Source organism: Emydura macquarii, unplaced genomic scaffold, assembly GCF_026122565.2.
Source record: "Emydura macquarii macquarii isolate MOO-44397 ecotype Brisbane River unplaced genomic scaffold, CSIRO-AGI_Emac_v2 contig_2207, whole genome shotgun sequence".
NCBI classification, from domain to species: domain Eukaryota; kingdom Metazoa; phylum Chordata; order Testudines; family Chelidae; genus Emydura; species Emydura macquarii.
The window spans coordinates 2,986,482-3,220,311 of NW_027132344.1; the positions used below are offsets into that span (position 1 = coordinate 2,986,482).

The 233,830-nt window shown below is 40.4% G+C and overlaps 1 protein-coding gene and 1 long non-coding RNA gene across 3 annotated transcripts; both read left to right on the top strand.

Annotated features, from left to right (window-relative positions):
- Window positions 1-19,842: 19,842 nt before the first annotated feature.
- LOC137160986 (uncharacterized) lies at window positions 19,843-22,381 on the top strand. The gene is made up of 2 exons (XR_010922021.1): window positions 19,843-19,950; window positions 22,018-22,381. It is a non-coding gene; the product is annotated as an uncharacterized lncRNA (long non-coding RNA).
- Window positions 22,382-41,496: 19,115 nt separating this feature from the next.
- On the top strand, window positions 41,497-200,460 carry TMEM131 (transmembrane protein 131). Of its 2 annotated transcripts, XM_067559991.1 has the most exons (40): window positions 41,499-41,799; window positions 66,400-66,440; window positions 94,356-94,424; window positions 118,108-118,231; window positions 122,668-122,784; window positions 124,611-124,733; window positions 128,659-128,739; window positions 130,121-130,271; window positions 130,366-130,422; window positions 131,937-131,998; window positions 137,357-137,465; window positions 139,784-139,892; window positions 140,548-140,701; window positions 140,802-140,972; window positions 141,353-141,463; window positions 141,555-141,689; window positions 142,970-143,074; window positions 144,899-144,985; window positions 147,641-147,793; window positions 147,944-148,019; window positions 148,123-148,240; window positions 150,920-151,058; window positions 151,196-151,305; window positions 151,783-151,849; window positions 153,146-153,297; window positions 153,962-154,104; window positions 155,580-155,766; window positions 157,060-157,245; window positions 160,932-161,090; window positions 161,637-162,229; window positions 167,253-167,428; window positions 175,307-175,434; window positions 177,480-177,604; window positions 177,785-177,943; window positions 184,560-184,725; window positions 193,394-193,515; window positions 194,325-194,421; window positions 196,149-196,246; window positions 197,789-197,952; window positions 199,474-200,460. In XM_067559991.1, the coding sequence occupies exons 3-40, from the start codon at window positions 94,405-94,407 to the stop codon at window positions 199,771-199,773; spliced, it is 5,334 nt and encodes a 1,777-aa protein (XP_067416092.1). In that variant the 5' UTR covers window positions 41,499-41,799; window positions 66,400-66,440; window positions 94,356-94,404; the 3' UTR covers window positions 199,774-200,460. The 2 variants fall into 2 exon arrangements, with proteins under 2 accessions (XP_067416094.1, XP_067416092.1); XM_067559993.1 differs by lacking the exon at window positions 177,785-177,943 and having other exon boundaries at window positions 41,497-41,799.
- The last annotated feature ends 33,370 nt before the right edge of the window (window positions 200,461-233,830 follow it).

Genomic DNA, 233,830 nt, shown 5'->3' on the forward strand with positions numbered 1-233,830 from the left:
TCCAAAAGTTCTGATTTTTTCCATTTTATTTTGTAACCAGATATTGCTGCAAATGTTTGTATTAGCAATAGGAGGGCTGTAATAGTGATTTCTGGTTTGGATATATACAAAAGTGCATTGTCTGCCTATAACACCGATTTAGACTCCATGGAACCTGTGTGCCTCAGATATTGGGATGAGCCTAGACAGCTATTACCAGGGGCTCAGGAGCCCAATCAAAAAGTAATGGAGAATGTGAGCACTCCTGCCTAGTTCCCTGAAAGAGGCTGAAGGTATCCAAGGTCACGTTGTAATACAAAAGGTTGGGTAAGAATATAACAGTTGGATCTAAGAAATAAATGTAAGTCCAAATCCAAATTTTGTAGGGTACAAAATATACACCTCCAGCCCACTCTATGAAAAGCCTTTCTGCATCCAAGGCTAATATGGCTTGTGGCTTGGGGTCATCATATTTCACTCTTATAATATCAATAAGAAGTCCAAAAGGTCAAAAAAAAGAGCTAAAAAAGAAGCCATGGTGGCCTCTGACAAACCCAACTTGACTTGGGTGCATGATAGAATCCAAATCCTCCTCCAATCTCATCACCAGAACTTTTGCTAATATTTTGATATCACTATTAATAAGTTAAATTGGTCAATAACTGGAATATAATATAGTGTGGATTCCATTTTGACTTTTTGAGTAATCACTTAACTTCTTTATATTTCTAAATGTCTTTATGGGAACAGTGTTTACCCACTTAGCAGGGTGTTGTCAGGTTTAACCCATTCAAATTTGTAAAGCACTTTGAGATCCTCAGATGGAATGCGCTAGAGAATTGCGAATTATTATTGATTAATTCCCACATTAATGACACATTGAGAGAAGTGAATATTACAAACTTTTTGAAACATCCAAACACATGATAAATTGTGTATCAAAAGGACATTATCTACAATTATATATATTTTTCACATTCTCCTTTGTTTATAATAACCTTGTAGAATCTTGAAAACATTTGTTTTCTACTTGGGAAAACACTATTATTTTTCCTGTTTCATGTCTCTGTTGTTTTCTCCTCATGTCTATGCTCCCACATTTTTAGTAAAGACAGCATTAATCTGCATAGGTTTCAGATTAAATTGAGAGCTAACCTCAGTAGAGCCAATGCAGCCAGTGAAAGAGAGCTCAAAACACTACCTAGTGTTTGTGTGTGTATGTACGTCTGTGTGTTTTGTTTTGTTTATTTCATTTTTGAGCAGAATAATGGATTTTTTAAAATAGTAGATACTAGGCTCAGTCCTGTATTCCTTACATCTACTTAGGTAAAACTTTCAGTGCCTTTAAGGTGCACATTAGTGGGTCTATTTAGTAAAATCCAGAGGAATTTCCCAACAGAATATAATTATTTTAAGCTAGGTCAAATTGGAGGCTTAAACTACTTGTCAGCATCCCTTTTGCTTTTTTTCCTTTGCCATGCTCATTCCACCTATCCGAAAGCAGTAAACCAGAGAATGATGTCATTTTTTTTTCCAGAAGTAACAAAAGGGAACGAAGATGCTAAATGAGTATTGCCAATGCAAACTAGTGCTAGTGCATTCTCTGAAATACTTATCAATGGCATGTTCATTTCTGGAAAAGCTGTAAATAGATGCCAGGGTTAGGTTGTGTGTATTCCTATAATGTGATGTAACAGGTATCAGAAGTGTAAAAGACTCCTTTGACTTAGGGCTTGTCTATACTTAAAACTGCAGTGGTGTAGCTGCACAACTGTAGCACTTCAGCGAAGATGCTACCTATGCCCACAGGAGGGCTTTTCCCATTGGCATAAGTAATCCCCCCCTCCTCCAAGAGGTGGTAGCTGGGTTGAAAGGAAAATTCTCCTGTCAACTTAGCACAACTTACCCCAGCAGTTAAGTCAGGCTAACTGCGTCATTCAGGGGTGTGGATTCTTCACTCCCCTGAGCAACATAGGTATACCAACCTAATTTCCTAATGTAGACCAAGCCTCCCATGTTTCATGTTTTGCATATGCTTGTGTGCTTACCTTCTTAGATGTAGGGATTGGTTGCTCAACACACTTAATTAGCTTGTTTTGAGCAATTCCACTCCTTTTTGTTCAATACCGAACATTTTCTAGTATGTGTAGTCTCAATTCTGTGAATGGAAAGGCCCCTGAAATATATTTCATGTTTGAAAGGAATACCATTGCTGAGGGCAGGAAGCAGTGAGGGCAGAAACAAATGGCTATAGAAAATAGTTAAACGGTAGGAACTTGATTGAATTACATGTAACAAGTTAACACCTTATGTAAGGGCACTAGGTTCTGGCAGTCACTGAAAGTGGGGGACAAGAGTTCTGTTCTATCATAAGCCAATCTCTAGTGGGAATACTGACTGTCCTAGCTGTTCAAGGTTTAAATATGTCTGCAGTCCTGTACAAGTTACTGTACTCTGCCAGGAAATCCCCTCATTTTGCATTGAATTAGGGCATTCCCGTGGTTCCAACTCACATCAACACTAAAAAGGCATCTTTCCCATTTCCCAGTCACTGTTGAGCTGGGAGAACAAATTGCCAATAGCTCACTGATTTTTAACCCTGGCTGGGATGTTCATGTAAACCCAAGATAAACTGTCCAAAGATGAAACACTGTGAAACAAGAAATGAAATTAACCACACATCTAACATTTGCTTGTTTTTAAATTCATACATATTCAAAGTGATCCATGCTGCTACTCAAAAGTGAATGTTTGTCAGAACAACCAACCAAAAACAAAGAAAAATGCATAACTGCATATTTGAACAAACTGGGGAAAGCAAATTAAATGATGGCTAAATTACAGTATAACTTCACTAAGATATATTTACATAGTAATGTGGGAGAGTGATTGGAAAAAGCAGGTTGGAACAAAAAGGGGCTACTTCGTGGAGGATAGGTCCATCAATGGCTATTAGCCAAAATTATCATGGATGCAAGCCAGGCGCTGGGTGTCCCTAAGTCTCTGACTTCCAGAAGCTGGGAGTGGACAACAGGGGATGCATCACTTGAAGACTGATTGTTCTATTCATCCCCTCTGAAGCACCTAGCTTGGCCACTGTCCAAAGACAGGAAATTGGGCTACATGGACCATTGGTCTGACCCAGTAAGGCTGTTCTGCTATTCTATTTGCCTTTTAGGAGTGGCATCCGTCTCCAAGCCAGTTGATCCCTGACTCTGAGAGAGGATCCAAATTTGACCAATGGCATCCTTCCCAACAAGGAAGATGTTACATTGGTTGGCAGGTGCTGAGAAACTGCCACGCCAGAGGCCAGTCCTCAGGGCCCACCCCAGCAATCTGGCATCAGCTGTGAGGATAATTGTTCCCCTTTCATGAAACTTGCATGATACATTTGCTTAGCTTGCAAGGTCATATGTAAAGGCAGTTTCACAGACAGGAGAATAGGACTCTCTTAATACGTAGCAGGAAACCTTTTCCAAGCCTTGTACAAATGTTCACTAACCCTCAAAATACTATAAGGTAGGTGCTAGCTTGTTTAACAGGAGTCAAGAGACTTGTATGAGACCACACATCAAGTCATTAGCAGGTCAGAATTAGAACTCAGACATTCCTGATTGGAAGCCTCATGATCATTCCCCTAGATTATACTGCCTCCATATCTATAGACTTCAGTCCTTCTCCCATGGAATCAATGGCAAAACTTCTATTGACTAAGGTGGACTCAAGATGATGCCTTTAGTGGGGATACTTTAATCCAGTGCTGTTTCAAGATGCAGCATTGAAGGATTAGTTTATGTCATCAGCAAAGGCATATTCTTTATTGAAACTACAAACAGGCTTTACACTGCAGATCATAAAACTGAGATCCAGCTATCAAAGATTTCCTTAAAAGAATGGTACATATTTAAAGTTAGAAGCTGCATACTCCATCTTTATAAATCAGCAAGTTTATACTCCAGCTATTTTTGCCAAATACTGAGAAGAAGCCAGCTACCAATGCAGTCGTAACACAATATATGGTATGACCAACCTCACCGTGCAAGGCTGGGTGTACATATTATTATTTGAATATATATTCTGGTTGCACCAAGAGGCTGAGTGCTAGGTGATATCCAAAAACGAGGTGAACATTGTCCTTGCCCCACAGAGAATAGAATCTAAGAAAACCAGCAATGCACAAAGCGTGGAGGAGAAGGAAACAAGAACTACATTGTTATATATTTGCTGTTTTATTTTTATAAGCATTGATGATGTTTATGGTCCTCTTGTAGTCATGAATGTAGGAAATATAGTCATATCTGCAAGGGCACCCATCCATTAATGAGAACAGGATATATGCGAATTGAAGTCTTCAGGACAATGTTTAAAATAACTTCCCACACAAAATAATATTTAGGGACTATGATTTATGCAATATGGGTTTAATCCAAAGCCTACTGAGATAAATGGGAGTTCCCCATTGACTTCAGTGAGCTTTGGATCACACCTTACGACATTATTATTAAGCGCTTAAGATCTGCTCCTGTACAGTTCAATGGCAAAATTCTCATCGACTTCAAAGGTGCTGGATTGAGCCTTTAATCCCTTTAAAATTAAGAAGATTTTGGAAAGGCTGTTGCATATCTGCACCAGGAAATAACATGAAACAAAATACTTTATGAGAATGTCCAGTGTTATTTCTCTCTGATATCTCCTCCTTCAGTTAAAGCTCAACATAGCTAAAACAGAGCTCCTAATCCTTCCCCCAACCCTTCCCTCTACTTCCATGATTGATCACTATGGACTGCACCATCCACGTCTCTCTCAGGCCTGTGATCTGGGCATCATCTTCAACTCAGACCTCTCTCTAGATCCTCACATTCAGGCAATATCTAAATCTTGTCAAATCTTTCTGCATAACATCTGTAAAAACAGTGTTTCCTATCCATCCACACAGCTAAAACTCTCATCCAAGTTCTCATCAACTTGTGTCTCAGTTATTGTGACATTCTTCTCTCTGGCCTTGACAAATGCAATCTTGCCCTGCTGATATCCATTCAGAATGCTGCTGCAAAGATCATATTCCTAGCCCATTGCTTTGAGCCTGTCACCCGCCTCTTTGCATCCCTTCACTGGCTCCTCCTTTTCTGTTGCATTAGACATAAGCTACCTGCATTTACTTTCAAAGTCTTTCACAGTCAATCCCCATCCTACCTATCATCTCTCAACTGCTATCAAGATGCCAACTCTCTACTTTAATTTGCCCATGATGCCTACCTTCATCATCTACTTTTTAAATTTTCAAACAAGCACCTCCATACTTTCTTCCATGCTGCCTCTCATGATTGGGAGGCATTTGCTAAATATTGCTAAACATTTGCAAAGCTAGTTCATTATCCACTTTCAAATCCTTCCTTATAATTCTCCTTAGCCGTGATGTGATGCCTACATAAAAACTGACAATGGTTAGCCTACTAGTGTGCTGAGACCACTGCCTATCATGCTGACTAATATTGTCTCATTGTTTTCTTGCACTTCCCTGTCAGTTTATATCTGTTGTCTCTTGTTTTATACTTAGATTGTAAACTCAGATGGGGTCAAGGATCATCTTTTTGATATGTGTATGTACAGAGCCTAGCACAATGGAGTCAGTGCCTAGATCTCCTAGGTACTATGGCAATACAAAGAATAGCATTAATAATTACCAGAAAGTGCCAAGTACAGTGAGCGTGCAATCATCATTATCCATTTACTTCAAAAGGTGGATCATTACATAAAATGTGAATAAACCTTTTAAATTTATCTCAATAATACCCTAAATCTCTTTAGCTCTCTGAAAACTTTTATTTACTATAATTGAAGAAAAATGTTAATGATCTTAGTAAAACTAATTGCGGTATCCTGTAAATTCTGTAGAATGTTTAATTTTTTAAGTCGTAAATAAAATAAAGAAACAGATTTTAAATCTTAATCCCGTTTAAAATGTGCTGTATTCTTAACCATTAAGGGATTTGGATTCAGATTATCCATTTAATAAATAATCAGATCTGAAAGATGTAATTTGTCATAGCCAGAGAAAGTGCTTACTTAAAAAAAGCATGACAAGTTAATTAAATAAAACTGAATATACTGAAGGCTGAATTTGTATGTTTGTATGTTTGTCTTTGTTTTAATAACTTTTGATGCCTGGAAAAAAAATTAAAGGCACAAAAGCAATTATATAGACTAAACAGATAAAAACCTAGCAATAGTTAAGGCACCTTTGTATATTTTATATATACAGGACATGATCTTGCATTCCTTGTACACCCTAAACTCCCAGTGAAATCATTAGACAATTACAATTCAAAAATTAAATCAATTTTTTTTAAATGTCGCTGTTTTCATTTATTGTCTGACTCTGCAACCCTTGCTGAGGAGTAATGCAAGATCAAACAAAAGGTTACTCATATGAGTAAGGATTATAAAATTAGTCACTTAGGCCCGCTTTTGCAAAGATTTACGCACATGCTTAGCTTTACTACCATGAAATCAATGGGACTACTCATGATAATATAGTTAAACATCTATCTAAATCTTTGCAGGATCAGGGCTTTAGAATCTTTTTGTTCAAAGGGACTGATTTCGCATACACTTATGCATATAAGTAACTTTGTTCCTGTGACTAATCCCATTGATACCAATGTGTGTGTAAGTGTTGGCAACAGCTGGCAGATTTGCCAGTTTATAGAGGGCCCAATTCTCTTGGTGCTGAGCCTCACCCAAAAGTTGCTGTGTACTCTTAACTCCGATTAATGCCTCTTTGGAGGAGCTAGTATTGCCAGCTCTAGACATACAAAATTCACAATTCAGGCCTGCAAAAATCATGAGATTGCCTTAAAATAACAAGTTTTTAAAACAATACATTTTGTGTTATGTTATTTGCTTTCAAATTTTTGGCTTTTAGGGGTCACATCTTAAGGCTTTTTCCACAGACATGAGGGCTAGAAACAGCCTCTTTTTTTAAATGAAAGCTGAGATTCTCATGTAATCACATGACCCCAGGAGTTATAGCTTTAAGAAAAACAGCCTCTATTGGGAGAATCACAATGAAATCATGAGAGTTGGCAATAGTGCAACATTCTAACTGTTTATCGGTTTGAATTTTTATATTTTTATTCATATATTTATTGCTACAAGATTATCTCCTAATAACAATTCTGAGGCTATTGTGAGGTTAGGGCACTCTCTTACATTAATAATTATTAATCTTTCATAAGAGAATAATTTAAAATAAAATATTCTTGCTAGTTCTTTCCCCTCAAAATACTTTGGGGCAACTCCAAATTAAAAGCTTGATCCAGCAGATACTTAGTACCCGGAGTAGTCCCTTTGGAGACTTTGATGAATACAACAAAAAGCATGTGTTATAGGAGTTGTACTCCACCTGTGCCAGGTCCCCCATTCCCACCCTGGCTCCCTGACAGCATGGCTCTTTAGAGCTGTGTTGCAATGACTGTCTCATGCTGCTGCTGCCCCTGAGACACACCTGTCAAGGAAGTCATCCCAGCATGGAGACAGTCACAGAAAATGTAATGCAGGCTTGCAATGTATTAATCTTATATAGCCTTTCTCCTGATCTCCAAAAAGACTATGATTTCCAATCCCATTTCACCCCTCTCATGTCATAGTTCCATGCACCTGTGAAGGGCTCTCTACAGCAACTGGTGGAGGATGGAAGGGGGAAAAATGATGATGCAGGAGTGACTGACTCTCCTGCATATACACACAGAACATTAGAGATCCATGCAGAAGGTCATCTCCACACTGGAAGTAATATGACAATGGGATTAGGCCCTTGGGGGGTAGGTATAATACATAGCATTGGAGCTGTAGGGAAGAACAAACTGAAAAAGTTGTCTTTGCTCCAGCATTTAAATCAGTGGGAACTGCACCCATTTTTTTATCCCACAGCTAAATTTGGTTCATTGTTCAAATTAAAGAGGCAGATGTTGACTGCCTGGGTATGCTTAATTATGTGCCATAAAACCCATAGGCACAGAAGGAAAATGGAAGTTTTCCATTCCAATTCTGACTTCCCACAAACCCATGGAAAAGCCATAGAACAAGCACGGGGGTTCTAAATTTGTGCATGCACATTCCTTGACATAGCAATAGCTATATGCATACACCCTCATACACACAGATTATTCATGCTCATAACAGGAATAATTTGTACAGGGGGAGAAGATAAATCAATGACGAGGGCACAATGATGAGGCATTTGCAGTGTATTTGTCATCCATTTTGGTGGAATTTAAACAAGGAGACAACTTGGCCTGAAATCCTCTTTCCATTGTTATTTCAGTTCAGTTTTGTACTCTTACAGATATTAAGACAACAACAGCTGAGGCATTAAAATGTACATCAAAGTTGTCTTCTACTGCCCACTGTTCAGAGGTTTAAACCACAGACTGGAGAAGGGAATTGTGCCCCAAATGTCAACATTTTGTTACAGTTGTAAACACGCTCAATTAGAAATAAAATATTAATCTGTTTGGTAACTAAAACAAGTCTCCCTTCCACCAGTATATTTCACAGAGTATGATTAAATGTGGACTGAAGTCAAGTGAGTCATGATGATAATAAAATAATGTTGATACCTGTAAATGTCAGCTATTATTCTATGCTAAGATCTCTCAACATTATAGTCTTTAGAAAGTTAAGTGGGAGAGTTCCACTGCACTAGACAAAGAAAATAAAAAAAATTATCTCCAAAGAAACTACTTTGGGCCTTTCTTTTCCTCTGACAGCATTAAAGAGAAAAAACAAATTCCATCATGAAATGCAAATGTAATGTTAACCTTCATAACAGTGTCTATTGTCCTTAAGGAAAAGGTTAAAATACATTTTTTGTTGCATGAGGATCAGAAATGTGAAACCCTTCTAGCTGAGTGCTTCACACCGGCCTCCTGATCCTTCACGATACCACAGCAACAACAACGCAAACTAGCAGAGGTATGAGTCAATATTTTTTTATTATGACAATAAGGACAAGATGGATAGGCAAACTGCTCTTGCTGCTGTTGCTATAACAGGAAAGCATATTAATGGTCAGCCCAGATACCTAGCGGCAGTGCTCTGCAGAACCCACAGGCTCAACTTTCAGGTCATGGACCAGGTTGTCACTCATTTACAGCTGTGTAAATCTGTTCCAGAGGGGTAGCCGTGTTAGTCTGTTTTTAGCAAAACAGTGAGAGTCCTGTGGCACCTTAAAGACTAACAAAGTTATTTGGCCATAAGCTTTCCTGGGCAGACACCCATTTTGTCAGATTGTGTAAATCTGGTATAATTCCCCTGACTTTAATTAAGGCCTCGTCTACAGACAAAAATATACCACTTTAACTATACTCCCCTAGTGTCAGCCATATGGGAAGAGGATTAAACTATCATGGTATAAGGCATCTTTATTCTGGTATAACTGTGTATACACTAGGGGTTGTAATGATATAATTATATTGGGAAAAAATCACAACCCTAACTAACATAGTTATACCACTACAGAGACTGTAGTCTTAATTACTTCAGGTTTATGTGAGAACAGCCAAAAGCAGACTCTGGCCTCAGGTATCTAGCTCCCTGGTTTTACATGGGTTGAGAGCATTATAGCCCTGCTACTCTCCAGGAGGGAGCCTTCAGTTATAACAAGTTATAACAAGCCTTGAGTTATTCATCAGCGGCTGAGTCCTGATTCAGATCACTGGAATCCTGACCGGTCACTCCTATGAAGCCAACAAAATGGTGGCCCCAGGCTGAGGGGCTCAAGAATGGGGATTCAAAGTTGAGGGAAATATGGGTATCTTCAGAACTCCATTTAAAAAATAAAGAAACCCTGGAGGTAAGGGACAAGCAAAGGCAACTCTTCAGGCCCTTCATGATAGAAGTCACAAAGTCAGGGCATGACTTATGTGTCAGAGACATGGTCCCAAGGATTGAACAACAAAAGCAAGGTTGAGAGGGGGTTAATAACAGATCTGGGGGACAGCAATGAGGGTGAGTGACAGAGCTGTGGGAGGTAGAATGGTGAGGGTATGATAAGGCTCCATGCTTGTTTTTCCTGCCGACCAGCGGTCAGTGGTAGTAGAGGATATATAAGAGTTCAGACTAATGCTTGCAATGGCTCAGAATTGCTGCCCACAGTTAAGCAGAGCAAACTGGTACACTGCGGAATGCCACATCACCAGTCTTCTTAGGGTGCGCAAAGAGCTAGCACCAGCCCTATCTATTGTCTACATAAGAGGTTTTGCTCTGTGCTTCATATTGTGAGTCAACGGGCTCTGCCCTCCTAGAAGACAGATCTGATTCTTGCACCTGCTTTTATATCTGTCCCTGGTATTTTTCCCTCCAGGGCAAAAGCATAGTCAGCAACAATAACATTATAGTAGCATTGTAACCCAAGTTTTCAAAAACCGCCTTTAAAATTGTGCCTGCAGTTTTGCACACATACTTATTTTTACCCACATTTTGTGTTTGCAAGTGTAGTTTTCACAAACAAATCCTAGTTTCTGAACAATGAAAACTTAAACATGAAAACTTGGGAATGCTAAATTGCAGGCACAATTCTAAAGTCTCTCAGTAATAATCTGTAGTTTTGATAACGTGAGAGAAATTTCTGCATAATACCTATTTTTGAGGTGTCTTACTATGGAAAATGACAGTTTTCAAATACATGAAGCATAACAAGAAAACAGAATGCTATAAATTAATTTTTATTGCAGCTGCAGAGAGTAATACAGCCTTGCATATATCTAGTTTTGAGGATAGCAACAGATAGCCAAGTGTAGTAACAAGCTAGACAATTTCACAAGGTAAAGGATGTAAATCTGGCATGATTTCTTGCATTATAGTTAGTAGTCTTTTTCAGAAGCAATTCCTCCTCATCTATTATCTTATAAATATGCTAAAATATTTTTAAGGGATTTTTTTGTACAAAGGACATGGTCAGTGGGACAATGGGAGTCAGAACTCTTGCATTATAATTCCAACCCTGTCACTGACCTGTTGTGGACAGAACCTTTTTGTAAATTAGTGTTCTCTCTGTAAAGTGGTTATCACACTCACCAATGAGACAGACGTCTTGTGCGGTTTGATCAGATGTTTTTGAAGTGTTTTGCAATCCTCAGATTGCAGAAGGTACGTAGGGAAAAGTATTATTAATTTGCAACTATAGGCTGAGAGCATGGTGTGTAGATCAGGATCCAACTGAAGTATCTTCAGATTTTGGATCTGACACAGAGCCAAACCTGTAGAGGCAAGTTCAGATTCTAGCAGTCAATCCTGAGTCACCTCCCATTAAAAAATTCAGAAGGGCTTACATTGAAGATACTGATTTTAGCTAATTTCTATTCTAAATCTGTTAAAACTGATGCTATGCAAATGTAATGGAGTGTTTTAATGTGGGTTTTCTTGCTTTATTATAAAAATGTGGGCTGTGGTGACAGTTATATCATTAAGCAACTAATATTTTTTCTGTTTTTTCCCTCATGAGAATTTATTATTTGATTTTATTGTTGATAATCCTTGCATCACTGCTGGCTGATGCTTCAGGCATGAACATGTCTATCTTGCTGTTGCCAGAATAACTCCCTTTTTCATACATGTGCTAGCTTTGATTGAGCTAGCACACTAAAAATAGAGTGTTGTCACAGTGGCACAGGCAACAGCATCAGCTAGCTGCCCGAATACAATTCTGTCCATGAATTTAAGTACTTGGGTGACTAGCCCATGCCGCTGCCCATGCTGCCATGGCTACAGTATTTTCAGTGTGCTAGCTCAATCATAGTTCATCTACCCACGCTGGAAATTACCCAACTCCAGCTGCAGTGTAGATGTATCTTCAGACTTAATTTTTTGATGAGGACAGGTTATTGGGCTATCACTCAAACCTCCAGCCTGGAGGACCAGTGGACTGTTTTTCAGCTGGTCACTACCCTTTGACCTCCCCAGCTTGGGTGGCTCTACCCTTTCATAGCTCTCAGTGTTGTTGTAACACACAAGCCTTCCCACTGCATCAACATGGTGTCCCCAGGGAAGCATTGCTGTTATAGAAATCCCTTTATAATATATAGGATAGAGACACTTGCAGAACGTCTATTACCCTTCTTTCTACCGAAACAATTGAGATCAGATTTATTGCCTTTACCCTCCCTCCCAAAATGTAATCTGGATCACGGTTGGCCTACTCTGACATGTGGCCTACTTACTGGAAATACTTTGCTTGTGAAATTCCCCTTCTGAGGGTGTTTTCAGAATTTTTGAGCATGTCCGATTTGTTTCAGCACTCTGTGACCACTTCTTTCCCTGTTTCCACCTACCCTTCCTTTGCCCAAGTGGGTTTGGATTTTGACACTGGCTGTTTGTACTTGAGCCACAGAGTATAGTCTGGGATTAATGGAGTTGTTTTTGAAAAGTGCCTTTAAAGTGATCAACATTTGAAATGTGTTTTGTTTTCATTCCTTCTTTGGTTTTATCTCAGCAACCCCTACTGAGTGATTTGTATTTGTGCTTTGCATTTTATAATCTCATTTTTAGGTCTTCACAGGGGATGAACTCACTCTTGTGCAGAGGACCAGCACAAGGTATAGAAATCACTTAAGCTTCACTTAAACCAGGGGTAGTCAATTATTTTTTGTCAAAGTCCAAATTTCTTGGTCAAGGCATAGTCAAGGTCCAGATTCCAGAGAAAGTAAAAAAAAAAACCAACAACAGTAATGATAATAATAAATAAATAAAAAGATTTTGGGGCCTGTTCAAAGGCATCTGGTAGTCTGGATTTGACCTGCGGTCTGCTTATTGACTACCCCTGACTTAAACTTTAATTTGAGGTTGTGACTGGGTATACTTGGCCCACACTGGAGTCAAAGGGGTTAAGCCAATACTCTTGGCAGCAAAAGCCACACCTTCTTACCCCTGCTGGGCATGCGCCAATTGCTGCCTCAGTATAAAAGAGAGCAGCCCGCTCAATCTAGGCTGACGGCTGAGGAGAAGGGATGTGCCTTGCAGACTCCAGCCCAGGTGCAGCTGGAACCCCAGGCTGTGGAAGCCCGAGGTGTTGAGATCCAGACAGATGTCTAGGTACTTGCAGATGCCTGAGAGGGATCGGAGCTGCTAGGAACCACACATGCCAACAGACCTGAAGACCATGATGACTTCTCACCTACAACACTGAGAGACATGATAGGAAATGGCCTGGAGGGAACCAGTATTAGTCTGGGGTGCAGTCGGTGTGTTTTGGTGGGATCCCTGCTGACTCAGTGGTGGGACACACCGCTGCTGCTAGGGCCCTGGGCCAGAATGCAGTGGAGCAGGGTGGGCATGGGTCCCCCTACCCTGACCATCACCCTTCCTTCCCCCACCCTAGGTGACAGCCCATGTCGGCTTGGGCCAGTAAGCCATGCTGCCCTGAAGGCGGAGGGCAGTCTGACAGACATAACCGTGGGGCTCCCAAAGGGAGATGGGATGTACTTGCCCCATGACAGAGGTATTAAACTGGAATTAAGTGTTGGCTGGACATTATTCTGAATCTCTACACAAAGCTGAATCTCATCCTTTGAGAGCAGTATCCTCATTAGAGAGGTTTGCTTCCACTATTACAGAAAAGGCAAAAAATAGTCCTCTTAGTACTCAATAGTACTATTACTGTGGAAGGCATAGGGAAAACTGATTTGACTCACTAAGAAGGATTATTTACTGAAGCCCTTAGGCCTTCATAGCATGAAGCCACATAAAGACCATATGCTGCTGAGGACCTCCACCCTCAGTTCCAACTCACTCATGAATGCAACCACAACATCCCTGGCCCTATATCCCAAAGCAACTCCTGATTCCAGTCACCATCTTCCCTTTTAATTTTTGTACACCTTAGTGTACAAGGAAGTGTGTGGGGGGTATCAGATCCAAGAGTACATCAGATCATGCAAAACTGGGATTTGATGGGCACCACAATCCATCAAGATATGCAAAAAATCCTAGAGGAGAGTTGCTATTCTGGATCAAATACAAAAGCAAATGAACCTCAAATTCATTTTTAAAGGGGAAAGAGGTTGCAACTGGCCTTCAAGTAAGATCTGAAGTGTTTGCTGAGCACAAGAGGGACCTGACAGAGTGGTCCTTCAAAAGCGTAGGCCCTGTGGCTCAGACCTAGTACATTAGGCATAGACTAGGGACGAACCCTCAATTGTAAGTATTTGCATATATTCTGATGAAAGTTCTTATTTAGTGATCTGAAAGATGAGATAGTATGTGCTTTGCATCTTGCAAGACATATCAATCAATCCATAATAACAAAATGTCAGTACGAAACTGCAGTGCTGTCATATGTGAGGTGGAAGTATCTGTCTGCCTCCTTGATCTCATGAGTCAAGATTTTTAAATGCAGAACTGAAAGAAGAGTGCACCCACAGGGCAAAGAGGAGGTCAATCATGGATGGAGAACCATAATTAATAAGCTGCTGCGTGGAACAAAAATAAAAATAGGGGAAGACCAAAAAGCAGAAGCATGACCCAAAGCAATGCCAGCTATGAGGGTGAGTAAAACTACCTGAGAAGGATGGAAAATCCGGACATCCACCCTCTCAGTCTTAATATCACACAACACATAGCTGAGTTCAGAAGTGAAGAAAATGTCCTGGTCCTCTGAAAGATATAGAATGGAAGCATCAGGAACTGTCAATGGAAGCATCAGGAACTCTGAGCTCTCCCATAGGAGATTTTAAACAATTTAATTAAAAGCAAACATTTCAAAAATAAATAAGGCAGGAACAAATAGAATTAGTTCCTTCCTGGTGCTAATGCATTAATCAAATGATAAAATCAGAATGTAAGGTCCTGCTCCTGCAAGCTGATCCACATGGGAAGATTCCAATGCCTGCCCAAAGCCCCATTGCCTTTAGTTCACAGATCTGCTTTCAGGCTCAGGGACTAAATAAATAACAAAAGTAACACTAACAACACATTTATGACACAATCACTGATGCATTTCCGCTTTATTTGCCTAACCTATGGCCCTATACAGCTCAGGAACTGGCAGAGATATTAAGAGAAGATCCCTCCACCCCTCATTAATATTTGGGCTCCGTGTGGATTTGAATTTAATCAGGCATCAAATAAACTTTGGCCACTATTTTCAAACATGAGTGCCTAAAGTTAGTTAGTTAGCCTAAAATTAAATCAGTATTTAGGCACTTGAAGAAGTGGCCTGATTTTTCAAGTGTGCTGATCACCCAGAAGCTCCCATTAAAATCTATTGTTCTCTCTTGGGTAGAGTATGAACCAGCTGCTCTTCATCCAGGTGCTGATTTCCTGTTTAGCATTAGGATGTCCTTGCAATGCTATTGGTTATGTCAATCAGAAATGAGATATATGTCATGGCGTATATCGCCACTTAGGTGGAATTTTATTTAAAATTGCAAATTTATGATACTTTACTTAAATTACGTGAAAAGTCCTAGATACCACAACAGAAATCTTGCTCTTTCGCAATGTGGATCATCAAAGGACTGGAGAATCATGGAATCAATGTTCCTAAAGGAAGGTTTGTGCCACCGGCACCTGCAACAACTTCTCTACTGGTCACACTGGGGACTGAGCTCACACTGTAGTTAAAGTTCTGCCTCCATCATTGGGGTTTGAGCCTGCAAAGTATTAATTACTCTGACCCTGATCCAGCAACGCATTTAAGACCATGCTTAATTGTACTTTATTGTACACTTCTCCCCATGTTTCTAATCTATTTAGATCTCCTATGTTATTCTTCTGTCCTCACTTACATTTCAATTCCCCACAATTTATTATCTGCAAATATTAACATGCTGCTTGCTGCTCTCTTTCAGACCATTGCCAGAGTCTGATACCCTTACACTCGGTAGCACTTTCCTGTACTATATAAGTAGTCCTCTTCACTGGCACTACTTGATTCTTCCTGATCGTTGCAGCCAGAGTGCTCAGTACTTTGCAGGACTATGCCCTGGGTCAGCAGTATATAACGGGAGCTGAAGTTACTGAGATAATGTGTGGGACAAGAGGTGAGGAGCAACATACTGGAGGGACAGTCAGAACAGCAGGATTGTCAGGCAGGAGGCATTATATTGTAGGAGTGGGATAAAGAAAGGATAGCCATTATAAAAAATACTACAGTCCTGTATCTACAGTGAAACCCAAATAGCACTGCTTATATTACTGCTACTACAGGCACCATTATTGTAGACAGAATACTGTTTAGTTTCTTTTTTAAGAGGAAACTGGTGGCATTTCATTAAGGGCTCAAGCTACAACCCCACTCCCACACCTCTGTGGCTGCAATGTTATGTGTTTATTCTAGAAATTGCCAGGCCCTGTGCTGAAATGGTAAATTTAGGGAAACAGTGGGTGGTTCGTGTATTGCCAAGACAATCAGAAGTTGGTCATCTTTCTCTGCATATAAAGTAATTCATTGCACTATTACAATTACTATTTAAAATATTAAATTCCTGAAAAGTAAAGCATTTAATTTTTTTCTCAATAGTTTAATGAAGAAAAGTAATATGAACTATCTTGTAATTTAATTTAGATATAGGCTAGAATAATAGTAATAATTCAAATTTTAAGAGAATCCCCACCACTGAATATCAAGAGGATAATGGAATTTTAAGCAATATAGGTTGGCTTGGAATAAAAGTTGCCAGACAAACTTGATTTTTTTTCCCAATGGAATTACAGAATTAATAGATGAAGAGAACATGGTAGATGTACTATATTGGGATTTTTAGTAAAGCATTTGAAACAATGCCTTAAAATTAATTGAAGTTGATAAGGATAGTGCAACAGGTTGCAAGCCTATGCTGGGTTCTCCCAGGTCCTTTAAATTACTTCCACCCAGCTCACCCCAGGGAATCCTGTTGTGGGGTAATGATAAGTGGCAAAGTATCAGCTTCAGTGTCTAGTGGGATTCGGGCCACTTTTTTAGGGCAAGATTCTGATCCTCTGACTTACACTGAATAGCACGTTACTCTGCAATGCCATTAAGTAAATGGAATTATTCATGGAGTAAAGTGCTACTGAGTGTAAGGGTATCAGACTGGCAATGATCTGGAAGAGAGGAGCAAGCAGCATGTTAATAATATGTGCAGATAATAAATTGTGAGGAGTTGAAATGTAAGTGAGGACAGAAGAATAACATAGGAGATAACAAAATGAGACCCCAATGGGGGAAATGCAGTCTAGTACATCTCAGAGGGAAATAATATGAAACATAAATATTCAATGGGAGGGAAAAACCTGGGAAGCAGTAATGCGGAAAGAGACATGGGGTGATAGTCCTGCAAATCTGACATGATTCTGGAATGCATTATTACAGCAAAAAGGCCAATGAAAATTTCGGCTGCACATACAGAAGCATCAGTTCACGGAACAGGTGAATAATGGTCCCTCTCTTTCTGGCTTTGGAGCCTTCTAGGCTACAACTCAGCCAGCTAAACTAAGCTACAAGGTATTTCCCTACATCTACACTAGGAAAAAGGTCAAGTTTAAGTCAGGATCACCTAATAGTTGTTAGCTAAACCTGAAGTAAACGTGACCACTTTCCCTTGTCAAGACAAAACCCTCTAGGGCTCTGGTATGGCTACAGCTGGAATACTGAATTAATTTCTGAGCACAACCTATAAGGGAGATATTGACAGATTGGAGGCAGTTTAAAGAAGAACAACAAGTATTATCTGGAGGAATGACTTTATGGAAAGAATAAAACAGATAGATATACACACACATATTAAAGGATGACTAAAGAGAGACATGTAACAACCCATAAATATTTAAACAATGTAAACATTAAGGAAGGGGTGGAAGTACACCTGGTTGTGAGTAACTAAATGAAATTTAAGACAGGGAAATTTTAGAATGAATATCAGGAAACACTTCCTGACAGTGAAGTGCATTCGGCTGTGAAACAGTCTTCCAAAGGAAGTGGTTCAAACCCCTTTAGTCAGCACATTTAAAACCGGAGTGGAAAAAACGCTAGAAAATGTGCTGTAGGGAGCAAATCAATTGACAGGAAAATGGACTGCATGACCTCAGAAGTTTTTTCCTATCTCTTTTACTTCCATGAATATTAATCAAGAAAAGAAAATGAAGGCCTGAAGAATGAATTAACTATTTATATGAGCAAAAAGCAGGTATCTCAGATCTACCACTATTTCCTGAAGGCTAACAACCGGTATAACACCTGTGTCCTTTTTTGTTCATCAATGTACTGTTGCTCTGCCACTTACACAAACAAAGCTGACAACCACAGCTATGCTTAGGGTGTGGCTGACTATTGCAAAACCTGTATGGCTGATATTTTTCTGTGGAATTGGCTCTCCCTATTTTGTCATCTGATTAAGGCATCTCTTGAACTTAATTGGCTAATTATTGGTGTAAAGTCTGTTTAGCAGCAGGGTTTTGTTCAGACAAAACACATACACTCTTCTAAGAGTTATATTCTCTGTCCCATTATGATTTATAATAGGAAATTCATTTTCCATAAAAGAAACATTACTGTACATTTTGTTATAGTTTACAGGGACACAAGGATATATTTACTGAGGGCAAATTATTTCCCAAAATATATTAATACATGCTGATCCTACTTAAGTGTAACTAAGAACAAAGATTGAACTGTTAATATATATATATATATACCACCTAGCAACCTACTGTTAAGCATCAAACCATGCTGATATACTATAATCCAGATTAATTCAGGAATAAATCTTAATACTTTCTCTATTATTTACAGACATTGAGCCCTATATTACTATTTTTCCCTGTATAGAACTCTGTCTGAAAACAGTGGGAGTTCTGGACGAAGATGAAATGGAGAATAAGTCCTAAGAGTTATTTGTTTTCTACCCATTTAATAATATTCTACCAGAAAGTCTTTGTCTAGAGCATTTAAAAACTGCCTATATTTTTATGCTGTAACATTTAAGATCTATAAAACCCTGCATTGTTTATACTTGTAATGTTTCTTGCATGTTTCATTGGCATTCATTTTTTTCATACAATATCCAGTTGATGCTTCCACCTTTTCACTCTGAGCTAGATTTTGCCACCTACCTTCATTACAGATCCCACTGATTTCAATAAGACTTCTTGCAGAGTAAGATACTATACTGTGAGAAAGGGTGACAAAAATCTGTCCCTCTGAGTATTGTAACAGTGAATTTAAAATATAAGCAGAAAAATAGTTTATTTTTCAGAAAACAGCACATGTGCAACAGAAGACTGATTAAGGGGGCAAGGTAAGATTGTGTAATATAATATACATTCAAACAATTGCTCTGAGGACTTGTCCTTTCAAAGTTCTTTTCTTAAGGAAAGCTAAAAAGTCTTGGGCCTGATCATGCTCCTTGATGCACGGGCACATCTCCTACTGTAATCAGTGGGTGTTGCTTAGATTCCCCTAAGGTTGCTCAGGCTCTTTTGTGTTGGGTGTGGACTAGGTGGCTCTCAATAATGTTAATAAAGACATGCACTACTAAGTCACCAATTCAAATTGAACCCTTTTCAATACAATAACCAAGAGACTATGAAATTTGAGCCTGGGATTTACAGAATGTCAGGAATGGGGGCCTGCAGCTGAGCCTGAGATCAGCTAGCTAACTGCAGCTGAAACCCTTACTCAGCCAGATTGCCTGATTGGCATTGCCAAGACAGCTCTGAAACCCAACAGTAGCATTGGCGTATGGCTATTCAATGCTTATGCCTACAGCTGTGCTCACTTTTGTGCCTGCTGTTTCTAGTTGTGCTTGTCATTTTCCTGCCCTGGTCCCAGCCTTGATCAGCCCTGTTCTGTTTCTGACTTCTGGTTCCTAACTCTGACTACTGGATCTTGAGTATGGTGCCAACCACTAAGCTGGACCACCACTCCTCCGGCTAGTGGGACTGACCACCCATGACCCACTGACTGACAGTTTGAGCAGCCTAACAAAAAAGGAGGTAAAGAAGGGGAGTAGAAATGGATCGGTTATTAGGATGGATCCTGCTAAGGCCAGCATTGCCTTGCTGGACAGAGTGGGTGTCCTACAGATGTAGGCACAGAATGCTAAATTGTAGGCACAGGCTGTGTCATCCACAACTCCATCCTCTCAGAAGCCTAGAATTTCCCTGCTGGACAACTTTGGCACTGACTGCAGCCAGCTCCATGGTTTTATGAACCAGATTCTAGAATCTGATTGACTTGCTCTGTTTTCCCATTGGTCTGTAGGCGGTAGGCAAAGTAGGTGAGGGACTCTATGCTGAGAAGCCATTGAAAAGCCTGCCAAAAATGGGAGATAACTGGAGACCATAGTTCAACATGATGCCAGTTGTTAGTTCATGGTAGTGTAATATATTCTCCAGAAAGAGGCATGCTGTTTGCAGGATGCTAGGTGTGGCTCAGAATGGAAAAAAAAGATACCATTTTAGTTAGGAGATTGACAATGATGAAGATAACCATGTGCCCATGAGAGTGAGACAGTTCTACAATAAAGTCTATAGACACAGTAGACCAAGATTGAGTGGGGATGGGGAATGGGTGGAGAAGGCCTGTCCAGGGCTCTGATCTTCTTTGTGAATAAGAAAGATGGCTTCCTACATCCTTGTGCGGACTACCAGGCATTACATAAGATTATGATCTGGAACCAGTAACCCAACCCCTATTAGTGGCTGAAAATTTAAAAATTGAAGAGTAACAGGCCATGAACAGCAGTGATGATTTAACCTGGTGATATTCTAAACAAAAGAAGCTCCCAACCATCCTTGTAGCTGTTTCCATAACTTCATGCTGACTCAACAGACCTAATATATGCCTCAAAATGACAATCCTGGATTTCATTAGATTTTAATTACTATTTGTATTGTGGTAGTCTAGAGGTGCTAACCTGGGATTAGGGCCCCTTGGGGCTCCTGAATCTTTTCCAGTTTATAAAAATCATATGATTTCAAGAGCTTCAACATTAACAAGAGTGGTTAAAAATGCTCTTGTGGAAAGGAACTGGGTGATTAAGGTACTGGTATGGTCAGATGCAATTTTTCAGTCTAATCTTGCCCAATTCAGCAGTGAATGAAAGTCATTGTTAGTGAATGCTGTTCTGTGAGCCACTTTGTGACATGACTAATGGTCTCAGTCCAGTTCCTAGAAGACAAGGCCAACACAAAAATCATGACCACATTCAGCATCCTTTTTCAGTTTTTGCATTTAAAGCCATTAAATTGTCTGAATGTGCATGGAGACTGAATTTCTCTTCACTTTGCTGAAATTTGTCATTGTTTATGCAGGGGTGTACATACCCCAGGGATCAATAATCTCATATTTATATTGTACTCTGCATCTCACTGTATCCCACATTTGTATCATACATTTTCAAAGGTGAACTTTCTTAGTGGTATGACAAGTTTTCACACTTAACTGCAAAAGGAATCATGACCTCAGGTGTCTGCTGCACTCCATCATGCACTTGCTTCCCCCAGGGACTTCACACTCTCACCAGAGGTGGGGGGGGGAAGAGTCCCTTTCTGTTCCTCTTTTATTGCTCAGGCACACACATAGTACAATGCCCTGCTGTCAGTCACACAGCTGTTGGAACTAGGGGTGGGAAGGTTACTGGAGTGGTTTCTATTATATACAGAGTTTACAGTTTGGTTCAATAGCTCTCAACACCCCCATGATAAAAATTGTTCCTGCACCTGCGGTCAGCAGGGAGGGACATTTTGCTCATAAGCAATGCTCTGTGGGCCTGTTAATGTCCAGGCACAAAGGCAGGTCCCAGATCTTTAGAACCTCCTCAGGCAGACGTTGTCACCCGTGGGGGTCTCAGGACAGCATCCTCCAGCAGCATTAAAGCAGGAGGGGGACAATAGGCAGAGATGGGAAAGAGATATCAAACCAAGGGGAAAATCTCCTGCCTCCTACGAAGCGAGCTCCCCAGGACGGTGTGTGTGGGTGGGTGGGTGGGTGTGGGGAGTATCTCTGCAGCTGAGCCTTCCCTTCCCCTACTCACGGCTCCATCCACCCCTTCCCCCCAGCATGCAGCTGCAGTGAGTGCTGGAGGCACGAAGAGCAGCGTGTACCACTGCTCCACAGACACTAGACAACAGCAGGGCCGCAGAGCATCAACACTTCACGCTGGAGACAGGAACGCGCCTCCCGCAGACATCTTGAAGCCGGGCATGGAAGCCGGGTGGGGGGAGGGGTGACCCTCGGCGAGCTTCACAGTGCGCACGCGCAGCTCTCACGTCACCAGGGGCTGGAGTTTCGCCGCCAATCATGTCATGCCAGCGGCGGCAGTGGGCGGTTTCCAGATGCGCGAGCCGCTCCGCATCGTGTCGCTCCTCCGCCCCCCTCCCCACTCACCGCCCTCACCTAAAATGGCGGCTCCTCCTCCTCCGCCCCTCCCCCGCGAGGTGGGGGCGGGCCCGTCTCCGCCCCGCCCCTTGCGCGGGTGGGTGTGTGTGTGTGTGTGTGTGTGTGTGCTGGGTGTGCGCGCGCGCGCCAGGCGCCCGCCCGCTGCGGCCGTGACTGACACTCGCACGCGCCGCGAGCCGACTCCAGACGCAGCTCAGCCCGGAGCCCCGTTCGCAGCAGGGCCCCGCCGGCACACACAGCACAGACCCCGCGATGACGGCCAGGCGGGAGGCGGCGGCTCGCGGCCCCGGCTCTGCCCCTGCCCTCCCGGCTCCCGCCACCGCCTGGCTCGGAGCGGCGCTGCGGCTGCTGGTCGCGCTGCTCGCGCACACGGCCCGGGCCGAGCAGGAAGGTGAGAGGCTTCCTCGCCCCCCTCGCGCCGGCTCCCGGGCTGCGCGGGTGCCGTTGGGGCCTGGCAGCGGAGCGGGGCCTCGCCCCCGGGGGCCTGTGGCCGGGCAGGAGGGTCCCTTCCCTCCTCTGGGCGGCCGCTCAGTGCACCCGCAGTGCTCGGGCCGCGGGCGGTAGCTGAGCCAGGGAAGTGGCTTCCTTGGCCCGCTCCGGGTTGAGCGAGCCCCAGTCCCCGGGCCGCTGCCGCCCTCGGCCGGGCCCTTTGCGGGCGGGCGAGTGTGTGTGTGTGAGTGTGGTGGGGGGGGTCCCCTCGCTTCTCTTCCCGGTCGCGCTGCGGGGAGCCCGAGGTTGCCAGCTCACAGGCTGGGTCTGTTCTTCCTACCGCCCTCCCCGGGCTGTCACTGCCGGCCTGACGCGCCCCGCCTCGCCCCGGGGTCAGGACCCGGCCCGAGAGCAGGGTAGAGGGGTGCTGGGCGGGCGAGCGGGGTCTGGGCTGGCCCCTGAGGCTTGTCCGCAGCTTTGGGAAGTCCGTTGACATTGAGGTGAACTTGTGAATGGGCTTCACCTCGGGACTTGCCCTGAGGCAGCGGCAGGGGGAGGCTGGTGTTGCCTCGAAAAACACCTTCCCTTACAGGCACTTCCCCCCTGGTGAAGTTGGGAGGCAGCTAGCTACCCATCTGCTCTGGAGCTTTTGACAGGCTGCAACTAGTCTAGCTCTAGTAGGGTAGAGAGTATTTTTTGCCAAGTTTGGTGAAATTCAGCAAATTACTTCTAATTTGCTGTTTTGAAAATTCCTATGACAGTTTTTTCTTTCCACTCATTTTATTTCTAATATGGTTTGACCAAAAATACAACGTTTGTTTTGTTGAAGTTGCTCAGATGTGCCTTCTAGTATTGTGGAAGGGCTAATGGAATAAGTAAAAAGATAGTTGTCTCTAAGTGTCTAAAAACAACATCTAAATATCAATGTTGTTATTGATAATATAAACTGACATTGTGCTGACTTCAGGCTTAGATGCTGAAGCAGTTCCTGGCTTAAGGGAGAAATGGAGGGACACATACAAGGGATGGGACAGAAATGTGTCAGCAGAAGGAGGAAAACTGGTAGAGAACTGGGAAGTACAAGGGGGTTAGTGGGACCACAGGCATGTGGCCAGAAGCCTAGTCTTCAGTTCTGAAGTGAGGAGAGAGCAGAGTAGGTGTTTCTGCAGGAGAAAGGGGGACTCCAGTGGCATATACACAAAAATCAGATTACATTTGGCTAGACTTTCTTTTCTAATCAGGGAATAAATTCTAATAATTACCTATTAATTTGTTTTTGTAGATTTTAAGGTGGCAGTGGTAAAGGTAGTATGATAGTGACAGAATCACAGCAGAGAGCTGGCTGGATCCCTTTACTGCTCAGTTCCAGACATTCTAGTGTTTGGTTTTTTGTTTTAAAGTGTAAGGAATGTAACATTTGAGTGTGGGGAATTCATATAGCCAGCAGTCAGAACTGTGGTGTCTTCTGGATCACTAGGTAGTTCAAACTCAGACACTTTCAAAATGTGGTTATTTCCATGTGTGGTATTTGATTATAATCCTTCTGGTATATGTTAACATATATGTATCTAGCCAGCAGTTACCTGAAATAATTTCCCAATTGGACACCACTAATCTAGGCCCTGGAGTTAGTGCCACCTTAAGACCACTATTTTATGTTGACTCTTTAGGAGGGCTGATCACTTTCATTCTTTGGGCAATTCCATGTTGACATTCCCTGAGAAATAAATGCAATCTCAGACTCAAGACCAAAGTTTGAGCAGGTGCAATTTAACTCTTTCAAGAAAGTGATATAAACTGTGTCAATAGTTATAAATGTGCCTGTATCAGTATAATTTATGCCTATAAATTTAACCCAACTAGACCTCGGCCATCTCCATGGAGTGAATTTGAAACCCATGCTCTAGAAGACTCCTTTTGTGATTGCCTTTTTGCATGTTGCTTGGATATGAAGCATCGGATAAAGTGAACAGTGAAACATTAAGGTTTACCAACCAAGAAAAGCTCCTGGATATAGGACTTCTCTCATATTTATGGGAATATGCTATATTGCTACAAATACCTTTATACTGATATAAACAGTCTGCATAGAGGGTTGTACTGCTTTTAACTAGATCAATTTTTAAACAAAACTAGTTATAGTGGTACAAAAACTGTATAGCCCAGCCCTTAAAGTGGATAGAAATCCATATCTAGACTAAAATTGACCTGATATTTGTCATATAATTCTGAAGAGCATCAGGAAGACTGTTCAGAGTGCTGTTAATCTCCTTTTTCTGTTGCTGTTTGGAGAAGCTATCGGCTGGTCTATGCTTAAAGCTTACAGCGGCACAGCTATATTGGTACAGCTGTGCCGCTGTATGAGCACTTATTAGCTGCATTACGCCAATGGGAGAGAGCTCTCCCACTGACATAATAAAACCACCTAAATGAGCAGCGATAGCTATGTTGGCAGGAAAATGTCTTCTGCTGACATAGCAGTGTCCACATGAGCGCTTATGCCGACAAAATTTGTTGCTCAGGAGGGTGTTTTTTCATACCCTGAGCGACAAAAGTTTTGCCAGAATAAATGCTAGTGTAGACAAGGCCTATAACCAGTTGCTGAGGGACTTGAATTTGTCTGCTGACTGAATAAGAAAATACTGAATTCACTCACAATTTGAAGGTTCTGTCATCAGCCATAAGGACAAAAAACTTAACTTTTAAAGAAGGGTAGTTAAATTTTGTAGCCATCTGTGGTTCAGGCTTTCCTTTCTTACTGTTCTGAAGTCTTCCTATTCTACTGCCAAATGGATTTTTCAAGATCAGTTGATATCTTCTAGTTTTTGGACTAGTCAAGGTCTGAAACCTGACAAGGCATAGAAGTGGTACTAGTCTTGCTGTCAAAATTAGTTTCTGGAATTAATGCCTGACAGAAGTTTATCTAAGTCTGAGCCAAGTCATGTTCAGGAAGAGTTTTAATGTTGCCTTCTAGTAGTTGATCTGGAACCCCTGTGAACATTCAGCTTATTGACAGCTTTTTCCTCACCTTCAACTTGTACAATTGTTTTGTATTTGTTCTCTATACTTGTATTCAATAAATAACTTTATACAAAACTCTGACCCTTGAAAACAGCTGTCCAGAATAATGCAGGACAAAATCCCTTCTTTGCAACTGGGCAACTGACCAATGGGCAGCGTGCTCAGTTAACCTCCAATAACCCTCTTACCTGCCAGTTCACAAGACCGGAGTAGAGAGACCAGGACAGTTAGGGTAACATTAGTCCCTGACTGTGTAACTCTTAAGATGCTCTTTAGTGCTCATATTAGAACAGATTTTATTTAAACAAACCTAACAGCTGAAAAGTCAGCATGAGCAAATAATACCTTTTCATGTTTGACTTACTCTTCTAAAGTCCTAGATATTTATCTTTGAAAGATGACAACTGGACATAAATGGTAGTTAAGATTACCTCTAAAGATAGAAAGGATGATCAGTATTGGGACCCAGAAAATCCTGTTTTGTTTATGCTGAAAACTTTTTATGTGATGTTGGGCAGGTCACTTTCTCTCTCTCTCATCTATAAAATGGGGAGAGTAATACTTCCCTACGTCACAGGAGTATCATAAATATAAATTCATTAATGCTAGTGAAGTGCTTAGATATTACACTGATAAGTACCATAGTGAAAAAACCTATACGATATTTAAAAAAAAATACTAAAAATCTTTTCACTCTTTATTCTGTTGTTTCTCATACACTGCTTTCAAAATTAAAATAAAACACAGTAAAATAAACTTATTTTAACAGTAAAGTTGTGACCCCAACAGTCCAAAATATAATCTTATATAGCTGCCTCAACATTGAACTCAAAGGACACTTGTTCTGTCATACTGAATTAGCACACCAAACTAATAAACAACATAGGCAAACAACTGTTAGTGAAGCAGAATAGTAAATTTTTACCCTGTCAATGAGAAATTGTAGGTAATTGGAAAGCTAAGTGGTTTGGGCTACATCTTGCTGTTTCAGTGTGTGAAAAAAGTTAAGATCTTTCCAAGGAAGTTTTGCCATTCTTATTTGTTGTATCAATAAGGAAGGAGTAGTAAGTGGTAAGTAGTAGTTGTTGCTAGTCCTGTTAACCCATATTCTTGGACTGTTAACCAAATCAGATATGGTAGGCAGGTATAATCTAATGGATAGGGAGTCAGGAGCCCTGGGTTCTTCTTCCAGCTGACCTAATGTGTAATGTTTGTAAAGTCACTTCACCTGTATATCTGTTTCTTCTCCCATCCTTTGTCTTCTCTGTATAGCCCCCAAGCCTACAATTCCTTGCATGCAGGTGGACTGCTGTGCTCACAGAGCACCATTAAAATCAACAAATGGCAGGTTCTGGATCTTAGGCTGTAACTTCTTCAGGGAACTCTCTCATTGTGTTTGATTAGTACCTAGCACAGTAAGGCCCTCAAACTCTCTGAAGCTTGTAGGTATTGTTGTGATATAATTAATACATATTGATGTTTTTAGTTTTAATCAACATGATTTCCAAGTCAATGGTATTGTTGCATTTTTGAAATAGCTATTTTGAGCCATTGTGATATCTTTGTGTAAATAAGGTTGTGGCTGAATGCAGTAAAGTTCATATAAAAATTAATGTTGGGCATCTATTGTAGAACATATTTTGCTAACTTTTAAAGTGTAGTTCTGCTTCAAAACATTATTTGACTTTTAATGTTGTGGTTCTGTATTTGTGTTCGCTCAATGATTCCTGGATCAGATCCACTCAGTTTACAAGTATAAAGATTGTTTCTAACTGTAAGCCCTGCAGCTCAGTCTGGAATCTGAAAATGACAGATGGGCTTTTGTGAACCATGCATTGCAAACAGTAAAGGATCTGTGATTGTTGAAGTGTAAGCCAGAACAGAATCTAGCTCAGTCACTTGCCCATTGGCTCTGCAGGGCTAATGGGAGTAAATGGTAATCAAAATGTTCTTTGTTTCTTTATCTTCTTTCTTTACTACTTGCCTGTATTCTCTCCCAGTTGTCCTCCCTGCCCCCACTGCACGTGCATGTACGCCCCCACCCTACTCATCTTGCTTCCCAGATTACAGGGCTTGAGGCAGAGACACCATATAGAGCAAAAGTGTCAGAATAAGATAAAAAAGAAAGTGAGAGAAGTAAGGAAAGAGCCAGCCCAGAGAGAAACTAATGCTGCTTAAAAACTATTATTTCTTTCATGTACAAATTTGCCTATTCACTTCCCTTCAGGCCACACCATGTCTGTTGGAGACATTTTCTCCAAATGTTTTTTTCTTTGGTTGTAAAATTGGATGACTTTCACTATAGTTTGTTATATCAATGAATCATGCAATTATATTTGTGATTAGTGAGTCATGGACTGAAGAGGTTAGAAATTGCTGATCTAAGATGAAGAAATTAGTTGGATACTTATGGCCTGCGTGTTCATTGATTGCCTCAGTTTTTGGGTTCCCAGTTTGATATCAGTGTAGCACATATTAAATGGATTAAAACTGGCTAACTGATGGATCTCAAAGTAACTCTAAATGGAGAATTATCCCATGGAGTTGCTTCTAGTGAAGCCCTGCAGGGATCTGTTCTGGGTCCAGTGATGATAAATCTTTATCAATGATTTGCAAGAAAATATAAATAGCACAAATTGGTGAGATGGAAAATAATGATAAAAGCAGGTCAGTTCTACACAACAATATACATTGATAAGGTGGGCTTACTCGAGCATGTTTTAATACAACCAAAATGCAAGGTCATACATACTGTACATTCATAGACTAAGGCCAGCAGAGATCACTGTGTTCTTCAAGTGCAGCAATAAACCTAAATGAATCTTAGCTAATTAAGGGATTTGAGAGACAACCCAGTTCCTGGGCTGTGCCAGTGGTGCAGCTTGGACAGTGGAATGAAATGTTTCACAGCAATGCCCATTGAAGTGCATTTGTGCCGCCTCCTATCCCTTCCTACGCTTTTCCTGACCATCTTGAATGCAAGGCCATAAAGGACAAAAGGAGGCCAAGTACATTCTAGCCCATCTGTTTGCAGCAAAGCACAGTGCCAAATGCCCAAAATTCTGCTTGAGAGCAGGAGAGAATTTCATTTAAGATGCATTTCTACTCCATTGGCTTCCTCTCATCCCAAGAATAATAAGGAAAATAAAGCAAGACACAGCCAATAATAATATGGTTATGACATTGGTTTCCAGACTGCCTTCATCTCTCCAGAGGAGTATATAATTATTTTTTATTGTATTACTGTAGCACCTAGGACCAGGAATTCATTGTGCTAGTTGCTGTACAAACACAGAACAGAAAGACTGTCTTCTCTCCCTATGACCATAGACCCATTATCTCAGTAGAACAGCCAGATTTATCACTCCAACCTTCCATTCAGTACATCTGATAGGATGGGCCATAGGACCGCTCTGTGTGTCCAAATCTTGATTGTTTCAGGAAATCTATCAACTCGCAACATCTATGACTTCAAGTGCAAAGGCTTACAGTTTTACCTACTGTATTTACTCATGCTACAGTAAAGAGATTTATGAAAGCTCTAGTGAGCATCTGTCCTCCAGTCAAAGGTTCAACTCCATCATAGGATCTTAATTTAGTTCTTACTCAATTTATGAAGCCGCCCTTTGACCTTCTGAATATTTGCTGTTTGCCTATCAACCAAAACAGCATTTATTATAGCCATAGCATCTGCCAGAACAGTAACTGCATGCTGATGACTGATGTGCCCTTCAATTTTCCACAAAGCCAAAATTGTTCTCCATCCCCACCCTAAATTCTTGCCTAAGGTGATAACTGATTTCCATCTCAACCGATCATTTATCTACCAATATTCCTTCCCAGACTTCATGCAAACATCCACATACCAGATAGTAAAAGCTTTCTATCTAAATAGAACCAAAGAGTTTTAAAAAGTCACCCAATCTTATGCACAAAATAAAGGGCAGACTATTACTTCAAAAATTATCTAAGTGGGTTATGCTTTGCATTGAACAGAGCTACAAATTGGCCTCTGTTTCTCTCTCTTTTTAGATAGGGCAAAAATGACATGCTTTAGGCTTATTCCCATTGTGGAAATCTGCGGAGCTACAACATGGAGCTCTAGTCATGTGTTTATGCAATACTATGCACTAGACCTAGCATCCTGGTCAGATGCTCTGTTAGGTAGAAGAGTACTTCTGTCATTGTTTATTTAGGACTCTTTGTCCCCATCTTCCTTGGATGATGGTACTGCTGATCAAACTGTCCCATGAGTGGGAATGTACAGCGGCCACTCGAAGAAGAAATGAAGATTATTCATCTGTAACTGGAGTTCTTTGAGAGAGACTCTGCATGTTCACACTTGTTGCCTACTTTCTCCTCTTCCTCAGTCCTAATAACAGTCTTGGATCTGAGGAACGGGTGATAAGAGCTTAGGTGGCTGGAGTGCCTCTCCCTTGGTGTTCAGGAACAGGGAAGGAAGGTTCAGGAAAGGGCATGAATGTTACTCCATTGGGCACTGCTACATTCCATTGTCCATGCTCCATTGCAGGTGTATCCAATGAATGTGCAGAGGCCACTTAAAGAACTCCAGTTACAGTTAAGTAACCTTCTTTTAATCTAGCCTTACCACCTGTCTAACATAGTAAGCTGTGAAATTCCACCAAGTGAGATGGCATTAGTGAAATTATTACTGGATTACTGTGTCCAGTTATAGTGTCAACACTTAAAACATTTTTTTTCAAATTGGAAAGACTTCAGAAAAGAAATACACAAATAATTTTGAGTTCTGGAAAACTAACCTTATAGGGAGACTTAAAATAAATAGATTGTTTCTTATCTAAGAGAAGATTGAGAAGTGATTTGATTGTGATCTAGAAGTACCTATCTAGGGTAGAGATTTCTGATAGAGGTCTCTTTAATCCAACAAAGGCATAGCAAGATCCAATGACTGGAAACTGAAACTAGGCACATTCGGACTGGAAAAATGGTGCATGTTTTGAACCATGAGGGTAATTTAACTTGAGGTTAATTAATTTAGTAATGGATGCAGGGAATTCTGTCACTTGAAGTCTTTAAATCAAGATTAAATTAATTTCTAAAGGAGGAGCTTTAGCTTAGAGGTTATGGTCTTGATGCAGGAATTATATGGCCTTTCTTATGTAGGAGGTCAGACTAGATGATGATGTTCTCTTCTTGCTTTAAAGTTTTATTCTATAAGGGGCCTGATTTTTCAGAGGTGCTGTACATTGCCTCTGAGAATCACTGTACTTTAAAGTGTCTAAGGCAGGTGCACTGAATTTAAACTCTTTTCAGTTAAATATATTGCAGTATTAGACTTCCAAATATTTATTGTGCTCTCTTAACTAATATTCATGGTTTGTTCTTTTCCAAAAGCCTATAACGATATCTCTTTTTGTGTGCTTCCTCTTGTTTTGCCTTTATCGCTTTCACTTTTGCCATTTTTGTACTCCCCCACGCTCTCTCTTCTCTGGTCTTATCACATGTTTAGCCTGCCTCTTCCTGCTTGTCTGAGCTCCCACGGTACAAGGTATTTAGTCACCTTGCTAAACAATATGTAGGTAGTAATAATGCCCGATTCCTGACACTTTCAAATGGAAGGCTTTATTTCTACTCTTTCTCTGACCTTTAACCACATACATGAACTTTGCATATGATCAGCTGTGGTCTTGCTAAACATTTTTCATGTCCTCCAGGCTATTAACACTTTCCAATGACATTTCCAGTACAGTAGGTGGAATATCAGAACTTCAGTGGGATGGATAGGTTTTACTCTTCCTTCTGACTAGTCTCATCTCTTGTTTGAATCTATCCTTTTTTTTTTTTTTAAAACTTGTTTAAAAACTCGTTTAAAAACTTTGTTAAAAACTCATGCTTTTGATGCTTATCAAAGTGCAATCATAGCCCTTCTGAAAACGAATACAATTCTACTCTGAAAAATGGCTGTGCAAAAATAGTACCTTCTTATTCAGTCATCCTGCTGCTTATGTGTATTCAGTCAGATCTGTTTAGTTTAGTGACAGACAGCACCAGGTGATTATGAGGCAGGAGCCAGAAAGGTGAGCAGTATCTGAAGAATGCTGCTGTAGCTTGTAGCCAATTGCAGCCCTTTGTTAGAATAATCATAACACTTCTAAAAGGCGTTGGTATTGAGTGTCAGGACACTGTTCATATACCCTAGTATTTTCCTCTTCTTGCTCTCAGGATTTTTCACAGTGCAGGCAGACCAGTCTTCCCTCCCCTCTTCTTTAGAGTGAAGAAAATCCTTGTCAGTGTTCTTATGAGGTTGTGTTGTATGGTGGGATATTATAAGGTGTCGTAATTAGTCTGAATCGGTACACTTCTGAAGCAATTTGCATGGGTTTTATTTGCATTGTATTGGCACAGTCCATTTCCTCAATAGTTTTATTAATCTATGGTTAGAGTCACAGGATTGCAACTGTAGGTGGTTAGTACAGGCACTAGTGGTTAGAATCCTCAAATAAAGATAGAATTATTGTGGCTTGGTGCCTGCAGAGGTTGAGAGTTAATGGTAAAGGGCTTGGATTCCCAAGGAGGCCCAATCTCTCACTGAGTAGATTGTATGGAGGTGGAGGCTTTGGTTGGGCCTTGGATAGCTGCAGGCCTTGGTTAGGTTGTCCAGAATTTGAGAATTGAGATGGGGGGAGGATGGGGCGAAGGCCAGTGACAGCTTTGCGTGAATGTTGCTTTCCCTTTTTCACTGCTAAAGGGCAAGTTGTGAGTAAACCTGTTTCAAAATTAGTTCCAATCAGTTATAACTTCAAATGAAGACAATAGATTGGCAAATGTATAACTGAAGGCCTGATTTAGGTTACTGAGTCTTACTACTGGTGGTAATGCATAAGAAGGAAAAAGCTAGGGTAAATGGGCTGGCAGCTATAGAAAGGAAAGATCAGGTTGAAACACTTTGCATCTTCTGAAAACTTTGGAGTTTTCTTTCTCTCTTTTTAATGTCTTAGAGGAAGTTTCCATTAGCATCAAAAGGATCAGTGTTTTCATTTCGGAAAAAATCTAATCCAGAATGAGTCTGTCTCAGGGTTCTGAGAATTATTCCTTGATTCCTTTATTTTTGTTTTAAAGAAAAAAAAATCTAAAGTATTCATGTCACTCTAGCTATAAGATACCAAAAAATACTCATCTCAAGCTGCTTTTTACGTGTTCTTTTCTGTTTAAAAAGGTTCAAGTTCCAGATGATTGAAACTTGAGGCGTGGGGGTTATGTACAATTGAACCTTTAGTTCCTGGATTTTTCAAAGTGAATGAAAATGTTTTAGACATATTTTGAAACACTCCAGCTCTCTCAAGCATTATTTGATGATAACAGTTAAAATTTTCTGGAACATTGTCTTCTGAAATTTACCATTTTGTTCAATGATGAAGGAATGTTTTTGGAAAATGTCTATTTGCCTCATTCAGATTTTGCTGCTGTAGTGAATCAGAGAAAAACAAAAGTATAGTTGTGCTAACTTTAAAAGCGGATAAAAATTCAACTTGTGGGAAGGGAGGAGGAGGAGATGTGTGCACAATAAGTACATATGGAAACTGAAGGGTATTGACATAGCACAGAGTGATTTTTCTCACTATGTTTAAGGAAACAAACTTCCTTTTTAAAAAGTCAGTTTCTAAAAATTGACTAAATTGTTGCCACTTGTACAATGACTAATGGGCATTAGGGGTAGTCCGTGCCTTGGTACAAAAGATCTTGTAAGCATGGGTAACCTTCATTGTGAGCATCTAAACTCTTTCTACTAGTAGGCATACACAGTTTCTTGCAAAAAAATTTTTTTGTCCAGCACATCATGTTAGTGGAATTTCATGCTCCCTTTGAAGAGGAAGCTTGGTATGCTTTTTCTAGTTTTTAAAAAGTGACAGGTACCTAGGCTAGGGTCTGCTTGAACGGGCCCTGAGACTGATTCACTTCCCTTCCCCAGGCTAGGTCAAAGTGCTCTTGTCCATCTCCTGCATGTATCAGGAGTGTGTTGACACCTTCTGTTTATGGCCGGCTTTCAAAACCAGGACAATACTAATAAAACTATTAAAGCAAACTGCTGCAAAGCTAAACTAAAAGTGAATGAGACAAGTGAATAAGATCCATGTCCAGCTACAGGAGGGGGGAAAAATGTATGCAACAGTTCCCGAAAAGCATTCCCTGAAGTAGAGATACTGTATGAAAACGCCTAGCCAAGGGTGTCTGTCCTGCTGTTTATTTCAATGTTTTTCTGTCTTTAATTTTAAAATTAATATGTACAAACTGAGATAAGGCTATGACAAAATAAACACATTGTTCTTAGTTATTCAACAAGAGTTACTTTGTTTCCAATTTAGCTTAATCTGTTTGCATATTTAAAAAAAAACAACCTGTAGTTGGTGCACTTTTGATCTTGTATGAAAACTTTACTTTAGCTATAAACTATGGTTTAATTATCACTGAGTATTTCCATGTGAGTGTTAGCTGTTTGTTGGGAATCAGGGGAAAGGGGGGAGAAGTATGTTTAAGGTGATGGGGATTTTTAATAGTGAGGAAGTGAAAAGAGCAAATGAAAGTTTCTATGAGTTGGTGTTCTCAGTCCAGTTCCCAGTGGTTGTTTTGAAAGTGGTCTTGTGCTGCACTCTTAAATGTATATTTATAACCTTGGCCATGATGGTTCCATCTAGATTCCCTTTTGAGAAGATCTTGTTTTCCCTGTGCATGGACCATTGCAAAGGAAGAAAGCAGGTCATTTGGTTATATAGTCAGTAAGAGCCCCAAATTTGAAAGAGACAGCTGGCTGATCTTTTCTGTCTCTAGGACACTGTCTGAGGTGATGGGGCCTGTAGGGATGGAGTGACATTCTGAATTCCCAACCCAAAAAATCACATCTTAGGAGATGGATAGAAGTTCAAGCTGGTTTTTGTGTTACTTGAACCAGTTTGTTCATCTGTAATGAGACTAGGCCTTTTTTGAACAACTTGAAGCAATCAGCTACCTAATTTGCCTGTGTATCTTGTGGCAGAATAAGTTTCTATTTCCAAGTGAAACTGACAAAAAGCGGTTATTATTGAAAGCATGCAACTTTTAACACTATTTTCTTTTATTCATGGGATGTCTAAGTCTTTGATTAAAAGTTGCACGAAGTGAACATGGCAGTCATATATCCTATGTATAAGTTTCATGGCACACTGTCTGTTTCTTCCAAGTGCACACTCCTGCGTATCACTGCATATATTTATCCACCTATAAGACATGTTATTCCCCCCCTCAAGCATTCCACATGCTGCTCAATTTCCTTCTCATAGGTTATGTATCATCCTTTTAGTGATGTGAGTTCTACTGGGTGGACTGTAACTTTGTCAGTAAATCTAAGTGTTTCATTTGAGCAAGATAAAGTACACTTTGTGGCTCATCTGAACCAATCAATCTGCTTTTAAAAATCTATGGTGTCTTTTCGAATTGAGTTTTCTCAATTTTTATACTTGTGGGGGAGGGTGGCGAGAATTGGGGGTGACTAAAGTAGTCTATTTCTTTGTGTCTTTTATAGCCTTGACTATATCGCTTACTTATCCAGTTCTGTTTATACTAATACACTAGCATGTACTAATACATGTTGTGAATCTTGATGTAATGAATAACATAGATATACAGTACATGACATTATTCAGCATATTGTAATTGGCTCGTGGTTATAATTAGCTCACAATGAGCTTAGTCACAAAGACAGGATTCAAAATTTAACTTCTAAATTAAATAAAAATTTGTACTCTACATTAAGCTATTTATTTATTTTTAAATCATTGGCTTTTACCCATTTTGGTAAGTTAGGCATCAGACTTCCAGGGTGACAGACAAATTTGGAGATAATCCAGAGAACAGATGTTAACAAGTTTCATAAATAAGGGAAAGCTTAAGAATTGGGAATATAGTAACTCTAATCTAAAGAAAAGACTTGGGAGAGATTGATTTTACAAATACATAAAAAATATTTTTAAAAGAACATGGATCAATTCTTCTCCCTAACATAAAAATAAAAAATGGAACTAGCATGCCTGTCAATCATTACTTTAATTACTCTGCTTATGTTTACTACTTCTGTTTCAGTTATCTGTTGCCTTATTTATTTAGATCACTGAGATCAAAAAGTAAAGAGAGTTGCTATCTTTATGCACCAGGAGGCATGGTACATTTTAGGGGTGTTGGGCTGAATATGAATTTATTCAGCATAGTATATCTGGTTGCACAATACATCTTTATAACGTTATGGAGTTGGGTAGGAAGGTTCTCGTGCTAAGTGTCACCTTGTTTCAGGGAGACATTTTTTTTTCAGATTAACCTTTCTTCAGGTTATCTGATGCATTATAGATCTGTATTGTTTGTGTCCCAAGCCCAGGCATGTTATGTTCTAAATTAAACAATGTAGTTCTCTTTTGTACAGGGCTGAAGACTGCTATCTATACTTGATAAATGGTATTTCCTTAATAGGAAATGAGAGAGAGAGAGATATTCACGTGCATATTTGTATTAACTCCTACACACTTAATTTAGGGCATGAAACCTTAGGTTAGTGATGGTGTCGGATAGTGCGCCTGTAGCCGTATCAACCTGAAGGATGGTGGCATATGCAAGAAATTACTTGTTTTTACAATACTTCAAAATAAGTTAAGCCCTTTACAATTAAGAAAAACCATGGTTCCTGACCCAAAGAGTTTATGGTCTAAACATGTGACATGACAAGGGAAGATCAAATTAGAGGGAAGTAGAAGGAATGACTTTCTGACTATGTAGGTACTTATATGGGCCTCATCACTGTAATATTTAAGTGTCTGGAGTCTGTCACCAAAGTGGTTCAGCACGTTTTGTTTAACATTTATTTTTAAAGTTTTACCCTTCAGAAATGACCGTTCTAAGCTGTGGAAAAGAGCATGGAATTAAAATAATCATATATGTTGCAGCATATTTGCTAAGGTTGATGAGCTTTCTTACTTCAACATTATTCTTTATTCACTGAACAGAAATCCATGTGTCATTACTAATGTGTTCATAAAGCAGCTTTTAGTATAAAAACATTGGATCAAAATTATGCTGTCCAACTAGATGTTAATGCACACTTGTGAAAAGATAATGTCTTTGCTCTGATAGATATTGTGTATTTAACACTTGTTAGCCTACTAGATTTGTTTTCAGATGCTTAAAGATTTACTGAGATGTTTATGTATAAGCATAACATTTTCCCTTTGTGTTTTCTCTTGCCTTTTCTAGTAACATCACAATCAGTTGCTATGATTGATTGTGGATTATTTCAGTTTGTTTTTAAAAGGATTGCTGGGACAGTAGATATTTGAGTGACTTGAGATGGATGAATGGAAAGGGAGACAAAAAGCTTTCCTACTAAAAAACTCTGTCTTAAATGAAGAATTTAAGTTTTTGAGATTGCAGTTTGAAGTACATCACAGAACAGCCAGCATATTTGGTCTACAATACTTTTAGTTACCTGCTAGGGCTTATGACATCACTTCTGTCACTGATGTGCGGTTATCTACTTTAAAGGAAATTTCTCCTGCCTAGGCTAAATGGGCAACCTTCCTGTAAAGGACATTTTAAAATGCAACTTCCCCATACTCCTCATCTGAATGTAGTGACTTCTATCTAAGTGGGCATAAGAAGTTACATGCAACAAAAATTTAATGTTATTAAGATGCAGTTACTCTCAAGTTTTGCTTTGCTTTTATGAAAATGGAAACAAAAACTTCAGAATCTGTGAATGTCACCTAAAATAAAAGGTTTAACTACAGAAGCTTAACCACAATCTGATTTAGGAGCCACAACTGCTATGAAGCGCCCTGCAGAGCTTGGCTGCTGGCTGTGTGACTTTACCTAGCTCTAACTGTCACTTGTTTTCTGAAAACATGTCTTGTGAAAAATATGATGAAGGGCACTTTTATTTAAAACAATCACCCACTTAAACACATTGTAGCAGATGTTGCAGAACGTTTAAGGTACAGTAGAACCTCCAAGTTACAAACACCTCAGGAATGGAGGTTGTTCGTAACTCTGAAATGTTCTATGTAACTCAAATACAACTCTGAACAAAATGTTATGGTTATTCTTTCAAAAGTTTACAACTGAACATTGACTTAATACAGCTTTAAAATTGTACTGTGTAAAAGAAAAGTGCTGTTTTAACCATCTTAAATTAAATGAAACAGTTTCCTTACCTTGTCAAATCTTTTTTTGAACTTTCTCTTAATTTTTTTTTGGTAGTTTACATTTAATACTGTACTGTACTGTATTTGCTTTTTTTTGTTTCTCTGCTGCTGCCTGATTGTGTAATTCTGGTTCCAAACAAGATGTGTGGTTGATTGGTCAATTCAACTCTTGTGTTCGTAACTCTGGGGTTCTACTATATATGAAATACAAAAATACATTGGGGAGTGGCTGAGGAAGCTTGTGGGTTTTATAGAAGGGCTGTCTGCACTCAAAATTCTTGGTTGTAGAACTCTGACATAGTTATTGCGTATGAGTTGCTCTGTGTTAAGTTACAATAGTGAATTTTCCAAAAGTACGTTCTTTGTGTACAAATCTGAACTTCTGAGACTACAATCATTTCAGCATGCAGTTCAGGACCTTTGATTTTTAAGTGTGCCATGCACTGGGGAAAAATGGTTCGTTGCCTCTTTTGCTGAGATCTGATGTATGTAGAAGGTGATGTATGTAGAAAGTGGTATTTTAATGGGATGTGGGGGTTCCTGCATGTGTTACGTTATACTTAAGTCCTAGCCCCCCTGCTTTTCCCCCCAAAGACTTTACAACTGGAGAATTTACAGAATTATTATGTCACAGATGACAAGCAACTGAAACTTGATTGAGGGGAAGGAACGTTCTTATTCACAAATTCTTATAACAGTTTTGTTAACGCAAGTGTAACTCAGGTACCTGAAACTTGTGGTGGGCAGTGGATCTCTTTGCTAAAGATTCAGCACCATCTCTCACTTTGTCCCTCAGTTAAAGGCAGAGAGCTCCAAATCCACATCACATTCTCCAGGATAAATTTCTGGGTGGAATATGGAAGACCAGATATAAAATTCTTGATACTGTGGTTAAAAATGGACTATTTAAAAAAACTTGTCTGTCAAAGCTACCTTTTTCTACTCACTACTTCCAGTACACCTCAACTTTAAAGTTCTGGGTGTCCTGGGCTTAAGACATATATAAGACAAAATAAAGGGTTTCCTGAGGATTTGTCTATTATACTTGTATTGGCAATTAGTTTAACTGGAAAATGCATGTTCTCAGTTACTAGGGCTGATGGCTGTAATTTCTCAGTTGAGATTCCATTGCCATTGCAATTTGGGATTTAGACCTTAAGTCTTAATGATCTTGATGTTATGATATAAGAGCTAAATTAAATGGATCTTATTTTATTTTTTTCTATGTAGTTTGTTTGTGATTTTGTAACTAAGTGTTTGATTGCTTCAGTGATAGTCACTCTAATACAAAATACAGTTAAGACTACTACTGCTTTTTCTGTTTGCATATTTTTAACATAACTTAATTGATCTACACATGAGTGTTTGAAAAACATTAAGGTTGTAATTCAAATACATAAAAGCAAGCTAATTCAAAGCTAAGGCTGATGCTGGAATTACCTGTTCCAACTTATGCCACTGTTAAGGTACCACAGAACATACTTATGCCAAGATTAACTATTTGGAACCCCACATAATACTGAAGCATACCAGGATGAATTGGGCTGTATTTGCAGCCTTGTATTTGCTTTAGAGTTCTAAAGTTTGGTGACTGACAAAACAATGCTGTAAAATGACATCATGGGACTCTGTATCCTCTTCTCACTTCACAAGTTTAAAAAAAATGCTTTTTCTAACTGCAAAGTTTATAAACTCTGCTTTTGAGTTCTCAGGCTAACTGTGTTTTATGTTTCTTATCAATAATAAAGATTCTGTAATAGTTTGAATGCAAAATATTGTCAGTGTGTAAAACAGGGTAGAGTAGATTCTCTTCCATAGCTGGACTGTGAGGCAGTATTTTGTTAGCAAAATTAGCTGAAAAGGCTCTACAGCAGTTACTTTAAAGTACTACTTTTTACATAGCACTATATTTATAGATCATTCCTCTGAGACTTTTTGTAAACTAAACTCCATAATTAGATTGAATAAATAAGTTGGATAATGGTATTTTTTGCTTTAGCTGCTGAAACAGGAGGGAAGAGGCCAAGATAAATGAGGAAAGCTGCCTCAGTGGTCTAATGGCATTACTATAGATCAGGACTGACTTCTCTCTGTTGGCCATAGTGTCTGAATATTATGCAGTGAATCAAAATTTGAAGGAAACTGGCCAGTGTTTGGGCTAAATGCCAGATTCAGCACCTCCTTAAGAGAATTCCCCCCTTCCCCCCACTATCAGGCATCTAATACAGTATCTTCTCTTGAGCTCTAAGGAAAAGAAATCAGTCGTCTAATTAGAGCTGATTAGGAAGCCAAACTTCAGGCCTGTGGGAAAATTTGAGGTTTTGGAAATCTTTTTTGTCCCAAATAAGATGAAAAACCACAATTTAAAATTTTCACAGAACTGAAATTTGGCAATTTTGTTAACTTTGGAAACACTGAAATGCGGTATTTCGAAATGAAATATGCTCCTTGAGAACTCCAGCTGTCCACTTGGTTGGCTGCAGTGGAGATGGGGACCTTGGAAACCCTGGCAGCTGCTGACTGAAATTGTTGGATTCTGGTCAGTTCCACCGCTGACTAGCTTCTGTGAGCAGCAGTGAAACTGATAATTTATCAATTTGTCAGCAGTTGCCAGGGTTTTCAGAGTTCCTGGCTCCATAGTAGCCCTCTGATGAGCTATCTTGGACCCTGGAAGTCCTGGACGTAGGTCCTTGGTGGTAGATCTAGTGGGCTGACCAGCAGCCAGAAACCTGGGAGCACTGCCTCCCAAGCTCTGGGGCTCCCAGCTCAGCCAGTGGGCTGAAGGGGAGCCAAGAGGCTGGGAGTGCTGGCGGTGCTCCAGGCTACCAAGGGCTTTGGAAGCTGGGGCTCCCTGACTCCCAGTGAGTTGGTTGATCCAAGTAGCCCAGGGGTCCCCAGCTGCAAAGCACTCAGCATGGCACGGCTGCACTAGAGGTGGCTGAGTTTATCTAAGTCAGTTTCCACAAAATTTTTTAGATTTTGATGAATCAGTACATTCTTATGGAAAAAATGTTTAAACTTAACTTTGCCAACCAGATCTACTTCTTACATGAAATGAACCTCAAGTATTTGAGGTTTTTTGTCTTGAACTTTGCAGATATATGATAGAGTATATTACAGCTATTAACTACTCTAAAATCTTTTAAAATATAATGGAAGTCAAAATTAAGACAAACAACTGAAGTAGTTGAGTTCCAGTCAGTTTTAAACTAGAAATTAAAGAATGATGCTCAGTTACTGTTTTGGGTTACATTTCAGTGTTTGACCATGATATTCATTACTGATGCTTATTGATTAAAAATAGGTAATCAGCTACAATGCTTGTGCTTCCTTAAAGAATAAGCAACTTGGATGAGTTGCTGACTTTTAATTCAACCAGTCTTTCAGTTGCACTAGAAAAACTGGATTCAGAACATAGAAAAATGTGGTGCTTGCGTTAGTGTACAGAACTTGAAATTGAGCTGTGTATCCCTGGAGGGATAATCAGAAGGTTTGTCACTAAGACATGATATTGAAACTTTTATTGTTGCCCCTTATCTTTCATAAGAAATGCCTGGGATTTTCATATAGTGGCATGGTGGGATGGGGCTGGGTACTCATATAATTTAAGGAAAAGTAGCTTTCAAATAAACCTTGTGCAAGGCAAATATAACACTTCCAGTTGCATTTGTTAATGTTATGGGATGAAGATATATTTCTGTAAGTAACTAACTTTCCCTTTACTTCACAGCTTTCATCCAGTCGGATAGCATAATAGAAGTGCTACGTTTCAATGAAGGAGGCTTATTGCAGGTAAACAGTCATAAAGTAATACCATCTCAGTTTAAAGTTTTAGATCACTTTTATCTGTGAAATAACTTCCTAATTTTTTGGACTTGCTAGATGCAGTTCAATGACTCTTGGTTTAATGGATCTTGGTTTAAGTAAATTAGGAAGTACTGCTAAAACTGTAAATTCTCTTATAACTGTGACTATGAAATCTTCAGCATACTACTTTTTTCTGTTGTCTTGCTGAAAGCTGCTGAATAATTAAACTGTGTTGAATGAGCGGTATTATTCCTTTGAATGGAACATTACACATGGGCATCACAGAGTTTGTTTCTAAACTAGACATAGCTTTTGCTAAAATTTGCTACCATTACTACCATTTTTTCAGGCCATTGTTGGTGGCAGAGTAAGTGGGAGAGGGATGAAGAAGACCATTAGTGTAGAGAGGTTTCTAGGTGGCTGCCATTGTTTTTAGGCACTTTTATCAATCCCTATATCATGCATACCTGCTTTGAACAGGGCTTAAACACCATTGACTGCCAGTACCTTGTTTGTGCTACCTCTTTACCTTTACTGCCACCAGTGAAGCTTAAGCGATGGTAGCTTAGGTTTCTTTACATTTGGCAGGGCTGTTTGAGTTCCTTGTTTCTTGCTCCTGCAACCTTTGATGGCAACTGGCCCACTCCATACTGCCTTAGTACCTGCCAGTATGTCCAAAAATAACAGTAGTGCCTTGGCTTGATTCTGCTTAATTGATCAGCAGTGAAATTTCTAATGTTGAGATTTAAATTGTCATCTGACTTCAGTGTTAACACTCTTGATGAACAGGGTAGTTCATGTTTCTCTAAGCTTTTGTTTCGGGTTGTCTGCAGCTCATCCATTTGATGGTTGTAAAGACAACCTTCAATGGGTAGAGAACTAATCTAAGGCTTCATTTAAAAAAAATTATGGAGCACAATCTTGTGGCAGGCTATACTTGTGCATAATCACATTTATATATGGGGACCAGCCTAGTGTGCAAGCTCTTGTGTGCATGAGAAAGTTGCACTCATTTAACTTAAGGTGTGATTTAACTAAAATCAGTTTAAAAAGGCATAACCCTCCGTGTAGATACTCTTATTTTGATTTTAGTGACTTAATTCTGTCTAACTTAAAATGATTCTGTAATTGAGTTAAGCTAAACAGAAATAAACCTGGTTTAAACTAAAATAAGTGTTCTTGCAGGGGTTTGCACTAGTTTAAATAAACCAAATTGAACTCTTACTTTAAACTAGTCTTATGCATCTATGTAGACAAGTCTCTCGTTTGTTGCAAGCATAGTTGGGAAGATGATGAAATTCATGACAGCTGAGAACCCTTTGGTACCTGGTCTTATGACAGTTATGTTGGATGGAGATTGATAGCCATATAATTCTGGGTTTATGACTCAATTATTTGTTTCAGGGTTTACAATAAACTACTTGCAACACTCCTGAGCTGTAACAGCCATTAACCCTGGAGTATACAATAGGCACTAGTAGAGTGATGGTAGTGATATAACTGTCAAGAGTAACATATTTCTGGGTTAATGATTATAAAATACATCCCAGGATGTGCAGATTTCAGCCATTGAGAACTGAATACTTCAGGGCTTACACCAATTAAGCTCTGGCAGGAAGTTGATGGAGAATGTAACTATCACTAAAATGTGACTAATGATATTACAAACCCTGTTGGCTGGTTAGTCAGATTGTTAGTCAGATACTCAGTGACTTAAAAATTCTCCCAAAGTTCTCTGAGGTTTGGAGGCCCCAAGAGTCAGGGCTTGCTCACAGTGTCAACATTTCGGGTATTCGGAGTATTCCCTAACAGGAAGTTTCAGAAGTGATTCTTAGTGATCCCTCACTCCTGCATGCTGCCTGTTAGTTGAGTGGGAAGTAGAAATTCCTTCCTTTTCCTGCTCACCAGTTGAGGCATCTTAATCAGCAGATAGCCTTAGGGAATGGAGCAGGGTGCTCTTTTGTCCATCCAGGCCGGCCTTGGTAGGAGCTCAATGCATCCCTGAAGTGCCAGCCAGAATCTGCCTCCAACTCCTGGGGCATATGGCAGTAAGCACAGTGGTGATTCCACATGCCAGACTCCACATGCGGTGCCTACACCTGTGGTTCAGTTCAGTTTACAGACTGAACAGAGACAGTCTGGACAAACCCCTGTCAAGAACTCCCTGGACAGCTGGAAGAACCCAACCAATGCATGCAAATGGATCCCTTTTTCACAGGTGTCCCCTCATTGCTCCTTACCACAGATGCATCCCTCATAGGATTAGGCATGCATCTGAATGGTCTCACAATGCAAGGCAAATGGTCACCAGTGGAGATTTCCCTGCACATCAATCTCTTTGAATTGAGAGCAGTCAGGAATGCCTGCACCGATTTCCTCCTGCTGCTAGCAGGATCACATACAATGATCCTAGCAGACAACATAGCCTGCATGTACTACATCAGTCGCCAGGAAGGGGCCAGGTCACCCTTCCTATGCACGGAAGTGATGAAACTCTGGAACTGGTACATCTCTCACAATGTCACTTTATCCATGATTTAACTTCTGGACATGGAAAACTCGATAATGGACAAGCTCAGTCACAAATTCCCACACAACCACGAGTGGGAGATGCACCCATCAATACTTCATAACTTGTTCTCATGGGACAAGGACCTTCTTTATAAGCCTTCCCTCCATTTCCTCTTCTGCCGAAGGTCTTGCTAAAGATAAAGAGGGACCGAGCCCACATAATCTTGATTGCTTCCATGTGGCCGAGACAGACCTGGTACCCTTACCAATGCAGTTCGCGATATGCCCACTGATCTCTCTTCCAACCACTCCACACCACCTTTCTCAGGACAAAGGGCGTACCATACATCCCAATTTGGGGATCATCCGCCTCAAAGCATGACTCCTACCATGGTTCCAGCACCTAGAGAGCTCATGCTTAAAGAAAGTGCAAAAGTTTCTGTTACACAGCAGAAAGTCTTCCACACAATGCACTTACCTGAAGAAATGGTCCAGCTTTCAGATTTCGTGTACATCCTGACAAATCTCTCCAGTGTCAGCAACTCCTCCACATATTCTGAAATATGCTCTGACCCTTAAAAAAAATTGGGGTTATCCCTGAGTTCCCTCAGGGTCCACCTTGCAGCAATAAAAGCATTTCATCAACTTGTAGAAGGGTACTCATTGCTATTGCATCCGACCACTAAAAGGTTCCTTAAGGGAATAACAAATCTCTTCCCCTCCATCTTGGCTTCCTACTCCCTGAGGGACCTAAATCTTTTGTTGAAAGGGCTGACCAGGCCCCCTTTAAAGCAACCATTGGTTGTTGCTGGCCACATGTTTGCTAGCATACCTGTTGATGAACGGTTTTTCTGATAACAATTACCTTGGCTAAAAGAATAGGGAAAATAGCAGATCTTATGACGTATCCCCAATACAGTGTTCTTCCCAGATAAAGTCACTCTGGCTGCATCTAAGGTTCATCCCTAAAGTAACCTCCTCTTTTTACATGAATTAGTCTATCCGTTTTCCTGCCTTCTACTTCAAGCCTCACTGATACAATAGGGAGGCCATACTACATACCCTAGATTAGTCGTCCCCAAACTTCTTCTGTCTGCCCCCCTCCACCTGGTTCACGTACCCCTCCCCCCGAGCCATGGCTGGGAGCTGTGATCGGGCTGAAGCCGGGGCCATGATGAGGGCTGGGAGTGAGACTGTGGCTGCGGCCAGAGCTGGGGACAGAGCAGGGCTGAGTGGCACTCCCTCCCCACCACCCCAAATGTTCCTCCAGTGCACGCCCCACAGTTTGGGGACTACTGCCCTAGATGTTAGGAGAGCCCTTGCATTCTTCCTCAGTAAGACAAAAGTCTTCAGGAAGTCCCCATGAGTGTTACTCTCTGTGGCGGAAAAGTCTAAGGGCTCAGCGATATCGGCCCAAAGACTCCCTAAGTGGGTCTTGAATTGCATCAGACAGCGCTACCAAATCCGTAACATGACCCTCCAGGCTCAGTCTGTATGCATTCCACGAGATTGATTTCTTCATGTGTTGTCTTCTTTAAAGATGTCCCCATCTCAGAAATCTTCAGAGCGGCAACATAGATGTTGGTCCACGCCTCCACAGAACAGTATGCAATCACTGTGGAATTCTGCCTCTGATGCCGTCATTGGCTCCATAGTACTATCTGTGACTAAACCTGACTCTGAAGTCCCAACCCTCCAAGAGAATTATTACTTGGGAGTCACCTACAGTGGAGCACCCATAGACGCTACTCAAAGAGAAGAAGTTATTCACCTTGTATAGTATAATGGTTATTTGAGATGTGCCCCCCAATATGGATGTTCCACTACCTGCCCTCCTACTCTTTACTTTGGAGTTCTCGCTTATGACTCTGCGGTAGAGAAGGCACTGAGGACGGCTAGCCTCATGGTGCAACACAAGGAGAGAAAGCACATGTGCAGGCCCAACAGACACTGGTACAAACTTCTATTAGCAGTGCAGGAACACAGACAAACCTATAGTAGAGCACCCAAAGGGGGACACACATCGCAGAACCTTAATTTCTGCAGAAGGTGAGTAACTTCTTCCAGTACATGAGGCTTCCTCAATATATAAAACTTACACCATCCATTATAGTATTTATAGTAATTTTAATTGCCTACATATGTTTCAGCATTTTTTGTACAATATCGAGCACAATGGGTTCTCTATGTTGGTCCCTATGCACTACTATAATACAAATATGTATGGCTAAGACACTATATACATGTTGCATGCAAAAAAAAAAATCTCAATTTACAGTTCAGGTTGTTAGAGGAAATAATCTTTATACAAAATATATATTAAGATGGTTATAATTAATGCTTAGGGGTTTGGCCGTTTAAGAATGCAAATGACTAGGAAAGTTAATGAACTTAAATGTATATTCAGTTAACTATCAAATAGGAATGTGTATATTCACCCTACAAATTCTAATACCACTAACTTTGAGCCACCAGACCTGCTTATACACTTTATCAACATACCAATCTCTAATTATATACGTCATAGTCAAAGATATACATACATTAGCGATTTGTGAGATGTATAGGCAAGTCAGGTGCTCAGAGATAATGTTGTTGGAATGTGTAATGACAGATTTTCATATGCTGCTATAGTCATGTGATGGTCTTGTCATGTATTTTAATTGGAGCACTAGCAATAGTTGTTAAGATTGTCCAGGAACTGTATTTTGTGTATATGGACCTTTTGAGGGAAGGGCGTTTGGTAATGTCTAGCCAAAGTACACGCAGTCTCTGATTTCTTTTTTAAAATACTAGAAAGTTTCTTGAAACTCCTGAGAGCTTTTAGGATACCTGATAAAGATAGCACTAGGAGAATGCCAGTCAAATTTGTTCATGCAACCTTAACTGTGAGCCCTTGTATATGTATAATAATAGTTTTATTACCTGATCATATATGATTTCTGGAATAGTTTTGTACAAATATTTTTCTGTAACTCTTCTAAGGTGCGTCATTTAAGTGAATGAGGCAAAAGTGTACAGTGAATGAGGCAAGAACTCTGAGTGCTTGCTGCATTCTCACTGCCGCTTGCATCTAAATAAAGAGATATATTTAAGCAATAGTACATGATCATCGAATTTGTCATGCATGTGCAGATTACATGTGCAGTGCTAACATTCTCAATATAGCTTTTTGTATAAAGTTTATATTCTAGCAACCTGTAAGTTAGTAAACTTACTTACAATAGCTTCCATTGGTTGTTGCTGGTCAAATTTTATTCATGTGCTCTGAATGTTGACTGTGTAACACAGCAAAGCAGAAACAAACTTTAATGGTTTATTCTTCTATTAAAAATATACTTAGCAAGATTAGTGTAGTAGAAATGTAGACTAAAAGGCCAAAATATTTGTACAGTTCAAAGGCCAGTTCTCTTGAGCTACCATTGTACAGTATATTCTCTCAAGCTATTTAATTTTGATATCTTCTTGCTGTAACAGTAAACTATTATTTTTCTCCTCTTTCAGTAGTTTTTAATATAGTGGTTTGTCATGATTACTTATTTCAGCTGATCCAGTGCAACTCTACAGAGAAAATATATTTATCATAAATTCAACTTGCATATCTTGTCAGAGAACAGATATTTTTATGAAAGCTGTAAACATTTTAGTTTCTACGTCTATAGTATCACGCTACACTACTGTCAGGGTGTTTAACGCATAACTATTCAAGACTGAGCATTCACCTTTCTATGAATCATGTACGTTTTCCTAAATATCAAAGGTTTTTCTAGGTCACCTGATACTATAGAATGAGAATCATAGTAATAACTTAAGTTTTGAATTTTAAAAAAAGCTTGTCTAAAGGTCAGATACCAACATTCACACAATATTTAAAATTACCGAGGTTCTGTATACAAAATCATTTATGACATTAAGAAACATTTGTATCAAACATTCTTGGGTGTTTTCTCCTTAGGGAAGTGATACATATCTCATGGCAAGAAGCAAACTTTTATACCCTGGAGAGAATTTACTTATCTAGTAGAGTAAATTACAAAAATGAAGATTGTTGCACAATTTACTCTTTATCTACTGGTACTGAAAGGAAAACTAGTCTTGTCACTGATTTTAAGTCCAAAGTATGTATATGCCTGGAAAATACACTCCCAGTAGAACACTGCTAATTCATATTAGTTGGGAGCCCATTACAAATTACTGTACTCTGAGATCTTGGGAAATGCATCACAAAATGTACCTTTATTGTTCATAATACTTAGTATAATTGTTTAGTTTGTTTTTAATTGTTAGTCACCCTGAGAGCATAGAAATCTAATTTACTAGTAAATAGTCTGTAATGTATTTGATAAAAGTAAAGAAGCCTTGGTGAGTGTGAGACCTTGCAGCAGGATATTAGTAAAGGGCTTCTGAGGAGTAAGGGGAGAGTCATTTTGTGTATGGATTATGGCATGTGTGGATTGAAGTATGCACTTTCTTGTTGTTCTGCTTGTATTAAGGGAACATCATAGAAGATAAGTGCAACAATTTAGATTGGAGTATATACTTTAATTAATGTATAATAGTTGTGTCTATGTTATCTATGGCTTTAGCTGTATTAATTTTGCAAATTTGGTCACCTGTAACTACATTTTGTATCCAATGAAAACTCCAATGAAAACTTCACAACACACCAACCATAATTTTTTTTTCACAGTAAGGACTCATCTTAAGTTGCAAGTAAACCTTCTCCAGGAGGATTTAGCAAGTCAGAGTCTCCCAGTCATCAAATTGTGCAAGAGAGATGTTGGCAGTTCTTCAGCTATTTAAAAGCTGGCTGAGAAATTTGCCAATATGCCTCTCCTTCTACTGAAGGCAGATATATACCTAGGAGCAAGGAAATGGAGATAGATAGAAATAAACTATAATTGCTGCCTGTCAACAAGATGTGACCTTAAGTTAGGCTGAATGACACTTTATAGTTTTTTAAAAGGTGTGATGTTTTTAAAGACAAATACAAAAAAAACTTACCTTTAACTTTCAAAATAAACTCTTAAAATTTGCTCTTTTGTCAGTAGCCATAAAGTGTGTGCTAAGGGCTGCCCTTGTTCCCTAAGAAAGTGATTAACCATAAACTGAGGCAATCCAGAAGATAGGTGTGAGTTTTTTTCCCATTCGTCTAAAGTTTTCTCACCCACTTCATGTAGGGCAGCTATCTTGTAGGCTAGTGAGCTGCTTCTCACCTTAAATTACTGTTAGGTACTCCTACTAATGCAGGACATTTTACTCCTAAAGAATAAATGCAACCTGTCTTCTACTATTAAGGCAGTGGTAAGAGAACCTCAAGCTCCCTCCAAAACTCTTCAGTCAATATGGATGTTTTTTTCTGCTATAGTTGTAGGTATGCAGAATTCTTTTCAGAAGCCGGCTGACGTAAAAAGGAGTAAGTCTTCGCTGGTATATATCAGTTGAAAGCACTGAAGGACCAAATGGGATAGAAAGTAACAATAAAAGTAACTATGCACAATTATATATAATCAGTATCTTTGGTACTGGACTCATGTAAATTCTGCTTAGCACCAAAGGTATAGTAATCATGGGTGCCTCAGTCCTCAACATTTCATGGACAAAACTAAAAGAGGAAGTATAGTGGCATTGCAGTGTGGACAGCTGTGCTAAAAGAACCAAGCTGCAGAGTTAGGAGCCTGTGGCTAGAGACCACCTTTGTAAAGGTTATAGTGTCTTAACCATGAGGCTGCCACCCTTTTAATTGTGGGTGATTTGATAGCTTTCATAAGTATTTTACGCACATTGCAACGCCTTTTGATAAACCCAGGATAGCGTCTCAATTTCATAGCATAAATCACTGAAATCCATGACATGGAAATGTCTGATGTGCTAGCATTGTACACTATAAATGTCTGCACATTTTTCACCTTTGCTCCTGAGATGTTTTGACATAAATGTTTTTTGAATAATTTCAGAAATGGGATTGTCTTGTTGCATGGCAGAAATTACTATCTCCAATCTTCAAGTTTTTTAAAAAAAATCAACAGTGCCCAAAAGTGAATGAGTATTGCAATCCTATGTTAGAACAGATTGCATCAGCAGGAATCATCTGGTGTTTTCGCTACCTCACATGAGTTAGGTGGTGGTAGAGCAGGACAAAAATGACTGATTCTCAATCCACCAGTTCAGCTGGCTCACAGATTTAGGATATTTCATTATTACCTTAAGCAAGATATTCATTACTGCTTTATTTAATTCTTCTGTTTATTAACTTGGAGCTCATTAATGTAATAGCAGAGACTAAGTTAACCTCTCCTGACCAGCCCGACAGTTGCCTTGTAAGAGCTGAACTGCAGCATAGCATGCAGCTTTTGTACTACTGGAAACATGCCTTAATAGCAAACAGCAATGGATATGAAGGATCCCTAGTATATCATGACTGGGAGTGACTTTTGAATTTTAGTTTTAAAATAGTGTATGAAAATTATTGTGAAGGAATTAAAACCAGTTTAGGTGGTTGAAGAAAATTACGAGTAAGTTTAAAAAGAAATTTTAAAAAACTGTGAAGTGGTGGTAGTTTAGGAGCTTTCTCCATTCTTTTCTACTAGCTTACCAACCAGTGAAGGTGGGATATTCCAACAAATTTGTGATTTCAGCCCCTTATGAGGCTTAATTCTGACCAAGTTTTTACAGCATTGGCTGAGTCCCTCTTGTGTTAATTGGACCCAACCTTTGGATCCCACATCCATCTTAGACAGCTGAATCAGGACAGAGTCCAGACACTGTGTCTTGTTGTCTAGGGTACACTCCTTAGTGCAGACTCCCTGTATGAAACCATTTCTTGGGATGTGAGGCTCCACAGTCCAGCTGCCTTAGGCCCTAAAACCAGTGTTAAACCTCCCAAACCTCCTGAGTCACTTATGTATGCTCCCCCAGAATTCCCTCTTTATGGGCATTCTGGTTTATAGTTGAACTCTTCAGGGACATATGGCAGGTAAAGTAAAATAACACAGGCTTTGCTTAGGAGCTACTTAAACACACGCTCATTTTACTCTTAGACAACACAGCAGAGTTACAGATCTGTGCAAAATAATAAAACCTGAATGCAATTCCCTCTCTATGTCCTCAGCACTGAGTGCCTGAGTTTTGGTCAGTGTCCTTGGAGAAGGCAGAGCCTCTTACCCCCTACCTCCACTCTTCCAGCTATTGTCCGTTTCTGGTGATGAAACGGCTGTTTGCTTGGAGCTTTCTCTTAAGGCATACTCTCTGACACACTGCCTCACAGAGGTGGATTAAGTGTGGTGACAGAAAAACCCTTTTTGTCAATGTAGGAATATTCTAAACTATAGTGCTACGGCACCATAGCAGCAGCTGTGGTATAGACATACCTGTAGTCTGTGCCTGTTACAAAAGGGAAGCGCTAATCCAGGCAGAAAGCTGCAATCACAAATGCTATTAATAAAACAAATTGACAAATAAAATAAACAAATAAATTGACAGACACATTTCCCAAATTGTGTCAAGAGAAATCAAGTTCTGTTCTGTTTCAGCAGCAATCATTAGCTGAATATAGGTTTATGTAATCGTTATCACCTTTTTGTTTCCTTTTGATCATTTATCCTTTTTATTCATTTTGTTTCGGCTTTCACTTTGAATTGTATGTAAAGGTTTTCATTGCTCAGCAGTTTCTCAAAGTGGGTTCTTAAGTCAAAACTGACCTTCAAGGCCTAACGTAATTTTGTTGGAATTTTATGCAGCCAAGTGCTGGTAGGAAATATTACCTAAAAGGGACTGGCAGAAAGAAAATGGTGGTAAGTATAACTGATTCCTTAAAATTCATAAATATTCATGATGGATTTTCTGGTTATGGTTAAAAAACTAAGGGTAGGTTTTCCAGAAGTGCTCACATTGGAAATGGGAGTTTTACTATTGACATCAGTGGGAGTGGAGTTAATATTGGGGCAAGTTTGCATAAATAATACTGGAGGTGACTCTTGACTAGTCTATACTAAAAGTGCTACAGCAGCGCAGCTGCACTGATAAAATAAATATATCTACCATTTTATTGTCGGCAGGCGACGCTTAGGTCAGTGTAATTTATGTCACGCAGTGGTGGCTTATTCACACCCCTGATATGTTATACTGACATAAGTGGTAGTGTGTACAAACCTTAGCTGTAAGAATTTTGATTTAAAAATAATTGGGCTGACGTACTTTTTGGCATTTTGTTCATTTGCAATTGTCTCCACATTTTTTCTATCCTAGATATGTGGGGGATAGTCACTGGTGAATTAAAGTAAATTTTCAGTCTTTTAAATAAAGTTTCTCTAACTTTTCTAGATCAACTGAACTGAATGTTGAAGGAAAATATTAGCAGATTTATGTTCTGAATTCTCACCTGATTTAATTTTTTGTATTCCCTGCCAGTAATAGAAACATAGTGTGACTTGTCCCGTGCCCAGGGTAGCCAACTGAAAATGCCAAGGTCAGGGCAGGCTGTAAAAAAGAGCAGATTTTCCCAATACTGGTGAGTGACACTGAAGTCAGACTTCCCAACCAGCCACAAACTGCGCTTCTGAATCCCCACAAAAGCCAGTATATAAATACACACAGCCTCCTTTACTGCATTTCAGCTTCTGGCTCCCAAATCAGCACTAGGTCCAGTAAAGAGACCAGTTATTTAAACTCTATGCTCTTTACTAAAAAGGTTCTCTCTGACCCCAAAGGGTCAGCCACAGTACTAGTTCAATATAAGTTTGGATCTTACCTAAAATACTACGCTGCCAGCCAATCCTTTAGTAACTAAAACTAAAGGTTTATTGCAAAAACAAAGAAATAAACCATGAGAGAAATGTTAAAAGGTCAAAACAAATCAAATATATACAGATGATTGTAAGTCCATATACATCAAGTTTCTGGGAGAATTGTGAAGTTGCAAGCTTGTACAGTTCCTCCAGCATACATCTGGTATGTGGATGGGTCTCAGTCTTTTGTTACACAGCTTCAGTTGCAGATGACTTGATCCAGAGGTAGGTAGGTGACTGAAGCTCAGGATAGAAGACAAAATGGTTTCTGTGGTTTGGTCTTGTATACCCTCTGTCCCTGGCCATGCGCTTTATGGAGTTTTACAGGAATCAAAATGGAGTCCGGAGTCACATTGGCAAATCCTGGTGACTCACTGGTGATGCTGGCTTCTCCCCCTGGCACCTGAGAATGTCTTGATGGGTCATCAAGCAGGCTATTGTCCTGCAGCCATCCTGTCTGGGGTTTGTCCCAGGCAGCACAATTAGAAATACAGATATCTCAAATATATCCATAACTTCCATTTCCCATATAACATGTGAACATAAACATCATCTGACTTAGCACATATAGCCTTTCTAACAGTGCCTGACATGGCATATCTAACATGAATTAATACGATTTTGACATATTGATGTCAAACAATATAACAAATGCTCTCCCCCCCATCTTCCCAGCATGACACATAGTTTTTGTTTTTTACTCTTAATCAGACTTAATTTGGCAGTTAATATTATAGAAACATCTTTGAATGAGTTAAGACAGTGTTTTTATGTTTTAAATACTGCAGTTCACCTCCCTCTGACCCATCCCATCATCCATGTTTGGGAGGGTTGTCTTTAGATTATGATATTGCGCTAATCACCTTCATAGAGTGCTTACTGTAGCACTTTTAAATAGCAAGAAACTAATTTTAGTTTTTCTTTTCACTTAAATCTTTCAGATTAGTATGAGGTTATTGGCATTGGAATAAATTTGACAAGAGATTATTAGGTACTGTGGTCACCGTTGTCTTTTTAGTTTGCTTTTTGAGCCAGCCAGGTAGATTTAATCTCTTTCTCCTGTCTACTTTAGGCTTTTTTCCTCGTTTGTTTTTTGTTTTGTTAAAATCAATCCAAACTCAGGCTTTCGGCTGACTTCTGTGTTATATGTAGGCCATTACATATTACTATTTTCCCTCCAGCTGCTCCTCCCAGCCCCACTCACAGGGCCTTTAATTTCTAGGGAGGAAAGACTCCATAAACAAGGTGTTGTGGGATTTGTAATCTTGAAGGGAGATGCTTACAGATTCAAATGCTTTATGCTTAATTCAGCCAGGCAAATGTGAGACCTCCATATCTTAGGTAGAAAAGTTTCGAAATAAAGCCCATATCACCTTTTCTCATTCAAGGCCATGCTAGGGAATTCCTCTTTCCGATTAAAATTACAATTTCTGAATCACTCTATTTACCAGGTTAAGTAATATTTTCGCTATCAGTTTCAGACAGTTCAAGGTGCAAGTCATGCATTTTTATTTTTGAGATGTGTACTGCTAGGGCAGAAATCTGTTTGGGGGAGCTCACATATATGAGCGTGGGAAGTTCAGGTTCATTAGTACTTATACCAGTACAGCAGGATGCAATTTTCTGAGAACTGGTGCTCATCTCAAATGCATTGATATACAAGGCTCCTTTTGGGAGTTGCCAGGTGCTAAGCAGTTATGATAATTAGGCCATTTTTATTTAGGTGTCTAAATGTAGGTTCTAGTTTGAAAAGTTCAGCTGTCGTACATAGGACGATTTAATATAGTTGCCACAATCCTATCACTTTTCCAGAGACATCTTGTTGAAAAAGTCCAAGGCCTGGAATCAACCAGAGGACTGTGTGTATGCATCCTCTTGAATGTTGGGTTATTTTGCAACATGAAACTTACATCCGGGACTCAAAACTGATGCCCCTTTATGAAATCACCCTTGTGATATATTGTGAAAATATTTTCCATTAGTGTTTAAAAAAAAAAAAAAAAAAAAAAACCTGCAAAGTTTCCTGAAGTGGGGAGCATTTTTGCCGGGGAAATTGATGTTAGGGAACTCTGCTGCTTACTAGCCCTTCAGAGTTCTGGAGACATTCAAGTGGAGAAGTGTCAAAAAGTGTCTATAGTAGTTTGTGCTAGAGATAGTGTGATAAAGCATGTGAAATACTTTGAGTCTCAGCTCTTGAGCTCTGCTGGAAAGCTTAAGCATTGCAAGTGCCATGTCAGTGAAACTTATGCTGTTCCTTTGTGAATGCTGTGTCTACCATTCCAATGGGCTAGAGAGGCCAGAAATAGTGTGCTCATAGCACTCACAAGCTGTATAAATCATACCAGTAATACCTATAATTTCCTGAGGCCTCAGATATACTTCTTCTTCTTATGGATGCAAGATTGCAAATCCCTGAGGACATAATTTGAAGCTTAATAGAAAGTAATTCTGCCAGAAGATCCTGTAACTCATATGATCACCACTGAGGAAACAAAGATTTCAGTAAAGATAGATAGTCCATTTAGTAGTTTTGGAGCTATTAGCAGGAAGGAGAGAGACTTAATTTTTTTAAAAGCAAAAACCAGAGGAAACTCTCAGACATGTTTTAAGATTCTAGTGCTCTTTAACTAAACTATTATATTTTAAATATAAAGCCAGGAACTCTGGAAACTTGCAGCTATGGTTCCAACACCAACTTTAACTCTACCCCATATCCTCAACCACTCTCTTAACTTTAGGCCACATACCTCCTTACTTTGCCCACCGTTTTTCCTCCAGTCCACAGTCCCACTATGAGCCAGAGACTAACTTCTTATTGTTTGAGATCTATCTACTTATTCACCTATATATGGTGTTCTCCAGTTGCCAATATGTAAGCTAGAAACTTACATTAGTCTTTCTTTGTTTATCCTCCTGATAACTCTGGAAGAGTCACATTCCAAATGCATTTCAGAGAACCAGCTATACACTCCTACTGTACTGCCTGCATCCTAGTACCCTGTGTAACAAAGCAGAGACTTCTCATCACCTCCAAAAAGGGATAGAAGAGCAATTTTACATATAGGCCTTGCTTGGCAGCTTCCTAGTGCCTCCAGCACTTAATTGCTAACTCTTACTTGCCCAACCCCTAATTAGGTCACTTTCAGTTATGATGTAACCTGGTGCTTCACCTGTTCCTCTTCTCCTTCAGTTTGGGTCCTGCATATTGCTGATGGGCAGTTGCCAGTGTACTCAGACATGCCCCATGTATTGACAAACCTGTGGCCCTCTCCAATATTAGGCCTGGGTATGAGGATTGATTCTTAGTCTGCTTAGGAGTTCACCTGACCACTTGTACCTATATTGGACGAAAGGGTGGCTTTAGGTTAAATACAACTAAAGTCCATGTTGTTGCAATTCATGTGTGCACCAGAATACATTTAAATGTGCTATAGCAACCGGCAAAAGTCTCTAGCGTGAAGGAGGATGATGGACAGAGGCATGGGGCTGATTATTGGTTGATGTTAGAAACTTAACTGCAAATTTCTTAATTTCTAGCATTCTGAAGCAACAACATTCTATCTTAAAATATAGCATCACTTCAAACTTTATTAGACATAATTCTTACGAAAATGTTGGATCTAATGTTTAACACCTTCCAGTGTCCACTCACTAAGACAGTGACCATTACAATCAAACACCACTTGATTTATCTTTTTAAGATCCACAATTTCTCATTCATTTCACCTAACCTGAAGAATTCATTTCCCACTACATTAGTTTTATGTTTACTTTTAGCAGCTATGCCTCCCAAAGATAAACACATTTTGGAATAGTTCACAACTAAAACTGTTGTGGAGTAAGCCATTTTTGTTTTAGTTCAGATGGGTAGAAGGCAGAATTTGACGTTATCTTGGAGGAAACTAGTGTCCCATTAATTTACAAACAGTTAATGTTACTGCTTGTGGGGAAAAAAGGCCTATCATTAAGTGGAAATTACAATAAACCTCCTGCCATAAAAGACTGATTAAAATGAGCCTTTTATTTCTAAGTGAAAGAAGAGATCTGTGTCCAGAAATGACATGATCAAGTTTGTTAAACTCTGTAATTTACAGAAGCTTGCATACATCTCTTTATATTTATCCTTGACAAGGTGCAAAATTCATCCTGGATAGTGCTAACTGTGCCATTGTAATTTGGCATTTTACAGTTGATATCTTTCTTCCTTGTGAGCTTTCACAAATTTTTCCTTTAACATTTTTATGCTAATGATATGCTATCATTGATGAATCTCTTTCAGGAAATAGGGATATATTTTGTATGTACAGTAAAAATATGAGAGAGGGGGAACAATATTACTTTCAACTCAGCACTGCCTTCACTTTACAGAGAGAATTGGGAAGGAATAACTGAGACATAGTTTTAGTTCTTGGCGATCATGCTGATCAGCTGGTGGAGAAGTGGACCAAGTCACAGGAAAAAGAGCATGCCAAGCTCTAACACAGAAAATCCTCAAATTCATTTGATGCTTGAAGAAAAAGAATTGTTCAGAAGGAGAGTATATAGTTGAAAAGCCTTGTTACACTTCTTCATGTATTATGGATATTGCATTACTACACAGATTACTAATCTGTTTTATTAAATGCCAATTATAGAAGCTGCCACATCAGATTTGCCTTTGCTTTAGTTGTGCAATGATTTAGTTATGATCATGAGCTGTTCATGTTGCCTTGTTGTCACTTTACCCTGATTCACCTTGATTTCAAAGGAATCATTAAGATTTGAGTCTCATTTTTACATTTAACCCAGGCAGTCAAGTAGGCAAAAGAACACTTTTCTGTATAAATGTGAATCTTAGTGATTTTTGGTTTTGCTTCTTGTTCACAATTTTTAATACAATATTTATAATCTGTTTAATGTTCTATTCAGGGATATACAGAGTTTATGATCAGTCTGTCTATGAAGCATCATAATCTCTTAATCAAACTTAATTTCAAAGCATGAAATAAAAAACTTGTGTGTACATATAAGCTATTTAATTATAGGTGGAGTAGAGGACATAATTCATGGCAATAACTATGAAAGTACTTATTATTCAGTAGTTCAAATAAGTTAAGGAACATTTCTGTTTATTCCTCTATTTTCAGAAGTTTAATTCTAGCGTCCATTTGCTCCTAGCTGTAAATTGGTCTACAAGATCTTGGTTCAAGACTGATATCAGGTGTCTTGTTTTTAGGTTTGGAAATTGGCTCACTTAAGATTGTTATCTGACAAAGAGTAAAGACAACATAAAACTTGCTTCTATCAGTTATGTGATGGCTACAGCTGGTTGGCAAGGATGAGATGGTATTGGGCAAGTCTTTCTCAACAATTTTATTACTGGACCAAAATCTACCAGAAACCATCATCTAGTGGCATTATTCAGAGGTTTTGTCAAGTTTTTACCAAGCCATTGTATGACTGAGTTGAGAGGCAGTACCATCTAGTGATTAGAACAAAGGACTGAAAGTGAAAATTCATCTTTGAGTAGTGTCCCTATGGGTGTTCCAGTGTAGGTGTATCTGCATCCCTGCGCCTCTAATTGGAGAACTTCAGGAGCAGTGTCCATTTGGTCTGCACATGCACTCTTCTTCTCTCATGGTCTTCCTCGAGGCAGGCTCATGCTACACGGGTGAACCACCTCCTTCTCAACCGCCCTTGGACTGAGACGGAGCAAGTAGCAGTCTTTTACTTACCATTTTTATACTTGATCGTGTTTAGTTTATAGTTCTTAGAATTTCTGTTCCTTTTGTAGTATCTCTAGAGCTTCTGTTTTTCAATTGTTTAAAAAAAATCCTTTTTGACCCATTTTCCCATCTTTTATTGTTGGATCACCCCTGAAGGGGGTATGCCTGGTTCCCCCCAGCTTCAAAAGGTGTCTTTTCTGCATGGAGGCAATTCCCATGACAGATACACACTCTCGCTGCGTCTGGTGCCTCAGAGAAGCACACCTTCCACAGAAGTGTACCTTCTGTCAACAATTGAAAGCTAGATCCCAAAAGAACTGGGAACTAAAGCGAAAACTCCTCCTCATAGAGGGTGCCCTTAAACCAGCTTCTAACCTGGTCCTGAGTCCTCTGCAGGATAAAGATTGATCCTGGAGCCCTCAATCTCCAGAGAGGGAGAATTGCAGAGAAAGTCGACTGACTCCCCCCACAAAGCCTCTAGAAAAAGGGTAGCAAGTCCTCAAACTGAGCTTTTTACCAGTTAGAGGAGATCCTCGGCACATTTGGTTACCTTGGCACTGGCAGCACCAGCTGATCTGAAACATGGTACCCAAAAAACACAGGCACCGCTGTTTGCGAGCTCCACCATAATATCTAAAAACCTGAGGGGCACAGGCTATGAAGCAGTGGAACTGCCTGCCAAAAATGATAGACTGAACCATCTCTATAAAATTGGTACTGACAAAAAGATCCTTGGCACCAGGCGCTTCAAATTTTCTTGGAATGCGCCTCCCATAAAAGACCATCAGTACCGACAAGTCAGCACTGGAAATCCCTGACGGTACTGTTCGCAACAATGGTACCTCAGGAGTTCTGTTTCTCTAGAGACTTTACTATCACTGAGGAACTGGAGTCCCTGCTACTCAGTACCAGAACTCTGGTACTGAGCCTGTCTTGGTCCTCAGAATCACCAATGGTACCGGGGCATTCACCTCCAATGACCCTATCAGCCCCACCATACTCCAGTGGAGAGTCAGTGATCAGAATGACAATTTCTCTCTGGTCTCATACCATAACCCACCGTTACAACATCTGGGACCTCCTCTGCTACACCCAGAATCTGATTCCCAGTCTTCCTAGTATGGTCATCTGTGCGTACTGCTGTCCATGTCCCCTGCCCTCCCCCCTGGCCTTACTGGGTCCCGTGGGCAGCCTACAGGTCCCACATTTCTTGGTGTCCACAGGAAGTCCACCAGAAATTTTCCTATGGCCTTTATCTAGAACCCCAGGAAAAAATTTTTCCAGGAGCAGGAGGCCAGACTGGAGGTGGAAACTACTCCACTGTTGAATACCTTGTCATCCTCACCGGATGAAGTGGTGATGCTCCATCCTCCATCATTAACTGATGATTTTTAAGCCTTTCCAATATCTTACTAAGAGAGTGGCTGATGTTCTGCAAATTCCCCTTGAGGAGGTGAAAGACTCGTACCACAAATTGTTGGACATACTACACACCTTTTCCTCTTTGAGACTTGCCCTCCCTGTAAACGAGGCACTTTTAAACCTTGCAATGTCATCTTGCATACACTAGCCTCTGTTGCACCAACATGCAGAAGGGCTGACAAAAAGTATTACGTGTCCCCCAAGGAGGCATTTTCTTTTAACGCACCCACAGCCCAACTCTATTGTTGTGGGTATTGTTAATACACAAGGAAAGCAACATCACACCAAATCAACCCCCTTTGATAGAGACTGGAAGATACTCAACCTGTTTGGAAGGAAAGCATACTCGTCGGAGACTTTATAATTCAGTGTCAAACTACCAAGCCCTAGTGGCTAAATATGACTACTTGAACTATGGCAAACTCAACACCTTTATTGACCACTTGCCAGAAGCACAAAAGGAACCATTTCAAGCTATCATCCAAGTGGGTTGTTGGTAGCAAGAACAGCACTAATAATTGCACTGAGCACCCTGGGCATAGCCCACTCCATCTCAATGGTGGGGGTAACGAGGCAGGCATCCTGGTTGCACCTGTCAGGATTGCTGAAGGAAGTGCAATGACAGTTGAGGACCTCGCATTCAAAGGACCCAAGCTCTTTGCAGATGGACGTATTACTCTACATCTTATAGGACTCTAGATCTACACTATGCTCTTTAGGAATCTACATACCAGGACCGAAAAGGAAATTCAGTTTGTAACCACCTCACAGATCACAACCACCCCAGATCCCTCCTCACAGCAGTATTACAAGCCACGATGTAAGAGACACAGGAAGCTAAAGTGGAAGTTGTCAGCTTCCAAATCCTCAACTCTCTCAACCCTCGTCCTCAGAACACTAGTTTTGATGCCTTGGTCGAGGCCCCAAGCAACCACTCTTTGCAACCACAGCAGCTGCTATATACTGACTTTCCACATCCCTTCAGAAGTTGCCTGACTCTCTTCCTCTGGAGACATATGGGTCTTGGAGATTATCTCCAAGGGTTACTCCATCCACTTCATGTCCATCATCCCCCCTCTCCCCCGCCAACACACACACACCCCATCCCTTCCTGTCCCTCTTATGGGATCATTCTCCTGAGAGACTATTATGTCAGGAAATAGATCACCTGTTATGCCAAGGGATCATAGAACCAGTCCATGCTCACTTCAGAGGCAGGGGTTTTTATTCCAGATATTTCTTGATTTTTCAAGAGAAAAGGAGGTTGGAGACCTATACTAGATCTAAGAGCACTAAACAGAGACATGAAGGTGCAAAAGTTTAGGATTGTCACACTAGCAGCCATTATTCCATCTCTGGAGCAAGGAGATTGATTCTTGGCCCTTGACTTACAAGATACCTACTTCCACATTTCAGTCTGACTGTCCCACAGGAGATTCCTCCATTTCACCTTTGGGTCATTTACCCATATCTGGATGACTGCCCTCTCAAAGCTCATTGCTTTGAAGGTATCCTGCAAACCACCCAGAGGACAATATACATATTTGCGCAACTGGATCTACAGCTCAATACCCAGAAATTGACCTTGACCCAAGTACAACCCCTGGAATTTATTGTGACTGAACTCAGCGCAGTGCAAGTGAGAGCGTTTCCTCTTGCTTCATGGATTCAATACCCTGACGAGTCTTAGAGAGAGTCTATGCCAGCCCACGAATACTGGCCAGAAATTGTCTCCAGCCTGGTTGTTCATGAAATGCTTACAGATATGGCTGTCAATGCCCTCCAGTATCAAACACTCCCTGGACAGGTGGAAATAAACATCCAATGTCAGTGCAGACACCAACACTGATTTAACAGACGCCTCTAATAGGCTGGGGAGCCCACCTAAACGACCACAAAGTCTAGGGCAAGTGGTCTCCCACGGAATCAGTACTCCATATCGATCTTTTGGAACTAAGAGTCATCAGAAATGCCTGTGCACACTTTTTCCCACTCATCAGGGATAATCACACAAAAGTCATGCCAGTTAATATAGCATGTGTGTTTTACATAAATCACCAACGGGGCGCCAGATTACCTTTTTTTGTATGGAAGTACTGAAACTTTGGAATTGATGCATCTGCCACAATGTGCTCATTTCAGCTGTTTCCCAGCCAGGGGTACAAAATATGATAGCAGGCACTGTCAGAATTTCTCATATGACCACGAATGGGAGATAAACCCAGCAGTGCTTCACGGCATATTCGACCTATGGGGAAACCTGACAATAGACCTGCTTGTTACTTACCAAGAAATGTCACCGCTGCTGCTCCAGAGCTGGACTGGGAAAACGATCTCTAGGGGACACGCTAATCTTTGTATTGGGCAGGGAGCTATTGTATGCCTGTTGAAGGTCCTATTAAAGATACCCAAGAGAGAGCAAAAGTCATACTAATTACTAGAGCCCTGCATGGATACAAATATGTGGATCTGCAGTCGATCACATCCTCTGGAATCAACTGTTACTTGACCCGCAATCTGCCCTGCCTCTTTTAGATTTAACTGCATCTGCATCCACACATCAGCTGTTTTGGAGCCAGCAGCCCTTCATCAGCTGTTGAGCCCCTACCATCCCAAACAACTGATCAGCCCTGCCCCCACGCTTAACAGCTGTTGAACTGTTCACTGCACCCCTGGCTGGCAGCTGCTCCAGCTCTGCCCCAGAAGTCACAGAGGTCCCAACCTCAGTAACCATCCGATCTGCAATTTACAAGAAATGGTCTGCGGATAGCCGCATCCTCAGATATAAAGCAGTTATCCGTGGATTTGCAAGGCTCTACTAATTGCTTAGACCTTGCATAGCTGGCATTATATCCTCTGACCCATTCCTCACCTGCTCTCCCAAAACAATGGACAGATCCTTCACCTCAACCTACAGATCCTCTGGCTCCAGGCTTGGCTCCTTCATGGTTCCAACACTTACAAAGCAAATGCTGAGGAGATGAAAGAGGTGTTACTGCCCAGTAGTAAATAAACGACTTGTCATACTTACCTGCGGAAGTGGAAACTATTCCAAATTTGATTCAATTTCCAAACAAGTGGCTGCAACATCTTCCTCCCTCCCTTTGATCTTAGACTATATTCTAGACCTCAAAAGGACTGGTCTCTCTCTTAGCTCACTTAAAATACATCTAGCATCCATAACTGCCTTCTACTACCAAGTGGATGGATGCTCAGTATTTGCCCATCCAACAACATGCAGATTCCTCAAGGGCAGGGGAAACTTCTTCCTGCACATTAGACCGCCCATTCCAACGTGGGATCTCAATCTGGTTCTGAAAACCCTAACTAGACCTCTCTGAACCTGTGGCCACTTGCTCCCTCCTACACATGTGCATGAAGACAGCATTTCTAGTGGCTATTACCTCAGCATGACAAATAGCAGAAATATTGATGATGCATCAACTGCTCATGATCTTTAAAAAAAAAAAAAAAAAAAGCAGTCACTCTGAGGCCATGCCCAAAGTTCCTCCCCAAGATGACTGTGTCCTTCCATATGAACCAGCTCATTCACCTTCCCAGTTTTTTCCCAAAACCACATCATGACAACAGGGATATAATTCTTCATACGCTTGATGTTAGGAGAGCCCTTGCATTTTATTTGGACAGACTAAGGATTTTAGGAAGTCTCCTAAACTTTTTCATTTGTGGAAAGATCCAAAGGCTCCTCAGTATCTGCTCAGAGACTCTCCAAATGGGTCTCCAGTTGCATTGACCACTGTTACCATGCACATAATCTGCTACCCCCATCAAGAATCCACGCGCACTCCACAAGATCCGTTTCTACCTGTGTCGCATTTATTAAAGGTGTCCCCATCTCAGAAATCTGCCGGGCAGCGACCTGGGCCTCTGCCCGTACTTTCACAGAACACTGCTCTATTACTCGGGACTCAGCCTTTGATGCCATCTTCGGCTCCAGAATACTATCATCAATAACTGACTCCACTCTGAAGTCTCAGTCCTCCAAGGGGAATACTGCTGTAAAGTCACTCTACAGTGGAGCACTCGTAGGGATGCTACCCAAAGAACATGAGGAAGTTCCTTACTTTGTGCGGTAACAGTGGTCCTTTGAGATGTGTCCCTATGGGTGCTCTACAACCCACCCTCCTTCCCTCTACTTTGGTGTTCTTGACAAGAGGCTGTGCGGTAGAGAAGGAACTACAGGTGGTTTACCTGCACAGCACTAGATAGCTGTGAGGCAGACTGCCAGGGAGGGAGGACGCGTGTGCGAGCCGAACGGACAATGTTACCTAAATTCTCCGATTAGGGGCGCAGGTACACCCAAAGAGGGACACATCTTGAAGAACTATTGTTACTGCACAAGATAAGTAACTTCCTCCTCTGGGTTCTAACCCGAACTGGTGGTCAGAATGATTGTTGGCAAGTCAACAACATCTCTGTAGTTCAGTTAATCTGTTGATAGTCCTCATCTAACACTCCTCAGACATAGCTGATGCTTGGTTACTTTTAAAGCCTTTGAATAGAAGATATTATATGTTGATGCTGCTGTTTAATAGACTCAAGTTTGTACAATACGTGGACTGGTACTATCCTGTTACCCTGACCTCTAGGACAAGCAAAAGTGCTTTCTGAGCCAGTGTCTGTTTTGCTGCCTTCCATATAGGGTGCAATGGAGGATTTGTGGGCAGGTTGAATATTTAGCACAGCAGTTCTTTACTGCCAGTCACAGAAAAGGGTGGCTGTACCGGTGCTTTCTCAAGAATAGAGAAAGAAGAGGACCTCAGGGAGCAGCAGAACACCAGTAGGTCATTATAGAAGGGATGAGTCTACCTGATTGTCACCCAGGCAAATAATGCCTTGGAAGGATGAGGTAGGGGAGTAGGAAAAAATGTGCTGCTGGGCTTACCTGGTGCCAGGACTTTTATCTGAATATGTTGTCTGTTAGCACTTTGATTAGACATCTGACTGAGAAGGAAGATGATAGATTGGATCTAGGCTTTCAGAAACAATTTAATTTTCTGGTGAAGCCTGAGTAGCTCAGGATTTAGTTTGTTTTAGCTGTAGACCACAACTACATAGTACAAAGGTATTTATTTTTTGCCAGAAAAGTAAGTAGTAGTTCAGTTTGTCAACCAACTCAAAGTATGCTGTGTAGTAAAATAAAATACAGTATGATTCTTTGTTGGTGGATTTGATTTAATTTTAGGAGGCAGGTTGCTTCTCTAATACTTCAAAGTTTTTGTTGTTTGTTTTTTGCTTGTTAGCTGATACCAGGGTCTAGCAACTGAATTTGCAAATAAATCCTTGACTTACTTACTGTCTAGTTTGCCATTTTTTCATCAATTGCAGTACTATATAACAAAAAGATTTTAAAAAATACTTTGGAACTTTTGAAAGCTTTAGATACACAAAAGGGGAAGAGTGTGCTCTTTATTGCATTCTCCTGACATCTGGTTTAATGGTGGCATTCAACAAATACTGAAATTTGTAAAGCAAAAATTCACAGTTCCTTAATACTGAATATTTTTACTTTTCAAAGACTGTATCCTTAAAAGGACTCCATAACAGGTTTTGTTTTGTGGTTGTCTGTAGTATATGCCTTTTGATAGTTAAATATGCTTTTTAAACTTGCTTTCTGATATAGTATTGGAAACTTAAAGCTTGCATCCTATTTGCTAACTTAACTTTCTTTCCATTTATACAGCTTGTATTAGACTTTCATTTGATTTATACAATGCCTTTTGTAAGCATTTCTTTACCCCCAAGTTAGCTCTTGGTAGCAATTAGAGTAGCCATACTTTCCTCTCCTGGCCATTAGAATGTTGCCCTTTTCTGATTTTTTTTTCTTCTCCTCTCAATCTTCCTTAACTGCTACATGCCTCCTAGTTTTCCATAATCCTAAGACTTCAGGAATCATTACTGACAGCTTGGTTCCTGTTGAGAATTGCAGGGTGTTGTTTGCATTAGGTAATTGATTTGTTGATATCCTTGGAGGTGGACAATTGGCAGAGACTGACTTGCACTTCCTGTCCCAGACTCAGAAATTGCCTTTGTCTTTTAAGACTGTTCTAATTACTTGTTAGCATTGTATTTTTTTTAATATGGAAAGCGTATTTGATATCAAGCCTTGCAATCTGAACTGTTTTTTATTCCTGTTACAGACTGATACCACTGTTGGCCTCAGCTCATATCAACAGAAAAGGTAAGGTGTGTTCGAGAGCAAGATATTTTGCTTTTAACAAATTCCCCTCGGGGGAATTTCTTTGATTCTTGATGTTTTTTTTAATTGTTTTTGTGCAAGTCACTGTTAGAAGTAAGATGGCTTAAATCCAAATCTTGTAACCTTTCAGTTAGTAATTTGTTTAAATTTCATGTCTGCTATATATATCAGTTATAGAAATTTTAGTTGGCTAACATTTAAATACTAAACATTTTAATGTATATTAAACATCCTGTTTCTGGGCATCTCACTTAATGTATTCGGAAGAAGTAAGAAGGAAAAAAAATTTTTTACCTAGGTAAAACATTTAAGTTAAATCCATTTTCTATTCTGCCATTAGGAGACTCTAGTATGTGTAACTCTGAAAAGAAGAAAAGAACACCACCATGTAATAATAGTCTCATTAACATGGAAAATTTAGGCTGAAATGTCTTGACAATTAGATTTCTTAGCCTGGGGAATAAAATGGTGGAAGCCCAGTTGCTTAGGACTCTTCCAGCTAGATTGAACAAAAGACAAATGCACATCAGGGATAGGGCTCGACTGATTCTGCCTGTAGATTTGTGTGTTCTGTTAAAGGTGACCTAACAGGGAAAAGAGGTATAGTCCCCTTTTGCTATTGTATTACGTTTAAAAGCCTGAAAAACTTTTAAAACATTTTTTTTCTTTTTATCTGTCCTGGTTTTTTAAAGACTCTGGATTACTGGAGAATTTTGAACAACTGTGACATCAGAAAATCAAAACAAGTGAAATGTGATTAATTGCAATAAGAGCATTATTCAAGCTGTTACCTTTTAATACTTATTTAATTATTAAGAAACATTCAAGAGGAAAAAGATGTCATTAAAGATTCAGCACCACTGCCCCTTCCATTAAAGATTGAGAAAGTAGAGTCCAACCTATCTTTGACATTTAGCGAGTTTTTTCAGTTAAAACCAGAATAACCTTTTAAAGAATATCAAAGTTTTAAAAAAACCAAACAAAACCCTACACACCAAGTGGATAACTTTTTGCGTGAGGTTGGGGAATTATTTATAGGTTTATTTTAGGCATTGTGTCTTGTTTTTTTACAATCTTTTTATGTATGTATATTTGACTTTAGAATGGTGGACAACATAAATCCAGAAAAGGGCAGTGGACGCAGTATTAAATATACTCCATAAAGCTTCCAAAAGGGGAAGTGTCTGATATAATGTTGTTTTTAAATAGTATTGATAAATAGATTACATATATTTTGCTGTGCAAAATTTCCTCAGCAATTGCCACTTAACTGGGATATGGACTATAGGATTGCAATGTTCTGACTCACAAGTTCTCTTCTTTTATAGAACCTTATAGGCATGTGTTGTCTGTCTTCATATTTTAAAAGTTGCATCTTTGAAGCTACAAGGAAAACTTTTATTCGATTTGATTTGGGGAGCAAATGGATCTGTAATAGGACTTGCATGGTGTCATATTGCTGACATGTTGAGAATGTAGTAAAACATTGCTACATTGCATTGTATAAAGTCCAGGTGACCAGTAACTTACTGGTCCCTGTAGAGGGCTTATCTCCATTACTGGTTCTAATTAAAATGCGTTTTCTGGCTATGCCGGAAAGTGGACAGGAGACACTGGATGTAGTCTAATTAGGCCACCAGGAGCCCACCCCTTTGGGATTCCCGTTGTCCCTTGAACCCCACTCTGTTCCCTCTGAGCTGGGATTGGAACTCCCTCCTTTGTCTTCTCTAATACACTTGCTATGGCTGCCCCGCCCTTCGCCTTCCTCCCCCCCCCTTGCAGTCTCACTAGTCTGCTACAGCCCTGCACAGATGTGTTTGAAACTCTCTCCTCTTCCCCTTCTGTTACAAAACACCTGCTTGTGCTGCTGCTCCCCCTGCCTCCCTGGTCTCACTGATCTGCTCTGTGGCTCCCAGTTGAGTGAGAAACTCCCTCCCACTCTGTTATCAAAAGCCTACTGCTACTCTTCCCCCCCCCCCCCCCCCCCGCTCTCTGGTTTGCCACCACATGACACCTTAAAGAGCAGAGTTTGCTGTGCTGCTGTTCCTGCTGCTTTGCCTGGTCCACGTAAAAGACGGCTTTTCCTGCATCTGCATGGACCTAAATAGTCTCCATTCTCTTCTGGTCATCTGGGAGTGGGGATGGGTCAGTGTCACAATATTGACTTGGTCTGAAGCTGCCACAGCAAGTCACTCTCTGGCTGTCTAGCCCTTAAAGGGACAAGCCAGACAATGAATTCCAACACTTAACATGCGGTTAGGTCACTACATTGCCATACTGACTAGTACTAACTTCTTGATGCCAATTTGTTAAGATGGGTCACTTCTCTCTGTGCATATTTTATTCCACTGTTCAGTTGCCTTATCTCAATCCTTATCTTGATTCTGTGTTAACTACATATATGCGCACAATCTTTCTCTACTGACTGCGTCTTCAAATTAATTGTCTGTTTAAAAAATATTAGTTGCCTTTCCTGATCCTAGCAATGGTTAAACTTTGTTTCTCTTGTTAATGAAAATGTTTTGAAAAAAGTTACTAATCTTCCTTTCAGATCTTTGGTGAAAATATTTTTATGTATATATTCAATCAGCAAGGTAGAAAGCTGCACTATTTCTTTCTTCATGCAAACAACTAATTTTGTATTGTTTTGAGTTTGGCTTTTGGGAACCATACCTGTATGAATCTCATTATATACCTTCATAAGGCAGTAAGAACTGGCTAGAATTAAACTGCAATATCATAAAACATTAATATTAACTAACATTTTAGTGGTCTGTTTTTATCCTTGAAACAGAATAAGAAACTGAATTAAAACAAATTTTCTTCTTAATCTGCTTGTCATGTATAGATATTCTCATAGACTTTAAGGTCAGAAGGAACCATCATGATTATCTACTCTGACCCCCTGCATATTACAGGCCATAAAACCTCACCCCCCACTCCTGTCATAGGCCCGCAACCTCTGGCTGAGTTACTGAAGTCCTCAAATCATGATTCAAAGACTTCAAATTACAAAGAATCCACAGTTTACAGTAGTTTTAAACCTGCAAGTGACCCATGCCGCAGAGGAAAGCAAAAAACCTCCAGGGTCTCTGCCAATCTGACCCCAGGGGAAAATTCCTTCCCGACCCCAAATATAGCAATCAGTTAGACCAGTGGTTCCCAACCTTTTTGGCTCAAGGGCCACAGATATCACTGTTACAACCCTGAAGGGCCACCTGTCTCCACCAGCAGCCCTTCCCCTTTCCCCCCACTGCAGCCAGACAGAAGTTGTTCAGAGAGGAGGCTGCCTCCCTCCTTGCTCATCTACCATCCGCCTGGTTGCAGCAGGAAACTGCATGTGTCCTGTAGCCTCATGAGCTCCACCTGGGGCCCTAGGCAGTGGCTCCCTTCTGCAGCCAGGGGGATGGACAGAAGATCAGTGCCTCCCTCCCTCTTGCTCCAGCAGGGATACTAGCGCCTAGGGACCCAGGCGGAGCGCTTTGCCGTGCTCCCTGCTACAGCCAGGGGAAAGGGAGCACTGATCTCCCATCCCTTTGGATGCAGCAAGGAGCCTGCCGGTCTTTTAGCCATGCAGCAACATGCTCCGCCTCGGTCCTTAGGAAGCAGCTCCCTTTTGCAGCCAATGGGAGGGGAGTGGTGGGCCACTTTGAAAGCCCCGAGGGCCACAGGTTGGGAACCACTGAGTTAGACCCTAAGCGTATGGGCAAGACTCACCAGCCAGTCACCTGGGAAAGAATTCTCTGTGGTAGCTCAGAGCCCATCCCATCTAGTGTCCCATCACCAGCCATTGGAGATATTTGCTGCTAGCAGTTGCCCTTCGGTTACATGCCATTGTAGGCAGTCTCATCATATCATCCCCTCCATGTTACAGGCATCCACAGTCAATTTCAACCTTAAAATTCAACTTTTTCATTCTTTTGTGAATTTGTTTTGCTTTGAATTTATTTCAGTATTTTTTTTTAAAAGGGTCTTAAGTCACCAAATGAGCTGATTACTAAGGCAAGATTTTGAAAATATTTACCACATAAAGAATCAGCAATAGCCTATTCTGGAAGCACAGTTTTTAGCAATATCTTGATATTGCTGGCTGCCTATGTGTTAACTATCACGATATAAGATTTACTAAAAATCCTTAGGTATAGTGGCAAGAAAAGAATGGTGCATGAGTTTTGTGTGCATGCAGTTTTTAATGCCTCTTAAACAATTTGAGAATGAGCTAGAGGTATTGAAAATAAAGACCATAATGCACAGTTGTGGACAGGCAATGCCCAAGTTCCTCAAGCAGCAGTGCCAGCACGCTTCAGTCTTGACTTGAGACCCCCTCTTCTCTATTTTAGACCTCTAAGTATTCATTAACTAGTGTGCAGTTCTGAGGAAGCCATCCTGATTCCTTTTCACACAGCACTCCACCAAACTTTTTAATATGACCAGACCTTCTGAAAAATGCAAGCTGTAAATTGTTCTGAATCATGAAAATTCAAATTCCACTATTCACATTCCTAGCAGAACCTTTGGTTTGCTTCAAAGCACTGTTTTTGATAACTTCCCCATGCTGTTAACAGAATCAGTACTGAGATAGTAGAAAGCAAACAGAGCAGCTGCAGTTTAGAGTGGGCCATGCTAATGCTCTCTGGGTAACAGAGATACTTGCCTTAACAGTACATATTGTGATAGGTGAGTACTCCAGCTGTGACTTGTAGAACAAGAGTACATATTGATTTGTTGGCTTCTGACATCCCACCAAAAACGTGTACTATGCTGATCTCTTTTTTAATAGATCAAAATTTTGTCCTATTGCATTTGGTTAATCTACATCTTAATTTAGATTTAGGCACCAAAGCTCCTGTTTGATTTCAGTGGAAGATATCAGTGCTTTGACCACTTAGACACACAAATCCATGATTAGGGACCTAACTTCAAACATCCATGTTAGAAAATTTTAGTTAACTATTTTTTCATCTGTATCTTAAGGGTCCTGTTTAACTTTCTCTTTGAAAATGACTTTCAAGATGTTTTAGACATGAATAGATAGAAAGTAAATTCTGGTCACTTCCTCTGTACATTTAAATGTGCTTAGGGCAAAGAGACAGAAAAACCAGCAGCATGCAGAAACGTTCTTACTCTGAAACAGCCAAAATTCTTGCTTGATGTTTACTCTTACACATCTTAGATGCTATATTGAGAACTGCAATAATAAACATTATTTTCTTTTAAAAATGGTTAAGCCCAAAAACAGGAAGTATATTTGAATGAAGCTTCAGGCTGCTGCATGTAGTATTAGGGCACAGATTTGAATGCTGCATTTCAATTTAAAAGCAAATTATTTGCATTGGTCCTGTAAAGTTAAAGCCATTAAATAACTTCAGTTTAACCCCTTTTTAATTTGCAGTCCTGTACCAATAGACTATAATAGACCAAGGTTTCTCAACCTGTGGGTCATGACCCTAACTGCATCACCAGAATGTCAAGGGGGGACGAGGGGGGTAGCATGGATGATAGGGAGGGAATTGAGTGGGTTCTGCCCCAAGGAGGGTGGGAAACCCTGGGTGAGGGTTGCAAAGCCTGCCCCACGCTCATCCTGCAGCAATGGCTCCTGTGGCTCCGGTTCCATGGGACTGGCTGGGCTTGGCTCTTTGCTCCAGACATTGCTACCTGGCACACAGGTCACAGCATTGCACAGGTTTGGCCCAGCTGCCCCTCCATCATGATGACACAGGGGCCAGCTGGGCCCAATTTGAATGAGTGGCACTGCAACCCCGTGCTCTAGCTAGCAATGCCACATTCACAGATTTAGCCTGACCAGCCAGCCAAAACTGAGTAGCACTGTAACCCCAGAGGTCACTACATCTGGAGTGGGAGCCATGCCCCCCCAGCTCCAAGGGGCCAGTGCTGCAGGAGCTGCTGCTATGGTAGGCATGGTGTACTTAAATATTTATTACATAAGCGTGTGTTTTATATATAATGGGAAAGACACACTTAGTAAGCTAGATATTTTTTGCACTAAAGCTAGTTATTGGGTCATGACTGGCCATCAAGGTTTACAAATGGGTCCTCAACCCAAAAAGGCAGTGTGTGACTGTATTAGACAGATACATTTTGACTTTGTCTCACTGCACAACATAAATCTCTTAATTCCAGTCTAAGAATTTGAAAATGCGGAAAGCCACTTGATGGAACAGTTCTAAACCTAAGTTTCACTTGTATTTCATCTTTTTCTGTATATAATGTTCACAGAAGAAAACATAATGAGCTAAGATCCAGGATCTTGTAAGGTTATGGGTGCTTTCACTCCCATTAGAAACAATGGGAGTTAAAGGTATTCAGTATCAAGATCCAGGTCTTAAATTTGACTAGATTTACTGAAATTCAAAAATCTCTTCAAAGGTTTGCAGATAGTCATAGTTCAAACTCATTCCTCCTCTCCATTCTCTCCACCACCCTTGTAAACAATTGGGAAGAGTTAATCAAGCTAAACTCATAAAAAGTTACTGCTGCATTGAAAATAAAGTTTTGATTTTTAGCACTATGCTGTTGCTGTTATTCTAAGCGCTTGATCCTAGCTGGTGTACTTCATCATTCCTTTGTGATGCAGTGCAGCAGAAAAACCACTGTCAGCTAGTCAGAGAACTTCATATTTTGTTTACAGAAAAAGTTGACAGAGATTCCTCAACTCAGGATTTCTTATTTCAGACTCTCAGCTCTGGGGTCAGAGAGCAGCTTTCTCCCAGGCAGCCCCCCCTCCAAATGTTTTTATGGCTCTTGAATCACCTGTGTGAACTTCATTAACTGCTCACTTGCCAGGGATGAAGTAGGAACGGTGCACCCTGTCATAATTATATTCTTAGTTTCTTTGAATTGGAGCTTAAAACACATTCTTACCCCGCATGTCAATTTATGCAAAATGAATTTAAATGAATACACGTTGATTTTAAAAATAAAACTGATTTAAAAAAAAAATTGGCACTTACTGTATAATGTTACCTCTAAGTTGGTTAAAAGAGCATGTGTGGTAGTAACTTGTTACATATGCAGTGTTGAGAAATTTACATAATCAAGCCGTTAGCTTCTTTCTTTTTACTATGACAGCAATTTCAGCAGGAGATTGTGGACAAACACCTAAACTGACATGGTTTTAATATCATTCAGTTATCTTGTGAACAGTTATGTTAAGTATTGAATCCTTAATGCAAAAAATTCTATCAATTTAGTGATATGTAAACTAGCATAAAATATTAACTGCACAGTTGTCAACCAATGAACTCTTGCGATTCAAGTCACAACCTTCAGAAATAATTGAAAGTTGTGTGCATGAAAGAACCATTTTATGAAAGTGCAACTAAATGTGTAAAATTATATTTAGCACTGTCTGATTTAAAAAAATATATTTTTAAAGCAACAAAATAAAAGGATACAAATAAAGCTGCAGTATATCCTTGACTCTCTCTGTGCTGCTTATTACATGCAATTGAAGGTAATGGATCTATTTTGCTATTCCAGGAAGAATGACATAACAGATTTAAATCCAGAGTAGGCTCTTTAAATGTAGATGTATGTATTTTGTGGGTTTTAAGTCAGCCCTTAGTGTTGGAGCATAAGGGTTCCTTGTGTTTATATAGATATCAATTTAAAGGAGCAATTCTGATACACTGTTTTTTGAGAAATTTAGTTTTGATCCTATTAGATGTGATCTGAATACTATGAAGTCTAGAATGTTCATTTAGTATTCAGATTCCTTAGGAACAGATCATCACTGCCCTCCCCATTCCAGCATCTTTAATCTGTTCCAGCAGCACAAAGGAGTCCGAAAGCTGTATTAACAGAGTATTGGGTTTCCTGGGTTGTACGTCAGTGTCTCCCAGTTTCTTGTTATAGAGCATGTGGCAGGAGAGCATTGAGTTCTGGCAATTCTTGACCCCCACAGCAGCCCCATAAGGTTCAAGTTTTAAGTCATCTTTGGCTTTTCCCAATAGGACAGCCTTCTCTATTGGGTCCTGAGGATTGGGCTCCTGAGGTGTCACTACTTGCACAGATTAGACAATGTCATGTTCATGGACGTTAGATTTTAAACAGACTATCCAGTGAACCACAACAGTGCATATTGAGCATGTTGGGAGAAAGGTAATTCTTTTTTGAAGATATAATTCATTTTTAAGAGTGATACTATGTTGTAGTTAATCATTTCTGTAGATTGGGTCTTTCTTTTGTAGTGCATGGTGCCTTTTGTTTGTTTTCTGAAGAAATGTTTTTCTGTAAATTGAGCAATAATTGCCTGTGGGTAAGTTGCAGTGGGACATTAGCAGTGCTTTGAGTTCAGAGTTTGGCACTGCATGGTAAACTGTCATGTCAGAATTCGTTGGCCTTTTGTCTTGGGCTGTATGTAACCATGCTCCTCTGTGCTTATATGTTAGCTGTTCTACCCTTCAGCTACCTTAAATGAAATGCTGACTAGACACACAAAGTGAACTCTGCAATTTTAACAGTAAGTTGTGCTTCAACTTGTACTTGAGTGTTCTGTTTATCAGAATTTTGTGGGGCGAGGGAGTTGTTTCATGGAGTTCTTTCCAACCCTCCTCTTTTTCTATGGGGGATCTGCACTTTATGCTCTATTTACTTTACAGTGGTGGTGGTGATGGTAAAGAAAAAACAATCTAATCTATAGGGCCTGCAAAACGTATCTTTCTGAGCAAGTGGATGAATATAATAAGTTTGCAAAGCTAATATGTACAGTCACTAGAACTACAGCTTTCTTCTTTTTCTGAACATCAGATTGTGGCCTTGTAACTCCACATAAAAATCCTCAATATAAAATGTCTGTTGTGTAGTTTTAAAGTTTGTTGACTATTGAAGTGATCTGAATTAGGTCATTAGACCATTTTAGACTTTTTTTGGGCTATGTGGTAAGAATTTTTGTGCTATGAGATTTCTTGTGTGTACATTTTAGTGATTTGCTTAGTTAAATAAACTTTTTCCTGCTTTGGCTGTGACTTTGCTTGTTCTGTGTGCTCCGTGTGAGGATGTTCTTTGACATTAGTTTGTCTATAGGTCATATACAGATACCTTTAACAATGGGAGCAAAGAGGACAGAAGAGAAGAATGAGGGGGGATTTGATAGCAGCCTTTAACTACCTCAAAGGGGGTCCAGGGAGCATGGAACTAGGCTGTTCTCAGTGGTGGCAGATGACAGAACAAGGAGCAACGGTCTCAAGTTGCAGAGGGAGAGGTCTAGGTTGGACATTAGGAAAAAGTTTTTCACTAGGAGGGTCGTGAAGCACTGGAATGGGTTACTAGGGAGGTGGTGGAATCTCCATCTTTAGAGGTTTTAAAGCTGCGGTTTGACAAAACCCTCACTGGGATTATTTAGCTGAGGTTAGTCCTGCTTTGAACAGGGGGTTGGACTAGATGACCTCCTGAGGTTCCTTCCAACTCTGATTCTATGACCCAGGGAATTATAGACCCATCAGCCTGACTTCAATACCTGGAAAGATACTGGAACAAATCATTAAACAATCAGTTTGTAAACACCTAGAGGATAGTAGGGTTATAAAAAATAGCACAAATGGATTTGTCAAGAGCAAATCGTGCCAAATCAACCTAACTTCCTTCTTTGACAGGATTACTGGCCTAGTGGATGAGGAGAAGCAGTAGATGTGACATATCTTATTTAAGTAAGGCTTTTGACACAGCCTCACATGACATTCTCGTAAGCTAACTAAGGAAATGTGGTCTTGGTAAAATTACTGTAAAGTGGATGTACAACTGGTTGAAAGACTATTCAATAAGTAGTTATCAATGGTTTGCTGTCAAACTGGAGGACTTATCTAGTGCGACCTCTCTGGGGTCAGTCCTGGTCCAGTACTAGCCAATATTTTCATTAATGACTTGGATAATAGAGTGGAGAGCATGCTTATAAAATTTGCAGATGCCACAATGCTGGAAGGGATTGCAAACATGTTACAGGATAGTATTAGACAGTATTTGCCAAATCTTGACAAATTTGAGATTATTGGTCTGAATTCAACAAGAAGAAACTCAAAAAATACAAGTGCAAAATACTTCAGAGTCACCAGAAGTGTTGTGGCTAGCTTTTTAGGGTGCCATTTATGTTGGCACTCATGTCCCAAACATAACCAAACAGCTGTCTGCTTATCTACTGGTTAGATTTCTATCACATATGGATGGAGTCTTAGCAAATCTTGACCACAAGTGTCTGCTACTATATCACACAAGGATGAATGTGACATCCCCCAGGGTATAAGCTGGACTTTTAAACAGTGGTGTCCCCTTACTTATCCAAACCAGGATATCTCTTACACCGCTCTGCTAATGAAAAGCAGCCCCTCTGGGCTTTGCTCACACAACCATTAATATGTAAAGGCACACCCAGTAAAGTGACATGAATACTCTCCTAACCACTCACAAATAGATAAAGGGCAACACCCTCAGTTCTAGCCTTGCACCCCAGAAATGTGCATTTTACACTGTTCCAGGGCACACCACCCCAACAGTGTAATCTCATTTAAAAAGTTCATCATTCCATCAAAGGGGAATGAATAAATGAATATGTTAACCTGATTCCCCAGACACTTCAAGCAAAAGCACACTGGTTTGGATAAGTAAACAAACAAGTTTACTAACTAGAAAAAGTTAGATTTTAAGTGATTGTAAGAGAGATGAATAAAAATCAGAATTGTTTTTTTAAAAAAAGGATAAAACCACAATCTAATTTCTAAATTTACCAAGCTGAATAAGATTTGAAAGCAAAAAGGTGTGTCTCATCAAAAACCTTTCAGCAGACCATACTGACCTGGAAAGCTTTCCAGCAAGGACCATCCCTCCTCCCCCCACAGTTCAATGATGCTTTTTTGTCTTTGAAATACTCTTGCCGCCATGAATAGAGATGGGGGAGGAGAAGTAATGGGGAAGCCATTGTCTTATTTTATACCCACCTTCTCTCTTTGAGGATTAGCCCCACTGGGGTGCAAACAATCAGTCTGTGGCGTACATGAGATTCAACTTGCCTTCTAAGTGAATTGTAAATTTCTTGTTCATACCGTCTGTGTACATGAGGAATGATATGCAAATCTTTTGTTTATAGTCCCGTTCCCCCACCCCCGATGGTGAATGGTTGCTTCAGTAGCTAATAGTTTTCTAACACCTGTGGTCAGCCCTTTGTTGACAATGGGGAGCTAGTCTGTGGGCATTTGCCAGAATTACATGTTTCAGTAACAAACATATAGCAAAATATAAGCTCCATATATAGTGTTGATACACACATTTTAACAGGACAATGATGCTCAGCCCATTATGGGTTTTCAAATGATACCTCACAAGGCATCCTTTGTACAAAATATATCATAACCATATAAAAGTGGTGAACAAAAGTATATTACATTCATATTTCTGCTAAAATGAACAATGAAATATCGTCATGGCAAATCTCAAAGGGATATGGCCGCCTTGCAAATTGCATGCCCCCCCCCCCCCCCCGATTGAGGTCTGTCAAAGTGCTTAAGTTGGTCTGATTACATATATTCAGTTTGTCCATCATTAGTGATCTTGTCATGCCACCAAAACTTTTGGCATCCACTGGCATGTAGCGGCGTTCCTTGATACACACGCTTCAGAATTCATTGGTCTTCGATTCTTCTTATATGTCCATAACAAGAAAGCAGCCAGAACCGAAACAGTGCTGATGGAGGTGGTTTCTGCATTCAGCTTTGAATATACTGTTTTCTGATCTTAACCTGCTGCTTGGTATGGAGCAGTTGACGTAGATGGTGAGAATGGAAAACGTCAATCCAGTGTCCTTGCACCTTCCTCAGTGCTCAAATTTCACTTCCATAGAACAGAATTGATATAACTGTGGTTCTAAAGATCAAGCTTGCTACAAAGCTGCGGTTGTCCCAACATCTGCACAGCGGCTGCTGAAGGGCCTGAAACATGTCAGCAGCTACTCACCTGTGTCCACATCTTTTGGACATCCTCCAGCACTATGATGCTTTCCAAATATTTGACAGTTGCCCAGTGTCCCATCCGCACAAGTTCTTGATCTATAGGCTGTTCGATGGTACAGGGACTTAGTTTTATCTGGATTAATAACCAGATCAATGCATGTTGCTTCTTGCCTGCCCAGATCAGCCATCAGCTGCAGGAACTCACCAAACAGAGTTAGTGAGACATTGTCAACAGCGCATTCAAAATCCTGAAGAGAAATGGTGTTTGGCTCAACACCACCGACATTTGCCTTCTCAGTCTTATCCATCAACCAATCAATGCTGGCAAGATGCAGTCTAGTCGAACTGCTGTTCAGATAGGAAACCATAGCATGTATCTGCCACTGACTCAAATGTAGCTTTCCATTCTCTTGTAGAGCTCTTTTATCAATGGCATAACATAGCACTATCCCGTATTTGCCATGAAAAGGCCTATGTCATGCTGTCGGCAAAGATTCTTGAGAATAGCAACCTGCTGTTGTACACAGACTTCTTCAACTACTCACCAGTTTGCCTGTCTTCTAGACTTCCGTTATGGTCATTTATGCCACCACAGGACATGACAGTGGAATCTGCTTGGCACAACCAGTGCTCATCGACAACCTTTGTTAATCACTCTCTCGTCACTGACTTAACCATCTGTCCTCCAGGTTTTGATCTTCCAAGGCACCTGTGGTCCTCTCTGAACCATTTTTGAACAGGATAAGGCAACTGTGTGCCCAATCTCTTTAAATGGGGTTTTTCTTATGACCCGTGATGCAACTGTGATCAATTTCAGACTGTCACATATCCTTGTCGAGTGTCCACTGATTTATTTCGGTGGCAGGCTCTCCACCAGTCTGATTACACCATTAAATGGCTGGACACATTGCACATACGCTGATGATGATCAGTGACACTGTCTTCTGAGGAATGTCTCAAGGCCTCATCAGATTCCACAAACTTGCTTGCTGCACTGAATCAAAGGCCTGACAGAACTATACAAAAAGTGCTGTGCACAACTTATTAAATTCAGCCATATTTTCAAAAAACTGTCTCAAGGTAAAGATCTGGTCAACAGTGGAATGACCAGAAGTTGCACAGAGTATTGCAGCCATTGCCATTGAATTGCATCGTTGAATCGAGACACTAACACAGAAGCAAATTCTTTCCCTAGGTCCAATGATAGCAATAATACTTCTGTAGTAGCTATGTTCAGCTTCAGTGAAATAGGTATAGTCTAAACACAGAAGTTGCATGGATTTAATTAAAGATGCAATGTTGCACCAGTTTAGTTAAACTAGTGCCACTTGTGTGTTGGCACTTTTAACATGGGTTTAAATTCAAGTTTAGTTTGGACTAGGATTTCAGGTGTGGTGGTAAATCATTTTATCTAGTTTGATTTTACATCTTATTAAAGCAATTACTGTTTAGCTAAGCTGGTCCAGTTAGAAGCCTAGCCTAGCTTGGTATAAATGTAGTCCTTGTTTAAATGAAAAAGTTTTGCCAATTATACCAGTACTATTCCCCTGTGTAGACACTTGTATTCTGGTATAAGTGGCTCTTTTGATTGTCTAGATATCTTCCCAAGCAACAAAAGTCAATGCAAAAAAAAGTCACTTTTATACCAGAATAAGAGAGTCTGCTTGGTGGTTTATATTAGTATAGCTCTTCACATTCACACTTTGTTATGTTGAAAAAATTTGTGTGTGTAAACAAGGCATTTTTTCCTAATCCAGACAACCTAGAAGGCATCACTTAATTAATTTTGATTCTTATTTTGAAGATCCTCTCCATGACCATAACTAGAGCTTTTTAAACATTGGATTTGGGGCACAAGTATGTGGCATATTAAGAAAAGATAATTGCAAGGTGACTTCTTTTATGGTCTGTGTAATCACTTATACAAAAGGTCTTATAGGATCTTGTAGGATGGCCCTACTCTGAAATAAGACACTAAGGGCAGCTGAATGAATCTTGTTAATGGAAGTCTTGTATATTCTGCATAAATCAGGATGGAGAAGCCTGACCAGAAAAATCAAACTTTTCTGCACGCGAAGATTAAATTTAAAAAGAAAAAGACAGGAAAGTAGCTCTCCACCTCTGTAAATTAAGGTAATGTTAATATTAATAATTCATAGCACTAGAATATCCAGAATTATTTATGAAATCCAAATAAATGATGCTACATTTGACTTAAACTAAATGAACTAGGTGGCACTTAAAATAACCCATGGGGCTTACTGGCTGAGCAAAGCAACACTCAACTTGATAGCATTTCTCTGTTTGGCTTTAACACAGTAACTTTTGAATGCCTCATCTGATCAATTCCAGGGAACGCTCTAGGCATCAATGAGCAGAACCCTATTTATTTCGGTGAAAATTGAAAAACTTGAAGGGGAAAATGGGGAGACACGGAGCCACTTGGATCTGGAAGTCAGCCTAGATCACAGTAGTCTCTTTTGGCCTTGGACTCTGAGTGTGAATCTGGTGGTGGTGGTTTTGTTATTGCAGCAAACCCATCAGTTTCAACCAGGTTTGTAATTGTCCATTAGATCAAAGAGCCAATTGATAGAAACCATTAACATCTTCCTGCAAACAGCACCTATCCCACTGTCCCAGTAGATTTTAAGATGTTAGCACCTTGAATCTTATCTTCCAGACAGAAAGAAAAGAAATAATGGAGGGTATGGGGGTCACATAGATCCCCTGCTATGGAGGAAAATGGGGGAACCTGGTATGAGGTAAGGGAAGGGGGAAATGGAGGGGCTTGTTTCCTGGCATGAGGGAGAGGGTCATGGGAGGTATATAGAGCCCCTTGGATGGGCAGAGAGGGGAAGGGGGGATACGTAACTCCTGCTGTGTGGGGTGAGGGTGTAGTTTCAGTAGTTCCTAAAATTGAAGGGGATAGGAGAGTGGCACACAAGGAATCTGAAGGGGAAATGGAGGCATGTAAAGAGCCCCAGGTGTGTTGCAATGTGCTCAGTCTACAAAAGCAGCAATGTGTGAAACCCTATAGTTAATTATCGTTGTATCTTATTGAAGTGTGCAGCCCTTCGGTTTTAAAGATTTAGGCTGTTGCAGTCACCCAAATGGGGTGAGTTCTCATGCATGTCAAAGATGTTACCAGCTTGTGCTCCTTATGAGGAAAATAGTCGGCTGTTAACAGGAAGACACAAACCTTTATTGAAAGTGAACGTAAGTAGGAAAATAACTTGTTTTGCATGAAACCTCCTTGGCAGTTTGTCAAAAGTTCAGAAAAGCGTACATAATGTGGGCAGAAAGTTGCAAACATAATATGTTGCAGTTAGGATAAATGTGAAGCATCCATTTTCAAAGTCTGATTCTCATCGAAGAAGATATGACTAATGAGATGTTGGGAAGATGTTGCTCACAGTGCAGTGGCAAAGATTCTGGCATTCTGCTGTAAAAGATTTGAACGTAAATTGTGCCTAATTAAAAAAAATGGCAAGCTAGTACTTAGTTTTCTAGAATTTAAGTTCATAAGCAATCATTTTTACTTTTTATAAACACTAAACCTCTGCTTGCTATTGTTTGTAGGATATTTCCTGAAATTATAATGAGGAGTTGGGGTAGCTTAGCTGTCAAATGAATTTAAAAAAATAGTATTTGGTTAAGTTAAAGTTGAGAAGAGGTTTTGGGGATTAGAATGCAAAGGTTTTTAAAAGTGGAAGGCTTGGTGAGACTCGCACTCTGCATTTGTAATGTTACTTGGGCAGATTTAAAGTGCCAAACGTCTTAAATTTCTCAATGTAATGATTGGTTAGATTTTCTATGAACATTTACAAGATCCCATGTACAAACCTAAAATACTTGCTTATATTACACTCTGACACATAATTTGAGATGTGAATGGCATGAAAGCGGATATGCAAGAGCTTGTTATAAGGAAGAGGTGGTTCTTAAGTGTTCAGAAATACATAAAATCTTTCTAACTGTGTCATAGAATGTGATAAGCACAGTTGTATAGTTGTAATAAAGTAAGCAACTATTTCAGATTTAAAATGTAACTGATAAGAATCTACTTAGACTTCAAGGATTGTATGATTTTCAATGCTAAATACCTAAATTTAGGCATACAAGTAAGCTGATTTTTTTTTTCCAAACAAGCTGACTATATGCATTTCCCATTACACCACTTTTTTAGGTGTCTGAATATGGACTTTTGATTCTCCCTAGGTATCCAATTTTGAAAATCTCAGCAAATAAATGAAAAGTAACATCCCCTATTTTTTTCAAAACATTTATTTTGCTTTGTGCATCACTTACCATGAGTCTTCTGCTGCTTTCTGGTTTGACTCTGGTCAAAAGATTGTGATACAGGACCCCATGAGTTGTGTGAAAACATTTCAGATTTTAGTAAACAAATATTTAAAAATGCATGTTTGTGGGGGTGGGGAAGAGTTTTAGGTAGAGTGGGCTAAACAACAGAGTGATAAAGGCTGTTAAAAGCAAAAAGGCATCATTTAAAAATTGGAAATAAAAATTGGGAAATAAGATTATTGGAATAGATTGATAAATTAAAGCATGAGAAGTCACCAGGACCAGATGGTATTTCTCAAGGGTTCTGAAGGAACACAAATATGGAATTGCAGAACTCCTAACTGTGGTATGTAGGCTATCACTTGAATCAGCTTCTGTACCAGATGACTGGAAGATAGCTAATGTGATGCCAATTTTTAAAAGAAGGCTACAGAGGCAATTCTGGCATTTACAGACTGGTAAACCTAATTTCAGTACCAGCCAAATTGGTTGAAACTGTAGTAAAGAACAGAATTATCAGACACATGGATGAATGAATGGGGAAAAGTAATCATGGCTTTTGTAAAGGAAAATCATTCCTTACCGCTGGACTCTCTCCAATTTGTTCACATCCTTTCTGTAGTGTAGGGCCCAAAACTGGACACAGTACTCCAAATGTGGCCTTAGCAGTGCCGAATAGAGGGGAATAATCACTTCCCTTGATCTGCTTGCAAGGTTCCTGCTAATGCAACTCGATATGTCATTAGCCTTGTTGGCAATAACGACACATTGTTGATTCGTATCAAGCTTTTTGTTCTCTGTAACTCCCAGTTCCTTTTCTGCAGAATTGCTGCCTAGCCAGTTGGTCCCCAGTCTGTAGCAGTACATGGGATTCTTCCGTCCTAAGTGCAGGAAGGGTGTTATGATAGAGGTCTATAAAATAATGAATGGTGTTGAGAAAGTGAATAAGGAAGTGGTATTTAGCCCTTCACCTAACACAAGAACCAGTGTCACCCAATAAAATTAATAGACAGCAGGTTTAAAACAAACAAAAAGAAGTACTTCTTCACCACACACGGCCAATCAGAGGATGTTGTGAAGGCCAAAAAATGACAATTCAAAAAAGAAATAGAACATATGAATGGTCTGACCCAGTATAGCCAATGTCTAGCTAGTCCAATATCCCGTCTTCCAACAGTGGCCAATGCCAGATGTTTCAGAGGGAATGAACAGAAAAGGCAATTTTCATTGTGTGATCCATCCCTGGTCGTCCATTCCCAGTTTCTGGAAATCAGAATCCCTACTTGAATAGGGGTGTGTGCCTGTTTTTCCAAATTAAAACTTTAAATTAGGCATGCACACAAATTTACCTTGTGTACTGAAACAAGGTATGGACTCTTAAATGAGTTTTTATGGGACCCTGATCTTGATTGGGAGTCTGGGTATTATGATGATACAAATAAATGGTGGCCTGCATTACACTAGCTTATGCAGGAGTCCGCACACTGCACTGGTGAGGATGGTATTGAGAGTCTGCTGATTTGCTTTTTAGTGGTTTTGATGGTGATATATTTGTCAAAATTTTGCTTTTTAATTAAAACCTGCTGTATAAAACTTTAATTTTAGCCTATCTTCCCACATAAAATATTAGACTACCTTTCTTGGTGTTCCCTCTTTGAATATCTCTCCTGCTTTCTTATTTTCATCTGCAACAAATAAAGGCTTCTGTTCTAATCCTTTGAGGCCCTGAATGGCTCCTCCTACACACATCTCTATTTATCCCTGTTCTACCCAACCCTCTCCCCTAAACCTTCCAATATCCTCCCACAGTTTTTCTTTGCACCTTCTTGTATGCTGTCCCTTACATTTGGAATAGTTTATCTCTCATCATTATCATCTCTTATCATATCATCCAGATAACCAGCTTCTCCTTCAAATCTCTGCATTTCTTCTGCTAGATCTTATAATGCTAACCTTGCAAGACTTCTGTGCAAACTGAAGTTTGTAGAGTTACCTAATATATTGTCTGAACTACCCTGTAAACTCTTTGGGGCAGGGATTGTGTAATCTTTTTGTGTAATGCATGAGAACATTGTTGGCATAATTAGAAGCTAGTTCCTTTTCTTTAGCCGTGTCCAATAATCACAATAAGATTGGAAAATCAATGCTAGTATGTTAAAATATTGCTAATTAGTGCTCTCCAGCATGTTTTTAGTTAAAAGTGAAATTATATGTCCTCAATATGCCCTTGCAAATAGAATCCCTAACTTTACAGGCAGAGTTCCAAGAATTGAAAAACTGGTATCTAGCCAATTAGATCAGCTGGTTATTAGCTAATGCCTAAACTAGTTGCCTACTATTTGCCTGCTCTCTGAGACTAAGCAAACAATCAGTGTATAACTAAACTGTTTCCTTGTGTAGTCACCTCTAAAAGGACACACATTTTTGTAACTACTTCTACCTGTGCTTTGAAATCAGTAGAAGAAAAAAAATCTCATCGATATATTGCAGCATTTGTGAATGTTTTGTCACATTGAGGCATTTAGGCCTTGTCTACATTAGAAAGTTTTGTTGGCACAAGTTTTGCCAGCATATAGCCACAACTGTAATTAGACTGCTGTTACATGTCTTCACTGTCTCCATATGTCAGTGGAGCGCATTCACAGTACCAGCTCTTGCATTGACACAGGGAGGAGTGAACTATGGGTAGCTATCCCACTGTGCAATTGCACTGCAGGGCGCTTTGGGAAGGGTTTGCAATGCCTCATGGGGCAGGCACAGTGTCACATGAAGGTTTCTGAGTCCCATCGTTCCATGGGCATCCTAATAGTTTGACAGCTGCTTTTCAATTGCCCTGTCAAGTTGACATTGCTGCACACAAACACAAGAAGCCCACAGAAGTGTTATGAGGGGGGAAGGGATGGGAGTGTGTGGACACATTCAGTGTCCCTCCACACGCTCGCTCTCGCGCTCACACACAAGCGCACACACACAATCTCTAAGTTCAGCAGCCAATCCTGAGGCAGAAGCTGGTGTTCCTTCTCCCCCCACCTCAGCTCAATGGAGATGGTCCACATGCAAGGGAAGCAGGACACAACCCCCACCTCCTTCCCTGGCTCTGCACAGCACATCAGGAGTTACACCCCTTCTTGTAGTGTAGGACAGGCAGGACTGAGTTCGCTGCCACTGGAGTGAGTTCTCCATGGTGAGTTATTTGAAAACCTCCTGGGGCTTAGAAAGAGGAGAGGTGGTGCAGCTGAGTTCAAACTGCTGACCAGAGTGGTCATGATGGGCTTTGAGGGATACGTCCAGAGGCCATTTATAACCAAGGGCAGTGCCTACACTGATGCTTTGTCGCTTAAACTTTTCTGAAAAAAACTCTGCCTCTTGTTGAGGTGGTTTTATTTTGTCAAAAAAAAAAAGGGGGGGGAGGGGGGACAGTTTTGTCGGGCAGAGCTGTGGGGTATTGCAGAGTGTACACCAGCACTCTTGCCGAAAAAAGCTGACTTTGGTTGACAAAACTTTCTAATGTAGACTAGCCTTTACATTCTGAAAGAAATTGTATAAATTCAGGTATTACTCCCATCAGTTATTTCCCTGCATGCATCAGTGAAATACAAATACCAAAATTTTGAGTCTCTGTCCTATCAGATCAGAGTGGAAAAAAATAACTTTTAAATACATTTTTTAAATCTTTTAATCTAATTGACATTTTAAAAGTTTAAATTAGATTCCCTTTAAAATTGGGAAGAAAGTGAGGTCTGAGGTTGCTAGCATGGATGTTTAGTACTTCTTCCTTTGGTTTTCCAGTAGTTAGTAGAAAGTCTGTAAAATCTGAAATTCTACTAAGACATTTTATACTTAAAATCTTCATCCATAGTGAAGAAATACACAGATATAGGCAAAACAGAACACCCACTTACATTTTCCACCTCAGTTTCCTCAGCTCTCTTTTTTGGGCTTACATCAGTGTCTCCGGTGGAGTCCAGGATCCTGTCCCCTGCGAATGAAGTATCTCTCTCTGTCCTTTGCACCCTATTTTCTTTATTCTTCCTTGGCTGGTCCCTTAGTTAAACAAGACACCTTTGCTGTGAAAGCACACCTCTCTGATCCTCTTTCCTGCCCAGACTTCCTGTGTGTCTCTCTTAATTCCCCATACCTATTCAGTCTCTATGGTTTTAAAGGCTATCATCAACACTTTGGGTTTTTTTGTCCTCCTGTTACGTGATTTCTCTCCAAGCCCCAGCCAGGGCCGGATTAACTCTCCTGTGGGCCCAGGGCTATTAGATTTTGTGGGGCCCCTTATGGGCCAGCGGCGGTGCAGCAGTGCTCCAGGGGTTAGGAGCATTCGGGCCAGCCTGGGGACGAGGTGGGCCGGTGCTGTGGCGCGGCTTGGCCAACGGTGCTCCTGGGGCCTGGGAGCACTTGGGCCAGAGGCACTCCGGGACCTGGGGCAGACTGGCCAGCCCAGGGTGGGGTGGGCTGGCGGTGCTTTGGGAACTGGCGTGGATTGGCCAGCCTGGAGCCGTTTTGGGTCCGCACCAGGTGCTGGGGCAGTCTGGCAGTGGGAGATGGGGCCGCTGGGGTGTGGGATGGCCAGGGTAGGTTGGGGTGGGGTAGCGCTGGGGCACGGGCTCTGAGGGCGCTCCGGCACTGGGGGCACCCAGCCAGCGTGGCTTGTGCTCGGGCCGCCGAGGGCGGCCTAGGGCTTGATGGGAGAGGGGTAAAAGGGGCGTGGCATAGGGCAGAAAGGGTGGGGGTAGGGGCTAGCCTCCCCGAATGGGCGGTTCACCAGCCACCTGGATTTATTTTTGCTAGGCCTCCCTTAGCCCGAGGCCCTGGGCTGCAGCCCCTAAAGCTCCTGAATTAATCCGATCCTGACCCCAGCCCTGCAGACAAACTTGGTTGAACTAGTTTCCCAGCTCAAGCAACCCTCGTTAGCGTACCTGTTGTTCAGTAGTCACAGTATAGTTGTTAAGGGTAATCACTTTCATTGTCCCTGGCCTGAGAAATAGGTGACACAGGTCTGACAGAACATGACTGATACCCCATACACTGAGGCATGAAATGATACAGTAGTTTCATAACGTTAGTCTCAATACATATGTTGTACATAGGCAGATTCTCCAAATTGTCACAGTGACTTAAATTATACCTTGCATCTCTGTGCCCAAACTATAGTATAGTTGGAGAAGTTTCTTGTATATAGCTGAATCCCACTAATGTTAGGATCAGTTGTATATCTGTCTCCTAAATAGAACCAAACTTAATCGATCATTTCAGTGGTATGGTACAGGGTTTTTTTGTTAAATCCCTTAAGCTATGGTCACAGTAGAATTAATTGTAAATTTAGGCATTACATTTTTGCCTTTGTCTCATGTTCTATCATATTAGCTTTTCTAAAACAGCCCGATACAATTGACACTAGTTTATAAGTAATGAAATTCCATTTTATTACTGAGTCAAAAGTAGACTTGCTTGTTGGGGTTTTTGTGTTTTTGTTTTTTGATAAGATAGTGTTCTAGATGTAACTGAAGCATGATTATTAATAAGTTGCCAAAATATTGCAATTGCTGCAATTTAGAAAAGTGTTGGCATGTAATCAAATCAATGTTAAATATCTCAGATTTCTGTTCCAGAAGATCTTTGTGGCAGTATACTTGTATTACAAATAATAATCTTGCTTATTCAGTGGGGAGTCTTAGTATGTATAATCTTTCAAGATGCCCAGTTCCACGTTTTCAAGTGTCAAGTTAGAAATAGGGAAGATAGAGAGATTTATCTGGTTTAGAAAAGTTTGAGTATCTGCTTACCTGTATTTATATAGGCCTGTTGCCATCCCACCTTGGGCTGTGAGCTTTAGATGTCACGAACTAAGTAGGGTTGGGCTGGGACAATGCTTAGTAGGTGCTGCAGAAAGACATTAGTGACTCAGTAGATAGCAATTTCCTCTGAATGAGCACTGAATGAATGATTCAGCATAGTGTTGGAGGGCACAGTACATCTTGAGGTGCAGTCTTTCAAGTGAGATGTGAGAGTCCTCTGATTGCTAGTACCATTAAGATTTCAATGACTTTTGTAACCCCCCCCACCCCCCCCCCCAAAAAAAAAAAAAAAAAAAAAAGTAGGGGAGTTCCCAGCCAGGGAAGGTAAAATCATGCACCAGTCTACACAGTTCCAGTTTACTCGCTCAGGACTTCTCTTAACTTAAAAACTAAGATTCAAAACAAAGCAAAGTGACCCAGAACAATCTCCGTGCCTCTGAGTCTTGTTTCCAGGGCTTCACAATTCTGATATCCCTTCTTGCAGGGTATCAGTCCTTCTGCAGCCAGCTTCTTGCTCCCTGCAAGTGTCTATTTCACATGGTTTTCTGACTCTGGGTTGTCTGTCTGCTCCCCTGCCTAAGGAATAGGAAGCTTTATAAGCAGTTTCCTGTAGGTGTAGGGTACATGGCTAGGAGCAGGTAAATAGCTTTACTCCAGCTCCCAGTTTTATAGGGTCTGAAGACCATAACAGGTGCATTGGAATACCCTGTGGAAAAAATCCTGGTCAAATTACCTTCCACCCAATAGATACTGTTTTCATATTTATTTGCATAAGGTATTTGCTGCTTGTTCTAAATGGTTGCATTGTGCTGCTATGTGGTAATACAATAGTTGCCATGTTTCTCTCACACTCCTTTCCCTTGGTGGCTACATTTCAGTGGCAAACAAGACTATCCCTAACTGTAATTTACCCCATGTATTACTTTTGTATAGTTCTGGGGTTTGCTCAAAGGGTGCACAAATGTCAATTAACTATTCTGAACTGGTATACAGTGCACACTTTAGTGACAGCTCTTTCAGCTGTACCAGGCTGATAGCAGAGCTTCAGGAGAGGCACTTGTTTCTGGACATTCATGGAAGCACCAGGTTTTCAGTCATGGCAATCCATGTGACTCCAAGGGGGTTACATGTCTGTAGTTGGAATTGTGGGGTCTCTCTCCTGTACCTGACTGTAGGCATTTCCTCAGACCTGTGAGTACCACAGGAGATCTAGTTACTTGAAGTAATCAAGTAATTGCTATATACTTAGACCCTATGCACAACATGAACATGTGGCTTAACACCAGGATAACAAGCATTCACATATCTTGCTTGCTCTTACAAGGTTGACCACGTCCAATCACTCCACAGCTGCTGAAAGAAACCTTTAGGAAATACCAGCATAAGATGGATGTTTTAAAAAGTATAGAGGACTAAGACCTTTTCTACACAGTTAAATGGGCACAGTCTTCCTAACTTTGTTTAGAAACTTCAGTTAAAATTGGTGCAGCTTTCTCATATATAGAGATGGCCTACAATAATGAAGAGATCATGGCCAACTGGCACTAGTGCTTCTACTAAGTAGTGTCACTTGAAAACCTATTACCACTTCCATAAGTAAACTTAAAAATATTTACTAGTTCTGTTCCGAGGCCTGGAAGATGAGAAAAGGAATCATTTGAGGGCGATGTGCTTTTGGTGTGTTTGTGTTCTGGCATAATTGAGTTTTAAAGTGAAGTTATGGTCAGTCTAGTGGCTACATAACAACTAAACCTCCTGAACAAGTTGGTTTTCTGCATGTAATGAGTCATGGGTTTGCTTCAGTGACAAATAACTCCTCTTACCTTTTATTCCTGCAAACACTTCAGGGCTGAGAAGTGGAAGAAGAATTAACTAAATTACTTTTTCGTTTCTACCATCAACAGAATTAACTGTGTCGGCTGCAGCATCTATATTAATGTTGACTCCCAAGCTAAAATTATAGCTTGACTTTAATTTTTTTAGATCTCAAATTGCTTGCAGGGCTGGCAATTAAAAAAAATACTTTGCTTGCTATTGCTATTGAAGCCATTGAGAGAAGTAAACATAGAACCTCATTGCCATTTTTTAGTCTCTTTGGGGGGATTATAACCACATGAACTATAACCCCATTGCTTTTTGTGGTTGCTACCATCTTGTGCTGCAGAATTTTGTCTTTTCATTTTAGTCTCTAGCCCCTTGTGGTCGTGAAGAAAACCTTTCAAAAGAGAACAAAGTGTAATCAATGCAGTAATGTCTACCTGAGGCTATGTCTACACTGATGGCGGCAAAGTCACCGCCGTCAGATCGACTTACCTGGATCAACTGAGCTGTCAGTGAAGACCCGCTCAGTCAATCCAGAAGTTGATGCTATTAATCCAGCCCCAGCAAGTGGCGTAGCGCTGCGTTGAGAGAGACCTTGAAACAATGGATTTAGGACATGAAATTTACTTTGTTAATCTCTGTGGTGTGTTAATGCAGATGACCAATGATGACTAAAATATCAACACTTAACTATTTGACTGCCTATCAAAGCATGTAAGGAAGGAGAGGAATGATCATATTAAGATAATCTGTGCAATCTGCTTCAAAGCCTTGCCAACACTAGTATTTAAGACACTGGAGTAAAAGCAACAGTCCAAGGTATAGTCGAGGTCCAGACTCCAGAGAAAATAACAAAAAGCAAAAAGATAAGTAAATAAGATTTCAGGGTCTGTTCAAAAACATCTGGAGATCCAGATTTGGCCTGCAGTCCACCTATTAACCCCTACCCTGGTGGGTAATCTTATTCAGAGTTTGAGCACTCATATAAATCATGTCTGTTAGTGGTTTACACCAGGGCAGCTCTACTAGAGCAATTGCATAGGTGGCTGAAATCTCATTGTAGGCAAGTGACCTCTTATTTTGGTATAATGATTGGCTGGTAGTTTGGAGAGGGCCACCCCTTTCCACACCCTTTTCCTTCCTCCCCCTTATCTGACCTGTGGAGCCAGAGTGCCTAAGGGAAGGAGAGGCCCTTACAGAGGTATCATGAGTCCCCACCAAGAGGGTGTCAGTCCCACTGAGTTACATGAGGCCAGGTGGCTGTTTCCAGGGGCTGCTGATCCTTCCTCTGCTGAAGGCTGTCTGCAGAGTCAGGCAGGTCCATCTGAATTTCCTCCTTTCAGTAAATGCAAAGGATTACCAGGATAGTATGTACTATAAAGAATCAAAGCAGTATGCTATAACTTCAGAAATCAATAGTGAAGTGTGTAAAGTATTCAGTGAAAACTGTTCTGTAAAAAGGCATGATACTTCTACTGAGTTATCCCTGAGTGCGCTACTAGTTCCAAACCATAACATACCAAAAAGGTTGCTTTAGAGCTTTACCATTCAAAACTATTTAGAAATCCATGCAGGAGAGTAGTTGCAGCCAGTACAGATAACTATCTTGATAGCAGAAAGACACAAACTTGTCTCCTTTGGAGCAAATTTGTTACACAGTTCAAAATAGCATACCAGAAGCAGTAAATAGAGAAATATATGGGTCCAAAGAATGGAATGGGTTCAAAGAAATACATGGGTCCAAAGAAGGTTTGCAATGTTGACAAATTTGCATTGAGATAGTTATTTGTGTAAGGTGGACACTACCTTTTGAAACTATACTGTGTGGGTTAGAATAAAACTTAAACTGCATTATGGCATCTAACCTCTTAATGGCTGAACTCTAAAGCAGCTATGTATATGGGCAAATCACTCTGTCAGTCCTGGGCAGCCGTAAGTGGGTTAGTAATACAGTAGAGCCTCACTAATTGTCTGTCAGCTGTTAAATCTTTGCTGAGGGTTTGCTAAGACTGTTGGTTTTGCAAAACATATTACTGCATTGGTCATGGCCAACGCTTTTTAAGCTGGTTATAAAATTCAGTTACATTTCTCTGTGGTATGTATTTTAACTGTGTAATTGGTTCCCCAACTGCACTATAGTGAGAATGTATACATAAACCCTTAAACTTGATCAATATTTAGCTTTTCTTTGAAGTACAATGGGAGAGACTTAGGTTCACATTACGTGCACAATTTCTTTTCAGATCCCACTTTCTTGATTACAGGGCTAGCTGCACTACTGTCCCTTTTCTGGTCTCTCCGACTGCACTCTGTCAGGTGTCGGGGCCTTTATCTCAGGATGCAAATCCACAATTTTCCCAGTCATATATCAGGCTCTGTGCTACAGTACTCTTATCGGTACGTCTACACTGCGGTTAAACATTCATGGCTGGCCCATGTCAGCTAACACAAGCTCGCACTATGGGGTTGTCTTATTGTGGTGTAGCTGTTTGGGCTTGGGCTGGAGCCCGGGCTCTATATCTCAGAGCCCAGATTCCAGCCTGAGCCTGAAAGTCTGCATCACAGTTAGTCAGCCCCATAGTGTGAACCCAGGGAACCCAAGTTAGCTGACCACAGGCCAGCCATGAGTGTTTAATTGCAGTTTAGACGTACCCTGTGAATTAACTGTGCTTGCCCAGCAGGATCAACTGAGTTTGGCACTCTGTGGTGCTTCCCTTTGGGAGTCTGTGACCAGTGGTATTATGACAAAACAGCTTTCTTAAAACCAAAGCATTGTTTAACAGTAGGAACACAGCATTTAGATAGGCATGCATAAAGATTTGCTTTAAAATTCTATCTTGCCAAAAGGCTTATTATCCCCTGATGGTCAATGTCACCTACTCCTTGTACATGTACAGGTTGTACGGCTGCTACTAGCAGGTCAGGTTTCTGTATCAGATATGGATTGACTACAGAGCTTCCACTCAGAGAGAGACATCAGAGATGTCTTCTGTAAGATTCTTTAAGTACTGCCAGATATGGCTGAGATTAGCTGAAGTTAAAGTATGTTACACACAGTACCACCTAGTGGCTGAAGAGTATAACATAAGTTAGCATTCCGTCACCTAGGCAGTCCTAACTTCTTCAGACACCCCCAACAGCTGTCTGTCTCAGGATAATTCCCCTGAACAACTCCCCTCTTCCCTTGAGAGAATTCTTTCTTTTTAAATTTGCCACAGTTCTCTTGATATTATGGTTGCCAGGCCTTTTCCTGTTTTTCTAAGAAATGGCTCATCTTCCACCATTTTTTCCAGTTCTTGCTTGTTCTTACAGCTTCCTTTTAAACTAAACTAATATATTTGTACACTAAAGCAATGACCAGGTTAGCATACAGTATTCATAAATTGAATTGGAGCTGCTCTGTAATCACATCCATTTCATTCAAATGAGTACAATATTTTGGGGGTCAGTAAACCAAGTTCAATTTCAATTTGAAATTAATTACTTTTACTTTGTGTTTCTCTTTGTAACATGTGGACTTGGTTCCATAAAAGACCAATAATATGTGCATAAAATATTGTCATATGTCCTAATGGGTAAACTTTGTGTTTCCCTAATATTTCATCTTGGTATTTTGTTTGTATTGGAATGGATATAATTGTGGAGGGAAAAATTTAAAATGTTAGCTTAAATTGTGCCCATTTAAGATGTATACTCTTAACATAATCCTGCTTAAGTCTTTGCATTTGATAGACTGCATTCAAAATAGTTTTCAGATCTTTTCACTTAAAACCATCCAATGAGTTTATTCAGAAACATATGCACTGAAGTACAGCACAGTAATACCTTGAGTAAATACAGTAAGAACTTCACTGGTTGGACAAAATTGTCAGGTTCTTCCTTTATCTAAAATAGTCATAACAGACTAGTATCCGGAAATTACTTGCTAGGAAAGGAGGAATTGAGATGTGTGCAGAGAAAATGTATTTGTTGCCACTACTACTTCTGTTACAGAGCCTTATTTCTTTCCACAGTGTATCTGTGTATCGGGGGAATTGCAGACCTATCCGGTTTGAACCACCGATGCTGGACTTCCATGAACAGTAAGTTGGGAAGCTTTTTATTTCTGTTCTAGTTAGAAGACAAATGCAAAAATTAACCTAAACAACACACACACTTGATGGGCAGAACTTTAAATGTATATCCTTAATTGGAGCTGACCTAGCTATACTCGTCACCATGGATCTCAACCATCTTTGACTCCTAGCTAAAACTAGGCTGTTGACTTGTTTTGTACAGTTGGTCTAGAACGTGGAGGAATCGTTTGTTTTAAGCCCAAAGTCTGCTTTCATTGCCTGCTACAGAGAAGCTGGCTGGATTAGTTCCCATTTGTAGGAAAGAGTAATGGCACAGTGAGGGGGATGTAGAGGAGTACAGGGGAAATAGTGGAAGCTTTTGCCTGTTCAGGCTGGAATATTATTCTGATCCTGAGTTATTTTTTAACCTGTGAGGGAAGGGGAGTCTGTTGTAGTATATATAGTTTTTTCAAAGTGGTTGCCCACGAATAGCCTATGCACATGGAACTATCCTTCTCCCTTTTATAGTAAATAAGTCACTCAATATAAAAACTGTGTGAACGTGCTTTATTTGACAAGCATTAGTTAATGCACCTTGTCAGTGCAATGAACAACAGACTATATAGGCTAACATGCCACACACATTGTTACTAAAAGCATCGTAAGAGAAGCTAACCAACCTTCTTTTGTTTGTCTATATTTCAGTACTGTACTTTGGTTTTGGAACTTTCATTAATTTAAATGTCAGTAAGTGGTCATTGTCAGAAAACTGGTTATAGTTATTTGCTTATTTTGTTTAAGCAAAAATGTACAGTACTAAAGTGCCATTTTAGTCACATCTCAGTTATAACCACACAAATTTACGATTGAATAGCATGCATATAAATAATGCAGTATACACATTTCTAAATTCAGTAAATTAAAGACTGTTCATGCAGATAATTTTTTTCCATAACACAAGTTTGATTATATGGTCTTAGTCACTGAATCAGAATAAAGTAAATGTATGGGGGAAATTCCTGAGGATGTTCTGATTTGTATTGAATATACAGCATTTTTTATACAGTTTTTTTACAGTTTTTTTCAGCTTTTTATCATAATGTTAATAGCTTCTACTCCTTTATTCTGTAGAAAAAACTCACTTTTAAAATGATCTATATTCAGTACGCACATTTGAGGGAAATTAAACGAACTTCCTACTATGTGAACATCCAAAGTTTTTAATTTCAGAAGTACTTGAACATCTATTCTTCATACAAATATGAATTTAAATATAAACTATCAGTTTTTTAGCCTTAAAACTGGTGTCTTAAATGTGTATTATAGTAAATATGCTCTTCATTGTGCTTTAGTTGGTTTTTATATAAATCTGTCCTTCCAGAACTCTGTAACTTTGAACCAAGTCAGTTAATGTGATCTGAAACACTGCTAAAACTGTGGATGTTTATGATTTGCGACAGGCATGTGTGATTCTGTAGAATTGGTGCCAAATGATGTGGGCTGTTTAACTGAATACTGGAATTTCTCAATTAAAAGTTGTAATGGGAGCATATGTGTGTCAGACTTTGGTTCGTTAAATATTTTCTTCACTTTTTAAAAAGTCAAATAAGTCAATTATATTTTACCAGCGATAGCAAGTTGAAATGCTTTGCTGCAATTATAATTTTAGGTGGAAGACAGTGGTCTGCTATTATGATAGATTTGTTAAAATATTAATAGGACTGTACATTAGTGGAGAAAATGTTTGAGCACTTTTTTATATCAGTTAAAATAAAAACCTTGCTTGTCTTCAAAAATATAAGCCAGTCGCTTCAAAACTGGATGCCTAATGCGCACACATTTATGCACACAAATAGAAATGACCTGCCATTTGGCTTCAGTGGAAACTTGCATTGCTAAAAATAAAACCACTTCTATTTAAGTGCCTAAATAAGGATTAGGAATTTAACTTTGAGGCACCTAGGTTTGAAATCTTTGTCCAAAATCAGTTAGTAGCTCAAAAGGTAGAGAGAGAAATTCAGAGAATTTCTTTATCAATAAATATTCTGATAAAGCACAATGTCCGCATAGTTACTAGCATTCAGAAGAATAAGACGTGTGAGAGTCCAGCATAAAATTCATCTCTGAACAAATCAGAACAAGGTGGAATATAATTCAGAAGTAATGCAGTGAAGAAACCTGAAACATTTACTTTGTTCATAAGCTGACACATGCCTCCCATGATATAAAGTACTTGACATCTAAATAACAGTTGGGTGTAGGCAGGATTGCAATATTCTATCTTAATAAATGGAAAGCTAATGTTGGTATGGTAGGGTATTGTTAAAATTTGCTCGGTTAGTGTCTGGTGGCAATCCAGAAAATCAAATATCAATTTGTCTCCTAAATGCTATTCTAGACATACATTTCCTGTACTGGATCTGGATACAAGATTATTGTATCCTCATGATTTTGTCATGTCAATGTCTTGCTGAAGTATGTAGTCTTAACTGAAAATCTGTATTTGACCTGCCTTCAGAGTGATAGAAATGTGGATATATTAGAGCTGGGTGAATAACTGATAATTGGATTTGCTGGCAGGTCCAAAAAGTTTAAAAAAAAAAAAAAAAAAAAAAAGAGAGAGAGAGAGAGAGAAAAGAAAAGAAAAATTGCAGGAAAAAACCAAAACCCCCTGTTTTGGGCTGAATGAAACATGTTTAAATTGACCTGAAACATTTTTTTAGGCATTTTTAAAGGGCTAGATTCACAAAGAGCTGGCAGTTAGTCAGCCAGTGGTCAGGGCACTCACCTGGGGCATAGTAGGAGGCTCACCCTCCTGCCCCAATGTGAAGGAGGGTTTGAACTTGGGTCTCCAATTTCTCAGGAGAGTGCCCTAGCCATGGGGCAATAGGATATTCTGGGGCAGATCTCTCTCAATTTCCCATGTTTAAGGTGTTCTACTTTTTATAAATAGTCATTGGAGTAGAAACTTGAACTTGGGTCTCCCACATCGAAGTGAGTGCCTTAATCATCAGGCTAGAGAGTCAGTCTTACTTTTTCCCTAGCCCAATGACTATTAATTGTCATTCATAAGTGAATGCAGATGTCCCATGTCTCAGGTGAGTGCTCAAGCCACTAGGATAAAAGTTATAAGGGGGCATCACCATCTTTTTCCTGTCATTTTGTAAATGGCATCGAAGTGCCAAAAAAGAAATTTTGGCCAACACTATTTGGTAAATTTGTAGATCGTTTTGTGTCAGCTGAAACGACATGTTTTGTTGTTTGTGGTTTTAAAAAGAAAAAAAAAATTCACACAGCTCTATATCACAGCAAATGTATATGCTGTATGTTTATATGTTTATGTATTTGTTTATCCTTTGAAAATAGCCTATACATTCTCTGCATATGCCAGATAAGTTTAAATTTTAGATCCTGCCTTTTTTAGAGAAATGAATAAATATGGGATGTCTCATTGTTGGTCTGATTTTTCAAATCAGATTTCTGTTTTTATAATTGCACTGAATTGCATGGAAAAAGCATGAATTGCAAGCACTAAGTTGTATCATTGAAAACTGAGATCTGGCTTGAAAATTTGGCCATACAATGTTGACTAGTATCTGTTAGTTGAGTGAGTGCTATGCATTGTCACCTCAAACTTCCAGGATTCAGTACATATGTTTACTTATATTTTTATCATTTAATAACTGTATGGTAAAGCCAGGAGTGAATGGTGTGATGTATATCACAGTAATTATCCAATATAGACTTTTTATTTTTGCTTAAATGTGTATATTGTTGAGAGCTTTTGCCAGACCACTTGTTAATCAGCAGTCCCTACTTGCATGATTCTGAAGGGTCTTATCTGACACTTCTCACTGCATTCAGAATGCTTTGGAACAGAACAGCTGGGCCAGGAATCATGCCAAAATAAAACTTGATCTTACAGGAAAACCATGTGAAATGGAAACAAAGTAGAAATGTGTTTTAAAATAATGACTACATTGACTTACAATACTTTATCAAAAGTCAACTGATCTGCACAACTGAAAGAAATGTATTTAAGGAAAATGAACCTTCAATTTTTCCCACAATAATAACCATCACTTGAAGCAATACAAAGCATATGAGAATGTCAGTTAAAATAGTGGAAAGGCTACAACAAAACTTGGACTGTTTCATGACATGAGTGAAACAGTTCTGTTCTTGACTACCCTCACTTTTACCCAGAAAAACAGTTCTTATATGTTAAACACAATTCTGGATCAGTTCCTTTATTGACTTGTTTGAGATGTGTATTTGTTGCATTGCTTTTTATAAGATGCCGTATCAGTATAAATGATCATGTATAGAAAGAGCGTGGATGTGCTGAAATGCAATAACTACGTTTAGGGTCTTAAAAGAATTTGTTGTAGTTAGTTTTAAAAAAAAAAAAAAAATGTAAAAATGGCTGGAAAGGATCTGTATGCCCATTGTGTGCAACTACTTTGACTACACATACCTGGGAGATGGTCTGAATTAATGCAACTACACCATTTTCCTAGCAACAGCACTCACTTTTGCCAGGCAAAACTATACACAAGTGGAATAAATAGCTACTTTGAAGTCCTTATACAAATTTCTTATCCATCATACATACAAGGCACATTGCACGCACATGGAGGAAGGCTGGACCTGGATGGGGATAGAGTTAATGTTTGAGTGATTGTAACTGTACATTTCTATACGTTCCAACATTTTGGATTTCTTTGAGTGTAATCTTCGTTTTGGACATTAAGGCTTTCTAATGTTTGTATATCTTTTGAAAATTGCAGCATTCTCAAAGGTAAATGTCCTTCTGTCCCTCTTAAAACAATTTATAGGTATTTACAACCTTAACTTCAGGTTAAGTGTTATTGCATGAAAATTACTTACTGGAATTAATCAACCCTCATTGTCACTGGCCAGTAAATATCTGACTACTTAAGTGATAGCTTGAATCCAGTTAATTGAGACTTGACTGATGTTTTTCAGTCTAATTACTGAACTACAACTAAAACGCTAGATTCAGCATCCTTACTTATGCTGAGCAGTAACTTGTTCATTAAGTAATCTGATTTCAACTGAGTTGTTAAGTGCTACTCCTGATGAAAAGGATAGCAAAATCAGGACGTAAATAAAAGTCACCTTGCTAACAGAAGATGTTACTGTGTCTATTCAGTTACATCTGCTTTCCTTAGTGACATTAAATTTTTGCTGTATTTTTAAAAATATGCTGAGATGGGTTTGGGTTTTGACTTGTATGTGGTGTCTCAAACAGCTAACTACAGTTCATATTCTGGACCAAAGTCTCACCTGATTTATACTCATACAATCCAGGCAATAGCAGTTTGCACAGGTGTACCTGAGGACAGAATTTGTCCAGAAGAAACTTTTACTGGTGACGAATCAGAAAAGTACAGCTTAACTCTCAGAAGTTCAGTTTGCAGAACTGGCAGTTTACAAATATATTTTTTTAAACTAAACTTGAGATGAAGTCATTGGAGCCCAAAGTGTATCTCGTACTCTTTTATTTTTAAAATATTTATTTTTTATATTTTTGGAATCTTTTTTATATTTTTAATTTATTATTTTGACACATTTTTATATTTATTTTGACACAGTAATTACAATTCTAATCAATTCTCTGCATCTTGATCTTAAAAATTCTTATTTTTATGAAGGTTACAATTTTTGTATTAAAAATACATTTGAATGTTGATATCTTCTAAAACATGCGTTTATTGAGCCCAGTAATTGGCTATTTAATTTTTGTATATTACTGTTTGGTTACACAAAAATGATATTGTATGAACTTGTAAAAACTTTTTGGCTAATTTGGAATAAAGTATATTAACGAAAAAGCAAATGTTTTGCCTAATATTACTCCACTAGACAAATAACTGCTGGAGAGCTATTATTTTTGAACATACAGAATAATTTAAATATATAAAATAAATTTAGGAGCAAGGGAATATTTCCACTCAATGTATGGATTTGAAACAGACATCTCAATGCTAAAAAATGTTTTAAATGTGAAAGAAAAAGAATCAAGTGATGTCTGCTAAATTCTGCCTTTGTGTAGATAAAACCAGGACTCATAAAATCCACATTTTACAACCCAAAATCCTCGAGTGAAAATAATATTCACAAAATCTTAGTACTTGTAACATGGAAGTTTCTTATTTCGTGCTTGACCCCTTTCCTGGGGTCATGCATAGAAGATTAAACGCATAGACTAACATATGTTCAAAGAATACATTTTTAAAATACTGCACTAAAAACCATTTTTAGTATTCGTGTTTTTGAAATTGCACTGGAATCCATTCTTAGTATGCATATCTTTGAAATGTTGTTTGTAGGTAGAGTGCAAGCAATTTTACCAAGTTAGACCAGTGATGTTAATAAACTTTGTGAAAATATTCATTTGACCACAGCAGATGCTTTTTTTGCATAAATTCTTTATTCTCTCTTAATACAGTATGCGTTTAAATAATAAATTGGAATTAATCTTTTCAGAATTATTAGTGTTTAATTCTGTACCAAACCACTCAGTATATTGATCTTCTCTTCTGCCAGACAGAGACAAGAGGTAATAGATGTCATTACCTTCTGTAAGTGGTGTTGCAGTCTTATGTTCTGTGCTGTTCTTAGTGCACTATTGAGTAGCAGTGTTATCCAGGTAATAAGTTTGAGTCAGAGAATTTCTGTCAAAGTGTGAAATCTCTTGTAATCAATGGTATCTGTTGTTTTACCATAGTGCCTAAGGAGCCCTACTCAGGGACCAACACCTCATTGTACAAACTGTACAAACAACACAGAAAGACAGTCCCTGCCCCAATAAGTTTATAATCTGAGGCAAGATAGACAGAGGAGTACAAGGAAACAGTGGTCAGCATGATAAGCAGTGGCGTCTGCACATCAGTAGCTTAACCACTGTCAAGGTTTTTTGTAGCATCACAGCAAAGGAGAGTTTTGAGGGATTTGAAAGAGAATAATGAGGTGGCTTTGCAGATGTTTACAGGGAGCTTCTCCCTAGTACTTCGGGTAGCATGGGAGAAAGCATGAATATCCAGGGCATTGAAGCTTGTAATGATATGGTCAACAGTCATAGGAAAAAATGAACACTTTATATTTCTATTAAATACACAAACTATGTTTAAAACCATTAAGGTAGCAAAGTCAAGCATTCATACTAGAGCATGCCACGTTTGACTGCCCGAGTAACCTTAATTTGGCCCCCTTGTGTGTATTCATTATGATATTAATTACATTTTTCCTTAGGACTCCTGCCTCATTTAATGCACAGAATGGGTGGTGCCTTTGAGTGCTTGACTTTGCAATCTTAGTCTTTTAACATAGTTTTTGTGTGTAATTTCCTAAGTTTTCTTTAAATGAAAAAACAAATTACATAGTGGTACCATGATGATATCCACATGTCATTAGCACAGTTGGAACTTTTGATTCACCACACAGACCTCAAGTGCTTGAGCTACCAAAGTAATTGTTAGTAGTAGTAGGTTGTCATCCTCTATATGGACCATCAGTTGAGGGGGATGAGAGATACACCTTGCCAGTGGGGGTCTCACATTTGCTGACTCCCAGTTGGAGCGTGACTCCCCATGTTGGCACTGGTTGCAACACCGGCGCACCGGATCTTGTCGTCATCAAGATCGACAATGCCGAGGGGCCATTCTCCAGAGTGCTGGAGCACCCGCAGATCAGGTCATCGCTCCCCTGAACCTCGGCACCACAGTGGAGCTGCCTCGGAGGCTCCCATTGTCTGGTCATCGGACAGTGAGTTGGTGTCCTCCTGGGAGAGCGGCCACCTGGCAAGTAGGTGCCACAAGCATAGGCTGCCGGAACACCCTTCGGCGCAGGCAGCCCTGGGGTGGCCTCAAGGGCAGTGGCCACCCCAATGGCCGTATTGGGGACCTTGGGGGTTCCCTGTTGGACCAGGTCTGCAGTCCTTCAAATCGCTGGGGGTGCAGTCCTCCCCATAGGTGCTGGAGAAGGGCCACTGTTTGGCCTCTGATGATGAGTCAGACCCCCAGGAAGGGACTTCTGTGGGGGGCCATTCATCAGCGGAAATGGATGCCACCTCCCACCGCTCCATTCCAGTCCTCTTCCACTGACGAGGTGGTTACCCAAGGTCACTCAGCGCTGCTGGACAATTTCAGGGCACATCAGGAGCTGCTGAAGAGGGTAGCTTCCAACTTGGGGTTGGAGGTGGAGGAGCTGAAGGAGGCATCGGATAGCTTCTTTAATGTCTTGCCAGCGATCCTATGGCAGACCCCCTCATTAGTGGCCCCAACATCTAAAGGGGCTGAGAAAAAATATTATGTCCTGGCCAGGGTGTTCGAGTATCCCTTCACCCCCACCTCTCCCGGTATCATAGAATCATAGAATCATAGAATATTAGAGTTGGAAGGGACCTCAGGAGGTCATCTAGTCCAACCCCCTGCTCAAAGCAGGACTAACCTCTGCTATATCATCCCAACCAGGGCTTTGTCAAGCCGCAGCTTAAAAACCTCTAAGGATGGAGATTCCACCACCTCCCTAGGTAACCCATTCCAGTGCTTCACCACCCTCCTAGTAAAAAACTTTTTCCTAATGTCCAACCTAGACCTCCCTCCCTGCAACTTGAGACCGTTGCTCCTTGTTCTGTCATCTGCCACCACCGAGAACAGCCTAGCCCCATCCTCCCTAGAACCCCCTTTCAGGTAGTTAAAGGCCGCTATCAAATCCCCCCTCACTCTTCTCTTTTGCAGACTAAACAAGCCCAGTTCCCTCAGCCTCTCCTCATAAGTCCTGTGCTCCAGCCCCCTAATCATTTTTGTTGCCCTCCGCTGGACTCTCTCCAACTTGTCCACATCCTTTTTGTATTGGGGGGCCCAAAACTGGACACAATATTCTAAATGCGGCCTCACCAATGCCGAATAGAGGGGAATAATCACTTCCCGTGACCTGCTAGCAATGCCCCTCCTAATGCAGCCCAATATGCCATTGGCCTTCTTGCCAACCAGGGCACACTGCTGACTCATATCCAGCTTTTTATCCACTGTTACCCCCAGGTCCTTTTCTGCAGAGCTGCTGCCCAGCTCGTCGGTCCCCAGTCTATAGCTGTGCATGGGATTCTTTCTTCCTAAGTGGAGGACTCTGCACTTTTCTTTGTTGAACCTCATTAGATTTCTTTTGGCCCAATCCTCCAGTTTGTTTAGGTCACTCTGTATCCTATCCCTACCTTGCAGGGTATCTACCACTCCCCCAGCTTAGTGTCGTCCGCAAACTTGCTGAGGGTGCAATCTACCCCATCCTCCAGATCATTAATAAAGATGTTGAACAAAACCGGCCCCAGGACCGACCCCTGGGGAACTCCGCTTGTGACCGGTTGCCAGCTAGACATGGAGCCATTGATCACTACTCGTTGAGCCCTATGCTCTAGCCAGTTCACTATCCATTTTATAGTCCTGGTGGTTCACACGGCCAACCAGCGGGATAGGCAGGGTCAGCCGAGCTCCACCCCAAGAAACAAGGACGACAAGAAGTTGGACCTGTTGGGGAGAAAAATTTATTCAACAGCAAGCCTACCGTTTTGAATTGCTAACCAGCAGACACTCCTGGGCAGGTACAGTACAATCTCTGGGACTTGTTAAAGTGCTTTATAGATGCTCTGCCCCAGGACCAGGTGCTGGACTTTAGCACTATCCTGGAGGAGGGTGTCATGGTGGCCAGGGCAGCGCTGCAGGCGTCTTTGGACGCAGCAGACTCGGTGGGCAGGGCCATGGCCTCTTCCATTTGCATGCGCAGGTGCTCATGGCTGCAGTCCTCAGGGCTGTCCCAGGAAGTCCCCTTTGATGGGTCAGCCTTGTTCTCAGACCAGATGGATGCAAAGTTGCATGGTCTGAAGGACTCAAGGGCCACGCTCTGCTCTCTGGGTCTTTATATGCCCCAGATCTCGAGACGCCAGTTCCGTCCCCAGGGCCAGCAGCAGCAGCAGAGGTACCAACAGCAGAGGTTCACGCCCTATGGACAGAGGGACAGAAATAGGGGTCTAGGAGGCGTGGACCAACATCGGGGTCCTCTTCAGCCCCCCAGCAAGGATCATTTAAGTGATCTGACAATCAGAGGAGACAGTTTTGAAGGTGAGCCTGAGGGTGGTGTACCAGTCTGTTCACCGGATCCCTCCCGCCCTTTCCTGAACCACCTAGCTCCCTTTCTGTCCAAATGGGCCAAGGTCATGTCAGATTGCTGGGTCCTTGGTATAGTTTCGGCAGGCTATGCCCTCCAGTTCGTGTCCACCCCTCCCCACAATCCTTCCTCCCCATTCCCCTTCAGGGACCCCTCTCATGCACAACTCCTTGTGCAAGAGGTAGAGGCCCTTCTCAGCATCAGGGCCATAGAAAGGGTTCCACTGGACAGGAGGGGGAGAGGTTTTCACTCAAGGTACTTTCTCATTCCCAAAGCGAAAGGCGGCCTAAGACCAATACTAGACCTGTGTCATCTCAACAAATACCTGTTCACAGCTCTCCCTTTTGGCCTTTCCTTGGCCCCAAGGGTATTTACAAAATGCATGGCAGTGGTGGTGGCACACCTGAGGTGCAAGGGGGTCCAAATATTGCCCTACCTGGATGACTGGCTAATCAGGGGAAAGTCCAAAGCCCAGGTCCAGAGCAGTGCAGGCTGGGCCTGCTAATAAACGAGCAGAAGTCCACATTAACCCCAGTGCAGCGGATAGAGTTTATCGGGGCAGTCCTGGTTGCTTCCCAAGCCAGAGCTTTCCTAACCTGGCCATGCTTCAAGGCGATGTCGGCTATCATCGCTCTCCTGCACCTCTGCCCGATGACAACAGCCAGGCACTGTCTGCAGCTGTTAGGTCACATGGTGGCCTGCACTTACGTTGTCAGGCTGGCTCGCCTAAGACTCAGACCACTCCAGTCATGGTTGACTTCTCTTTATGCCCCGAGCAGACATTCCCTGGACTGGGTGGTCACAGTTCCCCTCACGTCCTGGCCACACTAGACTGGTAGTGGAGCCCCTGGGCAGTGTTGAGGGGTGTACCGTGAGGCACAATTTTCACATAATAGCCTCTCATCTCCCGGGAGTGAGGAATGAAGAGGCAGACCACCTCAACAAGTCATTCTTACCCCACCACGACTGATCACTGCATCCAAAGATGGTCTCTCTGATTTTCCAATGGTGGGGCTATCCCCAAGTGGATCTGTTTGCATCAACATGGAACAAGAAATGTCCACAGTTCTGCTCCCTCCACTGTCTGGAGGCCGAGTTGCTCTCTGATGCATTCCTGCTGCAGTGGTTGGGGAGCCTCATGTATGCTTTCCTACCCATTCCTGTCCCTCACAAAGTCCTGCTGAAAATCAAGAGGGACAAAGCAGATGTTATCTTAGTTGCACCGGCCTGGCTGCACCAGCACTGGTTCAGCATGCTGCTGTACTATCGATCGTCCCCTGCTGTAGCTTCCGAGATGGCACAATCTCCTGTCCCGGGATCACGGTCACTTGCTGCACCCGGACCTGGACTCCCTGCACCTCAGTGTGGAGTCTCCATGGCTGAGCGCAGACGAGTGAGCCTGTTTGGTGCAAGTCCAGCAAATTCTGCTGGGTAGCATAAAATCTTCCACCTAGGTCGTCTGTCGTGCTAAATGGAAGCAATTTACCTGTTGGGCAGAGTCCCAGGGGTTCCCATCAGGGCTCGTCGCCAATACAGGCAATCCTGGAGTATTTGTTGCAACTAAAACTATTAGCCATGGCCTCCCATAAGGTCCATCTGGCAGCTATATCGGTGTTCCATCAGCCTTTGAAAGGGAGATGAGTTTTCTCCCACCCTATGACGATTAGGTTCCTGAAAGGGGTGGAGAGGCTCCACCTGCAGGTCTGTGACCCGGTGCCTCCCTGGGATCTCAAACTGGTCCTCTTGTGGCTCATGGGACCCCCCTTTGAACTCATGGCTATATGCCTTTTACTTCTGCTTTCTTGGAAGTTGGCCTTCCTGATGGTCATTACCTCGGCAAGGAGGGTCTCCGAGATTAGGCTGCTGACCTTGGACCTTCCTTATACTGTATTTTATAAAGACAAGGTTCCTTGAGGCCACACCCTGCCTTCCTGCCTAAGGTGGTTTCCCAATTTCATTATAACCAAGATATTTTTCTCCCCATGTTTTTCCCAAGCTGCATGGTTGGGAGGAGGAGAAGAGGTGACACATGCTAGATGTCAGATGGGCATTGGGATTCTACATCGAGCACACAAGATCATTCTGGAGATCTACACAACTCTTTGTCGCGGTGGCTGACCAGATGAAAGGCTTACCTGTTTCCACCCAGTGCATCTCATTGTGGATAACTTCCTGCATCAAGTTCTGCTATGAGCAAGCGAAGGTGCTGCTTCTAGGGATAATTACAGCCCACTCAACCAGAGCTCAAGCCTCATCTACAGCTTTCCTAGCAAGAGTGCCGGTACAAGACATCTGCAGGGCTGCCACCTGGTCGTCGGTACACACCTTCACATCCCACTATGCCATTGTCCAGCAGGCATGGGACGATGAGGGCTTTAGCAGAGCAGTGCTGCGGGCAGCTCATCCATAATTCCAGCCCATCTCCAAGGTATTGCTTGTGAGTCACCTACAATGGAATGGACATGAGCAAGTACTTGAAGAAGAAAAGACGGTTACTTACCTTGTAACTGTTGTTCTTCGAGATGTGTTGCTCATGTCCATTCAATGATCCATCCCCATCTCCACTGCTGGAGTTGTGGCAAGAAGGAACTGAGGGGACATAGGGCTGGCAGCGCCTCATATACTGCGGCATGTGTGCGGGGCTCCAGGGGGTGCTGGAGCCGGCCGTATGGGTGTTGCTAAAGAGGAGAAAGTTCTGGTAACTGTGCATGGAGGCGTGCACACACCTACAATGGAACAGACATGTGCAACACATCTTGAAGAACAACAGTTACAAGGTAAGTAACCGTCTTATTTCTTCCATTTGAGCCAAAGTGCTCAGGCCAGTCCATTCCTTTGCAAGGTGTAAATCATCAGCTTTGTGTTTGTCTGCATCTATTCAAGCCATGTGAGACACATGTGGGGTTATGACATAGCAAAGTTTCATATCTGTACATATGTATGACATTGCAGGAACCATGCTACCATAACAGTAATGTTCAGTATGTCATGAGCATTCCAAAAACACCTTACATGACATACTTTGCATTAGACAATACAGTTACACTATAAGGATGAACATGAATGAACACAAATCACACTATAAGGGTGTACATGGGGTATAGCGTGTCAAATTCCCACACTGTGTCTGAGCTCTTCCTCTGCTACCCATGTTCCTAGTCTCTCCAGGCTTTTCATCCAGTTTCAGTCTCCCCAGCCCGTCACTGGCTGCTTGTTGTAATCCTCTCTTCTGGCTCCCCATCCCAATCTTATCTGTTCACCATAACTCCTGGTTTTCTCTCTTTCCCTCCCCCATCAATTTCATGTTCCCCTCTTCTCTGGTTCAGCTGTTGTCCTTTCTGCATTCAAATTGGGTAGCTTCCTCCTCTGCTGCTTGAGCATCAGCAGAAGGGACATTGAGAGCACAGTAGAAACAGACTTCCTGCTCTGAGTTCCAGTGCCTGGACCTCACGTGCCCTGTGTCAGCTCAGAGTTGCAATTGCAAGGAAGGTCCTGCTCTGTTCCTTTCAGGTCATAGACTGGAGCATGCTCAGTGTGGATGGAATCTTCAGATTCTCTGTCTAAATTATAGCAAGTTTGTACTAAGTATATCCAAACTGTAATTTTTCAAAGGTCTTGTTCCGTGGCCAAATTTGGATGGATTTTCACAGGGACCGCAAAAGACATCTTTGCGACTGGCACCTTCCTGCCAAACTTCAAATCCCATCTTGAGAGCATAGAGGCACTAGAGCTTTTCAAAGAAAAGGTAGCCAGAATTATGTAACTTAATCAAAACATATCTCTAGCCATGTTTTTGGGAAGGATTCAACTGCTTTGGCTGAAATGAAAAAATCAACTTGAGACAAACACATGGCAGGGAACATTTAAGTTCAAACTGTTAGTTTGGGAACGTTATAAGGGATTGAAAACAGGGTTTTCCAATGAAAAGTGTCAGGCAATCTTAATAATAAGTGGGGCTACTAGCCTCACCTCTAATAATGAAAATAGCTTTTGATTTGATTTAGAATTCAGTAGTTAATCACATGTTTTGGAAAAAATAAAAGCACAGATGCCTGAGGTATTTAACTTCTAAGGGTGGCAACTGCACTTAAAATACTATTCTGCATAATAACTACATTGTTAATTTGAGAGCCAATTCTGCTGTTTAATTTAAACTGAGATAATGTCGAAATGTTTTAATGGCTTGGTGTGGTGGGTGGGTGTGTGACATTGTTGGAGAAGTGGGCAACAAAGAGAATTTAACTATAACATTTTGGATAGAGCTGGGAGCAAGCAATATGAGAATCAGGGAGTTCAGAGGCAGAGGCCATAGTAGTTAGGTCTAGAGATACCTAGGGCATAGGCAAAGGTTTTAGCAGAAGAGCTAGAAAGGAAGGTACAGTTTTCAGTTTCCTCTTAAAAGAGGAAGACTGAGCAGAATTTATAGTAAACATGGTATGGGGAGAAAAAAATTATTTCAACTGTTACAGGGTTTTCAATTATCCTCATTGTTTGAGCTCAGCTACAAAAGTGAAATTGAGTCTTACAGGTAAGGAATTAGTATCCCAGGTTTTTCAGATGGGGGAATCTGAGATACAAAAGTCAAATGACTTCTCCAAGGTCACACGAGATTGGCAAAGCCAAGAATAGAAATGATATCGTGAGTGCCACTCCATTTCATTAACTGCAAGACTATCTTTAGCTAAAAAACAACACTAAGCTTGTGAGCATGGACCAAGTAGTTTATTGAAATTATCACAAAGGGGGGGGGGGGAATATGAGATTTAGAGAATCGGTTAAGGAGTTTCTGTTTTCACCATGAAAACAGAATTCACGTGAATTGGTGGCTGGACACCCAGTAAAAGATTTCAGATGGCTGTAGAAGCGGAACAGTAGGGGAAGTCAGGAGGGCAAGAAGAGTTGTCAGTGTGTAGCTTGTGGCTAAAACCCTAACAGTAGGTAAGATCACCAGTGGATTCAATCTAGAGAGAAGTATTCACCATGATGGAGCACGATGAAGTAGATGGACAGCAGTCGGGAAGTTCTCAAAACTCCCAGGGAGGATTTGTTGAGGAATTTGGTTAACAAACAAACAAGATTGCAGAGGATTCAAAGAAAAGTTAAGGAGGAAATTGTGTCAGTGAGAAAATAGCATGCTACATAATATACAGAACACAATCTCTTCCATGAGGGAAAGACATTGCAACAAAAATACAAACGGTAATCAGAGGGCCATATAATCAATGGCATCTTGCAGTGACCTGGAAGGAACCTTTGTGGCTTCTCGATCAACTGAGTACTGTCTCAACTAAGAACAACTTGAGGGCTGCTCTAATTCACGTATTCTTCCTACACCAGGAATTGCAAGGGGTAGGTTTAGTATAGGCTGGCTGTGCTACAATAAATAGAATCCTCAGCTGATCACTTCAGGTAGCCTTACGCTTGCTTTGTCCTACGGAGTAATGCGCAGAAGCCTTCATGGCCTAAGCATCTAGCTAAGATTCTTTAATTAATATCCATTTCTCTCATTCAGAATAGTTTGTTTCATTATAACTCTACTTGGCCAGTATGCTTTTCCTTAGAAGAATGATGCAGCCTTCTTATGTCCCAAGTTATGTCATGGGAGATATACAAGTGGCTTAGTGCAACTCAGCATTGAGCAGCATTTTTTTAATCAGTCTATAAAATGCCTGATGAATAATAAGGCTAATGGATGTCAGCTGGGTATCTCTTGCATGCTGATGCTTTTGTTTTAAGTGGCTGTTTTTTGTTTTACTTATGACCAAGTACTTTGTTTTGTAACAGGATCCTGATCAATATTTGTCTATATGTGTGTTTTCGTATCTCTTTCTCTAGCATAAAAGATTATGGAGTCTCAATATTCCTGCCTGGCAGAGAACCATTTACTAGTAAAAATGCAAAACAAACAAAAAACCAAAAAGACTTTTCCAGAAATAGTTGAAATCATCATCCTTATTATGAATCATTGGCATATTTCCTTGAAGTTATAGAACACTTTAAAACATAGGACATTCCTAGTACCCAGTCTATAGAAGACCACAGGGTGTACCAAAGAGAGAGATAATTTAATCTTCATTACATTTCATCACACCTCTGCTTGGAGCATTTCCAAAAAATCTGCTTATAAAAATACTTTGTTCATGTAGAATACTGTGGTTTTTATAGCACTTAGCTATTAAGATATTAAGTTGTTTATTCCATAATTTGCTGAAGTAGAGCACATTCATCAAATGTTGTTCTTATTGATCAGAAATGTCTCTTATGGTTTTAATTCAGGGCAGGTGTCCTTGATACATTTACTATATTGATTTAAAAAAAACCCAAATACTACTAACCTTGGCTGTGCTGCACTCCTTGCATATCCACTCACTTTCCCACATTGCTAAATGGAAGGGTAATGCTTGGGGGTCCTCTTCTAGAAAAAATTGAGAACCCCTGATGTGGTCTCCATGCTTTAGTCAAGCAGAACTATTGTTGCCTTTGAGTTTTACTTGAGTAAGGCCTTCAAGATAGGGCTCCTACAGGTGGGTTATTTAGAGTAAGGTTGAAGCACTTTAGGGCAGAATGACTAATATTGCATGCCCATCCCTGCTTTATGTGCAAATGGAGAACTTCAGCCTTCAGGGCTCTCTGTATGACATACTTCATGAACATTAAATCCACAACAGAAAGTTCAAAAACTAATTTAAACTTCGGCACCCAATTACTCATAAGCAATCTCTTCTCTTGGTAGGTTTAATTTTTCAGTAAAGCCTTAATATATACATTTGATAGTATTAAGGTGTCGACACAACTTAAAACTCGACATCTCACTTTAAAATAGATTATTTTAAATCTGAAATTCTACCCTGAGTTTGCCCTGTCCTAAAACAGAGTAGCGTGTAATGTTACAAATTATGAAGTATTTAGTCTTAGCAGACCAAGATAGTTTTTCCATCAGTTTTGCATTTCCTTCCTCTGTCTAATTTGTGCCATAGTTCTAACATATACCTATTTGTGGTTTTAATGTATGTCAGAGGCTTACATAAATCTTCCTCGATTAACTTTCTGATAAACTAATCAAGCTATTAATAACCATCCTACTTTGAGTACCCGTGTATATCATGCCCTTCAGAATCAGGTTCTATGAAACGCTTACATTCACTGCTAATATCTTGGCTAGTGCAGCATTAAGGATGCTTAGTGCTGGTTTGTGCCCTTTCAGAACATGGAGGGGGCCTAAACTGAAACCTCTGAAAGCAGAGTTAAGATTGTGTGGGAGCCACTACCTTAACTCTGGTTTCCGAGTGATGCCCTGCTGGTTTCTATCAGATCAGAGGATGGTATCAGTCCTGAGCACGTGAAGGACAGTGGGGAAAAGGCACTGTAGTAGTAGTGTGCAGGAAATTTTTATGCATTGTCTTAACTAGGAACATCACATTTGATTACCCTGACTGAGATTTGAGTTCTGCCAGCAGACTGCTTAAACTCTCCAGAGCAATAAGATAGCTAAAGCATGGAGGGGATGCATCTGAATACCAATGCATGTGTATATTCTCAGTGGCCACCAGAACTATGCACATACTAGAATGGCATGAAGCACTTTTACATTCCCCTCTCTTGGCATACCTAGTAGAATATCAGCATCTGAAGATGACAGTGATATCCATTTTAGCAGCTCTGAAACTCTATAGACTTAAAAAAAAAAAAAAAAAAAAAAAAAAAAAAAGGGGGGGGGGGGGGCGACACTTTGTTAGATTTTAGAACTAAGTGTTGAGACCATCTAATCAGAATTCCTGCATTAATGTAGTGCAGGAAATAAGCATTCCTGATTTTATCTAGGTGCAGCTTCACCTTTCCTCAGACAGTGTCGTGAGCTCTGGCAACTTGCTACACCCAGTCCCTGCATACATTATAGTTACATTTAATACGCGTGTCAGAGTGGATGAAGGGGAATGATCATATAGAATTGTGTTGGACACAATATGGAAAATAGTATATTTTGTTAGAGGTAGGCAGGTCGTGTTTGATTGTGTCCCAGTACTTATTGCCAACTCGGGGGTGGGGGGCAGAATTAGGGTTGTATTGGAGGTGCAATGTGGGAGATGTTACCTTAACTCCATTTTCTTTTTTGTGTGTGGAAGTTTGTGTAGCTTTTCTCCATGTTCTGAAAGGGCAGCATTAGGCAAGCTTAATTCTGTTAATGCCAAAATAATCCGTGAATTTCTCTTTTTTTATGAGGAAGTTGTAGTAGTGAAGTGGACATGATTGAGGGACACCTATGGGTGAAGGGCCCTAAGATGGCTTCCTAGGCACCCTTGATGCCACTCAGCTACAAGTCCTGGCCCCTTCATGCTCTTGGTAGGGCTGGAAATGTCTTGGGGAGGAGAAAAAGTGATACAGTAGTCATTGGGTTATAAGTAACACATGTACGAGCTGGAGGATAAAGGGGGAAGGCTCAGAGTCTCCACACCACAATGGGGCTAGTGTAGTGAGAAGGGGCTCTGACCACACCTCTGCAACATAGGAGGCTTGCAGAAGTGTGAACTGGCCCATTCATCTCATTCAGATGAGAACATGCTTTTGAGAATACCCTATGGAGATGATTTACACCTTGAAACAGTAGGTCTGAGAAGTTGAACTGCCCCATTCATCTCAATGGGTGTTCTCCCTGCAGTCTCAGCATTTTACCTGTGACATGTACCAAAAATACCTGTTCCCAGCTCCCAATCCTAGTCCCAGCACTCTGTGTCATGCACTGATATGCCTCTTCCTAGCTTCCAGCAAAGGCCCAGTCTGTTATGCCTACTGATGCCTTGCAGGAGTTCAGCGAGGCTGTCTTGGCAGAGAACCAATTCTTCATGGCTGGCACTAGATTTTTGGCCTCCCTGGTGTTGTTTTTCCATATGGTGGCCAGTCCCTCCCATATCAGCCTAGTTCACGTCACCATAACTGGCTTCATAATATAATACCGCCTACCAGACTGTCCCAAGGTGGGACTCAGACAAGCAAGTAGATGGCTCTGAGCTGTTGTACTGAATGAAAACCCTGATCTTTTAAGTGTGGAATTTCGTGAATTTACCAGTTGAGATACATTTGGTGAGTTTGGTTTTAAAAATAATATCCAGTATGCTTGTTTCATCAATTTAGAATTTCCCCCTGATAACTAGTTTTTAAGCACTGCATTGCTACGTCACTGGGGGTCCATCAGGAATATGTTGGCTAGCCAAGGGTTAAACAGAAAAGAGTTACAGTAGAAACTCAATTACAAACACCAGAGTTATGAATTGACTGGTTAACCACACACCTAATTTGGAACCAGAACTCCGTAATCAGGCAGTAGCAGAGACGAAAAAAAAAAAAAAAAAAAAAGCCGACAAATGCCAAATGCAGTACAGTACTGTGTTGAATGTAAACTACTAAAAAAAATAAAGGGGAAGTTTAAAAAAAAAAAAAAAAAAAAATTGACAAGGTAAGGAAACTATTCCTGTGCTTGTTTCATTTAAATTAAGATGGTTAAAAGCAGCATTTTTCTTCTGCATAGTAATGTTTCAGAAGTATATTGTCAATTTTCAATTGTAAACTTTTGAAAGAACCATAACGTTTTTGTTCAGAGTTACAAACATTTCAGGGTTACAAACAACCTTCATTCCCAAGGTGTACATAACTCTGAGGTTCTACTGTACTAAATTAACCTTTCCCTTATAGAGGGTGATATTTCTAGAAGGGGAAATGGCTTTGGCTGCTGCCATAGCTCTAACAACTATTTGAATAAAGGACTTATTTTCATTCTCTTTCTCCCCCTCTCCCCTGACCCCCCCCCCCCTCCAAATCTGGTGTTCTCACAAGCATAAAATTTACAATTCATCTTGTAAAAACCAGTTTGCCAGCATATTCATTGGGATTGTTGGGTCATGATTAATAAACTCTGAAAGTCTTCAAGTGGTACTGAAATCTGCTTTCTGTGGCAAAATGTATCTGTGGAATGGTCTTGCCTCACTTGTCTTGAAAAGTGTCTGCCACGTCTCAATCCATGGCTAATGTTTTCTTCCCAAGGTGATATTCTACAAGCCTAACTTCAGTATTTGTTTTGTTTTCTGATTATCACAGCAAATAGTTCGATCTTGCTTGTATACTCTATGCTTTTAATATTTGGCAGGCTGCTTTTGCTCTGAAGAGAGTACAGAACAGCTTTGTCTGCACTTAAAAGGAATTGCTTGTTAATGTTTAAACTGAATATCTGAGTCCTTTCTGCAGGCATGTGATTTTAACAGTAATTTAAGGGAATAAGAAATTAGCGGATCAGATCCTTTTTATTTCAAGTACTCTATTAATCTCTAGCAGGATATGGGGAAAAAATTTCAGCAAGTAGGAGGATCAGCCAAATGATTAGAGTTCTTTTCTTTTAAATTCTTTCTTTTTTTATTTTAAGCAGTCATTTGCACAGATTTCAAGATGGTTTTATAAAGTAGCTGTAATACAGAACCAAACATGCATTTGTCAGGTTTTTATGCATTATCACTTACATTTTAAACATGATCAGGGTAATAATGAATTTTCTTCTCTCTTTGTAGTAGACTTTAATTCACATCTGTTTTGGAGTTGATTAAAAAACTTAATCTAGAAATCAGTTTTACTTATAGATCAAAACTGAATATGTTAAGTTTATCCAATCTGTTTTGTATGTGCAAGTTATTTTATCTTAAAATGAGGGATGCTGGCAGAGCAAATAGTGCAATTTGAAGCCTTGTAAATTTGGTCCAGTTCATTCTGGGTGACGTGATTGGATAATGCCCTACTCAGTTTGTGGAGCTTTGAAAATCATTTGAAAAGGGGCTGATTTATTTTTTCTTTTTTTGTATCTCTGCTTAAAAGAAGCCATTTGGATTTTTTTTTTTGGTTATTAGTTGGACACTATAAAGATTGGTCCAAAATATACCTTCTAAAAATACTTGTACTTGTTATGTTAATTAAAACTTGAAGATTAAGAATCTTAGCTTCTGACAGTGCAGTGATATCTTGTTCTTAATTTCTGATGTACTTCCCATGCTAGAGTGGCACAGCTGATCTCAATTTATCACCCTCTGTTTCCTTGGTCAGAAAAGTAACTCAGTCATATTATTCAGACTAACCATTGTTTATGTTTGAGTGCAGAAGAGAGAGCACACTTCCTTACTACTTTGATCTTGTTCACTATTTTGCTTTCCGTGAAACTGAGGCAAGAGTGCAGAGCTGTACTGTTAATGATAAATTAAGTGACCAAAATTATGAAAGGATAACCTTTCCATTTGGGACAAATTAGGTATTACACATGTCACTGAAGCCAGAGTAGTCTTCTTTGCTTAAAGTGCCTCTTTCATAGGAAGATTTCGTTTAGACTGGCTGTCTCAGCAGCTGCCAAAGGTGATTTTGGGGAAAGAGTTTGTAGACAGCCTCAGAATTCATAAAGGCTCTGTCTAAAACCAGAACATACCTGTTAGAGGGGCTAGACTTCTCTTTTCTTGAACCTAAATGAAGAAGAATCTGAATATCGCAAAAAAAATCTTTCCCGTCTCCCTCATCCTCCAGTTTTCCCACAAAGAAGGGGGGGATGAAAGGGAGTTCCTGCTGAGACACATTATAAACCTTAATATTCAAATGAAATCTTACATACTTCAGAAAAGTCTGCATTTGTTTGAAGTCCCGAACTATATATAGATTGAAAAGAAACCAGAGATGTTCTCAAAAAGGGTCTTTTCCCAACAGCCTGTCCTTTCCCCACAATGAACAGATGTCCATCTCTGAGAATTACTTTTGAGCCAGCAACCAGGATCCTGAAAGCTTTAGCCTCAGCCACCCACTTTGCCAGGTTCAATGTGGCTTAGTACAAGGAACTTACCCTTTTCTTCGGAGGTAAAGATTTGGATAAATTCCACATTCACTAAAACAATTCTAGCAGCTATACGTTTCAGATGTATCGTATGGATGCCATCAGATTATCTTCCAGATTCATAGCTTCAGTTATCAGGTGCTACATGTAGCTGTATTTCTAGAAAGCCAAACAGAAATACAAAGATAGTGTTTCAGTGGAATAAAAATAACTTGTTAGTAACTGTATAACACCTTGACCTTTAACTTCTGTGTGCTTAGTACAGATTATTACTTCATAAGCAGAAAGCATCTTCCAGTTATGTAAGTGATCAGTTAATTGCAGGTTGATTACTTGTTTGACAGTCAGCAAAATTATTCTGCTTCACATTTGGAACCAAAATTGAAAAGTTATAGAAACAATTGCATAATTATACAATAGCATCCGTTAAGTCAACGGGTAATTAGACAAAATTGTTAGGTTGCCAGGATCTTCAACCGTTATAGTTTGTATAAAACTATTGGCTAGAATTGCTGCTGTATGGTACCTACTGTAATGAAAGTGTACACTATTTGAATAGACACAGGCAGTGATTTTAGGGAGCAGTACACATCTGTGGACTGAAGGTAACTTTCAGAGATTGACTGGCAGTAAACTTGTTGGCTTTCACATAAACAATGCTGGTGACTTTTGTGTATGTATTATGAGGTATAAAACAAATTTCTTCAGAATCATTGAAGTCTGAATACAATCATGAAAGCATGTTTTGTTTTGTCAGCACATATGTGCTTTAATAAAAAGAGTGAGTCACAAACTACATAGAAAAAATTGAGTTTGATTTCACTGGTACTGAAAAGCTTGCAGTTGATTACAGAATCCATTCACTGTACAAAAAGGATTAGTCTCTCACTCTCTAGAGCTTCTGCACTGATAGCCTAATTTAGTTACCTGAAGGGCGTTTTAAGAACCTTTGCTACATTGTCCTAAAGATGAAAAATTCAAATAAGAATATTAGAAAATATTATAATACTGAATCAGAAATACTGTGCATATTTGTATGGTTTAAAAACTCATAGACTCTAAGGTCAGCAGGGACCAATATGATCATCTAGTCTGACCTCCTACACAATGCAGGCCACAGAACCTCACCCACCCACTCCTGTGATAAACCTCTAACACTGTACATTCTCTTTATAGTAAACTGGTAGGAAATACAGGACCCAGATAGGGCTGAAAATGATCATTTAATGGAAATAATTTCAACATTTGAGGGTTGCTGATTTGTTTTGTGTTCCTTTTTTCTTTAAGTTGCTTTGATGTTACAAACTTAAAAAAAGAAAGAAAGATGGCTTTGTCTCTGGTTCCCATCTGTCAAACAGTGATATTACTTTACTTCACAGGGGTATGCAGGTTAAATTCTTAATGTTGAGGATGTGTTCAGATACTACAGTGAAATAAAATAAATAATAAAACTACAGAAAAAGAGCAAGCTTGTAAGGAGGTGCTGCTTCTCTTATTACCAAGTGAGACTTTCAAGTATTATTTCATAACGATTTCAATAGGACTTATGTACATGAATTCACTTCTCTGCTATATGTAAATTTGTATTTCTTCTCCCGTCTTCTGTGATATGAAACCCAATAATAATTCTCTCTCATAAAACACAGTAAATGGATTTTTATCCTTTCTCTTTGACAGGCCAGTTGGGATGCCAAAAATGGAAAAAGTCTATCTGCATAACCCTAGTTCAGAAGAAACTATAATATTAGTATCAATATCTGCTACAACATCACACTTTCATGCATCATTCTTTCAAACTAGGGTGAGTTATGCTGCTTTTTAAAATTAATCTCTTTTTTTATGACTGTGAAAACTTATTTCTCTTTGTAATGAGTAGCTCTTGTTTTAAACAAAATTTCTGATGGATATCTAAAACTTTCTGGATTCTTCAGTTCTTTTGATCTCATCCCAGTTACCAAGACCATAAACAATTTTGCATATCTAAAGGTATGTTCAGCAATTAGATATCAAGGTCTGACTGCAGTTGTGACTTGCACACTTTCCTTTATGAATTCTGATTTTTCTCCCCAAAGGTTGCCAAAGTATGTCAGATTGTATGATGCTCACAACAATCTTCACTTCAATTTGAGGACACTGGGAAGCTGCTTTTCCTGTGTTCATCAGTGAATTTTACTAAGTTGGCCAGAGGAGTTGCTAGCTTATGCTGAGATGTAAGGGTACATGTAGTAATACATTTTAAAATTTCTAGGCTTTCTTAATGCTAGTGATATCAGTGATTTAAGCTTAGAGCCTCGGTGCGGATATTTTTACTATTGTCAGTCTAATCCTGTTTAGAACAGACTAACTTTCTAGTGTCGGTTCTTAAAGTAAAGAACAGTTTGGGGTGATATTTCGGTTTTTATTAAGTACAGTATACTAGCTAATATTTGTGTTCTACTTTCCTTTACATTCAAAACATCTCTTTCCAGTGAAGTCATTGCTAATTTTGCCATGAAAGGAACCTGTGTTGAAATCCTTAGGACATTTTAATCTTAGTTTAACAAAGTTAAGCTTGATCTATATAAGGATTGCTTTTCTAGGTTATGGCTTCATGAAAATCCCTACAAAAACTGTCTGCATCTTACATTAAAGCATACCTATCAGCACCCTTCATGTCATTGTTTTCCCTCTTGGCCTTTGCCAGTTTCCTTGAAATATTTTTGGGATGAGCAGTTGAATCTCCTCTCCCTTTAACTTGATCTTTAAGCCCCTAGGTCACTCCGGCTTCCTTGTCCTTTTATGTCAGTCAGTTTACTCTTTTGGCAACTATCAGCAATTTTCTTTGTGGTAATAGTTTTTACAGCCAATTCCAGGGTTTTTTTTTAAAGTTATTTTAATGCATAAGGGAGAAAATTGGAAACAATAAATTAGCAGACACAACTAGATTGATTGTTATGAAAGTTGTAGTCAGCTGTGTTTTACGGTTAGTTGCAGAGAATACTAAGTCTTACCTTTAAGGAAGTCCTCTGTCAGGTAGTTGGTATCTGAGGCTCCCCCCCCTTCTCCCCAGGGTCTGTCTAAATTAGTACAGTAACCTATTACTGACAATGGTGGTCAACTGATCCCCGATGGTTCTCCATCAATTGATGGCTGTACAGTTTGGTTGCTAATGTAGATGGAATCAAAATGGTTTTGAACTTTGACAGACTCTGTCATACCATGCTTCTAAGACACTTCTGTGGAGATGCTGAAAACAATTTGTCCCTGTCTACATTAGCAGCTAAACTGTTTTAAATATCACTTGAGGAGCAGCTGGGGGAGATCCACTGTTAATTTCTCAGTAATGTGAGTCATTTTCATAGTATAAATCAGACCTGCCTGAATCACAAATTGTGTTTAGCTCTGTTCGGTCTCTTGTAATCCAGTATAGCTTTGAGTCCATGTGATGTTTTTATAAGTCAGATATTACCGTGCCCTTTAATCAGATATTAGTCCACAAGTCCAGTTATATTTTAAAGTTCAAACCTATTTTGGTTAGAAATTCAGTATTCAAAAACACATCTTTCAATTTACTTAATTTTGAAAGGGTACAGATCTATACTTTCATCTATTTCAAAAGAAGTCTTTGAAGATGGATACAGAAATACTGTGCATTAAAAAAATTCCTCCAAAAAACAAGTAGGCCAAAAATCTCTCATATACCTTGAAGATTTTTCAAAGCATCTTCAGTTCCCTTTGTGCTATTCGAGCTTGCATCTTTCTTGAAGCAGCTTCTATTAGCATGTTTAACAGTTCCCATTGGGAGTTGGTTTCCTCGCTGAACACAGTTTAGAAAAGTAAAAGTAATATAAAATACACATAGAGCCAACATATTGCAATAACAGGTACAAGTCAAATTAACCAGGAGCTCTGAACTGTCTGTCTGAGATCAGAGATATCTTAATATGTTTACTTCGTTCTTTATAAAGTTAAATCCAAAGATCTGATTCATTTTATTTAAACCATTCTACCTCTTGTAAACCTGATGTACAGTACTTTTGATAGTGTGGATGTGTCAAAGCTCTGCTGATTGTACGTTTTGCCTCGAGTATATGACAAACTTACAAGGGGTTGCACTTGTTGCTAACCCATCAGAGCAGTCTTTTCCAAAGCCTGTGAAGCAGATGAGACAGGCATTGTTCTCAGAGCCAAGAAATTTTAAGAGGGCTAGCACCTGTGTGCTGTTTTGTGTGTGTCTAGTTGTGATCAGAAAACTTTGTGAAAGCTTTTGGGACCTTACCCATGAGATGTCCTTTTTCAGTGTTTATAATTATGATATTTTAACAGTCAGTAAATCAAGTTATGGAAAAATTTGTTTAATAATTATTTACTTATACCAAGTAGCATTGGTTATGGGTGAAATTATTTGAGGATGTAGTAGGAAAAGGATGCATTATCTTGAACTTACTAATAGGTAATTCAAGTCTTTGGCCAAATAAGTTTATCAGTTTGTCTTGTGTTTCATTTCTCAATGAAATGGCAATTCACTTTTATTATTTAAAGGACACTGTTAAGATTATCTTACCATTCCTCCCCTTACATTTTTTAGCAAGTCTTTGTAACTGTTAAAAAAATGTATAATATCACAATGCAGCAGAATTAATATAGTTTGGACAGAAAGAACTACAAAAGATATAAAAAAAGTCAGCACGTGTAATGTTTAATGTGAGGTTTTTCAAAATAAATGTTTTATTGCTGTTTCTTAAAAGTGATGGATGGAATGAAGAGGAAAGGAAAAAAAAGATATTCCCACTTTTCTATCTCCAGTTAACAATAATGAACAAAGACACTTTTAAATTTTAATAGGTCAGTGAGGTGACGGATAGTGAGAATTGGTGCACTAATGTTACACTACCAAAATGGCAAAGATGGAGAATCAGAAAGTGCCTTTTGATGATCAGTGTCCAAAACCTGTACTGTAATCTTTAATGTACAATTATGGAATGCTTTGCTTCTCATTGTTGAATACTCATATCAGGGTTTATGGTCCTAAGGTTGAAGTTTGCATTATTATACAACTGTATGGACATTGAGATTCAATTTTCTTTGCCTGTGTAAAGGTAGAATGAATAGGTATGAATAGTATTTTCTCCTTATAAAATTGACTTTAAGTGTGTTCAACCTAAAAATCTTTGAGAAATTCTAGTAACATTCTAGATTATGGTGTTAGAGACCCAGAAGAATATATTAATTATTTTTAAGTAAGTATGCGTTAATTTAAATCTTGCTTTGTCCCTCGTTAATATTTTTGCTAACATTTAAATGTGCAGTTTCAGCTAACAGTTTCCATTGTGGCTATTTAGTTCAAAGAACGATCTTAAACTGAATTGAAAATCAAATTACAATGAAGAGAAAATAAGACTGATACTGAGTGTGTAACATTAGAAATAAATTAACTGATTTAGTAAAGCCCCACTTACTGTGCCATTCAGTGGCTACTCACTTTCCTTCAGATTCTTCCATTTGTCCCAGAACTGTGTAAGATCTGAGCTTTATTTTAAACTAAAATTGAGTTTCTAGCCTATATAATTACAAAAAAAATTTAAAAAACATTATTGGAGTGTAAAACAATGAAGTGATGTCTGCCTGAGTTGTCAGATCATCTGAAACAGAGTAACCCTAACATGGGTAAATTGCCACATTCATGTCCATGGGTGTTAATGCTGAAACTTAATGTCATTAAATGTCAGCACTTTTTAACTGCTAATAACTTTTAACAAAAACATTCATCTGTTTTTTTTTGTGTTTTTTGTTTTGGGTAGCACCTGCAAAGTGTTATACCAACACAAATGTTGTTATGGTCCCTGCCCCAAAAAACACAACCTCACACAGTGTTCTATTCATCCAAAAGTTCTCCCATAATCACAAGTTTCTTCCCACCAACTTTCATTGTGCAGCTATAAATTATCAGTACTAAGTTTCTGCAGGGTATTGAACATAAGATGTAATGTAACTTTTAATTGTAATTTCAAACTGACCATGTAATGTATTGATTGTATTATTGATACTCACATTCAGCTCAGGTTAAACCTCTTTTGTTTTAAGTGAAATGCCACAGAATTTCTGGTATGCTGCAAAATCCTTTCCATAGAATTTAGGTCAAGTTTGCCATCAAGTACACTGTATGGGTTTCTTTACTATAACAAGCAACACTGTTCATTTGAAAAGGGTGAAGTCCTCACTAATGTTCTTATTTTTCTCTCTGCTTTTATTTTTCAGAAAATTCTTCCAGGAGGGAACACATCTTTTGATGTAGTTTTCCTTGCGAGAGTAGTAGGGAATGTAGAAAACACTTTATTTATTAACACTTCTAATCATGGGGTATTTACTTACCAGGTAAGAGGAAGAAATTGAAGAATAATCTTTTTAACATTCTCAAAAAATAGATAACTATATAGGTATATGAATGTCTTTAATGAATACATTTAGTGGCAGGTATAAAAAGTGTTTAACCATTTCTTAGAGAGGTGCCAAGAAATGGAGAAGAGTGCCATAGAATTTGTTGCCTGATTGTGAGCATTAGTACCCATTAACACCATGATGCTGACAAATTGCTATATGTAAATACCACTATCAAAATCTTATACTGAGCATCCTGTTTGTAAAGTTTCCTAAAGACAAAGGTATGCACTAGCTTACCCATTGTTACCACAAGTTTGTATCTGTTCCATATTGGGGCAGCATTTCTGATAGAATGCTGTCCTTAAGCATTGTGCTGAAAACTTACAAATTAAGGCCAAGAGTCTGACGACACCCCCCCCACCCCCTCCCCCGCCACCCCCAAACTCCATGTTGAATAGTAATGTCCTCCAATAGTCCTCCTAAAGTCAGTGGATTTCTTGTGGATGCTATTCAGTGTGAGCAAGAGTATCAAAATCAGATATTAAATGACTTCACTTATAAGGTTAGCTTTTCTTTGTATATCTTGTATGTACTGTGGAATACAGAAGATTCCTCCAAATATGATGTGGATGTCTTACTGTTAAGTTAGGAGGATAGGATTGCTCAAAAGGCTGGTAATGTGATAGAAATGGCAACTTCTAGGTCATTAGTAAATTGAAGTACTTGCCAGTAGTAAATCTACCATTGCTATTTAGCATATGAAAAATGAGAGGGAAGGAGACATGGTGGTGAGAAAGAAGATTCTGTGTTGGGTTTGCTAAACCAGTTTTTTTGAAGTCTGTATTAAATTCCATAATATATTTTTAAAAAAGTAACTGTGGAAATTATATGCTGGTAATTTTGCTCTTAGTTACTAGAATTAGGATTAGTCATGCAATCCTTAGAGACACAATGGGACAACTTAATATAATAATTCCTATGTGAGATTTTAAAGTTGGGTTCTAGTCTGAAATGATACAGTAAAAAATGAAAGAGAGGAGAAGAATACAGCAGACAAGATGGAAGTAGGTTAAAGTGCTCTGTGTATTTTCTTATAGTACCAGAGCAAGGGAGGTTTCAGTGAAATCAAAGGACAGAAATTTTAAAACTGATGAAAGGAAATATTTTATTTACCACGCAGTTAACCTGTGGAATTCATAGCCTCTTAATTTCATTATATTTATGGCAATCATAATAAAAAAAAGATTAGCTATGCAGAAAATGAGAACATCTGCAGCTAAAATAGATAGGGTAGAAAAATATAGAGGAACACTCATGTTTCTGTGTGTAAGCCTGCCGCTCATATATTATCACTATGAGTGTGATATTAGAACCTATATAGAACAGACAGGAAGTATTGTTGTTTAGGAAGAAATTATAGCTATTCTGTAACTGACCTTTATGGGATGTCTTGCACCCTTGTGAAATATCTGGTAGTGGCCACTGTCAGAAAAGATATTGGACTAGAGAGATCAACGATCTGACCTGGCTTTTGTCACTCTCAATGTTCCATGTTTGTGTGTCAGTAGTTAGCAGAGGTAGCAGATATAGAAAGCATACTTTTGGTTGTACACTGAGCCAATCTGATATGAAATACTGAAAGAAATGTGGACTTCCATGATGGCTTTTTAAAATTAATTTTCAGCGTTAGAGCAAACTTTAAATTGATGGCATTTATTTAAAAAATTGCTGAGTCTGTTTTCTAAAATTATTTATTTATTATTTATTAAATGCCATATTAGTTGCAGAAACTAAATCTTTTTTCCTCTGGTTTAAAACAGGTGTTTGGTGTTGGAGTCCCAAACCCTTATCGGTTGCGCCCTTTTATTGGGGCAAGAGTTCCTGTAAATAGCAGTTTTTCTCCTATAATAAATATACACAATCCCCACAGTGAACCTTTGCAGGTGAGCATCAGGTGACAATTTCATGTGTACATTATTTTTTTACAGTATTCACTGAAATTGGGTTCAATATTTGCTTTGAAATTGCATAAAATTATAAAGTGTTTTTTGTTTAAGACCCTTAAGATCCTTGGTTTTCCCCTTCAAAACTCCTTTTCTGGTATTTTGAGCATTGTGAGTGCACTGTTTAAAGTGCACTAAAGTAGAAAATGCTCATAACTGATTTGATTACTTGATTGTTGAATTTAATATTTTGAGAAGATGTATTCAAAGAATTGTGCAGAATTACAAGTAAACAGGTATGTAAATTTAGGGCCTAACCTTGCGAGTTATAAACACTTGTGTAGCTTTACATAAATCCCACTAGAATCATTGGGATCACTCACAGGTAGAAAATTGAATAGACGTTTTCATGATTTGGGTTTCTTATGTGAAATTACTCTCTGAAGAGGACATTAAAAAGTAGAAAAAGCATGAAATTAGCCAATTTAAAAGCATTTTTTATAATATTCGTGTAAAAAATTAAACTTGACAACCCACTTCAGAAGTTAGTATGTATGCTTAATCTTTGCCTTCACTGGTAATTAAGGAAAAATATTGAAGCAAGCAAAGTGCAATATATTTTCAAAGCAGAGAGTGAAGGAAAGTGACTCGTTGTTTGAATACAGACAAGTCACTTAACTTTTCTATGCAACTGTAAAATGGAGTATAATCATTCTTTACCACCTTTGTAAAGTGTTGAGATTTATAGATGAAAAACATAATGTAAATTCTAAAACATTAAAAAAAGGAAAGGGGAAAAGTGTCCTTAAAAATGACCTATTTGGTAAAGACTGCCAAAAATATTGAAAGTCTGTTGTACACAGTAACTAAAACTAAATTTATTTTCCTCTACTGATTTTTTTTTTAAATTGATGTAAATTGTGTCCTAAATTGCCTCGTGTGTGTAGCTTTTTAAAAAAATGTACAAAAATATCTTCTGAGTTTCTAACATTTAGACATAGTTAATATTGGGAGCACTCATATGATTTCTGTAAATGTACCATCTTATGCTCTATAAATTATGACATACATAGTTGTAGAAACAACGAGAGTCCTGTAGCACTTTAAAGACTAACAAATTTAATTTTTGCAGGCATAAGCTTTCGTGGGCTGCAACCCACTTCGTCAGATGCAAGAAATAGAAATCTGATAGGGGGTGTATATATACATCCAAGGGTAAGGAACAACAATGGGGAGGCTAGGTGTTAGCAAAGTCGGTTCAGTTAGAGTAGATGAGGCCTATTCACAACCATTGATTAGGAGGTGAGAATGTGTGAACAGTGACAATTACTTCTTGTAATGAGATAACCATTCCAAGTCCCTAGTCAGACCCAGTCTGGTTGTGTCAAGTTTGCATATGAGTTCCAGCTCTGCAGTTCCTTGCTGAAGTTTGTTTTTGAAGTTTTTTTTTGTAGAAGTATGGCAACTTTCAAGTCAGCTACAGAGTGTCCTGGGAGATTGAAGTGCTCTCCTACTAATTTATGGATGTTACCATTTTTTATGTCTGATTTGTGTCCATTTATTCTTTTGTGTAGTGACAATCCGGTTTGGCCAATGTACGTGGCAGAGGGGCATTGCTGGCATATGATGGCATATATTACATTAGTAGATGTGCAGGTGAATGAGCTTCTTATGCTGTGGTTGATGTGGTTAGGACCTGTGAGGGTGTTACTAGAGTCGATGTGTGGGCAGAGCTGGCAACGGGGTTTATTGCAGGGATAGGTTCCTGGGTTAGTGTTCTTGTTGTATGATGTACGGTTGCTGGTGAGTATTTGCTTCACGTTGGGAGTCTGTCTGTAAGCAAGGATAGGTCTGCCTCCCATGGCTTGAGCAAGTGAGGGATCATCTGCTAGGATAGGTTGTAGATCCTTAATGATGTGTTGGAAAGATTTTAGTTGGGGGCTATAGGTGATGGCCAGTGGTGTTCTATTGTTTTCTTTGTTGGGTCTGTCCTGTAGTAGGTGACTTCTGGGTACCCATCTGGCTCTGTCAATTTGTTTCTTCACCTCTCCAGGTGGGTATCGTAGTTTTAAGAATGTTTTATGGAGATCCTGTAGGTGTTTGTCTGAGGGATTGGAGCAAATCCGGTTGTATCTTAGGACTTGGATGTAGACTATGGATTGTGTAATTTGTCCAGGGTGGAAGTTGGAGGCATGAAGGTATGTATTGCAGTCAGTTGGTTTTCGGTACAGGTTGATATTAATGTGACCGTCCTTTATTTGTATTGTAGAGTCCAGGAAGTGGATTTCTTGTGTAGACTTGGTCCAGGCTGAGGTTGATGGTGGGGTGGAAATTATTGAAATCCCGGTGGAATTCTTTGAGGGACTCTTTCCTGTGGGTCCAGATAATGAAAATGTCATCAATGTAGCATAGGTAAAGGAGAGGTGCTTGGGGACAAGTTTTGAGGAAGCAGTGTTCTAGGTCAGCCATAAAAATGTTGGCATACTGTGAGGCCATGTGAGTGCCCATAGCTGTGCCACTGACTTGAAGGTATAGATTGCCTCCAGAGCTGAAGTATAGTTGTGGGTCAGGACAAAGTCACAAAGTTCAGCTACCAAGTGTTCCATATCATCATCAGGGAAAATGTTCCTGATGGCTTGTAGTCCATCTTTGTGTGGAATGTTGGTGTAGAGAGCTTCTACATCCATAGTGGCTAGGATGGTGTTTTCTGGGAGATCACCCATGGATTGAAGTTTTCTCAGGAAGTCAGTGGTATCATGAAGATAGCTAGGAGTGCTGGTGGCAGAGGGCCTAAGAGGAGAGTCCACATAGCCTGACAGTCCTGCTGTGAGAGTGCCAATGCCTGAGATGATGCGGCATCCAGGATTCCCAGGTTTGTGGATCTTGGGTAGCAGATAGAATAACCCGGGTCGGGGCTCAGGGGGTGTGTCTGTAGATTTGTTCCTGTGTTTCTTTAGGGAGTTTCTTAAGTAGATGTTGTAGTTTCTTTTGGTATTCCTCAGTGGAATTGTATAGTAGTGGCTTGTAGAATGTGGTGTTGGAGAGTTGTCTGGTAGCCTCCTGTTCGTAATCCAACTTATTTGATGACTATGGCACCTCCTTTGTCAGCCTCTTTGATTATAATGTCAGAGTTGTTGTTGAGGCTGTGGATGGCATTGCATTCTGCATGGCTGAGGTTATGAGGCAAGCGATGTTGCTTGTCTACAATCTCAGCTTGTGCACGTCGGTGGAAACACTCTATGTAAAAGTCTAGTCTGTTGTTTTGACTGTCAGGAGGAGTCCATGCAGAATTCTTCTTCTTGTAGCATTGATAGGAAGGTATCTGTGGGTTAGTGTGTTAAGAGGTGTGGTGGAAATATTCTTTGAGTCAGAGATGGCGAAAGTAGGATTCCAGAATTCACCGCACAATTGTATCGTGTGTGGGGACGGTGGGGCAGAAAGAGAGTCCCCAAGATAAGACGGACTCTTCTGTGTGTTGAGTGTATAGCTGGATAGATTTACAATATTGTTGGATGAGTCAAGGGTATCATAGTTTGGGCTCTTGTGGCATGTAGGCATTTAGATAGTTTAGAGTCCTTTTTCCTCTATAGAGAAGCAAAGTGAATGCTGTAAATGGCCCATCTTATTTTTGTAAAGATCAACCATGTGGAAGTTTCTGTGGAAGTTTAGCCTTTCATGAGATTATCCTGCATTGAGAGAGTTATCTTGATCTTCTCCTGTTTTCTGTACAGAATGCTGATCAGGTGCCTGTTTCCTAAAGTGTCCCCTGTAATTCTCTGAAATCAGCCAAATCTAATTTATTAAAATTGGAATAGGTCCAGCAAAATGTGCTCTTGTGCCCAATTGCTGGTCCATCACACTATAGATCAGATTATAATTTCATATAACTAATGAAACCTCTTTTTAATGTTTTTTTTTGTCACAGGTGGTAGAAGTGTATTCAAGTGGAGGGGATCTCCACCTAGAGCTTCCAACAGGTCAACAAGGGGGTACAAAAAAACTGTGGGTGAGTGGCAATATATTTTCTAACAGATTCTATATTCATTTTGATCTGTTGATTTTCGTTCTTGTCCAGCAGCCATTTAAAAAGTAGATAATGATATGAAAGCATACAAGTGATTACTACTAAACTGAAGTCAGTAGAAGTTGAATCAGGCACTTATTTAATTACTGGTGTCCACTCATATTGACTTGTATATTTTTCTGAAACAGGGAAAAATAGAAAAATATGCAGAGATTTACTTTGGGGTGATGATCCTACTTGAACGTAGTCATGTATAGGATGTCAAATTAAGTATATATGAATATCGCAGGATGAAGGATTCCCAAACAAGAACTTCCAAATGTATATCCTTAATTTATGCATCCATGCATGAAGGCATATACTGTCACCATTCAGATTCTGGGCTTGATTAATTGAAAAATGCCTTTTATAGATGTGTACTGTATCTTTGTTTCTTCCCTATCTCCATTTTGAGATGAGTGGAGCCCTTTTGAGGGAAAGACTGACAAAGGCTTTACTCGTGCTTTTATCCTTCAGTAGGAGGCCCTTTTTAAAAAAAAAAAAAAAAAAAAAAAAAGGCAAAAACCAAAATACATTTCAGCAGCTTAAAGATACAAAATGCAACTGTGATTGCAGTGTGCAAAGTTTATGGTTATTAAACAGTGTATAAATCACCTTAGAATTCTCTTGCTGTGACTGAAAACCTTTATTATGAAAGGAGAAACATTTCTTCCTTGTTTGAGAGGAAAAAATCTGTGTTGAATAAAAGCCTACACCTATAGCTGGATATTTTTATTTTTGATGGAAATGTAAGTTTGCTGTATGTTGCTTTTGTATTAGACTGTGTATTCAAGCTATTTACATAGTATTTGTGCTATTAAAATACTTCTCTTTTAAATATAAACTCCATTCAGTGTGAGTACAACAGGATTCCACTGTTGTTATGCCTGTATCTTTTTCTCATGAGGATTGAAAAATTCTCCTGGCCATTACCCAGAGTCCCTAGAAAATCTCTGTTGCAAGGCAGCCTAAGCCTTCACTCCAACAGAAGAGGACTAAGTGACCTCTTCCTAAGGCACCACTTTCAGTCCCCCAGTAACATTGCTAGAGGTCAGCATGTGACATGCTTTTCCTAGGGCCAGACATGCTGACACATAAATCTGAATGTATCTTTATCCTATGTTGTTGATTGCTGGCTTTTCTTTTTTTATAAATATACAATTGTAATCCACCCCAATATACTGCTAATTCTTTGCAGAGCACTGTCTACTAATAAAAATCATACCAAATATGCCAATTTTGTTTTACACAATATAATTTGCTTGATGTTACAGCCTTATTGGAGCTACTGCATTCTTATTTGTGTCTGTGATTATTTCAAAAGGAAATTCCTCCCTATGAAACAAAGGGGGTGATGAGAGCCAGCTTTTCTTCAAGAGAAGCAGATAATCATACAGCCTTCATTAGAATAAAAACAAATGCCTCAGACAATGCAGAATTTATCATTCTTCCTGTTGAAGTAGAGGTTACAACAGGTTTGTAGAAAAATGCAATATTCAAATTCTTCAGTTTATATTGCTATACTAGAATAAGAAAACATTCATGTTTTTCCTTTTCTTTTTTGTCAAGCTCCAGGAATCTATTCATCAACAGAAATGCTAGATTTTGGTACGCTACGAACACAAGGTAAATTGTACTTAAGGTTTCAAATTCTAGGTTTTAAAAATAAAATTCCTCCAGAAAATAGGATGGTAGATAATATACATAGAAAATATCCCTCATTTACCAATTCTGCACTGATGAAAATTGTTTGTGGAAAGGAATGATGAACCCTAAAGATCCTTCTCTGCCTGCTGAGCTTAACTTGTGCTTGCCTCTTCAGTGATGGGATTATTTTTAAATGTCATTAAAGGAAAACAACTTCTAAAATGCCATTTTAAAGTATATTTTTTCTTCATAATAGTAAATGATCCAAAATTAGTCAAAAATAAACACCTAAAATCAGATAAAATATAAAATTAAAACAAAAAATAACTCTGGTCTGATTTTCAAAGATGGGTGGACACGATTGCAGATGCCAAGCTCATGTGCAAAAATGTTACCTGTGCATGTACATGACCAGTAAAATATGTAGCCACATGCATACGTAAATAATTTGCATGCACAATTTTAATACTGATGGTATCCATGGACAAATTGGGTCTACACAATTGCACACACCTAACTTGAGAACCAGGTGCATACAGTTTTCTTTCTTAACTTTTTAGTGAGCTGTTAGTCTTTTAGGTGACCTAAGGGTTTTGCAGTACTGTACATAAATGTTGAATATATTCTAACTCTGTGATTCCCAACCTTTTTTTCATTTGCGGACCCCTAAAAAATTTCAAATGGAGGTGCAGACCCCTTTGGAAATCTTACATAGTCTGCAGACTTCCAGGGCCTGCAGACCACAAGTTGAAAACCACTATTTTATGGTAACGACAACTTTCATGGATCCCTTAGACATAGTCTGCCGACCCCCGGGGATATGCAGACCACGGGTTAAAAACCACTCTTCTACTTTCATTGAATTTGCTGTTATGACTTAATCTTCATTCATTAAAATATTGGTCAATTGCATGATTATGAAATCTTGGCATGTGTTTATATAATTAGAGATTAAGTGTGAACAGAGGATCTGTTAGTCTTCAGTATGTGCGTCAGAGAAAGCAATATATATAGGTATCAGTCTTATGAGATGGTAATAACTTGCAACGTTGTTAAAAGAAAAAAAATCCATTTTAGGTGGATATACAAAGACACGACTTGTGTTTTTTTAAAAGTAGATGCCATTGTCTCTGAAATGTTACATTACTGACTGATTCTTTTATTTTATATGGAATGATGTACAGGTAATCCTTTATCTGGTGAATATTGGTGCAGCAATGTTGCAGTTACTCATTGTAATGTTTTTAACCTGCTGAGATCTTTTTGATTTAGAAATCAATAACTGAAGTACATGAAATCTACTTAATCCATAGAAGTATAGTTTTTTAAATGTTATGAATAACAAGTTTCTGACTGGTTGAACTATTTTTAAAATAATTTGCATATTGAATAATGGTCAACTGTGTAGAAATTTGGTTGGAAGAGATTCTTTTTTATGTGATGGATTATACAGTAATGTGACATGGTAGTTAATGTGTCTTTGTTTTTAACAGATATGCCAAAAATTTTAAATCTACATTTATTAAATTCAGGAACAAAGGATGTACCAATTACAGTAAGTTTTATTTCCTTTTAATTTCACAAGTGGTGTTTAGTATTATGAGAGAGGAAGAGGACACTGTCTAAGCTTTCGTTCATTGACTTTAACATGATATTGTCCACTAAGGGGTGTTCAAAGTAAAATTCTAGGAAAAGTACTTCGCTTCTTTTCCCTGAACTGGTGTCCCAAGCTTCTAAACAGACCATTGGCTGATTACCAAGATACAGTTTGACATCTTTTGGACGTTGACTCTAGAAAGTTCCACTTAATTTCTCATGTGTTTACCTTCATTCTCAGTTCAGACTGCATGAATACCTTCTTAGTTTTATTTAAGCAGTACATCCTGTGGTTGCCTATATAATGTCTTGGCCACTTGAAGCTTCTCCAGTCACCAGCTAACAAGCAGCAGTAGGTCCAGCAGGACAGATGATGTAGGGGTTAACTCCAGAGCCTGCCATACTCCTGTCCCTCACCAGGCCCAGTGGAAGCCTCCGAGTCATGGGCCCCTCTACATTCACACGCCATGTGAGCATCTCCAGAAACCTGCAGAAAGGTTCCAGCCCCCTGAAGTGCCTACACTTTTTAGCTTGCCAACAGCAGCTTCAGCAGGAGGGGCAAGTCCCCAAGACTTTCCATATCCCTGCCCTCACAGTGTAGCGCTATCCTGAGTTTTGGACTTCATCTGCATTTGCTGTTATGCCATTGATTGTTGGCCCTATCCTCATCCTCCCCATGTCCTACCACCACTACCCTTCTGCTGCCTAGCTTCTCTCTGTCTCTCCCCCTCTGCTTTTTCTTCCACCTCTCTCCAATCTTTTAGCCCTACAATTACACCTCTTCCCACCACTTTATGTAATCAGTTGAGCCCCACTGAGGGCCCTCTTAATAACTAATACAAGGTCTAATACAAAAGTAAAAAAATATAAATCCATTACAATCTCTGTAATAATCTTTGCAACCATATCTTGTTCTCATTCCTTTTATCATCCCCTTCACTCCCTCTTTTTTTTCTCATTTCTCTTTTCTTTAGTTTTTATGCCTGTTTAGAATGGAAGATATTTTGTGGGGCAGGAACTGTTACTTTTGTATTTTGTAAAGTATCTAGCACACTTCATGAATGCAATATAAATTATTTTGCTAGTGATTCTGGTTGCTTGAATCTAAATATGGTGGTGAGTCAGAACCTTCTTCATGCTTCTCCAGAAAAGGCTCATCTATTTGATATGTATGGTATCTGCATAATTGTAGCTTTATATCTGTTCTTGAGAATTAGGAAAGTATTTGATTTCATTTTGCAAGTTATTATAAACCTATTCCAGATGAAATTGTATGTCACTTCCTTACACATTGAATGGTACTTTTTTCTGGCTCTATGCTTACATTATTATAATTTCCACTTTTACAAGCCGTTACCATTGCAAGCATAAATGTTTTAGTACCTTTATAAGTATGAGCTATATTTTTCAAGGTTTTGGACAGGGAGTTATATGTTTTGATTTGCACCTAATTCTTTGGACATAATCTGATAAATGTTTTTTTGTTTTTTTTTTTGTAAATCATCTACTGTATCGGTGTGATATTTATGAGTCTTCTAGCATTTCAAATAGGCTTGAATTTCTATAATTTTGCCAACCAAACTGATTTCAAAGCAGTTAGTGTGGGTATGGATTCTTTCCTTAAACTCTTGTGTTCCAAAGCAGTTCAGAAGCGAGGAACAAGTCTTTTACAAATTTCATGAGAAAAGACAGAGTCTGTGTTTAGCATACATCTAAGCTGGCTGTTAGTGAAGTGGAGTATCTGCAGGATATCCATGTACATGCTAATAGTATTGTTGCCAAAGTTACTATATTCTTTCTTTTGCGAATACATAGCCAGGCCAGTTTAAATATTACCTACTGGTAAAAGCCTATGGAAAACTAGAGACCGAATCACTTTGACTCTTTCTGAATTCTGTAGTTGTTCAAAGAACTTACTTTTTTGTATTTGTTGAGGGAGGGAGGGGTTCTTTGTTTTTATGGTGGAGAGAATCATATTTACTTTCCTGTTTTCTGGATGATATTTAGCAGCCTTTTAATGGTCAACTGTGTGACAGTGTCACAATTTTTCTAAAATTTTTCCTAAATTTAGCTCGTTGGTTATTTTTTGTTGTTGTTTTAAAATGAACACTTAACAGTTCTGTACCTTGATAAGTTTCTTTATTAAACCATTTGATAGCGAGGAGAACAGAACCTTTGCTCCTATTTGCACAGCAGATATTCGAACAGAGATGCTGCTCTCCTTGCATAAAGTACTTGGAAAGTTGTGTTCTTTAGTAGGGGGAGTTTCATGCATGTGGGGAGAGCAGCATGTGGAAGCTAGATCCATCATAGGTAAGAATAGGATTGCTATGGAAGTCATAGATTCTATGACTTTCAGAGACCTCCATGACATTTTTCGCTTTTGCCCCCAGATGCTGGGTCAAAGCTGGCAGATGGCTCCAAGGCGCTGCAGGGTGACCCTGAGTTCTGAGCTGTTGACCTTATTGCTCTGAGCCACTGCTGGTAGCAGAGGGGCTCCAAGCACAACTATGGCAGCAGATGCTGGACCCCTATCTCCCCCTTCCGCTGCAGGGCTGGGGCTCTTATCATTCCCCGCTCCCCCACCATCCCACACACACACTCGGGGTTGAGCTTCAGTGTGTCGTCATTGTCTGTCTGTGCCCATGCCCACACACACACACACCCCCAATCAGCCCCATTTTGTTATGGGTATTTTTAGTAAAAGTCAGGGACAGGCCATGGGTTTCCATGAATTTTTGTTTATTGCCTGTGACCTGTCCCTGACTTTTACTAAAAATACCCATGACAAAATCTTAACCTTAATCGTAGGGATATGAGAGCACAATATACCTATCATGGTATATAACCTTTATCACTTGCCCAGTGCTTCAAAACAGAAATAACTATTTTTCTCCTTTCCAGTCTATATGAGAAATAGCTTGATTCATTTATAGGCCTTTTTAGTTTTTTGCTTATGCTTATCTATATTAGTTGGGGTGTGAGAAACAAAATTGAGGTGAAGCTAAATTAAAGAAATGCTTTTAAAAGGTTAATCACTCTGGGCATTATGTGGTGAGGTTTCAGTTTCTGTGAAAGTTGGCAAGTTTACATCGACCTCTAGGTTAAGGATCCAGTCTAGGGCTTGACTCTCTATTTATGAATCCCAAGATTTATGGAAGGTGGGGAGAGGAAGAGGAGTCTGCCAATTCTTTCACCATAACTATATTGTGGCTTCATTATTCACATTCCCAAGAAGGTATAGGAGGTATAAGTTTTCAAATATGTTGTTGCCTATTGATTGGGCACACAGCAAAAGTGCATGTCATTTTAATAAAGTTGGATCAGTAAGTTTGAACATCAGTGTGGAAGTTTGAGTGCAGCAGTCCATGGCAGATGCAAATGTTGGTGTAGTTGGCTTTCCCTTTTTCCTTGTGTGGTGATATGGCAGTTGCTGTTATAAGATTCCTGAGCAAACAGCTTCTGGTTTAAATAATCAGGGCTGATGGTCCAGCATTCTTAGTGAGAGGTCTTTAGCTTTGGAACGTTTCCTGTGCCCTTTTCTGATTAGGCGCAGATTTGGTGACTTTCCAGGAACACTATAAGAAACTTGTTTTCTAAGGTTTTAATTTTGGGGGGAAATGAGACTTTGTTCTAGATTTAAGGTCTTTGAGGAGGTTTGTTGTTCCTCTCTTTGACTTGTCTTCATTTGCTTTTAATTTTTTTAATCCACCTGGAGAATTTGATGAATACAAATGAAAAAGTTAAAGAATTTTGGACAGCAACAAAATTTAGTAATACAAAGATTAATTCCTTTCAATGAGTTTTATCCACAAGGTAAGCATTTTGAAGAGTAGACCTACAGAGTTTTGGTGCACCTCCAGTGTTGAGTACATGCATTTCTAAATTTGCTATTTCCCTGACAGAACTACATAAAGAATCTTATATGTAGAATGAGCTGTTCTTTTAAATATTTCCAAACTTTAATTGTTGGATATAACTTTTATAATTTCAACGTTGCCTATTAAGGAACAGATAAAAATTAGTGTGCTTCACCCAGTTGAATATGCAAGAGCCATTAAAAACTGTTGTTCTGTGCTTTAGGGGAGGTACAATTGGCCATAAAATGTGAGTTCTGTGCATGTTTACAGCATCTTCAAAGGTTTTTTATTTTGCAACACAGAGAGTCCTTTCCAGGGAGCTGGTAATATATATGATTCATGAATAGACACATTAAGGTCATCTTTACTACACCAGTGCAGATTTGGCAATAAAGCCCAGTACCTCCTAATCCAAATATACAAGCCTCTTCCACTTGATCTAATGGAGGCTATTTGTTCGCTGTAGTAGTATTAGTTGGGCTTGTTGTGTCTGTAATCCAGCCAGTCAAGGACCACCTGATCTAGCAGAGGGCAGTAATATACATATACAAAATTTTAGAAGTTGGCTCCAAATTCCTAATCCCAGAATTTAAATGAAGAAAATTCCAGCAACTTTTATTGAATAACATGCTACTGATATATTCAAAATCCCTAACTACTCTGTTGTGTGTGGTCATTGGTACCTCTACAAATAAGCTGTAGCTAATCACAGTGACAGAACGACTTCCTAACCATGTTCAGTTCATTGACTGTGTCACATCTTTAATACCATTTCCACTCATTTTAGAACACTGAAATGCTGTTAGAATCTGAAAAGTGATCCTGAAAAACTGTAGAGTTCCATGTGTAGTATCTGACTTGCAAAATAATTTTTTGCAGAATACAACTAACGTTTTTTTCTAACTGCCAGCTCTGCAAATTCAGCCTACACTGAGTCAAGCTGGGTTCATTTTGCCTTGTGAATTGTCAATAAAGGTTGCACCCTTTGAAATTTAAATACTTAACAGTTCTGTTGACTTGTGAACCAGAAAAGAATGTAGCTTCTTCTGTAGCTGTATTAGCTCTGCAACATTAGCAACAGTAAAAAGTAGTAAAATCTTAGCTATTAAAAAGTAAGATAAAACTCACTCCCTATGTGTATTGTATCATTTTTTACATAGTCACTTTTCTGCCCATAACTACACTTGGATTCACCTAATATTGTTAGTGGAAAGTTCTGAGTATTACACACTTCACTGGATGTTAACTTCCTGAGTAATTCAGCGTTCTTTGACAAGTTCCTAAGCCTCTTAATCTTACAATGCTATCTTCATTATAGTAAATGTAAACCTGTAAAAAAGCTACAAATTGTGTTCACCTAACCACTTGGTAAAATACATAAAAGCTATGCACTGTATTGGTAGTGGTTGTAAATTTTCAGCAAATTAATTGTTTAATATTTTTACTTCTGTTTGCAGAGTGTTAGACCCACACCACAAAATGAAGCGATAACAGTACACTTTAAGCCAGTTACGTTAAAAGCTTCTGAAAGTAAATATACCAAAGTTGCAAGCATTAGCTTTGATGGTAAGTATTGTTTCTTTGTAGAACTTTAAAATATTTCTAAAGAGCTACTGAAACTTGATGAAAAATTTGGAAAAATACTTCTTCAGAAAAATGTATGTCCTGTGTCAGATTTCCCAGGGAACGGGAGTAATTCCTTCTCATATGTAAGAATTTTGTTAATTTATGTGACTTCAAAACTGATTCATTTGGAAATCATTATGGCATGTAAAACTGTAAACTAATAGTTTAAGTTGGTTAATAGCAGCAGGAGTAGATAAATTCTGAAGTACTCAATCTTGTAAACATTAAAAGAACTGAATAGCAAAATTATTTGGATGCGTATGCAGAATTGTTTAGAATAAATCAAAATTTTCAGTTGACTGTTTATTAAAGGTAAAACAAAAAGGTTGATGGTAAAAAAAAAATGGTATCTATGAATTTCGACGAAGTGGGATACTTTCCTTACACTTTAGTAATAGGAATTTGGACAGGATATATCATTTCTTGGATTTATTTGCTAACATCAGATCAGAAAACTTTCAATTTGAGGCAATCTCCAGAAGATATGAAAATAATTCCATATACCATGACATTCTCTCCAGCATTCTGCAATGAATTTTATGTCTGTTTTATTTTGCAAGACTGGTGTGCAAAATGGGACTTCCACTAGTATTCTTTCCATCAAGAAGAGCACATACTGCTCATAGTGGCGATCGCTTATATCCCTCCAGTCCATTGGAGAGTCTTGGTGGTCCATTTCCTTTTCCAACCTAACCTCACATGGTCAATATTGCCTTGCAACTTTATAGGAAAAAGTGTATAAAACATATGTTTTCTATCAAAGTGTTTGAGGTATCAGAATAAGTCTTTAAGGCATCCAAAAGTAATTACAGTAAAAATATTAGAGGATTTAGTATGTCTCACAGGCTGGAATGACTCAAAATGGAGGTTTGTGTTCAGACATCTTTCATTTTGAGATGAACCAGGATAAAATGTTGGGAGACTCCTCAGCTGAACTATGATCATTGCAACTTTTAAGAGCCTAATACTAAGAACTTTGTAAGAAGACAGTGAAATAAGAAGTTAGGACACAAATTCTAGACTGGCTGAATGTCCCCAGCTTGGGGCAAGGATTTGTCCAGATTTAGAAATTTGAGGAAAAAATTATATAAGGAAGACAAATAGATATAAAATGAGTGTGGTAGGACACTTAAAGTTGCTTAGTGTGAAGTTGCAGACTCAGCTGGGTACAACATTTTGTCTGAAAGACCATTTTCAGCATTTAAGCTGTTGGCTAATGGGTTGGCTTACTGAAGAGATGTATTCTGAACATTTTTCTGATTTTACTGCCCTAATGTATGAAAGAGGTAGGTGTTTGTGGCTTCCACCAGCCAGTATTCATGACTTCATTGATTGCTTTCTTGTGATGTTTCTACAAGCATGACTTTCTGTTTGCTCTGAGACCTGGGAACAATCCCCGAAGACTTCTGTCTTGTTTCAGTTTGAACTACTGAATTCTTGGAAGCACTTTGGTTTTGCTTATTTCTATAGACTTCCAGGTTAAAACTTCCAGTTTTTTTCTTTCCTTATTTAATAGTACTGGATCCCTGTGACTTTTATTTGAGGTTTATTCCATGCCACTCCCTGAAATTTTCTTTAGGGAAAGATTCAGCTTCTTCCCCCCTCATAATCTTATCTCACAGGTAGCTTTCTCTTGTTCACATTTATTTTCCTTGCCACCTGTTAGAGTAACTTGCTGGCTTATTTCTTGTATACTTCAACAAGACTCAGATTGGGGCTTACTTATATTGCACTCTGCTCCCAATAACTACTGGACGAAGAGTTTGAACTGAATATTTAAAAAAAACAAAAACAAAAAAAACTGTGCACAAATATTTAGTAAGATTTTGTCTAAATATATTCAGTCTTAAGAATCTCTCCTGCTCCACCATTTGCAGTCAATTGATACTTTCTATGGAAAGACATTTACTAGTATCTCATCTGGTAGCAACAGGAAAACTTGAAGCAGTACTTTAAAATAAGGAATGTGAAGATAGAGGTCACAAGGTTTTTAAATAACTATGTTCTGATCTGTTCTTGGTGACTAAGGTACCCATCTTCTTATGCATATAAAGAAAAAATGACAGCTTACTATTTTATGTATAAATCAGTGAGATGAGAAAAATGGTCCTCCTACTGGTTTGCAACAATTAGCTTTTAATGGCAGCTTTAGTTGCTTAACAGTGAAATATTAGGAATGAATAAAAGCTATTGATTTACTATTTTATGTAAATAGAGTGATCACAGAACTTTCCTTATTCTTTATCTTACATGTACAGCGTCAAAAGCAAAAAGACTTTCTCAGTCTTCTGGAAAAATAACAGTTAAAGCAAAAGAAAAGAGTTATTCAAAACTTGAAATTCCATATCAAGCAGAAATATTAGATGGGTAAGTCTGCATAAACTGAGTGCTGATTGAAAATTAGACACGTAGAATCAGCTGTCTTTGTTATCCTGTTTTGTGGAATAAAGTTATTGCCCATGTACTCTAATTATGGAGTTCCAGTAGCACAGCTGCTGGTTCTAATTTTTGCTTTCTTGGGATAGTAGATGAGCCAGTGTTACTCAGTAATACATAAGCTAATTTCAAGATTTGGACTCTCAGTGGCTTTCATGAGTCATTTATGTAAATAGCTTACAACTACGTATGTCATATTTTCAGAATGCAAACTTGTATCACTTGCTCTTCATTTCTAAAGTGTTAGAACAATTATTTTTTTGTTTTTGGATTGTCCTGCCACTGTATCCTGAAGCAAGGATGGAGAAAATATAATTCTACAAAGTCAGTCCTTAACAAAATTTTAAGTAGACTTCTGAAAAATTATCAGGAATACTTCTTTTCTGATATCATAAATTAATGATAATCAAATATTCAAAGCACAGTGTATTGTGTATTCCTAGTACTGAAATAGAGGGCCAACATGAAGGGGGAGAGACATTGCTTTTGAATGGATTGTGACTGGATTATTCTTTGGAGGTAAAAAGCACTGGAGATTATTTTGAGGCAAGTTTTAAGTTTTTGACACATTTTTCTTTTTAAATAGATATTTAGGATTTGATCATGCTGCCACATTGTTTCACATCCGGGACAGTCTTGCTGAGTCTGCAGAAAGGCCAATATATCTTACAAACACATTCAGTTTTGCAGTCCTTATTCATGATGTTGTGTTACCTGAAGAAGTAAAAACAACGTTTAAAGTAAGCCCATTTCCAATGAACGTTTTACCTAATATTAAATCTCTAAATGAACTGTACTTTGTTAAATTTTAACATTGGTCTTATTTCTTCATTAATTTAGGTCCAGAATTTCAGCAAACCAGTGTTGATCCCACCTAATGAATCCATATATATTTTTACACTTTATTTTATGCCTTCCACATCATCTGTTCATATAGATAACAATATTTTACTTATCACCAACGCTTCTAAATTTCAATTACCTGTGCGAGCATACACAGGTTTTTTAGATGTAAGTATTTGTTTTTCCTTGAAATATCACCCTAGGTTAAAGAATATCTGAGACTAATTTGATTTCCTTGGTTTTTCTCCATGGTAGCTGTTCAGTTCCTTTGTGATTTAAAACAAAAAATGAACAAAAAAGTAAACTAAATTTTTCTGCCTTTTTCCTCACATGGTTTTTAACATACTAAATAAGTTGTCAGGGGTTGGGTTATGTGCTGGGTTTTCCTCATGTTTTCTCACTTCTGTAGTTTGCTTAATTCACGTATAGAACAAAGTATAGTCCCAGTTTAATGCTTTCACTTATTAATGCATTTGCTGGGGGACTCTGATTTTGAATATACTGTGTATTTTTAAGTGCAGCCATAATGCCTTTCTTAATTTTTCTAGTACTTTGTATTACTCCCCAAACTCGAGGAGCGTTTCATAGATTTTGGCATATTGAGTGCCACAGAAACTACTAGCATTTTATTTGCAATCATCAACAGTAATCCCATTGAGGTAAGAATCAACTTTCTTTAAATTCCTGTTTGTTGTAATAAATATTTGCATCTATGTCATTACTGAGGTTGTCATCTTTGTCTTTTTTAAGATGGATATAAAAAGCTGGCATGTTATAGGGGATGGCTTGACTGTAGAACTCCTGGTTACTGAAAAAGGCAATAGAACCACAATAATGACAAGCCTTCCAGAATTAGAAAATGCCAGTGTATCAGATCAATCTTCAGTAAGTAAGCCCTTCTTCTTGATTCCTTAGTTAAAAGCTGCATGTTGCACATTGACAAAGTGATGATAAATAATGTAGCAATGTATGACTTAAGAATAATTTTCTGTCAGGAAGATATTAGCCACCATGATTACATGGTGGTATATTTTGAATAGAAGGTAAAATAAATTTGTTCATGTGTGGAGTAGTTGTAGTTTAAGGGTAGACTTGATGGGTTGTTGAGTTTCTAAAATAAAATGTTCAGAAAGCTGAATCTTGGTATACATGCTTCCTGAGTCATTGCATAGTAGATATTTCCCTGGTCACTTTCTAGAGCTGAATGAACTTTGTGAACTAGCTATTCATAATAGCTGTTCAAGGAAATGACACTGATTCAAGCAAATAACAGCAGGTTTCACTCTTTTTCCAGCTGCTCTTATGAAATATAAGTGGTACATATGGAGACACAAAGATGGGCTCAGCCCTGAGTTTTATTGTTTACAGAATGTGCCCCCTGCAAGCTTTATGCAAGTGGGTCTTTGTCCGGCTAGTTGGAAGAAAAGGGGCACTGCCTCTTTAAGGGCCCCCTTGCAGCAGGTGGGGAGATGAGAATAAATTTGTGACCTAATTAAACCCAATCCAGGCCTCCAGTTTTTCTTCTGGTGTGGATGGACAAAGAACAGAAATGGTTATTTTTATATTGTTTTAGATTTTATTTTTATAGGCACCTTGCAGGAATTGACTGTTAACCCACTGTCACTGGTGCTGCTCCTACTATTAAATCATAATACCATTGTTAACATTAATGCATGGCAGCCACAAATCCCCACCTTGGTTCTGCTGTTCTTACCATAGTTAAATGCCTCATTTTGCGCTCTCTCATGATATCTCATGTTACAGAAGAGGTGAGGAATTATGCTGGTGTTTTTTTCTAGTCTAGCAGGAGTTTCAGTAAAGCAGAGAGTCCCAGAATGTCCTCACATTTTGAGAAGCTGTATTCTGTTTTGGACAATTAGGTCTAATAAGGGGAAGCCTTAGAAATGTTAATCTAGGTAACACTGTAAATGCTCATAGTGGTTTGCAAACAAGTTTAAAAAACATCTCCATGGGCTGAGGAATTTACAATCTAATTTAGTCAAAATGTTGATTGAATTGAAATAAGTTATTTTGCAATTAATGTACGTATCAGTATATTGAACTTGCAGTTTATAGGTACGTTTCCTAGTAACATTTCTGTTTAAATATATTAGAATAATGTGACATAAAACATAAATTACTCAATATATATTTGTCACTTACAGGTAATACTAGCGTCTGGTTATTATGCTGTGTTTAGAGTAAAACTAATAGCAAAAGAACTTGAAGGAATTCATGATGGAGCCGTACAAATCACAACAGATTATGAGGTATACTTATTGTCCACCTAAATGACAGTGTTGCTGCCATAGATAATGACTTAATTGCTATATTTTGGCTGTTGTTTGAAAGACAATTTATCCTGTTGTGGACTTGTACTTTCTGCTATACTTTAAGGTTTTTTAACTGACTGAGATATTAACTCTGAAAAGCAGTTGGCATATTGTCGCAATAGTTGCTTGTCATATCTGTTGCTGCAAACCACATCTGTAATCAAGTATGAAGTCATAACAGTTCCCTTGATGACATGTCTGGATCCCTGTGGATAGAATACTATATTAAGTATATGTTGCAGTGAATCACAGTGGTATTGTATTTGCTCTGAAGGGATTTTAAAAAAAAGGCAAATTTCACTATGCTTCCCAATTTTCTTCTGGAATCTGTTTCAATCTATTACATGATGCTTCAAGGTGAGTCCAAGTGCACTGGGGCTCAACACATTCTCAAAGCACTGTGGCATGGATCTTTTGATATGATACATTGTGATGACACTCTTAGTGCATCATGTCAGTCATTTGTAGGATGACCAGCTATCCCGATTTTATAGGGACAGTCCTGATATTTAGGGCTTTTTCTTATATAGGCACCTATTACACCCCACCTCATCCCGATTTTTCACACTTGCTATCTGGTCAGCCTAGTCATTTGTGTGAAAGCATAATATCTCAGATCTTTGTCAAAGATCATTGTAGTACTCCTTTTGAGACATATAGAATGTTTTGTCAGCCCACAATATGAAGTCGTACTACTGTCGGAGCGAGATAATAAAAAGTTACTTTACTTGACCTTTTTTATCTTAATTGCTAATATCCACAAAATTAAAATATATCCTATCTCTACAATAAGAGGAGTAACCTTGAAACATGTAATGAGATCGCTTTCATTTTTAACAACATTTGGGCTATAACTTTCAATGTCCTTAAATGTGTGTTGATACATCATGTTATATACTACATTGTGTTTGTTTCTGTGGGTTTATGGAGCCAGGAAGTAGTGGAGCTTATGGTATATTCTGGATGCAGCTACAGAAAGAGGATATTTTAAAAATCTCCAAGGTATTATGTATTTGGCAGAAATAATATTGACATTTGTCTATAGATGCATACATATTTGATCTTTCAGGCAACAGTAAAATCTGAAACGGTTTGCTTGTTTTTTCCTCTGCGTGCACACTTTTCAGTCTTGTTCTGCTTGTGAGGACTTTGTGATATCTATTAATCTTTAATATTACTTATATTCTGATCCCTAAAACAGACATTTGTCTACAACTATATTTTAATGCTTTACCATGATTTATAATGCTTCTAGAGCAGTTTAATATCAACTGCCTCCTCAAATTTGCATTTTTTAAAAAGTAGATTTTAAATGTGAACACAAGTGCAGTATTTTGAAAGATGTTGTAGTTTTTAAGGAAAAACAAAAATGCCCCATTAGAAAATTTGTAACTTGTATGTATGTTTTGTTCTGCCTTATACTGAGTTGCAGATACAATGATAGAATGAGTGCAATTAAGAAAAAGTGTGCTTATTAATTTTTTTCGTGATAAACATTGACTTGAGGAATCAAAATATTGTGCTGGCTAATAAGACTTTAAAATAATCATCCTTGCATTAAACTTTACACACTTGGGTGTCACATCGTTATGCCAAGTCTGTTGGATTGGTTATACGTAAATATGAAACATGAATAATAGAACTTTAGGTTTTTAAGAAAATATGTTGGCATAATTAAAAACAGAAATAAAAGGATGAGGAGACAGACGTGTAAAGATTCTATCCGGGGAATGTGTTTTACTTTACTTCTTATTCTTTCAGATTTTGACAATTCCTGTGAAGGCTGTAATTGCTGTGGGTTCACTGACTTGCTCCCCTAAACATATTCATCTTCCGCCTTCCTTTCCAGTAAGATAATTTGTTTACAATATCTTTTTAGTTATTTTTCCCCCATCTTTTCAGGAGCAACTTCCTTTATGACTTGTGAATTGCTATGCTGGAGGGAACAATTGTGATTATTTAAAAACTCCTACTAACCAGCAGTACAGAAACTCTTATCACCCCAAATACTAAGCACGACACACACCTCACTCGTCTGTTGTTATATTACTTGAACAGAGCCTGAGATATTGATTCCTGTCCCAGACTTGGCTCTCTTTTCAGCTTCATTCTGATGTAACTGTGGTCAGTTGTTTTCCCCATCATTCCTTCCGCATTAATACCAGGAATAAGAGAGAGACATCTAATTATATCAGGTATATCTTCAGATTTCTGAAACCTTCAGAACAAATACTATGAAACCAAAGAAACTCTTAAATTGAATAGTATATTGGCAAATCCAGCTCTTGCTGTCCCACTACAAAAATGGTGGTGTAGTGACCATTATTTCCCAGCCTGGAGATAGGTCCCTCTAATTGGACACTTGACACAGTACAGGAACAGTGGAGCTAGGAAGCTATGATCCTGGATCCACTTGAATCCCTCTGTAGCAACACAATGGCTGCTTGTGGAGATCTGCCTATCTTTCATCTCTGCTTCTGCAGCAATCTTCATGCACTGTACCCAAGAAGCATCTGATTTTGTACAGAGATGCAACTCAGGGAGCAGCCCATTAACTAGATCTTATATTTTCTCCTCGTATGGCATTTGGCACAGCCATGGGATCACATGCAGCCTGGTCCAGCTGTGAGCCACCAATGGATGATCCCTCAGTCTGAACAGCATGTAGCCTTCTGATGAGTAGGGAACCAAGGAAGAGGGAGAATAATTAGTGAAAGGAATACAAAAACTAAAAGTGATGGGGGAGAGGGAGATCAGAGAGGAGAGATGGTAGCAGAGGTGCCTGGATGTGGTGTGAGGAGATACCAATGTAGGATAATTTTATTGTAAGGGTGTGAGTTGAGTAACAGATTTCAAATTTTTGAAAAAGGCTGTCAGCTCACAAAGAGGATAGTTCAGCTGTATAGTTTATTCTTGTTGGTAATCACTGTACAGGTTAAGACAGTGTTTTGTTTTTAAAAAAAACATAATTAATTTTTGCCAAAGAGTTTAATGGAGTCCCAAATTGTCCACTAATGAAAGCTGGGTGTATCTGCAGGACTCCATACATGGGGCTTTGGCATGGATCATTTCTTCCTCCTACAGAATGTGTCTGTTCATCAGGACAAAGCCATGTTGTAAACTATCCCATCATTCACCAGTCATCACTTTGACAAATATTTTTCTTGTTTGTGACACTTCAAGAATTTCCTGAGCCCACAGCCATACTTGGGGCCTGCCAGCCCACAGCTGTGGCCTCACCTCCATTCCTCACCCAAGTTCTGGAACTGAGATATATATAAAGGGTAAATCTTGGATGTTAGTTGAGGGAAGGATATAAGTTTCTAGTCCTCTTCCTTGCAATAAAATCTTGAAAACATAATTTGTTTGCATAGGTCTATATTCTTCTATGAAGGTTGAAAGCTAGTCACTGATCTTTATTAAAAATCACAGCTTATTCATATTTCCCTTCACGTTCACCAGCATTGCCCTTTACAGTGAGTGGAAAAACATGACTACAGGTCTTGTGATTTTTGGTAGGATCTCAAACTAATTTGTGGCTAAGGGGGCAGTAGTATCTAGACTGCCAGAGATAGCAGTAGGGCTGTCTCAATTTCTAGCTATGTCAGTCCCCTAGTGAACATCCGTGATGGCTGTTGGCCAGAAAAGGGAGTATCTCAATGAGTGCCAGCATGATATGATGAAACGTGGATAATATGGGGCGCAAGGATTCTAATCAAGGCTCTGCAAATGACTTAGTTAAATCACCTAACTCTTCTGCTTTAAAATAATTAAATGTTACTTACCTGCTTACAGAGGGAGGGTCATGACTAAAGCTGGTTTAAAAAAAAAAAAAAAAACTTGGAATTTAAAAAATTTTCTGTGAAGCATTTATCTGTTTTTCATAAACTTTCATGAAAGCTTCATTCTGTTTTTTGACCATCTCTGGTTGTGAGGATTTAGCAGTAGTATTTGTAAAGCACTATGTATTCTAAAATTCACCATATACACTCACACCCCAGCAGTAGCTGGGTGCCTACTAGACTCCAGAATCCAATCTTATTGTCCCTTTCAGAATACTTCTAAATGTTTGCAACTATGCACTAGCTCTGTCACAAGCAGCTGGTTCCCCTCCAGCATTAGGAGGCTGGGGCATCCTAAAATCCAGCCCTTGCTGTCCCTCTTTTGGCACTTTTAATGTAAAATGAGTCAGATAAATTTGGGGAGTATCTCAAAGAACCGTCTTACTCTAACCCTCCTCAAAATACTTAGGGTGGTATCGTGGTGTGATATGCTGGGGGAGAAGTTGACTCTGTTTGGGAGGAAGTGGGAGGGCAGAATGAAAAACTGCAGGTCTACCCCAAACTGTTAAGGCTGGCTCTGGTGCAGACAACAGGATTAAAATCTCAGTCTGAACTAACTCTGCTGTGGTTCTTGCCAGCCTGGGAGATGTCTGATGGCTGACCACTAATTGTTGCGAGTGGGGAAAATGTATACAGTATAATTTGTTTTCCGTTCCTTTAGGGGAAAATAGTTCATCAGAGTTTAAATATCATGAGTTCCTTCTCTCAGAAGGTGAAAATACAACATTTACGCTCTCTGTCCGAAGATGTGCGATTTTATTACAAGAGATTAAAGAGCAATAAAGAAGATTTAGAGCCAGGAAAAAAATCAAAGGTTGGAGAGTTTTGTATATTACTTATTATTATAGTCAGCTTTTCTTTAAACATAACGTATTGATACTTTTGCAGTTATTGGGTATTTATTTTTTCTACTTTAGTCATCAGAGCTACTTGCTTGATTTAATTGTTCTTGTACGTTTTGCAGATAGCAAATATTTATTTTGATCCTGGTTCACAGTGTGGGAATCACTGTTATGTTGGATTGCCCTTCTTATCTAAATGTAAGTAATTTTAATTTTTTCAATTAAAATCTCAAATTATTCTCCCCCCCCCTTAATATTGAAGTATTATATAAAAGTATGTATTTTTATTTTTGTTTTTCAGCTGAACCTAAAGTTCAGCACAGCTTAATAATGCAAGAAGATGCATGGGATTCTGATTGGGATTTGCATGAGAATTTATTCAGAGTGTGGACAGGAATAAGAGAGAGCTCAGGTCATAGGTGAGTGTATATTTGCCCTGTGACCTGTGAATCACTTGATTCTTTTTGTTTTGTGTTGCCTATTTACAGTATTGAATTCTTGTGTTATGTGATGGGCAAGAAATGGTTGCTAGGTCTGTTCTTCTAAAAGAGACTGAGGAGAGAAAAATTACACTTTTCTCAAGGCGCTATATTTAGCGTAGGTAAATCAACTAGTGTGAATTTATAACTGATCACTCTTCTTTGTAAACTAGAATACTTAAAGAAACTCCAGCTTATGAAGTATCCCTAAAATGGGTGGATGGTAGTGCTTGTGCAAAATAGCTGCTGTACTCCTGTTTATCTAGATGGTCTCCCGTTGCTGTCCTGAGATTGCTACTTTTCAGTGGTGAATAAAGTAATTCTTTAGTTTTATGTAAAGTATTTTTGGATACTTCTTTTTTGAAAGGTGTTATATGGAGATGTTAGTTATTACAAACATATTCAAACTAATGCCTAACTGTTGTGTAGTGCTACTGTGCGCTGTTAAAGCATTTGCCATATTTCATACATTAAGTGGCTACTTTTCAATGGTGGATATGTTCAGTGTCTCACAAGGGTATTGTGCGGATTAGCTAATGTTTGCAAAGTGTTTTTGAGATCCTAGTTATTGTGATAACATCCATTTTTAATTTGGACTTTATTAATATGAAAACCCAAAAAAACTCAACATAGGTAATGAAATATTGCAATAGAAATATATCAACAGCATAACAAAAGTGCCTGACACATCCCTCACAAAGCACAACAGTAACTCTTAAAGGAAGGGTAATATGACCCTGTCAGAATTCCCTTATATTATCCACTTTTTGCAGTTTACAGTAAAGGCTATAATATTTGAGGAAAAGGGAAAGAAATACAGGAAAACATGTATCCAAGTAGTTATGTATACAATGAATGTGTAAAGCCATCTAAATTCAGTTAAAGAAACAAATAATACAGAGAAACTTTAAACAAAGACTAGGACACACTCTGTCCGAATACAGGACAGACCTGACTCTGGTACTGAAGCCCACAGTGTCATAACCGCTCCATCAGAAGGCCTTGTCTTAAGGGCTTAAGACCTACTGTACCCTGGCTTTCTGTCCAATACCTCCAATGCTCCTACCTGTGTACTGAATCTCCACCACCAGCCAATAACTTTTTTTTTTTGAGTGTTGGACTACTCTGTCCCTTACTGGGTGAGAATTTCTCTGGCCTGGTCTGACTACGCAGCACACTTATCCTTCAGTTCCATTTCCTACATAAGCTTGTGCTCTGCACCTTTCAGCATGACAGAGGAGCTTAGAAGAGTGAGTGCACTGAGCAGCCAGGCCAGAGAAGGGACCATCACTGGGGCAAAGGGAAAACTGAGGTGGGGATACAGAAAAGCTTAAGGCCTTAGTGCAGTTAAGATAAATGGCTAGTGTCCTGCCTCAAATTGGAACCAAATTGTAGCTGCATCAGGGACAAACATGTATCCTTAATACTGCCATTGTCAAGCATTCAAATATCATGAATCAGGCCTCAGTAAATTATGATAGCATTAAATCGTGAGATTTAAAATACATAAATTTGAGATTCTTTTCACTAGCTTTCTGATTTGAATATTTAGGACTCACTTGGGTCAGATTGTCAAGATTTTTCTGTGCAGCCATGGGAATTAAAAACTCTTTATGAAACTCTTACCTTTCATTAAAATCATCTGACTCCAGGAGCTGGTGCTGAAGAAGAACATCAAATATCTTGAGACTTGTGATAAAATAGTGTGAGTTGGCATGGCTGTATTGTGGTTCACTGTGTCTCCTTTATTTGTAGCATAGATAGATCATAACACAGTTTGTGAAATCAGTATGGCTGGATTTAAACCAGTATTTAAAAACAGCTAATGTTTCAGAAGTAACTTTGCATATCCTGTCACGGGTTTTAATACTGTTTGACCCTCCTCATGCTGGATGACCAAACATTATTTGAAAAGGATTCAGCAGTGACTGTTTACCCTAATTCCCTTTTTGCGCCACTGTAGTCAGAGCCTAAGGCTACGTTTACACTGACGGCGGCAAAATTGCTGCCGCCAAATCGATCTTTCAGGATCAATTGAGCGGTCAGTGAGACCCGCTCAGTCGATCAGGAAGTCGACTGAGTAAGTCCATTCCCTCAAGTAGCGTAGCACTGAGTCGACGGGAATGCTGTTCCCGTCGGCTCAGTGCAGTGTGAACAGCGCACAGAAGGGAAGCTGAGCAATCGACATCAGTTACGCAAACTACTCTGCATAGTTTGCGTAACTCCTGTCGACTGCCGCCGAATCGTGCGGTCAGTGTGAACCAGCCTTTAGTCGTGGTCTCACAACCATAGAACATGTTCTTTAATAAAAGAATACTCTGATAACTGAAGGAGGCATGGGAAGAACAAAACAAGAAAACAGAATATTTTGCAAAGGTGTGACAGCACAAACAGTGTGGTTGTGTTTTCCCTTTCTTATGACTAAAACGGCAGTAAATACAGGTAAAGCTCAAATGTTTTACAAAAGTTTTACAAAAGTAAAAATATACTGGAGAGTGGTGCATTCCAGAATAATTATACATTTTCCAGAGTGCATGGAAAATTAACAAAATGTTCCTGTCTGTTAGTCAGGCTATTGACATTCCACTATTATAGGGTGGATTTTATAACTTTTTCTAGATTGAATGCCATGTTTGAAGTGGACACAGATCTCCAGAAGGATGTAATATTGAAAATCACAGCCGAACTGGCCTGGCCATCCATACTCAGCTCTCCACGCCATTTAATTTTCCCACTTACCAATACCAACAGCTCATCAGTAAGTGTGTGTGTTAATAGGATTATTTTACAGTGACACAGCTTTGTTTGAAATACGACTTAATATTTTGAAATATTTCACTAAATACACAATTAATATGAATGTAAACTTTTGTCAAATTATTGCTTTTTTATGAGGAGGAACAAATTCTTCTAGAAAACCCAGCAGATGTTCCTATCTATGTTCAGTTCCTTCCTTTGGCTCTGTATTCCAACCCATCAGCTTTTGTAGACAAATTGATAGAGCGGTAAGTATTGTTTGGAATATTTAAACTCCTCATACTTTGATGCCAAATGTGTTTCTTGGAGGGGGGAAATATAATAGCAGTATATATCAAAGGCAGATGTGTTGTAGAGAGAATTCAGAGCTTTAGTATAAATGGGAATTGAAAAAGTAAAGAAACTTCAGTACACTTTCATTGCCAGCCATCAGTTTGGGGCAAAGTTGGTGAGCTAAACAAAATGCTTCAGATTTTCCTCTTTGGAATACAGGGTGGGAACGGAAGAGACCAAGCAAAATAGAAAAAATGAGAGGCCTTTTTAACTGTGTATTCCTCCTCAGTCTTCTTAATATAAATCCTGTGCTTTAGGTTAGTGTTGAAATCTATAAATTATTCAAAAGTTGTTATAAAGGCCATATTGTCAATTGTGTGAACTTCATAAATACCTGTACATCCTATCCCACTGTAATATAGTTTGGTAAGAGGTATATGTTTGTATTTTAGGTTTAACTTGAGTAAGCCAACAAATTTCAATTTGAGGACACTAGAGTTCCAGGTTTCCAGAAATTCTGTAAGTATTTCAAAACACTGTCTTTTATTCAAATATTTTTATATAGCCACACAAATATTGTATAATAAAGATACAGCCATTGACACTTCAAAGTTATGAATAGCATGTGATGTTTGTTGGATATATTAATGGAAATTGCAGAGCACTTTTCCTGCAAGTCTAGTGTGTAATTCAAATTTGACTATTTTTTTGTGTATGTTTACTCTCTTTTATAGAATCATAGAACTTAAAGATGGAAAATACCTGTTGGCTTATTTTATTCATCCCCTTACTGATATACAAGTATTCCCTACAGTATATTCTTGGATGCTAGTTTTAAATACCAAGGTAGTGGGGCATCTGTCACTTCACTCTTTGTTGTAGAATATCTTAGGTTCAAAATTTTTCTGACAGTCTGAATTTTACTTGTGATCTCCCTAGCAGTTGTTCTCCTCTAAAGTATATACACTTATTCTTTTTCCTTCAATTAGTTTAGCTAAGCTATACCTAGTTACTTATTTTAATATCTTCTCATAAATCAGTGCTTTCTTACAGTATGATCAAGGTTAGCAAAAGGTCACTTTAGAAATTTTTCCGTTTTAGGTTTGTATTCTTCTTTTACATTGGTAATTCTTACCCTATCTACCTCAAAGTGTGTCCTGAAGATTTAGTAATTGTCTGTGGAGCATTTTGAAGATGTGAAGCATTATATAATGGCAAAGTAGTAATATTAGTGTTAGCAATGCACGTGAAACAAACCCCTGAATACTTCTATCTTCTGAGGGTTTTAGGAACCCAGGTGGGTATTTTGTGGCTCAGATTGCTGTCTGTTGTTGTTGTAGTGAAGAATAATCCAGTTGTACCACTTTGAAGTTAATAATAAATACAGGATTTTTTGGGCTGTAGAATTTTTGTTTTTCTATTAAAGCTATGGTAGCTTAAACATTAAAAATAACTAGTGTTGCATTTCAACTGATAGCAGAATAGCAGCTGCAACCTGTTTTGGGGGTGTTTTTGCCAGATCAGACTCACATTGACTTCAGACTATTTGTGTCTTATCAATTACATGAAGGGAACTTCCAGTTCCTGGTGAACACTGTCATGAATAAGTGTTTGTATGCTTTTTTTCCTGATACCCTTTAAGTCTGATAGAGAATTAGAAGACTTTAATTAGACTAATCAAGTATTTAAAAAATTTCATCAGGAAGCACATTTTGGTATGAAACAATTTTTTAGAAAATAGTTTGTACCGAATCGGTGAAATCTATGCAAAACTCCCTATTTTTAAAAGTGGTTTGTATTTTTCATTTTCTTAAGGTTCAGCCATTGCAGAGCACTACAGGATTTGCAGAGGGTCTGTCTCGACATTCGGTTTTAAACATAGTTTTAAAGCCTGGAGAGCGAAAATCTGTCAAAGTAAAATTCACTCCAATTCTTAATAAGACTGTTTCATCATTAATTATCATCAGGTATGGTAGGTCTCTGTAAATTGGGTTTGAGTTAATGAGGTTTTTATTTATGTGTAGGTTACACATTTGACCACCTGTGATCAATAAATTGTCCCATAAATTGTTTAAAGATTAATTGTAGAATCTCCAGGGTATGGAATGATGGACTTAGTTTGTATACATTACACTACAATTTACAGTGGTCAAAGGTGTTCAGTTTATACCTCCAATATTCATGTATTGCCCATATGTTTTCTACATTAAGATAACTAAATTGTTTTCAAGCACATCTGTATTTTTATATTGAAAGAAGGGACATGTCAAATACAATTTATTTACTTGTCCTAAAATATTCTTGCTGTGAGAAGTCATGAGTTTAAATAAGGTGTGTTTACTGTTTGAAAGAAACATGTAGCAGCTTTGTAGTTCTATGTATTATGATAACATTTTATTACAACTAAATCACAAGTTTCTTCACTAAGGTTTATTGTACGCTTTGTTTTGGTTACGGCAGTCCCTCACCTGCAAACACTTATTCATTGGAATTGAGTGAGATTACTCTCATATGTAAGGGTGTTCCAGAGTTGGGATGGAAGGTTATAGTTTGTGGACATGTCTGTGGGAGCAGTAGAGTGCATAATTATTTTGCTAAATGTTTCTTCCTTCCCCTGTTCTCTTTATACAGAAATAATTTGACTGTAATAGATGCTATAATGGTACAAGGCCAAGGAACAACTGAAAGCCTAAGAGTTGCAGGCAAACCTCCTGGTCCAGGAAGTTCTTTACGTTTTAAGATCACTGAAGCATTATTAAAAGACTGTTCAGAAAGTGAGTTTTCTATGAAGAGCTATTACACTGAACAGAAAATCTCATGACATCTGATGTACACAATTACAAATATCTGCTGTAACAAGAAAATATCACTTTCTTACTTGTTTTATATTGCCTCTATTAAATGAATATCTAACAAAATATGTAAAATGTGTGAACTCATGGTTATGTACCATGAGCAAATACTTCAATGTACTAGCAATATTTCTTGAGCAAAATTTTTTATTTTCATAATGTCTTGGATATTTTATCATTGTAAAAACGTTAACTAGGAAATGCAAACATACAGTTGAAGGTCTGTCCAATGTTACTTTAGTTTAAAGTGATGGATACTAGAGGCTATATAACCTCAATTTTAAGAGCAAAGACAGACAAACGTTGCAGAAATCCCACTACAATGGCCCTGGATCCCTTGATGGGAGAATAGTCAAACCAAAGCAGCAACAGCTCTCTGTCTTCCTGAATACTTCAGAAGCCCTTAACGTGAACAATTTGGGGTGGGGAGGGGCAGGGAAGTGATAGTGTGATTGCCAAGGCCAGAGTTTCCCAAATGAGAATTAATTCCCTAGCAAGTCTTATGGGAAGGCCCTGCTATGAGGAATGTTCTGTTACTTACTGCTCCACACTCCAAAGCCTACTTGTTAGAGGAGGACTGTGATGACCCTGAATGCCCATGTCTCCAGAAGAATTGGGGCTGAGGAACTAGTCAAGAAGATGTGGCCTGAAGCCTTTGCCAGAGATCTATGGAATTTCTTAATGGATATCCAGACATGTACATGGTCAGACAAACCCTACTCCATTGACTGATGTCTAGAAAACTCAGCTGAAGTTGAAAACTCAGTTCCTACCTCTATACGTGTACCTCACTTTGGTTTTCCACTAGCTGTGTAATCTCTTAAAAGGTCATATTCTTCCTAAAGACACTGACTTCAAGATACTTGATATCATCTATGAGCTTTGTTTTCAGGATGGAAATGAATTTAGTCTTAGAGTACAGATAATGTTACAATACTGTATCTGAAAGTAATGTTTACAGTGTTCAGTTAAATGTTCCTAGTACAGGAACTGTGTACACCAGTAAAATGGACACAGTGATGTACAATACTTATACCACTACATAAATTTTGTTTAGGGGGGAAAAGGGGGAATTTATAAGCAATATTAGGCTCAAAAGGTTAGCTTTCTCTTGTGTTTTTGTGAGGGAATAGAATGCAATGGAATTAGACAACAGCCATTCTACTTGACAGCCACGAGACACTGCTTGCAGAGACCTCTGTTTTAACATTTTGTCCAAAGGTTAGCACTTCCGACCACCCACCATTTCCCTGAAACCTGTATTTCCTAGTGTCACTGTTGGGCTTAGTCAAGATGGTACTAACAGGACTATGCAAGCATTTCTTTTTTAGATCATTAATTTATTGCATTATGCTGGTTTACTACAATCCTAATTGCTTTGTTCTGTATCTTTTTAGAAATGAAATTAAAAGAACCAAATTTCACACTGAAAAGAACATTCAAAGTGGAGAACACAGGGCAGCTGCAGATTAATGTGAAGTCCATTGAAATCAGTGGATATACATGCGAAGGATATGGATTTAAAGTTGTTAACTGTCAAGAATTTGCACTAAGTGCCAATGCCTCTAAAGATATTGTCATATTGTAAGTACGTTGATGTTGAAGAGGGAAGCCATTTTCCTCATGTCGAACATATGAGAATAGTGTTCCGTTAGGAAATGTATGTACAAAGCTGTACTCAGTAAGAAATCAGTGTTGCTCAAATCCTCCTGTTTTTTCTTTAAACTTTGAGTTTCTTAATTTACTTCTGTGCAGATAAAGATTGTGAAACTTCCTTTCCTCTCTCTAAAAGTGGAATGAACTGTTTGCAAGAACTTCTGAAAGAGATTTCACAGCTCAGTGTGAAATTGTATTTACTGGATGCTGATAAAACAATTTGTTGTAAACTTGGAATTGTCTTAATATGTATCCGTTTCTACAATTTCATTCAGGATATCATAGAATATAGACCTAGATCAACGTGTCCTTTTGGTTTATTGCAGTGTGTCCTGAAAAATCTCCATCTCTGTATTATGAGCACTGCTATCATAATGTACAGCATTTTAACCTTGGAGGCTTTGTGTATGCTGCACTGACTGAAACTATAAGGGTGCTTTAATCAGGAGTTGGCTACAGGAAAAGACCCTCTACCCCAAAAAGTTATCTTTGGGCTCTGCTTGTATTTAGTTCTTCTATTGTATACTAATTGATTAGCCTTTATTAAAAATTAATAGAATTTAAGACTAAAGGAGCACTCTAATTATATAGTCTGGTCTTCTGCGTAACACAGGCCATAGAATTTCACACCGTAATACCTGCAACAAGCTCACTTGTGATGGGACTAGTGCATAGCTTTCTAGAAAAATACTCAGTCTTGACTTGAAGATAAAGTGATGAACTTTCCACTTCCTTTGGTAATCTGTTTCATTACTTAATGACTGTCTCTGTTAAATTTTTCATTTTTTGAATAATTTTAGTTTGATTTTTTTCTTTAAAAAAAAATTGGTACAATGGTTGGAATTAAATTTGGATCTTGTTGGTTTAATCTGCTAGATAAATCTGACCTCTGGTATTGGCTTAATTCTAGGCCATAATCTTCCCTCTTTTATGGAATATATTCTTTCTGTTTATGTACTTTTATAGACTGATTTCATTGTCTCAAATTATTTGAAGGATATCCATAGGTACTATTTGGCTAGGGTGTAGAGGAGACTAATAATCATTCTACTGATTCAATCAGTTTCAGCAAACCTTCCCAAATGACAGTCGTTGCAGTCGCTATTATCTTTTTACAATACTAAAAGGATGAATAATGCAAATTATTTATAATTTAAAACTGTTTTCTGGATTTACAATTTTCCATATTTTAAGATTACCAATCTGTATCTACTTGTTCAGGTTTACACCAGATTTCACTGCTTCCAGAGTCATTCGTGAACTGAAGTTCATTACAGCAGGAGGCTCTGAATTTATATTTATATTGAATGCATCCCTTCCATATCATATGTTAGCAACGTGTGCAGAAGCCCTGCCCAGACCCAATTGGGAGCTGGCATTGTACATAATTGTCTCAGGAATAATGAGGTATGAGTTGCTTATATCTGCATAATATACATGGAGTTGTTCGAGTTTGAATCCAAAATACAGAGGGTAGCTGCTCATTTTCATATAATTTAGTTAATTTAATATAATTTTAATATAATTTAGGATACATTAGTATATAATGCAATTCGTAATTGTAAAATAATTTATTATGGTAAACTAGATAAAGTTAAGAACAAACAGGTGCAATCTACTATGGATTTTGTGCTAACACCATGATGTTGAAAATTCTAACTTTCTGTGAAAAACTAGTGCAAAATACCATATGTATTTGCCCTGAACATCCTTGCTAAGATTGTACTCCTATTAACCATGACAATGTGTGATTGTTTATAGCTGTAACTAAGCCAGACTTGAACCAAGTTATGTATTGAGGCAACATTATTAAATATGGCTCCTTTTGGAGGTGGGAAGGCTCCCTTCCACCGTGCTGTACCTTAGGGAGATATGAAGCAATGACTTAAATGAGTTTAGCAGCAAATGCCTTTGAATTATTTATTTTTGTTGCCACCTCAATATATGACAGACAACTGGTGATACCAGTAATGGAATTTCTGAGAACCTGAAAGGGCATTGTTCAGTCATATGTAAAACATTTAAAATAGAGTCCCATCCACTAGTGAAGCTACATAGCAGCTTAAAAATACACCGGACAACAAAGCACAAAATCTTTCAGAAAACATGGTTGTGTTTACCATAATAGGAGATTATTAGCTTTTGAATTGAATATTTATTACACTCCATAGTCTGAACTGTCGCCTCAGATTAGTTTGTAAAATCTGAAGAGATTATAAATAGCATCATATCTATTCAGTATTTAGATGGGAGACTTCCCTCCTCACCTATATAGGATGCTACAAGAAATGGTATTAGTGTTTCAGTAAGTTGCTTTTTCCCTTTAATTAGTATTGAACTAGTCTCCCAGCATAAGAAATACTGTGATGCCGTAAGTGCCTGTGATATATAGGAGCACTTTAGCCAGATACTGTCAACTTGAAGAGTTATCCTAATAGTATTTCCTCTGCAACCCATGGTTAAATATTCATATATCTTTCATAGTGATGCTGATTGCTAAACTTGGTTTAGATTCGTTTGAAGGTATTCAGTTACCTTCTTTATCCATTCCTTCTATTGCCCACAAAACACTGCAAATGAAGGTAAGACCTTATGGAACAGTTAGTTTACATACTTTCCAACACTTTCCCTTTTGAGCAGTAGAGTCTTCATTGTTTTTCTCACCCTAAATAGTTGCTAGCCAGGTGTAACCTTAATTTTAGCTTAATAGTCTGTCACTAGGTAAATAATATATGCATCATTGTTCTAATGTTTGCTGTTCAAATTGTACAGTTTTCTGGGGGATTTTGTATGTGCTTTGTAGTGTTTTGTTAGACTAAGTTACAATATACTTACTGACTCATCTTGTCTTCTGCTTATAATCACAATATAAGTACCAATACCCAGTGAGGGAAACATTCTAATGTGGTTGACCTCTAACATCATGGAAGGATCAAGGGGGACAAGCTGTAGCCCTGAGTACTATATATATATAAATGAACTAGAGGTTATTTGGTGATAACATAACCCATTCACTTTTTCTTGACAAATTCCCTTGTTATAGTTAGCTTTAGCAGTGCAGGAGCTGATCAAGACAGTGTGCAGCCTTTGGGATGAGATGTAATCCTTGAGGTCCTGACTACTTGTAGTGACACTTGTTGCACAAGTGGCAGTGTTAGCTCTAGTGTCCAGATCAAATTCCATTTTGAGTTGTTGGTCTGCCTCCCTGCATTTCCAATTGAAGTGGTATTCTTCATTGCTGCCTGCCCTCTCCTATTACTATTCTGTGTTGTAGTAGCACTTAGAAGCCTGATTGGGGTCCATTTGCCAGGCAGCGTACAAACACATAGTGAGTTTTAGCCCCTGTCACAAAGAGCTTACAATCTAAATAGACAAGACAAAGGGTGTAGTGAGGGAGAGAGATGGACACAGAGGTGAAGTAGGTCATAGCTCAGGTTACAGAAGGTGGATATAGAACCTGGGTCTCCTGACTCTCAGTTCGGTACTCTGCCCATGCTACTTCCCACTTTGCTTAATGTATTCCTTATAGTTGCAAACCGAAACAAAAATAAATTTGTTTTGCAATTTCACTGTATTGAAACACTACTGACTAAGTATATCTAAAACATTGACAGTAAAATAGTAAAAATAAGAACTGAATTATGTAAACGAGAACAGAAGAAAACACGTATTATTTTTACCCAAGCAACAGTGTGTTATACAAACACATGAATGAACTTTTTTTCTTTCAGTACAGTCACTTGATAAAAGTATTCAATGGTCCTTTTAGTCTGCACACTAAATCTGTTGACAGTATTTTAGTCCATCTAGTATATTTTAATTACTCAATGGCATTTTTACCCTAGAATTTAAAATTTCTTCAGTTTTCTGTATATCAAATCAGATGCTAACCTATGTTCTTCACCTCATCCTCGCTCCCTTCACCCATAACCCTGTGGTTTTGACAGGAAACAGTAGCGAAGGCCCAAATTTCGCCCTCTTAAATAGAGTATCGAAGAACTTACCTGGAGATACTATTCTGTTTTTTGATTAATCTATTTTCATTAACTCTTTTGTCATATCTTAACTTTTTGCTTAAAACTTTTTTGTGAATTGGTACTTCATGTCATTCAGTGGAAATACCAAGAAGCTGTCAAAAAGTCTGGAAGGAGAAGAAGAGACCAGGCTGATTGAAACAAATTAACTTTTGCTTCAGAAACTGTTAGAAGTATCTCTAGTAGGAAGAGATAACTAAGTCCACCGGGAAGCTTCCGCTTAGTCCAAGATATGGTGGCACACACAACCATAAGTGCATAACACCTGGCCATAAGTCTCTGCATTAGATTCCTGTTTGCTTCTTGGTGCAATTCAGAAGTTTATAACATTCTTTTAGTGCCATTGGTCTTGTATTTAGTTATTTAAGAGACTGCCTCTCATCCTGTACCCTATTGCAGCAAATACAGTTTTCTGAGAGAGGCTGTTCCTTAATTTGAGTACTCAATGAGCAGTGGCAAGGCACTCTTTGTTGAGGGTTCCTACCTTTGGAATGCAATCCCCTTGGCAGTGTTCCAGGGCCAAAGTATGTTGACCCCCAACGCATATTTTTTTCACATTTAATTAAGGGCTTGTGTACATAAAGGAGTTATTTCAAAATAAGCAAGGATGTGCATTTAAAGCACAGTAGTTATTCTGCACTAACTCCCCATGTGGACGTTTTTATTACTGGATTAAGTTACACTGCACAAAACACTTTTAGTGTAGAATAAGTGTGTCTATCTGGGGAACTAATCCAGGCTATTTCCCCATGTAGAAAAGCCATAACTTATTTTTTCCATAGCTTTTTGTTTGGGGATCACATGTATACATTGTATTTAAACTTTAATTGTAACCCCCCATAGAAATATATGTACATCAAGGAATTAAATAGGTATATGTACCATGCTGGAGTTTCCTCTCTTCAGCAACATATAAAATTGCTTTTTGGGTAATGTTCACCTTTTAGGTTTTGATTTGTTGGCAGAAGATGCATCTTCTTTGCCTTGTAGCATTCGGTCTCATGAACCCTAAAATGACAGCAACAAAATTCATGCTTTTTTTACTTCTGTTCCCTATAGTGTACTTTTTCTCTTGGTAATTGGAACAGCCTATTTAGATGCTCAAGGAATTTGGGAGCCATTCAGGAGGCGCCTGTCCTTTGAGGCGTCCAACCCTCCCTTTGATATGGGAAGGCCATTTGATCTCAGGAGAATAGTTGGAATTTCATCTGACGGAAAGTAAGTACATGCATATATGGATAAGGCCACTTAGAAAGTAACATTTCTCCCTAGTACAGGGGACTAATCAAGGTCGCCCTTCTAACAAAATAAGCTGGTAATGCAGTAATAACTTAAGAGGACATCAAAATAGTGGGTGGGTAGAGGCATTACTACTTTTTGTAAAAGTCAACATTGTAAATTCCATAGTACCTGTTTTAAAAAACCCATAAAGGGTATAATGCACCAGACTTGGAGCAAAAGTTTCTCTAATTAGGGCTCTCTGCTTGTGGCTTTATTTGAAAAGGAAACTTCCACCATCAATATTCTTTCCCACATGTACTGTGTGTTGTTGCTGTGATTTGTCCACAAATGTAAATAAGCAAGTGAATAGTGGATATTAAGCATTACTGACTTGTCAGTTGACAAGGGGTTTTTCATGTTACATTTCTGTGATAATAAGCCAACAACTGTGTAGTTCAGGATTCCTAATTTGATGTAATGACTCTTCTTTTGTAGAGGAATAAACACCTACTATATATTTAAACACACTTGCTCTTCTTCCAGCTTGAATACACTTGGATCGGACTCTAATCACAGTTCCTCCAGAGGAATCTATGGAGCGGGTGGCTCCTCATCACGATCTAGTGCAGGAAGTCATAAGCAATGCAATCCAACAGCACACAACAGTAATAGAAATTCAGCTGATGCTGAAAATGTCAAATGTAAAAACAATTCAAACATTGCTAGTAGGACTTCCATACAGGCAGCTTCCATGCAATCAACTAATAGAGCCGGTCCCCTTATCCTGGATTCAAGTGCTACAGCTCAGAATCACACAGCAGGCAGAAGATCCAGGGGGACAAAGCAGAACCAGCAAACAAACCAGCAGCATGCTCAAGTTCTGTTAGAGCAGCACTTACAACAGCCAACACCTTCAGTGCCTCACCAACAAGAGCAACAGACTGAAAGTTCTTTGCCACAACCACCACTTCTTAACCCTTCACATCCAGAATGTACCAGCAATGCAAGGCACAGCTCAGAGGATTCAGATATTGCTGGTCTTATAGAAACCATGGACAAAGAGTTTGACCACCCAGAATCCCCTTCCCCAGATGTGTTTACAGAGCAGCCCCCATCTCCAGTAGCAAAAAACAAAGGTAATACAATTCTACTTTACTTAATGTTATGGGTGGTGTGTTATGACACCCAGGGAGTGAGATTTGAACAGTAAATGTAAAGGTTGCAGTTTCATAGTGTTGTAAACTACTAACTTCTCAGCTGTACTAGAGCTTCATGCATGATCCTGAATAGGGTTCATACACTTCCTTTCTCCCTCTTTCTGATATTGGCGTTGTCCACTCAACACTGGATATACTTTCTTTTGCAACTTTTATATGAAATAGGTTTTTGCTGAAAACAATTGTATATATTTAGAAATCTTTTTAAATTACTGTGCTTCTGGCTTCAATGTTTTGAGCCTAGTTAGTTTGGGGGGTGGTTGCCCTAGCTCATTATGAAAACGGAGAAATGGAGCACAGTGAATCAATACACTATTGTCAGAATGGAATTCTTCATGCCTAGAATTTGCCGTTGTGGCAGAAAATCCTTGATGTTAGGAGGTTGGCAAGTTAATAAATGGCACTGTTTGATTTTAATTTTTATAAATTTTGTTAATCTGTGTAGGAAGATAGTGTGCCTTTAGAATTGTTTAAACATGCACCTTTTGATTTGTCTAACGCTCTTGAAGTACGTACATCTTGTGTTTTGATTTTAGACTATTTTAAAAACAAATGTTAAGATTAATTGAAATTATCCTCATGCTGTAAAAGTTTTGTTAGTGTACTTTTTGATTACGCTGATTGTCCAAAACCTTTTTCTAATTAGCTACTTGAGTCTAACACACATCTATAATGGATCACCCTGGTTACAGATTTAAATCTAGTATTCTTTTTAGTGGTGTGGTTGGGGTATTTTTTGTTGGTGTTTTTTTGGTAACTCATTTAAACTACATTGTTTCCATGGAATATTGCTGATGCCTTTATACATATTAACTAAAATTCATTCGAGACAGACATAGGTGGGGGGAAGAGAACAGTGGATAGGTTAGAAACCTTGAAATACTGAGTAATCACAACAGATTAAGCAATTTTTAACTTACCTTGTGTTGATGAATAAATATACAGTATAGTAACACTCTTTGTTATGGACAGATGGTATTAAATATTCCTGATGGATGCAAAGTGTTGGCTTTGCTTATGAATGAGGTACATCTAAGGATTCCAACGGGATCAGGGTCTAGAGGAACTATGGAGATTACACTTTTTATTTCTTAAGACTTGGAAACAAAGTTGTGTCTTTTAACAAGTGAATGACTAGTATGATTTAAATACCATTTTCGTATCTGTTTTCTGGTTGTAATAATTCCCAACAATTTGTATATTGGAAGATTATCTTAACATATTTAGGACTAAAATAGCTGTTTCTAAAAATTGTGGGGCCCGGTTATAAGGTTTTTATCCACCCATTTTTCAAGCAGTATGCACTCGAATCACTTGCTATTTGTTCTCCACAGTTTTAGCAGAAGTTTAAATGAAGTTAGAACATTTCACATAAGTTTCAATGAATTATTTATAAGACAGATATCCATTTTTTCTCTTGTAACATTTTTCCTAATTCTAAATACCTTCAGATAAGTCCATACTTCTAATGAAAAACATCCCTTTAGTAGCCTTGATTGCTTCTGCTTGGGAGTGAGGATATAAGAATATATTGGATTTTTTTTTTCTTCTTTGCTTTCAGACAAGCAGTTTTATTATGTTAACTTTTCGTCTTCCCAAACCAACAAAATGTATTTATATATAAAAAGCTCTTCATCCTTAGAAAAGTCTACACAAAACCAGTATTTAGTATAAATTACAGTTTTGAATTATATAACTTGAATTATAGAAGCTCAGTGCGCAATAGATGATAAATTTGTCCATTTTCAATCTCCTAATACATTTTTTAAAAGATTTCTTTATTTAGATATTTGCTTCATCCATTAAGACTTGGATTTTACAAAATTAGGGCCCAGTTAATTCTTCAACCCACTATGCATGTGAGTAACTATTCATGTACCCAAAAGTTTGCAGACTCAGCCCTTCATGGAATAAAATTTATACCGTGGTATCTAGCTAAGGAGTCTTACTTTTGTAAAGTCTTGTGGCAACTGTTTCTCAGTCTATAAACTAGTTCTTCAGTGGTAGTACATTCCAGAAGTCTGAAGTTTATTTGTGAACTATCAGGACCTTGCCTGATTCTGTTACCCTGTAGTATATGAAATTGCACAAAAAACAAAAATGCAGGAATTTATTTGAGAAGTAAAATTTTAAGTGGTATACCCAAGAGCAATATCATCACCTAAAATTATATAACTTCTCTGTATGTGAAAACTTAGGAATGTTAGAACAGACACTTCAGGTTGATTGGACTAAATTCCTATTCGTTAGCACTCATGAAAATGTGTTTTCTTTGGGAAATCCTGATTTGTTTTTAACAGCTCATTAGTTTATTAGTGTTAAATATGCAGTATGACAGCAATTTTTTGAATGTTTGTTTGATTTTGTTCAAATTTCTATATAGGATTGATTAAATACAGTTGAGTCCAGAATGTGGTGTGGCTAACTAGAAAAAAATAAAAATAGAAACATTAGTCCCATTATAGAGAAACAGACCCTTACAGGTGTCTTACAGTATTTTAAAGAGAGTGTTATTAGGGTTATTTGTGTTAAATAATAATTTACATTAAAAAAATTTTTCATTTCATGGAAATATTTCAAATAGTCTTAAGGTTTGCTAAGTCTTAAATCTATTACTTTAAGGTTTGATAAATGTGTGTCTTTACAAAACCTGAATTTTGGGCCAAATTTGACTCAGCTTTTTAAATTATCCATTTAACAAGGTCTCTTGTACATCAACTAATGAAATCTCTGTTGACTTCTTACACATCTGTTGAAGTACAGTCAACTTGAAATCTGCTTTTAAAAAAAGGTAGTTTCATATCCTATACCTGATCTTTAGTTCCCCTCCCAACTTTTTAAATTTTTACATTAACATTTTCCTGAACAGGGGACACTGACCATTTGGGCCAGGTTTTTAATAGTATTTAGTATCTAAACATGCGGTTAGCTACTTGTTGAATTTTCAGAAGCACCTATATGCATCTTTAGGCATCAAAATGCCTTTAAAAAGATATTGTTTTCTAGTTTGTGCCTTTGACAAAACTTTGTGTACAGCCAAAATAACTGGAAAAGAAATTCTCATTCTTTAATCTTAATAACTTATAACAAAAATAGGGTGAAATTTCCTGAGGGAAGTGTAGTTTTTTTAAGTCAACTGTTTCTTTCCAACCACTGTAGGCTGCTAGAATGAACCTTGTTTGACATGTAACTTTGTGTTTTTTCCAACCTTCTCAATTTGATAATTATGAATAGCCCGATCTAGAAGGAGGAGAAGTCAATCATTAGGTTTGCAAAGATATTTTAATATATTTCCTGAAGTTGTCTACTATTTTACAGTTTAATGCTGAAGAACATGTTAAGAGTGTCTTCTCAGACTAGATTTGGATTTAAAATGAATTTGTACAGTTTTTCTTTTAACTTTTATAGCCAGAAAAACAAAAGTTCAGCTTGTAGGTACTGACGGTGCGAGTACAGCTTTGCACAATAAGGCTATCTTCACAACTAAGTGTCTTCAGGGTCAGAACCTTATTTTGTGTAGTACCCTTCATATGGCTTTTATTCCAAAGAGTTTTACAGAATTAAGTATGGCAACAAGCATTATGAACCAGGTTCAATTGCACCTTAAGCAGGCACAAAACTCAATGGAAATTACGCCCATTTACTGAAGAGTTGAATTTGGTCTTCTCTCAAATAAAGTATTCAAAACAAAACAAAATAGAAGTATGTAGACAATATGGCTTATAAATGAATGCATTTAGTTTTATCAGCATCTGAGGAAGATTTTATTAAATGGTATTGTAGTGGATGGCTGGCAGAAAGTAGTAAGGGAATAACTAGAGGTTTTGGTGAGAGAAGCCTGTGGAGCCAGATGAAGGTGTTTTTAAAAACAAAACAAACAAACCCACTCTGCTACTCAAGTTACTCCCTATTGATGCTCTTTGTGGTGTTAACTGATTTTCTTTCTCCAAGAATCCAAGATATACCATAGTATTTTGTGTACCAAGAATTCTGGAAGATTTGACAAATCTGTAGATGATGCCTCTTTGAGCCTATCCCTTCAAGTATATTCTATGAGCTCAGATACCTTCAATCTGAAATGGAGAGAAGCCAAGAAGAAATAAATATTTAAATATAATTAGCCCGTTTATGTATAGATTTGTTGTAGAAACTGGTGCATGATCTTGACTGTTACAGCTAAGTTTATAGATAAATCTCTGGATTATTTTTAATACATTTTTCCTGTTTTGTCCTGTAGTAAAAAACATTCAAAACATTTGGTCTTAAAATGTAGGACATAAAATTTAGTTTTATATATTAAAATAAGTAGCTCAGAGAGAGAAAAATTGCTGAAGACAGATTGATTTAATCTGTCTCCGCGCAGGCATACTTGTTGCATCCTCTCAACCAATCTTGTTACTGTAGTTCTCAAACAAAAAATGCACAACTGAAGTCTGCAGAGTAGTTGCATTTCTCATTTGTCTGTTAAGGTGCTAAAACTTTCAAGATTTCTAAGTGATTGTTGTCAAAATCAATCTTGCATGATGAAATCCTAACATTAAATGTTAAGGAATTCAAACAGAACTCCAGTCACATGTTAGCAAAGAGTTACAAAAGAGAACTATGTATGTATAAGTGGCCAGTGGCTATAGAAGGTGGGTAATGTTGATAGGATCTAGAAGTGTAAACGTATAAGTGTTAGTATTGATCAGAGTTCTTTAGGTTTGACACTACTTGTAGAGATGAAGTGAAATGGTATAAAGACATATCAGCAAAAGTCTGAAGTTGCACTTTTAACCACCATATTACACAGAGAGGATGAAAAGGCAGTCTAATTCTCCTTGAACAAAGAGCTGTAGCTGGCTTGGGGGAGAGATTATTTTTCAGTGCACAAAATGATGCAAAACACTCCCAGTCATGGACTACAGTTACTAATAATCTAGAGCTGCCCGTATCTCCCTAGGGAAAGCGAAACCATTTCAGCGCAAATCTAAACCACAGAAGAAGAGGGAGGAAAAGGAGAGAAGAGGAAAGGGAAAGCAACAGGAGGATGAACTGAAAGATTCTTTGGCAGATGACGACAGTTCTTCAACCACCACAGAAACCTCCAATCCAGACACAGAACCACTTCTGAAGGAGGTACAGAAGTGTTAACGGGAGGGAAGGGTACTCTTCTCATATACCTAGTGGCGCACCTAAGTAGAAAGCATGGCATTGCTTTTGACACACATTCATTTATAGTGGGAGCTACTTCTTATACTGTGTTTGCTGCTACCAAGAATAGTAATAAAAAGCAGCCTGTTTCCAAACCTCTCTGAGAAATGAAGGGATTCTTCCTATATAGAAAAGGGAATTAGAACATGCTTGCATTACTAATTTATTTCATTCACAGGGATCAAATGATGCTAGGTAATCAACTATAACTTGTATTTTGATCAAATGGTCATGATGATGGTTTTGTCTCAAAACATGTGTTGTGAAACAAAATAAAGGAAAGTTAATCGGGGGAATAGAAAACCTGAGCCAGATTTTGGGCATGTTTTTAATTTGATGGATTTGTTGCTGCTAGAATCCTGCTGTTCTTCAAGTGATGTCCCTGTGTTCGTGGACCCCTGCGTTTGTAATCAGAGATTTGTAGTAACAGTGCCTGGTTGGATGGCATATGCACAGTCCCTGTCTCGCACTGCTTCAGGCAGTTATCTGGCGCTGTGCAACCAACAACCTCCTCCACCCCTCCCCAGTTCCTTCTCTACCGCCTTTGCCTCGAGTTGGAACACTCTGTGCCTAATCTAATCAGCATTATCTAACTAATGAACAACTACGTTAGTATGAGGTATAGTTAGCTCTTTCTATTCCCATTTAATTCTTGTTTTTAAAAAAACAGTCTTTTTCCTCAAAAATAGAAGTTAGGTTTCTGTTGTAACCATTACAGTAGAGTCCTAGTTTCCCCTTAAAAGGGGGGAAAACACTCACCTGAGGGGCATACCTGGTTCCCCCAGTTTTAAATGCTGCCTTCCCTGCCGACTCACATAGGAGACACACACATACCGCAGAAGTGCTTGCATTGCCACGGTCTAAAAGCCCGGGTAGGAAAATCGAGACACCTACAACTTAAACTCCTCCTAACAGAGAAGTCTCTCAGACTGGCATCTGAGCCAGAAACAAGAGCCCCACCTGGACAGAAATCTCCATCCACAGTTTCTGAAAGAGGTCCATCTTCCACGGCTCAGACTAAGGAACAACCCACTAAGAAAACTTCAAAAAAGCGGGCTACAACTTCACTGGTACAGGACACTGCCAAGAAATGGCGTTCCCCAAACCGGCAAACCTTGACAGTACCTGCTGCACCGGTTTTCTCCACAGCCGAAGTTGCAGAACCCTCTGGTACCGTGGGTACCGTGAGAGGAAAAGACCCCAAGTGAGCTAGCTCTGGTACCAGCACTCAGGGGAAACGCAAAAATCTCATGCCTCGGCACCAATGAAGCCAACTAAGCACTCTGCACCAAGTGGCTCTGGACCACTGCAGACCATGCCACCACCTTCTACCACAGCACGCGCACCAACAACGATTTTGCAAGCTTTGGTACTGACCTCCAGCCATTCCACGGCCCCGAAGTTAGCAGCACCTGAGGAATTCCTGCACCATGAAGACTTAATCGTCACCGTGACACCCGAGTTTCCTATCCTCAGTATTGAGGTTGTCCCAGTACAGACGGCACTCAATACCATCTCTACTCCACCTCAGTCAATTCCCCCGTTTTCGAGCAATGACGAGGATGAACCTGAGGAGGAAACATTCCTCCCACCAATCTTCTCCTATCCACATGCCTATCAGACCTGACCCACCAGCATACAGGGATTATCATACTGGACCCAAAGAGGGACACTGATCCGGGCAGCCATGGATGCCACCGATGCCCTTTCCATCACAATGGGCTCATTGGAACCCATGGGCAGTATACCCACTGCAACACCACAAACCTCCCAGCCCACCCAGAACGAGCACACATTTGCCCTCACGTTCAGTACCAGGACCATCAGAACCCACAAAGTATGTGGCCGAAGAGGAAGAATAGATTTCTGACCAGGATATGGCCCTAACAGTGCATTTCTCTTCATCTTCCCCTAATGACACTATTATGCCACTCCCTCCCAATACGGGGAATGACTTGAAACAATTTCGGGACTTATATCAGAAAGTTGCTAACTCACTGACCGTATCCCTAGAGGAGGTCCAGGAAACACATGAACTACTGAATATTTCACAGACGGCCACTTCATCCAAGATCACCTTACTCATGAATAGCGCAGTCATGAAACCTGTCAAATCAATTTGGCAGACCCCAACGATTCCACTGATGTGCAAGAGGTCTGACAAAAAATACTTTGTAACAGTGAAAGGAACGGAATTTCTGTTCTCGCATCCTGTACCAAATTCCCTGTTGGCACATGCAGTCCCTGAACAGGGCAGACAAACAACACCCCAGAAACACACCATATGACACAGACTGAAAAAGAGACTTGACCTCTTTGGCCGCAAAGACAAGGCATTACTGGTGAAATATGACCATAACATTCAGAGTTTATGGAATTTATTTCTGAAGAGAAAAAAGAACAGTTTAAGTCCCTTCTTTCAGAAGGACACCTTATATCCAGAACAGCATTATAGATCACCCTGGACTCAGCAGACTTGGCTGCAAGATCCATAGTCACTGTACTAGCCATGAGGAGAGCATCCTTGCTCCATCTCTCTGGATTCTCCAGAAGTGCAATCAGTGGTGGAAGATCTTTCATTCAAAGGACCAAAGTTCTTTGCCATCAAAATGGATGAGTTCATTCAGACTCCAAAGGCCTCTAGGGTAACATTGAGATGCTTGGGCATCTATACACCTAGAACCAAGAAAAGACAAGGAAAATATTACATACCACAAAGATTCCAATCCACTGCATATATACAACATAGACAATATGACAATCAAGGCTGTAAACAGAGGCCTGTGAAGAGATGACAGGTTCTTACTCAAACTACCATGTCTCAACAGTCGATGTCAAGACAGCAACTTTGAAACATTGATGAAAGGCCCAAGAACCCCATATCTTCTAACGCTGGAACTGTCTACCATCTCCCGAATATTTGGAGATTGCCTGGTTCCTTTTTACCCAATCTGGCAAACCATCACAACAAGCAGATGGATGTTAGAGAGAGTTGAGAATGGATACTCCATCCCTTTTACTTCTGACCCTCTACCCATCCTCCCTTCCCGTCCCTCTTCAGGGACCTCTGTCATGAACACCTACTGCGTCAAGATGTAAACCACCTCATGCACCTGAGAGCTGTAGAGCCAGTACCAACAAAATACCAAGGGAAGGGCTTTTATTCACATTATATCCTCAAACAGAAAAGAACAGGAGGGTGGAGATGCATTCTCAATCGGCGACTCAACAAGCACATGAAAACTCAACACTTCAAGATGGTCACACTAGCCACAATAATTCCAGTGTTAGAAAGGGGGGGACTGGTTCTTGGCCCTCAACTTCCAGGACGTGTACCATCCTATAACAATTCATTTGTCACATTGCAGGTTCTTTCAATTTACCCTAAGCCCTTATCACTTAAATACAAGGTCCTACGGTTTGGCCTGTCCACTGCCCCTCAAGTATTCTCGAAGGTTCTAGCCATAGTGACTGCTTACCTACGCAGCAACGGAATCATGATATTCCCATACTTGGATGATTGCTTACTGAAAGCATCCACTTGACAAGAAGTGTTAGAGGCAACCGAAAAAGTGATAACCGCTCTCTTTGCACAATTAGGCCTTCAAATAAATACCCCAAAATTGACACTAACACCACTTCAAGAACTGGAATTCATCAGAGCTTATCTCTCAACTCAACTGAGGCAACGGCATCTCCGCCACCACATTGATTCCTAGCTCTGACCAACTTCACTTCCACAACACTAAATAATCCTCAGATAATAGCCAGGACATGCCTCCAACTATTGGGCCACATGGCTGCAACAACCTTCATTGTCAAGCACAACCTACTCCCCACAAAGGCACAGCATGAACAAATGCCTTACAATGCCAGACAAGGTAAAAGACTCACTGCTTTGGTGGACACAACCAGACAGTGTCTGCCGTGGGGGGTGCCCTTTGTACAGGACTCCCCAACAATGAGCATCACAACAGATGTGTCCCTCCTAGGTTGCGGAGCATATCTAGAGACTTACTCTACCCAGGGTTGTTGGTTACCAACAGAATCCCTATTACACAGAAATCTACTAGAATTACGAGCTGTTCGCAACATGTGCTCCCACTTCCAGCTCATAATCAAGAACAAGACTATACAAATCCTCGCAGACAATGTAGCATGCATGTTCTACATAAACAAGCAAGGGGATATATGTTCACATTCCCTGTGCATGAAAGTCCTATGGCTATGGAACTGGTGCATCACACATAACATCCACATCACAGCATCATACCTACCTGGAAGTCAAAACACTACAGCAGATGCACTAAGCAAGAATTTTTCCCAAGCCCATGAATGGGAATTGGACACACGAGTGCTAAACATATTCAAGCAGTGGGGATTCCCAACCATAGACCTATTTGCGATGGCACACAATGCCAAATGTCCACAATTTTGCTCCAGAGCGAGACTGGGACGTCATTCCCTGGGCGATGTCTTCCTTATCAAATGGAATGCACCCCTCTTATATGCCTTCCCTCCCGTTCCCCTCCTTGCACAAGTGCTTCACAAAATGAGACTAGAAGAGGCCACAGTAATCCTTATTGTTCCATCATGGCCTCAGCAAACATGGTTCCCAAAATGGCAGTGTGTTCCAATCACATACCCTCCCTCTTCTCCCTTGTCTCCTTTCCCAGGACGCAGATCAAATCCTTCAATTGAACCAAGGAACTCTCCACCTCAAGGTTTGGTTGCTCCATGGCTAAGAGGACCCAAAATAGCCTGCTCTGAGGAAATACAGAACATCCTATTAAACTGTCCCAGAGCAACTACCCGCCACACATATCTACATAAATGGAAATGATTTGATAACTGGTGCCAAAAAAAAAATCACACCAGCTTCTGCTCCCTTATACTGGACTATTTACTAGAACTCAAGAAATCAAGCCTTTTTATGAGCTCAATCAGGGTACACCTTTCAGTTATCACAGCATTTCATCCCAGGGTGGATGACTTATCAATTTTTGCACACCCAATCACCAAATGGTTTCTTAAAGGTCTCAATAACATTTACCCAGAGGAAGAATACCCACCCCATCATGGGATCTCAACTTAGTCCTTCATGGTATCACTGGACCCCTGTTTGAACCACTGGCAATTTGCTCCCTCCTCCACCTTTTAATGAAGGTAGCCTTTCTTGTCACAATTGCATCAGCTAGATGGGTTGGAGAAATAGGAGGCCCTCATGGCGGACCCATCCTACACAGTCTTCTTCAAAGATAAAGTTATCTTTAAGACCGCATCCAAATTTTTACCTAAGCCATGCTCTACACTTACCTGGCGATTCAGCAGCAGTTGACGGGAGTTATGCAAGCTACACAGAGTAGCTTGCGTAACTTCCGTCGACTGCTGTGCTTCCCTTCTGTGCGGCGTCTTCACTGCACTGCGCCGACGGGAGCTGTGTTCCCGTCAACGCAGCGCTATGCTACTTGAGGGGGTGGTTTACTAGCATCGACTTCTGGATCAATTGAGTGGGTCTTCACTAACCACTCAAATTGATCCAGATAGGTTGATCTGATGGCAGTGACTTTGCCGCTGTCAGTATAGACATACTCTAAGATCGCCTCCTCATTCCACTTTAATCAATCCATCCATCTACCAATATTCTACCTGAAACCTCATGGGAGCAGCTGAGACTCAGTATTCCATAGCTTAGATATCCATAGGGCAGTGGCATTTTATATACACACAACAAAATCATTCTGGAAGTCTACAAAATTATTCATATCAGTCACTTAACACTCAAAAGAAGATGCTTTATCTAAGCAGAGGGTCTCCTGATGGATTTCTGACTATCAAACTGTGCTATCATCATTACAATCTACAATCCTTAAGGGGGTTTGCACATACTCCACCAGGGCCGTAGCAACCTCGACATCCCCATTGAGGACATCTGTAAAGTTGCAACTTGGGCTTCAGTCCATATATTCGCACAGCATTATGCATTAAAACAACATGCAAGTTCTGATACATTCCTTGGATTTATCATATTATCATCTGCCATGGCTTCAACTCCGAAGCCCTCTCCTTCCACTGGAGGATACTGCTCTGAAGTTATCTAAAGTAGAATATCCACAGGGATCTCACTCAAAGAAGAAGAGAAGTTTACTCACCTTGTGCAGTAACTGAGGTTCTTCAAGATGTGTCCCCCTGTGGGTGCTCCCCTACTCTCCCTTCTCCCCTTTACTTTGGAGTTTCACACTAATAGCTCTGAAATAGAGAATAAATGGAAGGGGGGTTGATTGTACAATGCCAGATAACTGCCTGACACTGCATGAGACAGAGACCACACATGCACGACACAACCGGGCACTGCTACTACAAATCTCAGATTATGAGCACAGGAGTGCATGAACACATAAAGTGGAGCACCCACAGGGGGACACATCTCAAAGATCCTCAAGATATGTCTATACTGATGGCGGCAAAGTCACCACCGACAGATCAATCTTTCTGGATTGATTTGAGCAGTCAGTATAGAGCTGCTCGATCGATCAGGAAGTCGACTGAATAAAACCACCCCCCTCAAGTTGTGTGGCAGCGCAGTGCAGTGAAGACGGTGCGCAGAAGGGAAGCACAGCAGTTGATGGGAGTTACGCAAGCTACTCTGTGTAGTTTGCGTAACTCCCCTCGACTGCTGCCGAATCTTCAGGTAAGTGTAGACTGGGACTCAGTTACTGCACCAGATGAATAACCTTCTCTTTTGAAAGCAAAACTGGTTAAATTCATGTTAAAATATTTAGGATTCAGTTTGATCGGTTTTGCTTTTCAAGACGGTTAGTCATTAATTTGACAGTATAATTATATCACCTTAATCATAAAGCACAGAGGCACTGTAAAATCAGAGAGGAAATACCTTGAATGGTGAAATTGCTTGAACTTGCTATTTCTTTGCTTAAAAGCATCCTTATCTAGTTGAGATACAGAACCATTTGAGTTTTGGGTCATCTATCAAATGCAGCCCAGGTCATCAATAAGAGAAAGTTACCATCCTCTGATGATTGATTAGTGACCTATATAAAATGAGTAATTGGTCTAGCATCTTTTAACAGTCTCATCAAAGGTCTGAATGAACATGGAGTTGGAGCTGCCCTCATGTCTGCAAAAGAGAAGAATGAGGGGAGATTTGATAGCAGCCTTTAACTACCTGAAAAGGGGTTCCATGGAGGATGGAGCTAGGCTGTTCTCAGTGGTGGCAGATGACAGAACAAGGAGCAACGGTCTCAAATTGCAGTGGGGGAGATCTAGGTTGAACATTAGGAAAAAGTTTTTCACTAGGAGGGTGGTGAAGCACTGGAATGGGTTACCTAGAGAGGTGGTGGAATCTCCATCTTTAGAGGTTTTTAAGCTGCGGCTTGACAAAATCCTCGCTGGGATTATTTAGCTGAGGTTACTCCTGCTTTGAGCAGGGGGTTGGACTAGATGACCTCCTGAGGTCCCTTCCAACTCTATAATTCTATGTTCCTAGAATGGCCCCCAAAATCAGGTTTGAAGCACATTAATAGGGTAGTCTGAGAAAGTTTGAACTGCTGCTGCCCATCCTGTAGTAGTTCTGTGGATAAGCAGAGACTGAAATCCTCTAGGAAGATCAACCCAATACCTTTTGATAGACGTTAAATTACTTTCAGGGTAGTGAAATTTTATCATCCATAATTCAGATTGCTCACGGTTACTGATGCCAATTTCTCTCTCTTTTTATTGAAGCAGGTGCCTTCAGTTACCATTCTTAGTGTTTTTTATATTGTTATATCTTGCCTTCTGTAGGAACCAGAAAAGCAAAAGGGAAAACAAGCCATGCTAGAAAAGCATGAAAGTGAAATATTCCAAATAAAACAGAAAGGGAAAAAACTATCAAATGCCAAGAAAGAAATTCCAGCAGATGTGAAATCTAGGTGAGCATAATTATAAGATCGCCTCCTAGTTAGGAAGGCTTTATGCTGAAGGGAAAATGTGAAGGAGGTGCTTTCTATGGTCTTCAAGTCTTTTGGCTGCCAACCTGGCCAGGAAAACCTACCTGTAGCAAAAACAATGAGAGTCCTGTAGCACTTTAAAGACTAACAAATTTAACTTCTGTAGGCATAAGCTTTCGTGGAATTCTATTTCTTGCATCTGACAAAGCCTATGCCTGCAGAAATTAAATTTGTTAGTCTTTAAAGTGCTACAGGACTCTCGTTGTTTTTGCTATATACAGACTAACATGGCTACCCCTCTGGAACTTTCTAACTGTAGCAATGGCTAATCTTCTTTGTCTTCCTTCCTGATGTTGGGGAATATCTGTTTTGTAAATGTAAGGAATCATTTGACAGGAATGTTATGCAACATTGAGATACATGCTAGATCTTGACCAGTGAATCAACTTGAATAATGTGACACTTTAGGTAATGAACTTAATGTAGAAAAACATATGGCCAACATTCCATCAAGAGCTTCTGGCAACTACGTAAGTAAGTACACAGTTCACACATGCGGTTGATATCAGACAGTCTTGGTGGAATTAGTTACAAAATGTTTCTTTGGAGTCTGTTATAATTTATGGATCAGATTCTCAGACCTGGGAAGGCTACTGCTATCTCTCCCTCTTGTCTGTTGCTAGAATGATTCTTCCTGTGCCTCTGCATTAACTGTGCTGTCGGAGAGATTTAGTCTTACTACACCCAGTTCTTTCTGATACTGCTGATTTTAGGAGTTTTATAAAATCACAGATGCCACACCTATGAATTGCATAATAAATGGAACACAGTATATTATCTTGTGTTCCCCAGGGGGTTGTGGAAAATAAATACTAGTCTAGCAGAAATGTATAGTGAATGTATGCACTGATTTCCTTCAAGCTACTTCTGAAAATGCTACTTAATGTAGTCTACCCTATTTCCTTTACCACTATCGTATTTTGTTTGGTTTCCAAATTATAGACAAGTATTTATTAATAAATACTTACATTATGACAGCATCCAAAGGCCCTACTGAGGATTGTGTTGGGTGAGACTCCCCTTGCTCTGAAGAGTTTACAGTCTTAATGTTTGGGGATTAGGAATAAAATATATAGGCAAATGAGCTTGCTGTTGGTTGGAACAGTTTTGTTGTTTTTAATGTTTAACTGGGAGTCGAGATGGGATGATGGGAGTAGCAGGAATTTTTGAGCTAGTAAGAATAGAAAGGAATTGAGGGGAAGAGTGGCAATCACAGCTCATCACCTACCTAGTTGTGACAGTTTTGTAGCCATCAAAGTTCAAGTAAGAAAAAAATCAGTGGGTTCTTGGAGATGTAGGTATATATGGGGCAGCATAATAAAAGGTATGGGGATGGTTTGGAGGAGGAGACAGATGGGGGTGATGAGGAGGGGAGGGATTTAGGTGGGTCAGAGTGCATTGGTGTGTGGGAAGAGAGGGGGGGCAGAGATGTACACAAAGGCAGAACTACAATTATGGAGAACTTAGAATGGGAGGAGAAGCTTGACATTAACAAGGCCAATGCAGAAATTCGAAGAGAAGATGGGACTTAGGGTATGTTTATACCGACGGCAGCAAAGTCGCCACCATCAGATCAGTCTATCTGGATCGATTGAGCAGTCAGTGAAGACCTGCTCAATCGATCCAGAAATCAACACTGGTAAACCACCCCCACAAGTGGCGTGCTGGTGCATTGATGGGAACGCAGTTCCTGTCAGCACAGTGCAGTGAAGAGGCCGCGCAGAAGGGAAGCACAGCAGTCAACGGGAGTTACGCAAGCCACTCTGTGTAGCTTGCATAACTCCCGTTGACTGCTGCCGAGTCGCCAGGTAAGTGTAGACCAGGGCTTAGAGTACCAGGAATAGATTATCTTGGCAGCTGCAGCCAGGCTAGACTAAAGGCAGGGCATGGCATATATAAGTTAAACTCTTCGTCAGCACTTCACCCAGCAACAAAGAATAAATCTGTTGTTCATGTTTTCACTTTAGTTCCTTGGAGTTACCATATACTCCCCCACTGGAAAACAAACAGCGCAAAACCTTTTCATCCAAGATGTCTCTTCAGCACATGCTGACAAATGGGTCCAAATCAAGAGCCTTCCAGAAAACAAGAGGTACAATATATCAGTTGCTCTTAAACAAATATTTTTAGGTTCAGGGGTTTGGAGAATTTGTTAATTTAAAAAACCATTGTATAATTTTTCAGTTTTTAGAGTTCTAGCTTCTAGATCTCTGCACATGGAGAAAGTGCATCCCTTAATGGCTATGGGTTTGCTTTTTGTTTTCTTCTACAGGTCCAAACAATAAGTTAATGGACAGCAGGCCATCAGCACTAGCAAAATTTCTCCCCAGTGGCTCTGGACAGGAACTAGGCAATACCAGCAGTTCAGAAGGGGAAAAAGATTCTCCACCACCAGAGTGGGACTTGGTGCCACTTCATAAAGCAGGCAGCTGTAAGTACAGTTACTGTACAACAGGAGATTAGTGTTCTGCAAAACAGCAAGGACGGTTTGTTGTGATTCTTCTTTAGATCGTCCCATCCTCCCTCCCCACACAATCCTGTTCCTGTTTTTTTTTGTCCTGGCCCCCATTTTGACAGGATGTAGTGGTAGTGTGGAGGTCTGAAAATGAGGAATAGAACCTTGATTTTTCTGCAGTTCTTTAGCAATGGGTAGAATTGTGCAAAAGCTGAGAATTGGAGATGATAGTCAGCTGTATGAATATTCTCCCTATCTGAAAACAATGCACCATTCTTTTGAAATGTGGGCTCTATTTTGTCAAGTCCATTGCAGCTGAGGTTAAAATTAGCAATTTGTGTATCCTAGAGAAGCAATAATGAGAATATCTGAAGTAGCCAAAGAGGAGTACTTCGAGTGCTTGCTGATATCATGTCCATTCTGATTTAGGGGTGTGTGTGCGCCATATGCACCAGTGTTGGAAGTTTTTCCCTTAGTGGTATCCATAGGGCTGGCTCTAGTGCCCTCTGCAGCGGCACCTGTATGTGCTCATATTTATGGCACTACCAGCCCCCCTTCCTCTCAGTTCCTTCTTACCGCCCATGACTGTGCTGGAACAACTCTCTCTTGCTCTCGCAAGTCTCCATTTCCTAGTGGTTCTAACTTTCTAACTATTCCTACTGTATACAGTTTTAAAAGTTGGAGTTGTTTAGTTTGTAAGTAAGTTCCCAGGGTCAGGGCATGTTTAAACCCTGCGCTTTGTGCAAGAAGCCTGTGCCACTGAGCAACCCGCATCAGAGCTGTTTAAAGTGCTTGAGAGAAGCTTATGTCTCCGAGAAGTATAAGATCTGTAAGTGCTTTCACCAGAGAACTAAGAAAGACTGGGACATTAGACTTAAGGCCCTTCCGATGGAGATGGCACTCAGACCGGTATCGGAGCCATGATCGGACTCAGGACCGAGTACTGTCATCGATAAAAAGTGTTCCTCCAGTGTCGGAGTTGACCCGACACCGCTCAGTGTCCCTGATGCTGAAGAAGCGCCAAAAGAAAGCGCATTCAGGGGAGGAGCATTCGCTGGCAGTGAAGCCGGCTAAGAAAATTCCAGGGAAGCTGGAGTCAGCCGGGAAAGGCTCTGCGCCTGCGCAGGCATCAAGCCCGGCAGCTGCGCCACAGCCAACTCCAGAGAGTGGCAGACGCCCACTCCACCTATTGGTCCCCTCCACACCTGAGGCGTTCCAGGCAATGAAGGACTTATTGGCCAGGTCAGTGCCGCCTATACCAAGAGAGAGGGTAGGTCCCCACACTCAGGAGTGGATGCCCCTATTGGGGGTCCGTTGAAGAGGACGCTAGCAACTATGCAACTGCCCCGCCTCCATCAACTGGTTGCCATTCGCCGGCCTCGCCCTCATTGGGTTCTTGGCACTGGTCTCCGGAACCACGCCAAGACAACTTGGGTTCATGCCTGCTGTCTCCGGGCGCTAGGCACTGATCCGTCGAGCGTTGACATTGATCTTTAGAGCCCCAAAGTTCACCGAGCCCACAGCATCATGAATCACCAGCATGCAGGTCACTGGAGCCCCGGCACCGCTCAAGTCCTTACAGAAAGCTGAAGGACAAGACGCAGTCAAGACATGGCCAACACTCTGGCTCCAGACACCGCTCCCCGATGCTGCAATTCCAGCATAGAGATGCGGAGAAGCAGACAGCCCCAGGATATACTTCTTTGGATTTGGGTGAGGAAATTGTAGTCCCCCGAAGGTGCAGGCTACAAAGCCATCCAAGGTTTCCCCATGCCACCACACGTGGGGGGGATGGTCTCAAGGACAATGGACTGGACCCTCGCAATACTGGAACCCATGGGAGTTCCCTCATTCCCCAGTGCCCTACCCACATTTGTCTACGGGAACTTCAGTGCCGTGCTCTTCAAAAGATCCACCTTGGCACCGGCCTTAGATGTCAACTTGGAGCATGAGGAGTCGCTATTGGGAAGTCCATCAGTGATCACCCTGACTAGGGAAGAGACACCAGCAGTCCCTCAGCTACTGGCCGCCTCCTCGTCCTCCCCAGACGAGGCAGTAGCGTTGCCCCTTATGTTGCTTTGCTGGAAGATTATAGGTCACATCGGGACATGTTGAAAAGGTAGCGGCTAACCTGAGCCTTAAGATAAAGGAGTTTAAAGAACCTGTGGATGAGCTCTTTGGCATCCTGGTATCCACAGCCCCTTCCAGGGTGGTCTTCCTGGTGCATGAAGGGGTAGTGAAGCTGGCTAAGGCTTTGTGGCAGACCCCAGCATCTCTGCCCCCCACATCCAAGCGGGCAGAGAAAAAGTACTACGTGCCCACTAAGGGTTTTGAATATCTATACATGGACCCATCCCCGGCAGAAGCAAATGAGCTCTACTGCAAAGAACAAAGAGGCAAAGAAGATGGACTTATTTGGTCCAAGTATTTATTCAACAGCAAGCCTACAGCAAAGTATGTCTAACCAGCAGGCGTTGCTCGGGCAATATCATTTTAACATCTGGCAATCGCTGGAAAAGTTTACTGACTCCCTCCCCCAGTCCTCCAAACAAGAGTTTGAGGCCATCCTGGAGGAGGTAAGACTGTGACCAGGGTCTCCTTACAGGCAGCTTCCGATGCAGCAGACTCGGCAGAGCGGGCAGTGGCCTCCGCGCTATCAAGGAGGAGAGCTTCGTAGCTCCAGTCATCTGGTGTCTCAACAAAAATCTAGCCGTCCATTCAAGACCTTCTGTTTGATGGCACTGCTCTGTTCAGTTTGAAGGACCCTAGGGCCATTCTGCGCTCGTTGAGCCTTTATACCCCGTCCTTGTCAAGGAGACACTTCAGGCTCTCAGAGCAGCAGTGCTTTGGAGGCCAGTCCAGAGGGGAGCTCTATAGAAAGAGAAATAGAAGCTACAAGCATTTCAATTCGCCAGCATCTGCCTTGAAACCAGGCTTGAGCTGTCATTCCTCGGGCAGAAAGAGAAGGTTTTGAAGGTGTGCCCGAGGGTGGATGGCCATTACATCGGGCCGTTTGGTGTTGAACACGGTGGCTGTCGGCTACACCCTACAGTTCGTCTCAATCCCATCCTCCTTCTCCGTCCCTCTTCAGGGACCCCTCTCACGAGTAACTCCTAGTCCAAGAAGTACAAATCCTCCTACAGGTGGGGGTGGTGGAGGAAGTCCCTCAGAGTCTGAGAGGCAAAGAATTCTACCCATGGTATTTCCTGATCCCAAAGGCAAAGAGAGGCCTGAGACCTCCTGAGACATACTGGATTTAAGGGCCCTGAACAAGTTCCTCAAAAAGCTAAAATTTCACATGGTCTCCCTAGTGACCATCATTCCTCTCTGGATCTATGTGACTGGTTTACTGCCTTCGATTTGCAGGACGTTTATTTTCATGTTGCTATTTTCCTGGGCCACACGAGGTTCTTGCGGTTTACAGTGGGAGCACAATACTACGAATTCACGGTCCTACCATTCGGCCTTTCTACTGCTCCCCACGTATTTACCAAATGTATGGCATTCATAGCGGCCCACCTCAGGTGCAGAGGAGAGCAGGTGTTTCCTTACCTGGACGATTGGCTCATTAGAGGCCGCTCAAGGGAACAGGTCCATCGCGACATAGGAATTGTGAGAGATACGTGTCGGTTGCTGAGCATGTTAATAAATTAACAGAAATAGTTACTTATGCCTGTACAGAGAATAGAGTTCACGGAGGCAGTCCTGGTCTCTATTCAAGCCAAAGCATTACTGCCCAACACCTGATTCCAGGCTGTGATGGGACTTCTAACCAGTCTAAGGGCCACCCACTTACCACGGGAAGGGTATGCCTCAGCCTCCTGGAGCATATGGCGGCTTGTACTTACGTGGTCCGCTATACCAGGCTGTGGTTTTGGCCGCTCCAGATGTGTCTGGCAACAGTATAATCCCCATCCATGCACTCCCTGGACAGGGTTATCACGATTCTCTTCTCCCCCTCCCTCACTTACCTTCCTGTCATGGTGGATGAATCCTCAACAGGTGCCCTAAACCTCACAGCTCTAATGAAGAGAGGCACCTGCACTCGTTCGATGTCAGAAGGGCTCTACCCTTCTACACTGATAGGACCAGACTGTTTCATTGCTCTACGCAACTCTTCATAGTGATTTCTGACTGGATGAAGGGCAAACAAGTCTCCTTGCAACGATCCTGGATTACAGCCTGCTTTCGAGCCTGTTACAAACGAGCCTGAGTCATGCCTCTGGTGTCCATGTCAGCCCACTCCACTAGGGCCCAGGCGTCTTCAGTGACTTTCCTGGCGCATGTGGCTATTCAGGGTATTTGTAGGGCCACTACATGGTCATCTATACCTACCTTCACGTCCCACTATGCCATCACTCAGCAAGCTCAGAATGAAGAGTGATTTGGCAGAGCAATACTGCAGTCTTCATGGCTAGGAACTCCTGCCCATCTCCAGAGGCACAGCTGGTAAGTCACCTAAATCAGAGTGGACATGAGCAAGCACTTGAAGAAGAAAGAATGGTACTTACCTTGTAACTGTTGTTCTTCAAGATGTGTTGCTCATGTCCATTCCACAATCCACCCTCCATTCACTCTGTTGGAGTTCCGGCAAAGAGAAACTGAGAGGCTGGCAGTGCCAGATATATGAGCGCATACGTGCGCTGCTGCAGAGGCTGCTAGAGCTGGCCCTATGGATACCACTAGGGGAAAAGCTTTTGGCACCGGTGCATGTGGCGTGCGCACACACCTAAATCAGAATGGATATGAGCAACACATCTCAAAGAACAGCAGTTACAAGGTATGTAACTGTTCTTTATTGGATGGAGTAACTACTCACTGTTACTACTTGCATTTCAGTAGCAGCCAAGGCCACCTCATGCTCCGTTCTGTACAGACATAATAAAGCTGTCCCTCTTCCAAAGAGCTTACTAAAAAGGCTTTGCAATCTCATTTCCCTTCCCTACAATACAAACCAGCTTTGCCTGAGTCTTTCCTCCAAGCTGTATCCCAAAACTGTGTATAGATGTGAATAATACAAGATGAAAGCATTCTGATGGGACCAGGGGCAACTTTCCTCCAACATAAAGCCAAATAGTACATCTCAATCAATCATGTAGTCAGACTTTTACGGCTGTGTTCAGTTCCAACTGATGACTGATACTTCAGAGCAGGGTGTGAAACCAGAGAAACAATTGGCTTTATGCCAACAGTGGAGGCGAGGAAATTGTGAAATGCAGAGTTCCTGCTTGACTTCACACACTCAGGAAGATCTTTGTCACTGCTGGCACACATTGCTTTGGAAGTAAACATGTGCCTCTTGTAGTGATTATATTAGCATTTGTTTTTGGTTTTCGCTTTCTTGCCTCTATATATTCATCTTCCCTGGACTCAGTGTTTCAGCCACAAAACATTGTAAGATAAATGGGGAGCTCTAGTTCTGATGTAGGTGGGGGCAGAGGGTGGGGTGGACATGGTTGCACTTCCTTGGTGTGAAATGAAAAGGAGCACCATTCTTCATTGAGTGAGTAGGCACTAATGGAGACCATAGGAAAAGGTGTTGGAATAGTCAGCGTGAGAGGAGCTAGTAGCATGGATGAAAATTTCAGCAGAGGTGGAGCAAAGGCAGGGATGTGTAGAGGTAGTGATTGCCAGACATAGGTGATATGGTAGAATAATAGTTCCTAGTCAACGGTGATGCCAAGGCTACAGACAATGGAGAAAAATAGGAGATTTTAAATTGAGGTAATGGAGTCATGTTTGAAGATGCACCTTTCTCTGCCTATTCCATGCTTTTCATATCCTGTTTAACTCACTTCGTAAATACACTATCTGCTGTTGTTACTCCAGTTCACTATCCCAAAGGTACACAGCCAAACAAATTCCTATATAGGGTCTACTGTCTAGTCTTGCAACAATTTAATTAGCAACTACATCTGTGTGAGCTTTATGTGCTGCTGTGTGCATAAATTTTTTCACTGATGACTCAGAAATCTCCTGTCATAGATTAAATCTGGTTCTGGATCTAGTTATGCTTTTTCTGCATTAATTATTAACCTATAAATGATTTAAAAAACCAACAAAAAAAAACAAACACTTTTAAACAAAGCTGTAAGAACCTGAATTGTGAGTGGGTTTCACTTGCAGAATTGTTGGAAAACTACATTTTCACAGAAGATTGTTTGCCTCATGTTTTAGCAAAAATGACAATCAGCTTTTTCACCTGACTGAAATCTACACAGACTCCCAGGTGTAAGGTCAGGTGTGCACAATTTGATAGTTTATTAGCAGAGAATTACAGACTATAATACAATTAGTTTTTGCTGAATCTGTCATTAGTACAACTCCAAGACAGCTTTCCTTGGCCCAGTTTTTTGAGATATTCGATTGGTTGATACTCATTTCACTTAATTCTCCATTTTCTTTCTACGAGAATTTGATATATGAATGTTTGCTACATTAATATTGTTATATGAATATATTTGAATATAAGAATTCTGAGAATTTGAGCAGGAGGTACAGTAAACAGAACTTCAAAAACGATGACAAACTTCCTTAAGAGTAGCTCATGTGGTGAAATGAATACTATGACCTTTTTTGCTTGTTTTCCTAGCTACCGACAACCTTTATAAACTGTCTCTGCAAACTCTCAACGCAGATGCTTTCTTGAAACAACGACAGACCTCACCAACTCCTGCCTCTCCATCTCCACCCCCTGCATCTCTAGCTTTTGTGCCACGGAGCACTTACAGTAGTATTGTGAACAGCAGTTGCAGCAAGTAAGTTGAAATCTCTACTTTGTGTTAATTGCAAAGACTTAAAACTTGCTTATGTGCAGCTCATAGAAACATACAAATTAGAGGTGGAAAAAGACTTGTCCGGTTATCTAACACATCCCTCTGCCAGTACATTACTATTTTAATGGGTTTTATGCATCCCTTTTAATACTCTTTCCCTTTCCTGTACAAGTGTTTATGATTCTTGATTTAAAACACCCTAAATTTGTTCTTCTCTGTACCACATGCTTTAATTTTGCAGTGAGTTGGGATTTTTTAACTTGGATTCTTCAACTTGTCTGATTGGGAAAATGTATTATCATAGACCACTGCTTGAGGTTGAAATGCTGCTGCTGAAACCTCTGTATCCATGATTTTACTGTGATTCTTTTGGAAAGCTGAATATGAATTCCTCTAACATTTGCATTTTAAGCTATTTGAGTTTTGTTGAGCAAACTGTTAATTCACTTTAAGGTGATAAGAAATGATTGATTTTTCCAGTTTTAATAATCTTAATACATACTCCAGTTAGCCATTGCAATGCTGGCTGAAAATTATCCAGTTGCTTTCTTCAAGAAATCCAGTAATGCCAGTCTGTTCAGCATGGACGTTCCAAAATTCTTAAACTTCCATCGTCATCCCCATTATCTCCCTTTTGTAATATTTCCCTTGGGTTAATGATTATTATTTATCTTTGCATGAAGACTAAGAGCAGGCTTACACTTAAAATGCTGCAACAGCACAGCTGTAGCATTTCAGTGAAGACTCTACTATGCTAATAGGAGAGCTTCTGCTGTTTGCATAGTTAATCCACCTCCGTGAGAGGCAGTAGCCATGTCAACAGGAGAAACCCTCCCATCAGCATAGTACTGTCTACCCCAGGGGTTAGATTGGTATAACTGTCACTCAGGGGCACACCCGTGAAAGATATAGTTATACCAATTGTAAGTTTATAGTGTAAACTTGGCCTGACGTCTTTTCGGTTTTACTGGATTTACCCAGTTTCTTAATAAGAATGATCACAAATGTTCCCTTTATCCAGTAAAAACCCAATATAATTATGTAGACATACAATCATTTTAATACTTCCATTTTATTACTTCCAGAGTCATCCATTTAGAGGACAGTGGTATTTTAATTATCATACTCTTATCAAACTTAGAAGAAATAATATTTCATGCTATACATATAACAATAGAGAGAGTATCTCAAACCTGTGCAGTGCTTTTAAAAGCTCAGGATCCTCCATGTAACACAGATAACTGGGAGTTTGATGTAAAAATTCCTGCTAATCTTAATGGAAAAAACAAGAAATATACTTCTAAATCACCTCTATGTCCTAATCATCTGATTATCAAATGTCAACAATTGCATATAATCTGTTTTTAAAAGCATAAATTATATGGAATTGGCTGATTCTTCTGATTGGTGCTGTTCTGTTGTAGGCTATTATAAGCATATGGGGGAAATGGTAAACCATGTTTCATTTTCCCATAAAGCTATATTTCCATAGCCCCACAAATGTTGATGATGATGTAGCCATGAAAAATAAATTCCTTCCTGCATTTTCTGTTGTTAATGAGTGGTATAATCTCCATATTTCTCCTTATAATGGAAAAATGTACTGCCCTAAAGAATAAAAACATACATATTTTACTTCCTGGGCACAGTTAATAATCTTACTGACTCAGTCATATATATGTATAAATAAAATTTAAAAATCCAGTAGCTAAAGTTAGATCCTCTATCCTGACTGTTATAGATTGAACCTAAGTAACATTAAAATAGTGACTTTTCTTAAATTTTTTACTTTTCCGTTAGATTCACCTCAATATTTGCAGTATTCCCTGTATATCTATGGAACACTGAAATATTGAGGTAATGTTAAAGAACATGGTTAATCTTTTAAGTGTGACCTTTATACTCAGATTTCATGTAACTTGATTTTTCTCAACATTTGGTGGCTAAAATATGGCTGCATATCAGCAGTCTGACTATCTTAGAGTAGTAAAACTAGAAAATAGGCTTGTTAACTGAGCCAGTGCTGACTCGATAAAATTTATCTGCTTGTTTAAGAGCTCTTAAGGCCTTATCCAGTGCCTATTGAGATCAGTGAAATACTTCCATTAATTTCAGTGAGGATTGGCAGTGGCCCTTAATCAGGGGTAGTTAATTTTTTAAAAAATAGTCATTATTACCATAGTGCTTAAGAGCATCAGTCATGGACCAGGAGACTCCATTGTGCCTAGGTGCTATAGAGACACAAAACAAAGAATGTTCCTGCCTTGAACAGCCTAAGTATACAGTCTTATATAGTCTAAGTATAAGATGAGATATTAGATGGATAGATACAGAGACAAACAGGGGAAAACACGATACAATGTTGATCAGCCTGTACAAACCAGCCGATTAACTGTTAAGTTTTTTGTAGGCATCATTTCAAAGGAGAGTTTTTAAGGAGGGATTTGAATGAGGATAATGAGGTAGCTTTGCAGATGTTTACAGGGAGCTCTTCCCAAGTGTGAGGTGCAGTATAGAAGAAAGCACAAAGGAGAGTCTGATTGAAAATATAATAAGTGGCTAATGGAGGCATTCGCTGACTGGAGGCGGGAGTCAACATTTCGATACTTAATGGGAGGTCATAAGTAATAGGCTGGAAATAGGCTCTGAAGGCCCTTGAAAATGAAGACATGAGGCTTATGTTTGGTGTGAATGAACAAGGGGAGCAACAGGAGAGATCCAAAGAGAAGGGTGACATGGCCAGAGCAACCAGCCATTAATATGATCTTTGCAGCAACGTTCTGAATGGATATCAACAGGGCAAGATTGCATTTTTTCACGTCCAGAGAGAAAGATTGCAGTAATTGAGATATGAGATGAAAGCATGGATGAGAGCTTTAGCTGTGTGGATGGCTAAGAAAGACAATATCTTAGAGTTGTTATGCGGAAAGAATGTGCAGTATTTAGATATAGCCTGGATGTGAGGACTTAGACAGAGGTCCAAGTTGAAGATGATGTCCAGAGTACAAGGCTGAGTAACAGGCAGGAGGGTGTCCAAAGTGATTGTGTGGGTGTGGGTGGGGGTGTGTGTGGAGGAGGAGGAGGAGGAAATGGGGGTAAACATGAAGAGCTCTGTCTTCTCCATGTTGAGATGGAGTGGATGGCTAAACATCCAGAGATGTGAGATGCAGTCCAAGATTTTAGTTTGGACAGAAGGAGATGGGCTTGGAGTAGAGAGAGAGATCTCTGAGGAGTCAGCATAGAAATGGTAGTCAAATTTGTGTTTGTGGATGAGATTACCCAGAGATAAAGTGTAGAGGGAGAAGAGGGGTCCAAGGACATAACCCACAGGAAGTTGGAGGGGGAAAGAGGATCATCCCAAGAACATACTGAAGGAACAGTTAGAGTTAAGAGAACCCAAAGAAAAGAGCCATGGAAGCAGAGGGAGTACAAGAGTCTGTCGAAGGCAGTTGACAGGTCGAGGATAAGGATGGAGTACTGGTTCTGAGCTTCAGCTAAGAAGAGGTCCTTAGAGAGTTTGGCAAGAGCAGTGTCAGTGGAGTGCAAGGGGTGGAAACCAGACTGTAGGAAGTCTAGGATGGAGTTGGAGGAGAGGAATGTCAGACAGCGAATGTAGACAGCACATTCAGTGATCTTAGAGATGAAAGGGAAAAGGAAAGATGAGGGGTGGGGAGAGAGAGAGAGACTGGGAGAGACTAAAGCATGCTTGTATTGTGGAGAGAGAGATCCAAGGGAGAGTAAAATGTTGAAAAGAGTAAGGGAAAGGGATAAGAGTGAGCAAGCATGAGGGACATCGGGGATGAGATGGGGTTAAAGGAGGAGAGCAGCTAAGAAACTTCTATGATTGACAGGAGAAGGAGTAGAGAGTTGTTGGAGAGAAATGGGAGAAGGAAGAAAAGCCAAAGGGAGGGGGAATGTTGTGTATTTTTTTCAATTTACTTTTGGAAGGAAAAGGTTTTTTTGTCTGGCTTTGATTCTCAAATTAAACCTCCAGTTAATCAGTTTCCCTCTCAAGACTGGCTGCCCCTTCCCCCTGAAAACTGCTAATTTTCTCCTGAATGTGTTATGAACTATAAAAGATGCCCTTCCTGGGCCCATGCTCCAACCCAGCCACAAGAATGGCTATGAACATCTGTATACTTGTAAAGTTGTTGTTTCTAGCAAGAACCAGCAGAAAGAAAATGGATCGTTCCCCCTCTATATCTACACAAGAGCATGGTGGCGCTCAATTTGTCCATCAAATCTGGGCTCAGAACCTCCACTGGTCATCGGTCTCTGAGCAGGCAGTGTCACATCAATCTCTGTGACTTGTTCACCCCTCAGTTCTTCAAGGGGCAGACCTGCGAGCTTATCTGGAGGATCTTTCTCCGAGAGTAGTGCCATGAGAAAAAGTCTGCCACACTGAACACCCCGTGCCCTGCAAAGGCTTCTGTGGAGGCTTCAAGCAATCTCAGTGCTATACTAAAATCCTCATCTGCTTCCATGGCTCGGTAACAGAGCCCTTAGAGCCACTGAAATTTGGCCAAGAGACTACCTATCCTAAGCAATCTACAAAGAAGGCAGTACACTCTTCTTCCATTGCCTCATCAGTACTTGGACCATCTGTACAGTAGTCCAGTCAGTCCAACACTCAGTACCTAACGCCTCTATGACCTGGGACTCATTTGGTTACCATTGCTGGCTCACCCAGTACCACAAGAGTTCAGGTTCTCAAAGGACATATTTATTTCTCAGGAGCCTGAATCTCCTCTGAGTTCAAGACTCCTGGTACCACAACTGGCATCATCCTGTTACCTCACCTTCTGCCGGGACTGCCTACCTCCCCAGTACCAAGACGTTCTGAAAGATGGACGGTTACTCCGTCATCTGCTCCTCCACCAGACTGTGAAGAGAAAAGTTCTTCATATTCCCAGATATCTATGCAGTGTTCTGCTGACTATGTTTGACCGTTGAGTGATGATTCCAGATTTCTACCATCAAAGCCCACCAAATGCGACCTGGTGTGACCAACCCAGGATGTCCCCTCACTCTGGTATGGTCCTCCCCAGTGAACATATTGGGATCCCTGGGCTGCCTACTGGCAACAGTTTTCTAACGCTCCCATTACTCATGTACATTGTCCTAGGCAACATTCTCCAGTTCCTTCTGTTCCTCCTCAACCATGTCCAAGACAGGATGACACATTCGAGGACCAGGAAAGAAGAACTGACAAGGAAGCTACTCCACAGTCTAATATTTCTTGTTCTTCTCTGAATGAAGCTGTCATCCCCCCACCATCTCACATTTACTGTTTCAAACAGTTTCAAGATCTGATAGTTCCCATTAGAAGTAGTGCAGGAGACACAGCACAAGTTGCTTGATATCTTGCACACAGTCGTCAGCATGGATAGCTCTCCCTATAAATGAAGTACTTATAGAACCTGCCAAGTCCATCTGGCAGACTCCTGCTACTGCTCCCCGACCCCTCAGCAGCTCCTCAAAAGACCAAAGAAGTATTATGCCCCAGCTGGGGGGATGGGAGTTTTATTTCCCTCCACCCCAAACTGAGTTCTCTAGTCATAGGCAACACCTTTCAAAGACTACTCATAGACTTTAAGGTCAGAAGGGACTATTCTGATCATCTAGTCTGACCTCCTACACAATGCAGGCCACAGAACCTTATCCTCCCATGACAAGGACCACAAGTGTTTGGACCTTTTTGAGCACAAGAGTTACTCTTCTGCTGTCTTGCAATTCTGAATTGCTAACTATCAGGCGATTCTGGCAAAATACAATCACATTAATTATGTGATGTTTATCTCATATTGAACATCTACCACAAGAGCACAAAGAAGTTTCAAGCCATCATTGAAGAAGGGCAGGTCTTGGCTAGAACAGCTCTGTAAGCTTCTATGGTGGCTGGTATAGCAGCTCTTTCTACTGCTACAGCTGTAGTAATGTGCAAGGCATCATGGCTTCATGGCTCCAATCCTCAGGATTTCACAATGAAGTCCAGAACATGGTAGAGGACCTCCTTTCTGAAGGTCTAAAGTTATTCAATTACACCACAATGATCCACTGCTTACTTTGAAAGACTCCAGGATGCCTCTTCATTCGCTGAGCATAGGTACACCTGCAAATAAAGAAGCTTAGTCTGTCTCAGATGGTGCAGAGAACACATCCTTCTCAATTTTTCCACTTTCCATAGATCTGGGGTAGTCAGTAGGCAGACTTGTGGGCCAAATCCGGACCACCAAATGCTTTTGAATGGACCCCAAAATCTTTTTATTTACTTATTAGCATTATTGTTACTATTTTTTTATTATTTTCTCTGGAGTCTGGACCTTGACTATACCTTGACCAAGAAATGTGAACCTTTACAAAAAATAATTGACTACCCCTGCCATAGATCATCAAAACCACCTAGGAAAACACCCAGTTTTCAAAAGGGAAAATCTTCATCTGCTACAGCAAACTCAACTCAGCAGCTGATGAAGGCCAAATGTTCCTTTTGACTCTTCGATTGAGGGCCATGAACACTCCTGCAAAGGTAGAAGCACAAGGCATTTGGTGAAGCACACTGAGAATAAAAGCCTTCCGTGCCCAGTGGAAGTTGAGTTGATGTACGCATTTCCCTCATTAACTGTAGTAGCAAAGGACCCCAAACAGCTCATGAGAGAACTTGATGATCCTCATTGCCCCATTGATCCAGTCAAATATGGTTCTTGACTTGTTAGGAATGGCAGTGACTAATTCTATTAGTCTAACTGGCTTGTTACATGTAACCTGTGAACCTTACTACATCCCAGCTCAGGATAGCATGGTTCTTAAGAGGATAAAGATGTGCCTAAGCATGTGTCTGAAATCCTATCTACTCAGGAGTCTTCCAGGAAAGCAAACCAATGAAAGTAGAGGGACTTTCTTTCTTCTTCTGTCTTGGTATGTGCTACATATCTCATCTATAAGATACATTTTGGAGCCATTCAATTTCATAGCCATATAGAAAATAGACCAGTTTCTCTGCAGCCCAAAGTCATCAGTTTCATGAGGGACTTCATTGCATTTAAAACCTCCCACTGAAAAGTCCCAGGTGTTGTAAGATATTAATGTGGTATTTAGGAACTAATAAAAGTTCCCTTGAGTCACTAGATACTTGGGATGTTCAGGGTCTTAAATTCCACCTTAATTAAATCAATCATCCATACACCTTTCTTTGTAGGCCTCTATGCCTTTCCCAGTAAGGCTCTTCTACAAAAACTAAACATAAACAGGTCCAGAAGTTCTAATCCGTAATGAAACTTAAAGCCATTTCTAAGGGCTCTGAAGTTTTCTGTTTCATTTTAACCTAATGCACTAGAGTATGCTGTCTCCAAAAGCCTTGGTTAAATGGCTGGCTGCATCTCTTATTTTTGTTCTTTATAGACATGTTGTGGCATGGTTAGTCAGAGAGGAGTGTGTGCCTGTGCCCCCAGCATCTGATAATCTTTTAACCGTGAGATTTGGAGGACAGCCAAGTGAAGTTAACTGTGTGCATCTATGAGGTGTTATTGCCTGGCCTGTCTCACAGCAAGTTTGTAAACTTAGCCCATCAGTGCTAGAGAAAATCTCTGAACTAGGAGTGCTCCTGGTCTCCCACTCCACAGTAGCTTTATTTTCTGAAATAGCTTTCTCTCTTGATGTATTTTATTCCTCCGGTAAGTAACTTCTAAGATGGGGTTAATCTGAAATAAAGCTTATTCCTACCTTGCAGTATATTTGCTTCTGCTGGTACTCGTATCTTTTCTGTTCATACAGATATAGTTATTTCTAAAAAAATTTAAGAGAAATATTCTGAAAATTAAGTCTCCAAGAGAGGGGACCTATTTTTGCTGGCATCTTTTGAAAATAAAATTATTTACCTGATAACACTTGTTTGCTGAAGACAGATGTATTAGATCATTACTCCACTGAGCACCTCCCTTCAGAGCCCAATCCATTTGATTTTTTTAAAAATGTGTACACCTCCACCTTTTGCTTACAAAGCAACTGGAGGCACCAGGGTTTAGAAATGGTTGCATTGCAGTGGCAGAACATGACACCTCCTCCTGAAACCATTAAGTTTAGAATCCTAAGCTACAAAAAGTTCACTTCATCAGAGCTAGAAGCCTGGACCCAAATCTGGTGATCTATTGCAACCTTTATATTCAGAGAAAAAGAATTACTTGTAATTTTCCATTCACCTACCTTTGTCCCCCATCACAACTCTAGTTCATCTTCCAAGGAGGTCCTCCATATCCTGTAGGAAGCCAACCCCTCTTGCCTTTATTTTCTAGGTCCTGCCTAACCAAATTTTTCTTCCAGATTAAGAAAACTAACATGTTTCTGCTAGACTCCATCAATGCTGCTGCTTGGAGCCTCTATATTTGTAATCACTCAGTAGTAATTCCTTTGCTTCATTATGTTGTCAGACTATTGACATCTGGTTATTCTAGTCACAGATCTAAATGTCAACAGGGTAATTAAAAACTGGGCTTTGGGAAGTAGTGAGGTATTGTATTCTGGCCCATAATGTCAGTAAGCTATTTCTGTAATGATTTTATATTATAGTTAAATACTAGTCCTGAGACCTTCCTTTTATATTAATGTGCTGAATCCCAATGTGTGGGGTTTTTTTGTTTTGTTTTTTTTGCAGTGAAACAAAAAACCAGCAGCTTAATGGTACCAAACACAATTTGGCAAAGGCAACCTCTCTCCCTGGCAGGAACGGAAACCCCACATTTGCTGCTGTAGCTGCAGGTTATGACAAGAGCCCAGGTAATGGAACTGTTTTGGAGTACATTAGAACCTCAAAGATACGAACATCTGGGGAATGGAGGTTGTTTGTAACTCTGAACAAAACATTATGGTACAGTACCCTGCAGTCCTTGTCTTCCAGCTGATGCTGTAAGACATCTCTGCAAAGATGGCACCTGGCAGCACTGTCTGGTTTGCACTGCCTGCCCTATTCCTGTTTCTTGCTTTTGGGTTGAACTGGCCAACACCTTTTGGCACTACAAGCCCCAGCCCTCAGCTGCCTCTCCCTGGGGCTTGCTCTGCTCAATGCACTGCTTGCCGTGCTCCAGAGGCAGCACGTGGCAAAGGGCAAAGCTTGAGCCGCATGGGTGCGCACAGGCTGTAGCTTTAAAACTCCAGAGCGCAGCTGACTCCCACTCTAGCTCCAGGCCAGGCTTTGGCTGCAACCTTCAGTTCCTTGCAGCATCAGCAGTTCCCTGTGGCAGCTTTCTTTCCTGGGCTCAGAGGGGTGGTGGTGGTGAAAACAGCTTCCCCATCGATAGAAGGGGGTGAAACAGCGCCTTAGGCTGACAGGAAACAGAGCAGACCCTGCACTGTTTCTGCTCTGCATGCCAACCTTTAAGATGCAATACCGGCACAGTACAGAATTTGCTTCTCCTCCTCCCCCCCCACCCTCCCCTTCCAGTTTCACATGGTATTCGGTTGACCGGTCAGTTTGTAACTCTGGTGTTCGTATCTTTGAGGTTATACTGTAATATCTATTGCTGCAGTGTTGAATGATGTTCTTGTATCATTTCATTGTTTTACTCAATTTGAATTAATTGTTTCAGGTGGTAGCGGATTAGCAAAGATTGCACCAAATAAAGCAGATGTTTCTAGCAATATCAGCATTTCTCATACACCTGCTGACAGTGATGGCTCTGACAGGTAATTAATACACTTTTAAAAACCACCACCCCTATAAAAACCCTAGGAAATACACATGAAGTCAGCAGAGGAATTCTCTGCATGGCTAGGAGGAGCTCATTCTGGTTCCTAGGAGCACTTTTTTTAATCTGAGGTGAATACTTCTAAACAGGAGTATCATTAGCATGTCCAAATTTCAGAACTATATGGCAAAAACAACGAGAGTCCTGTAGCACCTTAAAGACTAACAAATTTCTGCGGGCATAAGCTTTTGAGGGCTGCAATCCACTTTGTCAGATGTATGAAGTGGAAATCACAGACAGGAAGTGTGTGTGTGTGTATGTATATACACATCCAAGGGTAAGAAACAACAATGGGGAGGGCAAGTGCTAACAAAGTCAATTCAGTTAGACTAGATGAGGCCTATTCACAGTCGTTGATTAGAGGGTGAGAATGTGTGAACAGTGACAATTACTTTTTGTAATGAGATAACCATTCCAAGTCCCTGTCAGACCCAGTCTGATTGTGCCAAGTTTGCATATGAGTTCCAGCTCTGCAGTTTCTTGCTGAAGTCTGTTTTTGAAGTTTTTTTGTTGAAGTATGGCAACTTTCAAGTCAGCTACAGTGTGTCCTGGGAGATTGGAGTGCTCTCCTACAGGCTTATGGATGTTACTATTTTTTGTCTCTGATTTGTGTCCATTTATTCTTTTGCGTAGTGACGATCTGGTTTGGCCAATGTACATGGCAGAGGGGCATTGCTGGCACATGATGGCATATATTATATCTAGAACTATATGGGTTACTTAGAAGTAGGGGAATCATGGCATCTGATTCTTATCCTTTCTCCAACTCTGTCATCTTCCCTATCCAAACAATACGGAATCCACTTGGGTTTCTCAGCATCTTGAGGCGCGTGCAGTAGGTTCACCTGATGTAGCCTATAGGTGGAATTCCTGACCATGGAGCAGGATAACCAAGTGCATTGCTGTTCCTTTCCTAATTTAATCTTGAGGGCAGGAATGATGACTGCATTTCTCAATGTTGAGGGCAGATGCAGCGTGTAGCCAGGCTAAATGATACTCCCCAGTTGGCATGATCTCTTATGCGAAGTGGGAATAAATATCTGTATCAATGTGGTTATTAGATTAATGGGCAAGAGGAGAACTGAGTCTGAGGGAGGATGTTTGTCATATAACAGTTATGGAATGAGAACTAGATGTCAACCAAGCTTCTGCTTTTCTGACCAGTCTTCTCCATGCTCCCCCCATCACCATCCCACATGCTTGTTATTGATCCCAATTAACCTATCTGTTTTTCAAACAATTAAATCCAGACCTACAACCTTTGTGATTGAATAGCTTTCTTTCACTCAAATAATTTAGAACTTAGACTTGACCTGTCTGGCAGAGAATTTCTCCTAGATTTTGACACCAAAAACTTCTGAGAAATTGAGCAAAAGAGCTACTGTCAAATATGCAGGTGTGATAACTCCATCAGCTGTTAACTAATCTGCTCTGTTTCCAGAGAGGTTTATATATTGTAGGAGAAATCTAAATGATCTGAGTGCAATCATGGTGAAAGGAGTTAGGTTTTTTAAATTTTATGTTAAAATACTCGGTCATTTCAGTTCTCTTTCTACATGGTATCCTATTTATTACACACAATGCTTATGTACAGCACTAAGTTATCAATAATTATACTATTTCAGTGTTAACTTTATGTATTGTTCCTCCCTCTGTAATATTTAGTTCTGGTTTGTGGAGTCCCATCAGCAACCCTAGCAGCCCTGACTTCACACCCCTCAATTCATTCTCAGCATTTGGAAATTCTTTTAACTTAACTGGAGGTGAGTTATTTAATTCTAAAATTAGAAAATAATAAACAGTGGAAAAATTATTTCTCCATATTGGAAATATAAAAATAGTTATTCAGTTTTTTGGTATAAGAAGAAAGACTGTTGGTGGAATAGTCTAATATCGAAACCCCGAAGAAATATTTAGCATCTTATTATTGATATTCCTTGTGCTGAAACTGTAGCCAGAGTAACATTCTGATTTTGATTGTTGTAAAGTGGACAAAGAAAGGCAACTGACGTTTGCTGCTTCACTTGGTTAGGAACAGAAAGTAGGCTGAGATTATACTCTTATTTGAAGCTGAGAGTTTCAAATAGTTTTCTGCTTTGAAGTGTTATGAGATCTCAAATTTATGCCATTGGGTCTTGGCTGTGTTAGATTGACTTCTCTTGTGGTAGTATGGTGCTTTTTTTGAGTACTGGAAGGAAATGCTGCTTCCAGAAATACTAGTTAGCAGGCTCATGGGAGATCAACAGAAAGGTAACTAGCAGTGGGAAATTCTCCCTATTCCTCCCCCAACAACATGCCAGTATTCAAATTGCCAAAGCCGGAGGATATAAAAGCTGTATAAAATAACAAATGCTCTAGGGTAGCTGGGTAAGGAGCTTCTGTTTTCCTTGTCTCAGAACAAAAGAACCAGAGGATTTTCAATGAAACTGAAAGGTAGAAAATTCAAAATTGATCAAAGGAAACACTTACATTCAATTCATAATTAGATTGTGGAACTCTGAATCTTACTAAATTCTTGGTACCACAAAATGTCACTGAGGCAAAGTGGGACTGGAAGTTTATTTGGATAACAACACTGCAGAGTTACAGCAATTAATGGAAACAGTTTTGGAACAGATACAGACCTCATATTTCAGGGCTTAAATCAATCTCGACCTGTTGGGGGTCAGGATGAGATCATATGTGCCTACTGTGGGGTTCTTGCACCTTCCTCTCAATCACTTGGTGTTGGCCACTTTCAGAAATGATAGTGGACAGGATGGACTGTGAGACTTATCCAGTATGGAAGTTTTGACTTTTTTTATAGCAGTGAAAAAAACTCTTCCATTACAGCTGTAACTGCAAAGGGTAATGATGCAAGTATGATGCCTGAGAGACTTTTTCATCACTTTAACCTCTTCCATTTCTGGGCTTTATTAATTTGTCATTAAGAATTCCTGACAGAACTTGCCAACACCGATGTACTTTGTAAGGGTCAAGGAATCCCTGTTCCTAGCACTAATGAGCTAATATCCAGTAAACCATATGTAGTGAGTGTGTTACTTTTTCAGTAAGTATGATCTTGGTTCCAGTAAATTGTCAACTGTGGACAGCAAGCTTCCAAGGTTGCACTGGATGAGTTATTCAGATACTCTATCTGGCATAGCAGATAGGATCTATATTTTTTTGTTACATGAGCTTTCTCTTTTTTCCTGTCTTTCTCTCCCTGCATTGGTATCCACAGCACTGTGGAAAATCTTACACTATGATACTGTGTTTTTACATTTTCTCTGTTTGTCTTCATGTTTATTTTCTTTCCTTCTTAGAGGTTTTCAGCAAACTTGGACTCCCTCGACCTGCTTATGGCCAGGATATGCAGCGAAACTGGAGTGAATTTAGTAACATCCCTTCATCCATCTGGGACTCTTCGACTACAGGTTCTGTACCCTCTTGGCCAACAAATTCAGGTTCCCCAACTCACACAAGTGCAGTAAGTACACAGGCTATATAATCTTTTTGCCATGTGACATCAGTAGTATTTAGAGTCTTTTTGAATTGAGTGCTGCTGAAAGTTCATCCAATCTTCAAATGAAGGGCTGAGAATGAAGAGCTTACTCATTCACCATTTTAGGTAGTCAAAATAAAATAACTGTTGAATAAAAACAATTATTAAAATCATACTGGTGCTGTAGAAACCATTGAAAAAGATTACTCACCTGTACATAGATCAGTGCACATCGCTTTACACAAAATACTGTCTTATGGCCAGTCTTACAGTAATGTTGCAAGCACCTGGAATTTTTATAAAGCCACTTGTATTTGGTACCAATGCACTTCCAGCATTGCACACACACACCCATAGTGCTCCTCTCTATCCTGCACCGAAAGCCTATCACCTGTCAAGCTACTCCTTCCAATTTTATGCACAGTTAAGAACAGCCAAGGTGACATTTGGCAGATCTTGATTCTTCGCGGTAGCCCCATTACCTCCCTAACCTCTAAATCACTGCAGTCCAAGACACATGATGCTTTCATACCCACTCTTCAAGAGTCACAAATTTATCTTAACTCTATAACTTAAAAGCAAAGGCCATAAAGGCAGGGGAGAAAAAATCAGAAACTGAAGAATAAACTCTTTGATGACCATTGACTTTAAAACACAGGTCTTGCATATAGCTAGAAAGAAGAAGACAAGATCCTACATTCACACAAGTAGTAGTAGCTCCACACACTCATCCTCACACTCTGTATTTTACTCACTTAGTATGGAGAATCTGACATTCAGGAGAGCAATTGGGAAGGATTTTTGTTTTGAACTGTATCATCACACATTTTTCTCTTACTACAGTTAGTATTTACAGCATATGAGAAAATAGTTTGTGTACAGTTTCCTCCCTGTTTCAGTGCAGCATTTACCTCATAGTAGGAGTTTAGGTGGTGTAATACACACCCCTTTTTGTTAAACCTTAATCGTTTAGCTCACCATTTAGTGACACAGGAGAGATAAAAGTGTCACTTTGATAACACTAGCATCCTCTGTAGCTACTACCTATGTCACCCACCACAATTCCCAGGAGTTTCCTTTTGCTGGTGCATAGGTTATTTGTGCATTAGTTTCCAACAAGTTTTCAGATAGAAGCAGGGATGACACTTCCATTCCTGGGGGAAAAATGCGTATATAAAGAGATTAAACATTCCAGGTGAAAATCTTGAGAATCAAAATTCAGGTTGTTGCTTTTAATTTTCAAAAATGAGTGTTGATTTTTGCCCTCAAATGGAGAATTCATTGGTATGTAATTTTTTAACATGCAGAAACTTACTAGACTTTTATCCAGGCATCAGAAAGCTCAGATATGTTGAAATTCAGTGCATCTGACAATTTTATAACTAAACATGTCTGAGCTAAAAGAAGTATTTGTTTGAAAGCTGCCAGACAAAGAGCAGTGACTAAGACTGTTGGTCACAGTTATAAACCTGTTGTTAATGCAGCATTAATTTTTCTATACTGCAGTCAATCCTTGGCAATCCCAGTGGCCTGTGGTCTTCGACCACCACTCCATTCAGCAGTTCTATTTGGTCAAGTAACCTCAACAGCACCCTTCCCTTCACCACTCCAGCAAATGCATTATCTGTTATTGATCTCATGGGTAGTGAAAACTCCCCTGCTCCTCCTCCATCTACTGCTGCCAGTGTTACTAACCCGTCTGAAGACATGGGACAGGCCTATAATCCATGGCGAATTTGGAGCCCTACAATTGGCAGAAGAAGCTCAGATCCTTGGTCTAACACTCAATATCCTCATGAAAACTGAAATTAAGCTCTACGAAGGGACTTTTATCCAGATCATGATACAATTCTGAATATGCCATTTTTGAAACATCATTTTCAGGCTGTTATTACGATTACTTTTTTCTTCCCCTTTTGCAACACAGTCATCGTTTTCTCCTTTTAAAGTCTACCTTACAATTATGATAGTGTGAGATCAGAGTTAAGCTTGAAGAAGTCAGTCTGGTGACAAACCAAACTTCAGCTAAGATTTGTAAATCAGAACAATTTAATTGGTTTCATATTTTATCATCTGCCATTCTTTATAGAGGAGACAATTTGAATTAGAAAATGGTCCCAGCATGCAACAATTTTATCAAAGTACCAGTTTTGGTTTTTAATTTTTTTCCAGTATTATGCTCCGAGATCTAATTTTTTAAAAAAGCACCTTGTGCAAAAAAATGCAGAGTATTTTTTTAAAATAAGGCTGTCTTTGTTAACACAGATTCTAAGAATGTAAAAACATTAAGAGCAAAAATGGCTGAATGTAAGAGGATTCATTCTGTTAAGACTATACACGATTTCTGTGCTGTTTGTACATTTGTAAACCTGAATGCATTTGTAGGTTGAACTGAAATGCACATAGCCAAGACTTGTGGAAGAAACAAGATACCTTGTGCATTTCTTACAGATACAACTTTGGGTTGTACTTTAAAATAAATAATGCTTTTTTCAAAAACTGTCTATATAGTATTTCTGTGCTCCAGACTTAGTACACTTGCATATGTACAGATTTGTTTGGCTCTAATGGTGTCAGGACAATTTTCATTCTGTGCAAGTGGACTTTATAAGCTGGAACCCCCTGCACATGAAAGACCTTCCATTGTGGGCTGTTATTTCCAGAGCAGTGGAACTCTGTTGGTGCAAGTCACCTACTTGGAGGTTTGCTCGGTAGAAGAAAGTATAAACTTTCTTTTGCAAGCCAGCTGCTGTAAAGTTTGCTGGCAACAGGCTGAGTGATAGCAGTTGCTGCTAATCTGGCAATACTGCTTTCCTGTCAGTCAGTGAGTCACTAGACAGCAATTCTAGGCACATTGTTTCCTCCAGAGCTGTGTCCCTTGGGTCCACTGATCAAGTTCACTCCTGTTGCTTTGATAGTGCCCTTTGCCAGCAGCGAATCAAATATATTCTGCACACAGTGCTTCTTGGGGATAAGAGCTGCAGACTGCAACTGGTAAGACATGTAACGCTGCTAGGAGCAGTGTGCATGCTGCAAATGGTACAATAGATTGTGTTGTCACCCACTGAAAGAGGAACTTTAGAAATGGAGGAGAGGAATATAAGAAAACCTGGGAATTCCCCGATGGTAGTGTCCCGGATGACAGCTAGATCTTTGAGTTCACCAACCATTTTTTGTATATAGTGTGTTCTGCTACCTTTTGGAAGCTAAACTAAAACATTTACAAGACAGCCTGTTACCAGCTCTTTATTTGCTCATTCTGTGGACAAGAGCCACTGACATGTCCTAGCATATTTTCTCTAAGCCGTCCTCTAGCTTGTCTCAGAGGAAAGGGAACAACAAAACCTTCATGTGTTAAGTATAGGGCAGTTAAAGCGCTATATCTTTTTTCTAGCAGGCCTTTGGAAGAAGGTCTGAGACGATTTAATAATGAGCCTCCATTTACAATAGCTTTTAACACAATATATTTACTAACTATTCAAAATATCAGCAAGCCTTGATTTATTTTGACTTTATCTGGCTAAAGCAGCCTTAAATGCTAAATGTGACATCAGGAAAATTATTCTGCTGCTTTAAAGAACTGCCTCTCCAAGTTCTGCTTCTTAGTGTGAGACAGGAATATGCATACAACTCTTGAATTTTGGCGCTCAGACATGAGCCCTTCCCTGTGTTCTATTGCTGCATGGATAGAAACTAAAGCAAGAACTCCCTCCTGAACTCCAACTATACACAGCAGCAAGTGTGAATCTGCAGAAGTCACAAAAGAACCTAAGAAACAAAAGTATAGGCAATTTTACCTTCTTGAGAGAGATCCCACACACAAGGTTCCTCTCTTGAAGAGTGAAAAAACTGAGGAATCGCTCCATGTTTTTTTTTTTAAATACTCCTCCTAGTTTTGATGAAAGCTCTTTGGTTTTCATAGCATCATAGAAAAGTAGGCCTGGAATGCAACTTGGGGTCATCTAGTCCAGCCCTCTGTACTGAGGAGAATCAAGTATATCTAGACTATTCCTGAGAAGTGTTTATCTAATCTGTTCTTAAAAATCTTCAATGACGAGTATTTCACAATCTCCTCTGGACACGTATTCCAGTATTTTTAAACTACCCTTAAAGTTTAGAAAGTCTTTTCCTAATAGCTAACATAAATACCCCTCCTGACAGATTAAGCTAGTTACTTTGTCCTACCTTCAGGGGATAGGGAGAGCAACTGATCAAAAATAAGGGCTGTTATGAAGACTTATCAGGCCCCCGTTCTGTTTTCTTTTCTCAAGGCCGGAAAAAAAAAAAATCTGGGTGTGTTCAAACCTTTCCTCTAGGGCAGGACTCTCTCCAACTTGTCCACTTCCTAAAATGTGGTGCCCAGAACTGGACACAGCTGTCCTACTCTGCTCAGCACTCATAAGGCCTTAGCTGGAGTAATAACTCATTTTGCTCAATAAAATGAGGCAAAGAAGTATCAGTAATTTGAACTAATTTGTGTATGTTTTGATACACAGTTGCTAGAAATTTCCCACTGTTGCTCAGAAAAAAGGAGTTGTAAGCACAACCTGAAGCCTGATACTTCATCTAAAGTGTAATAGTCAAATGCTTCATAAGAAGCAGACAAACTCTACATATAAAGATGGATGCTCTGAATATGAGGCACCTGCCTTAAATCTAATCCCAATTAATTCATGGGGAAAAAGACCAAAATAGCATCCAGAGCAGCGGCAGACGAAGTCCTGTGAGGAACTTCTTTGCTCACCATAGTCAGAAAAAAATTCTTGAAGGAAGTGAGGGAACAGCTTCTGGCCAATCACCACAGCCTTTGTTCCATTCCATCTGCTGACTTAGATGACCAGAAATATAAGACCTTGGGCAGTTCTGAACCTGTCTGCCTCTGGAGCTGAGATCTGAAAGTGGGAAACATGTCTATGGTATCTAGAAAAATCTTTTCTTTAAAGAGGGCTATTGCTAGTTAAACCTGAAGTATAGCAGAGCTTTTGGCTGTACTGATAGGACACTAAAATGAGAAGTACCAATAGAGATTGAGAGCTGGGTAGAAATAAGAGATTAAACCTGAACAAATGCAAATTACTGTAAAACAGCTATAGAATATTCTATTCCATAGGTGGAAAGCAAGGACTGCCCAAAAAAGCAAAGGAATTTTGGGCAAGATCTAACTGCCCCAGAACTACCACTGTTCCTGTACAGCAATGGAGAGAGTACCTCAAATACTGCATTCTATCCAGGCCCCGCCACCACAGAAATGTTGTCAAATTGGAGAGAAGTCAAGGCTAATTAACCAAATTTAACAAAGGAACTAAAGAGAATGTAAGATCATAGATGAAGTACAGAGCACTTGACCAAATATTTGTGTGCAACCCAGAGAAATTGTTCAGTGTGGCCTAAAAAGTTAAACTTGGGCTGAGATGAAACTGAGCTGTAGAAAGCTTACAGTGCAAGAAACTATCTTGCATTGGGACTGGCACTGGCCAGGATGACCTAATAGGCTCCATATACACAGATCTAACTCACCTATAACTGTGCTTCACAAGGAATGCTTTCACTTGAACTGTACCTTCCCTAATTGCCAAATAGTATGGTATAAACCTGCATGAGAGTTTGTGTTTTCTCCTCAATGTTAGCCCATTCCCTGCCTCACACATTGACTAAGGTTGGCGTATGCTATATAGCTCTTGCTGCAGCAATGTCTATTGTCTAAAGCAGGGTTCTCACAACAATTTTTTTGGTGGGCTCGGGGTTTGGCCACCAACTCCTTCTGGTCGCCGCATTGACAATTTTTCCTAATCTATACTCAGTTAACATTAGGAAAATCAAATAAACATGCACATATACATGTCCAAATAAGTAGTTCTGGGTTTTGATGCATCAATTGTGTGGATCAGACTATTAGGAAAAGCTGAAGAGCTCTGAATAGAAAGGATGCCTCACTTACCTTTCAGGTGAGTGGGATGCAGGAAGAACTGCAGTGCCTGTCAGGTGGCTCGAGGGAGTTACTTGCTCTTCCCTGCAGAGCAGCCAGTCTGGCTACATGTGCAGCCGCTGCCCTGAGCCACCTGACAGGAGGCAGGAAGGAGGCTGCTTTGTGGGGGAAGAACTGGAGCTTAGGGAGGGGGGTGCAGGTCACTTGCACGGTTGCAGGGAGGAGTGGGTGAATGCAAGGACCCTGGAGGCAATCGAGTGGCTGGCAGGGAGAGAGGGAGGAAAGGGGGGTGAGTGCCGGAAAGGCGAGTCGGGACCCCAGGCACTGGCAGACAGCTAATGGCTGGTAGGAAGGGGTGTGGAACCTGGGGCAGGGAGGGGGTCACTTACCCCTCCCTCCCCAACTGCTCGTGGGCACACAGGAAACCCCCTGGTGGCCGCATTTGAGAACCGTTAGTCTAAAGAATGCTGCCAACTGCGGTGGGGAGAATATTCTTTCCCCCTTACTGCTTCTTGCTTCAGAAGACTCCTTTTCCTTTTTGCTTTCTAGTTATTTAACCATGTGCATCTAGTTCATAGAAGCAGGCTTGACCACAAAATAGAATTTTTCTGGCTCATACTCATGCCTCCCTTTTCTAATTCAAGACCAAACTGGGGCTGGAAATCCTTTTTGAGCTATTAGCTTTAATTTTTTCTTACTGCTGCTCTGCTGACAAGACTGTGGGTCCTTAACAGGGTGTTTATGTACAGTTCTGAAATTAGAAAAGGAAACTATTTTGTTTTTCACTTCAGCAAGTTTCTGACCAGTTTTACTTTCTGCATAAATAGTCTGTGTCTTTTGCTCCATTCTTAAACTCTTGTAACGTAACCAGTGTTATAATAACTCAGTCACTAGTCATTTTCCAGGGGCCTGTGCCCCCGGGGGGGGGGGAGGGGGGCGGAGAGAGAGGTTCCTTGCTGGGAGACAGAGCCAAGATAGGGCTCTTGTCTGGAGTAACTTGTTCTCTTAGTGCAACTAATCATCTTCTCACTGTCATCCCAATCCATCATATTCAAAACCCTCATGCATGAACTGGGTGGGAGAGATTTTTTTGTATACATACATATGCACAGGTCATATTAGTTTTTAGCCTCTAGCATAGACGTGAACCATTTGTGTTTAAGCTTTTTTTGCTCCGGTAAGCCTGGTATAGCTAGGCCCAGACCTGATCTTTAGTACTTATGCTAAGTTTTATACAGGCTGCAAGTAGCTGAAGAGGCCATGACAGCTGTCTGAATCATGAGGGTGCTGGGAAGCCCAGGCCCTGTAACCCATGCAACAGCAGGAATGGAAGTGATGAGCTAGGATTTCTTACAAAGCCCCACTGTCCTTCAAGTATCCTTCTGCACCAGCTTTACGGCCACACATACAAGGCATCCCAATGTCAAGGAGCATGTGGGTCTGTGTTCATTTGCACCTGTGCTAGCCAACTCAGTGGCCCAGAAGCTCATTAGCCTGTTTTAACTGAGCAGCAAGCATGTGGGCCTTAGCTAGTACAGTATCAGAGCTGACAGTAAGAGGCCATATTTATTAACACTAATGTGCATGACCGTGCCATTCCACTCACTCATTTTTACTCTTCTGCATTCCAGTTATTCTCTAGCTTCCTTCAGTGCAATTTGTTTAACCTTTCATTGACTCCATTTAACCCTCTCCATTCCCCATGCTACTTCTGCCTCTGCTTAAGATAGTCTTCTTCCTTTTGCCTTCTGATAATCCTCTCTCATCGCCTTGCCTTGTCCACCCTTCTTGCTTCCCCTTTCCAGGTGTGTGGCAGGGGGCTTTGATCATCATGAAGACTACAGTGATCTTGGCATCAGTGCAGGCCAGACGATGATGGCAGTATCTGAGCTGCCTGTCCTCTATGCAGGGAGAGGCAGTAAACTACCAAGGGGTTGCAATTAGGGGAGGGCTGTAGGATCCAAAGGTGGTACCACTGCAAAATGACTAGCGTCATTGGGGAAGCAGCATGTGATCACGTGCCCTGACAGCCTCTGGAAACCGGAAGAAAACTTAAGTAGCTATAGACCTGGCCAAAGTAACAGTAGTGTTACCTCTTATGTGGTTAGACGTGACTAGCTGGGATGTGGCTCTGGTAGGGTTTCTGAGCCCTGGGGGTTTTCACCCTGTCTCTTCCCCTGACCTTGTTCTCCTAATGTGACCTAATTTCACTCACTGCCACTTCCTAAATTACTCATGCTAGAAGCCAATGCAGTGAAGGCAACAGGTATGAGGCAGAGAGAAACAGGCAAGTTTGGTGGCAATAGAAGGTGAGGGGGGTTAAGTGCTCTGCTTTTTAATAGAAAGGAAAGAGAAATAAAGCTTCCCTCAGTCCAAAAGTCTCAGCAGGAGGATGCTGTTCCTGGAGTAAATGGTCCTTTATTAATTAGAGACTCCCTATAATTAGGCCAAGTGCAAGCAGTGCTGGAGACTTCTTACAGCATGTAAAATATAAAATCTAGGTCCTGTTCTTACAAGTGCACCAGAGGCTTTAGTCAGAATTTTGAGGGAGCTCAACCCTGCAGGGCCACAGAAAGGTGACTGAAACTGCACCATGTTACTGCAGTGGGCTGCTTCTGTTTCCAGTCATAGCTATTTAGATGACTGAGGGGAAAGAAGGATTTTTACCACTGTCAGCATCACAAATCCCACTGCACTGCAAGAACAAGCTAGAGTGTGTCCTACATCAGCAAAATTCTCAGCCAAGTTCTGCTTCTAAAATCTTTACTATTGGTGATTGTGTGAGGCTACAAAGAACAGCGTGATTTTCCCTGCAGCACCTAAGCTGAGCCAACATCTGAAATCGTTCTTCTTCTGGCATCAGCTATAACTGGCACAGAGAATAACCCCACTTTCAACTAGAAATCTACCAAAGGGGGCCCTTTCTTGCACCTGCAACTCAAAATTGCTTTGCTAGAGGCTGCACATGTACCTCTAAGGGCCAAATCCTGTTCTCATTGAAGACGCTGAGAGCTTTGCCATTGACTTTACTGTTTGCAAGATCAGGCCTTCAAAGTCCAACGGATTATGAGAACATCCAGCAAGAGATTTCCTCACTACATTGCCTGGCACATAGAAGTACAGAATCATGAGCGTTAAATTCATTAGTGCTTGTAAAGTGACTGGACAGAGAATGCACGGGAAACGGTATAGTTCAGATAAACTGCGAACAAAACAAGTGAGCATGTGTAATGTAAATAACAAATCCAGGTTCTGAATGTTTTAGTGTGGGTGAAAGAAGATTCCCTTTTCCAGGCCAGATGAACTCAAATTGTAGAAAGATGCAACATGGATTTTTCCCTCTCAGCTCACAAAGCACACAGTGGAAGTCTGATATTCCTTAAGCAATGTCCAAGGAGATCAGGTCATTAGAGTTTGTTTTAAAACTACAAATTTTGGATTCAGGTCCTCACCCTGAGTTTCAACTGATGCTTGTAGCCATTTAAAATGAAAACAGAGCCATCCCTAAGATGGGTGGCTTGGGGCAACTGCCCCGGTCACAAGTTTTGGGGCCCCCCCCGACCAGGCTGGAGGCTCCAGCCCTCCCAGCTGGGATTGGGGACCAGGCAGAAGGTGGATGGCTGCAGCCTACCACCCAGCTGTGTGACAGACCAGGCAGCTGTTGCCAAGGTCCTGGCTTTACCCTGGGACCTGGCAGGAGCCAGGCTCCCAGGCACTAGTTTACAGGGGAGTGCCAGGCCAGCCTTTTACGACACACAGCAGCAGCTGCTCCTCAGAGTCTCCGGCATGCCTTGCACCCTACGCGTTGTGAAGGGCTGGCCTGGTGTCCCCCGCAAGTCGGGGGGAGGCCACCCTGTCCGAGGCTGGGACAGGAGAGGCAGGCACCGTGCAACAAGTAATTGCGGGGGAGGGCGGTGGGGCAGGGAGCCGGCGGAGACTGGCCAGAGTCTCCACCGCATGCAGGAAGAGGTAAGCAGCGTGTTCCTGCTGGCCCCCAGCCCGCCGGCAGGTACAGACCACCCCGCCTCCTTGGGGCAGCTGAAGGGCAGCACTGTCTTGTGGGAGGCAGGGACCCCTCCTGCCCTGCACAGGGGGAGGCACCAGAGACCCAGGGTATGCCACTGGAGCCAGGTAGGGGGCCCACGCAGTGTGGTTTGCCCCAGGCTCTGCATCCCCTGAGGGACAGTCCTGGGTGAAAACTAGGCCCATTAATCATACGCTACGAAGCATAAAATCTATCTTGTGCAGTTATTAAAAGAATAAGAGAAGAATATTGCTGAAATCAGAAGACTGCTGCCAGACAACTGCAGCAAATCAACATTTTACTGTACTTTTCTTTGTGTTTCTTATTGGAGCCTCTTTGAGAAGATTCATTTATCTAGTCCCTAGGGCAGTAGAAACCACACTGGCAAAATTCCCCCAGACTACCAACAATTGTGATTAAATCAGTGATTTGCAAAGCACAGCTTCTCTAACTCAACAGATTTGAACAATACAATTAATTTCTTTTCTGCAGCAAAGAACTAGAGAGCTCTAAATATAGATCAACAGCACCACCCTGTGGCTTAAGTCAATGTACTACTTTGAGATGTGTCAGTTTTCAAAGGTCAGTTACAATATATCAGCTATAACGCAGTCAGAGAGAACCCATGCAATGAAACAGTATTTACATTTTGTGTTTGTACAGTACCTAGCACAATTGGGTCCTGATCCACAATTGGGGTCCTGTGAACTACAATGATACAAGTAAATTGTTACTTCCTGTAAATATTTTACCATATACTACTTTTAGGTCATTATCTCACCTAAAGCTCACCCTTACTGAGGCAGAGTGGTAACACAGTGGCTCACTGCTCTGGGTGACCTAAGCAAGACATCATATACCATATACTACTTTTAGGTCATTATCTCACCTAAAACTCACCCTTACTGAGGCAGAGTGGTAACACAGTGGCTCACTGCTCTGGGTGACCTAAGCAAGAGACCATGATACAGACCTTCTGTTCTGTATATGTTTTATATCACACATTACCAAAATATTCCAATCCACTGTAACCCCCTTCTATTTCTGGGTTACTTGGGAGCCGGCAACACTCACCTGTGTGCAAGGGCGCTAAGGTTGTTAACAACAAAGGAGATCCTGAGTATCCCAGCGGTGATGTAGGATAGGTGGGAATCCTCTATCCACCCCTCTGCTGCAGTCCCTTTACTTTTAAAGGAATTTAAAATTGGCGGTGCCTCCACCTGGCTGGCCCCTGCACACGCTTAATAGCGGGCCTTGGGAGCTTCCAGGACTAAACCTAGTCTGATGATAATAATAATCTGAGACAGGTCTAACTTAACAATTGCACTTATGCAAACTAAACATCCAATATACTTAAATTAAGGTTAACACAACTTTACTTAACAAATTAAAGAAATATGGCATAACAGACTGCAACTAAACATCACTATTATATTAAATCCACAGGGCAGCTGAATAAACCAATTAATACAATTAGTATGAAAACAAATGAAACTTGTCTAAACTTCCATTTACACTGCCACTGTGTACCCCACCTGCAGAGTGTACACTCCCCAAGAGTTCAGAGCCCTAACCCCTTGCTTGCGTGGGCGCGCTTGAAGATCTGCAGAAGACAGCACTCTGTGGGTTCGGTGTTCCAGTTCAGCTCAGTTGTCACGCTGGAGGTTTGGAGTTGGCCCAACGAAATGTCTGCAGTCCTGGCCCTGCTTGAAAAGACTCTCCCTCTGCCTCTTCTCAGGCCTAGTGAAAGGCTCTGTGCAGTGCCCCTTCCCTTACACGCCCTGCCCCAAACAACATGCTGTTATACTGAAGTGAAGTGTAAGTGCTTTTGTGTGTTCTATCTCTTTGAACTTAACTTCTCTGAGGGGGGGGGGGCACTCACACTACCTCCACTGCAGGCCCACCTCAGGCAGCTCTAGGCTCAGTCCCTGCCCTGGCTTGGCCAATGCCACCAACCTCCGAAGCTTCCTGCTCGAACAGGCTCCAGCAGGCTCTCAGCCGCAGCTTTGGGACCCCAGCAGCAGTCAGCAGGCAGCAGCAGCTTTGGGACTCCAGCAGCAGGCAGTAGCCAGCAACTTCCAGCCTCAGCTGCACTCCACCCTAGCACCAAAATGGAGTCCCCCACATGCTATTTCCTGTCCCTCTGGAAGGGGGAAGTGTCTCTCCCCTCTTCTCCAAGGCATCATGGGAGTTGTAGTCTCCCAGGCTCTTCCCAACTGTAAACTCCCAATCAAGTTCCAAGGCCCCTGAAGTACAGGGTGCCTACACCACTAACAAGCAACATGATTACACACCTGTTTTATTCTCTCATCCTCTTTTCAAAAGGAGAAAGCAGATGCAGTGAAGTGTCTTGTATAGGCAACATCTCTTTGTATTACTACTTTTAATATAAATATACCTGTTGCTATGTGTTTATAGTAAAGAAGACAAGGTCAAGGAAGTGTGCCTGGCACTTGGAGCAGGTGCTGGTGAGGTTTGTGATCCTTAGCTCCTGGGGGAGTGTATTCCATGGTCTCAGATCACCCAGAGAAAGTTCTGTCTCCTTCACAGATGAACTTTACTCTTATTGTTGAGAATTCCAAAGTGTCAGAGGAGTATAGCTGTCAACCACAGTCTTCATCTCAGAGCTTAGACAATCTTTTAGATATCCTGGGGACAGGCCACGGAGTGCTTTGAAAATAAAGACTCAGACCTGGTATTTGATTTGAAATTCTACAGGAAGCCAGTGTAGAAAGCAGAGGACAGGTCTGATATGTTTGTGGTAGCCGCTGTTGCTGAAGATACATGCTCCAGTGTTCTGAACTAACTGGAGTTTGAAGACTTAAGGCCCCGGTATATCTCATTTCTGTAGTCCAGCTAACAGTTGACAAAAGCATGAGTAACTAAATCCAGATCTTCTTCCACCAGAGTTGGAAGGAGTTTCCTAGCCAACTATAGAGGAGGTGGCCTGTCCCTCCCTATCAGTCTTGGAGGGAGGCCATGCTCCCTCGCGGCTACACCTTTGTGAGCAAGCTTTAGGCAGAGGGATTAGCTCTCTACAGTCTATGGCTCAAATCCTTAAGCGGGGTGAGGCAGGCAAGCAGTCTATGGCCAGAGGCCCTCAGGAAGGCGGAGCTAGCAAACAGACTATTGTCCCTGGCCCTCAGGCAGGGCGAGCCAAGTAATCTATAGCCTAGAGATGCTTCACAGGCCAGGGTGATGTTGACACCTCAGGGGTTGCGTGGCAAGGAGAAGGGAGATGCAAGCCCTCCTAACTCCACCGCGTCCCAGCCCAGGGGCCTGATCAGTGGCAGAGTGTTCCGCCACTGGATCACTGGGGCTCCAGCCAAAACTCACTGACAGGTGCTCGAGCCCAGCCCAGCCTGATCTAGATCTGCTACCCCTGGGCTATTTCCTCCATCCCTGTGCCCGTGTTCCTGTAGCCAAGGGTCATCAACCGCCTTCCTGGGGTACATCACCAGTGGCAGAGCAAGCAAGCAAGCCCTCGCTGTCAGGGCTCTCCTACTACTCAGGAAGATTGGGTGTTTCCTTGAAGCAGCCAGAGTCCTCACTGGCTCTTCCTTCCAGCAGTGGGCAGGAGACATCCTTCTCCTCCAGCGGCTGGGCCCTGACTGAGCTCAGCTGTGTGGCCTGCCCTTTATACTTCCTGTTCCTGTTCTGGCTCTGCCCCTCTGCTTCTGGCATGGTGGGTGTGGCTTCCCTGGCTCTACCCTCTAGGGATTGAGTGGCAGTCCCTCCCTGTCAGTCTCAGACGGAGGCCATGCCTCCTCACCACACACACACACACACACACCCTCAAACCCAGCTTCCGATCCTCTGGGCTTGCTGTGTCTGCCTCCCCTAGCTGTGACAATGCATGAACATTACCCTATTCCTTACCAGCTCGGTGTTGTACCATGAAAGTGAACAGTTCGAGAGCCAGATACCAGCACTTCAGCCAGGCATTGTTATCTCGCATCTGTTGCAGCCATTTCAGGGGTGAATGGTCTGTGACCACTGTTGATTCTGGACACTTTGTGATCAGTGCGGATACCAGTGAGACACAGTACACCCGATTTGCAGATCAATAAGGTTTAATGTGCAAGGTTTTCTATAAATATACTAGTTAGATACAAAGCCTAAAATTAACTAGAATATATCATACTCACTAAGCCTGGAGAGCTAAGCAGTTACTCAGAAGGCTGTATACAGGAATGGCTTTCTTCAGGGGCCCCACCAGGGAGTCAGTGGATCCTCTGGTCCAACCTGCAGCACCCCCCGCGGAGTCAGGTGTTGATGGAGCGCCCCCCTTTGGCTAAGTGGTGACTACTTATACCCTTCCATAAACAACCTTCACCTAATCATTTCTCTCTCATTATCATATATGCTAATTGTGATACGACCCATGCCCAGGGTTGCCAACTGATAATGCCAAGGTCAGGGCAGGCTGCAAAAGGAGAGCAGATTCTCCCCACACTGGTGGGTGACACTGAAGCCCAGCTTCCCAACCAGCCATGAACTGCTTCTGATTACCCCACACTGGATATCAAGAAGCCAGTCCACAAATGCCCACAGCCCCCTTTACTGCATTTCAGCTCCAGGCTCCCAAATCAGCACTAGGTCCAGCAAAGAGACCAGTTACTTAAACTCTCTGCTCTTTGCTAAAAAGGTTCCCACTGACCCCAAGGGGTCAGCCCCAGCACCAGATCAATATAAGTTTGGATCTTACCTAAAATACCACGCTAACCGCCAATCCTTTAGTATCTAAACTAAAGGTTTATTGTAAAAAGAAAGAAATAAACCATGAGAGAAATGTTAAAGGGTTAAAGTAAATCACAGATTGATTAAAAGTCCATATACTTCAGGTTTCTGGAAGAAATGTGGATTTGCAGGCTTGTGTAGTTCTCTCTGGTATACATCCAGTACCTGGATGGGTCTAAGTCCTTCGGTTCAGTTGCAAGATGAATTGGTCCAGAGATAAATGTAGGTCTGCAGACTGGACAGGAACAAAGACAAAATGGTTTCTCTGGCTTGATCTTATAAACCCCCTCCTCTGGCCATGTGGCCTGTGGGCAGTCACAAGACCCAAAATGGAGTCCATAGTCACATGGGACAGTCCTGATGCTTCATCAGGTAGGCTGCCTGCAATGGAGTCCATAGTCACATAAGCAGGTTCTGGTGACTCAGTGGTGATGCTGGCTTCTCCCTCAGGGCCCCTTGCACCTGGGAATGCCTTAATGGGCCATTATGCAGGCCATTGTTCTGCAGCCTTCCCATCTGGGGTGTTGCCCAGGCAGAACAATTTGAAATACAGATATCTCAAATACATCTATAACTTCCATTTCAAATATTACACATGAACGTAAGTATTACTATCTTACTTAGAACATGATAACCTTACTTGACAGTACTTGACATGGCATATCCCACATGGATTATTATGATTCTACCATACTGATGTGACACAATATACTAAATGCCCCCCCTCTCAAGCCAGTCCACACGACATTAATAACCTACATTGGGTTTCCACCCTTAACTACATTCCATTCTCACCATAACAATTGGGGTCGTCAAAACAACATCTGGTGATAGGAGGGGCAGAGTAAAAATATGCCCCGTGGCAATAAAAAAACATACCCCCAGACATTCAAGGATAACTTGTTGTCCCCATCAGTTATCTATGTGCAGCTGCAAGCATACAGTATCTGTATTTTGCCTTATTATATGCCATGCTATGCAGAAACTGAGACATCTATAAGGTTATTCAGTCTCTGCCAACTGGAAGATGTCATGGTACAGGGGTCAGAATAGCCAAGCAAGCAATTGAAGCTATGCTAGGCTTGTAGGACAGTGGTCAAGCAACTCAAATTGTACTGGGCCTCCAACAACCACCACAAAGGGGCCTCCCAGGAGGTAGTACAAAGGGCCTTGTAGAAAGGGCTCCTGCCCGGTCTGGTCCTGGTGGCTGTTCCTCAGGCCCAGGCTCGGTGGAAGGCCACTGCGCCCTCCACCAAAGGGGGATATTAGCATCCGCAGACTATCGCCCCGGCCCTCAGGCAGGGCGGGCGAGCAAGGAGCGGTGACCTCGAGTCAAGTGGGCAGGAGACAATATTCGCTTTTTGAGGGTGTCAAGGATAGGGGGGAGGGGAGAGGGACGCAGGCCCACCCAACTCCATTGCGTCCCAGCCCAGGGCCCTAGCAGTGGCAAAGGTGTTGCCACTCAGTCGGCAGGGCTCCTGCCGCAACACGCCGATTGGGCTTACCCCTTGTACAGCCACGCCTATGGCTGTCCCTGGGCTCCTTCCTCCCCGTATTCCCTGGTACCTGCATCCGCCGGGTCGCCGGGATACACTGCCTGGGGTAGACCAGCCAGTCCCTCTTCGTCCATGGGCGGTAAGGCAGGGAGCTCCTCAGCGAGAGGAAGATCCTCCAGGTCCCATGGCTTGGGGTAGGGCTCAGCCTCCGGCAACTCCTCCAGGTCTAGTCCTGTCTCCGGGGGTTCGGTGTCCGGCAGCTCCTCCAAGTCCGGGCCAGCTTCCGGGGGGAACTCCCAGCCCTCAGTTTCAGGGATCTTGTCCCAGTCACTCCGGCCCCGAGGCTGGGCCCAGTCCTTCAGACCTGTAGGCCTCGGCCAGTCAAGGGAGCCCAGAGGCCCGATCCAGGCCTTAGAGGTGGGCCTCGATGCTGGGAGGCGGTTGCCTGGGGCAGAGGCCCGGCCCGGTTTGGACCTTCGCTGCAGCCAGTGGGACAGCACATCTGTCTCTGGAGGCAGCCCTCTCCCTTCTGAGCCACAGGGCCTGCTTTTTGTAGCTGCAGTCCTTACTGAGGCTCCGCCCCCCTGCTGCCGGGTTGGCCGGCTGGCAGAACCTATCGGTGGCTGGCTGCCCAGTGGCCAGGCAGACTGGGCTGCCGGCCTGTTTAGGGCCTGATCGTGCCCTTGCAGCCCTTCCTCGGGCCCAGGCTCGAAGGAAGGCCACTGCGCCTTCCTACAGGCCTCCACTGCCCATTTAACCGCTATGGCTTCTTTTTCAATAGTGCTGTTATTGAGCACTTGGGAACAGCTTCCAACTGATGTATAGAATCACATGCTCCTTGCCATCCATATTCTGTGAGAAGACTGTACTGAGTCCCGCACTGAGGCGTCGCTTTTAATGACAAAGCTGCGGATGAAATCGGGATTGTATAGAACGGGTTTACAGCATAGCTGGTCCTTTAGTGTTTGAAATGCCATCTCACATTTGGGGGACCAGAGTACCCATTGCAGTTGGTCCTTCATGGATAACCTGTTGGGGAGCTGCATTCATAACAAAGCCAGGGATAAAACACTGATAATAGCTGATGAGTCCCAGGAATTGGCTAACCTGTTTTTTGGTGGCGGGGGGTCTGGATGGTTTGCACTTTCCCAACCAGGGTGAGGACCATTCCTCCCCTATACCCCAGATAGGTTGTCTCTTGCCACCCGATTCAGCATTTCTTGGGGTTCGCAGTTAAGTTGGTTCCTCTGAGGGGTCGGAGGATGGCCACCACCTGGTTCAGGTGGTCTTCCCAGCAGCAACTATATATGGCCACATCATCTAGATAGGCCACGGCGTACTCAACATGGACTTGTAGAAGTTGGTCCGTCAGCTGCTAAAACATCGCGGGGGCACCATGGAGGCCAATGGGCATCCTGGTGAATTGGTAGAGCCCATTGGGGGTGGCAAAGACTGTCTTCTCCTTCAACCCCGGTTCCAGGGGGATCTGCTAATAGCCCTTGGTCAGATCAAGGGTCATGATGTATTGGGCCTCCCCTAGATGGTCCAGTAGTTCACCTACCCAGGGCATCGAGTAGGCGTCAAACATCGAGATCATGTTGATCCTCCAGAAGTCTATGCAGAACCGACAGGTCCCTTCTGGCTTGGGGACCAGCACAATGGGGCTGTGCCAGTCACTTGATGATTGCTCGATAACCCTGAGGTCCAGCATGCCCATACTTCCTGTTCTATGGCTTCCCACATGTGGTGGCAGGAGGAGGCAGGTCATCTCACACACCAGCTCACTGAGATTTGTCTGGATGGTGTGCTGGACCAGCATGCTCTGTCCAGGGACAGTGGTAAAGATCTTCGTGGATGCATCAAGTAGGTGCTTGGCCTGCTTCCTCTGCCCCTCGGTGTCCCCAAGTAGTGGCTTGGCCAGTTCAGTCTCCCCAGGGAGCTGTGGTCCCAGCTGAGGCTCCAGGGGAAAAGGCATAATTAGGAGTCCATCCCTCTTGCGCCATGATTTGAGGAGGTTGAGATGATAAATTTGTTTCTTCTTCTGCTGATCAGGCTGGCAGATATCAGAACTGGGCCAGCTTGGTGGAGTACCTCATACAGACCCTGCCATTGTGCTAGTAGCTTGGACTCTTCGGAGGGAAGCAGGATGAGGTCACTCTCCTGGCTTAAAGGTCCAAGTGTGCGTTCCCTGATTGTAGACTCAAGCCTGGGCGACTTGAGCAGTCTAGAGGCTCTCTTTTGCAATGGTCGCAGCCTGGGCCAGCCATTCCTGCAACTGCAGCACATATTACAGGAGTCCCTACGTTCAGGACAGGTCTTCTCCCGTGTCTCTCGCACCAGGACCAGCACCCTCCGAGGTTGGCACCCATACAGTAGCTCGAAAATTTGGTGGAGGCCTGTGGGACCTCCCTGATGGCAAGTAGTAGAGGCAGGAGCAGTTGGTTCCAGTGATGTAATTCCTCCAGGGGAGACTTCCTAAGCATCCCTGTCAAAGCCCTATTAAATTGCTCCTCAAGCCTGTACATCTAGGGATGGTATATGGAGGTTCAAAGCCTCTTGATCCCCAGGAGATTACATGCTTCACGTAGGGCCAAACTTCACCTCTCGACTCCTTAGTCAGTGAGGGGCTTTTAGGGTACACCCACTTAGGCAAAGATCTTTAGGAATTCCACCGCGATGGTATGAGCGGTGGCATTCTTCAGGAGGATGGCCTTGGGGAAACATGATGTAATCCATAACTACAAAAATGTAGCAGAACCCCGCAATACTTCTTTCCCTATCAGATCCATGGCAATCTATTCAAAGGGGGTCCCCACCATGGGAAAAGGGACCAGTGGGATCTTCGCCACTCTGGCCAGGGCCACCAACTGGCATTTGGGGCAGGAAGCACTATAGCCTCAGACATCCCGGTAGACACCCAACCCAAAAAAAAACTAGGTCAGGACCCAGGTGGCCGGCAGCAGGAACATCATGGGCTAGGCGTAGCCTGGCAATGACACTGGGTTTGGGGCCTCCTGATCAACCCGATACAGCTGAGCTTGCCTGAGTTCGAACCAGGGCCAGTGCTAGAGTTGTCGTTGGTCTGTCACCACACCATCCACATAGGTTAGTCGCTCATATACTCTGCTCAGCGTGGGGTCCTCCCACTGGTTGCGGCCAAAATCTGTTGCCAGATCTAGGATGGGTCTTTCCCTCTCTTCTTGGGTTGGTGTATACTCCTCTTGTGTGCTTGGAACCTCTATCTAGGCTGAGGGGTTACCTGGGCCTGGTTCCCCCTGCTCTGTTTTGACATCGGCAGGGAGCTCCCCCTCCAGGTCGCTGTGCTGGGTGGTCCTCGAGGCTCACATTTCTCTGTAGCTGCAGGAATTCCAGTCAGTCCCAGCCAAGGATCACTGGGCATGGCAAGTCTGGGGTGACTGACACTCATGGCCATTATCCATGTCACTCCATCTATCATTAGGGTGAGCTGGGCCATTGGGTAAGTCTTCACGTTGCCATGAACACACCGAAGGTGGACGTGCCCTAAGATTTGGTTGCCTGCCAAGACCAACCACCCTTGTACCATGCTTTATCCACACCCGGAGTCCACAAGGGAGCACAGAGGCTTCCCCTCGGGGTCTATGAGGACTGTCACCTTCACGGTCAGCCATTGATGGGCGCAGCCTTCCCGTGTAGTCTTCAGCAAATGAGCAGTAGGTGTCCGAATTGAAGTAATGTCAAGGGCATCCAGAATGACCATCTTCACAGCCCAATAGTTGTGGTCCTCTTCATCCAGAAGGCTCTGATATGTGGCCTGGGTTGCCTCTGTCAGGTAAGGAGCCAGGAGGGTGGCCCACTGGATCAGGGCCCACCCAGTGGTTGAGACGATGAGCTTGACTGTTGTTAAGAATGCCTCCAGATCATCATCAGGTCCCATCTTCGTGGACGTGGAAGCAGCAATGCGGGGGCCACTTGGGTTGTTGCACCCCTGGGGTTAGGCCCAGCAGGGCTGGGCATTAAGGCATTCAGCTGCTGTGTGTATTGCTGCTGCTGTTCTCATTGGGCTCCCAGCTCTCGAATGAGCTGTTGCTGCTGCACCTCTAATTGCTGGAGCTGGGTGGCCTGTTGCCAGCTATTGGCCCACCACTTCACCAGCTTATCGATATCCATCGCAGTGTCAGGCATGAACATGTTCAGCCCCCCCCCCCCCTTGGTCTTAGAGGATCAGTGTTGCCCGCATTCTCCACCACGTGTAGAGGAGGTGGTCTGTCCCTCCCTGTCAGTCTTGGAGGGAGGCCATGCACCCTCATGGCCATACCTGTGTGGACAAGCTTTAGGCAGGGGAATTAGCTCTCCAGTCTATGGCCTCAAGTGGGGCGAGGCAGGCAAGCAGTCTAGCAGGGCAGGAATGCAGAGCAGTCTATTGCCCTCAGCCCTCTGGCAGGGCAGGGCAGGGCAGGGCAAGCAAGCAGTGTACAGCTCAGGAATCCTTCACAGGCTGGGATGAGGCTGCCACCCCAGGAGTGGTGTGGCGGGGGGGAGAGGGACACAGGCCCTCCCGATGCCACTGCATCCCAGCCCAGGGCCCTAATGGTGGCAGAATGTTCTGCCACTGGATCAGCAGGGCTCTCGCTGAAACTCACTGACAGGTGCTCGAGCTCAAACCCAGCCAGACCTAGGTTGGCTACTCCTGGGCTACTTCCTCCACCCCTGTGCCCGTGTACTTTTGGCCAATGGTCATCATCTGCCTCCTTGGGGTATGTCACCAGCAGCAAGACCAAGCAAACCCTCACTGTTGGTATTGTCCAACAGCTCAGGTGGGTCGGGTGAGTCCTCGAAACAGCTGGAGTCCTTGCCGGCTCGTCCCTCCAGCAGCAGGCAGAAGATGTCCTTCTCCTCCAGTGTCTGGGCCTGGACTGAGCTGTAGGGCCCGACCTTTATACTTCCTGTTCTGACTCCACCCCTCTGCTTCCAGCGCAGTAGGCGTAGCTTCCTTGGCTCCACCCACCAGGGGTTGAATGGCAGTCCCTCCCTGTCAGTCTTGGAGGGAGGCCATGCCCCCTCGCTACAGCAAGGAAGATGGTAGAAAACATAACTCATGGATGCTGCATTGTGTGAGGTCAGCATCAGTGAGGAATACAAGAATGTTCCTAGACCAGTGTTTCTTAACCTGGGGTTTTAGAGGGGTCACAAGTGCAGAGCTGGTATTGGGGGTGGCAAGAAAGGCAATTGCCTGGAGCCACAGGGGCGCCATGAAACTAAGTTACATGCCTCAGCCCCGTGGGGGTGGGACTCAGGCTTCAGGGGTACAGTAGTTTGGAAAGGTTAAGAACCACTGTCCTAGACTAAGATTGACTTGACCAACAGGAGGTGTGTATCTTCAGCCAATGTAGACTGCACCATAGGTGTTCAAAATACTTTCCTCTGCTCATCAGCAACATCTCTGTCTTGCTTAGGTTCAGCTTTAGCCAGCTCTTCTTCATCTAAGAGCTGATTTCATCCATGTATTGGGCCATGTTGGTTGTAGTGGTGTGGTTGTATCTGATGAAGTATAGGTAAAGTTGTGTATCATCTGCATATTGCTGTCCACCATCACATTCTGTATTCCCAGTAAATAGGCCACTAATATCAGGGTCAGGTGTATACTACCGCTTAAGTCAATCCCATTTACATCGCTCAAGGGTGTGAAAAAGACATCCCGTTGAGCAACATGAGTTACAGCAAGTTAAGCGCTGTCCACACTGGTGCTATATTGGCGGGGGACTCTGTCCCACTGACATAGCTTCCGCCTCTCGCAGAGGTGAAGTAAGTATGCCAATGGGAGAGCACTCTTCCATCAGCATAGAGTGTCTTCACCAGACGTGGTGCAACTGCACTGCCGTAGTGCTTCTAGTGTAGACCTGCCCTAAACTGTTGTGGGAGATGCATCAGTTCCATAGTTTTAGTTTTTCTATGCACAGGGAGTGAGACCTGGCACCTCCCTGATGGTTTATGTAATACATGCAGACCATATTGTCTGTCATGACCCTTGCATGCATGTCTTTGATCAGCGGAAGAAAATGAGCACTTACATTTCTGACTGCTCTGAGTTCAAGCAGGATGATGTGGAGGCATGTCTTGGCTAGAGACCATTTGCCCTGTATTGTACGACCACTGAAATGCCCATCCCTTCTATGAGGGATGCATCAGTGGTCAGGATTAAAGATGGGGAAGACTGAACAAATAGGATTCCTATACAAATGGTTACCGGGTCCCTCCCCCAGTCCAAGGATTGCTTGATCCTGATTGACATTGACAGTAGTGTATGTTGTCTGTTTGTCCTGTAAACCAAATCAAACCATGCTTGGAGTCATCTCATGCATAGTCTGGCGTGAGCAATAATCAATGTGCCCATGGCTATGTGCCCCAGGAACTGGAGGGCAATGTCTGACCAAAATTTGGGGGCTGGACTGTACTGTCTCTATCAACAAGGAGAAACAGAAAAATCTGTGATGTAGGAGGAGTGCCTTCGCCTGACTGGAGTCGAGGTTGGCTCCTATGAATTCTAGCTTCTGTACAGTGTTAAAGTTGACTTTTGCTCATTGATCTGCAGGCCCAGATTCTGAAACAGGTCCAGTGTGGGCTTAGTGACTCACTGGACCTCTGCAAAGGACCATGCCTTGAAAAGGCAGTCATCCAGGTAAGGATAAATATGATGCCCTAAGAGCATAAGTTGGCTGCTACTACCTAAAGGACCTTGGAGAATTCTCTGGGGGTGGAGGAGAGGCCAATAGAGAGTACTCTGTATTGGTAGTGGTCTTGGCCTAGTGTGAACCTGAGGTAACGTCTGTGGATTGGTATGATCAAGATGTGAAAATATGAATTTTGGAGTAAAGGGCCGAGAACCAGTACACTGGAATGATCATTAATAATGTGACCATCTTGAACTTCTGTGCCTTGACAAACTTGTTGAGTGCTCTGAGATCCATAATGGGTCTCCAACCTCCCTTTTTCTTTGGTATCAGGAAGTAATGAGCGTAGAAGCCTCTGTCCATCAGGTGTGTGGGCACTGGCTCTCTGGCTTTTATGCTGCAGAGGTAATTTATCTCTTGATGTAGCAGGCCTTTGTGTGAAGGGTCCCTGAAGGAGGACAGGGAAGGGTGTTTTTGTGGGGGGAGAAGAGGAATGAGAAATGAATCGAGTATCCATCTTGAATGATCTCCAGCACTCATTTATCAAAGGTTATCCATTCGCAGGTGCTGCAGAACAGGGCAAGATGGGATTGGTGGGGTTTTCTAGCATGATGTGAGGAGAGTGTTCTATGGGCACCTCAACCAACCTGTCAAAACTGTCTCTTTGTAGAAGGATGCAGATTGACCAAGAGTTTCTTATGCTTTTCTTGGACCACTTCCAGAGATATATCTCAGCAGAGTGCAACAATTTAAATCAAAGCAATTTAAACCACAATTTAAATCAGCAAGCTGGAAATGCTGTAAGTAATCAATTTTTATCATTGTACTTTTATAATTTTTAGTTATTTTCCTAAAGAAAGGTTGACTCATTAATTGGTAACCATTAAAACATGTTGATTTGGAACTAAATATAGCCTTTAGACTAAATTCGGTACTACTTTTTGCTAACTAGGAGGCTATACTATACACACACATACATTTATGTAAGCAAGTATATATATCTTAACTTTCATTTATTCAGATTCTTTACATTTTTTGTTAGAAAAATGGTGAATGACATTTCTTATTTACTAGATGAATAATTTCTTACTTGTGATTTGTGTCAAGCTCTCTTTGAATGTAAATTCAAATTCCATTAAAATGCACGAAGTAGCATTTTAAATTATTTTTATTCAGAAAACTAGCTTAAATGTGCTGGATACATAAGAAAAAAATAAATTTATCAAAACATGTTTTGCATTTATAACTGATTTATTAATCAAAGGAAGTATTATCTGTAGCTAGTGAATTGAACTGATTGCTTTGACTATTATGTCCCTCAAGATTTTAGAACTAGTAGCTCATCCTCACGCACTTATGCTAGCTACCACAGGAAGTAAGAAGGAACTGAAAGACAATTGGGCCTCCACCCTTTATGCCCATTAAGGGGGTGATGGAAAGGGGCATAAGGGCACCCCAAGCACAGGCATGGTCCCAATGAACACTGCTGGCCAAAAGAATCCAAATCTCACATGCAAGGATGCATACACACACTATGTGGAATCCATGTGGACAAACACTTGAAGAAGTGGTATTACAGGATCAGTTCCAAAGACTATCCTAGCAGTGATCAACTCAGTGGCAATGAAATTATAGGGCCTTTAAGAAAAGGGCAGAGATTTTCACATAAGCCAGGAAAAAAAATACATATAGGATTTTTTTTTAAGGATCTAGAATATTACTATTCCAATGATCGATATGGTGAGACAACAAACAAGGCAAAAATGACCCTACAACAGCAAATAAATTCTTTATGGAGGAGAAACGCCAAGGGGGTGACCCTATCCTATACCAGCTGATGATTGTTAAGCAAGACCTGACACAAAGATAAATCTACTCACATATATTTAAGGGACTGATTACCTCGAGCCTGTTACAAACTTGTAGCACACGAAGTACATTTTTGCAGACATTTTCCAACAGAGTGTTTCCGTAACAACAAGTAATTCTCAGGATTTCAACACTGGGAGATGCCAGAGCCATCATTATAGCTCGAGCATCATCGACTCCACAATCAACATCTATCAACAGCAACTTCTTTGTCATTTTTGAAATACCTACAAAAAAGTTACAAGCAGATTAGACAACTAACTTAATAACTAAGATTACGTTCAAGTGGAGAAAACATATTCTAAAGATATGACTACAGTTTAACTGGGTTTCAGTTCAAACACTGAAGGTTATTTACCAAAACATTTTTTTGACAGACTTGTATTTTATTCCAGTTCACATCTGAATTTTTTTTTGTAATATTTTTGTACTCTAAAGATGCACCCACCTCTATTTCAAAAGAAAATGTCAAGAATCACTTATGCTGTAAATCAGCAGAAACCTAAAATGAGCAGTTAACTAACTGAGGCTTCTGAGAAGTTTTCATATGTTAACTACAGCATTTGTGCAAGTAACTTAAAAAAAATCAAATAAATAAAGCACTACATGTTAATCCACACCCGATTACAATTGAGGAAATTGTAAATTACCACCTAATACCAAAAAAAAAGATTCCCTCAGGAGAGGTAAAGAAACCCCTATGATAACCCAGTTCCTGTTTCTCTGTTATGCTTTTACTGGGTGCCTCAGTGTGGGTGTGTCACACATGCCAGCTGGGCACATCTTGGGGAAAACTCTGCTCCTCTGGTCTTTTAGTTGATTCTCATTTTCTTGCCCAGCTCCCATAGGGTTCCCAAATAGAGGCCACTGCCGAGGATGGAGGGGGGAGGAGGAGCTGGAGGTGGGTACAGCTGGACACGCCTATTAAAGGGGAAATGGAGGGGGTGCTGGAGGGGTGTGTGCGCACTGGAAGGAGGTATTTGGGGAACACAGGAGGGGTGTGTGTGTGTGTGTGTGTGCGCGCGCGCTGGGAGTAAATATTTGGGGGGTACTGGAGGGGGCTGCGTGCCCCAGAGACTCACACCCCTTCCCCCCCCCCAAGAGCCCATCTGCGGGGCTAGAAACCTGCACCTCCGTCCCCCTAGAGCTCCAGAGGGAGAAACAGCCTGATGCTGGTCAGACTGGATGGAGTTTCCTGTGGTGATTTTAGTGTTAGGCTGTGTAAGGCCAATGCTGGCAACTTCGCAAATCATTCCAACAACTGTGGCCAGGAGCAAAAGGGGAAAAACTTAAGTTGCCATGTTCACGACTCAGCTGTAACGTTCAAAGGAGGAAGGGCTAGAGAAACTAACATTGTAAGAATCTAAAATAGTTTTCATCCCGCTTAGTTATTTTGTTCTAGCTACCTTCTTCCATTACACAATTAAAGGGTGACCATTAGTACCATGTTGACAGACAATCTGCTCTGGAACCTTATAAAACACAGATTTAAAATGCAAATAAATCAGTTAAGCATGGCCTTTCCTTCTCAAAACGATACCTATGCTGTCCAGTCATGTTACTTCTCTTCAAGGTGATCTTACATTAATTCTCAACAATATCCCCACAACTGATGTTAAATTAGCATATAGTTACCTGGTATGTTTTGTGCTCCTTTTCAAATCTGGTGTTATGTTTGGTGCTTTCCAAGAGTGTTGAAATTTGATATGGAAGTAGGGAACTTTATAACATTTCAGTTAATGTTTCATAATTAGCTGGAAACAAGCTGTGTGTGCATAGTGTTGTATCTGAACTTGAGACTCTGAAATTCCACTGAATATATTTGAAAGCTGAGACCTTTGTACTTCTGTTTTCCTGCACTATAAAAATAGAATTCAAATAAGCATCAATCCTACCATTTTCTAGATTTCTTTCACAGATTCAGGGCTTAATTTTGCACTCTCATTAATATTACTTTGTATTGCAGTAGGGACCCAGGTCCAGATTATGCTGCACTACGGGGTGCTGCCCTCATACAGAGTTCATTGCCAAGGGGCAGGGAGAGCCCATCCAAAGGCCCCAAATGAGATTGGGGCCCCATTGTGCAAGCCACTGCAGACACTGAGACAGTCCCTGCTCACAGGGGTTTGCAATCTAAATAGACAGAAAGACAAGGAGTGAGAGGGAAAACTGAGGCACATAGCCTTGGCCAAAGTAGTACAGCAGGTCAATGGTTAACCCAGAAATAGAATGCAGATCTCCTAACTTCCAGTGCAATGCCTTAGCCATGAGACCACACTTCCTTCTCTTATAAGACCATCCCAGTTTTATCTCCCCTTTGCTAATGAATAGGTTTACAAAACAATGGTTGAGATTTCTTTTGCAATTTGAGCTTTCTTTGGGGAATTCTGAGGTTTTTAACTTGCTCCATTTTTATAGCTAACAATTTTATAGTTTTAATTTTCCTCATGAAATTAAATTTTGGAAGATTTGTGTTTATCCTTTTTGCTAATTTTTTAATATCTTAACCTCATTTGTTGCTATGGCCTCTTAAGTCGTCTGTGCTTCACTGGGATGAATTTAAAATTGTGTGGTCTGATGCATTGGGCCAAGAACCAGGAACTCAAGAGTTCAGATCCCAAAACTGACTGACTTCCACAGTGATCTTAGAGAGGTCTCTTACTCTTTCTGTCTCAGTTTCTCCATCTGTAAAATGAGGATGAAAATATATTTTGGATATATTTATCATATCACATTCAGAACATTTGGAGAAGATGAAAATATCATATTTTCTTCCTTTCCAAATTTTCTGAGTGTTCATAAGTTTCAGTATCAGCACCAGTACATCACAGTCTGTACCTAATAATAGGAAATGGTTATTTTTAATTAATAAAACTATTTTCATGAGGCCAGAAGCCTTTTATACCTTCCTTTATTATAAGTATTTACATTGGGATGTATCCAGTCAGTGCTTATCCAGATGATATAGCCTGAAATTCTAAGAGACATTTTAGCTTCTAACTCTGTGATAGTGTCCCTGATTTTCCAATGGTTTCCCTCTTTGAGGTTTGTGGTTCACACACACTTACTTGGTTAGCTAATGCAGTCCGAAGATCTGTTTCCACAGCAGATTGATTTTCTCTTGGATATTGTGCCTCCAAGAGAGGCTCTGAAAGGATAAAACATTAAGTATGCTGCTGTCAAAAATAACTGTAATTATAGTATTTATTAAGAGTATTCACAAGGCAAACATAATACAGTACTGGAAACATTAAACAAAATTATCATAAGAAACTACTTTACTAGACAGAATACTACAACATTATGTATGCCATTGGAAAACTTTGTTACAAGATACCGTGAAAGATAACTCAATAAAACAAATAAATATGTAAGCTTAGTAATAAGGACCTGATTTCTTTCACAGGAGCTGGCAGACCTGCTTGCCCAATATAAGAGCCCAAGAAGAATCTCAGAATCTTTATTCTAGGAGACTAAGATTGGCTGAACCCCTTATCTGGTCAGCTGGCTGACTCTGATATATCTTAAATGAATCTCTTTGGTATATACAAGTTTATAGAACCATCAGTTACGGATTTCGTTGTGTACTTGGATTGTCAAGCCACTGGAAAGCTTCCTGCTTTACACCCAAGGAGTGTAAAAAATTAAAGCACTTGTGAGGGACCCTTTGTTAAGAGAGTTTTTTTTTACCCCTTTGGGTAGTTTTCATATTCTGTAGTTTTCAATTAATTCAGTCTTGTGTACTTCAAAACCTCTTGACTTCACTTGAAGCCAATAGCCCAGGCAGAAACTTTTGACCAATTGCAGTTAATGAAAAATTCACTTCTTGACTCATGAGTTTAAAATTAGTTTAATTCTCATAAAAATGAGGGATGAAGAAACACGAGAAGGTGGAGTGCGAGGAAAAGCCATACTGACACCTCCAAAAGAATCAGTCAAGGATCTCTGTTTTGTTAAGAGTGTAGATTCAGACACAGTGGGGAGCAGAAAGATGGCAAATCCTAAGCATTAGATGTTGGCAGAAATATGATTCTGGAATTAGTATTCATTAAATTAAATTACAAATTGAGGTGGGATTTCTGTTCCTTTAAGTAATCCCTGCAATACATCATGAAGACCGATAAGCTTATTTGTGTCCATACTAAATGGGGGATGTGATTATTACAATAGTTGGGTTTGTGATGACTGGAGAATCTCATGGGGAATTACCTGGTGGGTGCAAAGCTTGTGGACCTTTTGAGACATCTACATAGACTTACGTACAGTGCTGGGGAGAAGCTAGTGATTGTGGTACATGCAGGTACCACTGACATAGGGACATGTAGAAGAGGGGTCTTGAAGGCCAAATTTAGGCTGCAAGGTAAGAGATTAAAGTCCAGGACCTTCATGGTAGCTTTCTCTGAAATGATTCCAGTTCCAATAGGGTCATCTAGAAAGGCAGAACTCCAGAGTCTCAATGCATGAAGGAGAGAATAATGTTGGATGGAAGGGATTTAGGTTTATTAGGAACTGGGGAACCTTCTGGGAAAGGAGGAACCTATAGAGGAAGAATGGGTTCCACCTAAGCCAAAAGAGAACCAGTTTGCTGGCATGCAAAATTAAAAAGGTTGTAGAAGAGTTTTTAAACCAAGGACTAGGGGAAAGCTGACAGGTGCAGTGAAACACATGGTTCGGACAGAGACAACCTTCCAGGGAGGATTTATTAAAGGGGATACTGTATATTCCAGTAAAGAGGAGAGGATAGAAGTTGATAGAGTACAGGTAGGAACCGAAGAGAAACAGTCAAACAAAAAAAGTCCAATTCAGTTACATCACGTGAAGGCTAAATATTGACGAATGTTGTAAGTGCTTGTTTACGAACGCTAGACATCTAAACTTGAGTGCCTAGTATTAAATGAAGATAGGCATCACAGAAACTTGGTGGAAAAATGATAATCAATGGTACACAGTAATACCAGTGTACAAAATATATAGGAATGACAGAGTGGGTTGTGCTGGTTGGGGAGTGGCACTAGATATCAAAGAAAGCATAGAGTCAAATATAGTAAAAACGTTAAATGACTCAAACTGTACCATAGAATCTCTATGGATAGAAATTCCATGCTTGAATAATAAGAGTATAACAGTCGGAATATACTATCGACTACCTGACTAGGGTGGTGATGGTGACTGAAATGCCCAGGGAGATTAGAGAGGCTACAAAAACAGAAATCCCAATAATGATGTGGGATTTCAACTATCCGCATATTGTCTGGGTACATGTCACCTCAGGAAGGAATGCAGAGATAAAATTTCTAGACAGCACTAATTATTGCTTCTTGGAGCAGTTAGTCCTGGAACCCAAAAGGAGAGAGGCAATTTTAGATTTAGTCCTAAGTAGCACATAGGATCTGAGCCAAGAGGTGAATATAGCTAAATAACTTGGTAATAGCCACCATAATGTAACTAAATTTAACATCCTTGTAGGAGAGAAAATACCAAAGAAACCCACCAAAGTAGCATTTAACTTCACAAAGGGGAACTACACAAAAATGAGGAAGCTAGTTAAACGGAAATTAAAAGGAACAGTCAAAAGAATGAAATGCTTACAAGCTACATGGAAACTAAATGTATATGCCAAATAAAAAAATAATAAATAAAAACAGCAAGAGGACCAAAAATAAATAAATAAATAAAATGCCACCAAGGCTAAACAACAGATTAAGAGTCAGTTAGAGACAAAAAGATATCCTTTAAAAATTGGAAGTCAAATCCCAGTGAGGAAAATAGAAAGGAACTCTGGCAAGACTAGTGTAAAAGTATAATTAAGCTGGCTAAAAAAGAATTTGAAGAGCAACTAGCAAAAGACACAAAAACTAACAGCAAACTTTTTTTTTTCAGTACATCAGAAGCAGGAAAACTGCCAAACAACCAGTGGGGCCACTGGACCATTGAGGTGCTAAAGGAACATTTAAGGAAGACAAGGCCATTGCAGAGAAGCTAAATGAATCCTATGCACTGGTCTACGCTGCAGAGCATATGAGGGAGATTCCCACATCTGAGCCATTCTTTTTAGGTGACAAAACTGAGGAACTGTCTTAGATTGAGGTGTCAATAGAGTAGCTTTTGGAACAAATTGATAAATTAAATAATAAAAGTCAGCAGGACCAGGTGGTATTCACCCAAGAATTCTGAGATAAGTCAAATACGAAACTGTAGAACTACTAAGTGTGGTATGTAACCTGTCACTTAAATCAGCCCCTGTACCAGATGACTAGAAGATAGCTAATGTAACACTGATTATTAAAACAGGCTCCAGAGGCAATCCTGACAATTACAGACTGGTAAGCCTAACTTCAGTACCAGGCAAATTAGTTGAAACTATAGTAAAGAATAGAATTATCAGACACACAGATGAACACAATATGTTAGGGAAGAGTCAACACGCTTTTGTAAAGGGAAATCATGCCTCACCAATCTATTAGAATTCTTTGAGGTTGTCAAACACATTTGGATGAGGGTGAGCCAATGGGTATAGTGTATTTGGCCTTTCATAAAGACTTTGACAACATCCTCATCAAAGGCTCTTAAGCAAAGTAGGCAATCATGGCATAAGAGGGAAGGTCTTCTTATCTTTTAACCAGTTACTGATCCATAAGAAACAAAGAGCAGAAATAAATGGTCAGTTCTCACAATGGAGATAGGTCAATAGTGGGGTCCCCCAAGGATCTGAACTGTGACCTGTGCTGTTCAACATATTCATAAATGCTCTGGAAAAAGGAGCAAACAGTGAGATGGCAACATTTGCAGATGATACAAAATTACTCAAGATAGTTAAGTCCAAAGCAGACTGCAAAGAGGTACAAAGGGATCTTACAAAACTGTGTGACTGGGCAACAGGTGTGCGCAGCACATTTCATTAGGGTGTACACATTTTCATTAGGGTGTGCACCCAAGGAATTTCATTGCAAACTCAATTCCACCGGCGGGCTGCATTTGAATTACCCGCCGGCGGAATTCTCGCCACATCCTAGTCTCCACTGCGAAATATCGCGAGCAGCAATATTTTGGCGGCAGATCGCGGCAAAATCTCGCAGCTCCTTCTTCCTCCTGTCTTGCCATCCACCGAAGAATCGTGCGCCCGCCGCTCTTTCAGCAGCAGATGGCACCGCGGGACACATCATAAGGGGCCGTATGTTTGACACCCCTGCATTAGGGTGTGCCTGAGCACACCCCATGCACACGCCTATGAAAAGGCAGATGAATAGGTAGCAGGTTTAAAATAAACCTAAGGAAGTACTTCACACAACACACAATCAACCTATGGAACTCATTGCCAGAGTATGTTGAAAAAGGCCAAAATTATAAGTGGGTTAAAAAAAGAATTAGGTAAGTTCATGGAGGACAGGGCCATCAATGGCTATTGGCCAAGATTGTCAGAGACATAACCTCATATTTGGGTGTCCCTAAGCCTCTGACTGCCAGAAGCTGGAACTGGACAAGAGGAGATGGATCACTTGATAAGTTGCCCTGTTTTGTTCATTCCCTTTGAAGCATCTGGCAATGGCCATTGTCAGAAGACAGGATACTGGGCTGGATGGACCATTGGTCTGACCCAGTATGGCTGTTCATATGTTCTTATCACTATAAAAATGTTATAATCAAATAATTACAGAGTTAAAAACACATCAAGCATAGTAATCTTTGATATTAACTTCTGTTTATTTCTCTCATAGGTTTAAATATAAAAAAAATGGAATGTAACAAATTATGAACCTGGAGTTATATACAAATAATAAATAAAATTCCAGAAGGAGGAAAGAAACCCATGTAGTTCCTACTCAGCAGTAAGATTTTTACTGATGCTTTGATAAACACATCAAAGATGCTTCCCCAAGCTTATGTGAAGTAACAAATTTCACCGAGGTGGAAAAACTAAGTATACATCCTAATAATGCACATTTTTATTTTTGAGGTAATAGAATTACTAAAATAAAATACATTTAAAAGGATACATGAGGTGGTTTTCAACATCAGGATCTGCTACTTTCTCTCTGTAGGCTCAGCATTTGTACTAGCAATTCTTTTGCTTTCCAACTCCAGATTTCCTACCATTATGATTCAACTCCCAATGTACTCCCTTCACATTCAGCCCATCCTTCTTATAAGACAATCCTCAATTCTACAGAGACCACACACCACCCCTAAGATACCATTCTCCCCATTCCCACTGAAGCCTCTTTTAAAATGCTATAGTCCTCCCATGATCTCTCTCCCTCCCACGGAAGCCATTTGAATTAATGAGCACAGATGAGGAAGTCTTGAATTCTAATCCTGGCTCTGCCACTGACTTGGTATGTGGCCTTTAGCAAGTTACTTCACCTCCACATCTCAGTTTCTCCATTGGTAAAATAGGGATAATTATACATACAATACCTATCTCATTGTGTGGGGTGAATATTAATTAACTGATGTTTGTAACATATTTTGACTACGTCAAGTGATATATAAATGCTAATTTATTCAGTGCCTACAGCTACTGGCACTTTGTGAGCTGATTAAATAGATCATTTTTTCAGAGCGAGAGCTTCAAATTCCCTATCTAATGAGCAGGACTTCATTTTGGTTCAAATGATCCTGATGATCATTTCAAAAACAAGGATGCACATATAATCCAACACACACAGAAAGAAGCAAATACTTAATTGTTTATACAGTAGTTGGCACAATGGGAATCAATTCTTTCTGAGGCCTTTGGGTGCCAGCGTAATACACATAAATAATAATGTATAAAACACCTTAGTTCATACATATTGGTTGCAGAAGCCAGAACTTGATAATAAGCATCTTGATATTGTGGAAGGCTTAATACAAGAAAATACAGAGACTTTCAGTTATTTATAAATGGAATACTAATGTTGATATGAATAAATACAATAAAAATGCCAGTAATGTTTTGGAGATGTCAAATTTTGCAACTGCATAAAGGGGAAAACAGGGACTCTATCTACACAAATAATAATTTAAACACACAAATTAGAGATATTAGCTACCACAAATTCCATGTCTTCCTAGTATAATTTCCCGATAACACAAGCTCCTAAGTATATACTGCAATTCAAAAATATAGGAACTATACATCAAATAATATAAATCTTAATTTAGCAAAATATAAGACAAAAGTCATAAATCCACTAGGGACAGCATTATACAACTAGTCTGTCATGTCATCAGCCACTGAGAGCCTCAACATAATAGGCCACAGACCCATAGATCACTGTTGTACTACCAAATGGAAATTTGAGGAGCGGAAGAATAGGATTACATGGAATGCAAGTTATAGTGACATAGCAAGAAAATTGTCTGCAATTTAAAATAATTTGAGAGAGCAAGTGAGCACAGTTAAACTTGTACTGAGTCTTCTGAGTCACAGTTTGAAGATTCTTCAGCTCCCACAGCCTCTTGGAAAATGCATGATGATGGCAATGGCGTAGCCAAACATTTTCTCTCAGACACTGGCAGGATAGGAACTCACCTTCAATAATCAATGAACGAAATCTCCTCAATGGAGAAACAATATGGTTATTACAAAACACATTTAACCAATATAGTGAAATCCAGGTATCTTCTCTAAATCCCAGAAATTCATGAATGTTTTCTTAAGAGTAACATAAGCAAAAGTTACATATAAAAAAAATCTACACATTACTTTGATTGGAAATCTTAAAGAATATTTCTACTTTTTTTAAACAAGAGCTGTGTATTTCACATGAAACCTATTTTATCATGGTTTCTTATGTTGCCCATTCCAAACTGCATCAATTTAAATTCTTTCTTTTATCAGCACGAAGGCACTTTTAAAATATATTTTGAACTGGTAAAGGATTTCCGTTAAGCTGTTTATGCCTTCAGCACTATACAAAACCTTTCTGAAGTGCAATAAACATCCTTATAAAGAAGGCCAAATTCTGTCTTTGTCCTATATGTTCACACAAAAAAGCAGTGGCCAGGAGGAGAATCAGGAGGAAGAAATGTTACCAGTTCTGTTTCTATGCCAACCGCAGCTCAAGAGTAGTGCTCCTAGGAGAGGTTTAGGTCTTGATCCAATGGTGGTTCCACAAACCTCCCACAGATCAAGAATACTCCTGCTCTTGGCAGGAATAATCTGTAAGGGGAGATGCATACATGGCACTGCAAACAGGCAACATTTGACTCTAATAATTTCTCTTCTTTTCTTTTTTCTTTTTTTTTTTAAAGCCAGTCTTTTAATGAGATGATTTCCCCCCAGTCCATCAAAACACCGGGGGGCAAGGAATAAGTAGCACAGTTTACTGAAATGAATGAGATATTTATGTATTTGATCTTGTAGGACTGTTTATTAAGTCTGAACTACTGTCTCAGGAGATTTTTTGAAAGAGCATAACTACATCAAATGGTGTAGTTCCATTACACAAATTCTAATGAATAAAACAATTGCACCATTAATACACTTTTGTAGTAAGTTTAATGCATACTGTACAATATGTTATACCTAATTTTTTCTGTTTTCATAATTCCAGTTCAATAAATAATATTTATGCTATTGTTTTGATGGGAATACGTGCTAAGAATTTGCATTAATACTGTGCAGAAAGATAATGTGCAATGGGTGAAATTCTATACTATTCAGAGGGCCAGCATAAGGCATAAGCACCACTTAGATCCCACTTAAACTCTAGACTGAGGGCTTAAGAGGTTCATCAGTCTTGTGTTGTCTATCTGCACAGAGGTGAATTACATCCAACCAGAATAGGGCAGCTCTTGTGTTTTACAGAGTTCTCTTGTTCAGTTGTACATGGGGCATATTTTTAAAAAGCAGGAAACAAGGCCAAAGTAACTAACATTCACCTGGATGGTGAGGAAAGGGACTTGTAAGCAGAATGTTTGTACTGTGTGAACAATGAATGCCACTTTATTTAGCGCAGGGAAGTAGCAGAGGAAACAGTGAGGGATCAAATAAGTACAGGTCTTCCGGGAAGAACTGACTGCAGTGGAAGCAGGAACAAGAAGAGATTCTATATAAATAGAAGGGAAGCAGAGTGAGGATGGACTGGGAAATTATTAGAGAAACTATGGAGATCCAGGAAGAAAAAATTCTGGTGGCATAAAGCACCTCATTCAGCTTGTTTGCTAAATGTCA

Coding starts and splice junctions, on each gene's coding strand:
- TMEM131 (XM_067559991.1), top strand. CDS start 94,405: ATGCTGGACTTCCATGAACA. Junction 147,794..147,943: donor AGCCAGGAAAAAAATCAAAG/GTTGGAGAGTTT, acceptor TACGTTTTGCAG/ATAGCAAATATTTATTTTGA. Junction 197,953..199,473: donor CCCCAACTCACACAAGTGCA/GTAAGTACACAG, acceptor TCTATACTGCAG/TCAATCCTTGGCAATCCCAG.